The sequence below is a fragment of the Eutrigla gurnardus genome (assembly GCF_963514095.1).
Source record: "Eutrigla gurnardus genome assembly, chromosome: 8".
Taxonomy (NCBI): domain Eukaryota; kingdom Metazoa; phylum Chordata; class Actinopteri; order Perciformes; family Triglidae; genus Eutrigla; species Eutrigla gurnardus.
Window position 1 is genome coordinate 23,199,109 of NC_139922.1, and position 282,482 is coordinate 23,481,590.

The following is a 282,482-nucleotide window of genomic DNA, read 5'->3' on the forward strand; positions in this document are numbered from 1 at the left end:
GAGGCGCCAGATGCTGTGCTGTTACTCAGCCTGACACCCGAAAAGCTGCAGCTCAGGGACCTCAAACACAAGGTTCATCTTACGTTCCCTCTCTGATAAATACGGGAGGCAACCGAATTCTCCTCTTCACCTTTCAGACACCACAAGGTCACAGTGAGATATTTTGTACTGCTGCGTCTCAACCCAGACGGATGATGTCATGCTGCAGGGAAATGTGTCTGGTCTGGCCGGAGAATCCCCCTCTCCAAGAAGGTTTAATCCACGGGGCCGGTTACGCCTCAGTCATACATACTACACCGGCTCCTCCTTCTGTCTGCACGGCTTCACAGGTTTGATGGATCTATTCTATATCGCTGCTTAACATTTCTCCCCCCTTTGATGTGTAGAAAATATTAACTATGTGACAGAACTGACAGGAATATGGCCACTGCTAAATTGAAATGTCTGATCCTGCAAGTCCAAGCGCTCACTCACAACTCTCACTTTTTGAATAAATCAAGCTGATGCAACCTGTTAAAAACCCATAATAATAATAATAATGATAATAATAATACATGCTCTAAATTCTCTTGATAATAAAAAAATCACACAGAAATATAAGCCTAGAGGGATAAAAGAAGCTCCTTATGTGAACAGTGAGTTGTGGACGGTGAGGTAGTCCTTTAGGCGAGTGGAAAAGCAAACTGGTTCAGCTCAAAGACAAGATGTGACCCCGGGTTTTACGTGGACCTTAAGTGTGGTTGACCTCCTGTATGCCAAAGGCCTTCGCGGCCTCTTTGATGTAGCCCTCTGTGCATTTTAGACCCAACGTCACAAAGTCTGACGGCGGTCTGCTCAACCTGTGTGGAAGTCTGCTGCAACTCTTTGTTCATTCCTTCAGCAGCTCAGCTGAGACATGAGTCACTTCACGTGGTTTTTCTCTTGGTCCTAAAGGAAGAACCGAACGTGAAACTCTGAGAACCTTTGTTCTGAAGTCTGAAGAGATAAAGCTCCAGCAACACTTAGTAGTATATAGAGCAACGTTATTGTTTGACCAAGGCGTTTCAGCTTGTGGATGACGAAGCTGAGCTGACACACGATGGTTGGACCAACAATAAAGTTCTTCCGTCTGAAAAAGTGCTGGACTTTTACTGCTTCCATCAGCTGAGCTGTCAGGACTCTGTGACAGGACCTGAATCTCACACAGAATCTGTTTTGGTGTGTAAACTTAGTAAACTTAGTTTTTCTGCAGGTTGATGAAGGTCAAGTGCTTGCTCCCCCCCTCCCCCTGGTTAAACTACATCACATCAGTGTGTGTGTGAGATGAATGTGTGTGGTTTCATTTGTCTACTCAAAAACAACAAACACCAAAAATGTCTTATGTAATGTACCGTTTACCCTTGCCCTCATCATCCCTGCTGTATACAGATTAACTATCCCATTTCCACTCGTTTGCTGCCAGATGATGCTCCTTCGTGCTTTACTGGACCGTCATAAATGCAGTACTGACGCACAAACTGGTGTTCGTGATCGTCGAGCTGGCATCTCTTGTATTCGACGTTTTTGACTGCGTTGAACCAACATGGATGGAGTTCTTTGTCCGCAGACTGCGAGCAGGAAAAAGTCAAAGAGTTCATTTCGTTTTTTGTGCACACGGAGCTTTTCATAAATGGAGATTCCTCACACTACATGACATTCCCAATTATCTCGCACACATTGCAGAGGTTTGGGTGGGCTTTAAGAACATATCATTTAGGGGAAGCGGCAGGAATAAATGATTGCAGTGGGTTTCCAAACGGTGCCAATCCCACTATGTAAAAAAAAAAAAGGAAACATACAATGCATCGTGTATTCTACCTTTCATTTCATGTTCCAGCTACTCAGAGTCTGAGCTCTGGGATAGCTGCAGAGCCAGGTGGAAGCTCTGCAGTTTACCTTGGCAGTGTCCTGGCTCTCTTGTTAGAGTATATTACACATGGCAGGAGATCTGTAGGCCTTCCTGGAACCGACTACAGCTGGAGATGAACGCTGACTCTGCAGCCATTCCCCCCTCTTTTTTGTTTAATATTGGTCCTTCTCATTCCCGTTGATTTATTTAAACAACACCAGCGAGGCCAGGAGGGAAGCCAAAACATGTTTCAGCAGACTCCCAAATTAAGGAGTCAAGTATTACATTTAAATTAAAGGGTATGAATCGGGGAACACTTAATCCAACCCCCTATTTATCTTTTCTGTATGTGTTTGAATGGAATAAAAGAAGTAGCACTGAAGAATATATTGTGTAAAAGAAGCATTACAATATTTCATTATCTGTGGAAGGTTGCCTTCTTCCTTTTCAGGAGGCCCTCTTCCCCAACATTCACAGTATTTTGTTTTTGCTTAGTTCACTCCGGTGTTTTGGTTTATTTGATACCTTATATTTTGGGCTGTATAGATTACACCGACTTGTTAAGGGTTCTTAGCTTACATGGGGTTTTTATTGTTGTTCTGGGATCAGCAGCTCAATCAAGCAGAGTGTTTACAGGTTTGCCTCGTTGGGTCCTCTCAGCAGGGAACTAATGGCTGCTGTGGAGATGAAGCTAAGATATTCCTGCAGTTAATGACATTATATAGTATTTTACGTGTTCATCTCTATAAATGGGTGCACACAGGTATATTGAGATGTATTGAGATCAGCAGTGACTTAAAGATCCAGTAGCAACTGTGTATGAATTACTGGGATGCCTGCTAGTTCACCCTATACTTACCTGGGCAGGTGGTACGTTCCAGATAGGTGACGCTGAGCGAGCGATATGCCATTCACTGCAGGGACGAGAGAGGAGCTGGCAGCTTCCTGTGAGGCTGCAGGTTTTCCACCACCTTCGTGGCATCATCAGTATCATGTGTCTGAGTTTTCGCAAAACCCAATTTATTATGTTTATGAATGTCTCACAAATGAAACATGGAGGCATTAAAGTGTTATCTTTCAACCACAACAATGTAAAACGTTTAATGACGTGTTCTGAAAGGTATTTCCCTGTAGTTGGGATCTTCCCTCCAGTGGAGAGAGTCAGACTCTTCAGGAAGAAGGAGCATGCAGGAGGGTTTTCCATGTTAGCCCAGTTAAAACTCTCTGCCACACATGACAAACGGGCTTATTTGCAAAAGGCTGGCGTTGAAGTGAGGATCCCTTCTTCTCTCTCTCTCTCTCTCTCTCTCTCTGCTCTGTGAAAGGATCCACTGATGAAGGTACGACACTTCGCTTTCCTCTGTTTGTGTAACAGATGAGCTCGCTGCATACACTATTACTGACTGATTACCCAGGTTGCATGTTTTTTTCTAGGATGAGCAATTAATTAAACCCGGCGGGAAATCAAACGCATGAAGAGAGCACATTTTAACCCTTTACTGCAGATCTCTGACCTCACACTCCCGTTTATAATAACGTCGGTTTGTAATATCTGAGGAGGACATGTTTCTGATACGTGTGTTACAGTGAAGAGGCTGTGATGTCTATTGGATTTCATTTAATTAATTAAATGAAAACGGGTTGTAAAGTAAATATAATCATGCACATCTTTAAAGATGTAGTTGATGATTTAAATAGATGTTTTAATGCATTCCTTAACCTAATTTCTAAAATATGATCATAATTATGATTTAAATGATCACCAGTCAGCAGCTTCCCTGGTGCTTAGCATTTTGGCAGCTTTTTGCTTTGGTTTTATGGACCTGAGTTCCACCTCTGCAATGCAAACAGCATTTTTGCAAAGTGCAGGATGGCAGTAGAGAATATATATATTTAAAAAAAACACGTGTCTGTGCAGATATATTGTATTTCTCATGCAAATGCATAGTGAATTAATGTGATGCTCCAATTATTTGATTAATATAATATCAGAGGACCCATAATCATCCAATAGTATAGATATATTGAGAGAAAAATCCTTTAAACGAACAATGCAGAAATGGGTTGAAAGGAAATGTCACTGACCAGAAAGATGAATAACTGTAACTGTATCATCCAGTCTGGTGTGATTTGAATGACATTGAGGTGAAATGTATTACATTGTTTTATTAAACTATATTTTTTAATAAATCAGGTTAATAAACCATCTAAAAATGATCAGTTTTCAACCCTCACACCCTTTTTTTGAGATTGTTCGACATCAGTTTGATCCCGTGTGAACTCCTCAGAGAGGTGCAGGGAGGTGGAGCGGCTGCAGGCCTCAGATGGGTGCTGCTCCTGTCCAGCTCCTGTTGGCTGCCACCCTGTGGATGGTGCCTCACGTGGGAGCTGCTGCTGCCGCTGCTGTGCTGTCGACCTCTACACAGCCGCTCAACACAACCGGATCTGGAGGCGAGACGCAGTCGGACTTCAGGATGCTCGCTGAAGTCAGCAGACGTAAACGAGCCGTCTCATCCAGAGAGATCAACGCTCTGCTGGAGTACCACAACCGAGTCCGCTCTCAGGTCTTCCCCCCCGCAGCCAACATGGAGTTCATGGTGAGGAAACACTCAGTGGAACTCAGCACATTTAATCAAGTACTGTATCCAAGTGCAACTTTGAGGTACTTAAGTACTTCCAATTTATAAACATTTTTGGAATTAAGTGGATGTAATTTCCCACATTCTGGTGCATTCTAACATGTTTTTAAAAGATGTCTCTTCAGTATCTAATGTCTTTGTTCCTAGAAATGAAAATGAAAATTAAATAGGCCTATCATTGTTATACTGACATTGTTTATAATGCCTTTGCAATAGTAGTTATACAACTGACTACAGAATCAAATTTGGGGATGTCCAACAACTTTTTTGTCCCGACCCCCCCTCAATATATGGTGGTGACACCCATGCTTATCTTCATACAAGTGGCACAAATCAACATATTGAGTTATACATATTGATAGATCTTATTTGTTGTATTAAAACTTAAAAGACGGAGTGAAATGAACAACCCCAGTCTCTGTCTTTTCCTCCCTCCCTGGCTCTACAGCTCTGGGATGAGGGACTCGCTAAATCAGCCGACTCTTGGGCTTCGAGATGCGTTTGGGATCACGGTCCAACACGAGCCATGAGATACATGGGCCAAAACCTGTCCATCACTTCAGGAAGGTAGTGCAGATGCAGAATCAGCTCTTGGTTTTTTCACAGTACCTCTTAATGTACAGCAAATAAAGCTTTATTGTGATGAAGAAATAACAGGCATGGAGCTTTTGCACAATGATGAAAGTGTGTTTGGCGTGACAGGTACCAGTCCATCACTGACCTGATCCGGTCCTGGTACGAGGAGAGGCATCACTTCTCCTACCCCAACAGATGCAGTGGATCGGTGTGCTCTCATTACACTCAGGTAACATTTCAGAGGGCGGGATCGAGAAGGAGATATTAATTTTGATTAATTAAACTACTCCACGTTTCTATTTAAATATGTCTGAAGTCGTGGTTTGGCTTCTGTAGTATACTTTAACACAGTTTAACGATTAATGCTGAATAGCGTGGCACTATTGGGGCATATGCATGATTTGAATTTCCATATGTGAGCAACACAATGTGTTTTGTGTTTGCTCTCAGATGGTGTGGGCGAGCACCAACAGGGTGGGATGTGCCATCAGGAAGTGTTCCAACATGAACGTGTTTGGAAGCACATGGAGGCAGGTGACGCTGCTCGTTTGCAACTACTCGATAAAGTAAGAGAGTTTTTGAGGGAAACTGCTCAATTCCCCAGTTGCTAATGCAGCCTTACTGTAGTGAAGGCTACATAGGTCGTAGTATAACAGTTCTGGTATTTGTTACTCAAATAAAACAACATAGTCAGAACAAAAAAGTGCACACAATAAATTTTAATTTTGAATTGATCGTTGGCTATTTAAAAAGAAAAAACAACTGATAACACATTTTTTTTTGTTATTATCTTGCGTTTTCCTAAGAGACATTATCATTAGGAAATTTAACAAGTGTTCTTAGGATTTATTTCAAGTCTGGTGATATTCTGTTCAACAAATCTCATGAAAAGACAGAAACTGAATTATCAGCCTGATGAAAACGTAATTATCAGCCTTATATATATATATATTCCTCAGTGCCAGAGCAAATAATACATCAATAATGCCCACTGTTGCACATGTTACATCATTAACATGAACACATAAATGTTTGTTTTGAGTCAATCCCACATACACCTGCTGCCCCAAATACTCACTAGAGCACCAAATGTGGATTAATCCACCACAGAAAATAGTCCCCAACAAATGCTATGTTTGAGTAGTCTTGAAAAAAACTAATACCAACAAAAATATAGGAATGATGCCGGTTTTATCCATTATAAGTTATTGGTTCCAAACTTTTAACATAACAATATGTTAATTTGTGTTTCAGAGGGAACTGGGTGGGCGAGGCTCCCTATAAGAGCGGGAAGCCTTGTTCTGTCTGTCCGTCGAGCTACGCCGGCTCCTGCAGGAGAAACCAGTGCACACCAAACCGAAAAACCAAACAGACTTAAAAGAAATGAACACGACACAATGTTTTAAATGATAGAAGAATATTTAATGAAAGAAAAACATAGAAAATCTCAAGTCAGGTTTTAACACAAGGGTCTGTGTAACAAACTGATGTCCAGTTACCACTATGTTCAAAATATGTTTATGAATGAATGTTTCACACACAGGTGAATGTTTATTCTTTCCATTGTTGTTACACACTCTCAAAAATAATTTTCTTTCATTGGTTGAAATTGAATTCTAAGGAGAAATTTTGCACTTGATAAATTTGAGTGACTTTTGACCAAAAATAAGCACTTTTGATGTACACATTATATTTACTGTAACCTTGGATGTTATTGATTCTAACTTTCTATTGAATATTTTCTTTGTTGAGTCGTTCCTGCAGTGAATGTGTGTAATTCACCGGTTTAATTTGCCTTACAGAACAATAAGTTACAAATAACTGCTGTATATCCCCATAAATAATCTGCCACATTTTCTGTCCTGCATTTCACCTCATTACATCCCTCTGTTTACCACTCAGAGACGTTCTGTGCTATAAAACAGGAGGCTAATGCAGCTTTTATGGTCTGAAATATGAGGGAATCAGCTGCTCCTCCCAACCAATTCATAAACACACACACCCACACACACACACACACACACACACACACACACACACACACACGCATACACACACACACACACACACACACACACACACACACACACACAGTGTTTCTTACATTGTGGTATAATCATGTTTAATCGTCCCGAGCAGTTACCCGAGTGTCCAGAGAGCTGCACAATATGAGGTGAATCTGGCGTCTTTAAGTGTTACACCAGGTCAGGTTTAGTCGTTGGGGAGTTAAATGAGTAGAACTGTAAATATGAAGCTACAGCCAGCAGTCAGAGAGCTTAGCTTAGCGCTAAACACAAACACACGCACACCATTTTTGCACAGCAGACTAAATCCATCACAAACAAAGGTGAAAAGAACAATGAAGCTCTGCTGGCTGCTACTCTCATACAGCTCTGGTTATTATCTGTCGTGTTAATATTATACATCCGAGAGACTGTTAGCGTAGCTTAGCATAACAACGGAATACAAGGCTCTCTTATTAGCACGTTGTTTAAAAACTGTTTTTTTTCTTCCCAAAGTCACACCAAGAAATAGTCCAGCATATAACACATAACTTTCCCACTTTTCTATTTTTTTTTTGTGTGTGTGTAGGGATTGGACAAATGAGTAGTAACGTGCGTATTAGTAAATTCTGTTTTGTTTTTTTTACCTTTGGACAGAGCCAAGCCAGCTGTTATCCATCTTTATGTTAAGCTAAGAAAACTGGCAACAAGCTGTAGTTTCATAATATCTCCCCATGATATGAGAGCGGCTTCGTTCGCTTCTCAGCTAAATCTCGGCAACAAAGGCAAAATTGTATATTTCACAACATTTTGAGTCTGTAAAAGACCATAAAATGTCAGTGTTCTTACGATATTTTAGAAATCCTTAATAGGTCTCAATATTGACAACTTTTTAAAAACTTTTTAAATTGTTTTTATTTTTTTTTTACAGTAAATCATGTTTAACAGCACTTGTAGAATGACAGGTGAATTCAGAAGGCTGCATGGTGCAACATTTGCCTTGATGAGAGACTGTGGAAATAGGCCTAGCATTTTTCAGATATAATTCCAGTGGATGTTTCGTGTGGATGTGCAGGTGATTCAGGCCCAGTTCTACATCCGACAGCTCGGCAGTCAGCGAAAATTCCCCCCTCAGTCAAAATAAAAAGCGTTGACGTCACTCATCGTACATGGTTTGTTCGCTGCCACCCTCGGTACATTCTCCACTCCTCTGTCTTTTATGTCCCTCCTCCCCACCCTCCAGCTTTCACTCTCCTTTTTGTATAAACTCAGTTTTCCTATTCAGTGCTCTTACTCACTCCCAATCCATATCTGGAGAAACGTCCTTTTTGTGATGAGAAAATGGGGGAAAGCACATAATTACTTGATGTGTATTTGAGTTTCTATCATCATGTTGCCTTAGTTACAGCTGCTATATAGATTGGTGTCCATACGAGCCTAGTTACTGTTTAACCTCCCCACCCACATTTGCCCAGATTAGGAAAATCAATAAGATAACAGCAGCAACACCGGCCTTACCTTGCGCCAACAACACCCTTCTCACACTACAACAACCAGCACCGAACTTCCACATTTTACACCTCATGGCGAGGGAGGAAAAAGTGGATTTTAAACACATGTTTGAGAGGAGGCAGAAGACGAAATGGTCAATGTAAACACTCAAGTCAGCTCAAGTATGGATCCTCCATTTGGTGAGTACACACTTTTTCTTCTTCTCTTTTTTCTTATAAACCCGGCGGTTTGAATGGAAAAATGGTGGAGTGTGGCAGCTGCTTGCTTTTTCCTTTCCTTTTTCGGTGGTTTGCGATTCAGAGCTCTGCCGGATCGGATTCAGGGTGGAAATATGACGGACATTTGTGTCTGCCTTTTTCACACGGCTGTAATCCAGGAGGTGTGTCAGAGATATGGAGGTTGTTAAAAAAGCCCCGGGCCTGATGGCGATGATGCTACGGAGGTCTTTGAGGAGTTTTTTGTTGTTGTTGGTGCCGTTGACAAGAGGAAGGAGTTTTAAGAAGCTGCACCGGATGAAAACATCCTCTTTGTAACTGTTACATGAAACTTTGATGAAGCTGACATTTGGTTATGGGTCCAGTTTATGATGTTGTAACACAGAATCCCATCTCAAACATTATGTTACCCCTGTGTGTGTTTCTAATTTGAATTATTCAATGGAAGTGAAGGCCTCTCTGTACAGTGTTGCCTCTCACAACATCTTTCCAACGTAGTACGTGGATGTTGTTTTTTAACTCCTGTATTCATTTATTAAATGATTTGCATGTCACAGAGGAAATGCAAATTTCCTCAACTCAAACAAAATGAGAAAAAAAATGATGAAAATGTTGATCAAAGGGGCTAAAGAGTCGGTTCGTCCTGAACTGATGATGCTGCTGCATCTATAAATCTGGATCTATAAAGACTATATTTTGGAAAAAGTCCTGATGGTTATTTTTCCAGTTTATCCAACTGATCGGTTCACACAACACCTGCTCTCCCCGTTTATCTGCTCTCGACAGCGTTAACCCATTCATGTCGCCCCGGTAACAGAAAGTGGTGAGGCGCTATCGTTTTCCCTTTAGCTAGTTTGTGACAGTTTGTGTTGTCTTCCTTCCCTGCTGCACCATGTGATCAGAAAGTCACGGTGACATGCAACATGAATCTGATCTCTGAGAAGAGTTAAAATATTAAAATGCATCTGAATATAGAGTGCACTGACAAGGCTAGTTGGAAATCTACTGTGGCTGGTCAGCTAACTGCTAACACTCTTGCTAGCTGGGAAATTGCTAGCATCGGTTGCAATCTGCAATGTGCCGTTGATGGCCTTTTTTACATTTTGTTCTCTGAAGTGTACGTTGTTTTTTCTTAGTAAGGACTAATGAGGATAATGAAAGATTGTGGCTAACACGCTTGCTAGCTCAGTTGCTAACAGGTAAACAGTTTATTCCAAAGTTGCACCGCTGACTCCTGTCACATAACTGCAAACCATCACTCTTGTGTGGAGCAGCTTAAACTCCAACAGAGAAAGTTAAATAACAATGGACAGTGTAACACAACTAAAAAGCTACGTGAGCTTCATCAGTTTTGGAATCCTCTATTTCGTCAAAGGTCGAAGGTGCAAATACAACATTTGGGATTTTAAATGCCCTTTGACAATCCTGTTGCAGAAGAAGAAAAAACGTAATAGACAAAAGACAAGATCATTCATTCATCTTCGTTTTCTTTCGTGACGGTAAATGCATACATCAAAAGGATAAGAATATGTATTTAAATGTGCTTTTATTGGATATAACTCATCACCCATCATTAATTACATTCAACATAATGGCTGAAAGATACATTGGTAAAAGTAGTGTAGTGTTAATGTTTGTATCTAAAGATATATATAAAAAATGTATTCCTTACTGTGGACTTCCATTTTGTCCAGAAACTATTAAAACACATCACTGCACAGCGCTGTCACACTGGGCGACTTGTTCTTTTATTATGATGAACAAGGTCACTGTAGTTTATTTTGACTTAATCCTGCTGCTGTAAAAACGCACTAAAGCATGCACAAATTGTGTATTAATCCGTTGATGAAAATGTGCACCAACAGGCACTCTATTGACTGTGTAACATTTGTTCAAAACCACAGTGTGGAGCCTTTTTTCAAACATGAAAGTATACATTCATGGCCTGTTTCTAAGGATTAATGTCAGGAGGAACAAGGGGTTTGGGGCTCTGTGTCCCAGACTGGGTAACCGTTGACTTACATATTGTCGTTTTTAGTCTTTATCAGTTTTACCCTTCAATCTAGAGTCTATAAAATCCATAAAAAAGGAATCAATTCTACTGTATTCCCCTTTTTAGTGACTATTGCATTGATGCTGATTAGCCCCCTGCGATTAGAAATGTTTCTCGTCTGACTTGCACTGTTGTTGTGTACAAAAGCAACATTTTCCAAATGGATTTGTTTACCCAGACATTTATGTTACAAATGCATTCTTTGGCAGTTGCCTGCTCTAAGCCTCTTTTTGGCCTATCGGGTTAGAACATGCTTCTGTGTCCAAACAATCTGCGAATAACTGTTCAGTTTGCTTCAAACCTCTGCTGATTTTATACAAATCCAGCATATTAATCTCTACGTCATTTCTACTGAAAGAGTTAAGATTTCTTGCATTCATCTGTAAATCTCAACCGCCTGCCAGTTTAAATGGATCTATTTCTACAAAATCTGAGCTAGTAGCAATATACCAAAACCTTTAGACCCAACTACTGGGACAAGCTTACAGGATATATCCTACAGCATGCAGAACTTGCGTCGGACATATGGGATTAATTGCCCAACGGTCACAACCTGGACAAACCCCCGAGCTCTGCTGTTGGCAGACTAACTTGGTGAATGTAAACATGACGGCAGCCGTTCAACAGCTCCTCGGTGGATATCTGTTTGCCTACAAGACTGAATGACTTGACAGAGAGGCTCCTTAATACACACCGTCTGACTGATGGAGGCAAAGTTAACGGTGCAAATGAACAGAATTCATCTTGTCGACACAACAGGGTTTTTCAGTCACGTGATTATTCCCATCTACACCAGCTAAATTATGATAAAAATGGATGCATTTGCAATTTAATGCTTGAACGTGAGCAGTTTGAATTGATTAAAATCAATGATGGAAGAAGTATTGAGTCTTTTACTCTGAACAAATAGCAAAAGTACTGTCAGTTTTATATCTCATTATTGTATTCTATTGATGCATTCATGTGTGGGCTACATTGGAGCTAGTTTTAACTAAACTGTTGACAACTCAATCTCTTCACAAGGTCCATTAGTAGTTCTGGAGCTTTCTATCATATCACATGAACAACCATCTCACATGTTCATTGATCTGAGCACTTAAAGGACTTCTCATCCATGTGAGAGATTGTTCCAAGATTTCAGTCTATAGGCCCACATGTTGGGTAGACCTGTCATTAATAATACATGATATGTTAGAAGTTGATTGTATGTATTGTCTGTCAAGGTGGAGTAAAAAGTCAGATAGTGAGTACCATGCAGCATTAAATGGACGCACTCAAGTAAAGTACAAATACCTCAAACTTGTACTTAATAGAGTAATTGACTAAATGTACCATTTATTTAGTTTTATATTTTATTCCACTCATTAAACGCATGCCCATTCATTGAAAGACTAACTGCTGACTGTTAACACAAAACACCGTGGTTTGGACTTGTGGTGTAAAGCAGCAGTTTAATTATTAGTGACTGAATCATATAATAACTTTAACCGACAGAGCTGCTATGGTTTGAGGAAGCATGGACAGATTATTGTGATTGTGGGCACAAATACGTTAATGGCCTTCACGTCACATACAACCACACAGATACATTGTGCACACCTCCTCTCAGCACGCAGGACCACAAGAATTCTACAAACAAAATGTATTAAGCTGCAATAATACTAAATTCTGAATGATTTTCACTCAGTCTTTAACTTGCATCTCTAGCTTCTTTCGAGTGCTTTGACATTAACTTGCATCTCTAGCTTTTTTCGAGTGAGTCGACATTAACTTGCGTCTCTAGCTTCTTTCGAGTGAGTCGACATTAACTTGCATCTCTAGCTTCTTTCAAGTGCTTTGACATTAACTTGCGTCTTTAGCTTCTTTCAAGTGCTTTGACATTAACTTGCGTCTTTAGCTTCTTTCGAGTGCTTTGACATTAACTTGCGTCTCTAGCTTCTTTCGAGTGAGTCGACATTAACTTGCATCTCTAGCTTCTTTAAAGTGCTTTGACATTAACTTGCGTCTTTAGCTTCTTTCTAGTGCTTTGACATTAACTTGCATCTCTAGCTTCTTTCGAGTGCTTTGACATTAACTTGCATCTCTAGCTTCTTTCTAGTGCTTTGACATTAACTTGCATCTCTAGCTTCTTTCGAGTGCTTTGACATTAACTTGCATCTTTAGCTTCTTTCTAAGGCTTTGACATTAACTTGCATCTCTAGCTTCTTTCTAGTGCTTTGACATTAACTTGCATCTCTAGCTTCTTTCTAGTGATTTGACATTAACTTGCATCTCTAGCTTCTTTCTAGTGCTTTGACATTAACTTGCATCTCTAGCTCCTTTCTAGTGCTTTGACATTAACCTGCATCTCTAGCTTCTTTCTATTGCATGGACATTAACTTGCATCTCTAGCTTCTTTCTAGTGCTTTGACATTAACTTGCATCTCTAGCTTCTTTTGAGTGCTTTGATATTAACTTGCATCTCTAGCTTCTTTCTAGTGCTTTGACATTAACTTGCATCTCTAGCTTCTTTCTAGTGCTTTGATATTAACTTGCATCTCTAGCTTCTTTCTAGTGCTTTGACATTAACCTGCATCTCTAGCTTCTTTCTATTGCTTGGACATTAACTTGCATCTCTAGCTTCTTTCTAGTGCTTTGACATTAACTTGCATCTCTAGCTTCTTTCTAGTGCTTTGACATTAACTTGCATCTCTAGCTTCTTTCTAGTGCTTTGACATTAACTTGCATCTCTAGCTTCTTTTGAGTGCTTTGATATTAACTTGCATTTCTAGCTTCTTTCTAAGGCTTTGACATTAACTTGCATCTCTAGCTTCTTTCGAGGGCTTTGACATTAACTTGCATCTCTAGCTTCTTTCTAAGGCTTTGACATTAACTTGCATCTCTAGCTTCTTTCGAGTGCTTTGACATTAACTTGCATCTCTAGCTTCTTTCGAGTGCTTTGACATTAACTTGCATCTCTAGCTTCTTTCGAGTGCTTTGACATTAACTTGCATCTCTAGCTTCTTTCTAAGGCTTTGACATTAACTTGCATCTCTAGCTTCTTTCTATTGCTTTGACATTAACTTGCATCTATAGCTTCTTTCTAGTGCTTTGACATTAACTTGCATCTCTAGCTTCTTTTTAGTGCTTTGACATTAACTTGCATCTCTAGCTTCTTTCTAGTGCTTTGACATTAAGTTGCATCTCTAGCTTCTTTCTAGTGCTTGACATTAACTTGCATTTCTAGCTTCTTTCGAGTGCTTTGACATTAACTTGCATTTCTAGCTTCTTTCGAGTGCTTTGACATTAACTTCCATCTCTAGCTTCTTTCTAGTGCTTTGACATTAACTTGCATCTCTAGCTTCTTTCTATTGCTTTGACATTAACTTGCATCTCTAGCTTCTTTCGAGTGCTTTGACATTAACTTGCATCTCTAGCTTCTTTCTAGTGCTTTGACATTAACTTGCATCTCTAGCTTCTTTCTATTGCTTTGACATTAACTTGCATCTCTAGCTTCTTTCTAGTGCTTTGACATTAACTTGCATCTCTAGCTTCTTTCGAGTGCTTTGACATTAACTTGCATCTCTAGCTTCTTTATAGTGCTTTGACATTAACTTGCATATCTAGCTTCTTTATAGTGCTTTGACATTAACTTGCATCTCTAGCTTCTTTATAGTGCTTTGACATTAACTTGCATATCTAGCTTCTTTATAGTGCTTTGACTTTAACTTGCATCTCTAGCTTCTTTCGAGTGCTTTGACAATAACTTGCATCTCTAGCTTCTTTCGAGTGCTTTGACATTAACTTGCATCTCTAGCTTCTTTCGAGTGCTTTGACATTAACTTGCATCTCTAGCTTCTTTCTATTGCTTTGACATTAACTTGCATCTCTAGCTTCTTTCTAGTGCTTTGACATTAACTTGCATCTCTAGCTTCTTTATAGTGCTTTGACATTAACTTGCATATCTAGCTTCTTTATAGTGCTTTGACATTAACTTGCATCTCTAGCTTCTTTATAGTGCTTTGACATTAACTTGCATATCTAGCTTCTTTATAGTGCTTTGACTTTAACTTGCATCTCTAGCTTCTTTCGAGTGCTTTGACAATAACTTGCATCTCTAGTTTCTTTCTAAGGCTTTGACATTAACTTGCATCTCTAGCTTCTTTCGAGTGCTTTGACATTAACTTGCATCTCTAGCTTCTTTCTATTGCTTTGACATTAACTTGCATCTATAGCTTCTTTCTAGTGCTTTGACATTAACTTGCATCTCTAGCTTCTTTTTAGTGCTTTGACATTAACTTGCATCTCTAGCTTCTTTCTAGTGCTTTGACATTAAGTTGCATCTCTAGCTTCTTTCTAGTGCTTGACATTAACTTGCATTTCTAGCTTCTTTCGAGTGCTTTGACATTAACTTGCATTTCTAGCTTCTTTCGAGTGCTTTGACATTAACTTCCATCTCTAGCTTCTTTCTAGTGCTTTGACATTAACTTGCATCTCTAGCTTCTTTCTATTGCTTTGACATTAACTTGCATCTCTAGCTTCTTTCGAGTGCTTTGACATTAACTTGCATCTCTAGCTTCTTTCTAGTGCTTTGACATTAACTTGCATCTCTAGCTTCTTTCTATTGCTTTGACATTAACTTGCATCTCTAGCTTCTTTCTAGTGCTTTGACATTAACTTGCATCTCTAGCTTCTTTCGAGTGCTTTGACATTAACTTGCATCTCTAGCTTCTTTATAGTGCTTTGACATTAACTTGCATATCTAGCTTCTTTATAGTGCTTTGACATTAACTTGCATCTCTAGCTTCTTTATAGTGCTTTGACATTAACTTGCATCTCTAGCTTCTTTTGAGTGCTTTGATATTAACTTGCATCTCTAGCTTCTTTCTAGTGCTTTGACATTAACTTGCATCTCTAGCTTCTTTCTAGTGCTTTGATATTAACTTGCATCTCTAGCTTCTTTCTAGTGCTTTGACATTAACTTGCATCTCTAGCTTCTTTCTAGTGCTTTGACATTAACTTGCATCTCTAGCTTCTTTTGAGTGCTTTGATATTAACTTGCATTTCTAGCTTCTTTCTAAGGCTTTGACATTAACTTGCATCTCTAGCTTCTTTCGAGGGCTTTGACATTAACTTGCATCTCTAGCTTCTTTCTAAGGCTTTGACATTAACTTGCATCTCTAGCTTCTTTCGAGTGCTTTGACATTAACTTGCATCTCTAGCTCCTTTCGAGTGCTTTGACATTAACTTGCATCTCTAGCTTCTTTCGAGTGCTTTGACATTAACTTGCATCTCTAGCTTCTTTCTAAGGCTTTGACATTAACTTGCATCTCTAGCTTCTTTCTATTGCTTTGACATTAACTTGCATCTATAGCTTCTTTCTAGTGCTTTGACATTAACTTGCATCTCTAGCTTCTTTTTAGTGCTTTGACATTAACTTGCATCTCTAGCTTCTTTCTAGTGCTTTGACATTAAGTTGCATCTCTAGCTTCTTTCTAGTGCTTGACATTAACTTGCATTTCTAGCTTCTTTCGAGTGCTTTGACATTAACTTGCATTTCTAGCTTCTTTCGAGTGCTTTGACATTAACTTCCATCTCTAGCTTCTTTCTAGTGCTTTGACATTAACTTGCATCTCTAGCTTCTTTCTATTGCTTTGACATTAACTTGCATCTCTAGCTTCTTTCGAGTGCTTTGACATTAACTTGCATCTCTAGCTTCTTTCTAGTGCTTTGACATTAACTTGCATCTCTAGCTTCTTTCTATTGCTTTGACATTAACTTGCATCTCTAGCTTCTTTCTAGTGCTTTGACATTAACTTGCATCTCTAGCTTCTTTCGAGTGCTTTGACATTAACTTGCATCTCTAGCTTCTTTATAGTGCTTTGACATTAACTTGCATATCTAGCTTCTTTATAGTGCTTTGACATTAACTTGCATCTCTAGCTTCTTTATAGTGCTTTGACATTAACTTGCATATCTAGCTTCTTTATAGTGCTTTGACTTTAACTTGCATCTCTAGCTTCTTTCGAGTGCTTTGACAATAACTTGCATCTCTAGCTTCTTTCGAGTGCTTTGACATTAACTTGCATCTCTAGCTTCTTTCGAGTGCTTTGACATTAACTTGCATCTCTAGCTTCTTTCTATTGCTTTGACATTAACTTGCATCTCTAGCTTCTTTCTAGTGCTTTGACATTAACTTGCATCTCTAGCTTCTTTATAGTGCTTTGACATTAACTTGCATATCTAGCTTCTTTATAGTGCTTTGACATTAACTTGCATCTCTAGCTTCTTTATAGTGCTTTGACATTAACTTGCATATCTAGCTTCTTTATAGTGCTTTGACTTTAACTTGCATCTCTAGCTTCTTTCGAGTGCTTTGACAATAACTTGCATCTCTAGTTTCTTTCGAGTGCTTTGACATTAACTTGCATCTCTAGCTTCTTTCGAGTGCTTTGACATTAACTTGCATCTCTAGCTTCTTTCTATTGCTTTGACATTAACTTGCATCTCTAGCTTCTTTCTAGTGCTTTGACATTAACTTGCATCTCTAGCTTCTTTCTAGTGCTTTGACATTAACTTGCATCTGTAGCTTCTTTCTAGTGCTTTGACATTAACTTGCATCTCTAGCTTCTTTCTATTGCTTTGACATTAACTAGCATCTCTAGCTTCTTTCTAGTGCTTTGACATTAACTAGCATCTCTAGCTTCTTTCGAGTGCTTTGACATTAACTTGCATCTCTAGCTTCTTCCGAGTGCTTTGACATTAACTTGCATCTCTAGCTTCTTTCTAGTGCTTTGACATTAACTTGCATCTCTAGCTTCTTCCGAGTGCTTTGACATTAACTTGCATCTCTAGCTTCTTTCGAGTGTTTTGACATTAACTTGCATCTCTAGCTTCTTTCTATTGCTTTGACATTAACTTGCATCTCTAGCTTCTTTCTATTGCTTTGACATTAACTTGCATCTCTAGCTTCTTTCTAGTGCTTTGACATTAACTTGCATCTCTAGCTTCTTTCGAGTGCTTTGACATTAACTTGCATCTCTAGCTTCTTTCGAGTGCTTTGACATTAACTTGCATCTCTAGATTCTTTCTAGTGCTTTGACATTACTTGGATCTCTAGCTTCTTTCTAGTGCTTGACATTAACTTGCATCTCTAGCTTCTTTCTAGTGCTTTGACATTAACTTGCATCTCTAGCTTCTTTCTAGTGCTTTGACACTCCCCACACAAGTTGCTGGCTGTGTCACTGGCAGTACTTTCCTTTCCCTTTAGCCAGACTTTAGCCAGAGTCACCATGTGATCCGGTATTTATTATAAAATAAGATTAGAAACATATAAAGTAGCCTTTTTAGAAAGCGTACAGTTTCCCAGTGAAACTGTATCCTGAGTGTAATAAAACTATGATCTAGATGTGTCCTTTTGGTGTTGAACAGAGGCAGAAAACCCAATTAGCAGGCTGTTTGGAGGGTAGGCATTACACGCTGTTCACTTGACACTATTAATCCCGGTGTTCAAGTCTCCAATCAAATCTCATTGTGACAGGCATTAGGGGGATTATCCCTGGGTGCTGTAGGCCCTTACAGCCGGCCCGGTGGCCCCGGCAAACAGCACTATCCAGTAACAGCGGTCCCCGCTTCTCCTCCCAGCCTGCCTCAGCCTGGCCGGGCCTGAGAGAGCCACTGAGGCTCATGGGCCTTCGCTCAGCTGGCCGGCTCACTGTCAGGGCTCGGCCTTCAGAGGGATGTACGGCCAGGATGGGACGCTGCACTTCACCGACCCAGGTAAAGGTGACAGAAAAACGGAGAGGGCTTTGAGAGATTATTTCTTGAATCGAGGGCGAACAACAAGCTTTGTGTGTTAAAACCGTGGAACTGTGGGAAGTAAAGCTGCTGGAATCTAACGGACCAAAAGCAATGGTGATTGGGAAAAATGAATACAATAGTGTTGTTGTTGATTCTGGTTTACTGCTGAGTGAATCTTTCAAAAGAAATGTGTTGTAGAAATGCTTTATATGTTGACTGTGTACAAAAGCTCCTTCACTGAGGAAAATCGTACATGAACGTATATTTGGTTACAATATCTTGACAACCTCATTTATTGGATTCTATGTAATGAATATTTTGGATGCAGAATAATTCAGTTATTCAACAGTTTGTGGATGAAACTATGAAGCTACTGTATGTGTCCACATGATGGCAGCAGCAAGCAGTGATTCACGTTGCCTGACTGGCAGCGGTAGAAGGTGACTAAATACACTCCAAGTACAATTTTGAGGTTTACTCTGCGGTGAAAAGGAACAAAGTACATTAACTAATGTACTGAACTTAATTATAGTTAAATTTAAGTATTTCCATTCATGCAACTTGATAATTTAACTATGGTACATTTCAGAGAGAAATATTGTACTTTTTACTCCACGAGATTTATTCAATCCTAAAGCTTTACTTCTGACTTATTTTTATTTTGCATACAAAACCTGTGATGCTTATAAATATGATGCATTTTTATAGATTCAAGCACTTAACTGTTGCTCCACCTCAACCACTTGTTGTGTTGATGAATGTTTCTTAGATATTTCATCCTCACAAATTAAGTCAACGTAGAAATAACCCAAAATGTAATATATAACATCTTTAAAACTGACAAAAGCAATTTTCTCTATAATATTTTGCAGATAGCAGCATTTTCTAACTCACTAACCCTAACCTGTAATGGAGTACTTTAATAATGCATGTTGCTCTTATTACTTAATTAAAGGATCTGGGTTTGAATTTGAATACCCGTGCACATTGTTGTAATTTTACTTGGACGTACAGCAGAAACATAGCTATTGCTTGTAATAGAATACTCCTTCACAGTGGTGTCGCTCTTTTGCTTAATAAAAGGACTTGGAGACTCCCAACGCCGCTGTTGTTGACAGGCCCGTGACATTGACTTCAAAAAAAGAGATCAGGCGACAGAGTTGGTTTGTTCAAACAGAACGAGGCCAGAAGGGAGCACCATGTGACCTCAGCAGCTAGAAAGAAAGCAGCCAATGAGCCGGTGGCGTGTTTGAATTGTCATTTGAAGAGGCGCCAGCAGAATGTATAAGAATATGTTTGTGTCGTTGATGTTGGAAACAACATAGAAATCAAAAAGGTTGACTTAGGCGCTGTGCGCCAAATATTTAGTGCCTTGTTATTCAAGCCGTGGAGGTTAAAGCTCTATTGATTGGCTGCCGACTGAAGGACCGTATAGAGAATCGGAGAGATAAACGTGCTCAGAGCAGAGCTGCTGACAGAGGGGATCGGGCCAGCAGTCAAAATGAATTCTCAGCAAAACAGAGTTAATGATTACAGAGCCTTATCACTCGCTGTGATTGATTTACGTCTTGCATGGTCTTCGTGTTTATTGATGCAATTGTTTACTTATTTGGTGGCACAGAGGCTACTTGGGCTTTTCAGTCTGACTGGATGTGCAACAAGATGAAGCATGTTCTTTTGGAGATTGCAGGTTTTATCCTGAGAATATTGTCTTTTGCCATTTTAAACTTTCCAAACTTGACTTGTTGGAGGGTTATTTTGTTAATTAACGATAAATATGTGACATAACGAATATTTGAAGTGTTAGAACTACATATAAGGGCATTTTAAACAGAAATAATGGGAAAAATAATTTATTTATCACCCTGTAACATAATGAAATACTGAGCAACTAAACCCTGAGACCAAATATTCTTCATGGTTGAGGACAATAAGAAGAAAGATCTGATTTTAACTTTTTCAATTTGATTGGAATCATCTTTATGTAACCCGTTTATGTGACCCGGTTAACCCCCTCCCCCTATAATATGGCTATAGAGGATTAAAAAACATTTTAAACTACATTTTTTAAAATCTTTTTTAATTAACAGGGAAAGACCTTTCAAAGATCCGTTTGGTGACCTGATTACATCCATGATTACATTAGCAGAACAAACACGACTACAGGGGATGACTTGGCTTCGGGTTGGCCTGTGAGGACAGACTAACTTTACTGGAGGTACAGATTCCGTGTATTTAACAGGAAAAATGACAAATAAAAATGTTTTTCAGCTGAACAAAAGTAGATTCCATTACAACAAAGAAAGGTCTAACACAATATTTCAGACTAAACACTATTAGGAATATATTAATTTGTTTAAAAATGCCAATTTGATCCTCACAAAAATATAAAAAATCAATCTGTGCCATTAGAAGTGATGAAAGTATTTGAGAATATTCCAGTGGCATAGAAAATATGATATTCCCGCGTTCAGCCACAGGGCCTTGCATAAGCTGTGTTATTTGCAGATAGTTATCTGTTGACAAGGTCTTTGCCATACTCACCTATCTCCTCCATCTACTGCAGGAGAGCAGAGCAGCAGCCACAAACATGCTACAGCCAGCACATTGTCTCCTTCCTCCTGTTTTCACTCTTATCAACATCAAGCCGCTCCTGGACGCTGCTTCACAAACACTCACATGTCCCCATGAGGTGCAGCTCTCTGGGAAAGAAACAGAAGAAGGTCCCCAGACAGTGTATATTCCAACATCTTATTAACTCCTCCGGGCCCCCGTCATCCTCTTTTTCTTCCCAGCTGCTGGTTCCTGTCATTTTGATTATTTTACTGCCGCCTGCCTTTGGTATCGGACTTGGGGGAAATGAAATGTAGTCATTGAGGAGAAGGTACAAATAGGCAGTGGTTGAAACTGGAGTTTGGTCAGTGGTCGGAGATTCCTATTCAGAAGATAGACAGGACTTTGTTCACAAAATGGAGTTTGAAGTTTCAAAGGGGAGAATCACACAAGTGTTACATCAGGTCTCAGCGATCCTTTGACTTTTAGCCCCGGGGCAGGAGTTTGGGTGACTGATTATAAGACAGCGCTGTCTGGCCCATCATATTTCAGCGTGGAAGACTTCCACTGTATTCAGCAGGTATTTAACAGCTGAATGCCTGGCAGTTGTTTTTATTATCACAGTGGTGTGTCAGCTCAAATAAACTACCATCTCTTTATTGTGTTTGCTCACAAACATTACAATGAGACAAAAATAATGAAAATATGAATTTAGATTTTTTTACATTTTGCCATAAACGCATAACACACTCTTATATTCAACAAAACCAGGAAACGCACAAAGACTCTGATTAAATATGGGGGCAGAACAAAAATAAAACAGAAAATTAAATAAAATATGAAGCATGACTGAGGATAAAAACACTAAAAGTTATTTCCATCTTGTACATCCCAGTATCTTCAGGGAAATGTCACTTATATGACTTATGGGTTTCTACTCTAATTACATATTTTTACTTCAGCAGTTATGCGACAAAATGCAACTTTCTTGGTGTGCAATATCAACATTTTAAATTTACAAATGTAATATATGTAATTAATGACAAGATTCCAATGGGATCCAACAGAAATTGCCATTATGTCCCTCTCTCAAATTTCATTATCGACGTTGAAAAATTAAAGGAATATTACAACATTTTGGGCAATATTATTATCTATCATAGGGAATAAGAGTATTCCTCAAAATGTTTGTGATTTGACCTTTCGTATTACCAATGTGATGACTGCATTGGCATTTGTCACGAGAATAATTATAATTATAGCCTCCTGCACATGTGGAGTCAGCCTGTGTGCTGTGGGAATGTAGGTACAGTCTGCTGAGGACCCCCCCCCCCCCCCCACACACACACACACACACCTCAAAAGCAAAATGCAGATAAGCTATTAGAGTATTTTGAGTTAACATGCCCTCTATCTATCAGAACAGTTTGTGATTAACAAAGCTATAACCATGCAGATTATACTTTACATATATATGACTGTTCCCTGAGGAGTTCACAGAAATTTAGGATGGGAGCAGCGATAAAAGCACTTTAATGACGGAGAAGATAAGATTTGCTCTGAGTGACTCATTCATAGCTCCACGTTGATTCTCCCATCCTCAACCCCCCCCCTCCCCCCCCCCTCCCCCCTCTGCTTACTGCTTTGAAATAATCAGCACACTTCTTGAGCAAATATGGGCATTGCAGTCGAGCAGCACAGATCGAACGTGAAGAAATGTCGTAACGGACGACCTCTGTACACACAAGTGAAACACGCTGCGACCGAGCTGCATGATGCAGAATAAACCCCCGAGAGCGTCGTAGTGAGTGTGTAGAGATGCTTGTTGTGAAATCATTGAACCTGATTGAGTTAATCAGCTTGTTTAAAAATCCCCAGATCAATGAATCTGAATGTTTTGTGAACGGAATAGTTTCTGTCGGTTTGATCACATGTTCCGTTTCTGATTGGATTACCGTCGGAGGGTTTTTCTGTCGATACAATCATGGACTAGATCACCTCGGCGTCGTTCACAGGAGCCTCCTGTGAACGTTATAGTGTTTGCCCGCCGCAGGAAAAATAATTTTACGAGCCCCGAGTATAATTTGAGTGTATGGTTAACAGGTTGAACTGCATAGGGTTTACGGCTTCTGAGGTCCGGATTGAACTCGGGATCGTTGACCTACTGCTATGTACTGGCACTTTCTCTTCAAATACAAGGCTACTGTTTGCTGTGTGACATGGAGGAGGTGGACACTTTGCACAAGCAGATCATGTCTTTTTTTTTCTTCTCAAAAAACAATTGGATCCAAGGAGTGTGCTGCATGTTAAAACTTGAAGCAGATTGATATAGTCGGTGAAAAAGTTGCTTCAACTCCCCCTAATTAGCATCATACGCATTATATAAAAACCTGGGGGTTAATTACTCATTATAAAGTAGTTGTAAACAGGTAGAAGTACATTTTAGGTGTTTATTATTGTATTTGTCAACCATCATTACGCCTCCTGAGCATTCATAACTGGCATATTAGCAGTTGGCTGTAATGACATGTAAAGATTTATGATTATAGATATCATTTGCGAAGTCATTCATGGGTGGCTTTGTAAATCTGTGCTCAGGGTCAGTTTGATCAAACATTTCTAACATAGTCGGGAGATTTCATCCACATCTCTTGGCCTTCGCAAGCGGATGGCGTTTTTGATAAATACAAAAATGATTTAGATCCAAAAGAATGAATCTTTTTCCATTTTTACACCATATGTTTTTATCAAACCTATGCTGGTCTCTCAGATATTTGTTCCACGTGTCGGAAATCTAAATAACAGTCATAACATTCATATTTTATATACAATTTACACAAATAAGTACGTGTACAATTACGTATTTTCGTTTACATTTGACCCTTCTATTCAGTGAAATGTTCCTTTAAAGAGTGCTTTTAAAATGTGTTTTACAAAGTAATACACCAGTGACTCCCAAACGTTTCATCAACTCCCACATCTAAATGCATTAAATCATATTTAACAGCATAACATGTATATAAAAATGGATGTCAACAACTTTTCAACATAAACTATAACTTTTTAAAAGTAGGTTGAATTTGCATCAAAAGTTCATCCATCTTTTACATATTGTCTACATTTTGCAGGTTTCTACTTAAGATCAAACTCGTCCCTATATGTTTATTTTTCTCCTAAACACACATACTATCATCTGTATATTTTAACTTCTGAAGCAATATTTCCACATAAATCCTCATCTTCATAAATACATCATTTAGTTTTAGGTCTTCTACTATAAAGACCTTTGAGAAGAACTACAGAGAATAACTTGAATAATTAAGTTTTTAAGAATTATCCTTTTTATTTTTTTTCTAAAATGCATCTTGTAGCCACTTTCCAACAACAAGTGTTGAGCTTTTGGAGCCTGTAAGTCTTTTACGTAAAGGCATCACTTTGCTTCAGCAGGAGTTATTTCCTCTGTTAATTATGCTGGAATGAACTCAGATTTACCAGCAACGTATTAGACATGGAAGTAGTCTGAATATGACCGACTAGTGGGTCTCCTGAGGCGTGGGAAAGCATTATAGCAATACTTTTGAGTAAAAATACTGTCAGTCGTGTAATCAAAATTAAGTAAAAATACAAAAGTATTAACAAAATAAGAATGAAAATAAAAAGGACTTGTTTTACAGAATGGACCCTTATATTACTGCATTATTATTGTTGATGAACATGTGAAAAGCATTTTAACAAACATTTTATTTATAATAATGCATCATAGGTTATAAATCGATCATATGTGTTGTCAGTAAAAACGAATCAATAAAGCTGTCAGTATGGATGAATTACTGAGCGTTTGTCACAAAGTATCATTTAATTAAAGTACAATAAAATTAGAAGAGCAACTTAAACCAGTTTTACAGCAGACAAATATAACCTGTATCTCAGGCTGTCTTGGATGGTTTCCTGTAGTATTTAGTCGTATTTTTTAAAGACTCTTCATCTCATTCTTCATCTGTCAAAAAAATGTGGGAGAAGTTGGGGATCATAATCCATCCATGACTTGAAAGTTGCATAAAATGTAAAGTTTCACAGTACAGTACTTTGTCATGTTGGGTCTCCCTGCAGACACTTGAGGCTAAGCTCTCATTCGGTCTTGGTTGCTTCGTGCTTTAATGTGGCTGTAGGTTTGTGTGCGTGTGATAACGGCGTGCTACAGAAAGAGCTGGCTGTAAAAACTGAGTTGGTTTGATGGTGGAGGGGTGATCTGGCAATGGATCGACCTGGTTTAGTTATATATCCATTAAACAGAACCCAGATGCCAGATATCAAAGCTGTGCAAACTCTTCCACCAACGAAAAAATAAACCATCCCTGTGATTCACCATCGAAGGGGGGCTAGTTAACCATCAACCAGAGAGACACTCCACCTCTCCTCTGGTTAGTGGCACGAGGGAAGGAGGAGAAGCAGCGGAGCTCTGCTGTCAGTCACTGGTCTCCTCTCTGACACCAGTAGATCCCCATCACACTCAACTGGGCCAGGGAGCTACCCTGTTACTGGGCGGAGCTAGGCTAAGGGGGGGTGAGTGGAGGTGTGTGGGGGGTGTGAGAAGGGAAGGAGGAGGGGGGGGTGAAGAGAGAGGGGGGGGGGATCAGCTTCTTGGACAAGTCTTTCTGTCCCACTGTCAGGTAGTTGAGAATTGTGTTGGTCCAAAGCACTGGCAGACATGGACATGGCAGACTACAGCGAGGCTCTGGACCCAGCTTACACCACACTGGAGTTCGACAACATGCAAATGCTCCCGGTGGGCGCAGGTGAGTCACATATATGCAGCTCTGGCGCTGAACTTTGAAACTTTTACTGATTTAAAACTTTGGTCGGGAGAGGACAGAGGCAGTTCTGGCACGGTGTGATAAAGAGGGGTCATTCGTCCATCTCCTCACAGAGGGATGATCCCGTGCAGTGGTCTTCTTTTATCACCTCCGGTCACCACAGTAAAACATTGAGAGACTTTGATTTACGAGACTCGAGACCCGTTCTCAGAGCACTCCGGTCATTTCGCTCGAAGACAGCCATTTGAACCTGTTTCAGCCTGTGGACCGGCTCGGTGTGGGATTGATAAACACTGGATTGACATTCATCCTCTGAAGAAGCAGCAGTTTGAGTATCATGATCACGCGTCTCCTGTTACAAACGGTCTGTTCCCACAGAGTCCAAAGTGAAGAAACAACGGGTTCACAGTGACACAGACTTATTTGTATATGCAGTCTCCCATGACATCTGGGCCGAGCTCTTTTATTCTAAAATTCCCCAAATGAGACTCAAAAAAAGCAAGCTTTCTTACAACTAAACGTATGCACCACTGGCATGCTTACGATATCTCCTGAGTCAGCCTGACGTCGGTAGCATGACGTGCTCCAATGATTGATTGACCCAGTCTGGTGACTAAGTCAGAAAGAAAACCGTCTCCAGTGATTGCCCTTTTTTTCAGAGGCAATCAAGCCGACATCAAATATGCTCTGTTAACAGATCCTCACAGGGTCTCATGAAGTTTTGATCAGCAATCAATGGAGCCGATGATGCCGTTCACACCTTCAAACCAACTAGAAACTGATTTATCATCTCATTATGTTTTATAAAAACACTCTTCCTCTGGTTTCATGTCTAAAACTCATTCACTAAAAGCCAGCTTACATTATTATCATACATTTATTCTCTCTCTCTGTGTGTGTGTCAGACTCCTCACCAGCTGAAAGCGCCAACATGAACGCCACCGGCCACCTGGGGGCGGGCAGCCTGTGTGCCATATGTGGAGACAGGGCCACTGGCAAACACTACGGGGCCTCCAGCTGCGACGGCTGCAAGGGCTTCTTCCGACGCAGCGTCCGCAAAAATCACATGTACTCGTGCAGGTGAGGACGGCGTTTGCACATGTAACCTGTAACCCTGTTTGTTTGTTTGTGTGAGTGAAAGCGAGATGAAGGAAAACAACTTTTTGTTTGTCTCAGTAAATTAGCTGTAAATCCTGCAAAAATATAAATCTACAGATCCTCACAATGTTGTCTGTCAGTAAAATTCAGTTTATTATGAAGAAACGTTTCAAATACTTCCAAGAATTCTTAGGTTAGATAGAAATACATTTATTTCCTGTCGATCAATCGTCGCAGTATCTTTTTTGATCTACGACGCAACAAACTAACTTAATCCACTCATTTTCCAGGTTCAACAGACAATGTATCGTGGACAAAGACAAGCGAAATCAATGCAGATACTGCAGACTGAAGAAATGCTTCAGAGCCGGCATGAAGAAAGAAGGTGGGAGCCCCTTTTTTTTGTGTTTTCAAAAACATCCTCACCGAATATAGAAACTTAATCTATATGTTTCTGTGACAACAAGAAAAGAGAACATCCCTATTAATCAGCAAATCACTGCCAGAGTGTGAGCTGTCCCCAGTGTTGCAACACCCTTGAGAGTAGTACTTTGTTAATGTTCACTCGGCGCGGCGCTGCAGTCTCTAACCAGCTTATGCTGAGCAAACATTTCCGGGCCATAATAGCCATATACTGATAAACGTGACAACCACGATAGAGTTATTTTTCCTTTAAACGGCTGTGTTGTTTGCCTAAGAAAGAAATGGCGGGAAATGAAACGTTTTTCATTCTTTCTCCTGCGTGTCACGTGAAAATGGCACCCCCCCCTTTGTTTTCTTTTCAGAGAATCGCCGCAGCAGTGATGATGCTATAAATCTGTGTGTGTTTTTAGCTGTGCAGAACGAAAGAGACCGAATCAGCACCAGGAGATCCAGCTACGAAGACAGCAGTTTACCATCCATCAATGCACTCATCCAGGCAGACGTACTGTCGAGACAGGTGAGGCCCGCGTGGGAATCACGTCTGACTGCGATTAATCACCTGTAACAGAGCATCAAATGACTCTCGTCATCCGAAATCGCCCTCCTCTAGATCACCTCCCCCGCTCCCATACTCAACGGAGACATACGCACCAAAAAGATCGCCGCCATCACAGACGTGTGCGAGTCAATGAAACAGCAGCTGTTGGTCTTGGTGGAGTGGGCCAAGTACATCCCCGCCTTCTGTGACCTGCCCCTGGACGACCAGGTAACGCTCGCATACCGACACCCACAGGATACGGCCTTCCTAAATAAATAAGAAATGGAGTTAAATAAGGACATGCATTAAAAAAAACAACTATAAACCTGAAACTCTTCAACCAGAGTGGTTAATATATTTGAATCCTGAGTTAGAATATGATGAGCCTGTTTTAAAGTTAGATCCCTCCTCAAAAAAAAAGGTGCAGAATCATTAACAGTGTGATCACCAGGCCCTGGTAACTGATTTGCTGATGTTATATCAGTGAAGGATCCAGTGTCTTCTTACAGAGTTTTGAAGGAAGAGAGAGAGCTATACAATACCAAAAATGCTCAAATAACCATGCAGAGAATTAAGTCAATAAGTTCACTGTGTTTCAGGTGGCGCTGCTGCGAGCTCATGCAGGAGAACACCTCCTGCTCGGTGCTGCAAAGAGGTCCATGCTTTACAAAGACATCCTCTTATTAGGTAAGACTCACACACTCATACCAATACCGACAAAGCATTGTCTCATCCTGTCCTAAACCCTAAAATATGACTCTTCTGCAGGAAATGACCACATCATTCCCAGAAACTGCCCAGAGTTGGAGGTGGGCAGGGTGGCAGTGAGAATCCTGGATGAGCTGGTGCTTCCCTTCCAGGAGCTTCAGATAGACGACAACGAATACGCCTGCTTGAAAGCCATCGTTTTCTTTGACCCAGGTACCGCTACCGACGAGCCAAAAAAATATCAGCTAAACGGTTTTCTAGCCGCACGTCTCTCTGTAAACAAACCCCCTCTGCTTTTGTTTGACCACAGATGCTAAAGGTCTGAGTGACCCTGGAAAGATCAAGCGGATGCGATACCAAGTCCAGGTTAGCCTGGAAGACTACATCAACGACCGGCAGTACGACTCGCGGGGCCGCTTCGGGGAGCTGCTCCTGCTGCTGCCCACGCTACAGAGCATCACCTGGCAAATGATCGAACAGATACAGTTTGTCAAACTCTTCGGCATGGCCAAGATCGACAACTTGCTACAAGAAATGCTTCTTGGAGGTGAGCTTGGTTGAACTCTGAGCTTAAAAGCTTATGGTCTACAGAATCCATATGATCCTAACAGACGATACTGTGGTATTTAGTACATGAAGACTGACTGTGTTTCTGGGTGTTTCGTCTCTCAGGTTCTGCCAATGAGGCGCCACATGCACCTCACTCTCTGCACCCTCACTTGGTTCAGGAGCACCTCAGCAGCAACGTCATAGTGACCAGCAACATGCCAACGCCGATCCATAACGGGCAAATCTGTAAGTGCAAAAAAAAAGAGCAGCTGTCGTGGCGTCAAGATTCATTCTCTGTATTTAGCTTAAGTTTTGAGGTTTGTTCGTTTACAAGTACGTTAGGAAAACAGTTTTCTTTTATATCTGTGTGATCAGATGAATATTCAAAGTGAAGTGAAATCAATCGTGTTTTAATCAACAGAGACGAGTCATATCCCCCCCTCACCCAGATCCATGTGCAGCCTAGTCAGGTAGCTGGAAGGACAAACAGGCTTGGCAGAATAATCCTCTAAATTCTTTATGGAAACTAATCTGGCTTATTTTGTCAAAGGGAACTTCTGTTATTCTTTCTTAGCATGTTTAATGCTCTGAGAAATTTCACAAAAGTGCTTATTCCTCATTTGAAAATTGTTTTTGCCCTGAGACATGTTGTACCACAGGATGGTAAATGTACACCTGCTTATGCTGCAGTTTTCTCTCCCTCTATATATCTCACTCCTGTTCCTTTTGTGTTCTACTTTTCAGCCACTCCTGAAACCCCGATCCCATCTCCGCCTACTGCCTCCAGCTCAGAACATTATAAACTGGCTCAGGGGGTCATAGCCACCGTGCCCAAGCATCCAACCTCCATCCCTCAGCCTACTATTACAAAGCAAGAGGCCATCTAACAACCCTCTGAACCCTTATTCCTTCAGTTTTTTATTGTCTTTAACCATTGTGTCTTATACATAATCAGCATCGAAGCTGTTAACTTTACTGAAACATTAAAGTTGCCAAATAGAATATAATTGCAACTATGTCCCTTGTAGATTGATGTTTTTTTCTTCTTCAGGGATCTATTTGTTCACACAGCTGCAGTTGCACTCCACAGCTCAGCAAAAGCCATTCAAAACGATGTCCTAACTAACCAGTCATACTGTTGTTTTTTCTTTCTGTAAGGTTGATGTGTAGAAAGACATAGATTGTTGTATATATGTAGTTTATATTGGGTAACATCACTTCCCTTAGCGTGGCCTCAGTGTGTGCAGTAAGGCTCGTTTTAGACATGGTGACGTGGTCATGTCAGTATTTTATGAATGTTACAACAGGCCTTACATTGTCGTGTATTTAGTGTTGCACAGTATTTTATTTTGTGTTCATCGGTGATAAAATTCTTGTCAACTCTCAGTCAGGAACTCAGAATTTTTTTTATTGAAGCTAAAGGAAATCACTTAAACGAGTTCAGCTTTTAAGCATTCAGTGACAATAAAATATATGTGGTAGTTTTATAAACACATATTTACAGAAGTCAAATTGAACATGTTTAAATTTATTCCAAGGATTCTTGGTGCAAATAGTGAAGCCTGTGGAGCCGCTTTATAAAAGTCACAGGCAGACACACTGAGGAAGTTTCCCAATGATATGTTTTATTATTTTTTATCTATATTATATTTTTTTTGTTTAGTACTTTGTCATCGTTTAACTGATGGAATAAAATGTGCCTTGTAACCTGTACTGCCTTACAAAAAAAGTCAATGTTTCGCCTTATAATGTGAAGATGAATGAATAAATCTCAAGATCTATTTTTACATCGCATTTTCTGCAGACCATATTTTATATGATCTATGATTCGCTGATGAATTCACGGGATTGTCTGACAAGGTAATAAAGAAATCAGACATGTTGGAGTCTCTGGAGGGGAAGAAAGGGTCCAACGTGGCAGTGCTGCTTGTTCACTGATAGCCTAATGCAACATGTTGCTTCAGACTGATAAAGTGCCATAAAATCATTATAGATAGCACTGATTCAAGAGAGAGGGGGAGGGGAAGAGAGAGGCGGACACTTAAAGGATTAAGTTCTTCATTGCAGTTGATTAAAGCCATAGTTTGTGTAAATGTACTGTATTCAATGGGCTGTATTTAGACTCCAATATAGGCTGACCAGAGGTTTGGCTGAGAAAACACAGAAAAAGCTTCAGACATGAAAGTCATCCTCAAAGATATCCAAATATCCACCTAACATCATAAACGAACGTACACATGAATACATTAGTTAGTATTCATTTTCAGAATTATTTTTGAATTTTGAAGTAGAAAACATACCTGGCAGATCATAAGACGACGTAGTGACAGTGATGCATGTTGAGCAATGTGAAGGCAAACTCTGCCATCTACCGTATTCAAGTGTAATTGATTTTTCTACGGGAAACTACATATCCACACACAGTATGCACGAACTACTATAGCCTACTATAAAACATACGGGGTCTATTTCTATTTGAATGCCATCATGCAATGACGTTAAAATGGGCCTAACGCTTTAAGTTAACTTGAACCACTTTATAGTGCGTGAAGAAGTGTGACATTTCTATTTATGTTAGCCTGCAACATGTGAGGTTCAAAGACACTAAAGCCGTGAGAAAACCCTCCACAAAAGAGTCGTAGAATGTAGGGTTCGCTTTCGCAAATGCAATATCGCCACGTCAGTCAGTCATTTATTGAAATATATTATTTTTTAAGAATACGTGTTTAAAGTATAGAAAATACGAGAGACTTAACGAAACACCCACGAAATTTGTGACAAAGTTAATTTGTTTCATGTTAAGGTGCTAGTTTCCGAAGGGTACCTGAATGCAGCATAGTCATCAAAACAACGGACGTAAAACGCGACCAATCTGGTGCGTCACCACTAGGTCACGTGCTAGCATATGGACCAATGAGAGAGCGCAATTTCTCTACCCGGAAAAGGTATTTTCCTGACAGGTCGGTTGTGATTTTTGACACTTTTGTGGTCGTCGCGGCTTTTTATGACATCTTTATCTCTTGCCAATGGATGCTAAGAAAGGGCGTTTGTGTGTGTGTGCTAGTCGGGTAAAGTTTAACGCACACTGGGTTGGTATTCAGCCTTTATTCTGACTTTAGTTGCGTCGAATCGGTTTGTTCTGGTTCAGGTTATTTATCCAGCCCGTGTCGGCTTAGGCTCTGACTCAGACTGCTCAATGTTAAACAAACACATTCATTCAGCATTTTATGGCTTTGTGGGGGACTCTCCTACTCTCACGTGTATCAGGGAACGTTTTATTCCGAATATATATTGTCCAGTTCAGTTAAAGTGGTATTAATGGATACAAACTGTCGTGGTGAAAACAGCATTCAAATCCTATACTTAAGTACTCAAAGAGGGTTTGAAAAAGCAAGTAGGAGGTTTTTCTCAACCTAGTTACCTTGTACTACTGTGTGTGTGTGTGTGTGTGTGTGTGTGTGTGTGTGTGTGTGTGTGTGTGTGAGTGACAGAGAGATACCTGGCAGGCGCTAATGTGATAGCCCAGACTGTAGTCTTTTAGTGTTTTTTAATGGCCTCTCTGGTACCTCTTGTGTGTTTCTGGCTCAACAGCTTCACCCAGTCAGTCCATGGCCGATCAGCATGAGTCCATCGATCTCCGGTCTCCTCCAGTGGACCCATCAGCAGCTGCAGGACATAGCTGGTTCCCTGGACCACCTCCTCCCATGTATTCCTGCACCCTGACCCCTGAGCTGGTGCACAAGGCACGGGAGGAGCTCCAGGAGAAGCCAGAGTGGCGTCTGCGGGATGTCCAAGCACTGAGAGACATGATATTGAAGGTATTTATATAAATATAAATCATCTCCTTCCTGTCTATGTGCCAGTTATATTTAAAGCAGTTTTTGGGGGGAACCCCCATAGTAAAAGACTTTTGGCAATGGATGCCTACTCAAATATTCAAACATTTTATTCTTGAATCATATATTTACTCTTTAATCATCAACAGGCAATATTCTGGGAAATATGATTTACAGAAGACAAGCAGGCTGATTTGCAAAAGTCAACAATGTACAATAAAATGAGTGTCTATAGTAAGATATTCAGGTACCTTTGTTCATTGACTTGAAGGATCATGCCAATCATTTTGACATTGTGACTCAATGAAGCGCTTTGGCACACAACACACACATATATATATATATATATATTATTAATTCTATATTGTTTTTCACCATGTTTACCAACTCTTTATCAACTGAGCTCATCATTTTTCACCTCACGCTGCAGGAACAGCCCAATCTCAGGACCCGGCTGGACGACACCTTTCTCCTGCGTTTCCTGCGAGCCAGGAAGTTTGACTACGACCGTGCCCTGCAGCTGCTGCTCAACTACCATGCAGGTCGTAAGGCTTGGCCAGAGGTTTTCCAGGACCTGAAGCCTTCCACAGTTAAACACGTCCTGGACCTGGGCTTTCTCACAGTCCTGCCACAGCCCGACCCCAACGGGAGATACATCCTCTGTCTCCGGCCAGGTTGGCTTCATCTTTCTTAAAGAATTTAGCAGTTTTATAACAAATTAACCATGTTTAATTCCTGTTGTCCGTTTTGCTCTCACATTATTCAGTAGACCCCAAACGCAGTGCATTCTCCCAAATATCTTAAGGAAATACTGCATGATTAATTATTCCATGTTGAAAAATGACGAGGCGTCATTTCTCACCTCACTCTCCTTTTCCCAGGAAAGTGGAAACCAAACGATTATCCGTTCGTTGATAACGTGAGGGCCATTTATCTGACTCTGGAGAAGCTGATCCAGCCGGAGGAGACGCAGGTAAACGGTATTGTCATCTTAGCCGATTACACCGGAGTGGGGATGTCACAAGCGTCCAATCCAGGCCCGTTCCTCGCCAAAAAGGTTGTGAGCATCCTCCAGGTGAGAAATCTAATATCTGATGGTAGAAATATGTCATCTGATAAAGATCTAACATCTAACGTCTGCACTTCAGCAAATACTTTTTTTTCTGGTATAGATATGAGTGTGGCATTTACTCAAAATGTCAACGTCAAATGTTAACACAACAGTGGCTCTTAAGCACAGGCTGTTCAGTTTTGTCAGCGAAGTTTGTAATATTTAAACGAGCACACAAAACCCAACTGAAATGTTTGACGAGGATCGGCTGTGACTAAATGCAATTTCTCCTCCAATTTGCAGGATGGCTTTCCAATCAGAATCAAGGCCGTTAACATAATAAACGAGCCCAGGATTTTCAAAGGCATCTTCGCTATTATTAAGCCTTTTCTGAAGGAGAAGATGGCAGAAAGGGTAATTATTGTCCTTGAATTGTCTCCGACTCTTTTGTTTTGAACAAAAGACTGTTTTGAGTCATGTGCCTCCCTATTATCCACAGCCTCTGCTCCAAAATAATCCTCTATTTTCAGCCGTGAAAATGAAGGGGCCAAGCGTTTTCTTTTCAAGAGAATGAACTCGACAACCAGCTACCAAACCCTGTATTTTCCCAAGTCTCTTTCGTAAATACAGGGTTGTTTTTGTGTGTGTTTATTTAAACCTGTGGTAACTGTTTTTTTTTTTTTATAATTTGGGGTCAATGGAAACAAGCTATAAGCACAAAACTGGAGTGTTATCTCCTTTTAAGTTAATAATATGGCAAACGCTTTATCAAACAGTATATTTACACAATCAGAGCTACATGAGGATTCATTTGACACATGAACGGGAAATATCTGGCTCTTTAAAGACTCTCTGTGCTGTCTCCTCACGCAGTACCTCCTCCACGGCTCGGACCTGCGCTCCCTGCACAGGAACATCCCTCGCTCAGTTCTGCCGGAGGAGTACGGCGGCGTCGCGGGCCAACTGGACTTGTGCGCGTGGTCGAGAGTGCTTCTGGACTGCGAGGAGGAATTCATAGTGGAGTTCTGCCAGCCGGATCCACTAGAGGGCGTGCTGCTCCCAGACTCCATGCTGTTTGAAGGAGAGCAGGCCAGCGGGCAGGACGACGACACCTTCAGGGGGCTGCGCTCTCAACTCTACTACTGTTACTGATGCAGACCGTGGATGCTTACGCTCCCATCACTGAGAGGACGTTTTCTGTTTCATTTGAAACGAGCGTGGAGACTTTTACGGGGCAAGGTGCCAATATTATACATGATTTATTTTACTAACTAAGCAGCACTACTATAGATGGATAGTCTTTTGTAGTTTACACGTAGCCCAGCATTCAATCATGGTTCCAAGGCAGCTGCAGGCTCTGGCAAAGAGGCTTTCGACATGAGCCGATGCATGTTTGGCCCCTTTCTGAAGTTATTTCTGGCTTTTAAAGGATGGGTTCACATTTTTTTTGGGAGTCAGGCGCTCTTATGTACACTGAAGCAGGTTTTATCTGACGGAATTGTCTATACTGGCTGTTAAAGGATCCCGTCCTAATGTGCTTTAATGGAAGACATGGAGGGGGAAAATTCACAGTCCTTGTTTGATTTTTTTGCTGAATTTAAAAAGGAGGCATAAGGAGCAGTTAGCAGCTACTATGACAGTGCTTCTGATACCCACTTGATTCTGAAGCCTTCTGAAACCTCATATTAGCTTCAGCTCAGCTTTCAAATACATTTTTTTGCAAAAAAAAAACAAGACTGTGGATTTGTCCCCCCAGCATGCCAGGGAGTGATGTCCTTACAGCCGGTAGAAACACGAGGAGTGATTACAGCAATTAAAAGCTCCGTCAATGCACATTTGTAAATATTGTTTAGAAAACGTAGAAAATATGAACCAATCCTTTAATATTGTTCCACTGAAGGAGAACTTGCAGTGCCATTAATGCTCCGTCTGCATGGTTACATTGCCCCATAACTCAAAACAAATGCAGACAGTTTATGTGTATGTAGTCGTCTGATACATTGCCTTTAACTGTAGATTTCCCTGTGTATAGATGTATAGACTCATGTGTATTCTCATCAGGGCTCGTCTTATTTAAGAGTGTATATACTTCGTTGTTAGGAAGTCGAACATAATGGCTGCTGTGACTTAGAGAGATAATAATACAATAGATTTAAATGCTTTCGCTCAAACTCTAACACAGTATTCCAGGGCCTTTGTTTAGTTGACGCTTGAGTTTTCTCTAACTTGAATCTTCTGAGAGGATTATCCTTTCAGTTCTGATAATATGCCTTATATTGTTTTTTTAAATCTTTGTTAACCTGTTTGCATGCCTTTTATCAGCCAGTCTTATCACCGGGGCCATCACTGATCTCAGGAGTCACATATGGAAGAGAACCTTTAATCCTGACTCTGTTTTGCCAAACTCCCCCACCATGCTGTGTACAGAAATGTCCAATAATGATGGATCTGTTTGTTTGCAGTAGCCCTAAGCAAACTTATTTTTCATCTTTTATATTTTTATTTAGAAGCATGTCTTTGGCTATATAAGCTATATTGTGTTGCAGGTTATTTATTGTTGGTAGTAAAGACAGTAAACAAGCTCTTTGCTATTTGCGTCTTGTTTCTCGCTGCGGATGCTGTTGCTGTTGGCAGCGGGTGGCGGTGTGCTGCATTCTCTGGGGAAGTTGTGGGGATTTTTCACAACATAATTGCAACACATTGCAACTGACTTGAGCAGCATTGCTGGGTTCATGGGTCCCCAAAGAGAGTTCTTTAAAAAATGCAGTGGTGGAAGAAGTGTTCAGATCTTTTGCTTGTGAACATAATACCACCATTTCAAAAGAATCCCTTATAAGTAAAGCCTGCATTCAAAAATGTACTAGAACACAAGTCTTAAAAGCAACAGTAAAAGGACTCATTACTCATAACTGGCCTTTTCAGAGTGCATTGTCTTTACACCTAATTGCCAGCTCAGGTAAATAATGTGGTCCATAATACAACAGTCCTGCAACAAATCCTCCCTTTTATAAGGTTATAATGCTTCAACAAAAACTGACCTTAACGAAAGTGATTTCTTGCACGACTTCATTAAACTATAAGTTTCATGGAAACGTGGATATTTTAATTCGATGTGTTTGAAACCATGAAGAGCTGCGTCTTACAGTCGAGATTTAAACGGCGTCGGCACGTGAGCCTGCTGGTTCAATCGTTCCCTTCTGCAACATGAACTCATTCATTTCTGCATCTTTCATGAGATTTTTACTTTATTTTAACTCCACACAGCCTACGCTCTTAGATATTGTGAGTGTGCTGTTTCCATGACATTGATCTATGCTGCACGCTCATGTAACGTGAGTTCATAACAACATAAAAAAAAACAAAGGCAGATCATTTAGTCACAGATCGAAGCATCTGATCTTTGAGAAAGACCACCTGAATGAAAACATAGTCATGTGTAATTTCCAGGTATGAAACGGACATGGATGATGAGAGTCATATGTAAGCATCAATGTATATTAGAGGCACAAACTGGAGTTGCATCATGGGAATTCTTTTTAAACATTTTTTTCTTTCTTTTTTAATAATGTTTGGTTGGACAAAACAAAGGTGTCACTAGCTTATGGGTAAATGTGATGTCATTTCTCTCTCTTTCCTGAATAATCAATCGATTAATGGAGCAAATAATCAGCAGATTGACCCGTAATGCAAATAATCAATAGTTCAAACTGGCCTCCACTTCAGCTAAAACTGTAAGCTGCTGCTTTTCCGTTAATGAATGACTTAGTAATCTTGTGATTTAATATATAAGAGCCATGGGGAGCACAATAAAAAACAACATAAAACAGGAAATCCCTGCCAGGAAATATCATGAGTCTGCTTTGATGTTTGTCTAAATAAAAGCTACAATCAATCATCCCTCAATAAAAGAAACAGCAGATCTTCAGTGTGTGATCTTCAGTGTGTGTGTGTGTGTGTGTGTGTGTGTGTGTGTGTGTGTGTGCTCCAGCCTACAGAGGAATGGGAGCCTCCACAGACGCGCTCTGATTGGCTCAGACACGGATAACTCCATTTTGGAAAACAGCTGTTTGAAGGCACAACCTTTTTGTCGTTGTTTGCTGACGGTACCCAGAGAGGAAACACACACACACACACACACACACACACACACCCAGGCTGTTTCTTCTTCTTCTTCTTTAACACACCTCGGACCGCCACGGTGTGTGTGTTCCATCCGCGCCACCGTCCGTCGCTCCGGTCTCGGCCCAGCTCTTTTTGTCCGACTGCCAGGAAACTTAAGTCGGGGATCCATGGTGTTGGACTTCCATTGTAACAAGTGGCTAACAGGAGGCGACCCGACCAAGGTTAGTGGATATATGACAGATATAAACGTGTGGAGGGGCGGGAGGAGGGGGTGAAGCGGCTTCATCTGTTGGATTCAAGTGCATAAAACGGCTCCTGTCTGAAGTGACCATCCGCAGCGAGCTGCACAGTCACGAAGCGAGGCTTTTTTTTTTTTTTTTTTTTTACACACGATTTTCATTTTTCCCAGCCAACACAAAGACTTAACAACACAGAGCCGCTGATGTCCGCGGTGCATTTGAATCTGTCAAACGGACAACAATTAAACCCCCCTCGGCGAATGACATTATGGATGATAATCACAATTTTTACCCTCCTCCTCGAATGCATGAGGCATTCAAGTGCATCCATTATGCTCGTGTGTGTGTGTGTGTGTGTGTGTGTGTGTGTGTGTGGTTTTAAAGGACTGGCATGTCCTTCCCACACGTTGGCTGCTGCATTCAGGGACGCTTATGACAGCCGGGATAGCTTTTTGAAAGCTCTCCTCTCTCATCAACTGTGCTTTTCTGCTCTGTCAATGCATCCAGCCAGCCAGCCAGCCCCACAAAAAAAAAAAAAAAAAATCAACTTGGTCTATTTCCTAACTCGATTAGATAACAAGGCAGTGATGACAGCAGGTTTTCATGCAATAACCTGGCTACTGAGAAGAGGGGGGGGGGGGGGGGTCACGTCAGTGCAGGTGAATCTCGTGAAATGTCAGCTGGATGGAGATGGTGCTCAGGGATGCAGCAGCATCAGCAGCAGCAGGCGGGGTGGGGGTGGTGGTGGGGGGGGAGGGAGTAGCCTGGGACCCCCGCTTTGCTTGAGTGTTGCTGGGCAAGTGCCAGCGTCACTGGGCATGGGCTCTGGTGAGGATAAATACTGGCTGCCCATCTGCCTGTGGTGGTTTGTTTCACTGTCAACCGGCTGACTGTTACCAAAGCAGTCTCTCTCTCTCTCTCTCTCTCTCTCTCTCTCTCTCTCTCTGTCTCTCTCTCTCTCTCTCTCTCTCTCTCTCTCTCTCTCTCTCTCTCTCTCTCGACAACAACAAACTGACGATTCAGTTCAAATGAAGGCAGGGGTGTTGCAGTATAACCAGTTTTTGATTTCGGTACAGCGTCGGTTGGATTGTCGGCACGTCTTGACAAGCTTCATTTACGGTGATTCGTTCTGATTTCACGGCTCAGGGAAAACTGTTGCACGTCACTTTAAATTCCACATTTTGGAGAGAAAATTGGGGCAACTGTGCGATTCTGGGTCCGGGGGTTAAAACTACAGCCGGAAGTAATGAGGCCAGAGTAATATCCTGGACTGCAATGATTGATTATTTAAATGTTCTGCTGTTTTTTTTCTGGTTTAATTGTTTAATCTTTTTGACTTAGTATCAGGAAAAGGCCCATCACACTTTCCTAGATCCCATGGTGATGATATCAAGTAGCTTTCTAAGTAAAACCTGCACATATTTGGTCAACTGGCACAAATTAATCTATATAATTTAGCCATGCAGGACCATGAAAAATGACTAACAATTATCCGAGTTGTTGCAGATCATATCGATGAATGATGTGTTCGACAAAAACAGATGCACCTTATGTGTCTGGTCAAAAGGCATCATCATCATCATCTGGATTTTGGCATCAATGGACGTAAGGATTTAAGGTCATTGTTTTTATCGCGTTAGAAAAATCTCATGTCGTAGGGGTTTGAGCCACACAGTACATCCTTCACAGTCTGATATGTGTATTTTTTTATATATAGCTTTATACGGCCTCATCTCCTCTCTTTTCCACCAGCTAAACAAACACGGCCTGTTATCCTTGGAGGGGGGGGGGGGGGGGGGCAGCGATGAAAGCAAACCTCACTGCTACTAGAGAGACCCACATGCCCCACTGACCTTGGACAGATCCCAGCAGAACCTCCCCGTGTTCCAATCATATTTACCGACTCACCGTCCAGATTACGTGCACTCAGGTTCTGGCTGTTGTGAACGCTCCCCCCTGCAAGAGGCCCCCTTTTTGTGCCGTGTGCATCTTCCAATCCGACGCGGGGTTACTTAGAAAGCGGCTAAATCAGGAGTAATCAGATCACGGCGTTATCTGCAGCGCCGCACGTCCAGCGCTCACTCACACCATTCTCCCTTCCTGCAAACTCCTTCGGTAAATGGAGGCCATATCTGCTCCTGCTGAGGGCTGCCAACAATAACATGATTACCCTGAGAACATTTGAAGCCCTAGATCCTGGTGCTGAGAGCCTACATTAAGGATACACGGTGGGGACGGTTAGCCCGGCCATCAGATTGAGTTTTTTTTCTCCTCGCCTGACGGCTTTCTCTTGTCCTGCTGTTGCGGTACACATGTACATTATCTCATTAGTTGGAGAATCCTGTCCTTTTATGGGAATCTGAGGCAGGCCGAAACATGCTCAAGCTAAAAATAGCATCTATTCTAAGAATTGGTTCAAGTGTCTTCTAGAATAGATTTCTTCTGAGATTATGCCCACAATCGGTCGCCTGCCCAGAGACCTTCCCATGGTTAAGAGAACAACAGTGTGCAGTCTTTACCAGCCAGGCAGCGGGGTTCAGGCACCATGTGAACACGCTGCTCGGGGTCTATTTTTGTGCGCCTCCCTCCGTATAATCACGGGTTTAATGTGTACATATTTCGTGGACAGGGATTTGTCAGTTCAACTGCGTTGACCTCCTACCACATTCTTTGCCTTGTGTGCAGAGGACTTAAGCTCTCTGTTTTTAGATCCCTGACTTCCCCGTGAGGAGAAAATGAGTGGCATCACCACGGGGGCCTCCAGTGTGTCACGTACCGCATAGAAAAGGCTTTCTGAAGAGACTCAAATGCTTATTCTGTCACTTACTGTTATATTGTTTAGACAAGGCTACATTTCTATTTATACTTCCTTCAGTGATCAGTTCGGATCTGACCCCATTTCTGCACAAAAACCCATTTGCCACACTTTTACTGATAAAAGACCGATGGATGATTTAAGTAGATAAGGTGAGCGACAAAATCTAAATAATAAAAAATCCTGCAGGTTGGTAGATTGGCTGATTGTCTGCTATTACTGTTGTAGAATATCAATGAAAGCTGCATATGAACTTTATTTTATCATTTTGCTGTTTTAAGACTCATTTGATCCTTTATTGTGAAGCACTTTGTAAAGACTTCTCTTGAAAGCGGCGCTTTAAAATTTACATTTATATCGATTTATCTTTCTGAAGTTAATCTGTGGTGATTGAGACCTCGCAGCCTATGAATGGTACATGTATTGATGTAATGATACAGGTGCTATAAATAGTCTGGTCGTGTGTAATGATGGCCCACGGTCTCATGAGCAGGGTGACGATGTGAATACGGCTGCTTAAGGCCATGTCGCACCTATTTGTGGCTTGAGATGTGTCGGTTTTTACTAAACACCAACTACTGTGGCCGTGACTTTTCTATGCTAACATCCGCTAGTGGCGCGGCTACTTCATGGGTGTCGAGTTGTTAGTTTAAGCCAGAGAGAGGGCATGCATTTAAAGTGACGGACAAAGAGGAAACTCCTTAAGATTGCATATGTTACTCTCTAGTAGTCTGGAGACCAGGGCTGCTGGTGTTTAAAGAACCCAATATCAATCCACCGTCACTTTTTTATAAGCGTTTTGCCTTTTGCAACATGATTGTATAGCTATGAACCTCCAAAATACATCCCAACACATGACTGGGTGCATCGAATGGAAGACGGGAGACACACTGATGTCATTACTTTTGTAGAGTTCAATTAACCTACTGTTCAGTCTGTTCATTTCTAATTTCTTTCTAACAACCGAAGGAAATATAATGATGATTTAATTTTACAATTTGTAGTTCCATTAGTGGCAGCAATCAATGTGGCATGAAATATGACAGCAGCACATCCCCATTTTATATCTGTGGGACTGGAAAGGAAGAGGATGTTTTGCATCTTGCATCTGGAGGATGGATATATTCTGTTTTCTATAATGTACAAGAAGAAATAAGGATCAAATCCTTATGTTTCCAGGGAGCTGGAACTTTTCAATTATCTGACATCTTTGCTTGAAAAATGGTTGGCAATTCATCTTCTGTGAAATGATTACGCAGTGCAGCTTACTCCATGTTTTTTTGGCACATAATACAGTGTGTTGATAACTGTGTGAAACACTTGCTACCTAAAGTTTATAATTAGTTTCTTTAAGGAGAACGGCTTCTGTCTTGCTGGTACACAAGACCGCCCCAATTTCTGAAAAACATGAATTGTCCCCCCAAGAAAAATACCCTAAATTATTCAAAATTGAACAAATGTATTTTCAGACTTCATCCATATCACTTAATCATGCATAAAGTAGTCCCATACACTGGGAGAAAAGGAAGATGGTGAGAAGAATTGGGGATCTGGGAGGCGAAAGATAAGAACATGAGTAGACATTACATGCCGGGGACCCTTAAAATTCAGATTTACTCATATAACGGTTAAGTAAGCACTGATACACGCTGTTGGTGGTTAGGACAAATAAATTAGAAAGGTAAGCGCCCCTGCACATGTGAGTATAGTGACATGCTGATTATGTGACAGACAACAGGAGACTGTTAAGCTCTAGGAGTCTTAGACGTTCCCTGGGAACTTTTGTACGCAGCGAAACCTATTGAAATGCACTGTAACCATGAATACCAACTGACCGCAGCTTCTATAATGGATCGAACTGCTGACTTACGCCTGCAGGGAACAAGCGTGTACTTAAATGATGGATTTTCGGGTGGAGTAGCACTTCCAAGTTTGCTTGATTTGATTCCAAGTGGAAATATTATATTCTAAACCCTGTTACAGACTGCAGCTGCAGCACTGCACGCACTAAGTAGCTGCAGAAAGTAGAAGGATATTACATACCCATTAGTGGATTTTGTTCATTGTTTCTGCATTCATAAAAAACAAATCTGTTTCCTCACGTATTTCCTCTTCCTGATAAACGACATCGTTCTCCGCAGTTGCTTTTCGAAGTGGCAGCACATTAGTTTTTCAGCACTAAGCCAGTTGATTTAAAAGGCCAGTTATGCCCTCTTACTTCAGCCGGCCACACAGCGTCAGCATCCATTTCACAGATAGGACCGAGGTGTTGAATAAACACTTTTTTTTTTTTTTTAATCATGCCTTGTTATGTAAATGCATTGTCATCCATGTGAATCGGTTTGGAAGTAAAACAGACGCGTCCTGTTTTGGCCTTGCAAGTCGGTGAAAGATGATTTGATGAGAGTCTCTCCTCATGGGGGGAACAAAAAAGCAAATCAGATTTGATTATTTTAGGTGGCGACCCATTTCATATTCCATGTGAAGTCAATAAGACAGAAAAGTGCCGGAGGCCAAAAGGAACAGTGTGACCTTCACCGGTTGAAGGGGAACCATATAAGCTTGTGATCTGCTTTGTGCTTTTTAAATTTGATCCACTTTGGGAATTCTCACGCTTCAGTTTGCCTTAAAAAAAATGATTTGATTGTTTTTCAGAGAAGCTCTTCATCCAAATCCCAGAGGAGGAGTAACGATGAGCGATGTTGATGGGTCGCACAGAGGAAGTGCTGTAGAGAGCAAATTGACTGTCATTAAAACGCACTTTACAGTAAAATATTCACAGTACATCCCGTTTCCCTTTCTGTCGCCAGAATGTGTTGATTACTCTTAATTAAAAGATGTGGTTCTATTTAGTTATTGTTAAATGGTGGGAAAACACTGCAAAACGAATGACTGGTCAACTGAAAACTTAACAAACATATATTTATAATTATATATGAGGTTATCATAGTCTTTCAGGGTCGAAGCTGCACTCTATCGATAATAAATCAAAGAAGTGCTTCAGCCATTCATGTTTATTATAATTTATCTGGTTTAAGGGCTTTGCAGAGAGAGAAGTGAGTGTGACGGTACATCGTGTAGTTCTTCCCTGTATATTTGACATTCCCAATATGTTTCTGAATACATCCATGGCTGGTTTCACAGGTTTGGTTGTAAATTAGAAACTGAAGGTGTTTGTCCTGTAAACCAACATGAGCGATGGTCTCCTTATCTGGGTCTGGAGGAAAGTGCAACGTTTGCCTTGGCTCTTTTTTTTCCTGTGTGTGTGTGTGTGTGTGTGTGTGTGTGTGTGTGTGTGTGTGTGTGTGTGTGTGTGTGTGTGTGTGTGTGTGTGTGTGTGTGTGTGTGTGTGTGTGTGTGTGTGTGTGTGTGTGTGTGTGTGTGTGTGTGTGTGTGTGTTTGCTCGTGGGGAGGGATACGTTTGTGCCTTTTTATCCCCGTCAACTCAGCAAATCGAATCGCATGACGCCCACATCCTCCCAGACTTGTGGGAGAAAAGTGTGATGATGCAGCTGAGTCGAATTACTTGGCAAACCTCGGGCACACGTCGTGGCCGCCGGTGCAGGTGAGAGGAGCCTGAGTGATCATATTTGCTTCGTACGGGAGCGGTCCTCTGTTAGAGGGGTGAAACCCCTCTAACAGGTGGTGCAGAGGGACATCGCCCCATTTTTTAGGAACTCTAGTTATGGATATTTCCATATTTGGAACTTGCAGTAAACGTGTGCACTCTCTTCTTTGCATCTGCCGTCCTCCCTCTTTTTCCTCTCATCATTACGCTTACCATCTTGACCTCGCCCTCGACTGCTTTCCATCCCATCATCCTCTCCTCATTTTCCTCTATTCCTTCCTCCCATCATCTCTCTCTCTTGTCCTTGCTTCATGGTCCTCCTCCTCCTCCTCCTCCTCCTCCTCCTCCTCCTCCTCCTCCTCCTCCTCCTCCTCGTCTAACTCAAGGGTCTTTTTCAGCCTCCAGTGTGCGCACAGAAAGCCTGGGAAAAGATAGGGCATAAACAACACAGGCAAACAAACCACCTGCTTCCTGCTGAGGTCTCGTGTTGTTAAATGTGTGCACGGAAATAGAAGCGGGCAACCTTGCAGTAGCATTAGAATAGACAGAATGGCCAGTGGGAGGAAAAATCACCGACCAGCACATCAGCCTCTAGACTAGGAATGGGGACATGAGTAGTAGTTAAGCAATTAATTAAAGGATGTGCAGAAAATGCATTTGCAACTATTTTGACATTGATTAGAGGAAATTGTTTTGAGCAAAGGAGGCTTTATGACTTAACATTAATCAATAACAAAAAATAAAATTTAATTGCAGCCCAACAAATGGTGGAGTCTATTTGTCACTAATAGAATATGAATAATTACAGATCTCAGATATAACTGGATTTTAATCTTCATCGCACACTGTAACTGAATAAAATATTTTACTATTATGACTAATAGTTATCTAATAACGATCGGCTCCAGCCCCCACCCGTGACCCTGAATAGCGGTAGACAATGGATGGATGGAGCTATCTAATAACAGAACATCTTTAAATGTAGGAAGCTTAAACCAGAGTAATATTATGGAAATGTTAAAAAATTAAACAGAGTTTTGGCTTGAAAAGAAGAACAAGTATCTAAAATAGTTTGGTTTTTTTTCTGTGTCCTTTTAGCTCCCTCGGTACTTTTCCAGACACACAGCAGAGTCTCTCCACATCTAAATATTTGCAACTTGGATGTCGAACCTTAAAAAGTGTCATGTCCTTATCTTACAATACATTGCTGTTTTACACAGACATAAATTAGTTTGGCTTTAAAGCAAACAAGAGAATACCTGTTCAGAGATGTTTGTCTCGAGGAACATTCATCTCTTTTAGGAAGGTCGTACAATTATGTCAAAATAAAAATCTGAATCCAGGCACACTTTTTTTTAATATGGGCTACAACACTTTACAAACACTGATGCAGGGTTTCAGAGACGCACAAAAAAAAGCCATTACAGCCACCACAGCTGTGGAGCTCTGAGTGGCCTCTAGGGGGCAGTGTAATTATCTGGCCTCTCACGGCATCACTCAATATAATATTATCAATATACTGTATATAATATATTGAGTGATGCTCTGAGAGGCCAGAGAATCACACTGCCCCCTAGAGGCCAAAGACTGTGTTGCACAAACTCATAGAGATCCACACATAAACTGACCTGGATTTTCCAGCTGCTCTCCTGCTTCCTCTCTTATTAATCTCGGTTAGCGGACTTGTTTTTGTCGCGAGAAATGAGGAAAGTTACATGATACGAGTAGTGGTGGAAGCACTTCGATCTTTGACTAAAAGTAGCAATTCAGTGTAGAAACATGTTTGCATTAAGTATTTAAATACTGACATCAAAATAGTCTCAAAGTACCAAAAGTAAAAGTACTCATTATGCAGAAGGGCTCATTTCAGAATGATATAAAAGTTGTATTATTGATGTTAAATAACGACTGCAATGCTAAATGTTGTAGTAGCTTAACCTCTAACAATACAACCTAATTTATTAGTTGTTTTATGTATTATATTATTATGGATAAATTAGACTTGATTGATGATGCATCATCAATTACTTGTTGATTGTATTTTGTATTTTTTTATCAGATCACTGTAGTGGAGTAAAAAATATAAGTATACTCAAGTACTCTGGAGTAAATATAATACTCCACAGTGCATTTGAGTACTATCTGTGTGTTTCATGCTCAGGCATAATTAAATAACACATTTGTGTTGCTGAAGCACCTGCTCCTGACTAAACTGTGAATCATTGCTTGACGAGACTCACACCCGTCCCCCCCCCCCCCCCCCCCACACACACACACACACACACACACACACACACACACACACACACACACACACACACACACACACACACACACACACACACACACACACACACAGGGGATTCCCAATAGCTGGAGGCCGGGCATGTTGCTACAGTAGATTCATAGTCTCATATGTCGGGCTGTCTGGCCACTCGTCTCTCTCTCTCTCCCTGTTTAAGCTTTGCCCGATCACAGATCCTTTGCCGTTTTCGGACCACAGGAAAACTGGTGGTGTAAGACCTGGTAATGTATCCTTCACTTCCTACCTCCCAACATGGACATCTGATCCTCGCGGGTGTGTGTGATCCTGTTACTTCTCCTGTGTTTGCGTATTGTGTGAAGTGATATTAAGATGCTCTCCTGCCTGGAGAATTGCCGTTGATCGATCCAGCTGTTGCTTAGTGAGCTGTGTTAGCCGGAGGAAGACGGGCTGTGTTAGAGGACTCTTCACTGTTTACACTCTCCTGCCATCTGTTTAGCAGATGAGGCATTTTGGGAGCGGAGTAAGAGCTTTCGTTAAAAAGACACACATATGTTGTTTAAACGTTTTGGGCATTTGTCAGCATGGCTTCTCAGCTGCAGTGATCGGTGTGGATTGTGTTAACTGGGTGTCATGACGGACTTCCTGTGCGGAGGCTGGTCATGTGAATGTGCTGTGGTCATCGGGATGGAATCACTCGATGACGTCGTTTTCTTAAAGGAATAGTTTGGCTTTTTTTGGTGGGGGGGAAATGGACTTGTTTCCTTTCTGAGCTGAGAACATACCAAAGCATCATTCTGTTCAACAAAGAAAACAGTGGTCATTCCAGGAAGTGATCCAAGAAGTAGTCCCGTGTATCACCAAGTAAAGGAGTGAGGAAGTCGGGCACTACTCTTATTCAGCATCTCTCTGTGGCAGGTTTTTGTCTTTGTGTTCATTTTGTTTCTTGTTGCCTTTTATGAATTTTTTTGTAGCAGTTTCTTTGTCTCTTTGTGGTCATTTCGAATCTCTTTGTGGTTATTTTTGCATTTATATTATAGTATTATCTCCTATATTTTGTCTCTGGCGAGACAGAGATATATAGTTATGTGTCATCAGCATAACAATGATTTGACATTAGGGTGTCTAATGATGTTGCCATGAGGGGCGTAAAATGCTTCCTTGAGGACCACTGTATCCATTCAAGCGCCCAACACCAGAGAGACCTTTTTTTTTGCATTTTTCAAGCCAATTGATTTACCGCCATGATCAATATTATCAAACGCAGTGCTCAAATCAAACAAAAAGTCAGTCACATTGTTTGAATCAGTCAATTCTCAGGTCATTTACAATCCGACTCATTACAAATTGACTTGTTGTAATTAGCACGGCCGGTAACGTCGACAAACGGGGGAAAGTACGTAGTGGGGGTGCTAACCATTTCATATTATGTGGTTCCCTTCATATCTCACTGACCTTTCAGTTGATACGGCTTCATCTTCTCTCTGCTTCTTTTCCTGAAGGTGCGACGATCTTCTGTATCACCTACCAGCTTATCTGTATGTCTCCTCAAGGTCTCGCTATTTACAGATACCAGTCATTAAAAACAGCCATATGAAGCCATACAAGTCAGAAATCCCTCTCACTTGGTTACTATTTTGTCCATTAAATCTCGCACAAGAGTGAAATACTATTTTCTGCAGCAAAAGTATGTCCTTGTCCAATGCAATTGCAATAAGTGCATAACTCAGCAGCACAACAGCTTTTAACTAAATCCACAGTGAGGCCATTTGAGCTTTGTTAAAGCTGCGGGAGGGTATCTGGTAATACGTCGTAAATCGCTGTTTAACAGCAGCCAACGTACCACATCGATCCTCCTGACCTGGAGAACAGAGTCTAGAAGGCCTTCTGTACACAGACACTTAACCCCACAGGTTTCCTGCAAAGTTTTTAATAGATTTTTTCTCACCACCGAGGCTCATCTCGCTTTTGTAGCTCGTTTCATCTCCGACCTTCTAATCCCCTACGAGCCAATTGGAGCTTGGCGTTCCTCAGGGCAGGGAGCAGTCCATCTTTACTCCGCTTAACACAGAGGAAAACTTCATTCTGCAGTTGTATCACCCTGCTTTTGTGTTTAGTTTGATTTCCACCTTTGTGTAGCATTTTGGGGATCCTTTAGCAGAAATGGAATACAATAATCATAACTATGTTTTCATTGGTTTATAATGAAACTATCTTTCGTTAGCCAGAACCGCATTTCTGTAAACGGTAGCGTTTAAACTTCTAGTTGATCGACAGCAATTGAATATGCAACCACTTTAATAACTGATTGATCGTTTGACTTAAATGCTTATCTCTGCTTGTAATTGAACACGTTGAGATAAAACAAAACATTTGAAGACGTCAGGCTTTGGGGAAATGTTTTTCACTCTTCTGTGACATTTTACAAACTAAACATCAAATTGATTAATTGAGAACAACAACTACAAATTATTCAGTAATTAAAATAAGCTATTCAAGGCAGTCAACATCAGAGAGTGGGTGTTTTTTGATGGATCTACTCTTTTTAGACCAAATCGATAAATATCTGTATTTTCCACCATCACTTATCTGTTGTGTGAGCCTCGAAGTGCTCCGACTTGTGAAGTGGGAAACACGACTCCGCTCCTCCCGTGTGCCTGCTGAGATCGTCCGATTGATTTTTGATTTGGCCGCAGCTTTCTGAAGAAGCAGCTCCCTTTTTGTTTTTTTTTTATTCATGAGCTCACCGAAGGCTTTTCCACACGGCAGCTGATGCTAATAGCCTCGGTCAGGCTTCTGATCTCCCGTTCCTTGGCTGATTCATAATGCCTCTGGGCCGCCGGGGCTCAGTACGCTCATTTAAGACGGCAATTATGTGAGAGTGACAGTGATCATTCTTGGTGTCTCTGCTCAGTGAAAGGGAGACAGAACATTGCATTGAGTATCCCGGTGTCATCGGGGATAATTCTGCATGTCTGACAGAGAAGATGGGGAGGGGGGCTCTACTGCGATTTAATAGAAAGCTTGGAACTCTTAAGTGCCGTTGGTGATGAAAACCTCTTTTTGAAGTGGCGGAGATTTGTGTGCTCTCGTGTCTTCAGCAGGGAACGTTTTCACAGAGTCTGAGCTGAAGAGCTAACGCTATATCTGTCAGGCAAGTTGCTATATTCACTTCACACAAACGAGGCCTTCACACCCAAGCCCGGGACCCCGTGAGTAGAGGAAGGATATAGGGCAAATATATACACCGGAGTTGAATGGCCGAGGCTTTTTATTTATTTATGAGAGGAAGTCCAGAGAGGAACAACAATGCCGATCCCGATGAGGAAATACAGCTCCCTTGTGTTTGAAGTGGGCTCATTGTCAGCGGAGCAGCTGCTGACATCATGTGAACAGACAGTGCCCAGACCACATTCGTCGGGGGGGCTGAGAGGCAGCGAGCAGGAGGGCAGAAGAGCCGAGGCTCGCTGGCGTTAGCGGTGCTCTCGCTGTGAGGCACTTAACTCGGGATCTGGATGAATCTGTCCGAAGCAGTTCGGCTCCGTTTGTACCTAAAGAGCAGGTGAAGGAACTCGGAATCACTTTGGTAAGATGAGATGATTTGTTGTTCACTTGTGATTTTATCTTTTGATCCATCGTTGGACCACAAGAGCTGTGAATCACTGATTGCCTGTCTTGTGCTGCTTGTTGATGAAGACAGAACTTTCTTTCATTCAGAGGACAGTTTCTAGGGTTTTATCGGAGCTCTAATTCGATTAGTGACAGAAAATGAATCGGCAACTATTTCATTCTGAGTCACATGTTCTTGGGAGCAGCTTGTCAAATGTGAGGGTTTGGTCCTTTGCTCCGTTTTATACCATTTGAAATTGGACATCTTTAGGTTTGGGACAACAGGAGACATTTAAAGACGTTACCTGGGACTCTGGAAACTGTGGTGGGCGTTGTTTTATGGCTGAAACTAATAGGTGATGAATCTACCAATTATTTTCTTGATTTACTGCTAAATCATTTTGTCTGTTAGATGAAAAGGGCTGCACAATATATGGAATTTATTTTAATATTGTCATCATGACCTCAATTTGCTTAATAAATATAGCAAAAGACTGCAGTATTGCATTTTTTTAGTTAGACAGTATCAGTAGAAAAAACGTATTAAACTATCATTCTTTTTTTTATTGGAGCCTTTTATGTTCCGTTCAATATTCAATTTGTTTGAAATAAGCTCTTTTAATTAAAAAGTAAAATTGCTATCGCCAAAACCAAAAGATATTCAGTTTAGTATGATGTATGACAGACAAAATAATTCTCAATAATAATAATAACTAAAACTATTATTTGATGATCATTTCGATTATCGAAAAAAAGTCACATTTTTAAGAACACTTTTTCGACAATTCAAATGGTAAATCCAGAAAATAAACAGCAGATTACTCGCTACAGAAAATAACAGTTGGTTGCCTTTTTGAGATGTTTTTATCGTCTAGATCACATCAAACATAAAGGCAGTTCATCAAGTATTCAGGGTTTAAAAAAAAGGCAGATGGAAAACTTCAGTTGCTACGAGAGGCTTTTTGCCTCGTCAATAAATGCAGCAGGAGTGGTTGACCAATGAACTTGGTTGTGTAGACGACGACCCTAATGGACGGTGAAACCAGCAAAGAGTCTTAGTGTGGGTTATTGCAGATAATGTGAGTTTATTACAGACGTATCAGGCTTAAAAGGCTCCGGCGGGATAGCAGTGAGCATGTCTAATGGGTCCCAGTGTAAGTGATGATTCTGATCTCCAAGGCTTTTGTTCCTAAACATCTACGCACCAAAACCTCTGCTGTTACATGTCACCAGTGTGGCCACTGTTCACGTGGAAAACCTATCATGGAGGAAACGACTTCTTTTGAGAGAGAATCCCTGAATTGGAAATGATTCACAGGTGTAGTGCAGAGCAGGAAGGAGAACAGGGGGGGAAGCTGAGTTCAGCTCATCAGCTGAGATGCAGCAATTTCCCTTTGAGGATTGAGTTGTTGTTGTTGTTGTCTGTGAACATGCACTCCTGTGACGTTTGTCTTAGTGTTTCAAGATTCAGATGTGTCAAGTTTCCCTATACACACCTCGGCCTTTTCACATAAAGGCCCCGTTTTATTTAAAGAGTAACTAAACCCCCAAACCATCTTTTTTTTCATCTGAAACATCTGTTGTTTAGTGCAAAGTATTTTAATTCTAGATTCTACATATGAAATACAAAGGAAATACAAAGGGACTTCCCTATACTGACTGACACCCGCTATTGCAATTTAAACTGCTATCGGCTGATCTGGAGCCAGGTGTGGTCTTTGGTCACCAATGAACTGTCTCTGCAGTCCGCGGAGAGAGAAGTGTTCGTGAATGGTAGCCGTTTGCCTTCCAGTTAGCCTGTGAATCGCTTATGCTAATCGCTAGCGCTAATGATAATTCTAACAAAGGCCTCCACCTTTTTTCAGCTTTACATTTAAAATCCAATTCACTAATGTTTGAGTTTGTATTTCCCCTCTATAACAAACCCTTCACAGAACGTTATCGTAAAAATAGTCAGCATGCTAGCGATAAGTTCTATTGATTAGCATTAGCGATAGCAGGATAAGCTCATTGACAGGTTAATGTTCATGAATGGTAAATTAAAAATGGTCAAGTCTGGCTTCATGTTAAAGTAACGTAGACCAAAGCCCAGAAATTCACGCGGGCCATTTATGTTCTGTTACTGTAGAATGAAATCATGGTGGAATGAGCATGCAAGGTAGCTAGCTAGCAAGCTAGCTAGGAAAAGTCAACAACATAATGCTTCATTGTGTCATTAACACTTTTTCACCAGATTTTGTAATATTCAGATTTATATTATATTATATTCAGTTTTAATTTCAGAACCACATAAAAGTGACAAAAGGCTTCACATGTTCCAAGAATCAGCCGAGGATAGTGTTGACCGGATGTGTTTTATATAATAAAAAATATTAGTACATTCTAGTTTGGGATTTCCATCAGATATTTATTCGACATAGATTAATAAACAACAAGTATGCTTGCTTGTTGCAGCCCTAGATGGAGCACATGCTTATTCTTTCTTTAATTCACCTCAGTAAACAAATTAAATGAGTTAAGTCACACTAAAGGTCGTTGGTGTCTTTCACAGATCGTCTGCCTCCGAGACACTTTACATGTTCACTTGCATTATAAGAATCCCAGCAGGTGAACAACAACAACAACCTACGCCGCTCCACTCAGCCAGCCAGCCGGCGCTGCAAACGCAGGTTCATCATCACAGTACGAGTTGTGGATATCGGGGAATAAATTGATTTGAAAATGCATTGCCATTAAACCGCCTCGACCACAGCTGAGACCAGACAGACCAGCGTGTAAACAATGGTGGAGAGCAGGAGGCAGATCACCGTCAGCGCCGCCCCTCCATGGAAACCTGTTAATGATCTCACGGTAGGATTTGATCCACATGCTCAGGCAAGCCGACTAATTAAACACACAAACGGCAATTACACGGGGCTCCCATAAGCCACATAACAACAACTGGGGCAACGGCGTAGAAAAAGGCAAACACAACACGGATGAATTCATTGCTGCATTAACGATGCAGTCAGTGCTGATCGTTTGTTTTTATAGTCTTTCGCTCCATGTAGAAAATCCACTCAGTAGGCTAGTGAGTGGTTGTGTTGTGTGGAATTGTGATTGTGAAAGATTGCAACTTTCATATGGAAGAGAGGAAAATTGAAAAGGATATTTTGACATTGTTTTGAAGTAAATGTATTCAGTCTTGCCAATAGTTAGCTGAAAAGCCAACGCTGGCAGCCTGCTATCTTAGCTTAGCATGAAGACTGGAAACGGGCGGCAACATGTTCATTCTGGGGAAACTCTACCTTTTTAAGGACATGTCAGTTACTATGGGTTGCCACCATGAAAAAGGCCTACTCTGATAACAAGTGAGTTGTTTTTCACTGGTTGAAAAAAAAGTCCAACCAAGATAAATATACGGTTGCTTATTGCGTGTCGACCACAAATACAGGACTTCAATTGATGACATCATCGCAAGAAAAATTGCAACTAGATATTCCCGTCTTTGTTGGGCACCAATGAGCTAGTTAGTGAAAGCCTCAGGTGTTTGAAGTGAAGGTTGAGCACAACGAGGTGCTGTAGGTGTAATTACGAACCTGCGAGACGCCGGCTTCCCACGGGGATTTGGCTCGCTAATGACCGTGCAGCCCGGCTATCTATCAGCAGATCGCACTACTGACTGCAGTCCAGTCGGGACACAGAGTGGCTCTTGTGTTCAATAGACGCACTTGAGGTAAATGCCAGCAGCCCCAGATCTCAGTGACATTTCATGTGGTGCTGCTCTTACCTACAGGGGCTTTAAAGTTTGCCCTTCGTCACAAATTTCACATTCCGAACCGCCGTTGCCTACGTCTGCGTGGCTCGTGACCTCTCACGGAATGACCCTGGGTTGCTTCCTGTTTGCCGTTGGCTCTCGCAGACTGTACATAAGAAAGAGAAAACAATTGTGGGACTTTTTTTTTTGTTTAAGAGCAATGCTTAAAGAATGTGAGTGAAAGCATTCGGGAACAGACTGGCCCCTGGGTGAGCGTGCCACGGCGGCGTCTGCCAGCTCGTTTTTATTCCCCTCTCGTTTCCCTTCGAGACTCTGAACCCCCGTGTGGTTCCTAAAGATTGGTAGCTTAGCCGCTCAGCTGTTCGGTCATGTTACATGCTTTGTCAGATAGTATGTGTGTGTGTAGCTATAATGTAGTCAGTGGGGTCCGATCTGTGTGGTGGGGGGGATGACCAGCGACTGAAGAACAGCTGAGTCTCTAAGTTTCTTTTTCTTTGCATCCGAGGACAACTTCCTACTACTTTGTCTCTTCTGTTCTTCCCGTTTTTTCTTTCTGGAGCAGTCTTATTTTGTGTCCTCTTCTCTCTGAGGAGTTACCAGCGGTATAGTGTTTTAGTGGTTTGGCAGGATCCATGACCTAGTTAAATATGGACTGAGAACAGGAAACAGAAGAGGAATGAATTGCTAATGGGAGCTCTGCTTACTTTTTTCTTTTTTTTTTGTAGCTGGGGCTCTTTCTGGCTGCTTGTCCTTTGAATGGTTTCAAACTCTTTTACCCTTTCCATATTGATTGGTGCACTTTACAGCTCCCCCTAAACTCTTACTGTGTGAGGACCTTTACGGCAGACAAATGGACCCTAGAAGAGGGCTATGACTATGCAAGCGAGAGCCGTAAGGAAATGTGGTGCAGGCTTTTGTTTTTCTCGATGCAATTAGGACGACCTGTGAGCATTAAGGCCATTAATCCTTGTGCAGAAAAAGGAATAATTAACACCTTCATTCTTCTTTTCATGAATACTCATCCAGCTGCTTTTAGCCTCTCGCATGTCAGAAGTGCTTCTGAGGTATTCCTGCATGTCACGTTGATTCTGCTGGAGTAGACATTCACAAGACACGGTGATGGGTCCTCCCACGGGACCTGTAGACCATTGAAGGAAGACAGCGGGGTGATTTAGCCTATTTGCTGCTCGCAACACCTCCTGCCGCCGCCTGACAGCTCCCCTCTCTCTCGGCAGGTGTAATGAGAGCGCTGGTCATGGACAGATGATGGACGTGGAGACGTCGTACTCGGACTTCATCAACTGTGATCGCACGGGCCGTAGGAACGCAGTTCCCGACATCGAAGGGAAGGGAGAAGGAGCGGCCAGCACTAGTGAACTCACCAAAGACCTGGCGGGGATGGACCTGAAGGCCGCAGGTCAGTAAACCCACATGTGAATGCACGCGCACCACGGTATGACATGATGTCAATGTGTCGGGTATAGGGATATATATACGTAACTGTACATCTTCCTTCTACTATAAATATAATTTCTTTGTATTCCTCATTTCTTTGTTCTGTTGGAATGTATCTTCTATTTCATTGTTTTATTCTATTCTTATGGGAATTTAAATTTGTATTTGAATAGAATTTTCTGCTTGTGCACACACACACAGAAAATTCTAAGAATAGTGTGGCGGGGGCTAGAGCCTAAAACAACTTATAATGACAAACTGGCTAACTCAGAATTAAGACTCACGTCTCCATGGGAACATCAGTTACACCTTATACCCGGTGGAACCAAGAGCAAAAATGAGGAAAACATGGCTCATAATTGGCAAACAATATTATGGAGTTATTCTTAAGAAAGAGGAAAGAAAAAGTCCGTCAAGGCCATTGCATATATACTGTCAGTCATTTTCTCTGATGAATTTTCCCAGTTTAATGCCTTTTTGAATTCACGCAGGAATGCAAACATTCCCTCCTGGAGTGAACAGAGCGGAGTTGTTTTATCTTGGTTGCCACGTTTTCTAATTTGAAAAAAAAAAAAGTTTGAATTTACCCAGAAGTCATGGCAAATTTGTCCCGAAGACGGTCAAGAACTCGACCGCCTTCTTGTCTTAAAGTACCAAAATATCTACAGAGAAAGACAGGTGGCCCTGCTCGGCTCGTCGCCTCTGTGAGGTTCGGTCGCTGCGCTTTGCTGCCTCGGAGTCAAACTAGTCGTGAAGGCAGCATGATGACAGATGGGCCTCGCTTCCTCTACTCTCAGCAAGTTGTCAGGAGGAACATATCTGAACGTGACGCAGATGTTCCCAGTCTGACCATTGTGTGTCACATCGTAGTTGTTGCCTACTTCCCTTTCGGTCAAAGACGTTTCCCATGACATGAGGCCCAATCTGAAAGCTATAAATCAAAGTGCTCTAATGCCAGACTGGTGGGAAGCCCCGAATTCAGAAATAATCTCATATCACGGTTGACACTGTGTTGCTACAGGATGTTGTAGTTCCTTTCTCTGGAATCTGTTTATTTTCCCTTTCTGGAGCCTGGAGGCAGATTCATTGCCTGCTATTAGGAATGCCAAACCACTGTTTAGCTTGATGATATACACACATCTTTTGACTTTTTTATTTTTTTGTGTGTGCATATTGTTTCCTCCAGAAGGAGACCCAGGGGCCACCCCAGCCCCTGAGGCGGAGGGCTCCACCAGCCAAGATGCCCAGGGAGGTGGAGGCCCATCCTAAACTAAGCCTGCTGAGATGGAAGGGGGGTGGAGGTGGAGGGGTGGGGGCAAAGCCGAGGAGTGAAAAGTAGAGAGGAAGTGAATGTGGAGAGACATGGAGAAAGGAGAGTGTGTATCGGTTGTCCTAACCGGACACGGAAGGACACCCTTCGCTCACTTGCCAGCCCGTTTGGAGCTCCGTCGGCCCCAAATGTTCGCCTTTTTTCATTGGATCTGATTGTAACATGCGGAGCAGGAGCAGGAGTAGAACTGACAATTGAGATGCTACTCTGTCGCTTCATTCTCTGTTAGTCATTTATATTCCTGAGGAGACGAGAAAGCACAGGGCCTTTTGGATTTTGTGTCTGTCGGAAAGCTGAAAATAATTCATTTATAACACCCGAAACATTGTTCCAGCCTCCGATGCGACTGTGTCACGAAGGGCGTATTCATAATCATGCGTTTGTCATTTTTTTTCAATGTTATGCGTGCGTGTCTGTTACCCTTTTTGTCCCTTTTTTTTGTAACAAAACATAGTCGCCATTATACTGTCGTGTACAGACTTCATATTTATTGCTTAATGTTCAGTGATAACTTTGTGATAGCAATTTTCTTTGTGTAATAAAATACTTACTTCAGTAATGAATTACTGAAATGTTTGTATTTGTATGAATTCATGTGTAATGAGCTTTTCACAGGAGGTGATTTGCAGGGTTTTTTCTCTCGAACTAGCAGGTACAGGAGCCGCAACGGTGCCGAGTCAAACGTGATTAATGCGTGAAGTTTGCAGAGTTGTTCCAGAGCCATAAATATTATTGAATTCAGCTTTTGTGTACATTAGCTTGGCTGCAGGAAGCCAGTGTTTACATTTCCATCTAGCATGTTCCCATTTATCTCTTTATCTCTTCATAAATGAGACCGAGGATGATGGAGCAGTTTATTTGACCAGCTGTTTTTTTTAACCTGTACTTAAGTAACATTATATTATAATGAAGATACTTATTAGCTTTAATAAGGATTAGCTTTAAAAAAAAATTGATTTGAGAGATTATCAACACAAAGAAAAAACAGGCTTACATTCAGAAATGTTTCATAATAGCTTTTATTATGGTCATAAATGTCTGTTACAAATGGAAGTGCTCTTTTTATAGTGAAATGAAAAAGAAATGTTTTAAATAAATATATACATCAAACGAATTGAGGAATTATGACGTTCAAAAGCCACATTCAGTCCACTGGTTTGTCCATCTAGGTGACTGTAGTGCGCACCCTGGTGTTAAAGTGTAATACTACACTTTTGGTATTGAGCTGCTTTACCTGTGTTAAGTATTTATCGGGCAAAATGCACACATTTCTGACACTGGATTCCTTCACTTCTCCCTGAAACCAAACTATGGATCTTCCCAGTTCACCATATTTACCCCATAGGTAGTAAATTCTTCAATTTTCCCTCACCAAGATGAACAAATAACCCCCCTTGTCCTTCCCTTACATGCCAACAAAGTGTTTCCAACTGAGTAATTGTGCATTGAAAGCTAACCTGATTTTCTTTATGACAACAGGATGTAAACGCAAGATGAAGCTGGATCCAGAGTTTTCACATAAACACAAAACACTTGCATTCCCATGTTTTTTTGGGGTTTTTTTTATGCCCTGCAACATGATATCGGCTGTAAACTTTAGTATTAAAGGTACTTGGATAGAATACTGACAAGCTGGTGATGTATATGTGAGGAGAAGGCAGTAGCCATATGATAAACAGTATGTCTGGTTACAAAAAAGGAAAAAAGACATTCCATTGTGTCAGGTGGGGGAGATTAAGGGTTCTGAGCGGGTTTGTTCCACCGGGTTAAGTCGCGTTTCCTCCTCAGACTTCCTTCTGCATCGGTTTTTAAAAGGCAGTTCTCTTGATCATCCCGTACGCCTCGTACAGTTGGTAGACCAGCTTCTTCTTCTCATTCTCGGGCAGGAAGCACGACTCTGCAGAACAGATGTTCTACGACACACATAGAGTCATTATGGTTCATATTTAGTTAGATGAGATGATCATGATTGTGCCAGCCAACAGCCAGTTTAACCTTTCCCTTTAGTAAAAAGGTACAAATCTAGAGGTGTTCAGTACCACTGTGTAGAAATACTGTTACAAAAAGTCATGCATTCAATATGTTATGAACTAAAAGTACAAAAGCATTAGGTCTGTGAAGGTTCTCAGTCATCCGGGTCACGGTCATCCATGAAAGCTTTGTCGTGGGCAACTGGCCTTGCTTCAGGCTTTCCTACCTGGGGTGGACAAGCTTTTGCCTCGGTGTATTACTGAGCTTGAAGTGCATGACGTTGTAGTGTTTGTGAATATCCTCCTGAGTTTTCAGAAACGTATGTATGGGTGTTGCATGCGTTATTGTTGTTTTTTCTTCTCTGTCCTTCCACTGCATCTTTTTGTTCTGTTGATGAAGACCCAGTCGGGGTATCCACACGTTTTAAGGGCTCCCCTGATGTGTGTTTTGTACTCGTGGGTACATTTTGGGCCCGATACTGGAGGGTTCTGATGACCCCTAACTTGTGCATCAAACGATCAAGTGTGTGTGTGTGGTTTTCCTGCATATTCCGATGTTGAGGGCTTCTGTCATATTGACTGTGCACAGCACAATCCACAAAGGCCAGACTACTTCCTCTGACATCCTCCCCGGTGAACTGGATATTGTTGTCCACCGCGTTGATGTGGTCTGTGAACGCTTTTATCCCCCGTGTTCTGATTTTTGCAGACATGCTCCAGCAGGATGATGCTTTCCTCGCATGCTGTAATTGTTCAAAATCTGACACCTTCCCACAGATTTGTGAGGTGATGTGAATGTGTTTTGTGCTTTTCAACATAATCGCCGTGAAACGATCACAAGATAACGTTCTTCTGATGACTTGTGAAGTGAATATCTCAAGACAGCAGAAGCCTGATGATGAAGAGGAAGACGGGGAACCATCATGGAAGGTAAAGCCCCTGCATGCATTTACTACCTACGGATAGAAGAAGTGGCTGATCTATGCAGTTTCTGAGCAAGTACAAATTAGTCTGCTTCCAAACTAGATCGGTAATTAGTGAGCTTTAGATGGCCGAAGGCAGATTTTGTTCCATTTGGACGGAGACGGGCTCAACGTTTCCTATTCTCATCCAACTCTTGCCAGAAAGCAAATGAACGCATTTCCAAAAGAATCCCAACTTCTCCTCGAATGAACAGTCGATATGCAAACCAGATGGAGCCTGGATGTTAAGCACCAACACGCTGTTTAAAATACATGAAGAATTGTAATTATTAAAAGGATCTGATGCTTTGGAAGACTTCTTTCATGCTGGCTTTTGTTCCTGCTTTAATTAGCCACAGAGAGAGACATTACCATGTGCAGGGGCATCTACGCCCCGTGCTCTCATTCCAAACCGTATCCAAACCGTCCCGTGAACCGCTGCTGCAATTATTCATGCGTTGGATCTCACCAGTCGTTTGAATTCCTCCTCCGTGAACCCCATGTATTTCTGCGCGGTGCTGTAGTCCAGGTGCAGATTGGAGTTGAAGATCAGAGGGTCATCTGTATTCAGGGAGTAGTTCGCCTTGTCTTTCCTGAAGCTGCGCAGAGGAAAACGATGAAATCATAAGAAGAATGAATAAAGCCCCCAATTCTGCCTTAATGCGGGTTAATTAGCAGATTTCCGTGTCAAATAAACGAAAGCTTACGTGATGACGGGATGCTTGGTGAAGTCCGGGTCGCAGGCTCCCGTCAGCTTACTTGAAACGGGACACACCTGCAATCAGAGCGGCACAGATGTGATACTGGAGGCTCCACTAGAGGGCAGCATATCACTCCTTTTTCTACTCTTTGTCACCAGTTGGCTACATCACTATAGTTACCTCAAAATACAATCCCACTCTGTAATTATCTCAATTCTTTGGTGATAAACAGGGCACACTGTGTTCAATCATGCAGACATTAATTTGTCAATTTCCTTGTTGGTGATGCAGCTTTTTGATGATAGTTCCTCACCTCAAAGTGCATGTTCTGAGCCAGCAGCTTCTTGTACAGAACTTGGTCTTCCAGGGTTCTGTAACCGTGTCCGACACGTTCAGCTTTCAGCACTTCTACAGCCTAAAACATCAAGAGGCAAAAACGAATTGTAACTCAGAAAACAAACATCCATGTTGCACATGTCAGCAGAATCTGCAGGCTATTTCTAGAGGCATGTGGCTGAACTGTCACTTTGAGGCACAGAGTCCTCCGGGAGCAGCCATTTATTATGGCAGTGACTCATACTGGAGCTTTAAACCACAATAATGGTAGATTGTGTATAGGGCTGTTCGATTTTGCCTAAAAATAAAATCTCGATTTTGTTCTCTCAAAATCCGATTTTCGATTACGATTACGATTATTTTGTGAAATGACAAAAGGCAAAGAAATTATTTCAAATATGCTGCTTTTTTATTGAACATTTCCCCCATTGGGCTTTAAATGCAATTTGCTCTTATTAAACAAAAAATGAATGAATAAAGTGCAAAACTCTTTTTGTAAAATAAATAAAGTTTGAAAAAATATAAAAGCAAATCAGCACTTGCAAACATACAGTAAGTTATATTTCCAATTAAATAAAACAAGATATTTTCTAATTAAACTAAACTGGGTCTTTGCATGCTAAATAATAATGTAACCCATGAAGGAGGTAGAGGTGTGTGAAAAATCGATTTTACGAGTTTCACGTTTTAACATCGTTCTAAATACATAATCGCGATTACGATTTAAAATCGATTAATCGAACAGCCCTAATTGTGTATGTAGTTTTCAGACACTCCCCATCTGCTCTTTCAAATTCCTTTGGATCTAGTTGGTTCATTCATGTCTTAGGTTTGTGCATGATGCATTGTTGAATGACTTACCTCCTTCACTACGCTCGGTGGACCCACCTCCCCTGCGTGTACCGTCCTGTGGATCCCACAACGAGCTGCTTCCTGCCAACAGAATCGGTCCGTCAGCAACCAAACTGCACGACCACATAAGTGGCTTTCACATCTGCTATCCTGCAGCACCCGGCGAGGCACCGTTTGTCATTTAGACGGCTTTTTGTGCACGCCCGTGCTGGGAGCTACAGTCAAATACACGATATTTTTTACTGCATGTGTACTTAGTTATCTGTTTTCCTCTCAGCATTCTTAACCTTGGACATGCTGAGTGTGGCCCGCTTAATCTGCAGGTGTTGAGAGGTCATGTAGTTCATGAAGATAACCCTCAATATTACCGTGGACTCTGCTCTGTGACTTCTGCTTCTGGTTAATAATTGAAGCGCATTTCTATTTTCTTCCATCAATATCTATTCAGCTTCACAGGATTTCAGAACCTCTTTACGTTGTGGATCGTGAAACACATTCCTGGAGAACTGAACGATATGTGAATACTGAAGTTGAATAATATAATAATACGTGTATATACAGCTCTTATCAAAACCAGTTATTAAGTGCTTTGCAAGGAAAAATAAAATACACAAACTAAATCCTGATGAGACAGCATGAGAAAATGTTTTTGGTTCAACAAAATATTTGCAGCCTCTGCAAATACTCCACTTTGAACTGGATTGTTTTCATTTTATGATCACCTCGTGACTCTTTGACTAATTATTTCCCTCAAATGACTTTTCACTGGCTGTGTTTTAAGGGAGAGCATTTAAAAACGTCTTTTAACATAAACTCCATTGAATGCCAGCAATTCATAAACCTTTTATAAGTTGACCATCTCAAGAATTGGTAGCCCAGAGCCAACAGACTGCATGAATAACAGTCAGTTGACTATAAGTACAATTACTTAATTCGCTGTCCCCGTTTAGTCAACCCCACCCATCCTGCAGCGCTGCAATCGATGTCGGGTAAGGCTTGTCCCACGTCCGGTGCTGTAGCATATTAACTGATTAATCTGCTTCTTACGGTCTGACAGGCAAAACGTGATTACTTACTGCTGGACTCTGTTATAATCAATAAATACTGGCTGAAAACCAAATTGTATATTTCATAACAGCTTCAAAAGAAACTGGAGTGTTAACTCAGATAAAGACATTCAAGTCCTCATCGATTTGAGACGATACTCCTGACTGTGAAACCTGTTGGTTTTATTTAGTCACAGCAAGCCTTGTGTACCTTTGACCAAGTCTGAGAACTGGTGTTGCCACATTAACAGTGGACGGTGAATCATGTTGATAGTCATGACATTGTACAAAACGTGTTTAAACGAGACGTAAGAGTCGAGTTTAAACACGATTAGCAGGTCTGTGAGGCTAAAGCCCTGCTTCCTGCATGCTAACATGCTAACATGCTAACACACTGATGTCAAGCAGTTATAATGTTCAAATTCAGCATCTTAGTCAACATGCTAATTGGATAATAAGCACTAAATGCAAAGCACAGCTCACTGATAGGGATGCCATTAGTTTTACGGTTATCTGGTCATAAACCAAAGTATTGGAGACATTTTGACCTGATGACGGTGCGAGATGAAAGGTCAAGGGATTACTAAAAGTGATCTAATTCCTCCTGAAGGGGACCTGGTAATCCATTCACTAGTCATCAAGATATTATGGTCTGGCCCATTGCCATTGCAGGACACAACTCCGTCCTCTAGTCCTCCCTGTAGCTGCGGAACAAAGCTGTCTCAGGATCCCTGAAGGTGGTCGGGGTGATTTTCCCCCGCAGCCATATTTGGATCAGCTTGGCCGCCCGTGGGAACCTGAGCTGGACTCGCGGACTGGAAATGTTTTAACAACCCTAAAAAATGATGCCGTATGCTATCGAGTATAACTCGTATTTACACGTGTGCTATAATGCCAAAATAAGCAGTCTACGACACTGTCTGGGATTGTCCCCAAGCGATCGCCCCCTTGCTAAACTATGTGAGGAATGACTGGCTTTTTCACACGTTCAAGGGCACAAAGCAATCAGCTCCTGTTGACGCAGTCCAGCATGATGCTGCTGCTCGATGAATCCTAACCACAGACTGGGTAGAAGACCGTGTAAGGATCGTGACGTCACCCGTTTGTTATTGCACTACGGGTTTCGGCATTCAACCTGGGTGACCTCATTATAATAAATAAACGCCTTTTTAATCTGCCTAATGCTTTGACAAAGACTGTCGCACACTCACCTCATAGGCCTTCCTGTGGTCTGGGTTGGCTTCACAGTTGAGTGACTCATCGCCTGCCAGATCGATGGCGACCACACCGGCATCTCGATACTTCTTACAGAGCTCCACGATCTCCATAGACCAGCCTTGAGGATGTAAAACACACGTATATTACTCCACCGTATGGCTCCGGCAACTCACTCACACACACACACACACACACACACACACACACACACACACACACACACACACACACACACACACACACACACACACACACACACACACACATGCAGATGATGCGTTGATGAAATGTGATGATGCAGTTCAGGCATGGTGCTAAATCCTTCTTCATCAATCTACAGCTAAGACGAGCACAAGACAGCGTTAACCAACATGCATCTATAGCAACCAGGACCGCTTCTTAAAGGAATAGTTCAGACATTTTAGGAACTGTGTTTATTTGCTACGATTCCAAGAATTAGATAAGATTGTTGATTTTGGAGAGAGCCAGGCTAACTGTTACCCCCGTTTCCAGTCTCTATGCTAAGCTAAGCTATTTCCTACTTTCCGTACATGCATTAGAGTGGTATCAGCATTCTTATCTAGCCCTTGGCAGGAAAGCAAATAACTATTCCTTTGATTTGCTGCGTCACAGCTTGACTTTTATAACTGCATGTAAGTACTTTTACACAACCAAAACAGTTACATACGGTATGTCCCATATCATTATATTGATAACTAGAATAAAGCTAAATATTAGGCTTCATACTATTTAAATACACACAGATCAAACTGCACACAGATGTTTTCCTAAAATAGCACTATGTATTTTCGTGTATGACAAAATCAGATGTCGTCCATACGTTCAAAAAGTCTCTGAACATCTGACGCCTATTGCAGCAAGAGATTTAATGTGAAATACAGAATGACAGATATGAATTGCACTCGGCTGATATGCTACACAGGAAACAGTTGCAAAAAATGGAACAGAGAAGTTTTGCAACGGACTTATCGCCATAGTCGCTGCTGCTGCTGAGAAGGCAGGAACGCTGATGTTGCAATCGTTACTTTTAATTGGCATCACCACTACGCCTCTCCAGCTCCCACTGTGATAATCATCTCAACTTTTCATAAGCCAGTGAATGCATTACTGCGCCATCAATCTGTGGTCCAATACTTGGATGGGTTACCATGAAACGCTGCACAAGCATGAATGACTCCCCGACTCATGAGTCAGCCATCGGATGGACTGAAATCAGATGTAGTACAGATGTTCATGTCCCTCTTAGGATAAATCCTAACGACTGTGGTGACCTCCTCCCCAACTCTTCCTCCAGCTGCATCATCAGGCCAAATGTACAAGCTATATTTACGTACTTGCAAAGCGAATGACATTCCCATCAGTCTTTGTGTTTACTCTAAACTAAAGATGGTGAACACGATAAACAATGCGCCTCCTTAACATCAGCGTGTTACCATTATCAGTATGGACATACAAAAAAAACGGCGAGTGCTGTGTGTCTTTCTGTGCTGCTCGTTATCTGTCAAGTACAGTAGAACAGAACAGTGAGAAACCTTAATATCTCACAAGGATGTTTGGACAGACGGGAGCATGAACAGTTCATTACTTGGCATGTGGCGCATGCAGCATAGAATGGACCTGGCTTTGATATTGAAGGCCCTCTCCCCCTCGCTGAGGCCCTCGTTGACCAGTTGCACCACCTCGTCCGGGCTCAAGTCACCTCTGATTGAAGAACAGGCACAAAGAGAAAGAATGCAGTGAGCTGAACTGAATACCAGGCCTTCCTGAAAGCACCCAGGTCTCACAAAAAGACTTACTCTTCCTGGTTCCACGGTATCGGTTCCACTTTGGCGTTAGCCAGAAAGTGAGGGCTGTATCTGACCTCCACATAAATCACTCCCTCCTTGGCTTTGTCCTCAACGAACTCGTAGGCGATCCTCTTTATGGCCTCCCTGTCGCCACTGTGAAAGAGCACAGGCAAACGCAACAGGAATGACATTGCCCTTTTGTCTCCTATAATCTCTTATCTCAGCAGCACAAAACCATTAGCTGCTGCTAATCCATCATCTACCGTACGACGGCTTTCAAAATGAGCAAAATAAGCATTTGTGCTGCTGATACAATATAACTGATTGATTATAAACACCTCCTACATGTCCACGTACAGCATCTATTAATAGTGATGGTTGACTTACAGGTTTTCATTTGGTTTCATTTGTATTTCAAGTACAAAGATTTGCCTCTTTGTAAATATGAGCAAACTTTTTGATGATGTCACTTTGGCTTTGAAAAAAAAAAGTTGTTTACCATTTCCTGACAGGAAATTAAGAAATTAATCAGGAGATTACTCGTTAAATTTAGATCATCATCTCACCTAATGGAAAAAAAACCCTTTGTGATTATCACATTTTACACCAATAACATTTTCTGTCTGTCTTGCACGTATGACAGACTATTAGAAGAACCTTTAGAAGCTCCGCTTCCTTCTTTCCTTTCGACTCAGCAGCACACTTTCAGTCACATGACGGACAACAACACAGCTTCCAGCAATTGCACAGGTCTGAATGCCTGTTGTTCTCCAGCATCCTCTCATTACACACACACACACACACACACACACACACACACACACACACACACACACACACACACACACACACCAGTCCTGCACTAACTCAACTCAGCTAGCAGGTTCCCCATGTTGTAGAAGCAACGCGAGGCTTTCAAGAGCCTCCATACAAGAGGGTCCATTCAGCACAACGGCACGCTGTAGGCCGTTCACTACAGACCGCCATTGTTGAACGCTGTCCAAGGCTGTTGAGGGTCTGAAAGACTTTATTTGGTCCGTCTTAAGGGTTCAGCCCTGTCACTGGGCGACTAAATATAAGACTCTGGCAACGGTTCCCCAAACATATTACTTACTTTCCTTTTTGTTTGGTTGCCAAGGTGACACTTGATCTCAACAATGGATGTGTTCCTGTTCTGCATGTCTGGCATTTAAAATCACACCTACTGTCCCATTAATCACAGTACTCTAGTACTCATTCTACTACTCTGGTTTTAGACTTTGGATGCATCGTAATTGTGGAACATAACTGAGATAAATTGCCTGGACGTTGACCCTCGTCGCCGACCTTGGTGGAGTAACATTCCTGTGACAGTAGGCGGACCCTGACTCTTAATCAGTCAAAGCCTTGCTCTTTGCACTCCCCCCGTCACCTTTGACGAATATGAAACTGAGTTCTTACGGGAGACATGTGAGCACTTACGCAAACACGTGCACGTATACGGCGAACTTGCCCAGGAACTTGGTGAGGGTGGCGGGCTCCTGGAGGATTATCAGCTGTGTCATCTCCTCCGCAGTATTTGCTGGTAGAGGGATGCCGCGTCTCCTGGAAGTAGGAAGGTTCATGGACAGTGTGGAAATGTAAATACACAAACCAAAATGTACAAATCTAGTTTACTTTTTCTTTTAACAAATGGCTCAGATGTTATGTAAAAGGTGTAGCTCATAGTGACAAATCCACAGGGGATCACCCAAATTATCCCCTCGGCGTTCCGTAGCATTTATGCATCTTTCAGCTCATCGTTTTGCTTTTATTGGCTACAAATTTAACATATTGATTCACTCGCACCTCTCTCATTAGTACACACATGCCTGCTGCTCAGCGCCAAACAGCAGACAGATACAGTTCAACTAGCTAGTGAACATAGATGCATTTAGCAGCTCAAAATACAGATAAAGGAGATGGTGGAGACCAAAACAGAGCTAGAAGAAACCTATGCTCTTCTGTGGATAATGCAATGTTTCATATATATCTTCTGCATTTATGTCAAGCAGTTTGTTGTTATAGACCGATATGTGTGTCCAATACACCTGCTTGGGCCGATGTATCAGCGGTGCTCTATTTTACTTCTCAGTACAGTAAATCTGAACTTACTTGGCCACATCAAGGATGGTCTCCACCCTGATGGCTCCATCGAGGTGCACATGCAGCTCAACCTGTGTATGAGATGGATACATGACAACAAACAACGTATCAGTCAATTAAAAATATCTTCAAATAGATGGATGTTGCCATATATCTGAGTCTTGTTGAACATTATAGTTTAGAAGTAAAGAACTAAAGATACCCAGTTGTGTTTAAAAAGAAAGAAAGAGAGCAGTCCAGGAGCGCGGCGGTGGTGTTGCACTTCAATGTTTTGGCCATCATGAATGCAGAACGCTTGACTGGGAAACAAGTGAGTGAAAAGGCCAGTGAAGGGTCAAAGAAGATTAAGTGTCCTGGCTCTCCTTCCAGCGCTGAGAGCCGTGATTTAGTCAGGCAGATGACACGGAAACCCTACGCTCCTCTTTCAACAACTGAGGCCGGAACTTCAGTCAGGGTGAGGTTGATTTAACACGAATACCAGACATTTCATGTCCAGCAGGAAAATGAGCAAGTTTATGGAAATCTGGCCTTAAATATAAACGCAAAAGGAGGAGTTGGTGGCACTGCTCTAGATAATTTTTTCAAGAAAGTCTATTTTCGATAACATTCTTGTACTTCTTCATCAAGGCCCTGAATGCATATTTGTGTGAACAACTTTGAATATGAGTGATACTACAAGAATACACAATTGTCTACAAATGTCAGAGCAGCTGAGCTGATTAGTCAATTAATCAATACCCGAAATACTTAAGATCTAAGGCTGAGTTTCCAGGGTTTTTTACAAATGTTTGTTGAAATGTAAAAACACAATAAATCAAAGATTAAAACCATGAATGTTTTCCCACAGCATGTGTTCAAAATGTGGATCTCAGAATGGTAAACAGGAAACAGGAGTTGGCGTTAGTCAAGGGAGGTTGTGTTGAATTATAGTGCACATTTAAAAACAGCCAACGACCAGAGTGCTTGTAGTCGAAACTCCAACTAAGTACTGTTTTGAGCAGTTTGAGAGCAAAAGAGCAGATTAAATATGACAATTAACTATAGTCCTTACATTAACGTTTAACGCAGCATCAGCCACCAGCTTTCAATAAACCACACATTTCTGATGCATTACGGATTTGTGAAAATTTGCATTTTTTGGCATTTGATATCATTGTATGATGAATATCTTTGGGTTTAACAGAAATAATTGAAGACACCACCTTGGAGAGACCACATGGAATCACAAAGGCACGTTTCTCACTATTTTCTGATTATGTGTGCATGCCTGATTATTCAGTAATGAATCAATAAAGTAACCTCTTATAACTTGATAATAGATAAGGAAAATATGCCCTTATGACTTAGCTGCAAACCTTATCACCACTTGTAGAAACGTGTGTCCGTCTGTCACGTGAAAAAAAAAAAAAAAAGAAAGAACTTCAAATATTTACAACAAGATGTAATGTGTATGACTGGAACTGCTTGAGGGTCTCTTTTGTTTACATCTATTTTCTTCCCCTAAAAGCTCGGTGTGGTGGAGCATCCGGCCGTTCACAGCTGCTTAACCCATCTACAACGCCAGGAAATCTGCGGCAATTCTTTCAGGACACACAGAACTTCCTGTAGAACATTGTGGTAAGTTTATACTGATTACCGCACATCGAAAGTTTGTATCCTTATGGCCTTATTTTTATTTTATCTGCATTTTCTGGTATTTCCTCAGTTAAAGATCTTTAGAATGTGCTACAAAAAGCTCATAATAATAATTATTATATTCTTTCTGTGTTTTATAATTGTGAACGGAATACGTTGAGGCTGCTTCTGTCATATTTAGCTTTTTATTGATGCCTGTTTGTCCCTTTAAAGGAGCAGTGTGTAGTATTTAGTGGCGTCTGGCTCTCAGAAACTATTCTGTTATCAATAAATTGTTAAGGGCGTTTATTTATTTATTTAGCAAAACATGCCAAATATGTGGTGCCATTCTTTCAGTTGTTTTGCTTTTCTCTGTTTTATATGATTGAATTGTATTATGGACATTTCAATATGACAGGTGTGGATTTTTCCCCCCATTATGGCCATTTTTCGATGATTGCTCCCAAATAATTGAGAAAATAATCAATATGATGATTAAAAAAAGATAATTGATAGCAGCACTACCAAAAATCCCAGCTCCTTATCAACTCCACTTATTACATGAGCAGTCACCTGTATACCGCATATAAAGCATCTGGTTTCGTTTCCACAACAGCAAATTAATATTTAATTAGATTATCACTGCGAGCAGCCGTTGGTCCCCCGGGGCCTCTCCTTTTACAATTAACATCTCTCACCAACACACACATCATTTCCTGTCTTATCAGCTGTCAGCTTCTGCACAGATCAGGTCCATATAACTCCCAAGACTCCAAAGGGCACATACATACATTTCACCCCCATTTGTGTCTGGTTAAAAATGAAAATTCACTTTGCAAACAACAAAAAGAACCACCATAAAGAAATCAGGCAAAAAACAAATAAAAAATAAATCCTAAATAATGATTTGTGTGTGATTCTGTTTGCATTGAGGTGAAGCTCTGATGAAGTCAAAAGGAAATCACACAAGTGTTGCGTGATTGTAGATTTTCACGGATAGAAAGAATGCTGTTAAACAAAACAAAAAAAGGGTAGATTTGTTGACAAAAGCAAGCGGTGTGTGGATTTGCTCGGTGGAAATCACGTGTCGAAAACCCGGCAGCGGTGTTCTTCCTTCTGTACAAGGTTCAAACACGCCGGACAGCGAGGTAAATCATGTTTTAAGGTGTGTTTTTTAAATCTATTCGAGACTTCTTTCTTCTATGTTTAACGTTTACACCACGTGATTGAATAACGCAGATGAAACGTACCTTCGGCTTGTTGAATGCCACGAGCTCGGCCATCATCGTGCAGAGTGCGCTCGTGCGCGGAGAGCTGAGGAGTGCGGAGCCGAAGCCGCGCGCGCCTCGTCTGGCTATTATATGCATGAGCGCAGGACACGCCTTCGGGGAAACCAGGCGGCAGAAGAGCAAAGAGCCTCGCTGCTTATTGTTATTGTTATTACTGCGAGGCTGCCTGCGAGGACACACATTAACCAAGGCTGAAGGAGGATTACCGGCCCCCCTGTGAGGCTGCAGCTTTGCACCCATGTGATGAGAGCTTTACCGCCGGGCTAATTAATTATGTCAACGCGGGGGTGACATGAAGCTAATTGTATTTACGCTGTAAAAACAATGAGGTATCCTATTTACTTTAAGTGTAGTAGACTAGTCCCTAAAGGCACTATTTCTTCTCTTCTTGATTTATTTTCTCAGTAAACATTTTTCACGTTAGTTTTCTTCATGATCTTAATTTGCAAAATACATTTTTGCACCATTCAGAGTAAAGTAGACTATAAAGCAGGGTATGGTTTAGGACGTGGCTACTTTTTGATTGACAGCTCCCTACCAATGGGATTAGCATGTGAGATTACTTTAACACTTTGCTGTAAATTTTACCGCCAGCTAATTTTGTCAAGATTTCCACAGTGTTCATATTTCATGCCTTCACAGTATGGTACGGGCCAATTGTGTCCCCTCATAATAAGTGTCTATACCTATTTTTGAACTACAGATAAAATGTATAAATATTGGCATCGATGAATGGATTATTAATCCTTAGGTAATGTTTCAGAGAGCAGGGAGTGTGTATCTTTTTAAGGCTTTACACCAGGGAGAAAAAGCTCTACCATCACACACTGTCCTGTTTTGTGTGGGCTTCTTGTTGATCAGGGTCAACCTGAACCAGTGCTGCTGAAGGTGGTGTCTCTTTTGCATGCAGTCACCTTTTTTTTTTTAACTTGCAACAGACTCCACAATGCTGAAAACAAATGTTCAAAGTGCCACACATATCAGCGTTTTTGCCTTGTGTGCGTGATCATGCTCTTCTACTTCCACTTCCATTGCCCACATGTTTCCTGCTGACAGAGGACACTTTTTTCGTCTTTTTAATTTTCTACTTCCCAAAACAGAGAAACAGCCGCAGCGATTCTAACAAACAAGTGGTATCGGCTATATCGGTTTGCAGCTCTACATGGGGGTTTGAGTTTCCTGCTGCAACAAATTAAACTGGGAGGGACGTACAACTTTTATTTGTGCTTTAAGCTGGAACATTAGATTTGAAACAGTTTCCTAATTTGGAACACAATGTCCTGGTTTCTCAGAATAATCCACCACATTCCACATGAGGAACAATCTCCATCAATGTTGAACCTGTGCAGAGGTTTCTGCCACTGAAGCATCATTGGAAGTCTTTGTCAGTTACCACCACCTTGTGGTCGCTCACATGAAGCATGCAGGGTTTTATATATATATATATATATATATATATATATATTGATAAAACATTGATAAAGATAAGGAAGATCGTGCTAAGGATGACCCTTGACACAGGAATCTGTTTTCTTATCTGAGAGCCTTGGTTTTGCCCTTGTGATTGCAGTTTTCATAGGGGAGACTTTGGCACCATATTTGAAAAAGGAGGTGTAAAACTATAAATGTGTGGTAATAGTAGTAGTTGTTTTTGTCGTCCGATTTCCCTCAAATCTTCCCAGCATTTACAAATTTGTGTTATTTTATTCAGATATCTGAAACCAGCAACATAAGTAAAACAATACAGAAATAACTGAAACATATTTGCCTACAGATGTGTTCTTGCTTAGGCCCAACCTGGCAGCAGAAATCAATTTGACGGCTGTTTGCCATGTAGCCTACTGTCGTTACTGGCTCGTACTTGTCAGCATTAAGTATTTTAAAGAAGGCAGTGACTACAGCCACCTTTATTTACATGAAGTTACTTCAGCGCTGGTTTAAAACTCTGCATTATATAGAGACCAAACACCTCTGTGCCCACCGGCCGTGAGATATTGTTATGAACCAGACCGCTGGTGGGGATTAGGGGTTAGGGGTTCGATGGGTTCAATGCCTCTCCTGCACCCGTTCACACCCATGTGAATAGTTCAGTTGATGGGTGGGCTCAGGACTTACTGTTACCATGTGAGTTGTTGTTCTGCTGGGGACTGATCTGAGGACTGTTTTGGCTGATGAGAGCTGGTCATTCCAGGTTTTTTAACTCCTCTCTCAGACCATCTGTCTTCCTTGGCCAGAATGCAAACATCGGTGTCCTCAAGGGAGTGTCCCTTATCCTTAAAATGCAGATGGACTGCTGAGTCCTGATCTGAGGAACTGGCTGTGAGTTCCTGACGTGGTGATATGTGTTTCCAACCAGATGGGCCAGAATGGTGGCCAGGTGCTTGGCAATGTTATATGTCACTGAGTTAATACTGCTTATGATGGGTCTGAGTGGGGCGCCCTATTTGTGTATTTTGGGAAGGCCATAAATGAGCGGGATCGCTTCCTCTGGGTACAGCAGCTTGTCAATTTTCCATTTTTCCATTTGTTGTAGGCAGCTGACTACTTTCTTCTTATAGCTATATCTCAGCTGGCCTATTTAGGGCCAAATCTGTCTGGACATTATTGTTCAAAGCTGTATAAAAAGGCCAGTAATTGTCTTGAGTTGAATAATTGCTGTCCATTTTGACAATTGAAACTGAGGTGTCAAACCCAAACAACAGCCTCACACCAGAAGTACAAAAAAAATGGACAAAATGTTTGTGATATTGTGTTGAGTGATAAAATAAGTCCACACGGACCAAAACAACATTAAAAAAAATCCAACTTGTAGTGTCATTTTCATTCATCTGTGCTTTCAGATTTGTATCCTCTTCTATCTAATAAACAGTAAACCTCCCCCCCCCCCCTTTTTTTTTTTATCTTCCATCGTATCATAGCAGTTTTCCTCTTCCTGCCCTGATTAACATCACACCATTGGTTTTCAAACACAGCGGTGAACTTTTCAACTTTCAACAGAGTAATATAGGTCTTTGTGAAGGAGGAGGATGTTGAGTGTCGACTCTCTGTTTCCCTTACGTCAAGGTCTAGTTGCCCTTGCAAAGCATTTTGTCCGGTGGAAAAATCTGGTAGAGAAATTGAACTATTTATTATTAAATATACATAAAAATAGTGGAATCAGCCTCTAAAATACATGTAATGTGTAGGTTTCGATGGTAGAATAAACAACCCAATGTGTGTGTAAAACTACATAATCATTACCTAATAGACACAGAGGATAGGACCCTGTCAGTATCCTCGTAAGTCTGCAGTGAACAAACATTCACAATAGCAGGCCATTGGAATTGGATGGATGCAAAATTTGCATAGATGTTTATGGGATATTATCTATAATATATTATCAGTATATCACAATGGGTGTTTGATGAAAGGATAGAACATATACTGTAAATGTGTGTAATGTAACATTAACTGGCTCCTCATTCTGAACTTTGCTTACTTGGCCACTAGAGGTCTCTTTGACCTTTTAAAAAAATAATGTTTCCAAAAGGGTTAATCAAAAAGAAACCTAACTGACAAGGTAACGTAATCCCCACATCCGAAATACAGGCCAGACAGGCTTCATCATGAAACCAACCGTAACACACCCATCTGCCTTACGGAGGATCTTAATGTATTAATAACCTATACAAATCTCACACACCTGTTTGTCACGCAGAAATGTCCTCCCAAGTAAATATTTTAGACATAAAACCAGAACTTGAGCATATCCTCCATGACTCATAAATCGGTTGATAAACCACTGAGAGTTTGTCACCGGTGAGCTGTAATGTCACCACCTCAGTCATTTTCCACAGCAGAGATGATGATTTGTCATATTATAATATGTCACATTGTTACTGTTACCAGTAAGCAATGTCAGTGTGACCAGTGAACGGGTTTACCAGAACCCTGGAACCACAGTAATGGAATTTTCTTATTTATGTTTTTTCCTACTTAAATATTTGGATCAGCTCATTCTCATCGTTCTGCATTTTGGATAATAACACATTTAGTCTAAGGAAACTTTAACATCACCATTAGAGCTCCCACTACACCTTCACACATAACACGCGGTGTCATTAATACTCATTACCGGATATGTATCTACAATGTGAAGGTTTACAATGCATGCTTGCCGAATGTTATTGCAGTAGTTGTCTCTGGAAATGGAGTGAAATAATTCATCTTGGTCCGAGGTGCTCGATCAGGTTCTCTGGAAGCAGATTAAACGAATCAATCATGCAAACATAAGCAGAATTCTTTCTAAATTAGCTTTAAACGTCAGATGTTTGACTTTCAATAGAATCGCATCATATGTGTGCACATCTTAAAATTATGGTTTCCACTAATGCATCTGCAATATTTCATTAGGTTCACCACCAGGGGCACACTAGCATTATAAAATACACGCTGGGTTGTCTTCCTGTGTTTCAGACGTCTCCAGCCGTCAACAGAATGTATCTTTCCTCTCCCTCAACGTAGCGCACAATCTCAGCTAAAAATACCGTCGCCGTGGACCATGCTAGGAAGTGGTCGTCTCCGTGAATCGCATCCTTGTTCCTTATTTATTTGTTCTCATTTATTTTTAGTAACTGAAGCTAGGAATGGATGTGTTGTTGGTTTAGGTGTGTCAACGAATGCAGAAAGCTATTTCCACGCTGCGTTGCTGCAATCACCTCTCCGCAAACACCTCCTGAACCCGGGGCACTAACAAAAAAGAGGGTTTACATAATGGAGAGTGTGATGAGACGGCAATATGAAAGTCACTTTTTCTGTGTGTAGCCCAATATTACAGCAGGTGTGCCACGTGGCAACCTCAGTGCGGGGAAAGCAATGCTAACAATCTACTCATGCTAGCGTCTCTGTGAGGCTAAATGTTAGCATTAGCATGCTCAAAAGCTCAGTGAAAATGCTAATCTGATGATGTAAAGCTCATCTTGACCGTAAAGAAACTACATATAAAAGAAGGTAATTTTTTTAAAGCTAGAATGTATCTGCTAGAATAAAGATTCTAAAAGTGATTTATCTGCAACAAACAGCAACTGTATGAAAAGAGTTCCCACAAGTTTGAATACTAATAATTTTACAGAACAAGAGACTGTCCGTCTTAACAGTGACAATGGAAGACAGCCTACTTAGCAAAATAGTAAGAGAATCTACAAGCTGTCTGAAGAAATATACATTCAACCAATTTATCAAAACTTAGCTAGTCAACATGGAAACAAATTACCAGCTGAGGCTGAGGAATATTATTAGTTTTGGACTTAAATTGGAATTAAATATTTTTCCTAATGGTGACATTAGATAACAAGTCAAGGGGCGGCCAAGTTTGTTAAAATCCACCCTGAGGGTTACATGACAAAGTGGCAATGCATCCATATCATGTTCTCATGGTGATGCTACAGGAAACGTCAGGGGATAAACGAAGCCATTAGGATTCGTTATCTGGGGACCTTGAAGCGTCTGCCAATCCATGTAATAGATGTTGATATAGTTCACTAAATGAGTCAAACTTTGACTTTGACATGTTTGTGGTGCTAGATAAAAAAAGCTAGATGATTCATCCTCTGGGGAAAGTGGGGAGTGTCTGTATGACCGTATCCAATAGTTGATTTATTTAAGTCTGGACCAAATTGGTGGACAGACCAACAGACTCTTATTGCCATAACAACAACAAAATCTCAGACGAGGAAGAGATGTCGTACCTGTGCAAACAATCATCATCATCATTTGATGTCTGCACAGGTGAAGAGGCAACATTCTTTGGGTTTAAGTACGGTATGTGATGTCGTACGGACGGTCGCTTCTTCCTTTGCGGATATGTCTGTCAGTGCAGCTGTCATTGATGAGGAGATGAGTGTCTGGATGATCTGTGCTTTTCCTCCCTTGCTGCAGACATGGGAGTGACCTCAACCCCGTGTACGTCAGGAGGTGACCTTTGGCCAGGACGATGTCCTTATCCTCGGCTCCGGGTGTTCCTGTGGCAACACTGTGGGATTTTCACACATCGGGCTGGAATGTCTGGAATTCTAGGTGTCATTTTAGGAAAAACATTTTGCCTGCCACTGGGGTTATTCATGCTGGCAGAGCCCAGGCTGTGTGTGTGTGTGTGTGTGTGTGTGTGTGTCCTACTGTAGCTGCTTACATCTACATCCAGCTCCACATTAATCATGTAAATGGCAGTTATATGCACACGCACAAAGGACTTACACGTTCAGTTCTTGAGAAAACTCTCTTTCTCTGGTGCAGTTGGTTTCTAGTTTGTGGTTTTACGATTATGTTCTTGGACGTTTTTAGACTCTTGGTGTACAGAATTACGGTAATTACCATATTTAGTCTCCGGGTGCGTGGCTAAACTGAATTAAATCATGTCTCAGTTTGTTCTTTTGCATATATTTAGACTACTCAGTCAGGACAATTTAAGTTGTATATTACATCACATAACTGTGCACCTGTAGTATTTCCTCTGCAGTTACACAAGAGCGACTTCACAGGAAATGCCTCCCCTTCCTTGTGGTAAAAGTGATTTTGCTGCTGTTTGTTTCGTTGTGAGGAACATTTTCCATCTGCTTAAAAGTTCATCCTTTCCTCTTGTTTTTATCCTCCGTATTAAAGGTTTTATGATAGTTGATTATTCCACTTTTCAGGCGCCTGCCAAGACTCATACAGTAAACACATCTTGTGGTCTTTTAACAAACGAGACGTCATGTAGCTCTGACATTTGATTTCAAAGCGGGGTTTAATGAAATACAACATTGTCTACAGTGCAGACTTTTAGAGAACTTGTTGATGCCCCTGTAAGAGGAAACTTTTTGAGCTGAGGTGTTTTGAAGGCGGGACATTAAGACAGAGGGAAGAGAAGCAGACAGAACAGACTCGTGCAGTCTGAGGGTTTTGAACGGATTTGGAAAGCTCTGTCTGTGACCTCCGTTGGGCGTGGTGGTGATCCAGCGATGCCCGTCATTACCTTCCCTCTCTAAAGTCCTTACTGGAATAATGACTCAGTATAACTCAGTACAACAACATCATGAGCAGACTTACAACTTGCACGTGCTTTCTGACTCAAGGCTGCAGAGCTGGACCACTTGCCTACTTATTTCTGCTCCTGACTGTTCCAGCAGTCACAACTAATGTGCCCTCATCACCGAAAAGGTCACCTGCAGATCTGGCACAGCCAACCTGCCAATGACTGGAAAACTTTCAACGCCACGTGGTGCCAAAACCTCAGACACCAATTACCAAGGGGACTTGGAGCTGCTCTGCATGTTATGCGTGTGTCAAATATTGTCCTGGGAAAAGATTTGAACAATATTTGCTGCTGTTTCAACCCGCAGCCCCATTTATTCTGAGTCACGCTCGAATCAGACCCAGCTAGTTGGTACCACCCAAACCCACAAATTGGCATACTTGAATATTGTCTGGGTTTGCACAAATGTTAGTTGAATGTAAATGTACTTTTCAGAATAAGCATAAACCTAATAATGTGTAGAGCATTTAGCAGGATGCCTTTTGCTTAATCAAATCAGAAAGTAGATCAGAATAATATTTAATCTGCTTTGTTTTGCAGATAAAAATAGTATTTTACTAATTTCTCGAATATGAGGTTCCAGATTGTAAGCAAAGTGAATTTTCACCTTGTGTCATTCACACAAATGTCACTCTGTATGCAAACCTGCCACCCATCAAGTTTGCATTGCATCTGAATACTAAATGTATTATATTCTACCAGAATATGTACAAACTTCTCCACTGCAAGGTCTGCAAGGTTTTTCCCATGAACATGAGGTCTCAGGAATGCCTGGAGCAAATTTCTTCAAATTTGGTGCAAACGTCCCCCTGGACTTAAGGATTTGGTGGTCAAAGAAAGAAAAACATAGGAAGTACACCAAACTCCATACCAGAGGCACTGGAGACGGCCAAACAAAGACTCACTGCTCTGGCTGGCCGCCTGAAGAGAAATAGCAGAGAATAAACAGGATGTTCTCCACAGAACCATCCTAAGTGTACTCCCAGTAGCAGGGTAATAGCATGAGAACAGACACACTCAGGGCTGAGACTGAACAATACTGGAGAAACATTTGGGGGTGTGGTTAACCCAAGGCCAGACAGTCCCGATCATGAAGGACCCCTTCCAACTCACGGCCAATAACCTGCCTCTGCACAACATGGAAGCTGCACAGGCATCATTAAGATGCTAACTCATCTAAGATGAGTCGGCACATCGATCAATACATGAGGAAGGAGTTGGGAGGTGATGAACTGATGAATATGAATATCTCAGACAGCAGGAGGAGGAAGAGGATGAGTCATCATGGTAGGACAAGCCCCTACACGGCATGTACCACCAACAGATAGATGAAGTGGCTGATATGGAGGAATCGTACCAGTGGCTAGAAAAGGCTGGTCTGAAGGACAGCACAGAGCCAATGGCAACACAAGATACATATTTACAGTGTATGACTTATCTTTTATCAGAGAGACTACCTGAGAAAAGAAACCACTGCTCTAGGACAGTGTTTCTCAATTGGCGGTACTTGTACTTAGAGAACTGCGGGGGTACTTGACTTTTTAAAAATTCTTTCAAATGTTATTTAAAAATATCAGTTATGCATAGTTATTTTCACTGCAATTGTTAGCTGCCGTAAACTGTCAATTGCCACAACAAATAATCACGCTCATATTGAATGATCAAGTGATTTGTGATCGATACATTGTGGCAAAACAGTGGAAAACAATGAGAAAGAAATTAAAACAGAGCTAACAACATACCATCAGTAACCTAACATAAGTACCAAATGCCTAGTGAATGCCTAAAAAAAGATTTCATGACAATCCATCCGATACCTTTTGAGATATTTCAGTCTGGACCAAAGTGGTGGACAGACAGACGATGGATATTCAATTAGCACTTGTTACCGTCTGACTTCACTGTGATATTAATCTTCACAAATAGTCTATCTAGAAAACGACTTCACATCTGTAAATGCGATTCCAGCCCCTGCATACCTGCAGCAGGGAGTCACCTCTGGGTATCATTACAACAGTCTGAGTCTCGGCTGTATTATGTTCTGCTTCCACTCTGAGGTATTTTGGGCTCGTTTGGCCAACTCTTCCGAACATGTGTTAGACATTTTTGCTCCTCAGTGACAGATTTGGTGGAGTGATTTTCCCTTCGATCAATGCATTCTTTTCTAACATTTACAGGACAGATAATATTTTCATTACTTTGCCCTGCTGTTTTTGCATTTGCAAATCAACAAGGAATCCAATAGGCTTTTTTCCCCCTACATACCATCACATACCAAAACAATATTCGCCCCGAAACTGAATGAGGGTCATTGTACAGGATTTCTGGGGGTTTTCTTGAAATGTGTCCACTGTCAGGGAGAGTGATACTTTACTGTCTGGGAGCTGTCCAACATCTGTGTTGCCCTGGAAAATGTGTCGAGCCTTCTCTGCCTCTCTTGGTTTGTATTGGCAGATCCTGTATGATTTCACGATGATACCGGCTGTGGTTGTTGATGTTATGACTTGGCCACATCCTTTTTGCACACAGTGATTGTTCATAAATCGAGCATCATGAGACTACACTAACAGTCCATCAATGTGTCCGACCGAATACACTTAGGAACACTGAAGAGCTTGCATTCAGAATTTAAACCCCAGGAGTTTTTAAAAAAAATACAAAACAACAGTCTAAGAGAGTCTGAGATGTTCTTCTAAACGAGAGTATGTTCTAGTGAAGCCATTACAATGCAATCCTTCCAGCCTCTGTCATTCTTGGAGAGCATGGAAAACACATGGGGCGGTGGCCAGGACAGCATAGTTTTGAGAGGAGGCATGAGGCCTTGCAGTACATCCACACTGCCCTGGACACCTGGAGCCCACCTGCCTCCAGACACACATACTTTCCCCTTCTCTATCTTTTCTTTGTCTCCTTCTATTTATAACTCATCGCTGCCCACCCAGCTCTGTGAGAAATGGCAGTTGTTGAAATTCAGGAATCTAGTGTTACTTTTGACTGAATCCCTTAACCATGAATGGCTTACCTTCTGTTCCAGTGACCGCACTCATTGATTTTGCCATAGTGTTTCCATTCAGGCACACTGTGACGATGACGGCATCCTTGTAACATGCGGTATACGTGGTTGCGCAGTAAAATAAATATTTCTGTAAATTTGTAATGAGTTTATAGCCACACTGGTAGCTCTTGGGACTTGCTGGCGTTGAACCTCCACAGATGGCGCCACGACCTCTTGCAGAGGCCACGCATCGGTCCGTTGGGTCGGTCCACGACTTTGATTCAGACTGAAACATACGAACAACCATTGGATGGATTGTGGTGAAATTTGCTACGGACATTTGTGGTCCCCAGAGGATGAATCTTCATGACTTTGGTGATACTGACTTTACCTCTAGCGCCACCAGCAGGCCAAAAATGGATCTTATCCAGTGGAACATTCAACATCTATGTTGGATTGATGCAAAAGTTGGTTCAAGGTTCCCAAACAAAACAATGTATCTCAATGGCTCCTGGTGATCCTCTGACTTTTCCTCTAGCGCCAACATGAGGTTGTTGGTTTTGGGCGAAATGTCTCCACCAATGATTGGTTGGATTGCCAAGAAAGCTGGTCCTCCTCAGGGTGAATTGTAATAACTTTAGGGATCCCCTGACTTTCATTTTAGGTCAAAAACATTCCAATACTTTGCATTATGACTAAATAACAAAGCTTATGATAAATCCCCTACACAGTAAACTAAGATGATGATAATGGTAAAACATTACACCTGAAAACATCAGCATGTAGCATTATGATATTTAGCTCAGAGCACTGCTGTCCTACAGCCTTTTGCAGCTGCTACCATGGCGACGGGGTCTGGGATAGTCACAGACCCAACACGGATTTTGCGTGGGTTAATGAAGATTGCTGTTTACACTGTGTATCCTGAACCGAATCCGCCTCATTGTTAGCACCACTGCCTCTGCAGTAAATATGTCGTAATGAAATCTCTAAGATGAGTCCTTTGAGTCCTGCTTTCTTCCAGACTCCTATTTGAATTTCCTTCAAAGGGTTGCTTCTCTCACAATAGAAGAGATTGCGATGATTCAAGTTCATGCCTCAGACACGCCGCCCTCACACCATGGAAACCAGAGGGAAGAGAAGGATTTAATCTCTTTTAAGTCTGGCCGCAGTTACACATAATGGTTTCAGAGGTATTTTAGGTTTTCGGGGTTGAAAATTAAATTGTGGTAATATCTGTTCTATATCCGTCGTTTCAAAAGATCATCGACTATATCTGGCTGACCATACGGCGAAGCGGCAGCCTGTAAAAACATCATCGAGATAAAAAATCTCATAGACTTAAAGCGGAATCGTCACCACAAAAGCCCCGGAGGTTGTTTGACTTGTAGACACATGGGCTAATGTATTTTTCCCCCCTCAGCTCGTGTTAAGCTATGTAAACTTAGAACGCCACAAGACTGGAAAGAGAGGGAGGAGAGCGAAAAGAGGGGAAAGACTTGGGGGTGGAGGTGTGTGTGTGTGTGTGTGTGGGTGTGTGTGTGTGTGTCTGGAAGTGGAAATGGGCAGCAGGGAGGAGGAATGTGAAACATTTCTAATGCTGGTCCAGTGGCTGTTTACACGGTAGTCAGCCTGTGACATCAGAGTCCAGACTTTATAAATGTCAGCAGGAGCGAGAATGAGCAGTTCGCAAACAGCATCACAGGTTAGTGAAACAGAGCGACTCCCACAGCAACACGAGCCCCCATGGACCGACTGCTGTGTGACTGTGTGATAGCTTTGGCTGTGCTGCTTTGTGTGGCCACACAGGTGAGGCATGTTACTGCTTACTTACTGTAGTTTCTTCTAAATGAGATGTGTTATTATTATTACTGAAGGTGTGGAACAATGCTGGTTTCTTTGATCTGATTTTTCTCTTATATTGTCACAAGATGAATTAATACTGTTGAATCATTTTTCTGTGGTTGAAATTAGAGGTGTGATTGTTTATCCATACTTTATAGTTATTTTTTGGTTTCATGGGTGGATGACATCTTCCTGTCTACCCTGATGTGAAGTAGATATATAAGAGCTCAGATAGCATTATGTGCAAGATAAGGAAACAAAAATATATACTGTTTAAGTGGGACTGTAACTAAGAACTTCAACTGTAATTTTTTTAATATCTGTTGATTGTTTTCACAATTTGAAAAATGGCCACTGCAATGTTTAGGTTGCTTGTTTTGTCCAAATAACAGTCCAAAACCCAAAGATATTCAGTTTCTGATCACATGAATCAAAGAAAACTAAATCCTCATATTTAAGAAGCTTGAAGTAGAGAATTAGTGGCATTTTTGCTTTAAAAATGAATCATAAGAGAGATAAACCAATACAGTTTCTGTAATTAATTGCCTAATCATTTTAGCCCCAAATACAGCCTCTGGTTAAGTGAAAATGGGCTCGTCCAGATCTCGCCTGTTTTGGCTCCACCAGATACACATAATTAGAAACAGTGGTTTGACCTGGCTCTGTTGGATACTGCGCAGTTTCTGAGAATACCAATACCATTTTCTTTACTCCTCATGTGAACGTAGTTACAAGGATAGCAATGTGGATGATGATTATGACGGTGGTGATGGTAAAGATGGTGGGATGACACCAATGGCATTTTCCATCATCCTCTAACCTGTTTCCACCTGTGCTGCCGCTGCAGGTGTTGTGCCAGCTGTGTGACGCCCCCTGCCTTTGCCCCGGTCCAGTCCCGCCGTGCCCCGCGGGAGTCCCCCTGGTGCTGGATGGCTGCCGGTGCTGCCAGGTGTGTGCCCGGCAGCAAGGCGAGCCCTGCACCGAGAGGTTTCCCTGCGATAGCCAGAGAGGTCTGCAGTGCGACTACAGCGCCAGCTTCCCCGGAGACCCTGGAGAGTGCATCAGTGAGTTCCTCTCCTAACGAGCAAACAACCATATCGATGTTGGGGAATCAGAGGGGAAGAATGATAAAAAAAAAACAGCATGCATGAGCGTGACAACTAGACAGTTAATGTTTAAAGTCTGCTCAGCAGAGCGGGACGGCCTGACCGGTTGCTCTGACCAGAACTCCTAAAAACGTTTCGACTTCTATTCCAGGAGTGCTGTTGACACGTTTCCTCTAATGACTGCTCTTTGAGCAGCGTGATAGATTGACAACACTCATGGATTGAAATACAGACTCCTCAGTTTCTCAGTAGAGAGGCCCGGTTCCACATAAAACGGCATATTTGGCAGGGACAGGCAGCTCCTGTGTCCTCACCATCCTCTCTCATTTCCCTCTGCTGTGTCCCCTCTTACATCCATCCACTCTCCACCCTCTCTTCACCTAATCTAATCTGTTCACTTCCTGATTAAGTTTCCCCCACATCACTTCCAAGGTGAAGGTGTGGTTGAGAGGAGTTAAGACGGCGCCTGTGCTGTGTGTTTCTTACAGGTCAGGAGGATCTGCGCTGTGAAGTCAATGGCATCACTTACCACGAGGGCCAGTCCTTCCAGCCCTCTTGCGACACTTACTGCCACTGCAGAGGCGGCGGGATCAGCTGCGTGCCAACTTGTCCTCTGAATGTCCGTCTTCCCACAGCGGACTGTCCCGACCCACAACGCATCCGGCTGCCGGGGAAGTGCTGCAAGGAATGGGTGTGTGAAAACCTTGAGAACACGGTCATTCAGGATGCCATCACAGGTAAACTCTAGGGCTGGGTTGATAAGTTATGGTGGTTAAATCGACCCTTAAAGGGGGGACACATCAAACAGCCTCCAATGCAAATATGAAGGTACACCAAGCAGCAGATTAGCATAGTTTAGCATAAAGAAAAAGGCAGCTAGCATGGCTCTGTCCAAAGGTAACAAAATCCACCTATTAACAATTCAAAAGTTGAGTTGAAGTTAACTTGCTTGTTTAATCTGCAGAAAAACCAAGGTGTAGAAACAAACAAAAAAAAAATAAGTTTTTTTTAACCTTTGGACAGAGCCAGGATAGCTGTTTCTTGTCTTCTTGCTCAGCTAAGATAACCGTCTCCTGCTCTAGCCTCATATTTAATGAGCAGACATTAGAGTTGCATCGATCTTCTCATCAAAGTCTCAGCCAGGAAGGCAATTAAGTGCATTTCCCAAAATGTCGATCTGTTCCTTTAAATTATAGCCTGACAGCACCGCTGGATATTTAGGTACAACGTGTTTTCCACTGTCTCATCTCTACATATACTTTCTAATGGATTTCTCGGCTACAAATGTTGCTCATTGATGATCTGTCCATATGGCAACATAATCCTTGCTTCATTTATATGAGGTTTGTCACTGGTGGTCATGTCTGGAAGGTTTTACTGGAGCAGTTTTGTATTAAACTGGGGTGTGTCTGGCCAAAGGAAAACTCCCTAAGTCCAAATATAACCCACATTTCTTTGGAAAAGTCAAAACATTTTTTTTTTCTCAGTCACCAAGTTCCCTAGTTTCATAACAACAACCGCAGCTGTGTAACAATTAAACATATGAAGCCACGTAGAGACTATTACTCCATTAAACGAGCAGTGTCCGAGTGTGTGTGTAAGAGGGGGGTGTAAGGGAAATGAAGCCACTCGAAAAACATCTGGAATTCCAAACACTGCTTGGAGTTGAACAACCTTATGAGAGCAACAATAGAACATTTTGTTCTTGGATACAAAACCTGCAATGCCATTCCCGAGGATCCGCTGATTATTATGGTTTTGGAAGATTTTGTTCTGATCTTATATTCACCAAAACCAAATTCAGACTTTAAATTTACTGGAAGTGAGTCACGGAGGCAAACAAGTCCAATCGTCAGCATCTGACTCAGTTTAAAGGAGTTCTCATGCTGTGATGTGACCTGAATTGGCTTCTCACTCTAATCGTTGTTTTGTTTGGTTTCTTTTAGCTATGAGACGTAACAGGTTGTGGCCAGCTCTCCCGATGGATCACCCTCGAAATAAACTGATCCCGCCTGCCTCCACCTGCATAGAGAAGAGCACCCAGTGGAGCGCCTGTTCCCAGAGCTGTGGGGCTGGGGTCTCCACACGTGTCTCGAACCAGAATCCAGCCTGCAAGCTGCAAATGGAAACTCGACTTTGCAAAGTACGGCCTTGCCATGCAACTCGGCCCATCCAAAGGAAACCCACGGTGAGTTTCTGTTAAACTGCCAGTGTGTGTGTGTCAGGCTTTATCCCATCTATCTCTTCACATATCCCATTAGGTCCCATCTATCTCCTTGCATATCCTATTAGGTCCCATCTATCTCCACATATCCCATTAGTTCCCATCTATCTCTTCACATATTCCATTAGCTCCCATCTATCTCCTTGCATATCCCATTAGGTCCCATCTATCTCTTCACATATCCCATTAGGTCCCATCTATCTCTTTACATATCCCATTAGTTCCCATCTATCTCTTCACATATCCCATTAGGTCCCATCTATCTCTTTACATATCCCATTAGGTCCCATCTATCTCTTCACATATCTCATTAGGTTCTATCTATCTCTTCACATATCCCTTTAGGTCCCATCTATCTCCTTACATATCCCATTAGGTCCCATCTATCTCCTTACATATCCCATTAGCTCCCATCTATCTCTTCACATATCCCATTAGCTCCCATCTATCTCCTTACATATCCCATTAGTTCCCATCTATCTCTTCACATATCTCATTAGTTCCCATCTATCTCTTCACATATCCCATTAGCTCCCATCTATCTCTTCACATATCCCATTAGGTCCCATCTATCTCTTCACATATCTCATTAGGTTCTATCTATCTCTTCACATATCCCTTTAGGTCCCATCTATCTCCTTACATATCCCATTAGGTTCCATCTATCTCCTTACATATCCCATTAGCTCCCATCTATCTCCTTACATATCCCATTAGGTCCCATCTATCTCTTCACATATCCCATTAGCTCCCATCTATCACCTTACATATCCCATTAGGTCCCATCTACCTCTTCACATATCCCATTAGTTCCCATCTATCTCCTTACATATCCCATTAGCTCCCATCTATCACCTTACATATCCCATTAGGTCCCATCTACCTCTTCACATATCCCATTAGTTTCCATCTATCACCTTACATATCCCATTAGTTCCCATCTATCTCTTCACATATCCCATTAGTTCCCATCTATCTCTTCACATATCCCATTAGGTCCCATCTATCTCTTCACATATCCCATTAGCTCCCATCTATCTCCTTACATATCCCATTAGGTCCCATCTACCTCTTCACAAATCCAATTAGGTTCCACTGATGGCTTTAAATAGTCAGTTTTCACACATCACAAAAATCATAAATGGTCTGCATGGATAGTAAGGGGTATGACCCGATTTAAAATTAGAGCTATCTTGTGCAGTTTTTGCAGTGGGGACAACAGGGACGGTGCGAGGCCAGCTACACGTCACCGGGGCCCATTCGGCTCGTTCACCAGGGCTGCTACAGCACCCGTACCTACCAGCTCCGGTACTGTGGAAAGTGCACTGACTCCCGCTGCTGCACGCCGTATCAGACCACCACGGCGGAGGTGACTTTCCGCTGCCCCACTGGTAGACTGCTACAGCGACCTGTGATGATGATCCACTCCTGTGCTTGTCACAACAACTGCCCCTACTCACCTTACACTAACCCTGCTCTGTGGGGCTACCGGCCCTGATCGGCCTGTAACAGCACTGATTCACTCAGACGTCACTGATTCATACCACCAGACGGATTCACATCCACTAATCAATGGACCTTCAAAGTGAAAATGATAATTGTAGTTAAAAACTGTGATTGAGCTGGGATGAATGTTGATCTTCACACATGTTCAATCTTAATATGCACTAATTCCCTACTTCTTTTCACTCCCAGACCTTGGAAAGCCATTATACTGGTGGTTTTATTATTTGGCAAATCTAGAGGAAGCAAGCAAGACAACTTAATATAGCACTTTTTTTAAACACATATATTACAAAGTGCTTTAAATGAAGGGAAGGGAAAGATGGAGATAAATGGGACAATGAAGACGATGTGTGTTAAATGAGTGTGTAACCCACAAAATAACAGAAAGATTGATGTAAGAATGATGTAAGAAAGATGTGCACTGATTTGCCCCCTGCAATACTTTTCCTCCTGGGGGTCAGAGGGCTCATGCTCAAAGAGATAGGGAGCCAATAGGGAGAAACTAAATCAGGATATCTGTTTGAGGAGATGTAAGCATGGTTGACTTCTTCCAAGTCGATAGATTGAAGACATGGGCTTTTGATTCTCGTCATGTTCTTTAGTTGAAAAAAGAAGGACTGAACTAGCCATATGGAGGTCAAAATTTAGACTAGGATCAGAACTAATCCCAAGATTATTTTTTATACTGGGTTACATTTTTTGTGTAAGTGGACCATTTATATTAGAGTAATTTTTAATTATTGTATCTGGACCAATAAAACTAATTTTGTATAATTCAAATAGTTTACCCACCGTTAACACCTAAACTATGAACCTAGGACAGCAATATATGTCTAAGAGCAAATTTCAAGTATTTAAAAATATGCTTATTAGCAATCTATGCCACAGAATGACGCCAACCTTTGTGTTGACAGATATTGTATTCTGACGTGAGCAATTCAACTATTAACTTGTACAGTTTTGTGTCTTTGTAGTCATGCGACATTGCACTTATTCATTTTCTGTTTTGTTGTAAATAATTCTGGACAGATGTCTCTTATGTATAGTGTAACATGTCTCAATATTTTACATTTTTCCTGCATTTTTGCTCTCAATGATTTTTGTGTTTTTGATTTATATGTTTTCCATATTACAGTATGAGTTCTATAGTCATGTTGTACATACAGTAGCATTTCCCAATGTTTCACTCAATAATATATTGTACAGTACACATGTGCCTTTTGCCGATGAGCTGTTTAAACCTGCACACAGTAATACACAGCACCACAGAAGTCATTCGTGTTTTTTTCTTATTTCTTTCTCTGGTGTCTTTGTTGATGTCTTCTTCACATAAGCATGCTCTGTACCTCTGTCGGACCAGATGACCTTGCTCCTCTACTTCGCTCCTCTACTTCAGCTGGCCGGCTGGTACCACCATCGCTGAAATCAAACAAATGTCGCTCAGCAAAGTCCAGACTCTTCTCTGTTCTGGCGCCTCAGTGGTGGAACGAACTCCCGACTAATGTCAGGACAGCAGAGTCATTTGCCATTTTCCGAAAAAGGCTCAAGACTCACCTGTTCAGACTTCACCTCGACTCTACATAGCATGACCCACTAACGCCCCCCCCAAAAAAAAAAAAAAAAAACCTTACCTATAGCACTCTGATCGTAGCACTGTTGCTCTTGAAGTACTAGTTTACTCAGATGAGGACCTAACACTTGTTCTATTTTTAGCTCTTACTTTCTCAGCAATGATACCTTGTGGTTTCTTTGTCTCCTTCTTTTGACAAATGTACTTATTGTAAGTCGCTTTGGAAAAAAGCGTCTGCTAAATGACCTAAATGTAAATGTAAATGCATATTGCAGAAGGATTAAATTCAACATTCCCTGTAATATTACAGTATTAGAAGACCATATCACCTTAATTTTGAGCACTGGACCCCAAATTGCACCTGAAGGCTGTGACAGTGACAAACTGGCTACTCCTTAATGCCACATGTTGCACAAATAGCATATAATACGCAGACCATGTTGAAAATGTTCATGTTAGAATGGTGCATAGGCATAAGTAGGCTATAGCACATGTATACATACATGTGAGGCCACACATGTAAGCCTATAATTGTACTCTAAGCTGTTACTTGGACTCCGGGGTGATTCACTTCAGTTTTATTCTTTCATTTTCTTTAGCAGCCTACACGTGTCATTTCCTGAAAACCAGCAGGTGCAGAAACTCAAACGTGGTATTTAGAGGCTGTACAAAAACGAGGAAGTCTCTGATGCTGTGTTTCTGTTTAATGTCTTCTGTCTCACTCTAAGAGAAGGACAACTGCTCCAGAAGAAGACAATGAATAAGACATCTTGTCAACATATCAGCTTTGATTTTTCAGGAAAATTCCTTCCTCCTGTTTACATCTCGGTCTTCATCATTGGTCTGGTAGCTAACGGATGGGGATTAAAGTCCTTGCTGCAGAAATGGAAGAAACTGGGTAACGTGAATGTTTTTGTACTCAACCTTGGACTTGCAGACATTCTGTATCTGCTCACGCTCCCATTTTTGGTGGTGTACTATTTGATGCGGAGTAAATGGATCTTTGGAGATGCATTCTGCAAGATCACAAGATTCTGCTTCAACCTGAATCTATATGGCAGCATTTGGTTTCTTACCTGTATCAGTGTGTACAGGTACCTGGCTATTGTCCATCCAATGAGAATGATGGGAAGAATTACTGTCAGCCACTCTGTGGGGATCTCAGTCATGGTTTGGCTGTTGGTGGGCATTCAAAGTCTTCCCGATATGTTCTTCACCAAAACATATGAAAACAACACTGAGAAGTGTTTTGATACCACCACCCACTACTTCGTTGAGGAATACCTGAACTACAGCCTCGGATGGACATTCACTGGGTTTTGTATCCCATTTCTCATCACGCTGGGCTGCTATGGACATGTGATTGTCGTTCTCTGCCGCACGGGCACTGACAAGGTCCTGAAACAGAGATGCTTGAAGTTGCTTTGCATCTTGATCCTTCTCTTCTCTGTTTGTTACCTGCCATATCACGTATTGAAGTGCCTCAACCTCTTGTCAAGAGTTCTGTCCAAGCAGAAGATATGCCGTGATTGGTTCAATGGAGTCTACATCGCTCATCAGATAAGTCGTGGCCTCGTGTGTCTGAACAGTGCTCTCAACCCTCTGGTTTACCTCCATGGAAATGAAGATATTGCTGCTCAGATCAGACGGCGACTCCAGCAAGCTCGTCAGATGTTCAGCCGTCGGTTTTTGTCTAACTCTGCTAGTGAAACCGTGGCTCAAATCACAGACAGAAGTTTAACAGAAGAACATCATGTTTAACAGGAACATTTTAAATATTGTACTGTTTATTTCATTCTAATAAACACACTCAAAACAAACAAAGCTCAGGTTTTATTATTATTACTATTATTATTATCAGGTTTAACTATTATGAAAACCATTGAACATGTTCAATTTTGGAAAGGTGTGATGAGACAACCACATATTGTGGGTTGTGGTGAGGGGGCTCAGTGCTACGCATGATCTTTTTTGTAAAAAAAAAAAACCAGGAAGGTAAAATATGAATGTGTAAAAATAAACAGGATGCAAACTGTATGAGCGCTCCACTGGCTGCATCAACCGCACATCAAAAGGTGCACAGCGAGGCCATAAAGTTCCCAAGCAGTAGTGAAACTTAGCTCCACCTCAGCTGCAAAATGATGCACACATGAATCACTCAATAATATTAATCCAATAATTAAATATAAATTATTCGTAAAAGCAAAAGTTGTACAGCCCCAAACAGCATAACGTAGTCTGTTTTGACATCTATGTATGTATTATGATTTATTGTCATAAAATTTGACCTGTCTGAAGGTAAAGGGGCGGGCTGTAGAGGTCAGAGGTCGCAGGGTGAAGCCACTGACTAAATGTAGGAGTCATGTAAACATTGCTAACTGAATATGTCGAGTTAAAACACCTAGTTGGTGACATTTTGCGCTGTTAAGAAGGTAAACAAACAAAACAGTTACACATGTGTGTATTTTGAATACTAATTCATCGAATACCGATTCGATGTGTTTAAAAAATTTAAAAAAAATGCTAATCGCTATTTGGGCGTTAGCATGCTAGCGACGTTAGCCTTGTACTCACTGAGAACAATGCTAGCGACGTTAGCGCGACGTTAGCATCGTTCTCAGTGGAGCTTGTTACTGTGGATTCTTACACTGCCGAAAATTGCCCACGAAATCATAATTACGATAAAAACTCGGAGATTATTTTTGATAGCCAAGTTTTCTGTGACCAGAACCTTTGGCGGAGAAGAGGACATATTCAGTCATGGATGGTACGTATTTCTTTATTTTAGCAGTGCAACAAGTATTAGCTGTTCCTTGTGTACATAATTTTAATCTGTAATCTATTTACAATTAACTTGATGAAGACCAATGCAATGTATCGTTCTACCCATGACACATTGACTAGTCTAGTCATTGACTAATAGTCTGCTAGCGTGGTTACTTTATTATATATTGTATATAATTAATACATGAAAAATAACTGAACTTGAGTAAATGTGCTTTGTTGCATGTTCCCACTGGTGTTAGCTGGTGTTGCTAAGATGAACATAAAAACAAACTCCTTAGTAGCAGAAGTAACTGAGGAGACATTTTAATTACATGACAGAAAGGATGAGGAAACTCCCCTGAGGAGAAGATGTCTCTCCCCTTCATGCAGCTTCATCCTCTTCCATACAAGCCATGGTTTTGTGAGTACCAACCAATCTTGAATGTGTGTTTTATTTCAGTAGCTTGCACTCGCAGGTGAATTGCAGCCATTTCTCCCAGGCCACATCTCATGCCTTCATCCTATTATTTTATTTTGAAGGACATTAAGTTGCAGAGTGACTGTGTGCATATGAGCCCCTTTAGATTATACATGGAAAGTTATTGATTCAGGTTGAATTATGCAGGGCTGACCCCAAAACAGGATTTTCAGACTCAACAGGGTTGACTTCTGTATAAATTTGTCACGTGCTTGTGGTCAACATTCGCGCTGATTTTTTTTTCAATACACCTTACCTATAATGATGAGAAAATATTATTCACTCTCCTACTCAGTTAGTGTCATACTGCTAGCCCTCATATATCACCCTATATTACTCTAATGATTTACCATAATTAGAGGTATTAATCTTCATTGGCCTCATAATTTAATTCAATTATCATTCACCTGTCAATGATTTAAATGCATTTAAATTCTGTTTTCAACCTTGTTTCCATAGTTTTGTCAAAGCAAGGGCTGTGCTTTAACTGGTTCAATGGAGTCTACTTTGCTCATCGGTTATGTCGTGGCGTTGTGTCTGAACGTTGCTCTGTCTCAAATGTCTGGTTGAATTGTCAGTCTTCTAGTTAATTATCAGGGGGCATTTTAATGCTGCGTGGTGTTATGAGTTACATGGGACTATATTCAATCAAATGAAGTGATTTCAAGTTTGTAATTATTGTGATTAGGAGGACAAATTATTGCAACGACAGAGTGTTGCTTCATGATGAATTCGTATGGACTCTCACCAAGGCAACATTAATTTTATTTTATTTTTTTCAAATAAGGGGTGTGATTTTGTGCACAAGATTGATTTATCCTCTCTTGATGAGGTCAAAGCAGTTGCTGTAGCGGGTCACATGCAGCCTACTACAGAAATAGAAAATGGAGATAACTAAATGGTAGTTCAAATGTTATTAAATGTTACATTCAAATCAGTTAATCTTAATAACAGAAATTCAGCAGTTCACTTTGCATTTCAAACAAGATTCTGTTAAGTAAGATAAATGTACTTTTTATAATTGTAAATCTACTGTTTTTAATCAAATTAATTGAAATACTTTTAATTTGATTTAAACACTTCGGTATATTTTTTTCTCAAGTGCTCGTAGTATTATTAACACTCAAAGTTATTACTGATTTATTTTGTTCAATACACCTCACCTACAAATATATAGAAGAAATCATGAGTTTAAGTCACTCCTTTGTCTATATATTATATATTTATAGTTCAGTGCACTGAACTCATATGTCAGCCTATATTATTCCAAGTCATTTTTATACTCACCCAAACCCTCACCCTTATATTCTCACCCAAGACTACGACCCATCTGCTTGCAACCCCTCAAAAGATAAAGAAAAACAATGTTGGCCTGCTAGACACATCTCTTTCACTTTTATGCTCATGACGGGATAAACCTTTCATATAGGTTAGCTAGAAACCTTGACTTTGACGCCCCCCTCTGGCCAGTTAACTTAACCACAACTGTAATGCATTGACTTTTCTCTATCTAACAATGTTAGGCCATTTTTTCATGTCTTTCCATGTTATCCCCCCAGTAAAGATCAATTAAAGTATAATTGAATTCAATCTGTAAGTTTCAATATTAAATGCTATTAAATATTGAGACTTCAATATTATTAAATGCTATTTAATATTAAGACTAATAGATTTAATTTGATTATACTTTAATTTTGGACAATTCATATTATTAATTGTTCAAAAAGACTTTTCCAACAGAGAGAGACTCTTATCTTCACATTTGTGTGAAGGTTGAAACATGAACTGTTGACACACTTAATTAATAAATAATGATATTGACCTGATCTTTGTGGGCTAAGCTGTTACTGTACATAAGGGGGAAAACATCTTACACTTTAGCAGATCATGTTCAACATTATCTTCAACATGCCATATGATATGCCATAGAGATTTTTATATAGTGCTTTTAATTTGATAGAATAATAAGCAGTCATAAGGCACACATGGACATTTGGAAGTGGTACATTTTATCGTGATCTCAGATCTACAGTTCAGACAGTGAGAGTACAAACAGGAAGTCATGTTTGAACAAATACTAGGTCATGTTTTCTCTCGCTTCTCATAAGCCAGATCATCCACAGACGAAAAGATTTGTTAAGCTCTTTCCAGACGACAGAATGAATACATCTTCTTGCCCTCGTGTCAGTTTTCACTTTGAACACAGATTCCTTCCTCCTGTTTACATCTTCGTCTTCATCATTGGTCTGGTAGCTAACGGATGGGGATTAAAGTCCTTGCTGCAGAAATGGAAGAAACTGGGTAACGTGAATGTTTTTGTACTCAACCTTGGACTTGCAGACATTCTGTATCTGCTCACGCTCCCATTTTTGGTGGTGTACTATTTAATGCGGAGTAAATGGATCTTTGGAGATGCATTCTGCAAGATCACAAGATTCTGCTTCAACCTGAATCTATATGGCAGCATTTGGTTTCTTACTTGTATCAGTGTGTACAGGTACCTGGCTATTGTCCATCCAATGAGAACGATGGGAAGAATTACTGTCAGCCGCTCTGTGGGGATCTCAGTCATGGTTTGGCTGTTGGTGAGCGTTCAAAGTCTTCCCAACATGTTCTACACCAAAACATATAGAAACAACACTGAGAAGTGTTATGACACCACCCACAAGATTTATGTTGAGGAATACCTGAACTACAGCCTCGGATGGACACTCACTGGGTTTTGTATCCCATTTCTCATCACGCTGGGCTGCTATGGACATGTGATCGTCGTTCTCTGCCGCACGGATACCACTGACAAGGTCCTGAAACAGAGATGCTTGAAGTTGCTCTGCATCTTGATCCTTCTCTTCTCTGTTTGTTACCTGCCATATCACGTATTCAGGAACCTCAACCTCCTTTCAAGAGTTCTGTCCAAGCAGAAGATATGCCGTGATTGGTTCAATGGAGTCTACATCGGTCATCAGATAAGTCGTGGCCTCGTGTGTCTGAACAGTGCTCTCAACCCTCTGGTTTACCTCCATGGAAATGAAGATATTGTTGCTCAGATCAGACGGCGACTCCAGCAAGCTCGTCAAACATTTAGCCGCTTGTTTCCGCCAAACTGCTGCTGGGTGTCTGTGCCACAAATGGCAGATGAACTTGATGAAGGAGACTTAAACCGCTAAATAACATTTAGCTCAAACAGCAGGCATCGTCACCAAATATTGGTGTGACAATAATGGAAATGAAAGTTCTTAGTCGTTCTCTTATGTGTTGCTTTTTTTTTTTGCCTGAAAATGCTTTTGCTGTACAGTTAAATAAAAATACTTAAAAAAAAACTTTCTCTCTCCCTTATTGTTTCAAAATGTTGTACTTGAAGCAGTTTAGCATATCTGATGAAGCAGATGTACTTGCATTCATTAATTTGTTTGTTGTACATGGTTGGAATGCACTTATTGTCAGTTGTTTTGGATAAAAGCATAAACTACATAAGTGCAATGTGATGCAAGTGTCCTTTTTAAAACAGTGACTTTGAGAAGCCTCCAGCAACGGCAAATCCCCAAGGAGATGCAATCTCAGATACAATTTTGCAGACATCCTTGAAAATCACAAAGGAAACGACGAGGAGGTGGTGAGGAAATTCCTCGGCTAAAAAAACAAGCAAAGCATTAATTTAGGCAGAGCACTGGATTTGGCCAACTGGCATCAGTTATTTCGTGTACAAATTGCTTCATAATCATTGCCCCCTACACAGCTGTGCAGCTTGTAACATCCAGCTATATTCATGCAAGTGGTGCTACTATAATCTAACACTATCACTATAACTGCTGATATTCTTATATCAACGCTGTTTGCTGCCACCGCTCTCTCCACCACCACATCCTCACCACAAAGCCCATTCGTTCTGTAAATCTTCATAAAAACAGGTCAGATGTATGGTATATTTATAAAACCATTCCCTAAAACAGCTGGGCACTGTAGGTTTTTATCAAACGTTACTCGAATTGGAGAAAATGTTCACTTGTTTCAGACTATATTTAGCCGTAAATTAATCCACATTTGGTGCTCCAGTGAGTATTTGGGGCAGCAGGACTGTGTTTGTGGGCTTGACTCAAAATAAACTACAGTGTTTCCGTTCGTGGTACTGAAGGAACATGTCAGTGCAACGGTGTGGCATATTGTTGTCTTTTTAGTCGTTTTTGAACAACAATGGCCTTCATGGCAGAGGAATAATATATATCAGGCTTTGCTCAATCCTACTACTTTTTATTAGAATCTGGTCTTTAGGGTATGTTTGGTTCATTACGACTTGACTTGCTACCAAAATCTTATATCAGCGTTATAAAATACTGTTGAATGTTTAAACTAAAACCCTGATGCTGACTTGCACTCACTGGCCTCTTGCAGGCTCTTTCGTTCTGTTCACACCAAAAAGAAGATGAGTAAGGTGTCATTATGAACCTTAGAGCAGGCATCCTTTGTTGATGCACTACATTTATACTTTGTTCTGCAATACCATTGCACACTCAGCACTCAAAGTGACTATTCAATCACACCCTATATCAGGAATAACTTTGGTTTCTGCTACAAATTTGAATGGCAGTTAAAACTGTGAAAATAAGCCCCAAATATAAATATATTATCTCTTAAGAGATCATCTTTCAAAAAATGTAATTTCCATTAGAAACATTTGTTTGAAGGCTGTCAGGAGCATTGATACAGATTCACACAACAATTTGCTATACTGTATGTAAGGGTATAGTGGCTACCTGAGCAAAAAAGGAAGGTGCTTTCCCTCAGTGTGTGTTGTAATCTCAGCTTCTCTGTGCTTTGTTCACATAGCTGGACTGGTCACACTGGCCTTTTAGTGAATGTGAGCGTGCCCACTGGCTAGCTCATGGCTACCACTCTGCACACCCCCACGCTGCCCTGACCACAGAAGTGCAATGCCCATCCTCCAGTTCCTTGTCAGGTAAACGCTGTTAACTCTGTCAGCACTTTTGCTGTTGTTCGCACTGTAAGTGGTGTTAGCATCGTTAGCTGCGAGCCATGTAGATATGCTCTTAATGTCATGATTGGCACCCACCAACCACCCAAGTGGTATGACCTGTATGTATTTAATGCTGGTGCTGCAGTAGCTCTGTCCGTGTCAGTTCACCTCCTGGGCACTGCCGAGGTGCCCTTGAGCAAGGGACTCCTAGCGCTGTATATTAGCTGTCCAGTACACCTAATTGTCAAGGATGGGTTAAAAATTAGGCTGCATTTCATTCCGTGCTATGCTGTGTATGTGCGGTAACAATAAAAAATGAATTCACTTTTAACCATTTAAAACAATTCAGAGCATTTATTACATCATACATTAATAACTGAGATTAAGAAACACATCTTGAACTTGAGAGTTAGGATTTTCACACAGAATTAGTTCCATACCCCCAAATTATGAAAAGTCTTCACAGGAAGAACTCAGAACAACAAGGTTAAAACATTTTTGTTGTATCGCTCAATTCACATTGCATGTAGAAAAAACCAACATACGCGCAGATGGAAATAATTTACTAACTGTCCAGAAGAAAAGGTGACGTTGTGCATCCGACCAGTGCTCTCAGACCTGTAAGTTACCTTCATTGAAAGGGGAATATTCCTGCAGCTTCTCCAGCAAGCTTGTCAGATGTTTAGCCATTTGTTCCTGTCAAACTCTGGCTCAGATAAAGTTTAACACAACTAAAGTTATAGTAATGCTGTGAAAATAGTTCAGTATATAGACTTTCTAATAATTTCACTTGTGCCCCTTATGAATTATGAATTATTACTTTATATAAGGTTCTTGTAACTGCTCCTTGTGTTTGGAATTTCAATACACAAACTAATGATAATTAGTTCCCAGAAGGGGGGAAAAACAATACAATATTGTTAAAGTAATTCATGATGCATTTTAAGCACCAAACATTATGTGAAATATGCACAGCATAACAACAACAGCAAAAAAGTCATCAGGGAACAATATTTTGAAGCTATTATAGAATTAGCTTTCCGGCTAAGGGCCTGTGTCCATATAGCATTTTTTTAATAGCCTAAGAGCCCATTTTAATGGGAGCAGATCAGCTGGGCAGATACAGAATGTTGTTGATGTTGTTTATCACCGTACACCGACAAATAGATAGTAGTATCCCCAGCTTGTGCTTGTCTGCCAGAAAAACATGCTATATGGCCAAAGCCTAATATATTAATGCAAGTCCTGTATATTGCTTCCTGATTCCACAGTATCTGTAGCACTCTGAGTTACACATCTTTTTTCATCTCACTCTTCATGGGGTTATCTATTCATTCTTGGACTTGGATGTGGACTTCTTGATCTTTATCAAACATTTAATGAGACATCTACAGGAAACCCAAACTAATGCGATAAACAGCAAACCAAATGCTAGAAGTACTGCCATCACGTCTAGACAGTAATAGGCGTACCATGGCAACTTATATGACTCAGTGCGCAGATGCGCTGCGCCCTTGTGCCTCATGACGTACTCTGTCCAGAAAACAGCACTGTCTATGGGTTTCATTGGTTTGTCAAGATGAAGTTTTGACAGCTTGAGCATATTCTGTTTGTACAGCATTTCTGGGTCTAGAATATTCTTCAGAGCACTCGTAAGAGACTTTTCATCCAAGGTTGTCACTTCAACAATCTCACCTACTCCCCGGGATTTCAGGCGCACCATGTTGTCGTACTGGTCAAAGATGAGAGGAATGCCCAGAATCGGAACACCATGGTAGATGGCCTCGTAAATTCCATTAGTACCCCCATGGGTGACAAAGACCTTGGTTTTAGGGTGACCTAGTATATCGTTTTGAGGCAGCCATTCAACCTGCATCGTGTTGTTTCCCAGAGTGACGGGTCTTTTCCCGATGTGTCTCCACACGACCTTCTGAGGGAGGTTGGCAAATGCTGAGGCAATGCTCTCCGATATTTCAGGGCCGAGGTCGCTCAGCAAGGTCCCCAGAGTCATGATAATCACCCCGTGTTCACCAGAACTCTGCATAAAATCCTCTAAATCTGATGGGAGAGGCTTGGAGGGCTTACCCTGGAAGCCTCCGATGTAGACGACGTTGGGCATGGTGGGACGTGGGTATTCGAATGTAAAGTCAACCCGCATTAGCCAGAGGTCAGCTCCCTGCATGAGAGACATGACATTGACATCGGGTCCAAAATAACGATCACACACAGCCTGGTAAGGCGGATTTGAGATATAATGGTACATGTAAATCAGTACACCATGAGAAATTATATTATTGATTCTTTGGAAGAAGTTCATCTTGTCAGAGTTGTCCGTGAACAGCTGGGGGATGTAGGATAGAGGAGAAGGAGCGATGGCGAAGTGGGCCTCGCCATTGAAAAGCCAGCGCACATTGAATACTAGGGGAAGGTGAAGAAAGTGTGCCAACAGCACTCCGCCTGGAAACGCCGGGTCGGTCAGAAAGAGATCATATCCAGTTTCATTCAGTTCCTCAATCAGTGTCTTATTCTCAAAGATGGTGACGACCATATTTGCCACGACTTTCTGGTTCTCCTTCAACATGCTGAAAAGGTTCCTATAAAATTCCAGAAACGCCCACAGCGTGCCTTTGTGCCGACGGATCTCTATCGACCTCTTCAAGAAAGACGTCATGAAGGTTTGGCTCTCTAAGTTCTGGGTCTTTTCCTGGGCGATGGTGATGGACCTGTAATAGGGGGAGGATTCCGAAACGTACCAGCTGGTGGAGGAGCGGAGTACTGTGATTTGGTGGCCCTGAGAGTGAAGCGCCTCCACCAAGATTTTCATGTTAAGCCAGTGGCTCCCATCTATGGGGTACACCAGCACTTTTCCTCCATCACAACTGGAAGACAGCGTGGCTGAGAAAAGTAGGAGGAATGCCAGGGCTGGATATGACCCCATCACTGTAGAGGAGACACAGAACTTTACTCAACACATAGTTGCTGATGATATTACATTTAACTAAAAATGTTGAGAAATAAGTTAACATTTTGCATTGAATATGTTGGTAGGATGAGTCAAAAGATTCCTCCTGCTGGTAATTCAGTAGATACTGCATGGAGGTTGTAAAACCAAATCCATTGACCTAAAAGAGGGTCAAAAGCCCTTTAGAGCTGCACTGTGCTTGTTCAAATACACAGTAAGATCCATGTTATGATTATATATGATATATGTTTTTGTTCTGCCAATACCCCGTGGCATTTTCAAATGTTTCAAACTACTTTGGAAACATTTGGTGTGTTAATGTTCAGTCTTTTGCTTGACAGTATATATTGTCTAAAAGATTGCCTGCTACATTTTGCCCTTTGTTCAGAATCTGTTCCCCCCCCTGTAACTGTTAAGTAATGCTGAGTATCAATTTATCAAGTCAAAGTCCTTGTGGTCATGATACAATTGCCATGCATCAGTCTTAAGCATGAGGTCTCATTGCAAAGAATTTTCAGCATGTTTGAGTGTTTCAATGTTAAAGCAAACATGTAACATGACAAATATTTCAGTATCCAGGTTCAAATCTTATATGTTCAAATAGTTTGTCTGCAAATAATCACTCCATCTTAAACAGGTCTTCAGGGCACAACCACAAACATTTGCAGTACACAGGATATGGTAAAAACCATAGCCTAGATGCCCTACCTGTCTGATCTGTCGTATTGACTCATTTTTAGATTAGATGTCAACTGAAACAGGGCATGAACACTTTGAAAATGCTCACGTGTGTAGAAAGATCTAAAACCTGACATTTGTGGTTTTAAATCTTTCACACATGAGCATTTCCTTGGCAGAAGTTTGTTTCTCTAAAGATGCAACGTCTTCTATAAAGAAACAAGCTGTTCTGCAGGCCTTTCCATGGAATGAGATAACAATCTTAAGATAAAAAACACTATGTCCATAGAAAGTTTAAAAAGAGCACACATGCAGCAACCTCCTGTTTGGCAATAACATGTCTCCTCACCTTAGGCTTCTGCGACGAAGAAGTATCTAGGGTCCAATCAAGGAACAGTCCTTCCCGAGCCTGAAAAGTCCTGCCTGGTGAAAATGCCAGTGAATGTATAACCCTGACCGAACCATACGAAGGTCCCCTCCAAACCCTCCGCCCACTTTTTTCCCTCTTGTTTTGTTTGTCTGAACCAAACACCATCTGGATATGATTTAACAAACGGAATGCAGAGTTGTCTTCAAAATATGAAAGGGGGGTAAATAGTTATAAAGGTATTCAAACCCAACCCAAATGTAGCCTCTGGTTGCTAACAGTTTTTTAATAATTCATATATGGCTGTGGTTTTTCGGGGAGGGGGGATGAAAAAAAATCCCTCTTCCCCCTCCCCTCCCCACATATACACAGTGAGAATTAAGAAAAAAATCCATGCAGTTGCTAAAAACAGTGTTTCTTTATCAAAGGATACAGCATTGGTCTTGTACTTTCTCCATCTGTCTGTGGTTGAACTTTGAGTCAGAGTACATTAGCTTGCATAATCAGGTAATGTCTGCTCTCCTTTTAACCACATTATATTGTTTAAGTCGACCACAGAAGTGTATTACTCTCTTTTGCATATGTGAGTAAAAACCGTTAGTGGCTCCAGATGGAGCATTAGGAAAGCCTGATAAACAGCCTCAAGTGATGTCAGTAATTCTAGGAATGTTTTTGGTGTTTTCACACAAGGGAGGTGAGATAATTAGTGGTACGTCAGCTTCAGAAAAGAGGAGAAGAATGTTGTAAATGTTCGGACACACCAAACCATATTTAGTATGCATGCTTTCTGGTTTGAGTTCACTTTCTTTTGTCACTATATAACAAAGTTGATTGACATCCCATGGGATATTGTTGCATTTCCTGTTGGTATGAAATGAAAAGATGTTTTGTACACTAACTGCTTGATCAATATACTGTGACGATTAGGAGTAGTATTCAGTAGTAGTTTACATAGTATTATCTGAACCTGTGGGTTTTGATTGATTGTTGACGATTGTATCACATGCTTCAGTGATACCACAACAATGCCCTCACTGCTGTTCATCAAAGCAAACACAGGATGAGTGATTGTGGCCTGCATGCTTAGACGTCGTCTTCCAACAACAACAGGCACCTTCTTAGTGACCTTTGCACATGTCGGGACGCACCCTCTGAGTGCAGCTCTTCCCCTGGCCATGTGCGTGCGTTGTGAACTCTGTCCCTGGCAAACATTAAAGGACAAGCCCAGTCTGTTGCTATCATATGTCACATGTGGCGTGAAAAGAGAGGGCTCGGTAGGGGTGGGGGGTGGGATGAGAATACTTCGCCAGAGGGGTTTAGTTTCTTTAAAAGGAGCATCCGTTCCGTCGCCACCGGCCTTGTAATCCAGAGTTGCTTCGTTGGAGCGTAGCACAGAATGGAGCTTCCCCAGCTGGAACATGTGAAGCTCCGCCGGTGTGACGGTGCAGGTGAGCTCACGGATAACCAGCCTCAGCAGAGAGCATGACACGTTACAGCAGAGGTTTCTACAAATCTGTGCCATATGCAGGGCATGTGTGTGTTCACGCCGAGTGAGTGCAACGCGGATATGATATGGGAGTAAAAATAGACTTATGTCATGACATGCTATGCTTTGTGCAGCAATGAAATCACTTCCTTGTCGAGTGAAGCAGATACAAATAGTAAGAAACAGACAAGAAGCCTGCTGTTTTAAGTACTGCATTGTTGCTTTTCTATATTTCTCTCACTCGCTTTGTTTACAGGTAATAAATGCTTTGCATGTATATGAGTGGTAATGATCTCGAGTCACGTTATGAGACAGAAAAAGACAGCTGCCGTAACCAGGTCCTGCAACCTCGCCGCAAACAGAAATGGGTATTAACATCTGATTCTGCAAGCTGACCACCATGAAAGGTGTCACTTTTTTGCTCATGAATTTTTACATTTTCCTTGAAAAACTCCCAATGCTAGTGTGTGTGTGTCTGAGAGTGAGTGTGTGAGAGAGAGCAGTCTACATGAGAGAGGGGATATAGCTGTAGTAGTAGTAAAAGCCCCGACTCCAAAAGAGAAAACACTGGCCATTCGTGGCTAATCGCTGCCCAAAACAACTGCCTGTTAGACAGACACAGTCTCTCTCAGTTATTATAATATTTGAATAAACATACATGTCTGGCATCCTGCAGCCTCAACTCACAGCCACCATTCCAGGTGTCTCCAGATGTGTAGGATCAAAGGGTCATTGTTATTCTATATCACACCCGGTGCCTGAGTGACACTTCAATACAATGGGCTTGTCTGGCGACACCCCTGGTTGACAAATGGTCCTCCAGTACACATTGAGGATAGGCACACATCCCTAGAACACAAAGCACTCTAAAGTATAACTAAAGTATAATGACAAAACATCTGAAGACTCTTGGAATGGACATGTATAAGTCCTGATCATACCAGAAACACATGATTAAATAGGAATTTCACTCACAGACCCTTTCTTTTGGGATCAAGCAGCGTAAGTTTCACATGAAGAGATGCAGCTGATTTTCAGTGTCTGGTTTGGCAGTTTTTTCGTCTGCTCAGTTTGCAGAGAAAATTGAAAAAAGTTGTTTTGTACTTAAAGGCAAATGTTTTACATTTTGAGGAATACACTCACTGGCTTTCTGGCAGAGTTAGCTGAGAAGATAGATACGATTTCAATGTGAAGTTACAGTCAGATTTAACAAACAAGACAAAATGTGTTAATCATTGAGTTAAAGCGATGCTGATAAGCAGATTTTGTTATCTTTGAACAAAACCACACTTGCTGTTTCCGCGTAGCCCTTGAATTGAACTGAAACTGTCTCCTGCATGTACAGCTTCATGATCAACCGACAGACACGAGTGTTTCCGATGCTCTAATCTGACTCCCACGCCAGAAGGGAATAGTTGAACTAAGTTGAACTTTTCCTTTAAAGGTTCTCAGTTTGAAATTCAGAGCAGAGGGATTGTCTCCACGCGGCTTGTGAACAGCTGAGCCAGCGGCTAGTATTTAAACTGGAAGCAGCTGGACACTGGAGTACCCACAACCTGCTTCTAGTTCAGGGCGAAGAGATAATTTGATATAAATGTGCACATTTCAATGGCTTTAATTAGAGCAATAGTCTTTTTAACTAAAATAAACAACACAAGGAATTTCTCAAGGTGGAATGATATAAACCCAGTGACTTAACGGTCTCGTAGAGTGTTTTTTACGCACCGTTTCAACATGAATGCTGGTTTAAAACGGGTAGTCTGAACACTGCAGACACTGATGCACACAAGATGTGTTGAAGACTGGAGGAATCTGCCAATGGCGAGAAGGCAGAATTAGATTTGTATGCTCCTTAAAGTGTATATAATCTTGCGATACTACATTTTCTCCTATGTGCAGAAGAACCTTTTCTTTTGACGCTTCTGGGCTTTTTCCTTGCAATTAAGGATATTTATATTGTTTTATAAATGGTGAAACAGTGACTCCTCAGTCATTCCTGTGTCACACTGGGAATGGCTCATGCTGCAGCATTAAAAGATCTTCAGATGCTGATATGATGTCTACTGGTATTTCATTGCCAAACTCTCATCTGCACTATAATAAACTGATATTTCAGTTGCAGCGACAGGTGTATTAGCTGAAGCCCAGTTTCCATGTACACACAACAGCACAATATGTCCTTAACAACAACCTCACTTCTTAGAGTATCCCAGATTTCAGATTACGGTTTAAACTGCCCTCTAGTGGCAGAAAATGAGAAGAGCCACTCCACACGTAACCGCTCGGGCTCATTTGAATTCCTGAGAGGTTCCCACCTCCGTTACACTTGCCTCATGTGATCCTGTCGCTGTTACTCTCACTGAGAAACCAGCTGTGTGTCCACAACAGGAGGTGTACAGGATGGTGGACGTGAATGCTCCTCTGCTGTCTGACATCATTTTGGCAGCTTTCCCTCTGGCCTGTTTTTTAAACCATGAAACAGATTGAGAGGCAGACAAGCAGCCTGGCTTCAGGTCCTCCCCCCCCCTCTCTCTCCTGCTTACCAAGTACTTCTCCTTGGCAACAGTCAGCTGACCTGCAGTAGGTAGTGTTCAGTGAAGCACGCAGATCACAGAGCTGCACACCTCCGTCGTTCACGCTCACTCCACCTGCCTCCCCAGGCCTCATGGCTCTCACAGTTGGCACCGAGCACCAAAAACTCACGCAGACTCCTCTGCTCAAGATCTGGGTGCCATGGATGGGCTGCAACTTGAACCGTAGGAGAGGATGTAAGTGCGGTGAACACCGCCTGGCTCGGCTTGCATAGAAGAAGAATTGTGATATAGTTTTGCTGCTGTTTGCTCTGCCTACACTTTTAACTTGTTCTTGTTTCAGATGAGACTGTGGAGTTTTTACTTCCAGCAGTGATAGATGTGTGTTTGGTTCACAAGGCTGAATCCACCAGGACTGAGCTCTGTCGGGTTTTGATGGATGTGGGTGGGCAGGCGGCAGTCTGAGAGACAGAGAGCAGTCAGTCATGGGATGTCAGCCAGACTGGACCAAGCCAGGTCTGAGTTGGCTCTCTGTTCAGTGCCTGACACGGGCCTTTGAGCAGTTTGCTGACGCAGCATACTCCATTCATAATCGAACAGCCTGGATGCCCTCCCTGTCCCTGTGCAGACACACACAGGCCATCCGGGTCCTTTTTTCGTGGTGGTGGGGGGGGGGGGGGGGCTGCTAACTGGCAAGCAACCCTGCCTTTTTAAATACATCTCTTGAGAAAGACAAGCATGTAACAACTGGGTCATGACTGGGTAAGAAACACACAAACCCTTTAAAGTGATGTTGGATTTCTGAGCAGAGAACGCTGATTTATCTCAGAGGTCATTTTCATTTCTTCACTGTAGCTTCAGTAAATAATGGTAGAGTAGTTCAGTCACAGTCTGAACCGAAGCCTGACATTTGAATGATAACGGTGTTGTATTGGGATCATTGACGAGCTGAGCTGATTTGTAACCACCTGCAGGGAAGAGACTGACATTTTTAACACACTCGGAGATTAGGAGTGTTCTTTTTTTCTTCTTGTGATTGTCAGCCATATGGTGCTGTACACTGTGGTGCTCTGTTGATGTGACTACCTGAGGAGGAGGAGGAGGAGGAGGAGCATCTGGTCAGTAAATGTTTTTCTCTTCAAGGTTGTATTCGACTATTTGCAGATGGCATTATTTTTTTGTAAGTGTTTATTTGAATTTGTGGTTGGTTGGACAGTTTTCTGTGTCACACGCCGCCAAAGACAGATGCAGATAAGCCGTGTGACTCACTACACCGGCTGCAGACATTTGAGCTGCACCTTGGAGCTCTTATTCTCTTAATGAAGATTACCTTGGCAGCGAAACCCCCGACACATGTCGCTGTGTGTGTGAATCTCCGTCCGAACACGGCGAGGCTTAACGCTCTTCTGCCGAATGACATACATTCATCCTTACTTCACTATATGTCTATTATGTGTTTGTCTTCACCTCAGCCTCGGTGCCTCAGTTCTGTAACTCTCCCACCATGATTGTGATGGTGGGTTTGCCAGCCAGAGGGAAGACGTACATCTCCAAGAAGCTCACCCGCTACCTGAACTGGATCGGAGTGCCTACAAAAAGTCAGTCCTGGTTATAGAGATGTATGAGTTATTCACTGAGTGTCTATACTATGGTATTAAATCATCATGCAGTGAACACCGTTGGTTATCTGTTTTTTTTACTCATCCAGTGTTCAACGTGGGTCAGTACCGCAGGGAGGCTGTCAAGATCTATAAGAACTTTGAGTTCTTCAACCCTGACAACGAGGAGGCCATGAGGATCCGCAAGTAAGAAGACAAAAGAGACCGTTTTGTGTTAGAATTATTACTAGTTTTATAAATATAGTTTTAAACATATGTTTGCTCCTTTGTCATTTCTCTCTCAGGGCCTGTGCAGCAGCCGCTCTCAAGGACGTTGCTGCCTACTTCTCAAAGGAACAGGGACAAGTAGCCGTGAGCAATAATTTGTTGTAAAATGTAGTAGGCTTTATAAAAACATAACTTTGACCATAAATATATAACATGTGTGAGACATGATATGTATCTGAGCATAAACTATAATATTATATAGCATGTTTTTTTTTAAATAAATTGTCCAACAACATAATGTTTTCTTATAATTCAGGTGCTTGACTGTTAACCATCATTATGAATGATGTAAATGTAATTTATTTGCTAATATTAACTCCTGATCCATGTTCCATCCAGGTTTTTGATGCCACCAACACCACCAGGGAAAGGAGGGCAATCATCCTTAGTTATGCAAACGAGAGGGGCTACAAAGTGAGTACATTTGTGGAAGTTAGACATTTTTGGCAAATATTCTTATTGACTTTCTTTCTGAGCGATCGATGAGAAGAGTGAAAGTATTCATTATCATATGGGTCTGTTCGTTTTGAAGCTAGAGCAAGATGTCGGTGACCAAGACTCGAAGCAAAAAGAAACCAGCTATATATTTAATATTTAATAAATAAAACCTTCTGAATGGCTTCTTGTATGCAGGTGTTCTTTGTGGAATCAATCTGTGAAGACCCAGAAATCATTGCGGAGAACATTAGGGTTAGTCAACGACGTTTTTTTAACAGTGAATGTTTGCAGAGACTGAAAGATTGTACTGTTCTTAATAAAGTTCAAAAACTTTCCTTTCCAGCAAGTCAAATTTGGGAGTCCAGATTACGTGGATTGTGACATAGATGAGGCCATGGAAGACTTCAGCCACCGCATAGAGTGTTACAGGGCCAGCTACATGCCTATCGACGACGAGAAAGACAGGTACCGTCCTCAAATAGATCACAAAGGAAGTGGATGCTCTTCCCCTTAATTAACCCCCAATGCTGACTTCAAACAGGAAGCTCTCCTACATCAAGATCTTCGACGTGGGCAGTAGATACCTGGTGAACCGGGTCCAAGACCACATTCAAAGCAGGATAGTCTACTACCTCATGAACATCCACGTCACACCGAGATCCATCTACCTGAGCCGCCACGGAGAGAGTGAACTCAACCTGGTTGGTCGTATTGGTGGAGATCCCGGTCTCTCCCCGAGAGGACAGAAAGTGAGTAGATCACATTAGACCAGTGGAGGAAGGATTTGAGGATTTTGCAGAAGAAGAAGAAGACTTGAGTAAAATAATTGCACTGAGGTCGAGCACTTGAGTAAATGTACTAAATTACATACATTTGCACTGATTGTCCCCAGTATGCCAATTCCTTGGCCACCTTTATCCGAGGTCAGAATATAAGAGACCTAAAGGTGTGGACGAGCCACATGAAGAGGACCATCCAGACTGCAGAAGCTCTGGGAGTCCAGTATGAGCAGTGGAAGGCCCTCAATGAGATAGACGCTGTAAGTTTCATCTTCACATCTATGTTTTCTTAATATGGGCCGAATGCATTAGAGGTTGTGTATTATATAATACAAGGAGTATTCATACAGTCAAATTAATTTAGATTCATTTTAGAGCTTAAACAGTGATGTTCACGCTACTTCTTTGTCACTAAGGGTGTATGCGAGGAGCTAACCTACGAGGAGATTCAGGAGAATTTCCCAGAAGAGTTTGCACTGAGAGACCAGGACAAGTATCGTTACCGTTACCCAAAGGGTGAGGTAAGTTCTCCCCTGAAGACACTGTGACTTTTTTGGTACTTTTGGACAGAGCCATTCTAGCGGTTTCCCCCGTTTCCAGTCTTTGTGCTAAGCTAAGCTAGCCTTTATTTGGCTGTAGCTTCAGCCAAAACATATTCATTATAAGAGAGTCGGGTTGGTTGAATTGTACAGTATGCGTGCGCTTGTAAAAATGGACTGAGAGGGGTAAGATAATATGTATTATTCAACCAGAGTCTGGTTGCATTATTGATGACCTCTTCAATAATTTTGTCTCTTGTCCAGTCCTATGAGGACCTTGTCCATCGACTAGAGCCGGTGATCATGGAGCTGGAGAGGCAGGAAAACGTCCTGGTTATCTGCCACCAAGCTGTGTTTCGCTGCCTGCTGGCCTACTTTCTAGATAAACCTGCAGGTACAGAAATCCAGGCTTGACACAATAGTGTGTGATGTTGTTTTCCACGCCACAGCCACTCCTAATAATCTTATTTCTCCCCCTGTGAAGACGCGCTGCCTTATCTAAGATGCCCCCTCCACACAGTGCTCAAACTTACACCGATAGCTTACGGTAGGTGGTAAAGACTTGAGACGTGTGACATATCCATATCCCTGGAAATCTCTCCCTGACAGTCTGGCTTTCTCCTCAATTCCAGGCTGCAAAGTTGAGTCATTTTTCCTCAATATCGAAGCAGTCAACACACACAGAGAGAGACCAGTGGTAAGTTTCCACAAGCACACGGTTATTATAATAGATACGTAGCTTTGCCAACTATTCTGAGGTAGATTGAATGTCTGATGGCAGGAAGTCATATTTTGTATTGATGAAATTCACACATGTACAGTGCCTTGCAAAAGTATTCACCCCATTGTTGTTTTTTCCCTATTTTGTAGCATTTCAATTTGGAATTATATGTTTTTATATGGATTTTATGTAATAGTCAAAATTGGAGGATATCTATTCAACCCCCTTTGAAGCCCCCCAAAAAGATCAGGTGCTACCAATTATCTTCAGAAGTCACATCATCAGTTAAATACATTTCGGAGCACCATTAAATCCATTATTGCAAAATTGAAAAAATATGGTCTGACAACAAACTGCCAAGAGAGGAGCAACGCTGCTGACGAGGAAAGGAGGAAATTGATTGGAGAGGCACTGTACTAATCAACATGATAGTACGCCGTTTAAGCAGTTAGTATACAAAAATGCAAAACACATAATCACTTTACATTAGCAGCAAAAAGCAACAGTGCAAGTTAAGCTTCTGATTGATGAATCTTTTTAGTTTTATGGTTATTATGTGTCTTTAAACGGACTCTCAGTATTTGTGTCGCTGTGGTTCCAGAATGTTGACGTCAACCGAAACCCGGAGGAGGCTCTGCAGACCGTCCCCGACCACATCTAAACACCGCTCTGTGAGAAAAGGACTACGATCACACGAAACCGGACCCGCTGCTACTTATTCGTTTCACTACATATTAGAGGTGTGCTCTAGCATAAACACCCCTACAGAAGCACACACGGCCTGCGGCTGCACGGACTGGACGTAGCTGGTACAGGACATTCTGTTTGCGGCGTGACGTTCCTGTGTCTTATCCGACTCGTTTGCTTCTTCTCTTCTTTTTTGTAAATCGTCACATTGTTTACAAATGAGACAAGTCATGCATTGCGTTTCGAGCCTGTCGTTGCACAGATAATGTGTTGCTGATAATCTGATTATGAAGGTGTGAATCAGCACCATGGACAGCACCCAAACAAACAAAGCATGTTGTAGACGTGAGTACTTGACTGTTTGTAAAAAAAAAAAAAAAGGAAAAAGAAAAAAAAGACGAGACTCCACAATTCAAGAGGGTTTCAATGAAATGATGGAAATAAATAAATCCAACACGTCCCTCAGAAAATACATCCGTTTCACAGGTCCTGTTTGTGTTGGCTCTGCAGCTCCGTTGTGTTATTAACTCTCCCACAGAGGAGCGGAATTTAAACGTAACAAACTAGAGCAATGTGCTGTTCCATTCAGCCAACAATGGGTCTTTGTGGAGGGACACGTAAACTCACATTTGGGAGGAAGTCGAGGACTAAAAAAAACTCAGACTGGAGCATTTTTGTAGGAGCAGTGCTCCGGAGAGGAGGAGAGGGAGGTGTTCCCCCCCCCCCCCCAAGTAGCCGAGCAGGGGTTAATACTCCCTCATTTCTCGGGCACCTCGGTGGCAGCAGTCTGCGAAATTTCCAGTATGCATGAACACAAGCTGGGAGCTGCTTTCTTCAAACCCAGCAGGACTCTCACAACTTTCTGACTTTTCTTCTTTTTTTTTCTTCTTTTATTTTTTACACCTGACGGATGTTTAACTCATCAGAACCCAATCCTTATCACTGCAGTGGAGTCGTCTGAACTAAACCGAGGTGAGGGAGGGGAAAGACTGCCCCTTGCCACAAAATAACCTGTAAGTAAAATGCGAGGTATGTGCACAGCGTCCTGCTGCACGAGCTGCTTCGGTCCCGCTGACGACGTGAGACGTCTTGGAGTCTGAGACCTGAATTATTATGGACATGATGACTTTAAAGATGAAGTGCATCCTGGTGTTCTTCACTTTGTATGTGCAAGAGGGATTATCAAGGACATATGAAGCAAACCTTGGAGCAGATATTCTTTTACAGGTACATCTTCCTTTTTATTTACCTTTTAATGTTCAGTTTAATGTCAGAAGTCATTGCTGGCTACAGTCTGTGCTACTTACACCTCTGTTAAAGCAGACCAAATCAAGGCAAGGACAGTGTAACAATAATATACATCACTTTTAAACAAGAACAGCAACACATATGTAGTGGAATTATTAGTCAATGTTGATGCCTAAATCAGCTTTTGCAGCTCCAATATACCCAAAAACTGACTCACTCAGCCAGAAGATATAATATAGCCCCATTTCTTACATCAACTATATGATTTACACGTTTCCCTATAAATGGTTTCCACTCTTAAACCGTGTTTATGTTAAATTCCCAGCAATGACCAGCCTATGTGGTCATGTATTGACACAGCAATGACTTTGTGTGCAAAATTAACATTTGAGAGCAAACCGTGCAGCCCCTCGCTGGCCATGTGTACAGTGAAAGCATTTATTTCCAGTTCCACTTCCCTCCATTCATGAATGGCTTTGATTCAGACTATTTTCACACAAAATCTTGACCCAACCCTCGCATGGACAGATTGTGGAGATTAAAACATGGGGGGGTGGGGGTGCATATTGAACAAACGATGGTACTAATGAATGGTATTCTGCATCGTGTGCCATCGAGCTGAATCTTCCAAGCAATAGCCACTTGATGGACTTGTTTGTCTCTTTTCCAGAGAGCAAGACGTCAAAGCAAACCAACAAAAGCAGTGGTGAGTTCGTGCTGTTACGAAATGTGTTGCGTAATATACCAAATAAGTGTTGATGGAAGATCTCTTGCAACAAAATATGTCACAACTCCCGTTAAACATGTATTTTAAAGATATGAATGTGAGTGGATTTCTATTATTTCTTTTAATGTGTCAGACTTTTTTTTAAGTTAAATATTGCAACACCTATTTCAGTGAAACCATGTGAAAAGTGCAGAGAGGAAAAGTCAACAACTCCCAGACATCCGAGGCACGACAGTACAGAACTTGAGTAAAAGTACTTTGTTGGTTTGAACCACTGATACGAAGTGACTTGCAGGGAAACAACCGTCAGCACCTCTCGGGGGGTCATCAGTCGCTCCCCTGTGGTTCCCCCCCCCCAAGTACTGCAAGGCCTCCCCTGCATGCATACAGTAATTCAGTTTGTGTAGCACAAACCACAGTCTTCCTGAAGAACCAGAGAGCTGCAGGGCTGATGTGGCCCTCTTCCTCCTGCCTGTCGCCTCGTCCTGCAGTGATGTGGCGAGCGGTGACCGTATCGGTCTCAGCAGGCGCCGGCGTTCCCCGAGTAAACAGGAGGACAGAGGCGTTGTGGGGGGGTTAGCATCCATGGATGCCTTTTTATAGACTGGTGGTCTGTGTGTCGCCACAAAGCTGGAAAAAAGGGCTGCTGTTCTGAGCTCATGAAAAGTTGACTTTTTGGTCAACAGGACGGCGATGCTGCAAACATATGATGAAACTACCCACAAGTAAAGGATTTCACTTTAAACATCTACGGCATTTAAATGCAAAGTACATCAAAACGCAGCTGTAATATGAATCCAGAAAAACAGTGAGAGGGAGTATTTGAATGCACCGTGGCTACTTTTTGAAACATACTTTTACTGAAGTAAAATGTTGAATAAGTAAAGAATCTGAATACTTCTTCCACCTTTGAGCTCCACAATTATATCTCGTCTCATCCAACCTCTTAGTGACTCATCCGTGTGTTTTGTGATGTCACCAGCTGAAGGTGACGGACTACCATGTGAGGTGTTCAGTGGTGTCCCGCTATGCCGTCACCACAGTCCAGAGTTCAGTATGGAACCAGCTCCCCATCACCAAGGAAGCCGCCTTCGAGGTGGACCTCCCCTCCTCTGCTTTCATCTCCAACTTCACCATGTAAGTCGCCGTGTTTTACTCCGTTTCCACCTCACTTCTTCCCGTATTTGTTCTTTCCATTTCATTTACTTCTCTTACATCCCTGTGAACGTCAGGCAATGCAAACGATCTTTATTTACTCACTTTTTGGGGATGATATAAATTGAAATCGATAAAAAAAAGGAAATGTTCTCATTAATGGGCAGAATCCAGAAATAAAACTTCAGAAGAATTATGTCAGGAACTAGAATTCCGGTCCGGAGGAGAAATGCATAACTTGATTACTGGAGAGGGAGCTTTGCTGACCGCTCTCTTTCAAGAAAAAAAAGAGAAAATTGCTATATATAAACAAAACAAATAAGTCAACATTGCAGGCCTAACACCAAACCTGGAGCTGGATCTTGGGAGCGGAAGCAGGTCAGGAGGCGGAGGAACCTGAGGGCAGATGAATACCAGGCTTTGTAAACGCAAGTCAGAAAGTTAATAGAGAAAATGACAGGAGTTTGCCCAGTGCCCCTTTTCTCCCCCTGCACAGTTTACTGAGGCAGCCTGCCAGTTTAGATATGATACACACACACACACACACACACACACACACACACACACACACACACACACACACGCCTACGTCTCCTGTATGCCTGCCTACATGGAGGTGGATGTGTGTGAATGTTTTTTCAACCATAATCCTTAACTTCTATCTTTTACTGACACGCACACTTACATATATATACATATTTTCACACTCAGAACTTGTGTAACCGTCTGCACATTACCCAGAGGAGGGGGGGGGGGGAGCTGTGGCAAATGTGTTGCGTTCGTTCTTTGGCATGTGGGTAACTAAGAACTCTGTGTTCTGTGTGTAGGTCACTGATGTACAGCATCCCCCCCCCCCCCCCCAGCCAGCCACACACATAAATACAAGCGCCTCCATTTTTCCACTCTCGCCATTCTGCTCTGTTTCTCAAACAAGAGCCTCTTCAAGGCGGCGGGTTTATTTTAGTGAGCCCCTTGATGGGTTTTTCTCCCCTCCTTGGACATATTTGTTCAAAGGACGTGACCTTAATTTAGCACCTTGTCACATGACATCAGCGGTTCCCAGAAGTCTAGGAAGTGTGTGTGAATTGGATCGGCGTTTTTTGTTTTTGCCGGGTGAAGCGACACACGGGCGGCACTCCCTCGGAGCGTCACCGGCCTGCAAGATCCCGCTTCATTAACGCTGTTTTTAGAGGGAAATTACTCTTTTCCACTCCGCCCTGTTTATGACCCCCTTCCCCCCCCCGTTCACACTGCATGAGCTCCACTTGTAAACAAGCGTGATGTGTGTTTGTGAAGCAGTTTTGTGATCGCTCTGGAAATACAAAATAAAGTCAACCAACTGGATGCTGGCTGGCCGGGCGTGTTGTTGACTGAAATATAACCCGGCTACTGTGACTCACACAGAGAGCTGTTTCTTCTTCCTCTTTCCTCCGTCCAATCAGCACCTCCAATGGCAAGGTGCATGTGGCCCAGGTGAAGGAAAGAGCCGCTGCCAGGAAAATCTACGATGCTGCTAAGAAGCAAGGAAAAACAGCCGGACTTGTTGCTACCAAGTCAGTCCCCCCCAAAAAATGCTTCTTTTACTTCCCCGAAAATAGATTTTATGTTTCTTGTGCAACATCATCTCACACCATGATTAAGAGGAGTCTTCCTTCCCTTTTGTGCTCCAGAGAGAGGGAGATCGAGAAGTTTCGAGTGGCGGTCAGCGTGCCGTCAGGAGGCCGGATGTCCTTCTCCCTTTCCTACGAGGAGCTGTTGCCGCGTCGACTCGGCCGCTATGAGCTCAGCTTGGGTTTGAGACCAGGACAGCTGGTGCAGAACCTCACGTTAGACGTCAGCGTCAGAGAGCCGACGGGCATCAGATTCATCAAAGCCTTTCCTCTCAAGACCAGCCGCCTGCTCTCCAACACTGCTGAAGGTCAAATATGGCAAACTTATTGTTGTTGTCACATAATTTTTTTATTGGGATGAACAAGTTTCAAAAGGAGTGGAATAAAGGAATATTTTTGACATTTTGGGGAATATTCACCTTTTCTGTGAGTGTTAGATGAGAAGATTGATACCACTCTCGTGTGTCTACACTGAATATAATGCTACAGACAGCAACTGAAACTGTTGCCCGGCTCTCTGCAGGTAAAACAGTCCTGTTGTCACCATGAGGCTGCCAGGAAACAACAGGAAGTCACTGCTAACAGCCAAGAAACTGCCGGCTCATAATCCCCTGTGAAACCACACCAGCTAACACAAACTTCTTTTTATGCTTTTCTTTTTTCTTTTCACAAGATAAAACATTATGGGTGGAAATCAGCTTCCCTTTGGACAGTCTGGCTAGCTGTTTCCAGTCTTTATGCTACGCTAAGCTAACTGGCTGCAGCTTCATATTTAATGTACTTTTAAGAGTGGTATCGATCTTCTCATCTAACTCATAGCAAATAAGCACACTTCCCAAAATGTCGTACTATTAATTCAAATGAAATCGCTGGATGATTCATCCATCATCACTACATGGATGCTACCTCCCCACAGGTGATGCCGACGCCCCGGCCTCCACCCGTGTGGAGCAGAGCGCTGGCTGTGCTCGTGTTCGCTACAGTCCCACTCTACAGCAGCAGAACAGCATCTCCTCCAAAGGGCTGAACGCAGACTTCATCGTCCAGTATGATGTAGACCTCCGAGACCTCATGGGTGAAGTCCAGGTCAGGAGCATCCTTTCACGTCTTTCATGCCACGATGCAGCGATGTGTTTTTTTGGTACCAGTAAAGGTTGTCTTCTCCCTTCCCCTGTTTTAACGTTCCCTCTCAGGTGTATGACAGCTACTTTGTGCATTACTTTGCACCCAGAGGGCTTCCTGTGGTTCCTAAGGACGTCATATTTGTCATCGATGTCAGTGGCTCCATGATAGGCACGAAGATAAAACAGGTAAAGTGGACAAACCTCTCAGCTCTAAGATTGGGAAAACAATATCCTGCAAAGATAATGTGAGATTTCTGTCAATGATGGTGATGATTTCTGTCAGTAGACCAAGCAGGCCATGGGCACCATCCTCGGCGAGCTCAGAGAGGGCGACCACTTCAACATCATCACCTTCTCAGACAAGGTTCACACCTGGAAGAAGGGACGGACGGTCCGGGCGACTCGGCAGAATGTACGGGATGCCAAGGACTTCGTGAAGAGGATTATTGCGGAGGGATGTGAGTTGAGATGTGTTTTCGCTCTGGAGTAGTCGTCAGGTTGATCGTTGTTCTCTTCCTTCAACCCTGATTGTTCCACTCTTCTGTATCAGGGACCAACATCAATGCAGCTCTTCTTTCAGCCGCCCAGCTCGTCAACCCTCCCTCCTCTTCCTCGTCCAACCTCCTCTCATCCCGCCGTGTCCCACTGGTCATCTTCCTCACTGACGGGGAGGCAACCATCGGAGTAACAGCCGGTGACACCATCCTCAGCAACGCCAAGAACGCTTTGGGCTCCTCCTCCCTGTTCGGCCTGGCCTTTGGGGACGACGCGGACTTCCTCCTCCTGAAACGGCTGGCCCTGGATAACCGAGGCGTGGCCAGGATGGTGTATGAGGATGCGGACGCCGCCCTGCAGCTGAAGGGCTTCTTCGACGAGGTGGCCAGCCCTTTGCTCTCAGACATCCAGCTGTCGTACCTGGACGATCAGGCCTTCGACATCACCCGCGCCCTGTTCCCCAACTACTTCCAAGGCTCAGAGTTGGTGGTGGCTGGGAGGGTCAAACCGGGGCTCAAGGATTTAAAGGTGTCAATATCCGCCACCGATTCAAAGCGACGGGTCAAGTTGGAGAACGATGTGTTGATTCCCCACGCAAAGGGCAACGGGAGTGCGGATTCACTGGAGTGCTCGGGGGGCCCGGAGGGAATCTCCAGCTTTGTGCACCGTCTCTGGGCGTATTTCACCATCAAAGAGCTGCTGTTGGCCAAACTGAACACGACCGACCCCGCAGCTCAAAGGTTACTGGCAGACAAGGCCACCAACCTCTCCCTCAAGTACAACTTTGTGACACCAGTCACTTCTTTAGTTGTGGTTAAGCCAGACGCAGATGAAGCAGCTGAAACTCCGACCACAACGGCAGCCACCGTAACCACGACAGCAACAACCACCACCACCGCTAAAATATCAGCTGCAGGTGCCTTAAGGAAGCCCGGCTCACCTTCTAACCCCAGGTTGAACAAAACCAAACCAGACCCTCCTCAGCCACCTCCGAAACAGACTAAAAGAATCCCATCACCAACGTCCACAGCAAAAACAGCCGTTTCACCGTCCAGGAAAACCACCACGACCTCAAGCCCCAGCTCAGTCAAAACTGCCCCGGCTCCGTTCTCAGGCAAAAAGCTTGCTCCTTCTCAGAATGAATCCAGAACTGCCTCTCCTCCTCCTGCTGGTAAGATTCCCACCTCTCTGCTCAACGCTCTGAAAACGGCACAACCTCCGGCACCTGGGAAAGTCTCCACCCCGCAGCCCGGTGCCTTGAGAACAACCTCCACCACCACAATGTTAACATTCACCACCAGCACCACACCTCCACCCGGCTCCGTCACAACCGACCCTGCCCCCGTGCCCGGGAAACCCCTTACCCCTCAGCCCACTGCAGTGGGGATGGCCCCGCCTCCTGTCAAAGCGACCGTGCCCTCGGCAGAGGCAGAAAACGGCACCACATCTGCTCCAGATGTGGCTGAAATCACCTCCGCTGTGCCGGAGCCGGCGTCCCTCCTCACCCCTCCCACCCCGGCACCGGCTCCGGCCGTGGATGACAACAACACGGACCTGAGCATCGCCACCTTCGTGTCGGCCACCTTCGCTCCCATGCCCGGGGTAACGGACGCGCCACGCCTGTGGGAAGCAGCGGGGCTTCTGGGTAGGTTCGGTTCATTTTGTCTGTTGCAAGCTGAATATCAGGGATGCAAACTTTTGTATGATTTTCCTAATTGAATGTTCTTCATTTCCCGAATAGATGTCTCTACTTTCATTCAGAGAAAAGGTGAATTTTCTCTTCATATTGCAGTTACTGATTCTGAAATATAAATATTTTCTGAATATAAATCTTTCTCGTGTTCTATCTCTTATAGATATTGACCTTGTGAAAGGTGAGTATCAGCCTTAATGCTCGTGATCCTGTTCCCTGTATCAAAATGCCTGTCTGTGAGCAGGCATAGGTTCTCATTGCTTGCCTCCGTTTCCCAGACTATGATGCAACCTACGACTACGACTACGATCTCAACTATGACGCCTGTAAGTGTCTTATTCTCGTTAGAAGGCCAGTCTGTACTGGAGTTCCTTTTCAGGCCTTAAAAATACGCTTTCTGATTTATTTCTAGGGGATGATACTGCAGACACAGAATCATTTGGTAAGTAGACACTGCTTGCACTATGGTATGTGTAGTCCTGTGATTCAGTAGTCCTGTCCATTAAGTCGAATGTCTTGTTTTAGATGCTACTCCATCCAGGCTGAGCACCATCCGAGTCTTCTCCTCATCAGGTCAAGAGCTTTACGTTTTTTATTACATCCTTAATATCATTTGAATATTTCATGTACCCATGTTGTATTCATGTTTAAATGTTGTGTGTTGTAGTTGATGGAGATCCTCATTTCGTGGTCCAGCTGCCAAAGCTGCACCAGAACCTGTGTTTCACAGTAGACGGCCGAGCTGATGATGTTCTCAGACTGTTAGAAGACCCGGAGAGAGGTATGCTCAGAAAAGACATCCTTCATTTCGGTGAAGTGTGTAAATATACACCATCATGTTGACTAAATAGGTGTTGCCTTCCTCCTGAAGGGATCATCGTGGATGGCCACCTGATGGGAGCTCCCTCCAAGCACGGCGTAGAAGACCGCGCTCGGACCTACTTCGACCGACTCACCGTCTCCTCAGCAACGGGCGGCTCCGGTGACATCACCATCACCCTCTCGCTGGACGCCGTCGTGGTGGAAGGGGAAGGGCGGGACGATCTCCCCATCCAGCAGCAGGGGTCGGTGACGAGGCAGGGCGTCACCGTCACCGTGGACAACCATCGCAGCTGCTGGGTGGAGCTGGACAAGGATGTGCGGTTTCTGGTCATGTTCCACCACTATAAACACCCCAGCTACCTCCAGATGGCTCACCTGGGTTTTTACATCACGGATGGACGGGGGTTGTCCGCTTCAACCCAAGGCCTGCTGGGTATGTACACATTTTACTCTTGTATTTCAGCTCTCAGTGAAACTGCTGCTCACTGTCCTTACATGGCAGAAGAAGTACTCACATCGTGTATAATGTTTTAAAGTACAAGGTTACTTAACGTATCAAAACTAAATGTACTGTGACTGATATATTATTATATGTCACAGTATTAGATTGTTTATGTTGATTCATCAGTAGCAGCATTTTGCTGTAGTAGGCGGTTGATGTGTAGCTACTTTATATAGTAATAGTAGTCAGTAATATAGTGGTAGTAAGTAGTATAATGTACCTTAGGGGGTCGAGCCTCATCCAAAGGGTCACACGATAAATGGAGGGGACCTGAGATGATTAATGTGGTGGAAGTTATGCAATAAAAATATGTATGATGTATGAAATATGTTCTGATTTTTTGGAACTTTTTTCTAAACATATACTATATTAAAGTGTATACTATACTTATAAAATGATCTCATCTCATGTCTATTTGGTGGTACTGCTAACAACTCAGTTGTTTTTTTAAATATCTTGTAGGCAAACTTAAAAGTAGTCAGTAAATATAGCTGTCAGGTAAATGTAAAAATATAATATAAAAAAGCAGAATTATGAAGTACCATAACATTTCAATCCTTAAGTAAAGTACAAGTACCTCTGTCCTATACTTAAATACGGTGCTTGACTTTAAGACACTTTACTGACCTTCCACCCCTGCGGTCTTTTATCTGCCCACAGGCCAGTTTCAGCACGTTGACATGAGTGTAACGGCGGTGAAGGATTATCTGCGTGCCGGTGATCACAATGAGGCCATTTCAGCCAGGGGGATCCTCCGGTGGGGGTCGGAGCACACGCCGGTCAACCTGCAGGACAAGACGCTGAAAGACACGGCGCGGAAACGCCACACGGGGAAGTGTTGGGTGGTGCCCAAGGCCGAGCTGGAGAGACTCCTGGGTCACCCGTACGACAGCTACGTGGTGGATCGTGCATCATTCTAGCCCGGCCTCTGCTCCACCTTGCCGCCTCTCTGCTGCACAGCAATTATCACGGCATGGTTATTGGACAAAGGATGAGCGAGAAAACTGGGACTCGGTGAGGCTTAGATGTCACCACACGTTGTGTAATATTCTGTAAGGGACAGTGGAACAAAGGGGGCGTGGTTACAAAAGAGGAGGAGGGGAAATGGAGTGAGTAATGAGGAAGTACGGTTCAGCAGATATTAGTGAAGGACTGAACCATGCTGTTGTTCTCCATCAGTGAATTCCGATTCGGTCGCTGTGTTCCGTTTCCACGACAGAGACGCAGTGTTCTGCTGGTTGCATGGCAACCGCAAAATGTCCGTTTGTGCTGCAGCAGAAAAACTCTGCTCGTGACTTAAACAGGTTCTACTTATATTTCATTGTGGAATGATTATTGGGCAATGCCTTGTAATTATTAAAACTTTATCATTCTATAAGTTGTATTTTTATTTAGTACAAGTGTATATAAAATATTATTCAGTCCGTATGTATAGATAATCCTTCCAGGAAACTCACCTGGATCTCGTGATCTTGGAAAGCAACGCGGAACAAAAATCAGGCTCTCTCCAGGTTTGCCATGTGCTTTTTATTTTTTTCTATCATTTCATTCATAGTTTAATTCGTTTTATTTGTTACACAAGACATTAGGCATTGCTCACATACTAGTGATCAAACAAGGACAGTAAGTTTTCTACTACTCAGCCTGAACGATTTCATTTGTCAATTTCGAGGGATGTTGTCAATAGTGGGTTTCCAAGAATGCCAAACTGGATGGAAATTAAAACAGTACAACCACACATGAGGCATTTGTTTTCAATAAATAAAAGAAAAGAGAGAGAGAGAAGACAGTATCTGGTGCTGAGGAAGGGCAGAGGAGGAGGGCGAGGGCTTCAGATATGTCTTTATTCAAAGAGTAAACAGTATTCCAGTTTTTATCAGATAACGTGTTTCCAGGACGAAGACCACACACAGTGTTGAACGATGCCAAGTGTGAAAAAACTGAACACACAGCTATATAGATTTTCATTGTTGTTAATCCTTCCACCAAAACCGCTTTCTCAGGGAACGTGAAGAATCATATTAAATCACGATGCAACACTGGAATGACCACTGAATAAGGTGAACACAACACATGACACTGCAACAAAAAAAAAATCAACAAAAAACAAAGAATTTCCATGTGCATCACTTTTTAAAAATCTGTTTGTTTTTATCATCAAAACATAATCTAATAGCATAGCATATTCAGCATTTGACATAAACCTTTTTCCACAATACATCAGTGAAATTCAAATAAATAAGAGCATAACAATAAGACACGTCAACACCCCCAAACACGCGATAACTTTGTTTTAGAGTTGCTATGGGATTGGTGGTGGTGGATAAAGTGAGATGGAACTGCTTCAGCGTTTTTTTAAACAGAGATGATCTCACCTGTTTGTTGTTATAACCGCCTCTACTCAGGTGTTATAACAGCTGAAAACACGAGCCTCCTTTCTAGCACTAAGTCAGATCTGCAACAGGCGCCAACAAAACTGTACTTTTAACATTGTCAGCGACGTTTGCCAATAACAGCGACGCCGTTTTTTTGGCACTAGACTGACCTGCCGCTAACAATTAGCTCAAACAAAGCAGCCCCCCCCTCAGACCCCCAAATTAAGGCTACAACCAAATGAAAGCATCTTGGTTCGTTCTCGTGGGGCGGCACCCACATCGGTATCTCCACACCTTTGCTACAAAGTCTTTTAAAAGTAAGTTATGGGAGTATCCAGCTCTCTATTTAACAACTACCATTTTCCAAAGGTCTTAGTCCCCCCCACGTGGGAATGACTCACCTAAATAACACAAGAGTTTAAACAACCAAGACACAATCTGGTGCTTTCACTGTGAGCTGAATTTCAGTCTTCATCCTACTTCACTCAAAAGTGAAACTTTCCATAAAATCCCAAAACCACGCACTCATACATTCGTATTCTTTCTCCCCCGATAACAAACTTCCTCGTGTCTCAACAAGTACATTATGCTGTAATCAATTAGTTGTTTTCACTTATTTCCAAATCTTCCAGAATAGCCTCGCCTCGCCTAGAAAAAGCCTCTCCTCGCCTCTTTTGCTCCTGACATTCCCTTTTTTTTTTTTTTTTTTCAACTTGAAGATCACAGTTTTCAACCAATCAGGTAAACGTCATTAACTTCAGTCAGTGAAATGTGCACCAAATATATAGAAATAAAACTCTTCAATAATTTAAAAATGTTAGAAAGTAAACTATTCAAATTCAAAATGGACATCGCACAAACAGAGATAAACAAAGGAACAGTTTTTTGGGGTGTGGGTGGGGTTGGTGACAGTTAATAGCCACTGGTTAGCTTGCCTGCTAGCACAGGGAACACAACAGCATTGCAAAGTGAGCACTATCAGTTGACAGAACAGCCCATTTATATGTAATTTTTCATCACAATTTTTTCTTTTTTTTCGCCTGACCAACAGATTTTTGCCAAAAAGAGCAGCGTCTTTTTTGACGAAAAACACATGTAAAAGACCGAGTAAGAGAAAAGTGAAAGCAGGGTTGACAGGAGCGATGCGTGGAATGGTCCAGCCTTCATACCGCAGTGACGTTTTTTTTTAATTCTATGTACAATACTACTGTGTGTAAAAGATGCATGCATGTCAACTGGAGGTGACCCTTCCAGAGGATTTCTATACTAAGCCATTAAAGATCTCTCATGTCAGAGCTCGCCATTCAGGCCTCTCAATCTTCCCTCTGCCCAACCTCTGATATGAGACGACGTTACAGAAAGAATGAGATGCGTTGAAAATCGCCAACAAGTCATAAAATTCACCTCTAATGATAATAGTTAAGACATGAATATACTGTTAGTTCTACAATGGAATGAAAGACCATATCAACCCTGCTTTTCAGTGACAGAGATAAGGAGTGTGAGTATTGGAACGGCGCGTGTGTGTGTGTGTGTGTGTGTGTGTGGTTGTGAGCATTTATGTGTTTGAATACGTGTCAAGAGAGAGAGGGACGTAAGGAAAAGGTGGCAAACGACCGAGGGAAGGCAGAGCCCAGGAACGCACTCTCTCCGTCACCCCCCCCCCCCCCCCCCACCTGTATGTTTCAGAAGGACTGCCCCCCCCCCCCCCCTAACGCAGGCTCTGCCGCCTCTTTCGCCCCTTTTCTTCCCGCCTCCTCTCAGAAGAACCCCTCTACCGCTCACTGCTCATCCTCCCCAAACACGTCGTTCTGTTTGCGTTTCATATTCTCAAAGTCAAAGTCGCTCCCGGTCATACGCTTGTAGATGTCTTTGATGTCGTTGCAAGTGGTCTCGAAGTGAGTGGTGGCGTCGTAGGACCTCGAGGCGAACACCTGGGAAAGATAAAAAAAAAAAATAATAAAAAAAAAGCAGGACTGAGAATCAGCGGCCACTTCTGTCAAAACGTTAGCATGCTAACTGTGCGTCACGAACACAAAACTGTAATAAATTATGGGCGTAGCTCCCGAGACATCACCCGTAAACTACTACATAAAAAGTCAACATAAGTAGGATTCATCTTCTGGGCTCCACGAATGTCTGCACAAACTTCCATGGCAATCCATCTACTAGTTGCTGAGATATTGCACACTGACATTGCCATCCATAGAGCCACGCCATTAGCATTCTGGCTGTGAGCATCATATATCATTTAGTTGTGCAAAGAAAACTTTTTCTTTTTAAAATAGCAATTTTCTTGCTCTTACCTGGCTATCAGTTCCATCATCTGTGGGCTCATAAAGGTCACTAATAGCCACAAACCTGTCAAAACAAAACAAAGTATCCTCAGTATTTTTAATTCACATTGTCTTCATGTTTAGATTCACGTTCTGCCTGTTTGTTAAAACATAGATGCTCTAATGTTAAAATGCTGACTTTTGGTCGATGGGCTCCAGCAGCTCCAGCGCCGGCTCGATCTCGGCCTCGGGCTCGCTGGTCTCCACTGTGGTGCTGACGATGGCGATGTACTTCCCCTGGGCGGCCACGTTGTGAGCGTAGGAGATCATGCACACGTAGATGTCTGGAGAGTTGACAGAACGGTTAAGAGGAGGAAAAGTCTTCTGCGTCAGCTCATTTTTTGGCCACTTGGGGGCAGTAGAAACGAGCTGTATCCAGCTTAAAGAAACATTTATGATATTATATTGTTGATTTCTAGATCTAGTTTTCGGGCCACCTGGCAAATGTAAATCCAATATCAATACTCTCCTTTATGCTCCTTCTGGCTATTTAGCTGTTAAATGTTCAACCATATTTAACACATCTAGTTCCTAATTAACTCGGTATTTAGAGCTTTTTTCTGGAAACGAGCTCATGAGAGAAACAAAAAAAAACATCCATAGAACCGAGGAGAACTGTAGAGTCAGATGGGTTTGTTATGAGCAGCCCCTTTCACATGCAAGCAGTCAAGTGCTCCATTGTTAATATAAGAACATTGATTATATCCGCTTTAGGAGACAGGAAACGCTAATATGTCAGTATTTAACATGTTTAATCTCCATGTCCATAGACATACATAATACCATACATAATACGTCACAGCATAATCGTGAGCTATTTGGCAAATAGCTAAAAGCTATGGGGGATGTTTCACTTAAAGAGTAAAATTAAGAAATATGCATTGCTGTCGGCATGAGAGTTCTCATTCATTCAGTTCCGTTTTAACAGAAAAGCCATCTTTGTTATTGATCGTTCTGCTGCTGAACTCTGAACTCTCCACCATGGAGCCGTGGAGGGCGGTCCTCACCTGAGTTGCGGTTAACCTGATTCTGGGGATGATGATCTGGCAGGAGTTGGCGTCGTTGGTGTTCTTTATGGGGTGGCTGAGGACGCAGATCACACGGATCACCTGGCCGGCCTTCCGGACGCGGTCCGAGATGTAGCTGGGGTCGCAGATGAGCTGCTTACAACGGGCAACCTGCAGCGAGACAGTCGGCGTAAAGCATGAGGAGTTATCACCCGTAAACTTAACGAGCCATCGTTAAATCCGAACAGTATAGCGGTAAATCATCGGCGTACCTCGCCCTCAGACTTCACTCCGACCACGTGGCCGTCTTCCATCACGATCTCATCCACCGGCTTGTTCAGCATGTACGTCCCTCCGTAGATCGCACTCAGTCTGAAAATCACGAGCGAGTGAGAACTGTTGTTTGTATTTCCATATTTATTATTTAGGACTGGCTGTAAAAGATATGAACCATCATTAGATAGAAAATGTATTAACAACAACCTGGCAAATCCCTGAGGCAGCTCTCCCAGACCGTACAGGGGGTAGAGATAGGGACTCTTCCCATACCGGGCCAGCGATTCACTATACAACTTGATTCGATTGATCGTCTCCAGACAGGGAACATCGAGATAGCTGAAGGAGAAAAGGAAAAAAAAGACACATCAATCATGAGATACCTCTTATTCTATGTATTTTCACAGTCAAGAAGTATTGTACATTACAAAGAAGCTTTATTTAACCGTCATGAGAGCATATATTGTGAAGTAATGTATTGACACTGTGCTGTTGCTCTTACTCATCTGTCCTGTAGAGGGCCAGGGCGTGGCCGGTGAAGTCAATGACATCCTGGCCAAGGTCAAACTTCTTGTAAACATCCCTCATCGTCGTGGTTTTCGGGTCCACGCCCTCGAACGTCTTGGGGTCGTTCTCGTCGAAGTTGGCCACGAAGACCAAGAACTTCCGAAACCTCCGCTTCTCGAACATCCCCATAAGGTCTGGAAATGTCAAATTGAAAAGCTTTACGACGTAGTTCATGGTGGCTTAAATGAATTTGAAATTGGAAATGCAATGTCTCAGACGTAGACGCATCCACGCGGCTTACTTGAAGCTAGCGCCTCGGTCTCGGTAGACGGCACCTTGTAGATCTTTCCTCCTTTGTACACAAAGCTACCCTCCACCACTTTGAAGTCCAGGTACCGTGTCACTTCTGTGTATAGCAGCATCTTCACAAGCTGACCTGCAAACACACGTTACATCTTATTATTCATCATCCAACATTCTGTCCCAGACAGAAGCAGTCTGATTGGTTGATTCCTCATTGTATCTCCTCAGTATGAGGGCTTTTTATGGAGATGTATTATTTTTTTTTGATTGTATTCTGACCGTTGGCCATGAGGAACTTGGGGATGAGGTCAACGTTCCAGTCCCGTCCTCTGCCCATGGCTTCGGGCGGGCTGTCTGGGAGACTGAAGCGCTTGTAGAGCTGTGGAAAAGAAACATGAGCAACATCCTGTGAGGACGAAATCCAAGAAGCTAACAGACACTAAAGCATCGCCGGTGGACGAGGCGAGTGCAAATGAAGACAATAAAAACAGCAGCTGGCACAGGGAAGTAAACTGAGATGTACTGAGGGATATAAAATATATTGATTGCTTCCATAGATCCCAGGGGCCCGTACCTCCTCCAGAGGGGTGATGGAGGAGCTCTCGCCGCCGTAGTAGGGGTTCCTGTCCATGTGCAGGACCTTTTTCCCGTTCACGGACATGATCCCGGACAGAATGCATTCCTGCATAACAACAAGATTTGATAATCAATATCAACAGCATAGCATCAATTTGTAAATGAAGGTGCCTCAGGGAGGAAGTCCTCCCAAAAGGAGAGAATTAATGGGAGACATGAACGCCAGCTGGGAGGCTGCAGGGAGGGCAGAGGGAACCGTGTGCGCATGCGCGACTGGATTAATTCGTTTCATCCATGTATCGACAGTTGTAGTAATAATAACAATAATAATAATAATAATAACAACAATATGTATTCTTTCGAACAACATCAGCGTCACGTTATTACATCATAATATACAAATGAGTATGGCAGTGACAGACAAAAAATGTCGTCTTTTCTGCACGCGATAACCTGGATTATAATCCCACATAATGCACCTCGGACGTATTTGTGCCGCATCGGGTGCGACGGATGAAAGGGAGTTTGCGCCGAGAGCAGCAGTCATTTAATCAGCCCGTGCACAGGCCTGCGCCAACCTCAGGATGGAGGCCTGTCTGTGCATCGAGGACCACGACAGGCTGTGTGGGGGTTACGCCTAAAAGATGCTACTGGGTGTAACACAACGCCGAGCCGGCGAGGAGGAACAATAAAATAACTCCGGGAAGCTGCTGGCTTCCTGAATACGCACACACGCACGTCGGAGTACATTTGGATAACATTTCCCTTTTATTACAATAATGTCACGAGCGCACGGGGGATGCAGGAGGCTTTCACTTCTGGGGCTCGGATCATATGGGAGGATACATGGGGGTAGAAATATATATAAAAATAAATAAATCATCATATGTAAGGAAGCAGTCTGGGTTGTTTGAGTCTCGACTACTTACCGTGAGTCCGGTGCCCAAAACGATCACATCATATTCCTCATCCATGTTGTATCACCGCCTGTATTCCCGTCTCGCCCTCTTTTTTTTTCTTTTTTGCCTTGAGAAATGAAGGGTACCGGAGGAAAGGATCACCGGCGCGGCCACACAAACCGGGGGATGTGTCTCCCTTTTCTCTGTCCAAAACGGCTCGTTCAAAGTTAAATATTATTTATTAATCATGAGGCATTAATGACCAATGGAATAAACTGTCCACACTGTCACCGGCGAGGACGACCAAAGATGGCCCTACTCGTGGAGCGCTCTAGAAGGAATATTAGTGCGCGTCGGGAAATAGTGCGCAGCCTCCGCCTCCTCCTCCTCCTCCTCTCTTCCCATGTTGCCACATACACAATGGGACTCGCACTGAAAGGCTGACCTGTAATCGGAAACCCCGCTCGAGGCTGCCTTAATGGGGCGATTTCACACGTGTTTAGTTTCGTTCCATACTTCGTCTCGAAGTTTAACTTGTTTTTCTGTTTTATATGCATTTTTGTGTAAGTCTATGCGTTCCCTATTTTCTTTTCTATCTTTCATTTCCAGTTGTAGGTGCAGCGTAGCGCGGATGCAGGCGAGTGTATCCCTCCGCTGCCACAGCTGTGTGGATGGGAGTTGCTTTCTCTTCTCGTATGAAGGCCATTTTCAATAATAATAAAAACAGTTATAAACTTTTATTTTCTTGCTTGTTTGTTTATGTTTATTTATTTGCAGCGTGTATACATGCATCGTATGTGGATTTATGGGTCGTGACGACACGAGGAGTCCATGCCCAAATTTAAGGGTGTATCAGCACCATGGACAGTTGTCAGGTGTATACGTCATACAGTCGTTGATAGAGCGCAGTTCATCTGAATAATCTATGTATGTCTGTTAGTGGCACATTCAGTATTATGACCTGTTGATGTGTGATATCCTGCTGTAGAAAGAGTTTTAGTTATTGGTGGAAGTAGCCTTTTCTATTCAGATCCTTTAATTACATAAAAGTACTAATACCACACTTTGAGAGTACTCACGTATTGCAAAACCTTACTCAAGTAAGAATATGTAAAGTAAAAGTGGCCTACTCATCCCCTGCCAGTGTTTTACTTTCATACATGATGTTTTTGGACTAATATTACTTCTGCATCACTGTAGTATTACTGTAGTAATCTAGAGCAGTGCATCTGAAAAGTAACTAACAAATAAAAATACACTATTTTCTTTCTGAGATGTAGTGAAGTAGAAGTAAGTAGCATAAATGGAAATACTAACTTAAATTAGGAGTACATTCTGCAGAACTCAAGCCGGCTGAGTTGCTTTCCAATAGTTTTACGCACTTAAAATCTTTAATTGTCATAAATGTTACATAAAAAAACGTATTTTGTCGTTTTTCTGGAGGATATTGAGCAATTATGTGAAACTACTTTCTAAGTTGACTTAGAAAAAGTCTATCAAGACACTTACTATTTGTATATTTAATACTAATATAATAATATAGGTGTCTTTGTATTATTCGTTTTGTATACTGTCCCTTGTATACTATGTGTATTATATATTTTTATATAAAAATAGACAGATAAATTAAGCAAATGTTAGGTATCTTGCGTCCAGACTGGAATCAATTAAACTATTCTTGATTTTTTCTTTTTCTAGATTTGTTCGTGTGACCACCACACAGTGGGCCGAGCGGCGGCCCGTCGCGGTGGAGAGAACATGGGGTTTGGGCGGTGCTGCGAGAGAAGCAGGAAGTAGTTCACATGACTGTCAGCCACTTCGTGTCACGTGAGCAGCGGAGCTTTGCGGAAAAGCGAAAAATGGCAGGAGCTAAGTGCTCGAGTCGAGTGCGTTTAATGGCCTTTGTCGGGATTTTCTCCACTCTCTTCGCCACAGGGAGCTGTGTCGGCCAAGTACCACTTCTAATGTGGTCCAGCGAAGGGTAATATTTAATTATATATTCGTCCACACCAGCTTCTACCGTTTGTAATGCTAACGTGCTAACCTGTTGCTAACTGCTTTCTACTTGTATCAAGCTAACACAAGCTGATGGCTAAAAAGCATCGTTTTACGACTAAAAACTATAGTTGCGACGTTTGTTTTGACGCGTTGTTCTCGCTTCATTTGGTACGTTTGAACTCAACTCAAAAATAGTTTAGTTCAACTCAGAAATAGTGGAAAGGACGCCGTGAAATTCCCAACGCCAAAGCTAATTTTCGACCATGTCTTTGCATGTATTTGTTGCTTCCATACCGAATTCAAATGATCCAGTGATGTACCAAATTAGCCTCCGAGATCTAAATGGATTACACTGCTTTTCTCATTATCTGCATCACTCTCATGCTCATCCGCATCTCGTTTTTAATATATAATAATATTTTTGCACCTGTAAACTTAACACATCACCACAATTATCTAATAAATAGAGCAGACAGGCATTAGGCAGCTCACACTGAAGGACATCTGAAAGTATACTTCCTTATGAGGAGGTTCTAGTTGAGGGTTCATAATGCCAACAAATGTTTTTTGGAAGGACAGATATCTGAGATGACATAATGAACAAGACATGGAATATAAATACACAGTTCCCTTGATGTTTGACTGCTTTGGTTTAACCAGAAATGCATTGGTTAGTGAATTTATTCACTGTTGACACACAAGTTAGATGTTATGTGTGAATGAAAACAACTTTGAAGTCATGATTGCATTCTCTGACGATTGCAATTCAGAACAATTGATAAGATATCACAATTTCTTCTTTTTTTTTTTAAATAAATATATATATTCCTGCATGTTCAGGTTACCACCGCTGGCCTCCCCTGCAGCCGGTCACATCACGCCCAAAGACCAGCTGACTGCCTACCTCACCTCTGCCTTTGGCTCTGGCCCCCACACTGTGCTGCTGTTCCTGCAGGACAAGGTCAGTCCCTGAGCCATGAAAACGATATTCCTGCTCTGCAGCAAACATGGTGGTTATGCCACTGAACAGATTGGAACTAAGGGTGAAATCCAGTGTTAAGGGGAAGCAGTACTCTGAGATTTTCATAGATATGCCTGTCCATCTACTGTAAATCTAGTCCTTGGATATGGACGTTGTAAAGCTGGGTTGTAATCATGTGACAATGTGTACCAGCCTTCTCACTCTGGTGTGACAATGAGTTTGGCATTACTTCCCCTTTGCAGAGTTCCTCTTGAACACATTGTCGAGTCTATTTTCTGGTGGATCATCGTTGTGATTAATGGGCTTGATTGATGTTTTAGTTTGTATTGCAATTTTGCTTTGTAAGTAACATTTGTAATCGTCCTTATTTGTGTTCAGTTAAGCAAAGACGACTTCACATTGTACGGTGGAGTGTTTGGTAACAAGGAGGATAGTGCCTTTCAAAACCTTGAGGTAGGTTTTCATAACTTTTTTTTTTTGTTGTTGTGAGTCCTATATGAAGATTAAGCCGTCGGACTCATTGAACTGATCATTCTTTCCACTCACTCCCTCTCAGGCTGCACTGCAGTCTTCCTCCTCGTCAGTGACGCTCCCTGCTTTAGAGTGGTCGGACTCCTCCGCCGTCCCGGCGCTGCTGCAGGAGAAGCTGGGCGTCTCACCTCTGCTTGTAGACGCAGACACTCTATCACATCTCGGCCTCGACCCATCTGCCAGCAATCTGCTGCTCATCAGCCTGCCTTATTGTACTGAGTAAGATTTGTGTTCTGCAGCATATAAGTCAATGGAAACAATATTTTTTTTACTGTAAATATATAAATGTATTATTTCTTGCTGTTTTTCATAGCTTGAAGAAGTCTTGCAAGGAACTCCTACATGACAATGGTACATTTAACAGTTAAATAGTGAACAAATATAATTATGGTCACCATATAATTTGTTTCTGATACAAATGTTTTACTTTCAATAGATGCAATTATTGGGCAAGTTCTGAGTGTCATGAAAGCCAAAAACGTCCCTTACACTGCGATGTACACAGGACTCCAGCCATCACGAGTAAGATATTCTGAGTTGCACACGAATGATTTCCATCCTCACCCTGCATCATATCCATTGAAAAGTCACACCAATCCATAACAAAATGGAATATATATGTTGATTACTTTATCTCTGCAGGTGATTTCAGAGCCAAGTTTATCTCACCAGCCTGTGGGCCGATCCCTGCTCCAGTCAGCTGCGCCCGAAGTCAAACCGCCCATCATGTTTAATGTATCCGGCAACCCTTGCATAATGCTTTGGGCTCAGAATCTCAACGTCAGCCTCGCCACGGATCCGTTGTGGATCGACCTTGCTGCACAAACCCCTTCCTTGTCAGGATCCCGGTGCAACGGCAGCAACTCACTGTGAGATGGCCAGCATGTTAGCGTTTATTCAAGAGAACTTCAGTCTAGTGTTACTGAAAGGAAGGAAGTCACTTTAAATGTATTCTTCTTTTCTCACTTCAGGCTTGTCCTCAGATATGCATCAGGCTATACACTCAGGTAAGGATTGCCCATTTCAAAAGAATAATTATATATTATGGGAAGTTTGATGAGATGATCAGTACCTCTCTTATATCTTTATTAAATATGTTGCTACAGACATCAGCCGCTTAGTGTCGCACAGACTAGAAGCTGATATCCCTTCTCTACCTTTTTATCATTTGTTATATGGCCTGAAACCGTCTTAAACCTTTAAGGCTTTCCTTATTAAGACAAATATTATTATGGTAATCTTTGAATCAATATCATCACATACATAATCATAGACCTTATTCTCCTGCATATTTGTTTATTCGTTTCACATCTTCTATACAATAGATGAATTAATAGTACCAATCCTACCAATGAGTACTCGTCTTTTACACTGATACGCTGTCTTTGAGATGCTCAGCTACTCTCCTCTGTTGCTCTCCAGCTTTGCCATGAGTCGACGGTTCTATCCCGTGTCCGGAAGGCACTGGTTCACCTTGGACTCCGTGCAGCTTCAATCAAACGGTCTGACCGCGTCTTTCGTCGGGAGCCGCAACATCTACGCCCCCGCGGAGTATTCCTTCCACTGCCAGTCCGTCACCAGCTTCCGAGATGCTCTGCTGGTGCCAAACAACACCAGCCCCAACACCACGCAGTGGAGGCTCAACTTTGTCGACCTCCAGGTACGACTGTAGTGCTGCATCTGACATCCTGCCACTCAATATGCCTGCATCAGCACTTTCAGTACTTATTTTGGATGTGTTTTTGATCATCAGCTGTTTGTTCATTGAGGTCTTATGCGTTTTCTGATGCAGATTCAGGGCTTCGGTTTGGCCAACGGGACGGATTTCTCCTATGCCAGCGACTGTTCGGGCTTCTTCACGCCGGGGATTTGGATGGGGCTGTTGACCTCGCTGCTCATGCTGTACATTTTCGTGTACGGTATACACATGATCATGCAGCTAAACACCATGGATCGATTCGACGACCCGAAAGGTCCGTCGATTTCAGTGCCTCAGTCGGAGTGAAGCGCTCCCAAAACACACACACACTCCTCAGTCCTTCAGTGCCTCCCAGGAGAATCCCTCCTCGCGTTTGGTTCTTTCCCTTTGAAGATATCTGTCCGTCAGAATGACCTTTTCCTCTCATATTCTCTCCTGTAGTCGTCTTTTCCCCAATCCTTCCACGGCTGTCTTTGAGATACTGTTATCTTGCAAGGCACATTCCTTTTCCTCTCTCAATGTTTGCAAGTGCCAAAGTGGATGTGCGTTTTGTACGAGTTGAGTTTGAGTGCTAAGAGATATTTTTGTGCCAGACGCTGGCTGTTTTCCCTGAAATGATAAGCAATAATTTCTCGTGCCAGGTGATCTGTGCCAACACGAATGAGATTGCTGGATGCTGTAGGACCGTGTCAGACCTCAGTTCTTCCTTTTTTATTTTTCACAACTCGACTGTAATTTAAAGACTACTGGTTATAAAAAGAAGTGCCTGTATACAGAGCAGATCGCTGTTTGACTGTGTTTTGGAATTGCCTTACAAATGCATGCTATACATAACCTTGGATAAAAAAAAAAAATCTAACTCTATGCCACAATCCCAATGCAACAATATTTTTCTGAGAAGTAATTTATTTATATTAAAGGCATTTCATACACAATCAAAACATGAAATAACAGTGCGTCACTTCTGCTTTTGTCAAACGTATTTAATGTGCAATTGCCTTGACATGTCCTATGTTTCTAATTGAAAATAAAGATATCTATAAATTGTGATTTTTTTCATTGTTTTATGTTTTCTTTCAAGCCAAACAACCGTGACGCCGACAAGGAAATAATGTCATCAATTTACGTAATTTGCGTAGGCGACCAACCGGTGCGGTGACAACTCGGTTGCCATGGTTACAGCTATTCGAAACACGTCTGGGCAGGTCGGGAGGGAGCTAGTTGTGTGGGAGCGTAACTTTTCCTTAAATTGCCTCCACTTTCTTGCCCACAATTCGCGTCCACGATGCCAGGGCCGCCTGTCCAGAGAGTCCACTTTGGCAGCTGCCAGGAGAGGAGAGTCTTCCCGACACATTACGCACCAGACCGGCTGGGAAACCAAATGTCCCGACAGGAAGCGCCGCACATCGGCCCTGGTTGCTATGACAACCACAAGGTTCGTCTCTAAATTATCTGCCACACGTGTTTGTTTTTGCAGAATAATGTGTATCAAACCATGATTTGCAGGAATCTTTATTATTTATTATAATAAGAGGTCTGCATGTTTTATTTCCCTTCACAGTTCGGAACCATAGTGTATGACTTGGAGAAGACACCGGGGAGTACGAGAGGATACTGTCTGTCAGCGAGGACTGCAGTACGCTTCCCGCCCTGTTGCAAGGTGCTGCATCAAACACATTCACCTCAAATGAGTTTCCTGCTCGATTACGTCACTGAGAGCGCAGTGAAGTAGCTGGAGGTGGCTTAAAGGAGCACTCCTCCATTTTTACGAATGGAGTTCAGTTTATTTAGCCAGTATAGTATGTCAAAAAGTCATAGTGTAGAATGTTGGAAAAACGTTTTAAAAAAAATTCATAGTTGCCTATAGGATGTTAAAAAAAAATCATAGTATAGTAAGTCGAAAAAAAGTTTAAAAAAAAATCATAGTATAGCAAGTCGAAAAAAAGTTTAAAAAAATCATAGTATAGCAAGTCGAAATTTAAAAAAAAAAATCATAGTATAGCAAGTCGAAAAAAAGTTTTAAAAAAATCATAGTATAGCAAGTCGAAAAAAAGTTTTAAAAAATCATAGTATAGCAAGTCGAAATTTAAAAAAAAAAAATCATAGTATAGCAAGTCGAAAAAAAGTTTTAAAAAAATCATAGTATAGCAAGTCGAAAAAAAGTTTTAAAAAATCATAGTATAGCAAGTCGAAAAAAAGTTTTAAAAAAATCACAGTATAGCAAGTCGAAAAAAAAGTTTAAAAAAAATCATAGTATAGCAAGTCGAAAAAAAGTTTAAAAAAAATCATAGTATAGCAAGTCGAAAAAAAGTTTTAAAAAATCCTAGTATAGCAAGTCGAAAAAAAGTTTTAAAAAAATCATAGTATAGCAAGTCGAAAAAAAGTTTTAAAAAATCATAGTATAGCAAGTCGAATTTAAAAAAAAAAAAAATCATAGTATAGCAAGTCGAATTTAAAAAAAAAAAAAATCATAGTATAGCAAGTCGAAATAAGTTTAAAAAAAATCATAGTATAGCAAGTCGAAAAAAAGTTTAAAAAAAATCATAGCAAGTCGAAAAAAAGTTTAAAAAAATCATAGTATAGCAAGTTGAAAAAAAGTTTAAAAAAAATCATAGTATAGCAAGTCGAAAAAAAGTTTTAAAAAAATCACAGTATAGCAAGTCGAAAAAAAGTTACAAATAAATTCATAGTATAGCACATCAAGAAACGTTTTTTAAAAAGCCATATTATATATTATAGCGATTTGAAAAAGTAAAAAAAAATAGTATAGCATGTCGAAAAAAGTAAAAAAAAAGTAAAAAAAAAAGTCATTTTAGCATTTTGAAAAAAGTCAAAAAATAAATAATTAAAAAAAGTCATATTTTAGCATTTTGAAAAAAGTAAAAAATAATAAAGCATGTCGGAAAAAGTAAAAAAAAAGTCAGTATAGCATTTTGAAAAAAGTAAAAAATAATAAAGCATGTCGGAAAAAGTAAAAAAAAAGTCAGTATAGCATGTTGAAAAAAGTAAAAAAAAAAAAAGTCATAGTATGTGTTGAATATAGTAAAAAATAAAGTCAAAGTATAGCATGTTGAGTAAAGTAATTAAAAAAGTCATAGCATAGTATGTCTAAAAAAGGAGGTCAATTCAAGATAAGGGAAAGGATTCTGATTCTGAATACCTGTGGAACATGTCAACTCAACTTTAATTGAATTCATCACAGACGGTGACACCTTCCCCACAACAGTACCAGAAGGATCAAAGCCAGTCCATCGTTCCTCCTCTGGGCAAAACGCCTTTCAACTCAACCGCACAGAGGTTCAAAAGAACGTCATGTACAGCCGAGGACAGCCCAGGGTGAGACAGACACACACACTAACCCAACCCTGAAGACACCGCAGTGCTGAACTGACCCACAAATCATTTTGGGAAACAGGCCTGGGACCTACGCTCATGATGCAGTGACAAACAGGAAAGTGAGCTGGCCGATGCGCTTCGGGCGCCCCGACTGGTCCGGACTGCCACAGATGGAGAAGAAGGCACTCAGGGGGAAGGTACGCTTTTTAACTCCAGAACACATGCAAACCCTCATAAAGCTTAAACCGAGGAGACAAGAACATGGCTGCAGAAAGCAACTTAATATTGGTAGCAGGAAAGTATTCTGATCATCATAGACATGAGCTGACTCAACCTCTTAATAGAAATATTCAGATCCTTCACTTAACACTTACTTATACCACACTCTAAAAATACTCCTCTAGAAGTTAGTCTTACATTCGTATTTGTATCGCTTTTCAAAAAAATGTCAAACTATATAAAGAGTTTGCAGATTTAAAAAAAACAAAATGAGTTTGGAGAATTAATCTGATTCTTAATCCTGGAAAAAAGCATGCAGCTGTTCCTAAAAAAAAAAAAAGAATTGTATGTGGAGCGATATAGAGTAACATAACGGCCTTTTGTTTTCCTTCAGCTGAGCAGTGAAAGGGAGTTCCTGAAGCACAGAAGCAGAGTTGCCTACCTGAGTTTGTACTTTTAATTCTCAAGCCGATGGATGTAAAAGCACCGTGACACCGATGCAAAATGTTGCCTTTGTCACTTGAGTGAAATTGTTAAGAGAAGCTGGATATTTCAAGTTAAAAGGGGAAAAAACAACCTGAAAAATAAACGTATTTTTCTTTAATCACAAAATGACTGGATTCCTGTGTGTGTGTTTGTCTAGTACACCATGATATTGCATACAAACAGACATTACACAAACTTTAAACACATTCTCAAAAATGAGAGTTGACACAACAAAGGAAAGTTCTCTCTTCAACAAAAGTCAGTCCGTATAGAAAAAGCCATCAGCGTTGCTGGTCTCCGCTCCCACAGCAGGTTATAACACCGGCTGTTGCTCTCTGTGGAGGGAATCAATGACCGGACTGCTTGAAGCACCAACCACCGTGGCAAATCTGAGTCTGTTGGTCCACACTGGACTCATTTCTTCCTCCTCACTTTGGGTTTCTTGACCGGCCGAAGGTACGGGTTGTCTATTACGTTGTCCTCGCTGACCTTTGCGGAGGGAACAACTCCACTGGGAGGAAGCATGGAGTTCTCTTTGTCACCTCCTGGATCATCCTGAGTGAGGGAAACGGGGGGGGAAAAGAGGCAAGTGAACTATCACTGAAAATCCCAGACAATATCAGACACTGGGCAAGTTCCAGTAGTAAAGACTTACACTGATGAGGTTTCCTGCTGCGTTCTCGCTGTCCGTCTGGTCGTCCTGTTCAGAGGAGTCCGTCTCCTCCAGAGTCTGCAATTCCAGCTCCGAGGGCAGGAGGGCGCTGAGATATGGAATGGTGCTCGGTTGCGCTGCGATCACTGAACACGCAGGGATGAGAACTTGTGTAAATATGACATGCTTTCAGTAGCAAAACAGACACACTGACATACAGACAGCAAGACAGGCTTTAATGTGTAAACAACATGTTACAGAATACGGCTCCACTTGGTGGAATCACTCACATGGGAAGGCAGTGATGTCGTCTTTGAAGAGGCTCTGCGTTTCTCCGGTCTTGGCCATGAAGCGTGTGAGCGCTCGCTCCACGTCTCTCCTCTGACTTGCTGCCTTTTCTCTTACCACCTGGTAGTCTGACACCGGCTCTCTGAACGTCTGGGTGCAGAACGGAAAACACGCATTCACGTCACTTCCTGCATTTCATCGGTTACAGGTAACGAAGGGCTTGCTGATTGATGCCCTGATTAAAGCGTGTCATTCAGGGAGACGTACATTAGTCACATTTCAACCGATACCGTTAACCAACAGGACAATTTTATGGTACTTTATGCTCACTGTAATTAGAAAAATGTATTCTTTGTTGTAAAATATTAAATCACAACTTCTCAGTTTCAACATCATTATTTATTCACAAAATTGTTATTTATTTAGAAGATTTTACACACCACACAAAATAACCCCTCCCAAACCTGTCCTTACAGTACTCTCATAACTCAGTCCACTAGAAACTACAGCGTTCACCACCCAGCCCAGGGACAGTTCTGACTCACAGGTGTTTTGATGTAGGTGTGAGGGTCAGGGAACTCTGGGAAGTGGCCGGGGATGTGAGCTGGATGTGTGCGTTTCTGTCCGGCTGACAGAGCTTTGGGAGTCAAGGGTGGGTTTGTCACTGGAGCTGAAATTCATGAAATCCAAACACAAAGAAAAAACATTAAGTTCACATCTACTTCAGCTTTCTTCTCTCATCATATTAGAATGAATGTAGAAAGTAAGACTGCCATAAGCAATCCATTGCAACAGTGGAAAGTAAAGTGTCTACTCACGGGCGGTTATAACCATCCTCTGTGATCTCTTGGCGTACAGAGGCAGGGTGTCGGCTTTGAAACCTGCAGTGACACAAACAGGTTGAACAATGTCTTCTGTGTTACCTTGTGTTAGCAATGCATAAATGATATAGTGCTGTCCTCCAGTACCTACCCATTTCAATGAGTGTGACCACTGTGTCTGACAGGGTTGGGATGCTTCTGGCTGTGTGTTCACAATAAGCTTTAGCACACCGACCTATTTCAGTTATATCTGGAAAAGGGACGAAACACATTACGGGGTGTACCCACCAAACGCGATGAAACTTCATCGCGCGACAAGATTACATGTAAAGTCAATGCAAAGACGCGATTAGACGCTTCATCGCGCCGGGCGACGCGATGGACGCGATAGCGTGGCGCGATGGACGCGATGGACGCGATGGACGCGAAAAATCGCTTCATCGCGCCATCGCGGCATCGCTCGAGTTGAAATAATTGAACTTTTGCGGCGAATTCGCGTGAAGACGCGCCGCGACAGCCTATCAGCGTTGAGATCGTCACCGACGTGCTGACGTACGGACGTCCTGGTGTTCCCTCGCTTTTTGCCACAATATTTATATATTATATTATATATTGCCCATAATCAAAGTTGGGGGGGCGCGCGCACACACGCGCGCGCACACACACACACACACACACACACACACACACACACACACACACACACACACACACACACACACACACACACACACACACACACACACACACACACACACACACACACACACACACACACACACACACACACACACACACACACACACCCCAGCTCTTTCACACACAGAGATCTTTTTTTTTGCGATTGTTTATCACTGGGGCTTATGGCCGGCTATGAAGCACCAGTTCTGGGCAGAGCAGCAGCTAAACCTCCCGGTCCTGTACCCTGGTTAGCAGGTCTTCAAACTGGGCAACAGTCAGCCTGAAGTACCGCTGGAACCGGCCGTCGTCCAGGCGCAGCTCCTGCAGGAGACGGTGGAACTCGCCGAGCTCACGCCGCCTCCGTAGGGTAGCATGCACCCAGAACCGACGTCGGCGCCTAGCCCGCAGACGAAGCTGGGAACTTCTCCAGAGTAGATACATTGCAGCGATGGTGGTTATCTCAGCCATGATCGACGAGAGAATGAAATGGCGGAAGAAATGTTGTTGTTTGGGCGAGCTCGTCGCGCGACGCGATGACGCGATGAGGCGTTTTTTGGCATATTGGACCGGCGTCAAAACTGGAGCGTCTAGCGCGACGCGATTTCATTTGTCGCGCGATTAAATCGCGTTCATCGCGTTTGGTGGGTACGCTCCGTTAGTCTTATCAAAAAAAAAAAAAAAAAAAAAAAAGAATAGAAAAAATAAATATGTGGACACTGTGGACAATCAGTCCTGATTTTCTGAACTACTGCCCTTCATCAAGCTTTGTTAAACACGTAATAAAACGATTTCACCTCTGCAATATCTCAAGATGACTTTCTGAAAGTGTATTATTAGAAAGATACTGTGTACCTGCATCTGCCTACCAGTACTATGTATTGAGGACAATAAATAAGACTGGTGAAGGATATAATGGTGAGAGTTGTGCATCTCATTTTGATACACAGATATATTCAAATGTGCATCTCTGGGGAAAGTGAACATCTACTTTAGGATTAATACATACAGCTCTGCATCATCTCGGTGAGCGTCTCTACTGCTGCCTTCTCTGCGCTCTCAAAGCCACACTCTGTCAGGAGGGCACTGACCACAACCTGCAGGGTGCGACGTCGGGCCAGGTGGTAGTTCTCTGCAGGGCTGGTAGCTGCTTTCCCACCGCTCCCTCGCTGACAAACATACATGAAATAACACATATAGCAGGCAACAAAAAATACATCAGACACTTAAAGATCCCCATGAAGAAACTGGTTCATCTCAGCATTAAAGAAATAAACATAAACATATAAGTGAGTAGTAAGGCACAATGCTCTTAAAATAATATAGAACATAATAATACAATAAATGGACTACCATTATAGAAGATATCCGATTTGGCACTAGAACTAGAAACAATTTAAAAGATATGTAATCTTACAATATTTTTTGAAGATATACCTCAATACTGATATATCAATATTATTGTAAGGTTGAATGTTGGGGCTTTTTACTGAATATTAAAAATAAAATCATCAGTAGTGTGGATATAAAAAATAATAGTGTAAAGGGAACAACTAGAACAGGCAATAATTACTAAATTATGTTACGGTAGAATGTATTCCTATACTGATTGAAACGGCAATCAACCATATTATGCAGCTACAGTATTGATGCAGCAAGTGGTCTGTTTGCTAACATGCTAAAACTCATAGAACAACAATATTTCTAATTCAAGTTGACCAACTTGTTTTTTGCTTAAACAGTGACACAGCTGTTTGTCAATCTATTGTACGTCTTTTAAATATCATAATTTCAATATCATAACATGTGTCTTATTCAAATGTATAGAAGTGTGAAGCTGCATCAAAAGGAAAATACTCGCAACAGAACGTGTGAATGCAGTGAATGAATTACATCATTGAATTCACAGTATATTATTACCGAATATTATATTATTCCATTTGCATCGATAACAAATAGATGAAAATGCATTTCAGTGTTGTTTGTCGGTATATTGGTGCCATTTGGGATTAAAGTAACGTCACACGCATGTAAAAAAATGTACTTGAATAACGTTAGCTAGCACTGCTAGCTGACAGGCTTGACTTACAGCAACACATATAGCTACACATTAGCATGCATGACGTTAAAGGATAACAAACACAGCCACACACGACCACACATTACAAACGCACTACAGATTACATGTTATTCAACTTGCCGTTCGGCAAAGGCGGTTATAGGTTACATACAAATGTGCCCACAACGCGCAAAAGTAGCTAACACATACTGACATTTGTCCAAGACTATGACGTGTTCGTTCATATTGCAGTTACAGGCAAATTAACGTTAACGTAGCTAACCTTGTCGTCTGTGATGAAGTACAGCAGGCTCATTGTGGATATAACGGGGGGTTACTTCAAGTTATTTATCCTTGTTGAGAGAAACATTCAGCACAGCCGAGCACCTTCCGGCGGACTGCTAACAGATAGCTAAACATTAGCACGCTACCATCACAACTAAGTTAGCTACATCCTGCTAACAACGGTGAGTATATAAACCCATCTCTTACCGCCAGGGCAATTAGGGAACCTCCCGATGCCACTGCAGGATCCGCCATATGTAATGATTTGTATTATGCTCGTTTAATTTAACTCTATAACGACAAAAACGCGTATTGTTTTCCGACGGCAGCTTTAGCCTAGCCACCGTTGGTAAACACGGTGTGGATGTATGTCGTCATTTTAAGTCACGTGGGCGGAAGTTTAAATTAACCCGCACTATATTTACTGCCGCCATCTGGTGGTTGTGTGTTGAATTACATCTGTGACATTTTCTATTTGTCGCTCCAGGTTTTATTTATTTATTTTTCTCACCGAATAGAATACTTTAACTTTTACTTAAATTATAGGTACTTACTTTATGCAAAGTACATTTTTCTGCAGTAAGGTTCTGAATGCAGGACTTTTACTTGAAATATATTTTTCATAGTGTGGTAATACTAACTTTAATTAAATAAAGGATTTGAATAATTCTCCCCCACACTGTTTGTGAGATATGCTGGTGCAAAGATACAACATACAATACAAGGGGAAATGGATACTGCATACAAAGTGAAAAAAAAATACTGTACTGAGCATTTGTGACACAAGGTAAATTGATAAAAATGGGCAATGGTTAAATGTAGCTTAGTTCATTTGTTGCCTTAATTAACCAATTATTATCATGCCATTATAAGTACATCTATTTAATCTTCTTGCAACGTGTCCAAAGGGCTGTATGTATTCAAAACAAAACATGAATCAGTTGCTAGCTGAAAATAGCTTTATTTCAGTGCAAAATGAATCGATCACACACATTCCATTTTTTCCCAACACATTCATCAAGTCACATCCACAAATATCTGCTGCCCAGCAGCCAGACCTTACTGTGCCCTGCAGTTTCGAGTTTATCTACTCATGTTTTGCCAGTCAACAGGGGCAAATTAATGTACCACCATTACCATCAACATTGCAAATGTTGTGTCTATTCACACCGGGAGGGGATTCTTTAGGAAGCGTGTAAGCGATGGGAGTCTCTCCTCCCAGCAGCTACCAGATGTTTGGCCTTGGCTGTGATGGCTACCGTCTCCAGCACGTCCACGACGTCGAGGGGAACCACGGTGCGTGACTTCATCATCGTCTTCTTCTCCTTCTTCTCCTCCGTGATCAGCCCTGCTGGTGCGTCCTCACTAGTCTCCTGCTCCGCAAACGGCAGGAAAACCGTTTCCACTAGTCCACCGATGACTCCGAGCACTGCCATCGTGGAGCCGAGCACGTAGATCTTCAGCATGACCCGGCTTGGCCTCTGGTTTAGCATCTCCTTCACAAATGGAACGATCTCGCCAATAGTTTCCATAGTGTGCTGTTTTATCAATCTGTTGGAAGGAAAACACAGAACACTGTCAGAGGACTCTTTTCATTTAGTGTTGAAGAACAAAGTAAATACAGTGCTGACACTGATAGGAAGATACTCACTTCGACCCAGTCAAAGATTCGTAGGCAGAGAGATAAGGGCCGACGCTGCAATTTAAACACAAGTGTGGCCAGGTCAACTCCCACAGTGGGGACAGAATGCATATTCATGAGGGCGACCGCGACTGCTTTGTGGAGATCAGGGCTTGTTTGGGTAAAAGGGCGCAGGTTTCTAAGACAACAAGTGACGCAAATATTCCCTGTAGGTGAAACTGTGCATGTGGCATCACATGGGGTCAGCATGTGTCGCAGCAGATATCTCAAAAAAGACCTCCAGACGTGAGGATAAACATTCAAATACATCCCATGTTACTGAACATTGAACGACATGAGTGGATGTTACGTGGCTTTGTTACCATAAACATTGATCCACATCAGGAGAGCTCGGCTAGTGTCCAATCACAGTATGTGCCATATGTGACCATGGAGCTGATCATGGAGCGACGGGAGATTGCAAGGGGGGGGTTTAACATGTGTGCGTCTTCGTCTGAAACTCTCTGCCCTTTGACCTCTCTGCCCTTTGACCTTCAAGATTTCACTGTCACGGACGATCCTCAAATGTAGGAATAAAACCATGCCAGAGCTGTGGCTCGCATGATCTCAATGGTTTGGTGTAATTTGGTCATACATCTCAGTCCGAGTCCTCTCAAGTCACTCTTTTACTCGGGAAAATACTTTTTTAGTCAACAACCAATAGGTGCACTCTCTCCAGCACCAAACAGGAAGCAGCGAAGCAGGTAGACGGTAAACATGGACTCCAGGGAGGCGCTAGAACCTGAATAAGTCTCTGTTCACTTAGAATGTGGACTTTTCCTTTTCATGCTGTTTTTTTTTTTGGAACAAAACACACGAGAGCAGCTGTGGCCAAAAGCTGCTTCATGTTCTTCTCCATTCTTCCATCTGTTTTTTCTTTTTGTACATTTCCACCAGGAGCAGGATGGGAAAAATGCTCAAAAGGTAATATAAGTAATCCTGCAAATAGTGAAACTTGCAAGATCCCCAGTTTGAATCGTATTGTCTGCGATTTAAAAACTGACCTATGACATACTGTCTTCACATGTGAGAGGGTGTCAGACCTTTCTGTCAGAGTGAGTGGGAGGCACGAGTTGTGAAATGTGTCTGATCTTTGTCACAGAGAGACACGTGCGATCAGCTGGAAGTGGCCCGACTCACGAGAAGTCTGCGTGTCGGTTCAACATCTGCACACCAGATTTTTATAGACGCCGTAATCCAAGTTTGTCCTGACAAAACAATCAGAAGGCAGAGGTGAATAAATAGGTCAGGCAATGCACTGGCATTTTAGTGACATCCTGCAGCTGTGGTCCCGACATACAGTTACAAGTCCTCTTTGTCCTCTTTTAAATGCCTAAACTTTAGTAACATATTCTATTGCAAAATATGCATTAAAAAAAATAAACACAGAAAAGAAAACAGCAGCTGATGGTGCAATTACTCTCTCGGCGGGTAATTGATCAACATTTGAACTTTTGCACAGCGGTGATGAAATGTGGCCAAATTCAAGCACAACCTTTCCCCCCCATTAGTCAGGGAGTTTCCACAGAGGTTGCAGGTAAAATCCCCATCATTACTCTGTCAATAAGGTGCTCTTTGAGCAACTCACTCTGGATTCCGGGCATTTATATTTACCACTGCTGGGAAAAGATTCAGACCCTTTGGAGACCTTCGCCCCATATTTCTGTCTTCTTCTGCTTGAATGGACAGTCTGTCTCTACGCTGGAATTCACAGAGTCAACAGTGTCGTGGTTGTGAGTGAGTGTGTGTGTGTGTGTGTGTGTGTGTGGGGGGGGGGGGGGGGGGGGGGGGGGGGGTTGGGGGGGGGGGGAGATGTGAAAACTCTCTCGATAAGCCCTCAGGGGAGAAATGGGTAAGTATACATTGGGTTTTTGTGTGATGTTTGAAGGAACCTAAAATAATCACTCACACACACACACACACACACACACACACACACACACACACACACACACACACACACACACACACACACACACACACACACACACACATTTCAGTTTCATTTTGGGTCATATTATTTATCTATTATTTATGATAAGTGGGCGGTCATTTCAGTCTGTTTCGTTTTCTAAATTTCTTCTCATTCAGAGCCTTGTTTGATATCAGTTTGCTACTTATTTACTATTAATTATTCCATTGCCTCAAAATGATATATTCTTCATGGTTGGTGTGGAGTCATATCTCAAAGAAAAACGAGAAGACAAATCAAATGACAGGGATGTTAATGCAGATTTTGTTCAGGCTTTATTTATGAATATAAGGTAATCCATCACAATACATGGACTAGATCGATATCAAAGCCACAAACAGCTGGAGAGACCAAACACAGACTGTGTGGAATGAACAATCAATAAGTGGAGCAACATCTATTACAGTGAATATAATAGCTATGAATTGGCAAATTATGGAGATGTACTTGTGGCATTTACACTGTTAACGATTTATCAGTTTCAACATTTATAAAGTTTTTTTTTGTCCGTTTAGCTCTTCTTATCATCATATACAGGTTTTTTTAAAAAAAGGAAGAAAATACGTTAGAAATTAAAAAAATAAAACAGACAACATAACAATAACAGGAAGGACGAAATAAAAATAAGAACTTTACCAGAATAAATTAAACCAGTATGGCTTGTTCAAAGCAGTAAGCATGCCGATTCCCCCCCCCCCCCCATATATTATATTGCACTTACAAATGTAGGATTGCTAACGAGTAATATTTTACACATGAACACTACTGCATTGTGTGTATTTTCTCAGACAACATGGAACCACAGTCCTAATCAAACCGAGTGTGCGCTGAAGAATGAACCCTCCGCCTGTTTAAAAGCCAGCGAGTGTGACAACGCCTTCGTGGAGGTCAAGGGTCACATCGTCACGAATGCTCTGGACCATCGGCAGCAGGCGAGCGAGCCCCTCTCTTTAATACTAACTGCCCTGTTTTACTGAAGTCTACTCTGTGCATCTGAGTTAAAGTGAGTCTTGTGCATCTCAGTGTGTGTGTGTGTGTGTGTGTGTGTGTGTGTGTGTGTGTGTGTGTTTTGTCGGGAAGCTTCACAGGCACTCTTTCCAAAAAATGTTAATTTCCCCCGCTGACTGCGTGGACCTGGCAGACCGCTCAGGTCCGTCAGATGATCAACCACTTGTCGTTCACAGCACCGGGGGGACCGCCGACACAAAACAGCTGCATGCTGAGTCAGCACAGCAACACTGACCTGCAGAGGGCAGAAACACACACACACACGGTGAGACACACACATCGACATCGCTGCTTGTTAAGTGTGTAAATGTTGCTTATACAGGAGAAATAAGGGGGATTGACGTGTTGGCATTTATTTATGTAGCTCAAATCTTGAAAAGTGGATATTTTTTGGGGGTAATGCAACTATATCCAGTACTTAAAAATCCAATCATAACTTGTATCTCAATGAAAGTGGTGACATGCAAACCTACCAAGTTAAACGTTTACTTCCACGTAAACTTCATGCATCCTTTACATGACCGAGCAAACTCCAGTCTGTAGAGTCTTGCCGCTGCGGTTTTTGCCGTACCTGAAAACAGAAGAGAAAAGTGTCATAAGCGTTCCTGCTGCCGTATCAGAAAATGCACACAAAAAAATAAATAAAATCCACGAAGCAGCGACCGACCCGTTGAGGTTGGCGGGCTCCGAGTGGTAGACGTTCTTGCCCTGCTCGGCCATGGTGGGCGCGTGCTGGGGGCCGGCCTGGCTCTGCGCGTTCTTCAGCGTGTGATAGTGGCTCTTGAGTTCGACGGGGCTCGTGGGCAGCGACATGTGGATGGCCCCGTTGGCGTGTCTGTTGACCTCCGTCAGCTTGGGGTCGAACTGGTCCGGATCGAAGCGTTTGTGGCTTTTCTTCGGGGAGGACACGTCTATCACCTTGATGTCTGGGATGCTGGTCTGCCTCAGGACCAGCTCCGAGTGGGCCAGCTTCTTCATGTGGTTGATGGCCACTGCCGCGTTGTAGGCTTGCTGGGAAGTGAACGTAGACGGTCAAACAGGGAGCCAAATAGCATTTTACTGCTTGTTACTGTGGAAGATGGAGGTCGGGACTTTGCTTCTGCTTCACCAAATCTCATCATATAATAGGTTCATGTTTTAGGGTCAATTTACTGCTGAAGTGCACTTTGCTTCCCCTGGCAGTGAAAGCCCTCCATCAGCCATCAGTGGCCTTGATTACAGAGCAATATCTTATTAAACTCTCCTTAATCAGGAAGGATTTAGGCAGGCACCCGATTAATCTACTATAAACTGCAGTTCCTTAAAGGGATTACCGCACCGGGCCAAGAAATCAGCAGAGGACTGACCTTCCACTTGGACTTGGCAAAGTTCTTCTGGATCTGAACGCTGACGGAATAGTAGATGTCCTGACTCCGGGCCGTCTTCCCGATGATCCTGGGAAACGGATGACGTAACGGGACGTTTAAATACAAGGTAGACGTTAATCCTGAACCCAGATCTGTGACCTCAACACTGTGAGGATACACTCCTGTACGTCATCCCTTCAGTATTTCTTTAGTTGGTAGTTACACAAAAATGTTGATGACCTAATAATCATGCACAGTTACAACAATGTGTTGAATGTTTATATGAGATTTATATTAGTTTAACTATGTTGAAGAAGCCTATGGACATTTTGTTGTGGGGGAAAAAACAGCCTAAATGCTCAACAACGATTTATTGCTGTTATAAATTGAGTTTAAGGATTGGAAAACTGTATAAAACACTTTAAGAGTTTAATACATCATAACCAATATCAATGATTGACACTCACCAAGGATGTCTAAGCGCGAGATCGGTGGAGTAGCGCATGCTGGGATTCTTCTGCATCATGTTACGGATGAAATCTTTAGCTGCGGATCAAAAAGTTACACATTAGTGCTGTGAATAAATCAGCAGGCGGTGAGGATTAATGTCTCAGCGTATAATCACCAGATTCAGAAATGTCGTCCCAGAAGGGAGAGTCAAACTCGTACTGCGCCTTCATGATCTTGGAGAAAAGTCTCGTCTCACTTTCTTCATAAAAAGGCGGATATCCACAGAGTCTGAAACATAACCATTTATTATCCTTGAGGAAAAACATGTTTATGCACTCATGCGTGCGAGGTTAACCGTGTGCATAGCGTGTGACGCCCACTAGGTGGTGCTATGGCTCAGCCACTGCATGATCATTCTGTATTTAGGTTACTGTGTCATGCCTGACAGTGGCTTTTAATCTGAAAATCCACTTAAGAAAAGAGAACACGGAGCCAATGTACAATCCTAGGAGTCTGTTCTCCGTCTCGGTCTACTGGTGTGTGCACTCGTTCATTGTGGCTTTTATACTTACAAGATGTAGGTGATAACTCCAATAGACCAGCAGTCCACCGCCTTGCTGTACGGCTTCTGTGCCAAAACTTCAGGAGCTGAAAATGAGGGGAAAATGTCAAACACCGGCATGAAAATGACATATTAAGTGTTCTTATATTTCTCTGACCCATTTAAAGCCTCGTCATTATACACGTCTCCTTACCTACGTATCCCGGGGTGCCGCAGGCCGTCGACATGATGTCATTGTCCACCATCTTGGAAAGCCCAAAATCACTGATCATGATCTTAGAGTTCTCATCCTGGCTGTAGTAGAGGATGTTCTCTGGCTGCACGGGGACAAAACACACCGACGTCCTCAGGCAAGAACACCTCAAAAGTGAATTATTAGAATAAAAAATATATATATTTTACTTTATGGAAAAGTACCATTGCTGCAAGTGGAGCTGTACCACTTAAAGTCATACAAATAATAAAATAATACAGCTCATAACCCTGTTAAACTATTCAATCAAAAGGTGCTAAAGAGCAGAGGGATTGACTCTTTAGGCTCTCAACATGGTGACAGCAAAAAATCCTTTTTCCTGTAATGTAGTTATACTTTAAACACCTTTGTGCTCAAGCTTCAGCCACCAGACGCACGCCTTTGTTTCATCGTCTCATTCGTACCTTGAGGTCGCGGTGCACGATGCCGTTTTCGTGCAGGTAGCTGACGGCCTGCAGCACCTGCTGGATCACGCTGCTGGCGTCCTTCTCCGAGTACACGCCCCGGTCCAGGATCCGGTCAAAGAGCTCCCCACCGGAAACGCTGGCAAGAAGACACGCCAGCATCAACATGTGAGCTTAAATCCCAGTTTAATGATCTATTATTGAATAATAATAATAAAAACTCACAGCTGCATGATGAGATAGTAGTGGGTCCGACTCTCGTAGAAATCCTCCATCCCCACCACGTTGTCGTGGGTGATTCTGTGTAGGAAAATAACAGTACGGCATTAGTGAATCCACACGCTTGCAACACAAAAGAGAGAATATGCGATGGAAGTTGGAGGCTAATTACCTCCTCAGCACAGCGATCTCATTCTCCAGATTGAGGTCTCTCTTCTGTTTCTTCTTCACACACTTCATAGCGAACATCTTCCCCGTCTTCTTCTCCTTCACCATGTACACCTCGGAGAACGCCCCGCTGTTCGGAAGGAGATGGAAGGAAGTGTTTTTTTTAGTACCAATCCCATCTATCTCCTCAATATAAAGCTGGTGCTTAGCTTAGCTTAGCACAAAGACTGGAAACAGGGGGAAACAGCTAGCCTTGATCCGTACAAAACATCTCAAAAGCTCTAATTATGAGCTTTTGAGATGTTTAAAGATGGGTTTTGCTCCCTTCAGCTATAACCAGTTAACATGTAATCCCGTTGAAACGCCTCCTGTTGTGTTTGTATGGATTTTAACATTTCTCCGTGTTATTCCTCCGTGTCTACTTGCGTCACACCGGGAGGGAACGGGCCTCAATCAACCGGAGCTCATCAGAATAGAAACAAACACACGGCAGAAATAGCAATATCAAGGGGTTCAATTAAGGCTGGACTGAAGATCTCTGTGGGCTTAACTTCTCACATGTCAGAGGCTTATTATTCTGCTCCTCGCGGCTCTGTTCCCATGCTATCTTCAGCGTTCTCTGGGAATAGTTGTTCCACCAGGAGGATTAGGTGCTTTATCCCTGACGTAATAGAAACAGAGGCGCAAAAGGTCAGAACCTGAGCGGGAACAACCAGCTCCTTCAGTACAGTACAGACCAGGTCACAGACCAGGTCACAGACTGATGTCAAGGGCTGTGGGCAGACAGGTGTCAACACGGCCCCGACGGATTCATGGAATGAACTCTGCTGATGATCGACATACACGTCTGCTGGACGATCCCAGTATTCATTTAACTTCTTCATCATCCATCTTTCATGTTTCCCATTAAGTGTATGTGTAAACACACACACACACACACACACACACACACACACACACACACACACACACACACACACACACACACACACACACACTGTCTAACTGCCTAAGGGAGGCAGACAGGAACAAGCTGCTCCCACAGCATCATCACGGCACTCGGCATCCAATAGCTCCACTGATGTCTCCTTGGTTACCGCGGCTCATTTTCTGACTCAGATCTCCTTGAAGCTTATTGTTACCCTCAAGAGAAAATCTTCAATCAAGGCCCTGAATAACTGCCACATAACATCCTTTTACCAACAAAACAACAGGGCAATCAGAAATCACTGGCACACTTTAAGTTGAGTCAATTCGGGAGGTTGAAATTCCACACGCGTTAACGAGGATGATTGCTCTGTGCTTTTCCAGAGTTGCGTTGAGAATCGGCAAAACAGCTCGGAGAGTTCGGTCTGTTGAGAACCTTCAGTATGGTCTTTTCTCTCTCTCTTGGTTCCTTGTCTTCAATCATTATTACAAACTATAACGCCTCATTTTGTCTTGAAATTGATTTGTTGATACTGAGAATGAGGTGTTATGGAAATAAATGCATCCCGTCTTAGCCCATTTTTCCATTAAACTCCCAGAAAGTGTTTGGAAATAAAAGACTAATAGGGTCTCTTTGTTTTTTTAACATCACGTCCTGTACTCAGGAGGGCCTCGCCTCTTTCACAGTCCGATCGCTGCTGGAAACCTCCCAGCAGCCTCCTCTGCCCTCAGCACAGACCCCGTCTGTACGATCTACGACCTTTATTTACTGTGGGCATCTGATCCGAGTTCCTCACCGTCATCACAAGAGCTGTATGTCCTTATTTCAAATGGCCGCGGGTGAACTTTGAGATCGACATCAGTTTCCTTACTTTGAGCTCGCCTTTTTCATTATTTATTAAATCAATTCATTATTTTCTTGATTCATAGAAAATAGTGGAAAACATCCATTCACAATTGTTTAGTGCAACCCAGATTTAAAGAATATTTTATCTTAAAAAACTAACTTGATGTTTAATGATTTAATGATAATTAAATGATCAAAAAAGGTGTTGATTTGTTTTTCTGAAATCAAACAATCATCTGAACTTTTGACATTCTTTTTGTGTGAGTGTCCTAATTCAATGACATTTAATAAATGTCAGTTTATACTGTTTTTTTTGTGAATGAATTGCTAAGCTGACTCACAGCCGGGCGCCAGCAGGAAAGCTAGACTGGCGAAGCCAACAGCTTAGAGTGTTGTTGTCTAAGACCTCAGTCGGGTAACCTCCACACGGCCAATCCAATCAAACCAGTAATCTGTCCTCCGACTCAAACAGCATGCTGGGAGTCTGTGAGCACGCCACGCACACGTTTTACCCCCAATGTCACTGAAAGAAAACATCCTGCATCGCTAAATGTTTCCAGAGCTTCTAAGAAACGCAGGAAGACGTTCAAAAACCTGAACGGGAAATTAAAGAGCTCAATGAATATGAAGATATTATTTGAATTGTTTGAACTCTACTGTCACTTTACCTTCTGTAACACTTTAAATGTTTATTTGTTTTATACTGTCTTCTATTATTATTGTATCTTGCATCTCCTACTGATGCTTTTGTTATTAGCATTATCCCCTTTTGCTGCTGTAACCCTGTTAATGTCTCCACTAATCACTAATACATGATTATAATGATCTGACATCTCCCAATAATAATAACTGAGCATTACATTTTTGTATTCAGCATAAAATATCATGCAGGACTACTTTTTTATAGAATAAATATGTTAAATAAGTAATTCTGTGGTCTGTTTTTCACCTTTCAGAAGAATACAGATAGACTCACTCGCATTATTGCATGTTTATTTCATGGATATAGAATTTTGGTTATGAGTTACTGAATCAAATCGTGGTTTACAGAATCGAATCGCCAACTTCTGTATCGTTAATCGAATCGAAGTGAAGCCAAAGATTCGCACCCCTAGTAAATAAACAACGCTATCATACATCGAGTGAAGTGTACTTACGATCCCAGCTCCTCCATGATCTCGAACACCTCCTGGATGTTTTCGGTGACCTTCTTCCACACGTGGTCGGCCTCTTGACGACCCATTTCTGCAGACGCTTGGACACAGGTTTCTTTCAGAAGAGAAGGAGAAAGACAAGAGCAGGCGTCAACGCCGCAGCTCCAGAGCGCTCCCCGTCCCCTCGCGGCGAGCGACTTCTGCAATAATCCCGGTTTATTGTCCAGACTGCCTCATGATCATAATCATAAACAAGAAAGTCCTCTGGGATTATGGAGGAGTCGTGGTAGAGCAGGTTGTGAAGGTTGTCTGCCGAGCTGCTCAGACTGTCTGCAGGGAGGACGAGCAGATGAGTCCGATGTGTCTTTGTCTGGCTGACTAAAGGTTAGAGACACTAATCCACGCCGGAACTGGCACACGGGGAGGACGTCAACACATGTGGACTCCAGAATAGAAATAATGAGGCAAAGCTGTTGCCAAATTGTTAAAAAAAAAACACCACACACAATTCTGATCATCAAAATATTCAGTTCTAATGTTGAGAAAGATACTTTGCTGAATGAACGGACATTTCTCAGGATTAGGAAGAATGACGTATCCAATATAAGGAGGATTAGGAGCACTTGAAAGGAGCAGGTTACCCAGTTTGTTTCCCCGTCCTCTCTGCTCTTATATAAGGGATTAGTAACTGTTGATCTGCAGAGCCGACCTTGTCACAGGTATAAATACTGCAGTACAACCGCAAAACCACTTAACTTTAAATGCAGAACACATGTCTTAAGTGGAGCCAGCGGTGGAGGAGAAGCAACACCGTGTGAATCCAAGTACAAGCCTGGCATTGAAAATAAGTCAAAGTCAGGAAAAGTACTTAAAGTAAAAGTACTTAATGTATGGAAAATGGTCCCCTGTCATACTATTATAGATCATTAGATTATTAATACTCTACAGATGTGGAGCACACACTGAACTACTGATTAATGATTATTTTTTATTATGGATTATTTTCACCGTTTATCAATCGATTGTTTGGTTTGTAAGAATTTGGAAAATAGGAAGAAATTGAAGACTCAAGTGAAGTACAAGTACCTCAAATGTACTTAGCCTACTTGAGTAGATGGAATTAAGCACCACTGGCAGAAAAGGAGGAATTTTAGACTTAATCCCTTGTTCTTCTATCCTCATGCATCCTCATCATCTCCATGGATCCACATGTTGCAGCACAATCTATTCAATCCTATATCTGTGCCGCCATGGAGGAGAGCTGATGGGGAACATCTCCAAAACAACAACATCTCGTCTCAAAACTCATCTGCACAGTCAGATCCTGCAGCGGTGGATCTGACTGTGATGCGGTTCCTGTTGTTGTTTTGCATTTCGCATCTCATTCTCATTAGCTCTGACTCTGACCCGCAGCTTTTGTTTTTGTTGTTGTTGTTTTTTGTTACTCTGACGCAAACACATTAATGAAATGATAATAACACAAACAGGCAGAGAGGTCTGACAGCAGGCTAACGGACGTGTGGATGGTGTTATGCAGTTGGCTGCGGCATCCGGCTGCGCAAAGATTCCTCTGCGGCAAAACGTGCGAGAAATGAGATATTGAGCTGCAGCTGGAGACATCACATATAACAAGTTTGGACTCTGAATGTGAACGCAGAAATACAAGAAAACGACGCACCGCTGGAACTGAAATAAACAACTAGATCTGCATGCATGCAGTGAGTGATCCACTTGGTAAATAAAGCGGTTCTTTCCCCCCTGGTCGAGACTCACCTAGAGACTCTGCGCTGGAGGAGCTCCGCTCTGCCAAATGCTCGCCGAGGTGTGGACGGCTTACTCGGTCCGGGAGCCGACAAATACCTGTTGTCAGGTCAGAGATTAGATCCATGGAGAGAGCCGAGGGGAGGGGAGGGGGCGCGGCCGGCGTCACAGCTGCTCATCGGGACTCCGCTCCAGCCGCGCTGCCGCTGCGCTCATCGTTTCTACGCAGCTACAGGTTTTCACGTTCACATTCATTCAAAACGGAGGCGTGAGCGCGCGCGTGCACGCGCACTCGCACGCGCACCCCAGTTTGGCAGGAAAAAACAGATGCACATAAAAACGGTTTCGGCTAAATTGATGTTTATTAATGCATTATAACAAGGTATTTTTTGTATTGATTGATTATATGAGCCATTATTGTTTGTGCCTAAAAATAGATGGATTAACTAGATATAATGTGTTCTTATTGAAAAAGAAGACAGCTTTACTTTTTGTCATAAGTGTAAATTAGAACAAATTGATTTACAGATGTTTTCTGTTCTAATTAGTGCTTTTTAAATGATCATTTCTGGGCTCATGGGAGAAATAATCATGTTCAACCTAAATAGGGTGATGATAACCCAAACTATTCACCATTACTTATTAAAACAACAAAAATACGCCATTGCTTTAAACGTAGCCTGTTGAATGAAAATCAACAACTGTGTGTGTGTGTGTGTGTGTGTGTGTGTGTGTGTGTGTGTGTGTGCGCCCATATTCCTTTGCGTCACAGATTTAAGAGCAAATTACAAGGTGCCATGTTATGAGGATGTAATAGGTCCCAGTTGGATGCACACGGCTTGCAACAGCACACACTCTGTAAGGGCGACTGCAGTTTGTACTGAAAGTAAAAAAGACAAATAGGCTGTGATTTGGAGCAGCCAGTATGTGAGCATCATAGAATTCCTATTTTTATGATCAGTGTAAAAACAGAAGCCAGATTAAATCTCGTTGGAATCAATGTTGTAAAAGAATACTAAATCAAATAATATAAATAGTGAACTAATGAGTTGTATCAAACAATAATAAGGTTGTATCATAAAGGTTTTGATGGTGATTAGCCTTTGAGTGATGCTGTTGTAATGCATTAATAAAGGTCACTTTTTGACTGTTTTGGTATTTAGGGATTTTTTATACACGCAAATCCAAAAGATGCTACTATTTTATTAATGATCTATAAAGCGTTGGTAAATGATTTATGAAGAAAGCCATATGTTAAAGCTTTTAAGCCCTTTAAAGGGAGCATGCCTCATTAGAAAGCAGGACAGAGAACAGTTGTTTTCACATGTTGTCCTCCCCGGGCCGACTGACTGGGATGACTGCAGCTTTAGGCTCTAAGCATGTTGCAGCATACAACGTGGTCTTCGGAGGCAACCTTTAACAGGCTTACGTATTAATCTGCATAATCTGCATCAGGCGCTCATATCACCTGCCGCCCATGAAGCTGCACAGCACACGCTGACGGATGAGTCAGTGTTTCACTGCACACAAAAGGACACAAAACAAGTCTGTTTTTGCCAGAATGAATCATCCACAAATATGTCTAATCAAAAGGAACATCTATAGCCATGCAGGTATGATTCTGACATCAAAGGCCAAAGTGTTGATCCTGTCTGTTTTATAGCTTGAAATCCATGCCTACCTCTATATTTTTGTGGCAAAAACACACAAACGGAGAGACAGAACAGCTGGACTGGCTCATCATGTTGTCATGGAAACTGGACCAAGTGGTTGTTATGATCATCATCCATTTCTGGTGCAGATATCAGAACTTTTTTTTACGGTAATAAATCAAGTAAGAAGTGGGGTTATTTTCTCATAGACTTCCATACAACCAGAGGAGTCGCCCCCTTATGGCCAGCAGTGTAAATGCAACTGTAAGGCATTTCGGCATCAGCTTCACTTTTCAAAACAGGAGGTTGCCATCGCATCATATTTCTCACGGTAACACAGCACACCAACTGTCAAGCCTCTGTGGCCCACAAGGGGGCGTGTCTCACGCTTTGAGAACACGACTGGATTACACTAACGAGATCAGGTCAGAGGTCAATGCCTTATGTAAGCTTTCACTGAAAAGTGTTCAGAGGTAAAGTGAGGCAGCTCTCACATAGATGACATTTAAACGCATCACTGTTCTATTGACCTCCAGAAATCATGCAGCAAATTTCAATTTCCGTGGAACAAAAAGGGAAAACAAAATGTTGAGGCAGTGACAAAGTGTTACATAAGTTAATCGAATTAGTGCTTAAACTGTTCCCTGCTCACATATCCTGAGATTAAAGTGCTTGCATGAAGCCACTGCCGTGTGTGTGATATCTGCACACCATCCAGGTTATATAAAGTAATCAACCACTGGTCCAAAACCAGTGTCTTAGTTACACAATAAACACCATTTATAAATCCGTGGCAGTCTTGTGTTCATCTAATTGGTCACCTAGGCTTCATTTCAGAAGGTGCTCATCCTCCACACATGCATCCTCCCAAAGATAGAAAGGTCTGATAAATATTTAGACACACACACATTTATACAAATGAGGCTATGAGGTTAAAACAATAAACACTTTTCAAAATAGTACACACACACACACACACACACACACACACACACACACACACACACACACACACACACACACACACACACACACACACACACACACACACACACACACACACACACACACACACACACACACACACACACACACACACACACACACACACACACACACACACACACACCGTATAAAAAAATAAATAATTACTTATTATCTAATTCTATATACATTTTTTAAAATTCATTATTCTACATCAATCGCAGAAGAATGTGTCTAACAGTCTTTCGTTCAATTATTTTCATTTTATGCTAATATATTATTCTTTTAATTCATTTGCTAATTAAGAATTAATATAAAAAGCATTATCTCATTTAATGAGGTGTTTTAAGTGTGTAGAATGCGTAAACATTAGCCTCCAACATTAAAATGCTGCTTGCACATTGATGCATCAGCAATAATAATCCAATATTATAAATAAATCCAATACAACACTGAAGGGGGTCACTCTGCTTAATGAGTACTTTTAACCTTTAACTCAAGGATCATCTGATGACCTTTTCCCATCTTTAACCAGCTGCTTCTGTTGCCGTCGGCAACGCAGAGGGACAAGTGTGCACCCTAGAGGTTAGAAGACAGAACAACACAGGCAGTTAAACCCTTCATACGTACAAGTACACTAGAAAGTACTGTGGTTTTATAAAGGGCCAAGGTTATGGCAGTATGCCCGGTAAGAGAGGTCGGAGCATACATGAGGCACACCATTAAAGACGTGTATTCACAGAAACATGAAAGCTAAAACATCAAAGTGCATGATCTTTATTTGATATACTGTGAAGTGCCGACCGGGCGGCACTGAATGGCAGCAGAACAATGACTGTATAAGGCTCCTTTTCACTAACAAACTGGTCTTTGTCTCGATTATCGGAACACCTGCAAATAATAAAAGATAGCATAAATAAATAGATGAACCAGCCTGTTATGACTGTTTTTCATTCACCTCTAAAATCCCCCCCCCCGTGTTAATATAATACACCACTTAAAGAGCAGCCGACTACTGAAGGCCACCGGTGAAAACTCCAACTCTGATCCAAGCGGACCGAGCTATCAACCCCTGAGATTAACTATCCAACATGCTATCAGGGAAAAGGATTATGGTGAACAGCAGAAAGTGCTACCAAATTCATAAAATACAAGTAAACTAGATAATAATCTCATCATGGAATCGATACATTTTAATATTTTATGTACCTCTTTTTTTTCTCCACCATCATTTCTTGAATGTATTCAGTATATAAATACTAAACATAGAATTATACGTATATTATGTAATAGTACGGTTGCACTAATTAATCAAAGTATGTTTCCAAAACACCATCCACACTGTGCTTTCGACCTATTTCTATCTCTCAGAGCCAGCTACCGCAGGGTCTCCGCCGCTGTGATGTTATGCTGCTTAGTCTTTGACACCAAAACCAGGCCAGGTCCCAGGCCGGGTGTGGCTTTTCTGCTGTGTGATGGTTGCACAATAGCGCAGCAGACAATATGGGTCCGTTTTCATATGTGGTCTGTTGCTGCAGCCACACTCAGGCAGCAGGCAGGGTTTAGCCGGAGAGCTAGTGGACGCAAAGCCTCACATCCCCAGGCTTATGTCTCCCCCTAGGGGACGGATTGAACAGATTCATTTCTGGCTCACGAGCTTAATCCGAGTTGTAAGATGAGAGGGAGCGCTTGTGGTGGGTTACCCTCCTGCAACAACTCCGTATCATCTTTGGCGTTGCAAAAGTGGAAGTCACAAGTCTGAAAAGCAGCAAGTCTCACGTACAGCAGTTCCAGGGCATCTACTGCACAGTACATACGGGGTTCATGCCGAGGGCATGAGAGCCTTACGCCCAGTGGACCTGAGCTCCTGCCTTCGAGTGCCGCTTGGCCTCCATGATGGAGAAGGCTTCCTGCTCCTCGCTTATCTCCTTCAGCCTCTTCTCCTCCAGAAAGGACACCAGGGAGTCCCTCATGTCCACCACGTCGATCATCTGTTGAAGGACCCGATCTTCCTCCGTCTGCTGCTCCGTCGTCTTGTCTGCCACACGAACACAAATGCACATTTTAATACGGCTATAATGAATATATTTTTTTTAGAATAATGCATCAATGGCAACGTTAAAATAACGTGAGCATGTGAAAGGTGAGAACCGTCACTTCAATCTGCAGTGAGTTTCAACCACTTTCCCTAAAAGGAGCGATACACAACATTCAGAACATGACTATTAACAGCACATTATAAAAGATTTACTGGAGAATTATCTAACTGAGCAGACAATGAAGTCACTGCTCTCATATGGCAGTTACAGCGGATAGCACCATGCAAGTGGACAGCGTTGCCGTGGAAGCCAGTTTGGAAAAAATAACAATTACAATAACCAAAGATGCTTTCAATTGATTTCAATTTGATGCTTTATTTTAATTTATTAATATTAAATTTTAAACTTTATTTTATTATTGGCTGGTTTTAATGAGGGTTTTTCTATGCATTTTAATTTTGCCTTTATTTTCTTTTAATCCTATTTTTTTCACTTTATTGTATGACATTTTTATGACTTTGAGACTGCCTTGTGTATGAAATGTGCTATACAAATAAAGTTGCCTTGCCTTCAATGTGCTCACGGACATGTGAGTGTTGTTTTAAGCCAAAAGTCTGTACCTACCCCTTTAAAAGACTCCAAAACACACAGTACAGACTTAAGAAACTTGGTATCCTAGAAACACGAAGGCTACGAACAACCCATAATGCAACACTCCATGTAAGTCCTGGTGTATTTGGGCCAATATGATATAAATACAAAAATTCACAGGCTGAGAACAGGAGAGCGTGAACCGGGCCGCGTTGCCAAAAATGCTGATGCTCTCGTTAGAAAAAGGAAAACATGCCATCATTATCTCAACAGCCTTGGCTCGCTCTCTTCTAACGGCTTCAAAATCAAAAGGCCTATTCGAGGGGCAACTACTGTACACACCATTCAGCTCCATGAACTTCCTGAGCTCCAACTCCAACATGCTCTGCTTGTCCTCCAGTTCCAGCTGTCGAGACCTGGGAGGGAAAAACAAAGGTCGTCGTCACCCCACATGACAAATGTAGTCTGTAAAGAAGCTTTGCTTGCTACCGAGGCGACAACAAACAGTAACCGCTGTGCTTTCATGCGACGTCTGCTCTAATGTGTCACTTCTACTTCGCCCAATACTCTGACTTGTCCTGTGCTACGTTTGAGTTGTGGGAGGTGGACACTCACGCCACCATGAGGTCGGACTCCTCGGACACCAACGCGTTCTTCTCGTGGACGAGTTGGATCCAGTGCTCGATCATATCGGGAGAGTCGCTGCTGCCTGGAGGCGGGAAAACACAGTGTTTGGGTATCTGTGTGCGATGTTTGTAATGTTGAAGGTAAAAAAAAAAGACAGGTTTTTAGGGAAGTGAGCGTCTCTGTAGGCCAACTCAGAACTCCATAAATATACATGAATTTAGTATTTTAGTAGAGTATTTCCTGGTGAGTATTTATAAGAATATAACATTTGCAGAACAGCCACTCTTTGGTTCAGTACTTTTTAACATTTCTTTCTTCTTTTCTTTTTCTTTTAATAAATCAACAGCAGCTCTTTTGTGTTTTATCTCCACTTTCTATTACCAGAAGAGAGTGGATTTAATTAACTCCAAATTACAAGTCGGTATCTTCTTCCAGCATGAAATAACTTTTGGTTGCATGGGAACGTATAATCTCTGTGAAAACAACTTTAAACCTTAAAAAAAAAGAAAATATATGGGTCCTTTTTTAATTAAAAATCACGAAACAAGGCGCCTGCTGTTAACAAGAAGGCCTTACCAGCCTCTCCTCGCAGAGTTCGCTCCAGCACTACACCCTTATCCTCCAAGTCCTTGAAGGTCACCTCGATCTCCTCCAGTCTCCTCTGGATCGACTACAAACAGACAAGAAATCAGGATCCTGATTATGATGGGATAGCCATTCAGTTTATCTGCTTTCCATAATAATAATAATATATACAGTAGTTTATTGTGATGTATATTGTTTTTACTTTTTATATAATTGATATCAGCCTCAGTACTTACTGTTCCTACAGCTGTATTTTATTATAAAAAGGTATAAAACGCAACTATTTCCTAAAAAGTTATGTATAGACTGAGAAAGAAATAATCCCCTCTCTGTATCTGCACCCCGCCTGTGTTTTCTCTTCTCTATTTATTTAGCTGTGCTCAGGACTCAGAGGAGGACTAGTGGTGCCGCCCGTTCACGACAGAGAACGGTTTGTCACATTACTGAATGGGTTTATCTGTGCTTTAGAATGAAACTGCTGCGAAACAGTCAGACTTATTCTTCCGATTCACCGTTTTGTTCTCGATACCCTCACTTGCTCAAATACCAATGCGGTCTCTATCTCCTCTCTCGATCGCTCGTTGAACCGGATAGGAGATTTAAATATTGTAATGGGACCAGAAGGTACACTGAGTTCTTAGATCAAGAGTTGCAGCAGACACAGTAACTGCTTTTTCTGTACCCTGCTAGTGCGTGGAAAACTACTTGTGCAGTGAGCAGCATGAAATTAGACCATGGTGGCTCATGACATAATGGAAAAGCTAGATTTTAAACACATCTTCTGTCAAAGTAGACCCAAGACATGCAGTCCACAAGGGTCACCACATCACCCAGGAATGAAATCGTAATGATTATAACTTCCCCACACAGATTCAAAAAATGGAGAGATGTGTGAGCTCTACAGTTGTATATCTATAAGTGTATCGCTCCAGTGAGCTAAGTTGGGGAAGCGACAGACCAATAAAACATAGATGAGCTATGAGACGCTGACCTGGGCGTTGCGCAACCGCTGTAATTCGCTCATCTTGGCTCGCCGCTCCAGAGTCCTCATCTTCATCAACTCCATCTTCTCAGCCTCGACGGGGTCGGATGGCATCGTCTGAAACTAAAAGGCAAAAGTATCGGCAATGGTGGTTCAAATGTAGCAGCTCACCGTCGTATTAAATGAGCTCCCTCCGTCTCCTTACTTTCTCATCAAATAAATCCACATCATCCCGCTGAAACATCTCGTCTTCATCGTCGTCGTCGTCGTCATCGTCTCCGTCAACTCCTTCTTCTGAGGTGCTATGAGCGTGTCTGAATGTTGTTTCTGTGGCACAAATGCAAGAAAGACGTTGTTGCAACCAGCGTTATTTAACTTCTCCACCAAAGATCAAAAAGAGATCTTCACTCACCCGCTCTCCCTGGATGATTAATGTGGACACTGAGCCGGGTGTCTCGACTGATCCTCGGGGACGAGAGATTCCAGGGGGAGAACTTGGATCGTACCCTGGTCTGCCCACTTGGCATCTCTTTCCTCCTGAAGCAGCGTCGATTCCTCTTCTCCCTAATGTGACTCGCGGTGCTCCCACTCCAGTAGCCCTCCTCTTCTTGCCCATCCAGGCCCTGCGGTTTAGGAGGGCTTGGACCTCCTGCTGTTGCAGAGGAAGAGGAGCAGGAGGAGGACCCACCAGGGGTCTCTGAGTCCGAGTCCACACTGAGGCTCTGGAGGTTCACGAGTTGGCTCTTCTCCTCATCGGTCAGCTGAAGCTTTCGGAGCGACTGCTTCGGACGGGAGTCCACTGCCTCCTTGGACATCTCGTCCGTGTGCTTTTCTGGAGTCGAGGGGTTAAAAAGGTGGACCGTGCGAGGTTTCGCTATTGGAGGAGAGGGATGAGGGCTGGGTGTGTTCTGCTGAGAGAAGCGGGGCTTGGGAACGGGATAGTGAACCGTGTCTTCCCCGGTGGGTGCTGCCACCTCAGGTTTAGATGGAGGATCTGTGGGAGTTTGTGATGGAGGTGGTTCTTGGGACTCCACTGGTCCATCAGGTTTATGGGACTGTGCGTGAGCGGAGGGACCAAAGTCCAGAGTATGCTCAAACTCCTCATCTGATGGAGATGGTGTATAGTCATCACTGGAAAGCACGTTCTCTTCATTTGCTCCGGGATTTCCGTCTCCATCCTGAATACAGAAATGAAAACAAGGCCAAGATAAAAAAAAAATATAAATCTCTGTTAAAAATGTTTTCATCTGCAGACTTGAAACGCTTTGACACAAACATTCTCATTAGTTGTGCTCGTTGTAAACGCAGCAAGCGAGTCAGCCCCGCAGCCTGATGACATCGGACCAGAAGGGTGATATATCATGCAGCAGAGGATTGCGTAACACAGACAATACAAAAACACTCATTTTGGAGTCCGGAGCAGGAGGCAAGAGAGTTAACATCTGTTGTGTTCAGTGACCCACCTTACACGATGTTTCAGCCCCGTTTCCCAGCTCCACTTCTTCAGAATGCAGCTCACAGTAAAATCTCCCTGAGGGGACATCCAAGACAAAAACAATAAAAGGACTTGAGAAGTCAGAGACAAGTGAATGTTAATGTGCTAAAGTAGAAAAGAAGAAAAAACGCCTGCTGTTTTCTGTAAATGATTCATATCCTCTCAGTCTAAATGGAAACCCCTTTAAAAAAAAAAAGGGTCTCGGTGCAAATTATTAATTGCACAAATAAATGAATAAGTAATGCGTCACTTAGCTGTTGAAACCAGGAATACAAGTGCTTTATACTCAGCAATACAGCATGAAGTGCTTAAACAAAGATTACGCAAACAAGAGGCTACTAAAACCAGATATTACACCCAACATGGAGAGAAAACTGTGAAACTAAGAAGAATATTTTGAACCTGTAGTCTGGTCAAAGGTGTATCCTCCCAGTCTGAGTGTGATGCTGCAACGGTGGCAGGTGAAGCAGCTCCTGTGGAAGAACTTGCACTCGGCACTGATGCGCTCCAGCGCGTAGACCCTCTGACCACAGAAGTAACACTCCTCGCTGTTCGCCATCGACCCACCACCGCCAGCTTCAGACTCAGACTCGGGCTCAAGAGCGGGATCAGGTGTCGGACTGAGCTCAGGGGACGCGGGAGGCACCACCGCCTGAGGGAAAAGAAAGGGTTAAATCAGTCAAACAATAATGGCATAAAAAATAAATAAATGAAGAAAATGAGCATGGAAAGCTTCTAATACGCACACTGGCCTCATCTCCCATCGTTGTCTCCTTTTTTCTTTTCTCCGATGACAGTTTTTCCTGCAGAGAAAATAAGAAAAAACCCTATTAACTACCCTGATTATGTTGACGATGTGGAGAAACAAGCATTCAAACCATTTTAATGACTAACTAGACATCACTCGCCCTGAAAATAACATCAATCAATTTGTCCCTAAATAACAGAGAGAGAATTAACGGGTGTGAGTCACGGACAGCGAACACAGACCGAAGGCCCAGGCGCTGATCGTTAAGCCAACAAGCCAGCGTGTTTTGAAATCATACTCATCAAACATTTCTCGCCGCTGTGAAAACAGGGGACTCGGTCACAGTGGGCGTACCTTGCGTCGTTGCAGAGAGTTGTGCTTGAGCTTGTTCAGGAAAAAGACAGCCGACTGTGTCTGGGAGAGAGTCAGAGGCTTGGACGACGGCAGGAAGGCTGCAGGGTCTGGAACCCGTACAGAGAGAGGGACACATTCAGTTCAACACTAGGCTGCAAACCTAAAAACACACCTGAGCGTTATTGTTGGCCTACTTGCAGCTTAAAATATCCTAATTGTGCCTTTCAACACATCTTCAAGGTGCATCCTTTTTTATGTTGGATAGACTGTCAGGAATATAAATACCCCCTCTTGCATTTCCTGTAGCGCCACGGCAATTGATTTTAACTTGTCAATCCACATAGGAACTCTCCAGCTGCTGCTCCCTGTACCACTCCCACCCTTTCATCGTTCGTGGAAGGTTAGCGGAGAAATGACAGCTCCCTCCTGTCTGCACATCAACCCGGCGGATCCCAAGCAGATCAAGCACAGCATCACAGTTAGCATTTATCACACCCACTTTCAGCTCAGTCAGTGCCTCCGAGAGCTCACATTCACGCCTGCACACAAAACTCCTCGCGCTACAAAGACTGGAAATATCTCAACCGGAAGAAAATCCACCTTCAGCGCAGGAGGAGCAGATCCCCTTCAAGAGACGCTGGTCCCATCAGACCCTGAAGAGCCAGGTCCACACGGTGACCGTTCCCTCTGCTGCTGCTGCTGCTCGGCTGGCTTAGTGCAGGAGGACGGCACAACCAGCAGAGCTGGCTCTGAGCACAGCACTAGCCACTTAGGCCAAATGAATTCTGGGTAAGAGGCTCTTAAAGAGACAGGAGCGATTTGATCGCTTCTCAACAACAAACTGATTTCCGTGGGAAGGACCTGACCCGTTTAAGGCGATGCTAATGCTCTGCAGTGTCTAAGAAACCGGGATTAACGCCGCTGTCACCAATAGCTATCTTCAGAAATACATTTTTAAAAAAAGTATTAAAAACAACCAACATATTGAAATGTGGTGAGTGTTTTGTTTTGCATTTGAATTATGCTCTGACAATCTTTTTACCACACACTCAAATGTTTACCTTTTGCTGGCACAGTGAAGGCGTTTTGGACCTGGGTGAGGTAGAGGACCATGGACAACTTGTCTACCTGACCACTGTTTGCTAAGTCACTGGCAGACATGACGAGCGGGACGCCCAGCTCCTTCTCTAAGATACTGAAGGCCAGTTGGTTGTTGTGAACAGCACTGGACTCATCCAGGGAGGAAATGTCACTGCGAAGGAAGTGGAAAAGCTGCGATTACTCTCATATTAATGACTATCACATGTAATGTGTTGCACTGAAAATACCAAATGCTAATTTATTTCAAAGTAACACAATTAAACATACACATTTATCATCCTGCAATCAAAAATCTAAAACCAGGGCAGAAACTCACATGAGGTGGGGTCTGAAGTGGTGGATCAGGGCACACAGAGCCAGCCCGGACCTCCAGGACTGGGTAAAATCTTTCACATTCACATTCTTATAACCCTCGGTGTGTCTCTGACACCATTTCAGCAACTCTTCAAAGCCGCTGACTGAATCTGAGGGCACAAACAATGACAAATCATCAGACAATGCTCAACAACCGCAGCCGTGTGGTTTCACGGCCATTAAACCGTCCCTTTGTGATAAGTAAACACGGTGTGAGGTCTACGATGTGTCAATGTTGACTACAAAAGTGCTTCCGCCTTTCCGAAACACGGCTGAATATAGCCGTCACTCGAGAGCAGCTGACCTCGGCGCATGTGAGACAGCCTGGCCTTCAGTTTCTTGCTGGATGGGTTTAGTTTATCCACATCGTACAGGTGCTGCACCTAAAGAGGATGACAGGTGGATTAGTCAATACACTCAGAGACTGAATCAACCAGTTCAACAAACAGCAATGATGACAACCAATATATAAAACATGTAAAGCTTATTCCCGTAGTATTAGAAGAGAAGGTAAAGTCTTATTGAATTGTGCATCATTTGCAACCTGTTATCTGCCTCGTCTCAAGGTCCAGTCGTGCTGCTGATATTACAGCAGATCGGCCCATAATTGTTTGTTTGTTTATGATTGCAATTATCTATGTGGCAAAGTATTAATACGCTTGAGGATAATGCGTCTGTTCTGAGGGGCGAGGGTCAGCCTGAGCCAGCGGTCCCGTCGGGAAGGGACCAAATCTCTCAAATTAAGAGAATAAAAGGGAAACATGAAAACACACGATTAGGGAACGGATTCTTCATTATTCTTTTTTCCTCATGTTTTTTCAAAAAATGACAAGTAGGGGAGCTTTATTAATTTATTACTCAAGACAACCGTCATTGCATCCTGTCACTGAAACAGAGTTTGAGAGGACGTTTGCATCTGTTACCGTCAACTCTCTGAAGACACTAATAATTGGACTCTTATTGCACATGCCTGTGAGTTGAATTGGACGGCTTTTTGCAATGAGGCGCAATGTATGCTTCGAGAATTGAATTGTTAATATTACTTCCACTGTTAATAATACTACCGACACCAAATGCAGATGGAACCCAAGAGCCTGGTCTGCTCGAGAGTTCCTAAAAGTCTGTTAAAGCAGATTTTTCTCATTGTTGGGACTTTGAAAATGTAGTGACTTTATGCGTAAAGTGTTCTAAGATAACATTTGTTGTTTATTCTTTTCAAATCCAGGCTTAAAACCCATTTATTCAGGATGGCTTTGAATACCTAGTAGCGTGATGACACTTTCATTTTATCTTATTTTAGTCTATCTTTGATTTCACTGTATTTCATTGTTTGTAATTGTTTTTAACTGCTTTTATTTTATTCTTCTTTTTATTTTGGGCTGTTTGGTGAACCGAAAGGTTGTTGTTAAGGGCTGTATAAATAAAGTACATTTACATTTGTTGTGATATGACACTATAATTTAATTATATCGAATATTTTCTGTTTGTTTAGGTTTCGCAGCCGCAAAAGCCGCAATCCGTTTGTGAATCGGCGTGCACTGAAGTGTAATCTGCAGCCTCGACCTCTGTAACCCCCCCATGGTGATTAAAGGTACTGAACAGGGCTGACCTGGCTCGTCTGGATGGAGGAGAGGTTGGCTCTTGTGTAGCGCGTTCTGGGGTCGATGCTGTAGTTGGCGTAGTTCTTGCTGGTGTTTTCTGGCGTGGTCTGGGACAGGACCTGGTAGACACTCTCTCTGTACAACAGATGGGTGGAGAGAGTTGAAATGCAACAGGAAAAGGAAAACACACTCATACAGGAAGAGTGGTGTGATGTAACTGGGGGAGTTTACAGATCACTCAACCGTACCTCATTTGACTTCACGCCAGATAAACAGAACTCTTCAAAATGAACTTTTATGTGATGATTATGTGACAATAACTAGTGTGCTTTACTCTGTATTCTCATCAGGGTTTACCACAACAGACTTCCTAGTCAGGTTTTGCAAGGTTAAAGTCTTAAAATTGGCACATTTTATCAGCAAACATGGCTTCTGTCCAAAAGCGGGAGCCTCGTTTTTGTAGCCTGGTCACATCAGGAACTCATGCTGAAATCAGTTTCATACCTTTGCAATCAAAACAACCATCCATCACACTAATTATCACAGATGGAAAGTGTTGCCGATGGCGACATCCACACACATACTAATGAATGTTGCCACTATATTTTTTTATATTGTATTTTAATACCTTCCAGCATCATCCATTCATTTTCTAAAAGGCCAAAATCCTGATTTTAGTTCCCCTAAAATGAAATATCGTACTAATAGTCGAACCTATCATTTCCACAGCGTGTCTCTGGGAAACGGAAAGTAACGCTACACTGATTAACAAATAGAAATATGGCAAGTGGGAAACAGGAAACAGCTGCACCGTGCTATTGTCTGTACTGTGTGCTGCTTAGTAGAGTTGATGCAGCTTGCTCACCGCTCAGCCAGGACCTTGAGATGCGGGACCCCCAGGCCCCAGCTCCTCACCATCCACGCCGTGTCAAAGGCAGCTAGAAACCCACGGGCAATACCTGTTCCCAGAGGCCAGAAAGGCTGCAGAGAACAGAGCATAACAAGTTAATATAACCTTACGATCAACAGCATGCCACTTAAATAACACCATTATTATTATTATTATTATAAGATGTAAATGCCACGGCTACACAAGCAGCTGTGAGAGGTTGTAGTTAGACACAGTGGTGCTTTAAGCTAAATGCTAACATCAGAATGTTCTCAATGAATATGCTAACATGTTGAGGTCAAGTTCATATAATGTTTACCATGTTCTTGCTAATTAGCGCTAAAAAGGTGCAGCTGAAGCTGATGTGAGTGACAATAGTTTCATCTCCAATGTTATTACATTGTATCCGGGATCAATAAAGTATCTATCTATCTATCTATCTATCTATCTATCTATCTATCTATCTATCTATCTATCTATCGTGTTTACCAAATTAGTTATTAAGATATTTCAAGTCAAACATTTGACCTGTGGCTAGTGGCGTTAAAAAAAAAAAAATCAAATTGGGGTAAATTAGCACCAGTTGGCTAAAAAGGGAACCCCCTACCTCCACCAGGCAATCTCCAACAAGACCCATGAGCAACTTCTTCCCCCTCCTCTCCCTGACCAGGGAGGCATTCTCAGCACGGTGCATGCACGTGAAGTCAAACATGGCCACATCGGGCTGGCCGGCGTGGTTTGTAGCAAACTGGAGATCAGGCAGTTGGCCACCGGTGGAGAAGTAGGCGGCGTCGTAGGCATAGTGGCGCAACGCCTCGTGGTCCACGTTTGCAGGAGCCAGCAGCTCCTCTGCGTCGCTGTGGTCCTGTGGAGACAGTGAGAGCTGCAGTCTGATGACTCATTCCACCTTTCCACGATCCTGAGTGACACGCGTGTGTGGCGTTTGTGGTTTTAGCTAGCCAGCTAATGGGCCAGGCTGCATGATTGGCAGTTAATCTCTTCACACTGGAGCACCTGCATGTTTGTTTCATCCATCTGGTTTGTTTCTTTACTGGCCAAAGATGCAGCCGGCGCCAGTAAAATGAAAAGAAATTAAAAAAAAGAAATCGCACTTTTTCTTGGTAATGGATGTGTTTTTCTCACCTGTTTAATGACCCCCTTCTTCAGCAGGCTCTTCTTCTTGGCAGTCATGACAAAGTAGTGGGTGTCGTCTTTGTAGTAGACAATATTCTCCAAATCAATACCTGGAATGGAAAATAGTGAGGAAGCATGGTGGCCATACAGAGAGAGAGAGAGAATCGTGTTTTATTTGAGAGGGATATCTTTCTATAACATTAACATGCTTGTTTGCTTAATTTCTTCTACTGGTTTTGAGGGTCAGGGTGAATTAAAAAGTCACACAACTGGGTGTGATAAGGGCTATATTGGCGACACAAATAATGGTTGTAAAGGTTTATTCAAAATCAATGAGGTAGGTCAGTGAGGAAGGGTGGATTCCATCGGGGTTGACCCGTCACAGGAATTCACTTCGGAGTGGAACACAGATTAGCAGCCTGGCTAGCCTTTTCACGCATCACATTGAACCCCGTCTGACAGTGTGAACATTCATTTCATGCCTTGGAGGGGTCGCGTTCAGCGAGTCACCGCAGGAGAGAAACATAATGGAAAACAAGAGTGCTGATATTCTTATTAGAAACGTTACGGTTCAGTGACGACCTCATAATTCGTGTTCTCACGCAGCGCGAGCCGTGGTATGAAATACGTTCATCTGAAGCAACTGATTTCCTCTTTTCTTGCTTCAATTTTGTTAACGCAGTGTAATAAAATGGAGCACATGGTTGCTTCACTGCAGATCAAGATGTCCTCTATCTTCCACCCAGCTGAACATGGACATGGATTCCTACCCGTCTCAGTGAGCAGCTCTTGGAAGAACTTCTGGTTGTAGATGCGGGCCACGCCGCTGATCTCGGCTACATGGGCCTCTGCAGCCGTGTGTCTGTTGATGAAGTTGGTCGTGATGCCGATAGCAAGCTTGCCTCTCAGCTCCTTATGCTTAAAACCTGATCGTTTGGACGGAGAGAAAAGAGGAAACTGGGCTGATGAACGCTCACTTGAATGCAGCCGCCCTGAGGAAGTTCGTGACGGTGTAACCGCCATGCCTTTGCAGCTGGTTTGCGACCCCAGTGCGACTGTGGGAACAGAGGTTTGTCTCACCATCAGGGACGAAGCTGCCTCCTCCGGCGGAGATGAAGACGTCAAACTGGAAGGTTGCAGCAGGATGAGTCGCGGGCTGCAGCTTGGCCATCCAACCTGTCAGAAACACATCAAACTTTGGATAACTCTGCTTTTCTTACTGCTGGTTCCTTACAAACAACTTGTGATGGTATTATAAGCAACACTAGCAGGTAGAATGAGTGCTGGTTGGCAAAATGCAAGTACCGTTGTCCCCCGAGGGCTCAATCAAGCCCTGGAACTCCACTCCGGTGTGCACCTCCACCCCGAAGAGAAGGGACACCTTCAACAGAACCAACTGCAGCTGACGGATGCCTGAAAACAGATGCATATTTAATTGGAAATGTTTGAGATATTCAAGATACTATGAATAGTATAGTCATGCAAATAGAAAGTTTCTGATTCAATAAATAACAGATATGTCTGTTACTTCTTTGGAGCTTGTGAGAAAATAGAGAGAAATGCCACAAAGCAAAGTCATCTGTTACTTACTGATGTGATCCAGAGACCCGGTGCAGAATTTGCCATAGAACTTCTTGGCTCCGAGCCCGCGGAGGTCAATAATGGTATAGGGCCACAGGTGGAGAACGTTGTTCCTGGAGAAAGACTCTCTCTTCTCCAACACCACCACCTGAGCCCCCAGCAGGGCCAGTTCGATGGCTGTTCTCAGCCCACATGGCCCAGCACCCAACACCAGACACTGGGAGAGAGAGACAAACATGGATGATACGATGCAAATCAGAGGAGGAGGAAATCAGGGAAATTCTGTGTCACAGAAAACCAATGATGTAAATGGACCTTTACTTCTATCTTCTATTATTGTTTTATCTTTCTTATGTAAAGCACTTTGTGCTGCACACCCGGTGTATGAAAAGTGCTCTATAAATAAAGTTTTTTATTTATTTTTTTATTTATTTTGAGTTGTGAGAGGCTAATATTTTCTACCAATATTTATAAATACTTAAATCAGACAATTATCTAACATTAGTGGTTTTACGTGTTTTTCCCCAGAATCCAGAAAATACTCAAACAGCAGATCATAGGATTACAAAAAAGTCACCACTGCATCGTTTTAGCAGTTCATTGTCATTATGTAGAAATTCATAATTGATTGATACAACTGAACAAAGTGAAGAAGTAAACTGAAACTAATTTAAAAGACAGTATAGTGTTTCCTCAGAATGGAAATAAAACATACATTTCAAATCATCCATCGTTATAACATCCACATTTAAACACTTTTTAAATACAGAAAAGAGTTACCGTTTGCCACTACCTTGTTTTTTGCGCAGACCTTTCCTTGCTTGTAATCCGGGTGCGATGCCCTTTTGTCCAGCTTCGTCCACAGGGCTTTGGCCTTCCAGTAGTTCAGCCTTTCCTTTAACCTCATGTAGAAGCTCGAGTATTCCCTCGGGTTGATGTCCAGCTGCTTGCAGAGCGCGGCGAAGTGGTGCTTCACCTCCTTACACGTCTGGGCTTGGACGAAGAGGTCAAATGCAGCGTGTGAAGGGTTGACGGGGTCCTGGCTCGCCATGGTGGAGGATGATGGCCGAGCTGCTCCTTCAGTCGCAAGGTTCGTTGGTTAACTGTGGAAGAGGAGGGTCATATTAGAATTCCCCCACCTGGAAATAACTGTCGTTGGAATAGGATTACTGTAAATGATCAAAGGGTTACAAAGTCCATGCTGCCTTTGTCGTTAACATTTATAGAGGATGTCTTCTACCTTCTGTGCCCCCCTCGTGTTTTCCTAATTATAGTCCAGATGTTTAAATGGGGAGGACTTCCTCATCACCTTGTCTTCTGAGTCACTGCCAACTTCCCCAGTGTGGTTTCTACGGCACGCTCTATCTTTTCTTTCTTTACGATTGCTCTGCACTCAACGGGCCCGCCCACCGCTGATGTGTCATCCACACACACACACACACACACACACACACACACACACACACACACACACACACACACACACACACACACACACACACACACACACACACACACACACACACACACACACACACACACACACACACACACACACACACACACACACACACACACACACACACACACACACACACACACACACACACACACACACACACACACACACACACACACACACACACACACACACACACACACACACACACACACACACACAGCCTCAGGAGGTGTGTGAGGCATGTCGGTAGTTTCAGTACACAAGAGTGCAGAGTTTAATGGAAACACATGCCTAAAACACACAGTGAGTGTGTCACTTTTTCCATATGTCTGGGCTGGAAAAAGTGATGTTTATTGCTATGAAAACTACATGCAATATGATTGAAATGAACATCCGATATTAATAAGAATGTCTTGCATTGGTTAGAAATATCACGCAATTGCAAGCATATGTCGTTAAACAACATGATTACCAGATTATTTTCATTAAATGAATCTACTGACTCACCTAATTAATTAATGGTACGGTCTGTAAAACAACTCTTTACACCCGCAGGTCTTCAAATGTCTTGCTTTGTAAGACCTAGATTGCAAAGATATTCAATTAATTTCTACGCAAGACAAGGAAGGAACATAGGGAATCAACACATTTGCATTTTAATTACAATTTGCCACTAATCAGCAAAAAATACTTATTTCCTAGAGTCTAGAAAGCGACCACACTATGTGAGAACACTGGCTCCACAGTTAGCGACATGTTTCATTACGTTAGACATAGTCGTAGTATACAATATGAGCTCACAATCTATTTGTCAACATTTACTTAAGGTGGGTTATTTTCAGCATCTACTGGCACCACAGGCCTCCGTTTCTACACGTCGAACCACAATGTAACGCAGAAACACAAACACAGTGCAGTAAATGTGAAATACACTTGTTATGACTGACATTTCCTGTAAGAAACGCTTATGCATTACTTCCTGATGATAATCTCACAGCAACTCCCCTCGGTTGCTAAATCTACAGTGAGTCCCTGAAACCTGAAACACTATAATTACAGTCACAGACTGCTGCAAAATGTGTGTGCAGCGTTGCGTTTGTGCATCACCTGCATGTTTTTTTTCTCCTGCTGATTGTCTTTAGATATTCCCTGAAAATTAACGAGATGACAAGAAGCTAAAAGTCTTCTCCGTCTTCCTGTTTCTTCAGTACGGCTCATTATGTGCACATGGTTCCAATTACTCAAGTTACTGCCTGCAATAAATACAAACAACGCTGGAGCCTCCATGAAGACCCGAAGGATACTGACTTAATAGAGCGGCTTCCACATGAAAGCGTAACTCAATATAATCCAGCATTGACGCACCCAGCATTTCTCAAGATGAGCATACAGAAGCATTAAAACATTCAATATGTATTTAATAATAATGCTGTACATCATTCAATGTCCCATCTTCCGTTTTCCTATCCATTAGTGTGGAAACTACAAAAGCGAGTAAATAAGCTGCCTTGCATGTACGTGTGTAGAGTTACCTTTTTATCTGAAATGATTCATCAAGATTGCATGGAGGTTAAAGTCTCTGAGCGAGGCTGCAAACGGAGCCAAAAAAAAAAAACAATCAGCAAGAATGAAACGCCTGCGAAGACAGTTAGACCCATCAAAACTAAAAATAACCCTGCAGATCGTCTTTTCATCCGATTCTCAGGGAGGCAGCTGTGTTTTCTACTGTGATGCCACGGCACACGTTTCAAGCCAGTTAAAAAACAGGATAAATATAGTGCATATGAAAGCACAAACTGGCTCCCCGCGTTTGATGCTGTTAAATATAGTTTAAGGACGGTCAGGCCGAACGAAGTGTAATCTGGGACAAAGGGGAGAAACGTAGACACACACACACACACAGTCATCATCATCTGACTTGTGTTAGGCAAGTCTAAATTCTAGGGAAGAGGCAAGTTTTAGCAGGAATGCTGGAGACAAGATGAGGCAGAAGCGAGCAGGATTTAAAAAGGTGATTTGACCTGCTTTTCCTGGGTGCCAATGGATTTGGATTGGATTGACCCACCTAATTACATGCGTAAGCTCTGCTCAGTGTGTGTGTGTGTGTGTGTGTGTGTGTGTGCATCAGGATGCTCAAAACATGACCTCCAGGCTGGGAGGTTTCAGAGAGGAGGGGGGGTAAACAAGAGAGATACATTCACCATATTTTAGACTACCTGGGTTAATGTGGCTCCCACAGACAGACTGTAGCACGACGTGACCCTATAAAATGCCTCACAATGATAGGAAGCTGAATAAATGAACGGGAAGGTGTGGCGCTGAATGGGAGCAGGTCACAAACAGATTTAAAAAAGGGAGCTGACACACATGGACATATTTAAGAACACATTCATTCGTGTATTTCACCAACAAACACACAGAGAAAGCACCAGAATTAAGCCACAAAACACCACCAAGCTCACTTTTAAAACTAAAGCGAGAACACATAACAAAACGTGAGTCCGCGTCGACTCGTAAAACCGGTCCCGAAGTTACATTACCGGCTGTGAAGTCGTGCTGGAACCCGGTCACCGTGGAACTGTATCCCCGCTGCCATTGTCATGTTTGTTTTTCTTCGTCTTCTTCTTCTTTGTTTACAGAGCGCGCGCTGCCGTCTCTCACCTGCGCCTCGCGCCCACGCACCGCGTCGAAGTGGAGCCTCTCTTCCGGGTATTTCTGGTAGCAGCGCGAGCCCCCTGCGCCACGTGACGTGGTTAGGTGTTTTAACAGGTGATGCGGCTGTCCTGAGGGCATCATGTTTTTAATCAGTGACACACACCTTGAATAAAACATCTTCTTCAAATCGATTATCATCAATAATTAAAATGTATTTTTACCCCAGAGTAATTTTAGTACTTTTACAGTTAGTGAGTGAGTAATATCTGACAACACCCTTGTGTTTTGTTGAAATTGGCTTTACTTCCTCTTTGTTTTGGGGTTCATACACAGTTGTACGTGTAAAAAAAATAAATTATCTCTTTAGTGAAAAAATATATGACCAATACAAAAATATAAGAAACATAATATATGAAAACCAAAAACAATATATGAGTACTTTTGATATTTTCTGGTCTTGCTACTTTTGCTTAAGTAAAATGTTGTAATAATTATTGCACCATTACGGCAGCTTACACTCCCTCATGACTTGCAAAAAGGAGTTCATTATAATACAATGTCTGTGATTAAAAATTATTTGTTATAAAATAATATATATTTAAAATAATAATAAATATTTTATTATTATAAATAATAATAAAATAATATAAAATTATATTTGTTTATAAACAACCTAATCATATTCCTACTTGCTAATCTTTAAAAAATGTCGTTCACCTTCCACAAATGATCATAAGTTTGACTTATGACTTAGTTCACAATATTCATTCATATTCATGTGACCGTACGTGGGAATCATCTGCTGAATATACACCGAGGCCAGAAATGAAAGTAAAGGGCAGGTCATTTTATGGTAACGACCTTTAAATCCCAGACTTATTGACTCCCTTCAGACACAAACTCACGAGTTCTTCCTGATTATAAGGACTGGATTCATTCGGTTGATCAACAAGATGCAATATACAAATTTTATTCAAATGTACTGTCAAATTTGAACAATATTCAGTAGGGTTTAACAAAGAGCTATTTATCTGAATTTTTTTCCATTGGATACAGTAGAAAAGAGTATTTATAGGAATATCAGAGATTTCTAAAAAATATCTGCATAGCCAGAAAGAAGACCCACAGAAACCCAACAGGAAATGCCCTTGGCTTGTCAGCTTACAAACAATATCATCTTTTCATGCACTTTTGCTCATAAGCATCGAGTGAGGCCGGTCAGGCCTGACAACCTGACGACAGCCATGCGGGTCAATGCATTCATTGTGGCTCATGTCCACAGGACACAGTACACTACACAGATGCTGTTCATTCGTGGCAGTCAGAAATCACCGTGGAGTTATTGAATCATCATGAGAAGCGCTTTAGGAACAACAAGGAGACATCGATCAAGCCATCGTGGTCGGGTGTACCCAGAAAAACCCAAAATGTTGAACAAGACATTGGATCAACGGCTCATTTACGCGCCCCCCCGAAGCAGCAACATGATTGGAAGATTATCAAGATGTAAACATTTGTGGTTTTGATTGACGGGAGGGAGCAACGCTGGTAGACGAGTCAGAGGGCAAGTTCTCCTCAAAATGTACACCCAAGATACGCTTCACAGAAATTACGTGCACAAATAAAATGTAAAAGTGTTTCTTTAATATATATTTATATATAGTTACTATCAGATGTTATTTAACCCATAAAAGTACCATAAACATAGTTTGAATGATGACATCACAAGCCAAATAAAACAATTGGGTTATTTGAAAAAAAGGAATAAATTATAAAGATGATATATACAAAAAAAAAAAAATATTAGCATTAAGGATATTTACAATTAAGTTTCAAGATGCCAATTTATTTCTATACATGCTGTTTATATATGGGAAGGCTTTCTGGTCTGCCCTCTAAAGGCTGGAAGGTGGTATGACCGTACCGAGCACAGAAACATAATATCTCCAGTGTATGATCGTGCATAAAGTCGCACCGATTAGGAAAGAGATAGAAATCTTCATGTCGACGAAGGTCGGAACTAAAAAGGAGTCAAGAACATTCACCTGATTTTAATTTGAATGCTTGAAAAAGAAGACGGGTGGATTATCCTTTCAGAAGAACGACTGCGTACACAACTCAAACTTCATATGTACGAAAATTAGAGTAGTAAAATACACTTTTACACAGTAGAAGAGAGTACAAAAGAGATTTTTTTTTTTCCCCAATGGCACAAAAATCCTGGCAGCAGAATTCTAGTCTTCTCCATCCTGAGACGACCGTTAGTGATCAGTAGCCGTTTGTTTGTAAGAAAAGTCAGAATTAGAAAATAGATAGACGGACTCTTCTCTTCTTTGAGTTGAGCTGTATGTTGGTCACAGCGATTCATTCGTCCGATTGGGCGAGCACTCTTGGGAGAATCAAGGGTGTTTGTCTGGATCTCACAGGGAAACTAGCCGAAATGTTGCACGGCGGAAGCATGATTGTAAAATAAAAATCATTCACCCAATATATATATATTCCAGTTGATCCAGGTCTAATAATAAAATAAAACCCACAGCATCCTGGCAAATTATTGTATGTCCCAAATACTTGCGTGTCGAGTGGCAAAACGGCAGGCTCTGATCAACAAAATGTAAAAAAAAAATAGAAATCCCGAAGTGATGCTTTCAGCAGAGCAACACTGGTATCTGACATTCATTCTGGGGAACACGGGGAGAGTGCAAGGGGGAATGTATGTCATTATGGAGCCCTACAGACACAAGGAAGCTAGAAAAACCTGCCTGGATGTTGATTTGACTGACAAACAGAATAACAGTACTTGTATGATAAACTCAAATAATACCACAGTTTAGACATTTATTTTGAAAAACCCGTCCCTCGGAGCGGACATGTCAGCGAGTATAACAAGGACTTTGGAAAGTTGAAGGAACTGAGAGTTGCTGATTGGTTCGATGTCCCACTGATACTCCACTGAGGAACTGTCAGTACCCAGAATGCAGTTGGCTTGTTCTGCCCCGTCACACTCTACATACACACCCTCACACATACGTTTTCCATGCACTCTGGAGTAGATGCACATGCTCAGTTTTGCACATGCATGACGCATGCACACTTCCACGTTTTCCGGGCCCAGTTACAGGTTCTCCCCCGGCTGGTACTGGGGCTCCGTGGAGGTGAAGTAGTCCTCCAGGAAGCCCTGCAGGTACTCGAAGGTGGGCCTCTCCTCGGCCTCCTTCCTCCAGCAGGTCAGCATCAGCTCATGCAGGGATTCGGGGCACTCGGCTGGGCACGGCATCCTGTAGCCGCGCTCCACCTGGTCCAGCACCTCGCGGTTCACCATACCTACGAGAGCGAAAGGCGTGATCAGGATTGGACTCATAAAAGCCATGAATCAATAAATCTTTATGCTGTTGGACTGGTGGAGCGTGCCATGAAATGAGTCTAGGTGATAAACGCACGAGACACTCAATCTAACGTAGACAGTTTCATCTCTCAGACTGAGAGACGGCCTAAAGGTAATGATCCTTGCCTGGATAGGGCACCCGGCCTTTGGTGGCCAGTTCAGTCAGCAGGACCCCGAATGACCAGACGTCAGATTTAATAGTGAAGCGGCCGTACAGGGCAGCCTCGGGAGCCGTCCACTTGATGGGGAACTTGGCGCCTGCAAGAGAGGATAGGTTTATCAGTGAGTTAAAATGAGATCATAGCATAGTCTGAAAGTCAAAGAACCGCCTTGCAGTTAAAGCAAAAGCACAGCAACTGTTTTATGAGGACAGAGTGACTTTTGACCATCAATATCTAATCATTTCATCTGTGGACGTTTGTTGCAAATATAGTTATCGGGGGTCATGAGAATGGACAACCCAAAAACATAACGGGACATCAGTTAATCCCAACATGAGGGGATTAAAGTGATGAGAAAGAAAACAATACAAACCTTTTTTTCTTATTCAAATTATAGTTTTTAACATACTTTAATTTCTCCAAATCTATAAAAATCATCTTCAATTAGAGGGAAAAAAATCACTCTTTAATTTAGCTGCTCATAGCTGCATATAAGCTGTGATGTTGGGCCACTTAATTTTGCTCACATGCTAAACCAGTGAGGTAAACCGTAAAAAACGACGCCCTCTTGTGGTCTTACCTTGCCGGGCGGTATATTCATTATCCTCAATGAGGCGAGCGAGGCCAAAATCAGCCACTTTGCAAACCAGGTTATCTCCGACGAGGATGTTAGCGGCTCTCAGGTCTCTGTGCACATAGTTCATCCTCTCCACGTAAGCCATCCCCGAAGCAATCTGAGAAAAAAAAAACCTTGTGATCGTCTTTTCTGATGGAAAAAAAACACCCGTTTCAAACTTGAGCGATGTGGCAGCAAATGATTTGTGCTGACCTGTGAAGCCATGTCCACCAGCTGGGGGAGGCGGAGCATCTTACCCATGTCACCTTTCAGGAAATCCAGTAGGCTACCTGTTGGCAGGGACACGTGCAGGTTAGTATAATACTATAGGAGAAAGTTTTATTCAGCGTCAATTACCTGATAAGTTACGCATTCATCCTTTAATCTTTTTACATACAAAGTGCATAGAATGAAATTAAAGGGGCATTTCACCCCAAATTAAATAAAAAACATGTAAGGTAAGGTGAGAGGAAAAATATGCATTTTGGATTTTGGCATGATCTGTCCCTTTAAAGTGTAAGTTTGGCGGAAATTGAAAATAAAGCTATTTTCTGAATGAAAATATATCAACTAAGCCGTGGAGGAAGTAATTTTCGCTCATCACGCAGTTCAGAGCTAGCACGGGCGGGAGCTAGAGTCCAAAATCGCAAACAGTGGGTTAGCATGGGGCCAACAGCCACACGCTTTCAAAATCGCATTTTTAAACCACTAACATTGCTCAAAACAGCGCCAAACCTCGTCAGCAGCTTGCTCTGGGTGTCTACACATAAAACGAAGCACCAACAACTCAGTTCATGAACCCGAAGTTTATAACAGAAGACAGTTAAGAACACTCACCAATTCTACCCCTGCCAGCTCCTCGCGAAGGATAGTCCGTAAGTGTCGATTACCGAACGCAATGCAAAAGTGAAAGTGAAACTGAAGATTTCGCCCAGAATAAAACGAGTATACTTTTAAATTAGTGGCAGTTTGGCCAAATATAAGTTAATAACGGTGGGTAAAAACGTCGGGATAGTTTGTATACACTTCCAATCAGTTCAAGACAGCAGCCTTATCTGAAGCACATACATGTCACGCGAGATCTCACACGGGAACACGAGAGCTGCGTTCGGTAATCAACACTTACGGACTATCCTTCGCGAGGAGCTGGCAGGGGTAGAATTGGTGAGTGTTCTTAACTGTCTTCTGTTATAAACTTCGGGTTCATGAACTGAGTTGTTGGTGCTTCGTTTTATGTGTAGACACCCAGAGCAAGCTGCTGACGAGGTTTGGCGCTGTTTTGAGCAATGTTAGTGGTTTAAAAATGCGATTTTGAAAGCGTGTGGCTGTAGGCCCCATGCTAACCCACTGTTTGCGATGTTGGACTCTAGCTCCCGCCCGTGCTAGCTCTGAACTGCGTGATGAGCGAAAATTACTTCCTCCACGGCTTAGTTGATGTATTTTCATTCAGAAAATAGCTTTATTTTCAATTTCCGCCAAACTTACACTTTAAGTTTAATTTTGAGAAAACTTTGTTTTCTCACTCAAATACTTAAAAAAAGAAGACACACTATGCAACAATTTCCTGAAACAAAAACATACTGAAGAGCATCGTTTTCTATCTGAGTTCTACTGTGAACACGTCTGCATGTGAAAGTGCGATGAGGCCACGCTGACCTTGTCCCATGTACTCCGTGACGATGTAGATGGGTTCCTCGGACACCACGGCGTAGAGCTGGACCAGCTTTTCATGCCTCAGTTTCTTCATGACCTGAGCTTCCTGGAGGAAGGCCTCGGGGGACATCGTGCCAGTCTTCAGAGTCTTGATAGCCACCCGCGTTGTACCATTCCACGTTCCTGGGGAAAAGGAGGAGAGTCAAGTTAGTATTGATTGTAATGAGGCAATCAATTTGATGCTTCGAGTCACGGGAAAAGCAAATTTAACAACACTCCTCAGGACAGAAAAATGAGGTGCATCTGCAGTTGCCGGGGGTTACGACGAAAGATTGTCAGCAGCTATAACACGTGAACACCTTGTGTTGCAAATAAGAGTATGTGAAAACTACCAGAGAAGTTGTAACAGTTAGCTAAATGGACCGTCAGCTATGAGCCACGGCAACAACAAAAGCATGAACGGGAGAAGGAGGAGATCTGATTGCATGTTTTTTATGTTACCGAGTGTCTGGAAACTTCATTTCAGCGAGCAGTAAGAGTGAAAGTCTTCACAGAAAGACAGAGAACCAGCAGAATTACTGGGTTTCTTAAGAAATCGATGAAAGCCAAGCTTACCCATCCAGACCTCTCCAAAGCAGCCCTGTCCGAGCTTGAGGTCGAGGCGGAGGGACTCTCTCGGGATCTCCCAGGCGTCCTTGGATAAGCCCTGAGTCTGAGGCTTCAGCACAGGACAAATGTCTGTCAGGCTGTGACACAGACCGTCAGAATGCTCTGGGGGACACAAGAGAAGACAGGTAACCTCCCGTTTACAAGAACCAGAGACGGGGCCTGACTTAATAAAACAAACAGGAACCCACTGCGATAGTGGTTGACGAGCTGCTGCAGGTTGCTGAACTGTGTGCGTGAGGTGATGTAGAAGCCGCCGCTGTCCAGCTTCCTGATCTTGTAGTGCTTCACGTTGAGCCCTTTGGTGTTGTCGTAGTCCAATACAGACAGACAGTAGGCACCTGGAAAGAAGAGAAGCACATGTGATATAATATAATGTAATAATATATATATATAAAGATAATTTATGAGGAAAATTGGCAGACAAAATGGTTTTCTCTCATATAAAAAGGAGAAATGAGGCTGGAAAACGTCAGTGACAATGTGCCTATTACGCCACCAGAGGGCAGCATCAGATGCAGGGTGAAAGGAGCGGCGAATCACAGAGCTCTTTGAATGTTTGAACTGGGTGATATGGCCTGTGGTTGTACACTGCTCAGCCTCCGCTCCACGCTGACCTAATTCTGTCCGTCTCACCCACCCAGTACCTCCCCTCTCTCACCCATCTACGTGCACTCCCCCCCATCCCTCCCCACCTTGTCCCACTCCTCATTCCACGCAGAGCTTACATACATATCCAATAATAGGGAACGACGGGAATCCTGTAACGTACACACACACACACACACACACACACACACACACACACACACACACACACACACACACACACACACACACACACACACACACACACACACACACACACACACACACACACACACACACACACACACACACACACACACACACACACACAGAGAGAGAGCGAGTGGGACCCGTGGGGACTGTGTTGCTGCAGCAGTCACAGCAGCAGCTGAGCAGCTGCCTATCACAACTATCTCCAGACCGAGTCCCACAGGCGTCACACCCAAACCCTCTCCCATCTGCCTCTCTCTCTCCTCTACCCACAACGCCGCACGGCTGACAGCAGTGTCGTCTCTTAATGCTTGACAGAATTGACCTTCTTCTCATGCATTTCGGCAAGAAACGTCACGAGCTTCGTGTTGAGATCTGAACCTTTTAGGTGGATAAAATATGTTGCCGCTTCCCACTTCAACTATCCCTTTAAGGAATAAAGTGTTGTGAATAGGGTTTGATAGGAGATAACACTAGTAATAAGCCTGCTGCATTTAAAAAAAAAGGTTAAATCATCGGTATAAGTTTCAGCAAGCAGGTTTTTCCACAAACCTCCAGGACAAAATGTTCTCTTGGTAGGATCGCATACAATAGACTTGATTTATTGGGTCTACTTCCACAGGTCCGGAGAGTTCTCACCGTTACCAACTTACTTTCTCAAACTCGGTTAAACCTCAGGGCTTGTTGTGAGAGGATGCAAGTCATAACCCTCCTTGGAGCCCCTTTGGGATCATTCTACCGTTTATAAGGGCAGTGAATTTCATTGGAATACCAAATAAATCATTTTGAAACTAAGAATATCAGAATTACGTATTGCCCATCTTAAAGTATAGGAAATCTGTCTTCATTGAGGGAATATTAACGATTTATTTCACATTTTGGAGTAAACTTTCGGTAGTTTTTGATACTCGAGGACACATTTTGGTCAATAATCAAGGCGTGTTGAGGTTCGACATCCAGCCCGACAGTCTAGAAAGACAGAATGAATGATGATGCTTCTTACCTTTGGTGGTTTCACTCTCTCGCACCAGGAAAGTCCCTCTCCTGTTCTCTAAACTCAGCAGCAGCCTCTCAGAGTCACGACGAGTGATTTTGCCAAAGTACCACCTGGCGAGGTTGAGATAAAAAAAAATAAAAATAAAAAAAAAACATGGGACACGGGGAGCAGGTGGAAGGGGAGGATGTATGTGGAAGAGAAAGAACGATGAAGCGAGGGTGAGTTGCTAGTCGTGGTCTCAGAAATTGCAGTGAAACGTCTTTCTTTGCATTCCAGATGCAATGCATACTAAAGCGTCTGGTGGAGCAGCTGCTTACCTGGACTCTAGAGTCAGTCTGAGATGACTGCAGGCGGAGGAGGAAAAGTGAGAAATTGAGTTGTTATAAAAAGGTATAAAAGAAGTTTGCGTGGCTTTGGTTGTAAAAGCAAGCAGGTTAGCATGTAAAGGTAAGTAGTCAGTGTCCCCCAGGGGTAGAAAACAGTCAACACACCACAGCGACGTAAAGGAACACTACCCATCTTTTTAAATACGACAATTTGCTTTCTTGCAGAGGCTTTTGTACGATAAATATGACGCTACAGTCAAAAGTTAGTTCATTTAGCTTAGCTTTCCAGCTAGCCTGGAAACAGCTAGCATGGCTCCGCCCCAAAAAATCCACCTACCAGCTGATTATGAAGGGTTAAACACACATTTTTTTACCTTTTACAGATTATACACACACAAAAACAGCACGTTAATCAGTTAGCTTTACAATTAGGTGGATTTTATTACCTTTGGACAGAGGCCAGGGTAGCCAGTCTCTATGCTAAGCTAAGCTAACCAGCCACCTTAATTTAGCCGACAGACGTGAGATTTATATCGATAACAAGAACCAAATAAGCATCGCACTATTCCTCTCAAACATGAGCGTTGTAGCTTCTGTGTGCTTCACCGAAGACAGACACGAGAGACGGAGCAAGAAAACAAGAAGGTTTACTCTTCTGCCTGGATGGAGTCGGATGGAGCCACATAATTGCTGGGGATGTAACCGCTCTCTCCGGTGGTCAGGGAGCGCGCCAGCCACCAGTCGCCTTCTCTGCACAGATGAAAAGACAACACACGGTTGCACTGAGGCTCGTCGCACGACCCAAAACACCAAGGAAACCGTGAAATGTGGAGAAAAAATGAAAGTGAGTTTAAGGGCTGGTGTTTATCAAGTGTCTCAGAATATAAACAAATTGATCATTTTTTGCTTTTTCTGTAGCCAGATTGAGCTGTTGTTCCTGGAGAAGCTTGATAAATGTAAGCCCAGGTATCTCTACTATCTGGGGTTATGTCATTATAACATGCATATGTGGGTGTGACGACAGGGAGGGATGGGGCCTGAATGCAACACTTCATCGGGGAGTGCGGAGCTTTGCAGCACCAGATTCATTTCCAAAGTTCAATTACAGTTTGATTATGTTAATTGCCTCCAGTTGACCTGAATGACAGTGCTGCAGAGCTCCGCGCCAACTCTGACTACCGTGCTGAGGGTTCACGGGGTCTGCGTGGGCAGAGTTACGTGGTTTTTTGCCGTTCTAGTGAAGAGTTTTTCTTTTTACGGTGCAAGAGTACATATGCTTCGGGGTGAGGCAAACACAGGCAGACAGACAGGGCACATTCAATTCCAGAGAAGTTCACAAACCTGCAGTTCACCTTCCTCCTGTAAAAAAGAGAATTGTGATGGTTCAAGATGAAATGGAAAAAAGAGAGATGAAAGGGAGATGGTGGGAAAGAAAGGGGTTAAAAATATTGACAGAGAAGACGTTATTAGCAGTGGAAGAAAAGCACAGAACAGACTCATAACATGACCCATATAGGGCATAAAGCTAAAATATTTAAATCGTTACATAACTTGCAGGCGAGGGAAGCCCGACGATGAGGCAAAAAGGGTAAAAAACATGCAAAGGGGGTGCAAATGATCATAATAAAAGCCAGGTCACTGTGCATGGCTATATTCCAAAAGCTAAGACGAGCCTGCCCAATTTATTCATTTATCTGTGATAACCCCGTTAGCTAATCTTAGAGATTGTTAATGGATTCTGGGTGTACTTGACCCAATAATGGTCCAGGTCTTTGGCTTAAGGGGCCAGATGCAGCGATAATCCACTATTGTCCTCAGCTCCTGCCTTCTAGGTCAGCAGTTTGTTAGTGGGCAAGCAGCACTGGGGGTGCAGCGCCACAGTATACGGTTCACTGCACGTCTATTGATTCCTGTATGACTCGCCGTAAACAGGTTGGGTTTGGTAACTGGGTCTCCGACTGCGTCTCGGGAAGAAGAAGAAAGAAAAAAAAAAACAGCCGAGTCTTTACCGAGGTGGGCAGAACAAGTGAGACGCATTCGGTCTTTTGTGGACGAAGCAAAAATAAAGAAAGAAAAGATATGGTGCAGAAACGTGTCAGTTGACACACAAAAAAAAAAGCAAGTTCTGCTGAGGGAAGCCCGTTCCTATGGTTACAGTGGGTTTCACAGAGACGACAGGCGACATGCAGTTCAGGGTGCAGCCAGTCAGACAGCTGAGCGGTAAACTCAGACAGACGACGTGTGGACCAGTTATTCACACGGTGTAGGGAAACAATGCTGTTGGGACTATTTGTATGTCAGTATTCTGTTATTTTCCTTACGTGTTGTTGACTATCTGGAGGCGTTCGCCCTTCCTGAAAGAGAGGTCAGAGGCCGTTCTGGACTCGTAGTCATACAACGCCACGAAGGTCGTCACACCTCCTGTTAGGAGAGACGGGTTATTACCAAACATCGCACATGCGAGGGACTCCAATTCAAACACCACTCCACCTAAAAGCTGAGATTCTCACCTGCTAGTGTGATTCTGTTGGGAGAGGTGACAGTGTTGTTATCCACCCCTCCAAACAAGGCCAGCTCCGCCGTATTGGACAGGGACGGGTTGCCGCCCAGGCCTCCGTCCAAAGCAGGGCTACGATTTGGTGTGAGGGACTGTGGATTGGAGCTCAGGTGGTGGCCGCCGGCGCCTCCTCCGGCGCTGAGGTTGCCGTCGAGGCTGCGGGTGCGCTGGCCAACATCCTTGGGCTTACTCTTGGATCCCCCCATGGCCCAGACCTGTGGTGCATTCAAGGACAAGAGATGTAAATGCATTTCAAGGCTCTGCAAAAGATAAATTACACATTAATAGTGTTGCATCAGATAAACGTGCTTTCTTATGTCACGACTGAGTGCATTCTTTGGAAAGAATTCCTCCGACTGCCACAAGGCCAGATGCAGAAACCGGAGCCGCAACGGAGACGGCGGCTCTAAACCCACTGAGACAGAGTGTCACGTAGACCGCAGGAACCCGCGACTTCCCAACGGACGGCCGGAGCAGCTGCCGCTCCTCGGTTTCAAAACACGGACACGAGATCCACTTCTCCCCCCCCCCCCGCCGCCACCAGCTGAGCACACACGCACGGGAGGCAGGTCGCGCATGCCGGCGTGCACGTGTGTCGCACACAGATGCATAAGCGTCAGACGTCAGCATGTTTGTGGCGTCGCAGTAGTCCATAGCTTTATTCAGACTGTAAAAATGAGTAGCTGGACATCTCTATTCACACGTACCAACCTTCAGTAATGAAAAGGGAACGGAGTTATGTTGCTGTGTTTTATTGGGTTTTTTTTATTGTAATTTTAATGTGAAGGTTTTTTCCGGACTTATTTTCTTCTTGTTGTACAGCACTTTGATGGAAAGTGCTTTATGTATTATTATTATAGCCACATAAAAGCAAAAAACGTACTTAAAACAGCAAACATGTCTTTTTACACATACAACAGACATCATTCATTTGGAGACATGTCTCTGGAACAAAGTCCAATATCCATGCTCTTGTTCCTTTCCTCCGTTTTGCTCTCCAGCTGCTAAATGCTTCACTATGTTCACACTCCGTCGTCGTGGCGTTTGGTGCTGGGAGGAGCACTGGGTCCATCACAGCTCGTTAGCTAATGGGAGACTTGAAAGTGAACCAAAACAGTAAAGTTACAGGCCGTAAAAAAAACAAAACCATTGCCAGAAAGATACTAAAACGCCCCGTAACTGTGCGGTGATAAGTGTGGTCGGTGACCCGGCTCACATTATAGCTCATTTGCTCCATTGTTAATGTAAAATAATTGATGAGTGCAGCTGTAACGGTAAAGAATCCTCCGTTTATGAGATCTACGTGGATCATAATACTTGACTTTTTTTATATTTGTCCTGTTAAACCGTCGGACAGATTTAATCAGTGTGAGCATTAGTGAGTCAGCAGATGTGTCAAACGAGTTTTTAGCAATGAAAACAAAAATTGGAGATGTTCTACAGAAACCTGATGAGAACAGACCAAAGGTCAAGAGGGCAGATTTGGATTGGATTTGGACTCCGTGTCTCTTCATCACTGAAGCTTCCCCACCTCCTCCACTTGATGAAGTGGCTCTAATAACAGCTTAGTGCCAGGAAATCATTACACTAAGCCAAGTGTGATTTAGAGACTCTACTGCGCTGCTATCATGGATAGATAAACCCACGGGGGGCCACTAGGAAATGCTAATTTACAGAAACTACTAAGGTGGCGCGGCTCGGGAGTCAGCTCTGATAAGCCGAGGAGGGTCGGAGTGCAAACGGGGGAGTGTCAAGCTGCTCAGCCTTTCTGCTGACATCCCCCCCCCTTGCCTGACTGTTGCTATTTAGGAGGGCCGTGCATCTGTTGGATCTGACAGTGGAGTCAGCGAATGCATGAGGCCACTCTCCTTCACAGTCTAATCCTCAACAAGAGGCAACCTACGATACACAGACATATGGTGGAAAATGTGTGAGCAGAGTTATCTAACCACGCAAAGGGATACTAGCGAAGCCGTCACTGGTCATTTTGCACCCCCAATTTCAGTAATCTGCTGGGAGAGGGGAAGCAGTTGAGGAGTGAACATCTGAGTTCATCCAGAGGAAATAAATACATATTAAAACAGGCAGAAAGCAGCAGCAGGCGAGAGAGGAGGGGGGGGACACAACACAGGGGTTCAATTGAGGTTGGCATCATGAACGGGCGAGATCGAGGGGGGGGTCAATGGAGCCGGACGGTCGATATCTCCCTCTCTCTCCCCTCGCACCCCCGGGGGCATGTCTGCATAGAAGGGGGGTGGGCATCCCCAGCATGTGTAACATGGCGTTCAGGTTGACAGACACAAGAGAGCAGACACAAAGATGACTGGTGGCTCGGGGAGCTGCTCTTTGTGTGATCTGCAGACTGGCTGCATAGCTAATAAGCCGTCGGAGGCTGAACGCAGCCTGGAGGGACGTCGCCTTAATGAGAAATAACTCAGGCGGTGCTTGAATAACGCTTTATGTGGACGGATATGCTAAATAACGGTGACTTATGCTAGCAGGACAGCAGAGTGTGTATCTGGTGGGATGGACGGATGGAAAACAACATTTTAGTGAGTCACAAATGTCAAGGTTGAATAGAAGTAATCCCCCCAAAAACCCTGAACCCCAGACTAATACACTGAAAACTCCCTGGAAGACGGAGGAGACCGAACCGTGTCAACAGTTCTCGGGCCTTTCTTCACACTCGCTTTGCAACAAAGCCATCTTTTGTCGGCTCCCAGCAGGCGGCATAAACAAGACACAGAAGTGGCCTGTAGCTCGCGGGCTGCCAGTGTTTTCGGCTCAAACAGCCGGCGGGAAATATGGAAGTCATGACGCCAAAAATGTCATGTTTTGCAGGAATCACGTCTGTGTGTGTGTGTCATCAGTAGCTAATGGTAACGAGAGCCTGATTGTGGCCTTGTAGGGCTGAGGTACTGTAGCAAGCATCCACTGTCTGGGAGGGAGGGGGGGCTGCATGAAAATCTGTCTGGAAGGGCGGGGGGAGGGGGTTTGCTTAATTATGCATAAGATCTGAAAATAAATTCCAAATCCTTCAAGCCTCCTGGGCTTTCGGTAAAAAAGGGAATAGTCTGTTAATATTGCTGCGGGGCTTGTTTCCACCCATACACAATGTTGCTTATCCCCCCCCGTTTCTGCATGCTTTTTCATTTTGATATGAAAAGAAAACAATTACGCTTCCGTCACAGAGATCGTAGAAAGGAGGTGGTGTCATTCACCTTTTAACCGGCTTCACTGGCGGAGTCTTTGTCGGGGTAAGATCATGACACGGGTCCGTTTCCCACGAGAACACAGACTTTGTAATGAAGTCTTCTGTGTTCTGGATAATAAAAAAAAATCTTTTCATCATTCGGGAAGGATCAAATAGTCACGGACATCAAAACTGAACAATCCTGCTTCAGATGTTCTGCATGCAGGCTTAATGAGAGCCTCCTCGCTACAAAGAGGAAGCAAAAGGAACACCGAGGGAGACGGTGAGGCTCTGCTATGTGAGGTGGCGTGTCGGGGCTTGTGTGTTTACGATGACAGCTACAGTAGACCCTCACTTCTACTGCTCGCCAACACATGGATCGGGCTTTGAATGCCTCCGGGGCTTGCAGGTTAAAGGTCACAATGATGCTGTAGCTCCAACCCTATAATTACAACAATGACTGTTCGTCACATTTGTAACAAGCGTCGCCGCGTAATGAGAGTTCTTTTCATTTCGTCCCCGTTCAGGTCTGATGACGGATCACCGAGGCCAGGCAACGCCGGATTAGTCTAAAGCCTTCTGCATTTTTCCCCCCCGACGCCAGCCGAGGGAGAGACGGAAACGCATACAGGGGGAACGTGCAGTTTCTAAACGGACGGAAAACATTCAGCCTCGTCTTGTTCAATAAATCATGTGCTTAGAATTATGGTTATTCTCATGACATCAACATGATGTGTGGGTCTATTTTTACCTTTATGATCCAATGGCCATAAAAAAATAAAAAGAAGAAGAACAAAAAAGAAGAACTGGATTCTATGGCCGAGTCTCTGTAAGGTTCAATGATCTATTAACACGCACAAATCTGAGTAGGAGTAAAATTAATAAATAGGTAAATGGAAAAAAGGTTTCTAGCTGCTTTACATGTTCAGTGCTGCTTTCTGCCTGTTTTTATTGCATTTGCATAAGGAGACATTTAATGTTTAAAATCAGGAGGGAGTTAAGAGGGAACTGATGTATTTCAGGATACAGGGTGCATATCTACAGGAAACGTATACAGCCTGTGTGGGTGATGTCTGATGCCTGGCGGATGTATTCCTTCATCTCAATGCTCTCTATGTAATTATACAAGGGGGGGGGGGGGGGGGCTTTGGCTCCTGCGTCACCAGCCACCAATCGTAGCATAATCCAGCGCTGCTTGTTCTTGTCCAGATTATTAACATCTATTCCCTAATCGTATTGGCCGAGCGCTGCGATGACATTCCATCTGCGGCCCTGCAGACAACAGGGCCGCTTGCAAAGACAGGACCGGATAGACCGGTCAGACCGCTACCGCTGCTGCTGCTGCCTGCGAGCACTTCTCTTATCCTGTCTCAACAAATTCACCCGCGGTGGGAAAACACCTTAAAAAAAGTCAGACAGTTTGATAAACCAACCCAACAGGTGGGCCGGTTCCTGCTTCTGAACGTCATCTCGTTTCTCTCTTCTCTTCTAGCAAACACCAATAGAGGAAATGGCCGCTTTTGGATGTGTTTGCACACCGGCGCAGGTTTCGACTGCCATCCACACTTCCCAGTCACTTCCCCATTACGGTCGATCATTACTAAGACATCGGACGATGAATTGACACAGCAAGCAGAGAGTGCAGTCGTAAAAAAAAAAAAAAAAACTGAACCGGTCGGAGCCAGAAAAAGCTCCTCCGTGTTTGGAGGTCTGGAGGTAAACACACGCCCCCGATGGCAGGACTTTGCTGAGTTCTGGATAAAGTGTGTATCGAGTGTGTGTGTGTGTGTGTGTAGCCCCCCTCCCCTCCCTCCCCCATGCTCCTGTCACGGACAGACACAGGGATGGGGAGGTGGTGAAGTCAATATTTACTGCTACACACACACACACACACACGTACACACACACAGCTCGTTGCCATGGAGGCGATTCCAAGCATTCCACAAACGGACAAAACTGCACAGATGTAGAACGGTTGCACACAGACTTTCTGGGCCAGAACACTGCATGCCTATTGATGAAGTAAAAGGCGAGATTAGCTTGCTGAATTATGTGGGTTGACACTCCCTGAAAGCATTAGAGAGAGAGAGAGAGAGAGAGACAGAGGAGGGGAAGGAGAGAGAGAGAGTGACACGGAGAACAGAGAAAAAGGCCTGAAGATCCTCTTCCCACTGGGATATTCCTGCGTGTATCACAGGAAGATTCCCATCAGAAACCTCCATGTTTACCCATTTCCCCCAGCTTCTCAGGAGGCTGCACTGCTTTGGCTTCTATAATAGGATCAGAGGCTGTGAGGCCTTATCCCTTTCACTGTGTGTGTGTGTGTGTGTGTGTGTGTGTGTGTGTGTGTGTGTGTGTGTGTGTGTGTGTGTGTGTGTGTGTGTGTGTGTGTGTGTGTGTTCACACCACTGGTATTCATGCTAAAAAAGCGACCTGCAGTTTGCTCAGATCACCTTTTGTTTGCCAAACGCCACACGTGGCTAACCTGACCTTTCGTAAAAAAAATCCCATGACATCTCTTTGGTCGGTAGAGCCGAGCAGCTGGCCACTCTCTCTTAAACCCCCGTGCTTACAGAGGAATGTTTTTTTTTGTCCACTTCCAAACAACAAACACTGCTGGCACCGACTGTAGGTTCATGGATTTCCTGTTATCCCTTGTTCCTAATCTGCGTATGACATACACCAAATTATTTCAGGGATTGAGGCTCAGTGAGAGAAATATCTGGGCCATTATAAATGAGGTGATGTCTTGGCTTCTGCAATGGAGGCAGAGACCTACTGAAAGGGCTCGTTAAAGGAATAGGTACGCTTACATGCAAAAGTTGAGGTTATTTTACCATAAATACTGGAACCGGGAGACGCGTCGTCTTCCAGCACCTCTAAAACGTTGTTTTTTCAGTGTAAAAAAGGACAATTTGAGGTTTTTACGGGGAGGGTAACGCTGGACTATTTCTTGTAAATTCGACAAGACAACTCCTCCTTCTTCTTTCCATCTTCCGTCTACTCCTTCAGCTCAACTGGAACAAGCTCCGCCCACTCCATCCCAAAGCGTTACATGTCAAATCCCACGCGGCACAACACTGGGAGGCCAGCGCGACGGAGCGTTGCCAATAAATACGGAAAGGGTGATGCTACGTCACTGCGGGACACATCGAGACATGTCATACAACATTCGCCCCCGCCCGTCCAGTCACATGACACCTGTCTGGGAGTCGTACAGCAGAGAGCGCACCAGGGCGTGAATGACTCTGCACACCCTGCGGTTGTCGTGTCCTCACGCCACGATCGTTTCCTGCTTTCAAACCCTCACGGGTGACTTCTTGAAACCCTCGTCACCGTTACCTTTAACTGTTAGATAGATCTTAGATGCCTCCTTGCACAAAAAGTAGTCCCCCTGATTGAATTCAGCCCGTCCCAGACTGGGTGTGACAGGCCCGGCTTAGATGAGACAGACGGAGGACATTACTGTAATTTCCTCCGCTTAGCTCATCACGTTGCAAAACATATTCCAGCACATTAACCGATAGTTACCACGGGAGCAATTCAACATTTTACGGTTTCACGTCGACAAGGAAAAAGGGGGGGGAAAGCAGAATGTCAAACGCAACAATTAACCGATCGCGTGTTGAAACACATTTGAGGCCCAAGGTCTCTCAGCTGTTCCCTCATCGCTTGTGACGAATGCAGATCCAACAGCAGCCATCGCTCCCCCTGGATAACTACGAGATCTGAGGCATCTGTGGTATGTACAGTACCGTGACTGCCGTGCAGGGACCCGTGGGTGTTTCACTGTATTGTGTGGATACGCGAGTGAGAAGCTCATTGTTCCTCGGTGGCACGTTGAATACCAAGACGGAGTCTGCTGATAAACATCCAGGTTGGAGTTGCTTCACCCGGACGTAAATCCTTTTTCTCTCATATAAATATCATATAAATGTCATGAAGTGAAGTGAGACTGATGAGCTGTGGTCATGTGTTAGTACAAGCAGGGAAGAGATGGAGAGAGAGAGAGGAGAGGGGAGAAGAAAAAGATAATCCTCAAGAGGCTTTGGCTTCCCCATCACCACCCCCTTCCCTATAATTTCTCCCATCCTTTCATGAGATTTCCCAAAAAAAGGTAGGAAGAAGGGATTTCCATTTCTCTGCTGTGTCAGGCATTTGTCACATGAGGAGGAAAAATACCTTTTTTTCTTGCTTCCCAAATATCAGCGAACTGGCAGTAAGAAGTGGGTAAACACACAGGAACCAGTCTTTAGCCGGTACCGCCACAAGGCAAATATACTGGAGACGCAGCATCAGAATACACTTAAGATGTTTTAATGCTTCAGCGCAGCTATATATCGCCTATAGTGAAGCCTTAAATCGACCCCACGCTCATCAGATTTCAAAGAGGCGGTATTTGATCTGCTCGTGCTCCAGTAACCCGGGGGGGGGGGGGGGGGGGGGCGTCAACATGTTCAGATATAAGAAGGCATGTGTGTGCGTTGTGACATTCCCGGGTTTCGTTGCAGCAATGCGACCGAGCCCAGTCATGGTTGAGGAATGCGGAGTGTCGGGGGGAAAAAAGGCGAGTTGCAACTCCTCTCTGGCTTGCACGGCCCACAGCAGGAATGCACAGGGATGCAGGTAGAGACACCGTGGAGATCACCCCTGCACATTCCCCTTAACGTCTGTCAGGGAGAGCAGCATCCAGCTGGAAGAAGAGGAACGGCTCCGGACCACATCGTGCTTCTTGTCAACACACATGCTGTGTTTGTCATATCAGCAGATCTATGAGCATCTCGGGTTATTGTTAAAAAAAGCATATATATTCTTACGCAATGACACCAAACGGAATATTCAAGCATGGGAGGGAAAAAAAAGAATATTTTAGGAGCATTGGAGCAGAATCTTAAATAAAAGCATGCTGTATCAACATTTCGTGCTTTGGCTGAATTCAACTGAAAACAATCGCAGCGCTGCTTCCTTGGAGATAGAAGAAGTGATCTGATACACCCACCAGGGTTTGGCATTTTAAAAAATCAGCCCCTGTCACGCTTCATCATGAAAACATAACTGCTCCCAGTCATGACATTTCCCTCACAGATTGGAGGGCGAGTCCCCCCCCCCCCCCAACACAGGAGTGATTTCCTCCATCTCTGTTAAACCACCCCTTTGTTCGGATGATTTCAATATTTAAATCTTCGTCAGTGGGGCGGCGAAGCGGTGAACGAGACGCCGACTGTGAGGCAATCAAGAGGCGGTGTTGTGGTTGGAGCTTCCTACACGAAGCAGACGGGCGGGGTCAATCATTAAAGGAAGAGGGCCTCGTTGTCACGTCAGGAGGTGTCTCGTTTGGATTTTACGTGTCGAGAACGCAACTTATCGTAGTCCGTCGATTAACGGCTAAAAATGCTAAATTCCGAGCACACCTGTTGTCCGTCAACGGCTCTCAACGTGGCGACAGCTGAGCCGGTGGCTAGCGGCTAACGATGTTTAGGGCGGCAACAGTGCGAACAACGGCAGCAGTGCTGACATGAAGAGACCTGCGAGGAACCGGAGACATGACTTACTCTACGTGTTTAATATTGAATGCATGACTAGGAATCTCTGACATACACCAGATATGAAGAGATTATTAGTATTATTTTCTTTTTTGTTCTATAAAACAGAAAATAAAAAAGGTCACACTTGCAATCGAGAAGCTGTAACTATGCTTGGCTTTTTTAACATGAAATAAAAAGTAGATTAAATAATGTTTTTGAGTTGTGACACAAGCATGGTTAGTTCAGTTAACACTAAATTAGCTTTCCAATGAGTCATAGAGACGGGATGTGATATCATATTGTGTATCCACTTCCCTTATTGTTCTTTTGAAAAGGAAATTACACAGAATTATGTTCCCGTTTTCAGGTTTGGGGTGAGATCATAAGACCCGGGCGGGGGAGTTGGGTGTGACGTGGTCCATCATCTCATGTCGACATATACTGAGTGATTCTCAGAGGATGGAGAGCCTTTAAGGGTGAAGGGGGTGGCATCTCATCATCCTGACCCGGGCTCACACAGCTGCAGCCGCCACAAAGCCGCTCACAGAGGCAGCTTTCTAAATGCCAAAGACGCTTTTTTTTCCTGCCGCGGGAGAAAAACGTGCAGGGAGCGCTGGGAACGAGGGTGTGAGAGTGATGGCTTCTTCTCCAGCGAGGCAAACAGTGGCTGGATTGAGCGGCGATGCGTGGCCTGTGTCACCCTGGCCCGTTCCCAGAGCGGAGGGACAGGAAGTGTCAGAAGGGACGGAGGAGGACACAAACCCTCCTCTGTTTGTATCAAACTACTATCAGATACTTCATTCAAATGAAAGCCCCCCCTCCCTCCCCTCGGAGGGAGTTCTGCATTATCATTCAACCGCCTTTAACTGGATGCAATGAAGCGACTTTACATCCACTTCTCTCTGGCGTTTTTTTCTACGCGACGCAGCGCTGGGATGTGAAACCTGTAGGTTAACGGCCGACAGTGGCCGACGGAAAAGTAGGGCACCGACACATAAAGCTTAGACGGAGAGACAGACAGATAAAGCCAAACAGGGTGGATGTGAGACAGGCAGAGAACAGGTGGCACTGGCATTCCCGCGCTCCACCGTGTGCCCTTGAAAGCGGGCCGGACACTAATTAGCACCAAATCTGGGCCAGAGCGACAGAAGTTTTCCTCTCTGCCACATGAAAAATTCAAAAGTCTTTTTTTTTTTTTTTTGTCAGCAGGACGCCATCACAAATCTCATGCTCCCCCCCTTTTTTCATGTATCTCTCTATTCTCTCCCTTCGGAGTTTGTCGCACATCTCATTGGCAGGCTGGAGAGGGATTGATGCTGGCATTAGACAAAGTGTTTTGTTTGTTAAGTACTCCGAAACCAAAGGGGAATAATGTGTTGTTTCAACACAGAAGAGGCACTCTGCTGCTATTAGAGGATGCTTTACAGTCGTCCTCTGTCCTGCAGTTTAAGAGCCCTCCTTTCTTTTTTATTTGTATTATTATTATATTACCCAATAAGCTAGTTCCTCTTCATAGCATCACACAACAATTACAATATGTCCTGGGCGCTCAATGCCAATTAATCCTCATCTGACCTAAAGGAAAGTGGGCCACTCACTAGATCAAATGATGCGCTCAGCAAACGGAGAGTCTGTTTAAACGCTCCGTTCACTTCACACACACGTCACTATCAAAAACGCTTGGCTGGGACGCTTGGGAAAAAACGCTCTCTCTCCACAGACCGAGCCCCTTTAAACGGTTCCCTTCCATCTTCCCCCTGAATAGGTGCACAAAAGGCAATTTTGAAAGTGGAAGCGACTCGTCTCGAAGCCGCCGATCCTCCAGGGAGGCTGGAAAACAAGCGGCTCATTGATGCCAGGCTCCCAGTGTGTCACCCTGACAGAAAAGACCGCTCCAGTATGAGGGGGGGGAACAAAGGGGGCCAGGCCACAGCCACGTTGCCAATTAGCAGGAATTTCGGGCCCCGGAGAGCCACTTTTTCAACCAATCGCACCGCAGCGTACGTACACACATGCACGGCTTTCACTGGGGGCGCATTCATGGGATTCCAAGGAGCATTAGGTCCCCTCCGTGGAGCCTGAAACCTGGCCGTTAGGACGACTACAATGGGCCGTTCCGTTGCATTTACAGGAAACGCTCCTCACACGCTGGTTGGCTGCAGGTTAATAGCTGGAGAAACTTCTTTTATCTTTGCTTCGCGGGAGGCGGAAGTACCCGCCATGAACCCTGCATCCCTTTGTGACTTGGATGTGTGAATTTAGCAGAATGTGTGATAAAACACAAACAGGGGTGTTTGTTCCTCCCGGTCTGCATCGGTTTGCACGTCATTGGCCTCTTCCTCTTTGAAGGATATTGAACCCATGATGGGATAATATGTGTTTTGCCTGCCTGCTGCCAAACATCCTAATTCCTTCAGGAAAAAAAAAAAATATATATATACACAAACAAGCGAAATCTGCTGAGGATTAGTCTAATGCACAACAGATAATCAATTTTATTTTCATTTAAAAAGGAAAATATTGATGCCTCTGATGTTTCTGAGAAGGATTACAGAGCAGGTTTATACACAATATTTAGGTTTTAGTCAGATCAAAAAGACAACACACCAGCTCTCTCCAGTGTGTGTGTGTGTGTGTGTGTGTGTGTGTGTGTGTGTGTGTGTGTGTGTGTGTGAGCTGTATAAAGTGTCATATATCAGCTGTCCTGACAGCTAATGTGTCATATAGTGACGTCTCCCACAAAATATGTGACTGTAAATCTGGTCTAGATGCAAAACCGGGTTCAGATTTTCTACATACGACAGACTAGCAGACCTGTGGTGATCCTGGATCAGGACCGATGTGTGTACAGTATATACAGGCCATACATCCACTCACAAGGACATCGAATACTGACTTTGTAATGACCCAGTCTCTTTCTATTATTAGTTGCCACCACATTAGAGTCAATATTTGGGCCTTTGAGTCATGTTGAGTGGGAGAGACTAATCCTGAGCATATGACAGCCAAGTCTTCTAGTGAGTGGGAAGGAAAAAAAAATCTGTGGCATCTCGATAAACACGCAGAAGCAAGATTATTTAAAAAGCAACGTCCTGTTCGACACAGGACTTCATTGGCCCGCTCTGATCTTAAAGAACAGCACAAGTACAGCAGGTAGCCCATAAAAACTCTCACTGCAGAGCGATTACAGCTGCCAGGGTTCACGTTGTCCTGTGAAGGCTTTCCACCCGGGGAGCCGTTTCTCTTAATAAGCACAGCACAGAGCATGCTCCCAAAAGTGCTGCAGAACAGGGACTGTGTACAGTATGTGGCCTAAAAAATCACAGGCTGCAGCCAAAAAAAGGAGCTTTGATGAGTCACTGTAACTCTCTGGTTGAGTTGATGGTAAAACAATGTGAGAAAATGATCCCCATCATATAAATATTGCAAACAGAGCAAGACATTTGGGTCATGGAGGTGATTCCAAACAGGGGGGTGATGTCAGGTTTAAAAAACACAGTCATCCGCAGCACTGTTGAGATCAAACACGTCATTAATTTTTAATTAGGCGCTGTCTGCCCTGCCTTGCCATTACTGAAGTCAACCCAAGTTTCGGGCTACTCACCCTGACGCGCAGGCTACCGATGTGACGTCGTCGCTGTCGTGTGACGGATATCAGGTCAAACCATCAATGGACTGATCAGAGACACCAGAAGCTCGCGGCGGATCCTGAGAATCGGATGCTCGGAGCGGCGGAGACACTTAACAAAAAACACACACACCCGAGCGACGGAGAGGCGCTGAGGAATCCCATTCAAGTGGAGGGGCGGCGCGGCGGTGAGGTCATGACGAGTCTCCGAGGAAACCTCCAGAACAAACGACAGAATCACAGCGTGCGTAAAAAAAAAAAAAGTCGCTTATCCCGGCGCTCGCGCTCCCGTGCAGGAACACCGAATCACGACCAAAACACTCGGGGGGTGGAGGGGTTATTACAGGGGGGGGGCGGAGAGGGGGGGAGGAGACTCCAGCGAATTGCCGAGTTCTCATTGGTCGGGACGGTTTCACGTACTGGAGCCCTGGTTTTAGGTGAATGGCGTTTCACGGAAGTCCCTCCTCACCTGCAGGTTCAACACCCCCCCTGTTGCTCAATATTTATATAGGTTGGGATTTTTTGTTCGTGCCTAACATTTCAGTTTGAATTTAAAACCTTTAATTCTGCTGTCAAAAGTGCTAAAATGTAGTAGGATTTAGATTAAAATAAATTAACACGAGCGCGACAGAGTGGCTACAAATCATACATGTTTTCTTTTTGTGGTAAAATCACATCTGCCTTGTGTTTCGGTGGCATAATGCTGCCTCCTGCTGTTCAAATTAGGTAGTACAAGCACGAGTCCTGATTAATTAAAGACACTTTTACACTTTGCAAACATCCTTTTCTTTTATCTTGTACCTGTATAAGCACAACTACTGTCAGATATTTTACCTGCATTCAAAATATACCCAAGTCAAAGTACAGAAGTATTAGGAACACAAGTCAAGTAGTAAAAGTACTCATTGTTTTGATTATTTAAATGTAAGAACTGGTATCTTACTAGTTGGTAGATTAACCAAAATAGCTGGTTGACGTGACTTCACATTACACAAAAAAACACAAAAAGGTAAAGTATTTCTGACTCTGGGAATGTGGAAAAACTGTAAAATTCCCTCTAAATATTTGAGCTACGTCTTTAACTAAATCACACATGTAGGCTATTTTATGTGGTCTTCTTTTGATTGCTAATAATAAATAACTACTATTATTAATAATACTAACTAACTATGGAATTAAAGAGAGCTTCACATCTGTCTTTGAAACCCTCTTTTGCAGAGGATGAATTTCAATCAATCTGATTTTTAGGAATTTCAGTTAAAGAATCCAGATGTTTCTATCTCTACCCAGTAAAACAATAACCCAACAATAAATGTTAAAAAGAGAATGAAAAAGACAGATTTCAGTTTAAATCCACTTTAAGGAGAGACATAATAATTTTATGGACAACAACTGCAGCAATTACACAGCACAATAATGCTATATGTCCAAAAGTGTTCAAAGAAATTGCATATGGAACTTCAAGGAGCAGAAGAAGGACAATTAATACATCATAATTAATATGTGGATACAGGCAGTGCCAGAGAGAGAGAGGGGGGGAAATATGAAGGGGCCCAACATCGTTCAGAGTTTGCACAGAAAATAATCACTTTAGACTTTAACCTTTGGGACTTAACGAAAGCAGCGAGCATCTGAGGAGCACACGACATCAACAAATCCATTAAAACGTCTGATTTCATTTAAAACATCACGATGTTGCAGGATCAGAAGGACGTGCTCTTCAGTTATTTATTTAGTCAAATACACATCTCACATTTTCAAAATACAACCGTTGTGATACTATAGATCATCATTATGCTCCAATGCTTTATGGGTTGTTGTTTTTTCTGTAAATTGGAGTTCTATTTGATGTTCTGCTGCGTAATGCATTTAATCCAGAGATAATGAATATTTTGGATGGAAACAAAATCCTCTCATCCTCTTCTCCTTGTGTGTTCTTCATGTTTATCCACTGCTACAGAGCACGGCTGCATTTCTGGGAAGAAAAAACTAAAATCTCTTTTCTCCTCTGTGTTTCTTCTTCCTCACCTCCTCTCTCTCCCCCTCCTCTTCACACCTTGAAGTCCCTCTTCAATCTCTCTTCTCTGCTGCCAGTTTTTAATCCCTTTCCCTGCCTGACACTCTCAGCCGTCCCGGCTGTCAGGCGACTCTATAGGGAAGAGCATGTCGCTCTCCCCGGAGCTGGAGAGGAGGCTGCTGCCGAGGCCGGCCATGCGGCTCCGCAGCAGGAAGTGCGTCCTCCTCTGCAGCAGCCGCTGCTGCTCCTGCTTCAGCTCCACGTAGGAGCGCGAGAAGGTGTGGAAGATGGAGGTGACCGGGAAGGCCATGAGGAGGATCCCGCTCAGGATGCTGCTCAGGGCCACCACCTGGCCCGGGATGCTCCTCGGCACCATGTCCCCGTATCCCACCGTCGTCATGGTGATGACAGCCCACCAGTAGGTGGCGGGGATGCTGGTGAACTCCTGCGCGGTGGACATTTCGTTCTCAATCAAATAGAGTAGGGGGGAATACAGTGCTATGGCCACGCAGAGGAAGAGGAGGAGCAGCCCGAACTCCCGGGTGCAGCGGCGCGCCGTCAGGCCCAGAGTCTGCAGGCCCAGCGAGTGGCGAGCCAGCCGCATCACGTAGAGGATGCGCAGGGCCCTCAGGACGCGCAGCACCAGGCCCACTTTGTCCAAGTAGCTGCTGCCGGAGCCCGGCCGCTTCTCCCCGGTGGAGGTGCTGTCCACCACCAGGGTGATGTAGTACGGCAGGATGGCCACCACGTCGATCAGGTTCAGGGGCTGCCTGAGGAAGGCCAGCTTGCTGCGGTCCTGGATGAAGCGCAGCGTGAACTCCAGGGAGAACCAGGCCACACACACCGTCTCCACTATGAAGATGTTGTAGCACATCTGGGAACATTTGCCCTGGTAGAGAAAGACACATGGGTGAGCGCGGTGAGCACAGCATGTGTGAGTGGTAGCTGTAGTCACTAGAGGGAACCACTTCTATGTGAAATCCAGGAGCATGTGTGCAAACATAAGATGCTCTCTCATAAGCTCACACATCAAATATGCATTCTTCAATCATTTGGATACACATTTTAGGAATACCAATTTTGATTTAATGTATGTATTAAACAACACATCCAGTATTACAGAGAAAAAAAGTAATTTTTTATGGCACATATATGGGTCGCCCATAAAGTTGGAATAAATTGCAAATGTCTTGTAATTGTGACACATAACGTAATCATTGCACCTGGTGAAAAGTGATTACTGATGCATTTAAATAGGATTTAACAGAGCATCGTGTCTGGAAACAAAATATTCCAACTTTATGGGCGACAGTGTATTTTAAGGCTTTTTGGAAAGCCCTTTATTTCGTGCATCGCCGTAATGATTCAACGCGTGGCTGAGAAGGTTTCACAAGCCTTTGAAAGCAGTCCATACCAGGGCGACGCATCATTATGAAACACACTCCCACAAAAGGAGCAGATGGTTTGAGTAGACCCATGAAAGCACCTGAAAAACTCCAGTAAAGCTGTTCTCACCCAGAGAACACCATTATGGCACTTTTGATAAACAGCTCAATTGAAACATACCGAGGACACTGAAGTGAGAGCACAAAGGAAGGTCAGGTCCAAGAGAATGCCGTAACTAAAATGAGTGCAGTCTGTGTGTTTCCAACACCCTAGTTTCCCCAGAACGCAGGTGTGAGCGATGATTGACTTTAGCGAGAGAGGATGTTTAACTCACGCTCTAATGCACCGGAGCTCCCGGGAGCCCACGTGACTAAATGAAACATATAGATCCACAGTTCAAGATTTTTAAAAGTAGGCCCGCTGGGTGTGAAAGTTGAGTCAGCGGGATGAAACGCGGTTCGCAGTTATACTCTCAAATAAAAAGCCGTTGAGATTCTGGGTTTCTGCACTCCGCCCACGGACAGCACCACACATACAGGATCTATCATGATTCCCTGAGTGTAGAACGTTCGAGAAAGAATTCAAATGGAAAGTAATGTGGCGGAAGTTGCTCTTCACTTTCATCCAAAATTATTTGTATAAAAGAGGAGTTAATGAATTCATTTTAAACCTTGCATATTCCATTTTCCTTTTGACCAAAGAGAGTGTTTTTATTATGGCTATGATTGAAGTTTTTTCTAATCTGGCAAAAAAAACCTGCTCTCTCACAAAGCCACCCTTAGCTGTGAGCTTTTAAATGACATGAAGAGACATGCCTTTCATTAAAAAAATGGCTGCTTTTCAAAATAACACCTCACTTTAACTCATACAGCTCAGACGAAGCCAATCTCACCAAAGTGTGGGGTTCAAATGTTCACTGAAAATATGTCTGTGTGGGAAAAAGTTTTGTTGTGTCATGAAGCAACTTTTTAGGGGGTGATGTGCTGTCTTGAGCCCACTCACCGCCTCCTCCTCCTCCCTCATGGCAGGCATGGTGCTGATGGACAGGTTGACAGCGGTGATGGTCACAAACATCACCGACAAGCAGGCGAAGATCTTCCCCGGCAGGCCCGAGTGAGGCCTCTCCACCATGTCCCTCAGCTTGCCCATGCACCGGTTGACCTTGGACTCCTTGGGGTGTTCCCTGTGTCCGCTGTCCGAGTCCAACAGGTCCTCCAGGAGTTCCTCCTCCTCCTCCTCCTCCGCCCTCTCCATCGCCTCGAACTCCTCCACGCGCTGCAGCAGACGCCGGCGGCAGCACCACTCCAGGCTCTCCTCGGGGACCCCCCAGTAGACCAGCTCCTCCCGGAAGGAGAGGGCGCACATCTCCCTGAGGGACCTCAGCTTGCCCGCCCGCAGGAAGGTCAGGATGGTGCGGAAGGCGCAGGGGCTGCGGTCGAAGAAGAACTCGTTGTGGGTCACGTCGTAGTCGTCGCAGACGCCCATGATCTCGTCGAAGCTGCTGCAGAGGTGCAGCTGGCCCAGGCGGGACAGGGGGAAGTCCTCCAAGGTGGTCCAGGGCAGCTGGTAGCGCATGCCGCCCACATTGATGATGGCGTGGAGTTTGCGGGCGCTGGAGAGCGGGGCGTCGCCCTGGACGGAGCCGAGCTCAGGGGCACGCTGCGCCCTCTTGTAGAAGGCCCCCTTCCGAGCCTCCTCTTCTTGGAGGGGGGGCGGGTTGAAGGAGGAGTCGGAGGCACAGCTCAGGGCACTGTAGTCGTAGTCGGAGCCATCGCCCGCCAACAGGGTCATCTTTACTCGTCCGCTCGCATCCTCATCCACTCAATCTGCCATCATCACGCCGTCACCTCAGGAAGGGAGACGGAGAATAAAAAGATGAGCCGCGCTACAAATTGATTCAAAAGGATGTTTGATTCATTGAAGAGCTTCCATTAAGGCTACTTAAACTCATAGGGACCATGTGAGTTAGAGTAAATTCCAATCCTGATATCGTGCTTTACCACTAAAAACACTGACATCACTTATATCCAAGGATTAGTGAAACCACAAAGTAGCATTATTGCAGCAGGAAGCACTTAGACTATTATATACTAACAGCCCGGCATAGCCCTGTTTAAACTTTCTTTCTTTCTTTCTTTCTTTCTTTCTTTCTTTCTTTCTTTCTTTCTTTCTTTCTTTCTTTCTGGATGGATGGATGGATGGATGGATGGATGGATAGATAGTAGAGCCCGACCAATATATTGGCAGGCCGATATTATCGGCCGATATTAGGCATTTTCCAAACTATCAGCATTTATAATGGCCGATAAATGAATATTTTAAAAATAAAATAAAAAGTGGATGAAACACCCTTATAGAACTTAACAGAATTTGTCTATAAGAAGTTATATTTATGAAGCTTACCAAGTCTTTTAATGCTGGTAACTTTGTGTTTGGTTGTTGTTGTTATTGTGTTTTTGTTCAAAGGACTTTAAGTTTTATATCTTAAGTTTGTATTTTTCTACATTTTATTTATCAGAACTTTAATATATTTTGATGTTCCTTCGTTCTGTTGTGACAATAAAACAGTTTATTTTAAACTGCATTATCATATTATTTTAGTGAAGACTCATAAATAACTACAAATAACTAATGTTAGGGAAATCTGTTAATGTTTTGTTACGTGTTTCTGAAATTAAAAAAAAAAAAATATCGGCCGATATATTGGAATATCGAATTTTTAAATCAACAAACATTTGTATCGATATCGGCCTTCAAAATCCTTTATCGGTCGGGCTGATAGATAGATAGACGTCAGAGTTAGGCAGCAATAGAAAACACGTTTCCCCTGGTTGACAGATCACTATAATGCGTCGTTAACACATCGCTCCCCTGAGAAAAACCAACCGAAAATGAAGCTTCCACAACACGTGAGTGCGATTATGTCAGTTATGTATCATTTACCGTGATCAGCGATCTAGATACATCAGGCATCGAGGGATAATAACTCCACTCCCGACTGTGTGCATGAACATCTGTTACCCACGGCAGCCTGGGAATTATACATAATGGCCTGATGTTACGCTGGCGGTTGTTAGATAATTCACTGATGTAACTGCTTTGTACAGCTACTGAATACATACGCCGATATTTCCACAGTCTGTTGTTTCCCAGCTAAACGAGATGGATGATCGTAGACGGAACAATATGTCTAAAAATAGTGGGGAGAGAAGATGTTTACGATATGTCACCGGTGCAGCAAGGAGCTGGTGGCCTCTGTCCAAACTAATTTAATCAATTACAGTCATTTAAGGGGGAGGCAGGAATTAAAATGTCAGTCCCTGGATTCGCCTCACCGTCATTTCTAGGGTCAGGAAGGAGGACCGGGGTTTCTAAAACCGGGGGATGTGATTGTGTCACTGGGTGGTTATTAGGCACCTGCACTGTCAGCCTCCGTGAGCCGCTGATTACAGTCGCCACCCATGAAATTGGAGCGACTTCTCCAGCACTCTGCCCGGTTGTATCAAAAATGCATTGCTTCTTGATGGCGTTTGAATTTGGGCTTTATTTGAAAAAGGTCAACACATTGAGAAAAACTCACGTGGACAGCAGACATATGCCTCTAATGGAGCCTTATATCATTTCCCATATTTTGTGTGCAAAGCTGATTCCACTTAACAAAACCAAAGAATGAAAATTTATCACAACGGTGTTAAATCCCTCCTTTTTTTTACTTTTTTTTGCTGCTACGAATCCGTAAATTCTCACATTCTCCCCCTCCATGCGGCGAAGGTTATCGATACGCCTACAGTGCATCCCCTGGTGTGGACGCACACAGCCCTCCGCCACTCTCCCACCAGATTAACTCACACTTAACCCCCTCGGGGCCGTTTGATTTCTCCCTTTGCCTTGAAACCAACTGTGCTTTTGCCTCTTCCACAGTCCCAGAAGCATCTTTTTTCTTTTATTATTATTCTTGTTCTCTGCTGTGTTTTGCCTCAGAAGTCCCCTCTGGGGGGGACAAAGTCTATCTGGGAAGAAGAGATGAAACGCTGCACAGACAGCGAAGAAGGCTGTTTCTCCCCCACCAGATCGGCTGAGGTCTGGCCTCTCTCTGTGCCAGCGTTATCACAGCGAAGCCACAGGGCATGTTCTCCAGATTGCCTGGTGAGTCACTGGGTTGTGAGTCCTCCGTCTCCTGACTGCGTTGAGCATGCGTTACCCACAGTGCCCAGCTGAAGAATCGATATTCATTGAGATGGTTTTCGACGAGCATGACGATAAATGATCACCGCCATGGTCCAATCATTCGGAGGCCTTCTAGAAGTTCAGTCTGCTGAGAAATGTGTGACATTCTGCGTTTCCCACACAGAGACGTGAATAGCTCATTCATGAACGATCACTATTTACGGCTGCAGATCTGCATATCGGTGGAAAGAGTCACAATTTAACTGATTTTTTTTTCACAAATCCGTCTCCGAAATCGAGGGATTTGCAATTCAACTCGACTCAAGGCTGTGAAATGCAAAACACATGGTAATTAAATGGGTGATTAGTATTTCTGATGACGAGCCCGATGCTCCCAGACTTACAATTAAAGCGTATTTAACAGCTGTCACCTGAAGGCGAACAGCTGTTTTCTCGTACGCCACTGTACAACCATCGCTGTTTATCAAGCTGTTTCAGGATGATAGACGTCATCCTGTACTCTCTTTTTGTTTTCTCCCTTATCCCCTTAACAACTCACTCTCGTCTAATGGACGATAAGAGGGTGGTTTTTCCAGAAATGGACTTGAATGAAACCACCCAGACCCCAAAACTTCTCCCTCCCTCTGTGTGTCTCTCTCCCTCTGGAATCTGTAAAACGCCGAAACAGTCAGACATGCCAGGAGCATTTCTACCACAGGAGCCCTTTCTCCTTACAGTAAGTCCAGCAGGAGTAGTTGTAAAGATAAATGTCTCCTTTGTGTTGTAAGTGGGCGGCATTAATGCACACTGAGAAGCCTGGAAAAAAGGCTGCAGCTCCGGGGCGATATGCGTCTCCCTGCCTCCCGATGCGGTCCACCACAATGTGTGTTGCTCTCCCTTCCTGAGACGTGTGGATGTAACACACTTCAATAATGAGCTCGGTTAGCGTCGACGCTTTAACCGCAACCCACACACGGAAAGTGCAGCAGAACTGATGCACCTATCATTCTTTTTTTTTTTTTAAATCTTTATAATCATATTTCAAATGCTAAAAAGACAGTAACCTTTGGAAATGTCATCCCAGTATCCCCCCCCCCCCCCCCCCATCTCCAAAATGTCTCCGTAACAAAGAGCACATGAGGAGCCTCTGAAACACCTCTGTCATTTTCTGTCTGCAGTTTATCTCCCAGTCTGTTCCCTGACTGTCTGTCCTCTACCCCCCCCCCCACCCCCACCACCACCACCACCAAATCCCCACATTTCTGCATCACTGCTCCACATTATGCTCCAGCACTCCTCCTCCTCCTCCTCCTCCAAAAAACGGTGACATACGATATTTAATAATCAGCCTGCAAAACATCTCACCATCACCTCAACTTCACATTCGCTGTAGGGTTTGTTTTTCTTTGGAGTGGATGATTATACACTCTTTTTTTCACTTTTTCCTGTAAAAGGGAATAAACTATTTCTTTTTCACAGGCAGCTGGTAAACGTGGCGCCTGAGGAACATGTGCAGGCAGGCATGACCTCATATCGGTGAAGACCTGACTTTCTGTCACCGTGGAGAGGTGTTTCACGGGATCTCTGCACCGGAACCCAAGTGCAGGTCCCCACAGGGGAGGAGGTGACAGGAGGTGCAAGCCCCGGATAGGTGATGGAAAACTCTTAACACTATTACACTGTCAGTGGAAAAAGGACTTTAGTTGATGAGATGGATTAAATGGAGCAGACGAACAACCACACAGCAGCTCGGCCTCGTGGCCGGGTCGATGGATGCCAAGTGAGCCTGCACACCGAGAGATAAGACGCTTCAAATGTTCCGGTGCCGAGTGCAGAAAATGACTGTTTGTGTCACAGCAATGTCATGTGGAGGAAAAGGTGAAAGTCACAACTGGAATTTGACAAAATAACAAAATGGGATGATAATTGGTGTGGATTAGTAAAAACAGAGATGTCTTGGCAAAAAAGCAGAGACAAAATCACACTTTCAAAGCAAATCCATCCCTCGATTTGTGTCCAGTGATGGACCGTGACTCTCCGATCCACTCTAATGAAACTTCAGGATGTGGATCACAGATACTTTACACATAAAGACACCCGGGAAATGCAGATTATAATTAGTTTGCGGCCCCCTTTTTTTTTTTTTTTGAGGGTGGGAGAGTGAGTCTATACGCTGTTAGAGCAGGAAAAAAGTAATTAGCTCATCTCATTATAGCCACAATTACCTGGAGGAGGGAGAGACGCTGATCTATCACGTATCTTAAATCCCTGATGAAAGTCTCAGAGAGGTATTTGCATCGTGGACTCAATCACATTACGGGGCCGAGCCTCAAAACGAGACCATGTGCTGCGTTGAAGGGGATCTCTCATTAAAAACAACATCAGCTGTGATTCACTGTTTGGAGGACTTGAAGTGGCTCTCAGATTCAAAAGTTTGTCGCATCAATTTTCATGAATTTCTTTTTTTTTTATTATTATTACGTCGTTGCAATTTCGAATGCCTCTGTAAACATATATGAAGCATAGCAGGAAAAACTGTCTCCCTGCAAGAGTGAACCCTTGCCTCTTCTGAGATATCAGTAAATGTTGACTGATAATAACATGCTGTGATGTAGCTGCAGCCTTGTTACCATGGCGTAATGCAGGGGATCCAGTATGCATATCACCTGTTTAAGACATATCGTAGATGGGTCAAAAGATCCAGCATAATAAAAAAAAAAGATATTAAAAAATGCTGCTTTAAATGGCCACTTATATTATTATATTACAGAATTAAACATTAAAACTGTTTTTTTGTGTGAAGTGTGAACAGATCCATAGGCTGAGATCTCCAATAACCCTCACTAGGTTTACAGTATGCATGATCCTAATCAGCAGCAAACATATATCAGCCAACTTCCCTCTGTGAAAACAAACACCTGCATGTGACAAACTCTCAAAGTGGGACTCACAACTACGAGGACGTCTCCTAATGTGGAACGGACGCCGACTTTGAACGCCGGAATATTTGTGAAACGCAAATAAATAAAATAAAAAAAATACTCACTGCGCTCCAGGATCAGTTCCTCAGCAGCTGTTAGTTTGCTGAAGGCAAGGAGAAGAATGCACATGAAGGGAAATGAAATGTGTTTTCAGCTTCTGCTCCCGCCGCCGCCGCCTCGTTTAACTCTGCTCCATCTCTGCACAGGCGGCTCTGTGGAGTACGAGGAGGCTGTTAGATGCTCATGAGCAACAGGCTGCCCTCCCCTCCCTCATTTCCTTATTCCCTCCTTCCCTTCCCTTTGCCCTCGTCTCTCCCTCTCACCTCCTTTTCTCCAGCGCTGACATCAGAAGTGGGTGTGCCTTCTATAGCGAACGCTTTCGAGAGAAATCCATGGCAACCATGGTCTAGAGAGCCGGGCTTCCCCTCCACCTTTTAATGAAAATAATCATTAATAATACATTCTCACAAAAGGTTTATATTTGTCCGGTGGGTTGCCCGACTGAGAGGGAGGGCGGGATGGAGGGAGGAGAGAGGGGGCAGGGCCGCTGTAGGCTGGCTCAGACTCACCAGGGTGTCCAATTTTAGACAAGTGGTGGGAAAATGCGATCGTGGAGGTACAACGGTGAGGAGGAGAGGATGGCTCATACAGAGGAGGTACCAGCAGAGCCGTCTTTCCTTTAGACCGTTTCACAGAAGGAGACGGTCAGAATTCAAAAGACAAAACAATATAAAGTCAATTTGATGCGTGCGCATTAACAAAAACATGGGAGTTTCAGTATGCGTGGCACGGCTGCATTCTGTCCACTGAACATGACCTCAAAGCAGTGTGTTGGGCCCATTATACTTGTATCGATCTACCTGTGTCAAACTAAATGGAAACTGCAGAGGTAAACACACACACTCAGGGTATTATTTCCACTGGACTAATGTTATGACCCGTAATGGAGGAAGTGAGAAAAACTAAATGTATCACAGTTTAGGTGCAGGTCCAATTTTCTTGCCCAGTGTGTGTAAAAAATGGATTATTTTACGACTGTGGACCGAGCTCCGAGTGTGTTTACATAGAGAGATATATATTGTAAAAGAAAGTAAGCATGTCATTCATGTGAGCTATTATGTCTATTATGTCTCCAGAGCCGGAGTTCTAGCTGGGTGACCAACGACGACTGAAAATACACATCAAGAGTAGAAATACAACAACCTCCGCATGCAAAATTGTCGACCCTGCTGCACGGAAGTTAGAATTGTAAAGCGCTGATTTCATAGCGATATGAGAGACGACGTCCATGTCAAAACAAACCGAGTTACGCGGTTATCATCTGCATGCACTGTTGCATCTACAAGGCTGCACGTCGATATTGTTTTGACTGAGCTTACGCAGAACATAGCCAGGCCCCGTTCCATTCAGAGCAGAGTACTGTATGAGATATAATAAGAAGGGCTTGGAATGGTTCTGCTATGGAAGGGTTTTTTAAAAACTACACACTCACTCTCATGTTACAGCTTTTGGTGCATTTCTAATGTTAGATCAAAGATGACTTGTTGTTGTTCATGACTAAGTCTTAATATGTTCTAATTGTGGCTCGAGTGGGCTGGTTTATGAGTGTTTAATGGAGCTTAAGTCAGACTGTGTGGCACAAACAAGGGGTTGAAATACTCAGAAATCACAGCAGCAACAATTTCTTTGCAATTCGTTACCGTTACTGGCAGAGGATTCAGTAAAAGGCTGCGTTTTGTACAAATCAGGTAGAAGTAGGAGCAGGAAAGTCATCCAAAAATGGAATCTGAAGAAACACGAACTGGGTGTTTCACGACGTCAGCACCAGCGATGATTGCACTTACAGACGTTCGCCTGCTGCTTCTTGATTGCTAATTAGGCTGCTGATACAATTTTAACACTTCTTTTTTTTCTTCCTGAGGCGCTTCTTACTTTCTGTATCGTTTTTCACAGTTTGCTCAGCGGTGACTCTTTCCTTCTGCTTCCTACCGTTTAAAGAGGTCAAATGTTCTTAGAAATCAAATACCATTTCTACAAAAAAAAAAAGGCTGTTTATCTGCAAAACTTCAGAGCTGAGAGAGAAAAGTCATCCAGGTGTCTTCCTGCCGGCGTTGAAGCTATTTTACTCAAGGTCACGGATGAAGATATGACTCTTCGTGCTCCTCTATCTGATAAACGGGAATCAAACTGGAGTCTGCATGACAACGCGTCCAAACGTTAAACCGCCAACATTTCAACGATGGAGTTCTGACATCGGAGCCATCGCGCCATCCAAGCTCGTCTTTGTGGGAGGCTTTCTTTGAACAGAAAGGACAAGTTCTTTATTTCCATGGCAACTAAGTCACTCACATAATTGCATGGGTTGAAAAGCTTTTGTTCCATTGACATGAAAGTATGCTTCTAGCATGACTTACATGATGCTGGTCGTACGGCAGTCATAAAAAAAAAGAAAAGTTAATGGGAATCACTCATTATACCCTTGTTTCTACTTGTTTTGACAAAATGGAAACATATTATAGAAACAGCTGCTTGACATCCCAGTTCTGATGAATTAACAGCTCGTGAGTGGACAATGAGATCGCCCATCTAACTCCATCGTGAGCTGATGTGCTGTGGCAGGAGAGGGTTGTTATACTCTACCGGGGGGGGCACAGAGGTCGGTACAACAGCAGCCTCCTGCAATGATCACAGGAGCAGAAGCACCGGCGGCTTCGCTTGGCTGATGGCGGGTGGTTTCCAAAGCAGGACTCCCCCTCATCAGTGCTGGTGGACACACGATCGGGTATCTGGGGGGGGCGACCAACCCACAAACTGTGAAATATAATGTAGATTACATCAGAAAAGATTTGATCACTTGAAGGTTCATTGGAATACAAAAAAAAAAACATCATTTGCATGTTTGTAAAAATCGGTTTCAGATGCCAAAGAGTCCCAGCTGCGTCTGTTTGATGGAGATCAGTCATAATCTGGACTTTACCGTGCAAACACAACGCCGAGTCCATCTGGCACCGCAAGCCTCAATATTGTGATTCTTTGAGCGCGAGCGGGAAGATAAAGAGAACGTCGGCATGTGCTGGAATCAAGCACGAGTAGACGGTATAGCGAGGCCCGCGATCGGGAGAGTCGGAACACAACGTATGACCGCGTGGAAACGTGTGGGAGGTGTTTGTGACCTCGGCCTGTTCCTGACAGCCGTCAGGCCGCAGCGTCGGATCAAACAACACACTCTTCATGCTAATCATGCTGAATGCATCAGCTACCAACGGCTGGATGCTCATGTGTTCCTGTGCAATCGGTTTCTGAACTAAACAAAAATGCAAGATTAAATGAACAGTTCGAGGTACAAATTAATTCAACCTGCTATATAATATTCAGGAAAAAACGACAATTACTCCGTCCACTTTGATGCTCTAAATAATAATTCCATCTCCCAGAAGTTGCCTAGGGATCTATTTCAAACACATTTCTGCCAGATGAATTTTGTTGGGTGAACCAGTTTGCATACTTTGCCCATTTTGAACACGTTCCTCTTGATGTAAGGTCTTATTAAGAGGCATTGTAAGGACTTCAGTGAGCGCATGGTGGGCTCAAAAGGCTTAAAAGCAGCCGGGTGAAAAGGTCAACGGGAGAAAATTCTTCACATTCTTGTGATTCAAGTGCAGCGGTTTGAATTGGGTTGAGATCAGTAGTGAAACTGTGTGTTAGAGGAAACACAGTTCACAAAACGTGGCTCCGCTTCCCACCTCTCTAATACACACTGTGAGACCACAACTAGTTATTTAAATGGGTTTTTAAAAAACACCTCTGGTAAAAAAACAGTTATCAAATAGGAAAATTTTACATTTTTATTGGACACACACCGATATTTCACATTTAGTTCAAATTGTATCTTAAGAGAAAGTTTTTTTTTTTCCTGCCAACACCAAATATTGCATTAGAGAGGACTATATTATTATTATTATTATTATTATTATTATTAGTCCAACATACAATAACATGCTGAGCCACTGGCCCATAAAAGAGGCCGTAATGAGGATATCTGTAGATTTATTTAAGAAGAACATTGGAAAGAAACCTCCCACAGTTCGAAGCAGTGCCCTCGCCTTAGACTTCCACAGTGTGACTCAGCACATGCTCTCCTCCGCTCAGCCAACAGACCTCCAGGAGGTGAAAGAGGAAGTTTACCAGTGTCCTCTCCATCTAAGACTCTTTGATTTAGTCTTCAAAGAGAGAATCAATGAAGGGGCCGGGACATCTCCAGTCAGAATTCAAGCTACACAAAGGAAGTAAGCTTTAGAGCACAAGCAGCACAATCACAATAAGCAGAGGGTGTACAACCAGTGAAGTGTCTATGCATTTTGAATACCACAGCGTCCAGCGTCCCCGTTTTTTTTGTGGGTGTTTTCCTGAAGCAGGAGTCCAGACCTGCTCACGCTGCAGCTTTTATTCTGTTCCGACTCATTCTGTGTATACAGGACCTTACATGAAGGATTATTCTAACCCGAGTCTCACTGTGAGGTGATGAAATCACAGGTTTGGAACAAGAGAGGGTGTTTGTGCAGCGAGTTGTCATGTGATGCTCCTGTTAGAGCGCTTCATTCCCAGTGAGGCTCACATCCTCAGTCCAACTCCCTGCATTTCCCTCTCCACCCATCTTTAATATCTAGTTTTTATTTTCAGGGTTAGATCAGGAGTCGTTGTGGAAGGCAATTACATATTTTGGAGGATTTGTTTTTTGTGTGTTAATTCAGTCAACACATTCACCTTGAATCCAGTCTCAAAATGGAGAAATTGACTCTGAAGCTTGTTGACAAAAGTGAAAAAATATTAGAGATGAACTTTTCTGACCTCCCGTGATTGAAAATATTTGATTGCTGTGGTAATTTAGAAGTAAAGTCAGGGTGTGGGATAAGGTTTTTCACATTAATATTCAAGGGTACATATCATGATATATCACGTTTTCTGTGTTCTCTGGACACCAACCCACAAACTGTGAAATAACCCAGGGTCAGGTGTTTGTGGGCAGAAAACATGTGATTCAAAAGGAAACGCATGACATTACAGCACATGTTCTAACAGAAACCCAAAATACAATATCAAATATGAACCTCAATATGAGCTTTTTTCTTTTGAAACGTTCTTAAAAAGTGTCTCCAGCACCAGCAGGTGAGCTTATTCATGTTTCAGCAGAATCCAGATTTCCTCTGCAGAAACTATCATTCAGCAAGATTATAACAAAAGCAGCATTAGGAAATAATTAGTGCTTTGGAGTTTAATGAACCGAGACGGTAATTATCCTACTTTCCTCATAAGAACAATACACAATTTAAATATATTGTCCAGCGTTCTCGTAAACGCCCCTCGGCTGACACGACGACGTGAGCGTTTGTAGAAATGCTACAGCTGTTGGTGACAGAAGGTGTATCACAGTTGGCATGGTGATATCATATCCACATATCTGCGCTCGAGGATCACATGTTCATGTCAGGAGTTGACATGGATACCAAAAATAGCACAAGGTCTTAGCCTCGCACACGGTTCTGTCACGACGATGATGCTGCGCTAGAATAATGATTTCTGTGTTTTTCAGTGTGCTGTGGACAAAAAGTCTCTTCCTCCCCGCCTCCTCCTCCAGAGAGCGTATATCCAGGCTGACCTGCATGACTTCACACTTAATTCCCTTCGCAGGCTGACCTCAGCGGGAAGGTTGACGTTAAAACACACAGAAGCATCAGCAGGCCGACACGCAGACGGAGATCTGCTGTTTTGTTCCTCAACAATTCACATTTTGGTCCATCAGAAGGAAATGTTTGGAATTACAGCTGAAACTGTTAGTGTGATCCTTCTTTGTACAAAATTAAAAACCTGAGCACAGGTCGCTTTAATTGTAAAAGATCTTATAGCAGCAAAAGCAGGTGGAACTACATCAACGATGGCTCTGTTCCACTAAGACTCCCTCAAGGGCTCACCGCAGTAATGATATTAATTACAACTGTGCTTTTCTTGCTTTGACATGTAAAAAAAAAGTCACTAAATTGTCACTTCACTTGAATTAGTCAAAATTAATCATCTAAAATTGAATGCGTTGGAAATGATTCAAGCGTAACGTTTGATTGGCTAAATCAGTTTCACGCTGTGTAACGAGAAGGTGCTTTGGATTTTAAATTAACTCGGGAACTCGAGCAGAGCGACGCAGCCGGAGAGAAGCCCAGATGGAAGGAATAACGCCAACGAACGGGATTATTAACCTTATAAACGTGTAATTACAGCTTTTCTGCTTTGACAGAGTGAGCTCCATGTTTCAGCGGATAAGACGCCGATATGGTCTCAGCTCAACTTCACAATCAAACTTTGACATGTGCTTCTATTCATTGCATTTAGGAGTATTCCTTTTGTTTAATAGTTAAATAATAGAAAAAGACATGAGTGGTGCTGTGGAGGGGAAGTACTGGATCACTGACTGAAGATGAGGATCCCAACTGCGCGGCCGGCTTTTAAGGCTCTCATCCTGCCGACGGTGAGCAGCTGATGACCTTTGGCTCGGCAGCGAGCAGCGGGACTCATCCCCGTGGAAACGCGTCATACTCCCATCACTCGGGGAGTTGTGAAAATGAGTAACGCGTACCGCACATCCTGTGGAAAACGACCGAGGAGAGGTCAAACGGCTGTCTAATGGCAGAAAGAGAGCATCGGCGTAAACTGAGAAGTTTTGAGGATCCCGCCGTGACGTTCTCTGCATGTGAATGAAGGCATTTTCAGAGTGAAATGGATTGAATTATGAGGCTTTGCTTTGATGTAATTATGCAAATATTACTGTTCATTTGCATGATCCACAGAGGGGCCATCTCACTCTGAAACTGTGTTGGAGAGCCCCGCTGACCTTCATCCGGATGTAATTATGGAGTAGGATGAAAAAAAAACCCAGCTCCATGCAGGATCCACTCGCTGAGGACCGCGGGGTTAAAGAGATTTCATTTATTCAGTCTTGAGAATAATGTGCAGCTTCTGTCGGTTTACTTCATTATTGTGAATTTCAATTCCCAAAGAAGGCCAGCCTAGTCTCCTATAATTACACTTTTAAAAGTGATGTTAAAGGAGTTCATTATATTCCCAGATACGTGGCGGTGTTACGTGCCCCACAAAGGTCGTATGGAGGGGAGGATGCTGGGAGGTCAAAGTTCAGCATCACAGAACCACACGAGTACCTCGGTTGGGAATCCGACGGTCGTGGAATTAAAAAACGAAGCGAAGGAAAACACGAGGCTTCGCAGAATTACCCGTTTCTATTTAAAGAGCGTCGAAGATAAAAATATCCTTTGTTTTAAGATCAATTCTGTTTCTATGGATACCACTTTGTTGCTATGTGACAGAGTTGAAAGACGGGTCGGTGATTGTACTGTATGTGCCATGTAAAGGTATGTGACGCAGGTTTATATGTATTTAAGAGTTGGAGGGAAATTAAATATTGCTTTTCCCCATCTGTGACAATAATAAGGGATAATAATGTGTGATTATTAAGTCAAAGTAAATGTTGGACTAAATGCAAATCTTTCTGAAAATATTCACCTCATATCTGGTTGCTAATTATACTGGAGGTGGTGAAGACTAACAACACTTAATATGGAAATATTATATCACACTTGGATGAACTGAATCCCCAATTTATCAGGATGCATTGATTCTGCTTTCCTCTTGTTTCTCAGCATTATTTAGAGTTCTTCTTTCCTTAAGAATGCGGACATAAACATGTCAAAATAGTAATTTTTTGGCACTCTTGTGCTTTCCTCCCCTCCGTCCCGCCTCCCTGTAAAGACTACTTGTAGTGTGAGGAGTCGACGTCTGCCGTCAGAGTGAAGGGGATGTCAGTTTAGAGCTCAGCAGGTCTGTTGATGGCTGTGGCTTTGATTATAGCTGTGCAGAATAACAGCTCCCCTGTCGGAAAGCTGTGCCGGCCCTGCTCCGCTGTGTGCCGTTTAACGGGCTTCCTTTGTTTCTTTGATGCGTTTCTGTGATCATAGTTATCAGCAGCGATTATTACCGCCATAACAATGTTCTTTCCTCTGGTTGGCTGGTTGGAAATTACACCCATCGACTTATTCCTTTAAACGTACCTCCATTAGTATTCTTACAAACAAAAATCTTTCAATGCGGACATACGGGAACTAGAACCTGGTCATATATCCATTTATTATCACAACTTCATCCTACTCCTTTTTCAGACTCAAAGTACTCGTTTGAAGTCTGTGTACTTTTATTAGATTTTTTATATCATTGTTTATATGATAACTTGCCAAGGGGTTCAAAATAAATAAACTGAAACGACTACTGCAACTGTTGAGCTCATTATTAGCTCTCTAAATAATACCGTGCTTTTAGAAAACCACGAGGAGGTGAGGGCTCAATTCAACAGGGACCATTATTTAGCTTTTCAATTATTCATTAATGTGCAGCAGTTATGCTCCGGTGCTTTTACCGACCCAGACCTCTCACGCCACGTGGTCGTTAACATGTGTGCTCTTCCTCGTTCTTCGCCACGCGGACTCGGATTCATCAGACTCAGCTGGATGTAAATGAGCTCTCGGACTCGATGTATAAGTGAAGGAACAGGAGGCCTCTGCTGTCTGTTCTCAACTCGGCAGATGGAGCCAACCCTCCTCTTTCTGGCTCTTTGCTCAAAGACAATATGAACTTTTAGGGGGGAAAAAAGCAGTTGAGAAAGGCCAAATATTTGCATATCTACATTTAAAGTTTGTTTCAGGACTTTACTGTACAAATGTCACAAACTGTTTGTTATAGCGACAACAGTTCAGAGCTCAGGCACATTTTGTTTGTTTGGTTATTTCATATCTAGTGACTATACGGACGTTGGAACTGCATGAAAACCAACGAAACGTAACAAAGTACAAAGCGTCAAATCGGAGCTTCTCGGTTGTCAGCACTGCAACAAGCAGATACAGAATATACTGTATATTAACATATAGAGTGGATCTTATGCTAAATAATCACTCGATGAGATCCAGAGGTGGAAATTAAGCAGCCGAGAGAATGAGGCAATTAAACTAATTAGGAATGATGTCATGAATTCGTGTGTGTGTGTGTGTGTGTGTGTGTGTGTGTGTGTGTGTGTGTGTGTGTGTATGTGTGTGTGTGTGTGTGTGTGTGTGTGTGTGTGTGTGTGTGTGTGTGTGTGTGTGTGTGTGTGTGTGTGTGTATGTGTGTGTGTGTGTGTGTGTGTGTGTGTGTGGATAAGAAGAGAGTAGATGGTAAATGGCTTGATTCCTGGGATGAAACCACAGATACCACTCTATTCTCCTGTGACACGTCGCTGCAGCTGAGTGCTTGTGAAATCCGAGATGATGACGACGTTTCATGCCGGACCAATAAAAACACTCCCTCTATCATCACAGCCATTACGCTGTCATGAGATAAAACCCATTTTTAACAAAACGCCCCATCAATATGACATCATGGCAAAGTTTTACTGCCTGGAAACAAACCACGAATAATGCAGCGACTCACCAGAGTGAATGTCGATCCATGCCTGGTATTAATGGATTCTTCTGTTATCTAAAAGGAAATGGAAATATTGAAACTTCACTAATCAACCATTCAACCAGATCATTTGGTGTTTTTTTTAATTTATACAACAGAATAAAATACCTGAAGCTGATGATAGACCATTAGTAGTGATGGAAGCTTCCTGGAGACCAACATGGTGTCCAACCTGGAAAGATTTGAAAGAGAGAGAATGGACGGCATTTAAATCAGACCACACTCATTTTAAAAAGCATAACTGCATTTCTGCCTTTCACATTCTTATTCTCCCTCGTCACAACTAGACTGGAAATTATATTTCAATATACAACTTTGATTGTACCAGTAAAGATATATTTATAACAAAAAACAACAACAAAAAAGTAGCTTCTTTCTTGTTAAAAAAACAAACAGTTCAGATATCCACAAATACATTTTTTCACAGTCAAAATGTTGTAACCTCTGTGTATTGAATGCACAATTTGAGATATCCGCAATTTCATTTTTTTTTATATCTGGAATGAAAATTCTGCAGCAGAATAAGAAACATGACAATACATTTAGACTATTTTAGCACCATATTTCCAGCATTAATGGCTCAGTGGAGAAACAAGTTTGAACCCATGCACACGACTCAGCAGATAAAGTAGGTAAAAGTTGACATTTAGGCAAACGTCAAAAAGTTAAGCACTTATCCAAAACGGGCTGAAGGTCAGGCAGGAAGCACGTGATGCTGGAGAGCTGAACACACTCTGGTCATGTGGAAGTCATGTATGTGCAGACAGGGCTGATGAGAAAGTGAAAGCAGGTGAGCAGCTGGAGGAGAGAGTCATGTGACCGGGACGGCTGGAGAACTCTGAGGGCATCTGGTGGCCTGATGGAGAATGACAGGTCCAGAGGAAATGTGACATAAAACACCAGGAGATGATCAAAGTCATGCTGATACGTCATTATGTGTCATTCCATTCAGTAGATGTTGAGATATTTCACAAGTTCAAGTTTTAAACTGAAAAGTCAGGGGATTACTTCCTGGAGACATTCTGTAGGTTCCATTATTGGTGTTTTTTTGTGCTATTTTTACCTTTTGAGTAATTTGAGGCATTGTAAGATGACCTTGGGTGTCCCTCAAATTAAAAATATATTACATGGTACAATGTTCACTACCCAACAATCTCACATCTGCAAGCAGAAGCTGCTGAAAGTCATTCTGGGAAATGCAGGAAATGACGCTACAAAGTGAAGTCGCTTTAGGGGAATTCTGTGCAACAAAAGAGGAAACGACATGACTCATATAGAAGGGAGATTTGTGACATCTGACAGGTTGAATCTGAGCGAGTTATTACTCCAATAAAGCATCACACAAACCTGCCGATGCAGCAGCTTCACATATTCCAGTGACAGTTCGCCTCAGCATAAGAAGTGTGGTCTCACCAGCTGGTTATAATAATAATAAAAAACATTTCTTGGCCAGCGCTCTGCTTTAGTTTGCTTTGTTTGTCAGTGTGACATTTTTTAATGTGACATTCGGTTACAGTTCTAAGACAAAGACAGACCACCAGACAACGCCGTGGCAACGACCTGTCAATCACGAGGTCGCATTCCCTGCTTTATCGTCTGTTTGACTCGGAATCGGCCCGTCATTTACTAAATGGACATCATGCTGGATTGAAGATGACTTGAAACCGCGATTAAGATCATAAACTCATATGTTTACAGAGGAAATAAACCTCTAAAGTGAGAATTAGGGTCATTCAGAGGAGTCGCCCCCTGCTGGTCATGATCATGAATGCAAGATTAAAGCATTGGATTGCCTTTTTCCGACCCGTGGCTGCTGCCTGGTCAGAACATGTTCATCAGGATCCATAGGGGAAGCTCCAAACTTGACTCAGTATGAATTTTGTTTTGAGATGATACAGAGAAAAAGTGATGCTGAGGATTAAAATGATGAAAGTTCATGTTAATATGGGACGTCACTTCATAAGGAGGCCAAAGACAGCTGCATTACTTTGTTTCACTGACTGTAAAATGTGTTTATATGTTAAGATAAAGTGATTTGTCTCTCAATGACATTGAAATGTTGGTCAATAAAACCCTTTGCACCGACTAACTCCCCCCTAAACTCTGTCGCCCACAATCACAGATTTGCCTCAAAGGGCTTTACAATCAGCACAACCTCCCATTAACACCCCCATCCACAGTGAAAGTCATGATAATAATAATAATAAAATGCAGTTTTATGTAGATTAGCTTACTCTTTCCTCAGTCTGGTCCCCACAAATGCTTATTTTGCCTACAAAACACACAAATCTCTTTGTCAAATCTGTTTTTGTGCCTCTGTGTGCTCCTTTATTTCATTCCCATGCTTCCTCCTGACCCAAAAGAAACCAGGCTTTAATCAAAAAATGCCTTTAAAAGAGTCATTATGTGTTCAGAAATGTCTATTTTAGAATTTCATTATGAGTCGGATGTTAAAATGTCTTGAGATAAGTTAAATAAAGCAGCTGTTTGGTCAAAGAAGCTTTTGTAAGTTGCAGCGATGCGCTTCATCGCATTCAATTTGCATCCGTGAAGTGACTGATTTTCCAGAAATACTCAGAGGAAGCACATCTGTTCTACAGCGTACTTCTCTTGATTCCAGTGGAGCTCGAGGATCCCATCCACACCTCCCTGTCTCCCCCTGCAGGGCGTCAGCAAAGCTTTCCGTGTCCTCTCCGCTACACTAGCTGTCACTGTAACACAGGGAATGAACACACATACAGGCAGGCCTTCCTGCATTCACTCCTTTAGGTCCCAAACTGTGTTTTTCACGAGTTGAAGTGAGATTACGTTTAAAACTTTACCACTAAATGATAAAAAAAACAAACATGTTGCATATGTCTAGCAGATCAACAATAACACCATTCATCTCTGTATTGAAATATTTAGATTTCTTCAGTTTAATTCAATCTTGTAAATGTGTTTTTGAAAAGTGCTATAGGAATAAAGTTTATTATTATTATTATTATATGTAGTCGCTGCCTTTATGTGGATTATATTTTCACGCATCTGTACTCCACTTTATAATCCAACAAGACGGAAGGGACTTCACACACCTGAAGCTGCAGGAAACTGACTCACGTCTCTGAGAAAATGATGTGGAGGTTTTCAGAAGTGTCTGAAAATGTACAATGTCATCTTTCTTCCCTACAAACAGGCCTTTATACGGTCGCTGTGAAGCTGACCTCGCTCTGAAGGCCCATATGACTTGTTCCTCTTAGCGTAACCATATCAACCCCAGTAACGGACACGATTACACAAAATGTGATGTTGCAACCAGCTAAGCTCGATGCCCTTTGTGTCACGATGAGCTCAGTCTTTCTTTTTTTTCTCTTTTGATAACACAAAAAGCCGACTGAATGGAATGCCAAGCTCATCACGTCTTTCATTCTTGTCCGATGTCACACAGTTATTGTGTACGGGGTCCAAACTCATGAGGCCATCCAGTGCTAAAGGGCGAGCGTGAGTCATGGGCCGGCGTATCGGAGCGAGTGGGCCGGAGGAGACGCCTCACGCAGAGAAAAACAGCCCACGTGCTGCTTTTTCACCCCCGGTGATGTCATCACCAGAGACTTCCTGAACACAAGCTTCATTCACAGAGCCCTCCTCCCCGAGCACCAAACAGAGCCGTCTCCATGGCAACCGCAGCCTCCGCAGCATGTGAGCCCCCCCCTTTCTTGTTATTTAAAGGAAGGAGTGGGGGGGTTTAGGACATGTTTGTCTATTTTACTGGGCCACATGTAAAGGTTCGGACTACTTTTATGTAAAAAAAAAAGTGTTGTGAATTCTAAACAAACATGAGTCTCCGGTGAGTCCGTCTGCTCAGGACGTGAGGGGAGCTCTTGCTGAGTCACCGTCTACTGTGGAGCTACTCACTTTCAATTTTTCCTTCTCAAAAACGGGAGCACAGAGAGTGAAGAGACACTTGTGAGCCGGGATGCATATGGTTATTGTTTATTGCTACTTTTAAGGATACAAAAATAGCATGAAACGGACTTTCTAAGAAGGCACAAAGTAGTCAAAATGAAACAAACACATGACATCTATCAACACAGAAAATAAAATACGACAATATTAATAACATTTTCATGACCAATGGATTCTTTAAAGATTGTAAAATAAAGATAACAAAAATATAACCTATGAAGGGGAGACTTTTAGGTAATGTTTCAGGGAAAAAAAGTTAAACAGATAACAGATTATAACTTTAACATTGTGTCTATTATAAGCACAAAGATACGTGACAGACTCGGACTTTATCGCACAGAAAACCTTGTATCTAATATTTACAGAAAAAGGGGAAAAAATGATTTAATATAGATTACATTCAAGAAATGTCAAATGCACTGGCTCAATGAGAAATAGCATTCATACATCAATATTAGCTTGACTAACATTACAAAATAAAATCTTATTTTATATCAAATAGGTCCATTTCAAATATATAAAGAAAAGATTCAGACTATCACGTGTTTTTACCACTTTACTTCACTTTTCTTTTACAATCATACAAACGGCACTTGGCACTTTAAATGAACTCCAATTCACTCAGTGAAATATTACAAAAATATTGTTTTAAAATACAACGTTTTTTTCCCATCAAGGCAAAGCTGTATTAGCACATGAGTCATACACACTGTGTGTGTGTGTGTGTGTGTATAAACGTATGCTCTTTACATCAGCAAGCATCAAGCTTCTGCATAGGAAAGCATGTAGCTTTCAATATAACCACCAACAAACTTCAATTACGCAAAACAACACAGTATAATCTTTGGAATATTTGGTTTTAAACTGTGGAAGCAGCCACAGATGTTATTACAATTAACTTTGATAGAAATACAATAATTTGATTAAAAAAGAATTAAGAAAGAAAGAAAGAAAGAAAGAAAGAAAGAAAGAAAGAAAGAAAGAAAGAAAGAAAGAAAGAAAGAAAGAAAGAAAGAAAGAAAGAAAGAAAGAAGACCACCTTTAAATGTGAATGTACAAAATATCTTTCGCTTGCATGAGCCAGACTTAAGATACATTTAAAAAAACAATAATAATAATCAACGCGAGCATTGAAACGTTATAAAAACATGTAGACCGATACTACCACTGTAGCATGGCAGGCCCTTATGAAGCCACTTTGGCATTATAACCTGAATATAATGCAATAATATATTTTACGAATATAAAATGACACATTATTCACATGACTCCAATATCATATATAAAAAAAAAGGTAATAAGTTTGACCCCCTGTTATTGACAACAGTGCATATGAGGAGGTGTCGCTAGTTCTTGTGTATATGGATAAGGCTGTGTGCGCTTCGGCACATCAATGAGATGATCGGCATGTTAGCTGAGGACAATGTTTCCATTAAAACATGAAGCAACACAGACAAAATACACACTTTGTGTAAGAAGATCTAAAAAAAACATATTTGGTACGTCGGATTTGGGCTTAATGTTTGGTATGAAATCCAGCTGCTGACCAACCAATACTTCAATTAGAAAAATCCACAATTTTTAAACGGCTCCATGCTACATTAGCTGTCAATCCGTGTGTTCATCTCTATACTCCTCTTTTAAAAACACTTCAAACAGGACATAAGATAAAGGAAACAAGGCACGTTCACCTGTTGTTTCTCATCAGTTTGTTAGAAACCCGCGGGGTGTTGGCGGCGGACGTCACGGGTCAAATAAAAATCTTCCCTTTTTCCAAATAAAACTGTTTATTGCAGGAAAACACGGCAGCCGGGAGGAGCTGATAATTCTCTCTTTGGTTGAAGGAAAATAAGGAAGAGAAGGTCTGATTGGTGGTGGATGAGCGTCACCTCACTGCAAGGTCGAAGGTCACACGCGTGTCCGAGGGTGCTGGTGTGTTGAGGGGGGGCGGGGGGTTATTTCCTGCTTGCGTCCGTCCTCTATGTCTGCCCTCTGGCCTGAACGCCTGTCAGGTCCTTTCTTATGATCTCATTCACTGTGAAGAAAAGACAGACAGGATGGGTGTCAGTGATTTTAAAGCAACACTCCAAAGAGTTGTAGGTATTGTTGGTTGCGTTAACGTTGGGCAACCACTAGAGGTGCTATGTAAGAGCCTCGAAGCGACGACTCCCTGTTGTTTCGGCTAATTAAAAGTGGGCGTCGCCACATCAACAGAAGAGGGAGGTTGAAATGGAAACTTTCGCTGTCGTGGTTCTAAAAGTGGAGTCATGATGCACTTAAAAATTAGCTTAAATATAGAATAAGTGAGATTCGTTATAGCTCGCCAACATTCAAGAGCTCCGTTGCTCACGTTCCTCAAGTGGAACTATGACAACTCAGCTGTAAAAACAACAACAACAGGTAGTTCTGCATTGGGCAGGAAGGGCCGACTGCAGATATGCCCTCCGTTTGTGTGGCGCTGTGTTTGTGTGGGATCCAGTGTGCAGCGGGTCTGTGTACACTGGACCCGGACCCGGTACAGGCTGGTGCCACCGCTTCCACCGGTGCCTCATTAGGGGCGATGAGTAATATAGAAGTATTTCAGTGTGGGCCAAAAAAGCTTTTTGCCACTAACCCAGCCATTATGGAGCATATCGTGTCTGTGATTTTGTAACCATGGTAACATGCCACACATTTGAGGATTATTCAAACTAAAGTTAAAAGATGAATGTGTAAAAAAAAAGAAAAAAGCCGTTCTCATATGACTGGATTGTGAAAGAGGCGACGACTGCGGTGGATAGAATGTTTTTAAAAAGGACCATAAAAATAATACTCCTGCTATGAGTAGCTCTTGGTCATTTTCATTTAGTAAAATTAACTTTCAGATGAAAAAAAAAAGGTTGGAGAAGCTTGATTTAGCAGTTAAATATAAGTAAATTAAAAAAACCAGCCAATTAGCTTAGCTTAGCATCAAGACTGAAAACAGGGGGGAAAGCTAGCCTGGCCAAAAGAAAAAAAACATTTTTGAAGTTCTGATAGCTGATTTTGTTTCCAGTCCTTGTGCTAAATTAAGCTAAGCTAACGTCTGCTAGTAGTAGTATAGACAAATATGAGTAGTATGGATATTCTTGTCTATTCTATCTATTGTCACCCTCAATCTAAAGCCTTAATCATGAATACAAAATTATATTATGAAAGGCAAAACAGCTGGCCACAATACTAGCTTTAAAAAAAACTAACTTTCAAGATATTCTCATTTCAGATCAACATTAGAGGGTGTAAATAAAAGCACACGAATCGACTTTGACTTGGAAAGTTTTATAATTAAATTGCTGATTGAAGCAGCCACAACTAGAGGGAAGTGTGAATAAATCTAATGAAGCGATGAGACAGATATCCTCCTCTATCCAACAAACCGATCTTTTCCGTTCTGATCGTTTGCAGATGTGAGAGAGAAAACAGCCCGTTGGCTCAACACTGAGCACGTTTTATAGTCCGAGCAGCACCCGAGGGCCGCGGCCAAACCGGGCGCTCCGCTGTCGTCACCACGTCAGCGTCCCTGTTTGTTTTAGTCTGTTGTGGAATTCCCTCTGACACCTTAGGCCTTAAAGAAACCTTCATCTCCCCCCCGAACGCTGCCACAGGACTTTTTTCTTCTTCTCCTGAGCATAAAACGAGCTCAGAGGAGCAGCGGGGCGACTCACAGCGGGGCGACCCACAGCGGGGCGACTCACAGCGGGGCTTTACTGACTCTAATGAAGGGTTGGCAGGGAGCGGCTGTCTGAGGCTGGACGGGGAACACCGGCCCAGTCTGTTCAGTAGGTGAGAGTCTGGCTGCTGAGCTCTGCACCAATGAGCTGCACTGTTTACCAACAGAGAGAGAGAGGGAGGGAGAGAGAGAGAGAGAGACCCTGCACACTGCTGCAAGCTGGAATGTGTGCGTTTGTGTCTCTGCAAGTATTTGCACGTTACTACAGTGTAACACACACACACACACACACACACACACACACACACACACACACACACACACACACACACACACACACACACACACACACACACACACACACACACACACACACACACACACACACACACACACGGGTGTACAGTGCATTCATGGCTGGTGAGGGATTGTAATGAGAGCGTGAAGCCGGAGAGAGAGAGAGAAGAGAAAGTAGAATGAGTGGACTGACAGCTAACCACCGATCTAACCACAGATCCGGTGTGTGTCAGTGCTCACATTCTGTGTGTCACACACACACACACACACACACACACACACACACACACACACACTAACTTTAATAGTTGGTGACACTGCGGCGTGACAAAAACCACCATTCGTTCAATACTATTGGTTAAAAGCGAACGCCGCTCCCGTCAGCCTCAGCTGTGGCCGTTTGGTGCTTATTAGCTTAAGTGAGCATCATCAGCATGTTAGCATGAGCTAGTGCGGCTGCAGACTCTGTCAGAGCGAAGAGTACAGAGAGTAGAGTACTTTGACCTTTGACCTCCGTGTCTCTTCACAGCACGGAGAGTACAAAACGATTACAGCAACTGATGGATCCTGCACTCGGTACGACACACACACACACACACACACACACACACACACACACACACACACACACACACACACACACACACACACACACACACACACACACACACACACACACACACACACACACACACACACACACACACACACACACACACACAGTGTTTGATGAAGCCTTCCGATGGGAGGGAAGTGAGCTGAGACTAATGGGCGTCCAGCAGGCTGTTGCTGTGTGCTTTATCTCTCTACCTGCTGGAACAATTTCACCTGCTCCACTGCCTCCGGGCTTTATTCCACTAAATCTGACACTCTCAGCCTTTCTTTTTCTTTTAGATGTTTTTATTTGTATTTATTTATTCATCATTAACAGACTTGGTCTCGTGGGAGCACCGACGGGAACTCTGCGAGGCTGACGATAGAAGCCCTCCGCGTGGGCGACTATGTAAGTTTCTGGCCCAAAAATGAAACGCCCGACTTTCAGTTAACACTCTTCGCTAAAGTTGACACAGTTCAGGCATGTTCACATGCGAAAGTTGTCGACCACAACACTGACGATACCAGGATGTGGCATCACCCTTTTTTTTCAAAAAGTGACTATGGAGTGAAACGAACGCCTCGATGAGTAATGTTGACAATCTCACTTTGGTGAAAATGTGTTTGATGGTCACAAAACAATCATTTAAGATTGTTTTGCGGTCGGGATCGAACCTTGACGCCTTTGCAGTTGAACACCGGGGGATTTTTTTTTTACCTTCTCACTTATGGTCTAAAAAAATGTTTTGAATAGTGGGAAGTCCCCCGTTTATTTTCCTCATTAAAGTGTTGATAAGTAGATGCTACAATGATGCAGGTGGGTGGATGATGAACTGTACGAGGGGAAGCAGGGGGCAGACTGTCTAACTGTTAAAGCATTGTAACATTCAGGGATGTGTAGTTTTTAATTGATTATGATGTAGTTTTAAAATCAGAAAAATCACCCGTGGTTCCCGAAAATGAAGAAACAGCTAAATCTGAAAATTAAAAAACTGAAAAAAACAAGATTCCGAGATAGAAGCGTACTATTTAAGGTAAAAAAAAAATATGCAGAGGCACCTGAGGAAGCCGACTGGCCTTCATCACCTTTTTGCCGATGAGGAGGATCAAACAGCTCTACTGCTCCGTGTTCATTCAGCAGCTCACAGCCCCGTTGCTGTTTACCGTGGAGGGAAACCCGGCAAGCTCCGTCCAAAAAACACAAATTCCATCGCTGGCCCCTATTTCTTCGTTTCAGTTTTTCCATTGACACACACACACAGACACAGACACACACACACACACACACACACACACACAGAGCCCCTTCCCTTTCCCTCCACCCTCCCCGCTATCTTACAGGGATCAGGCTGGATTTCTGGAGGAGAGCAGCTGCAAATAGGAATTTCTTTTGCCAGATTGGCAGAATCCCGTGGTCGGAAAAAAGAAAAAAAAAAACGAATCCTCTGGTGGGTTCCCCCACAGAATCGAGGGGCGTAAGGCCAAGGAGAAGCCCCGGCCAACTATAACAAACAAAGAGGCTTTCCCCAGCTCTCCCAGGCTGCCCGTTCCACTGTTTGACAATGGTTGCCATGGAGGTTGTTTTTCACTTCATAACAGTGTCAACATGTCCAGGCGGCCAAGAGAGTGACACTTTTTTCTCCCTCCCCTCTCCAGCTTTAATGTGAGAGAGACAGAGAGAGAGAGAAAAAGCTCATTTCCTGACGTGTGGCGTTGCCAGACAAACCCCCGCGACCTGCAGAATTAACTTTACGCAACGGAGCCGCAACATCACGCCGACCTCGACCCTTTAAACGTCACCCGTCTGACTAAAAAACAAAAAACATCACACAGATGGAGAACTCCAAAGTGAGGAAGGCGGTCCAACCTCCTGCCTTCGGCTGGATGTGGCCTGACATTAATTCTGTCGGAGGGTAATGGGGCTGACAAGAGCGAGTATAAACATATGACTCATAATCCCTGTTATTTCCACCTTGAGTGGAACAGAACTACACCGCCTGGCGAGGATTGTTTTAACAGTGTGAGCCGGCTTTGTTCGGAGGAATACTATAGCGCGTAGATCATATTGTAAATATCCTTGAATTGTTCTTCGGAACCCTCTTATCATCCATCTCTTTCAACAAAAAAAAAAAAAAAGGGGGGAATTGCACATATTCATCACTCGTCTGCCTGCTTGTGTTTTCACCCCCGTTACACTGGGATGATGAAGAGCCACACTCACTCAGAGTATAAAAGCATTAACTTACACTCACCATCATCTAGGTAGGCCTGGTCCAGGTTCTCCTCCTTGACGGTCACTCTCCTCTGCCCGTCTCCCGCCGCCTCCATCTGGCCAGGCGGCGCCCGGCCTTTCTGCGGCCCCTTCTGGGCGTAGGGCTGCTGCTGCTGCTGCTGCTGCTGCTGGATGACGGTGGGGTAGTGGGTTGCAGCTACCTGAGCCTCGGGGGATGTGGGCGAGTGGGTGGCGGCCGCCTGCGGGGAGTAGCCGTCGCAGTAGATGATCTGCTGGCTGTCGGGCTGCGGCGCGGCAAGAGGTTGGGGGTCTCCTCCCCGGAGCAGGTGATGGTTGGTGGGGGAGAACTGGATGATGGAAGGGTGCTGGCCGACACCGACGGGGCCCACGGCCTGGGCCGAGGAGCCCGTGTGGACCAGGACCGACCGGTGGGGGTCCGGCATCATCCCTCCGGTCTGCTGGTAAATGGCGGGGCTGCCGCTCAGACTCTTGCCCCCGCGGGAGTAGACGATGGCCGGGCTCTGCTGCTGGAAGCGGGCGTCCTGGCTTGGCAGGCTGGAGCTGAGGCGCTGGCAGGAGGCCAAGCCGGAGACCAGGCCGTTGTCCGGATGCAGGACGCCGCCGCGTGGGTTATGGTAGTAGGAATGAGGGGACAAACCCAAGATCTGAGGCACGGTGAAACCCATGTGGTCTGCTTCGTATTCGTCTATGGGCTCCGTTTTGATGGATGGAGCTGAAAAACCAAAGAGACGGCTGTAAACATTCCGAGGGGAAGTGGTGTGCGCTTTAAAAAAAGAAAAAGATTTTCCATGTACTCATAACAATAATAATCAAATCCGCCACACTGTAATATAAAGCATACCACAAAGGGGGCGGGCAGCATTCTTACATGCCAGCGGTGTGTAGGAGAAATGCTGAGGCTGGCTGCGCTTCCTCTTGCCGTTGATGACGTAGAAGTTGACTTTGACAGAATGGCAGAGGGACGTGTCTCGGTAGGACGGCACCTCCACGAACAACAGGCTCTGCAGAACACAAACGCTCCGTTAAAGCGGATCTGAACGAGGAACAGCGGTACATCTGCTGTGTGTTACCCAGGTCGGTAATACGTACAGGCTGGCACTTGTCTTTGTCCACTGTTGCTTCCATTTCCCAGATTTGTTGGCCATCTAGAAAGAGGAAGAGGAGGAAAAGTGAAAACAGATTTCTACAGTAATAGAAGGACGGTTGTTTCAAGATCTACTAGACCAGAGGTCTTGGACCCTCAAGGCTGATAGTGACCTGGTGGAGAGCCCCCCTATTAAATAGCGTATACAACTGTGTTCCTTATTAAACCAGGCCGATACTATAGTGCACCCTGTAGTTCCATTATAAGCCATTACAATAATAATTGTTGACAGATTCTTAGTTTTGCTTATTATAGGCTGTATTCATGTTAAAGTGGATTAACATTTTAGTTTGGGATCCCTGCAGTAACTCTAAGGGTCCCGGACCCCCTGTTGAAGATCTCTGTACTCGCGGTTTAAAGAAGTCTCTGCAATGGAAAAATTGTATTTTCACAACACTTTTTTTTGTGTATTTCGTAACGTCTGTCTTTGATTTTTTTTTTTAAATGCACGTGGGCAGAAAAGGCCTCTTTGTGCACGTAGATAACATCACCTTTCAACCACTTCCTCTCACACCACCAAGCACGGCCGGAAAGGTCTCAGAGACGGTCCGCAGGTTCACCTCCAACACGCCACATTAGCAGGGATGCGATGAGAACACGCGTCTTATGTAATGTTACATCACCCTGCATGGGATTACATTTAAACTCCATCCGGCCCGACCATACAACATGTGCTGCTGGGAGCCGTGTGTTTACTGTAGGTGGGAAACCCTTCTGTTAAATGAGAAACACATGGCTTAAATGAGTCAGCAGGAGGAGAGGGGGATTCCAAACACCTCGCCAACTTCCAAACTCCATTTTTTGTTTTTATGATCCACTCTCTCCACGTCTTACAAAACGTGATGACTCCCGCTTTCTTGGCGTTTGTGTTTGTTTGCGTTTTGTTGCAGCGCTACTCTCAGGGATACCCCCGACTCTCGTTCCCACTCTGGAGATAATGGCGTGTGGGGGTGGAAGGGAGGAGCGACAAGAGCTGGAGAGGGGGGGGGGGAGCTGTCCGAGGACGGGAGCCAGAGGAGACAGCTGTCTCGCATTCAGAGGGATTTCACAGCTGCACTGGTCCAGAACCTTGTGTCATACACAAACCCTCCCAAACAATGCCAATCCCCCTCTGCGTATGTTTGATTTTTTCCATCTCTGGCTTACTATCCGTTACTGTGTCGTAACACAGCGGCAGGGAACCCCGGAGAAGAGGGGAAAAAAAAAGAAAAAGGAAGGAGTCGGGGACATGCGGGTCCAATTTTTTAAGTTGAGGTAGCCAGCATTTAAAACGCCAAGCTCTCAGACAGCAGTGGAGTCAGTGAGTCACAACATCAGACAAGTGTTTTAACATAACCGTCCGCCGCCAGAATCTAACATTACATAATAAGAAAAAGAAACGGACATAAAAATAAATGCTTTCCTTCCATCCACGTGCACTCAAGTGTCAACCGGAGGTTTCGGCTGCCGCGTCACGTGTCACGATTAATCTCACGACAAAAAGGCCCATCTGAGTGGCGATAAGACATCATGGAAGTCAGGGAGGACGAAAAGGCCAACGGGAAGTGAAGCTTATCGTTTGGATCATGCAAATAGCTCGCGTGGCTCCATCTATACATGCGACGGTGGTGAAAGGTGAACGCAGACACGGATGAGTCATTGTTATCGCTGGTGTTGTGGTGTTACTGCGAGATGTGTTGTGTAATAGCAGAACTAACAGATGCACCGGCACCGTGAAGGCTTGCACACATCCAGTCATCGTTTTTTCCGAGCAATGAATGTCTATAAACACTTTTTTTTAAATCTACAAAGAGCTTGAAAATAGAAAGTGGTTGTGTGGGGCGATGAGATTTCGACGGCACTCACCTTGGTTTTTCTCCAGAAATATGACCTTGGAATCGGAGCTGAAGTTCTGCCCGGTCAGGATCATCTGCTGGCCTCCCAGAACCGAGCAGCTGTCGGTGTCCTGCTTCTCCACCATGGGAAGCTCGTGTGCTGAACGCTGGGCTGCCGGGACACACAGAGGGGCGCCGCGTTACGTTTAATAACTGCCATTTATTTTCAAAATCAGTCATTCTTCAAACATCCTCTGTTCAATTTCTCCAGCTTTTCTCTATTTCATATCATTATAAAGTGAATATGATCAGACAGGACGGGACATTTGAAGACGTCACCTGCAGATTAATCTCTAATGAAAATAATAATACCTCATTTGAATGCTTCCTGTTGGTTTTAAAAGCAATGTGTTGCCAAGAAGGGAGTGTGATTTATCATAAAGAGGTGATGCTGAGTCATGCAACATCACGGCCCTCGCTTTCAGTTTTAATAAGCAGCGATGTAAATCTGTCAAATCCCATTTTAGGAGCGCTCGCCCTGCAATAAATACGACTCAAATATTGTACAACCTAACAATCCCAACGTGTCCAGAGATGCCACATATGTCTGATGGTAGATAGTTTTGTTTCCCTTCCAGAGTTAAAGTCACCGTTCCCTCCTCATGTGATTCCTGATTCTCATTAGTTCAGCCTCCACACTCGCCGAGGCAAGCCGAGGTGTCGAACAAACAACCCCGTGACCTTTGGACAGGTCGGCTCGCCCCGCTGCACCGGGTTAAACCATCGCGGATGACACCCTGGCAATCTGGGCCCCGCCTTCTCAAACACACTGGGCTTATCATCAGGGGCCGCGACAGATGCGACTTCACACTTGATTGATTTTTTTCACCGACGGCAATTGTGCAGAAGTGGCTCTCCCGACAGACGGGTAATAAATATCGCTCTGCCTTTCTGTGAAATTATTATTCATATCCTGCATCATGATTTTTTTTTTTTTTTTTACAATGACAGGACAATATTGCCACGCAGCCCGAACCACACTGATACGATGAATGCTACGGGTGTTAGTCGAAGAGAGATAAAGGGCCTTCTTGTTTGAGTTTTGATTACACCAGGTGTTTTAATAACACTGTACACACACACACACACACACACACACACACACACACACACACACACACACACACACACACACACACACACACACACACACACACACACACACACACACACACACACACACACACACACACACACACACACACACACACACACACACGGCGCCCTGCCGACTGGATTGAAGCCCCGCTCGCATAAAGGCGTCTTTGTGTGGAGGCCTCTGCTCCGAACTCATTTGAATGTGGGTTCGCTTTTTTATTTTTTATGTTAATGTTATTAAACTGGATCAAACCAATTTGAAGATGAGGTAAAAAAAACAACCAACAACATTAGAATAAGCATATAGAAGTGTGTTTGCTTACAGCACTCGATGGGATGCGAGGCCGCTTGCAGCGAGACGTGCTGGCCTCCGGGCTGAGGTATGTGAACGCGGAACACCAGCCGCACGCGGGTGTTCTTCCGGCCCACGTCCGTCTCGCCCTTCCTCAGCTCGATGTCGGCGTTCCTCAGCTTCAGGATCCCGGCACAGTCGATTCTGCGAGGAGGAATGAGCGCGTCAGCAAAAGTGACGATGCAAAATGTCTATTGGAAGAAGAAAAAAGAATGATTCTATCCTCACATTGCTCTCATGTTGTTCTTCGGCTCCAGGGGGATCTCCAGGACTTTGGTGCCGTGGACGACCTTCTCGTAGCTGGTGGTCGTGACCGTCTTGCCGGTGATGCGGTGGACCTGGTAGAAGGCGTGGGGCTTGAGGATGCGCTCGTCTGCTGTACCGATGAAGATCTGCAGGCCGAGCGGCTCCTTGCCTCTGTAGCCATGTAACTGTGGACATTCAAACAAAAGAAGAAGAATGATAAAAACTCCTGCTATCAGGCGATCAAACAGAGATACAGATTCTAACTCTGCCTTTCCAGATGTCGTTTCCCCCCCAAGAGGCGGCTAATCAGTGTAAAAGTCTTCCTTCAGAACAGAAACCACACAGAGAACATCCTACAGATTTTATCAGGGGGTCAAATGTCACAAATGTCAGCCTGAAGGACACATTTGGTATAAAACCATTTGGGTGAAGCTGTGAGAGAGAGAGGGGGAGAGAGAGAGGGGGAGAGAGAGAGGGGGAGAGAGACCCGAGAATGCCTCCTGAGGAAACCTGCAAAAACCACAAGGCATCCATTTGCATCTAAATGCTGCTTTGGTGCAAACATTGTAGTGCACAGCCGTGAGCTGGTTGCAGAGCTATGGTGCAAACACTGCAGGTAACTTTTTTTTTTTTTTAGAGACAGACTTTCCATTCTAATTACGTCTTATTTCCTGGAAAAATAAACCAGTTTATTTACAATCAGATGTGCTGCTTTACATACTGTATGCACATCAATGGTATTTCAGAAGCGGTGACCTGACCGGTATTACCTGCCGGCTTGTAACAGCTGCTGAACGCGAGACGGCACGAAAAACACGAAAAACCGAGCACGCCGGCCGACACACACACGGAGTGAAACAGAGGAAGCGGACTGCAAACACTCAACGGGCCGTGTGAGCGGCGTGTCGGCAGGTTGTCATGGCAGTGGCAGGAGCAGTGAGTCATGACAGAAAGCAGTGTAGGAAAAGTAAAGTGGAGGGTACGAGGCTCGGGGAGAGAGAGAGAGAGCGGGTAAGGAGGGAAAACGGAGGGAGAGGCAGAGAAGACGAGGTGAAGGAGTGCAGCCGAGGCTGGCGAGGCCTGACCATCTGATTGGCCGAGGCAGAGCTGACCTCAGGGTGAGGCCTTCTGGGGGGGGGGGACGGACAGAATATGGAAAAGAAGCGAGAGAAGCTGTATTTCCAACAGCTCCCCCCCCCCCCCCACTATCGACCAACAAAAACAGCTTTGACATGTTGCCACGGCAACACAGAGAAAGGGGAAGTCGAGCCTATTCTTGGACCGTGCAGTGAGCCACCTCTGTGTCACGGCTGATTTCAACACGCCACCTTTTCAGTTCCATGTTGTGACTGTGACAGAAGTATCTTACAGTAAAAAAAAAGGCACCATTCATGTACTTTAACGCATGTTTCGACACTTTTAAGTCGGCTTCCTAACGCATGAAAATAACCCACGCAGTCAACACACCAGCGTGTAAGAGGAAGTCGGCGACGATGTGAACACAGGCCCGTTTGTGTGGTTAAAATCATCGGGGGCGAGGGCGCACAACGGCAAACTATTTTAAGCTGGAAGTCGGCGCGTTGCTCACTGACCCGGGGTTTTCGCGGGGCTACGCCGTGGTTACAGTGTGTCATTTGTCTGGGGTCGAGGCGTGCTTTATGATTTCAGAAAGTGAGGAATGGGAACGGTGTTATGAGAGTAGCCAGAGTTAGTCGCATAGAGTCATTTTTTTCATACAGCTGGCCCCCGAGGCAGCAACACCACCGCCGAGTGCATAATGAGTAGGAAATACCATTACACGCTAGCCCTCCCATCAGGGCCGCCGCGGGCTCCAGAACTGGAAGGCTACTGTAGTTTAATGGATGAACCTGACAGCTTGGCGTGGACGCTCAGACACTCTGAATTGCCGTGTTGAAATGACTAATTTGGTATAAGTTTAACTGAACATGAAGTGCTTTGTTCATTGAATCCCTGTTTTTTTTTGGGGGGGGGTCCGTACCTGCACAACAGGATGTCCTCCCGTGGGGGCTTTGACCGCCCCCCGGCTCCCCTCCGTCTCGTAGTGAGCTCGGTGGTGAGGCTTGGGCTGCACGTCGATGTGGAGTTCATACTGGTCGGTGCGTTTGGGGATGGGCCATTCCAGCGGGGGGAGAGACGCCACGGGGATGCTGCGGGACACAGAAGGATCTCATGAAATGCATGCTGTTAGGAAGATGGAAATGTGTTTTTTATGAGGGGGTGGAGGGGCTTATTTACCTGCAGATGCTGGAAACCAGCGGCTTGGGCCAGATCGGGGGGATGACAAAGAAGGGCTCTGCGACAGGTTTGGTCTTTATGTCCTGGTCGCAGGACACCATGTAGTTCCCTTCAGCGTGGTTCTCTGGGTACAGAGTGTAAACCTGGTTGGACGTCTTGACTATTTTGGTGGGCACCAGGCCCGGCTGCCCGGGGCCAAAGCCATTCATGGCATCGGCGAGGCTGCTGTGTGTGTAGTGGACGCCAATGTTGTGGTTGTCGTGGCCGCTGTTGGGGGAGGGGCTGCGGGAGCGGTGCCCGGGGACCAGGCCGGGATTCCTGTACATGTCGTAGGTGCGTTTGCCCTGCGGGGAGGTGGAGCGGGAGCCCGGTCTGGAGGAGGGCGAGCGGGCCCGCAGGCAGCCGTCCTCGCCTAGGCTGGTGCGAGGTGAGGTGCCCGGGGAGGTGCGCGGGGAGCCAGTGTGGATGTTCTGCAACCGGGGGCACAGGTCTCCGGGGTTCTGGCCGCTGCTGGGGGACACGCAGGGGGACGCCCAGGGGGAGTAGCTCTCCGAGTGCCAGCTGGTGGAGGAGTTGCTGCTGGCGGGGCTCAGGCACTGAGGCTCTCGGTAGGCGAGGTTGTCATGGCCCGGCACGGTGAGGGTGGGTCTGGGGCTAATGTTCAGGTGGTGGTTCTGCAGGGAGTCCCGACCATGGTTGTAGTGCTCACGGGAGGGGGTGATCTCGATCCGCGGGCTCAGGGCCAGGCCTGCGGGCCGGGTACTGTCCAGGTAGTGTCGGGCCTCCTGGTTCTCATATCCCGAGAGAACCTCAGTGTTGTGGTCCCCGTAGGGGGGACTGCAGGACTTGATGCCGTAGGGGGAGGCCTCCTGCAGAGGGAAAGCCTGCTCGGACTCAGGGCTGAGGACTTTGTGAGGTACGAGGTTGGGATCATCTGTAGGGAGGAGGGAAGACGACAAATAATCACAACAGAGATATTTCCCATTATTAGAAGAATAACTATTTATCTCAATTCATCACAGACCGCGTGCACCTCTAGAAACCACACGGAGAACCTCTTGAAGATATTTTAAAAACATAGAAAACACACACACAAAAAGAAGAAGCCTCTTTTGTTGACGTGACGTCACGTGGCTACTGAGATTTAGAACCCTCGTCAAGAAGCCTGTCAAACTCACTTCCTCTTTTCCCTTCTCCATTCACATGATTCAGGCTCACAGGCCACGCAGTGTTATTATTATTGAGCCATAAATAACCGAGAGGAGTCATCTCGGGTTGCCAAAAAAAAAAAAAAAAAAAAGCCTCCGGACAAACCTTGATCTCCCGCAGCGAAGTCGCTGCAAGGTGGCTCATACTCAAACAAGTACTCGAACTGCAAGTCCTCATCGGGGCAGCCGACTCGACTGAGATCTTCCTCCAAGTCCTTGTCGTCGTAGAAAGAGGTCATCTGTCTGACTTTGGTGCCGAACGACTCTTCGGGCGAAGCGACACACGCTGATGTGGAGGATTTGCGGGGAAACGTGCTCGAGTGTCAGACGATGCATCCGCGAGGTGAAGCGCACTAAAGTTTCCTGTTTCAGTCCGCGGCGCGCGCGCGTTCTTCTCAGGCGAAGGCGGGTCTTTTTTGTCACACTGAACCCCGGAGTTCATCCGCTGCTGTCGGATCACGCCTCTCCTCTTCGGTGGTGCGTTCAAGGAAGAGGAGAGGAAGATGATGGAGGGAGGGAGGAGGAGGGGGGGGGGGGGGGGGGGGGGCAGAGGTACAGCTTGTGATGAACTGACTCCATTCAAACAGATGAGCGCGAGACTCTCCTGGGAGAGACTGTGCAGCCTCGTGCTGCCCCCGAGTGTCTGACACGTGACAGTGACACAGCAGGGGGTGCTGACTGGGCTCGTCACCTGTCCAGCGACCTGATCCATTATAACGACGTTGTGACGTCATCGTCCCAGGTGTGTGTGTGTGTGTGTGTGTTCATGTAGACGATGCGCGCTTTTACGCACCCCCCAAAAAAGCGCGCTCCTGAGGGAATCCCCAGATTTACGCAGGACGCGCCGCTGATACCAGGGCGTTCCTTCCGGCTGTAGTAGGCTGTGCGCGCTCTCAGGCAGGCAGGACAAACACACGCACACCACCCAGAGGAAACGCTCATTTCCAAATCTGTTTGGTCGTGACATGACAACCAAACTGAACCAGAGGTCCACAACGATCCACATCAGACCGGGTATGAGCACTCAAGTGACAACTTGAATCATGAAATGTCCCTTTAACGTTTGAAAGCAACGTCTTTTACTAAAGCAATATCCATAGTAGCGCTCCGATAACATATTTATATGAAATAATACATCACTACAGTTGTGCTGCCCCCCCTCCCACCCCGCGTTTGACGCCGAGGAGCGCAGCGTGTCTCTTCCCAAACGTCAACATTCCCAAACCGATCAGCGAACAGTTAGACAGACAGACCGGCACATGACATTATACGACACAGACTCAAACAACCCCCGGGTTTACACGGATCCATCAATTAAAAAGTCAAATGGTTTGATTACCAGATAATCACAACACTTCAGCAGTACCTTGATCCATCGACCTCATGGTGTGGTACTGTGCCAGCATCCAAGACTCTCTAAACATCTGGAGAAATAACGCGGAAAAACAAATAGTAACAAAAAAACAAAAAAAAGTTACTTTCCGCTAATAACCATAACAGGAGAAGCGCTCTTCGGTTAAAAAAAAAAAAAAAATCTGTTGAAAAGAGACAAAATAAACCTCTCAAAGTCCAAAGAAACGTAAAGCAGCAGCGCGCAAACTCCCTTTCTTGTCAAAAAAAAGAAAAGAAGAGGCATGCAGCCGCAGCAGCTCCAGGAACGGTTCTGGTATGAAGTCCCCCTTCCTAGAGCTCTATAAGGATTACTTGTGTATCGAGAGCGGCTTCCTTCCCCGCTCTGGGTGTTTATAATGCTCCAATGCTGTAAAATAACGGGATTCCCTCAGTGTTTCCTCCTGTTTGTGCGCCTTTGCCATGGAAACCTGGAGCCGGTCCATGTCGGAGACTCAGGGCTTTCCTGCAAAGCCCCACACTCAGGAATCCATGACGTCTCCGGCTCCTGCGCCAGGGCATTTCTGCGGCTTCTCTCAGACAGTAGCACACAAGAACTTCATTGTGGGGATGAAGAAATTACTGTAGGACACTGTAGGGGAGAGAGAGAGAGAGGGAGAGAGACATAGAGAGGTAGTTTGATTACAGGATATGGGATTTATTTAACACACTTTTTTTTGTCCAGCAGTTCATTTTTTATTCAGATTTGTGTAAAAAAAAACAAAAAACTTTAAAATGTTTCTGTGTTCAGAGTGCATTGAAGTGTCCATAGTTTAAGTTGACATTTTTGAACGTGGAATATAGAGAATTCCATTGTTCCTATTGAGGAAAGAAGCTACATGTGTTTCCATTCCCTAATGGAAATCTGACTGTAGGATCTTCTGATACTCCACTGGAAAAAAAAAAAAAAGAGAAAAGAAGCTGAACAAGACATAGACTGACCCCATAGTAACGAGGACAGATTCTCCATTAGAAGCAGTAGAAGTTACATAAGGCAGCTCTGATGTTAAACACAACGCTGACGGTTGTTCTAAAACGCTTTTTATGTTGTTTTCACGTCACTGAAATACAAACTTAACAGCATAAATAAAAAAATATGAAAAAATCAATGTGGTATATTCATTATTTAATTCTCCAAGAAAACAATGAAGCCAAAGAAAGAATAATAATAAAAAAAAATCATGACTCATGACATATAGGCCCACCCAGGTGCATGCTGGGCCTATACATATATAACCACAGGTGGTCACATGTGTTACCTGTTTAACCAACAAAACACAACTGAATGCTGATTATGCATAAAACTAAGAAGAGACGGAAACATAATAAAAATAGAAGATAAAATAATAGTGCCTGGTCTGTGGAGGTTCCCCTTTTTCATTTCTAAACATGAATGAAAACATTGAGTCTAAAACTCCAACGCCTTCAATCAGCCGGTAACCTAAACCTGCCGCTATAAGTGATGTTTGATCCGCATGTCCTTCATCTGGACAGGAAAGCAAACATTTATACTGCAGATCATTGCTTTTGGTAAACTGCCACTGTTTTATAATCACAAGTCATACATTGAGGTGTTTTTTTTCAGCTTGTCTAGAACACACAGAAAGGCAAAAAAAATAAAGAAAATCCATCCAGAATCCATTAAGTCAAGAAGCAGTTTCTTTTTTTCACATAACAAGTTCCCATGTTGCCCAGGAGAGGAAGCTGTACAATAAGCCAAGTTCAACTACTGTGGATTGATGACTGCTGCTTTCAGTCCTCTCATAGTATAGATCCCAAATATGTAGCTTTGAGAAAAAGAAAAAAACAGAACTGTATGACTGGATTCAGCAAAGTCGTTTCCCCCTTTTGAACCCACATTTCCAGCGAACTCCACAGGCGCTGCTTTTTGCAGATTTTTCAAACCTTCAGAGGCTAGCTGTTTCCCCCCGCTTCCTGTCTTTATGCTAAGCTACGCTCAGCAGCTGCTGTTGGCTGCAGATGACGAGATCTAACTCTCGGAAAGAAAGCAAATACATTTCCCCCCCATTTCTAACTTTCGCATGAAGGTGTGAGAGAGGCTTTACTTTGTTTATTATCAGATGTTTACATCCATCCTTGAAATGCAGACTTCCGGGAGGTTGGAGTGTTGTTTGTTCACTTTAAAAATGACCCAAAAATGAGCCCCAAAACGCAGAAATGAGTTCTCATGTTTGCACTGAAGTCGTCGGATTTTCCTGAATGTGTTTTCGTTTTGGTGCCTTGAAATAAAGTCTGTGGTCAACACAAAGTTTCAGAAAGTTGTACGCTTTGTTCTAGGACATAAAATGCATCAGTGAATGTCCCACTCGCAAATGTTCAAGCCTTTTTCGTGTCTTAGAAAAAGGCGGTCGCTAACGAGCAGCTAAATGAGATCTAAACGCAAAACTGTTCACCAAAGAGCTACACATTCAGCAGAATCCACAATCCAACGGCCAAATCCCATGTCCTATGATGTCACTGAAGAGACCCCCGGCTCTGGTAGACACCATTCAGGGTCCGACACCGATCCACTGAGCATCATTTATCCTGTCTACATATCGATAGTAAAACGAAGCCTTCACATCTGTCATGTCAGACTCATAGGAAAATGTGTGTCCTTGAGAAAGTGGTGGGGGGGATCTGTTCTGGACTGAGCCCTGGATGAGTCTGAGTCAGGGATCCTGTCGGGTGAACAAGGTGTCTGCCATGAGTCTGTAAACCACAGCGGCCGTAGCCTTCGCTGCAGCCGTCCGGCAGCCTCGTCTACCAGATGTAAATTCCTCCTCTGTTACGGCACTCTTATGCAACTCAAATTATGAATGCGTAAACTAATACGGCCCAAGCTTAAGAATAGGAAAACCGCCCGCGTCCAGACGGCCGAGTTTGCACTTCCGTTGTTTTCTTCTTCTTCTTCTTCTTTCTCGAGAGAGAGCCCAACTTTTTCCAAGTTCATGCAGTATTTATTTTCCATCACTGTAAAAACAGCTCATTGAGGTAAAGTTGTCTGGGTTAGAGCATTGCCCCCTTTCAGTTTTCCAAGTGTAACGTGTGTGTGTGTGTGTGTGTGTGTGTGTGTGTGTGTGTGTGTGTGTGTGTGTGTGTGTGTGTGTGTGTGTGTGTGTGTGTGTGTGATTAAGCTTTTAAATCCAAGCAGTGGAACTTTGATATGGAAACGGTACATCGTATCGTGTCTCATGGAAATCTTTCCAAGGAGATTCAGGGGGGCGAAGTGAAGCTGGGGGGATTGGAGTCTCCTGATCCGCTCCTTTGCGTTAACTCTGATTAAAAGTTTTAAAGTCGTGATAATATGGAGTGATTCCACCCATTTTCTATATCGTTATCTAATTCACAGTTTCAGGGGGGATGGGGGGGGACTGGGTGAGCAGCAGGGGACATCCTGGACAGTTTGCCAGTCTGGCACAACAAAACCCCTTATTAGCTTAAGTGGTTAAATATGTCTTCATACTTAACGAGGCATTCAAAAAAATAATAATGCACCTTAAAGGAACAGTTCACTATTATGGGAAACTCTCTCATGTCTGACTTCAAGAGCTTATCTCCCTGAAAATGTCAAAATATGAGTTAACGATTCGTTAAAAAGCTTCTCCCAGAGATCCAGAATGTGAAATTCCTTTTATTTTACAAGCTTAACGGCTGGAGGCTCGTTCACAGAAGGTCAAAAGTGGAGTAACAACAAAACACATGTCCGAGGGGAAGGAGACTAAACGTTGATTTAAAGGAGGTGTGGCACGTTCGATTCACATATGTTTGGATGGACTATTAATGCTGAAGATGTGTGTTTTTATAATTACCAACAAGTGACAGGGCTTCGGGGCTGGCATGCCGTTGTGCAATAAGGAATCGTGTTTCCTTCCTGCCACAACTCGAGATCCCTGGAAAACATTTTCCTCCTTTTTCCGACGTGTGCGGGTGAACTAATATGTTCCATCAACATGGAAACTGCATACATCCGAGCTGGACGAGGCTGGCCTCGTTATGTAACGGGATTCTGATCAATACTCGAATGTTTGTAGAAGGAATTCACGTCTTAAGCCCGGTGGAAAAGTGGCGGACGAGCTCATGGATTTTCCCTTCTGAGCCCCCCCCCCGCCTCCTCCTTTGTCCACACTGTTTTCTGTGTGTCTTCCAGGTTTCCGATCCCTACAGTATTTCATAACTTCAGCATCTCGACGTGTCTATTATCAGCACAGTATGGATGCACAACATTTTGGTCGTCAAAACAAAAAGTAGTAAACTTTTCATCCCCGAAAAAGAAAAAACTCAACCTTCCTTGTTGCTACATCAACAAGCGAGTGTGTTTCAGCCCTCAAACAACCACCATTAATCACTCATCAGCTGTTAGAGGACACATCTGCAGCCCCTTCTTCAACAGTCGTGGGTGCGAAGACGAATCAAAGCATTCCAGGCCCACGGAGCTATAAATAGAGGAGGGTGTGTGTGTGTGTGTTCGTGCTTTGGGGATGTTTCTGTCATTTGCCAAAATCCAGTGTTTACACGGAGCCAAACCAGGGTGTAGTAAACACTTCATCTGCGCTGGCTTGTTCGTTATTCGGTGCCATCCGTCCATCATTCCCGTCATTTTAAAACGGCATCCAAGCAGCAGCTCAGTGTATTTACTCCCCGGATCACGGGACGGTGACACGAGTTGACCTCAGGCCCAAACCGCGCAGCGAGTTCAGCGTTCCTCTCCAGGGAATAGCCGAGGCCCCCGTGACCTCGTCGATGTGGTGGCCCTCGGCCTGAAGGTCGGATGTGGATCCCACATGGTTCCGTGCCATCGTTTCTATTCAAGTTTGTGGTAAACTCTGCAGCACATTCACGGTCACCTCTCTCTCTGTCGTTGTTCCACTGGCAGCAACATGCAAGACGGTTTCCAAGCTTGGAAACAAATTCCTGTCTTGAAGAGCCAAAGATAAAACCTTACCATTTTGATAATGAGCCTAGATACGTTACACAACAGCTGTGAGCTACTTCTTCTTCTTCTTTTTTTCATCCAAATCTTGTAAAAATGCAAAGTGAATGTCAAAACTTTCTGACACTGATTGGATTGTGGATTTGGCAGCAGACCAGCAGCGGGGGGGCATGGCTGGCCTTTAGGGACGTTACGGTTAGCAGGCAGCTCTGTTGATTTTGGGGTTTGGAGTGGAATTTCAGTTTTCATGGGACTGATTAAGTTAAACGGTTTCTTTTAATGGTTTAACTTACGCGTTTGGGCAGTGGAACAAGAAAAAAAAAAAAAAAAAAAGAAAAAGCTGGACGTGTGCTCTAGTTTTAATTTGAACATGCAGTACCGAGGTGCTCGGCTGCCTATTAAAAAAAGGAAAAGGTTTTATGACTGAGGATCACGTCCAACTAAAACCATCCCTGGGATGAAAGAAGCTTCCACACTTTTAGAGCTTGTGGATAATTAAACTCAAACTAAGACTTCAAAGACAAATAAAGAAACGTTACTTTTAGTGATTTAATAAAAAAAAATACTTTCATACATTTCTGATGAAGTCACATCCTAGTTTGCTTTTCTGAGATATGTTGAAGATTGTGAACATTTAGGATGTGACTACGAGTGGAAAAAAAAAAAAAAAATGAAAGAGTGAAAACACAACAGCATCTCTGGGGCATCAGGGACTCCCTCCTCTGGCCAGAGAGTGCCAAACACCCAGACTCCTCCGTCTGCCTGCACTGTGTTCTGTGTAACTCCCACCTCATCAGGAAGACCGAAGTGGAACACAACCATAATAGCTATAATTGTTTTCGCATAAGAAACTGTGATTGATAGTTTCAGTCCAAATCCAGTTCCCATGTATGGAGGAACGTCCTGGGAAAAACCGGGGAAAAGTATGCAAGTTTGTGTTTCATTCACAAAATACTTACTTCCTATTCTTATGGCAGCAGCGCGTCCACGGCCACATTAAGGGCCGCCGCGGCTTTTCATTTCATTCAGATCGTTTCAGGCCGCAAAGTCATATTAAACTCAACTACTTCCACTTTTATAGGTCATGCAAAGGTCATTAAGCAACATTAAGCGCAGTTATTACATTTTGCGGCTGTGTGTTTTACCAAAAGACATCAAAGTCATCTAAATCCCATGATAGCAATCAGATGGTGCATACATGAATCCCGTAATAAAGTACACAACAAACGCATAGTTACTCCTGTTTTAGCAAAGAAAATATCATATCCAGCTGTTTGAGGAAGTTTTTCAGACTTAAAAAAACCCCAATACATTAAAAAAATGACTCTTTAAGGAATAGAGTTGGGACTGAAAAAGGGTGGAAATATTGAGAATAACACACAGTATTTTTCAGAGAATTCCTGAGAGACAACAAGCAACAAAATAACCGTATCCTCATCCTTTAAGCTGTCTGGACATGAAGCCACATGGAAGAAGAAGAAAAAATAGCAGGAGAAAAGAAACCATGAGATTTATTGATCATTATCACGTCACTTGACATCAACACAATCCTCCCTTTTTGTTCTGCTCATTCGTGTGCAATCAACACCATTAAATAAAACATGTTAATAAATTAAAAAAAGAAACAAAAGGTTATTTACAAGCAACCCAAAAATGTTTAGCATAATTCATGTTTTGCAAAATCTATTACGACATAAAAATAGAATAATAGCTTGTACAAAACGATATTCTGTGCAAACAGTGTACGGACTTCAGTAGGGATTACCGGTTTAGTTGAACACATGATAACTTCATGGCTCCCTTTGACACGTTACGACTCATCACGTCTCATGAGAAAAAAACTAATTGTTTTCTGAAGTTATTGGAAAAAAGTGACATTGTAGTCATGTTATTGTTAGTTGCTGATTATATACAGTGTGTCCACCATCTCATCACCGGTGGAATGGTACTTTTCTTTACTCTTTCTTCTCAGTGTATTAATACTTAATCACAATATTCCACTGAGGAGAGTTGATCCCTTTCCCCCGTTTCACAGCGGATGTTAGTGGAAGTGAGGGGGACCCCTGGATTGGACGAGAAGAAAGAGGGGCAGCTGGACGCCGTTAGAGGGGTATTTTCAGTTATGGCTTTAGGTCACTGTTACAGTGAGTCATCATGCAATGCAGAAGCCGACCACATGAGAGGCTGCACGCTCCGCCTCGGCCTCGGGAGCCCCGGGCCGAAAGGTTTCGGTGCCGCAAATAACCAACCAACGCTCCTTTTGCGGCCGCTTTGACCGCGCTCCACAAACACTAACAACTCAGGGTCCACACAAAGAGACAAAGACAGATTTAACATCAGACATCACGGGTCATGCTAAAACAAACAAACCGCACCACCTCCGCCGTGTCGGGGCTGCAGCATCACGGCGACCGATAAACAAACACACAAGCTTACTTACAGACGTGTGTTTTATGCAAAGTCTAGCCAGTCGGCCTTTTTTTTGTGTGTTTTTTTTCTCTCTTCACCGTATTATTTTCAAACTCCATTTAGAAATCTGAAAAGTGTTTAAGGAGAGAGTGAATCAAGTCCTGAGTGAGAATGCTACGTCAACGTCGGTGTCTAAGAGTGCTTTGACTAAGTGGAAATGAGAGAAAATGAGTTTCCAGCCCGAACGACACACACGTGCAGAGCCGGGCCACAGACAGCCAACTATTCCAGTTACTTTCCTTCATGTGACTTTTGGCATTAAAACAAAACAAAACTGGGTCTGCATAATTTACTGAAAGGATTCTGTGCCTTCATTTATTACATACAGGCTAAATAGCTGCCTGTTGTTAAATTACATATTTACAAATCTGTTCATAATTCAGCCGAGAATAAATAGGTCAGCCTTTAATCCACTGCGGGTGTTCTCTACATGGAGAAATCCTCGATTAGTCTTTGCATCAAACACATGTAGCAAGATAAAACTGCTTTTTAACGATAACTCGCAGTAAACAACCAGTCCCTGACAGAACTGTCCATCCTGTTGCATTTCCACGTGGAAAATTTCAGAACAAAAAAAAATAAAAAAGAATGATGAATCCATGTTTGACTCTCTGGTCTAAGCTCAGGCTCTGCTTGGATGAAGACAGGGACGCCCTTCTGTTTGTTCCCCCACAGTAAGGGAGGTCTTTAAGAGGTCAGCTTGGAGTAGCTGGGCGGGGAGAAGCGTCTGCGCAGGTACTTGAGGATGTAAAGGGGCAGACAGCTCACCAGCGTGATGACGGTCACCTTCCACAGGAACGACACTGTGGCGATGAAGTAGACGTCTGGCGGGGACAAAGAACACAATGAGGTTGTGGGATACACAATCGCTGATAAGCATCGTCTAACGGTTCTGACCTCTGGATAACTAGAGGCACACCCATGTGCTTCTTATGGCTCTTAAAGGTATTAGGTCTTTAGGGGAACAATAGGCAGAAATGTGGAGTCATTCAGATCCAGAGAGGGAGCCTGCCATGTGTCTACAGTAGCCCAGAATGGACAAACCACTGCCTCCTGTTAGAGCCTTTCACCCTTTTTAAGTTACCTGAAGGTGGCCGTAGTTCCCTGACACGCTTGGAAAGGGAGGGGTGAGCGAGTGGGTTTTCAGGTGGCTACCTCACAGCTAGATGCCACTAAATCCGACACACTGCTCATGCAATTTGTCATATGTGTAGCTTAACTTATTGCTTGGTAAATCATCAAGTCATGTAAATGCTTTACGTTTTGCAGCTTTAATTTGGGGGCTGTATACAGGACGTATAATGTTGCCATGGATACAATGAATGAGCCGTTTGCTACAACTTGCATTTTTCTTTTAACCCATTTACATTTTGGAAAATATGCACAATTAAAAGTATGCCAAATTAGCTATTAGCAGTACCTGAAGGCTAAATTCAAAGAGCAAAGTCACACAATCTGAATCTAAACGTGTATGAGTGTAAACATATATGTGTTCAGATTTGACAGAGTTATGACTTGGAGAAGTATGAATGTTGACACAAAGTTGGTGCTAGGATCTCTGTGTCGCTGCCACTGATGTTGAGCGTTGAAATTGCAATAACTAACTTCCTGTTGTTGTTGTTAGAACACCTGTTTGTTTCAGTTTGCACTCTGGCTTTTCCTCTCCTCGGTCTCATCACGCCTCACATGTTCAGAGCCTCCGGTACAGCCGTCCATGTCAATCTGATCGAGTTTGTGACTAAATCTTTCGTTGGAACGATATCAATCCTCGGATACAGGAGAACGGAAAACTGACCTTCAGTTTCTAACTTTTTTTTTTTTTTTTTTTAAATGTCCAAGTAAAGTGCACAAACAACGGAAAAATAGCCTTTAAAAATCTATTCCCATCTGAGTTCAAAGAGGGAGGAAAAGTATCCCAAAAGGGTACACTTGACCACATGCCATGTCATGATGCTCAGTGGTCGAGATCGTAGGATGAAAATGGAACTCCACGCCCCAAATAAAGCTGAAAATAAAGGCTTGGAAAGCTCTTGGTTAGGGTATCGACTATGTCACGAGTCTTAATATGGCAAACCTAAAAATGTTTCTCTATGGTCCCATAGAGTAACACACACTAACACCAACAATCTGCTATGAAAGTCATTATTTCAGCCCTTTCTAATGGCTACGAATGTGTTTCTATATTACACTTATTTCGTATTATGAGTATTATTCTTGTGGCCAGTGTTTCCTACCATACACACCTTTACTGAGAGAAACACATGAACCTTTGCTGACCGCAGGAAGCAGACAGGATCGATGGCATTTCCTCTCTGATACTACGGTATGCCGGAGCTTCGTCCCCACTTCGTCACTGCACTCACCTCTAGCCTTCCTCGTATCAAGCATACCACAGCTAAATCGCACACAGGAGGCCTAATGTGAAAAAGCGTGTTCACCTGAATGCTGACGCGCCATTTCAAGGTCGGCAAAAGCACAACAACATCAACCAGGCGGCAGTGAATGGAAAGCAGACTGCACTTCTTCTTCACTATGATACGTGTGGGTTCATCTACCAGTGTTTGTGCTCACTCACCTATGAACTCGGGCAGGAAGACGAGCGAAGCGAAGTAGGAGGCCAAGCTCAGCAGCTCGCCCACTATCATGAGCCAGTGCCACGTCTGAATGGTCAGGGCCACCATCAGCAGCTCGGTCAGGATCAGAGAGGTGAAGGAAATGGCAACGATGTGGACGAACTCCGAATCGAAGAGCAGCAGCGCTCCGTACATGATGATGCTCCCTGTGGAGTTAAAGCGTTAAAGTCAGCGTTTGGCCTGAAAAAGAGGGAGCCAAAGAGTGACTGAACTACTATGCTGCAGGATCAGTTCATCCATCTATTTTGCCTTGGTGCACATTCATTTATCCATCTCCATTTTCCCCATCCAGCATCCAATAGAGCAGATGAGAGGACTGTGAGGCTAGCTAGCTTAGCTGAAAACCCTAGAGGCTAAACACACAGAGCAGTGGACACCATAAGGTAAAACCTCTTCCTTACCTTGATAGATACTTATTAGGACCCATATTAGAAATGTCTTAAAAGACAGTGGTCGGCCCTGTGGGAAGAAAACATCATATTTATAAGTTTCCATGTGTTTCTGTGTATATTTGGCTGCACTGTGTTTTCATTCATAAAAATACCTTCAAGAGATCTTTGTATAGTTCGGGGTATAACATGGCAACCTCTGACTTGACATCTTTGTCCACTACCAGGGAGAAGACGGGGAACATGGTGTAGACAGTGGAGTAGCTGAAACAACACCACGTGACCTCAGCGTGAGGAATACTCTCCAGAGAAAATGCCACATGGACAAGATGTTTCACACATTTCATTGTTACATTCAGCAGTGAAATGGATCAGGCCAGTCAAGACTTTCATATTTTTTCCCCCCCATTCTCGAGTTTCAACAGTGCTTGAACACAGAGGAAATGCCAGGGACACAAGGCGGCCAAATGCTCCCTTGATAAGTCATAGCCACGCAGAGTTTGTAACTCACCCGATGACCAGGAATCCTTGATAGAGCGGGACTGAAGCGAAGTAGAAAACAGAGGAGAAGACCGCCTAGGGAAACAGAAAATCCTTACTCAAACGGCATAACACATGATAATAAACAAAATCAGGGGCATCACATTACAAATTCTACATGTCAATTTACATCAGAGCGAGGAGGAAATGGAAGATACAGCAGGAGTCTGGCAACATAAACCATAGGGTAATCGTACATCAACTCATCAACGAGCTAAATCCCCCACATGAGGTTAATTGTACATGTATGTTACCAATGTTGGCCTGCCAACCAGTCAGTCAGCCGTCCAGGTCTCAGCTGTGGTGGGTGTTAATGTGAGACATGTGGAGGACGGCCTCCCTGAAACCCCAAAATCCATGATGCAGTGAGTCATGGGCTGTCCCATCATGGCAGGGGCCGAGGTTGGACTGGGACACGTGAATTAGACGGGACGGTGTCAGGGGTGTGTGTGTGTGTGTGTCGGGGGGGGCTCAGAAGGGCAACACAGGGTGACTCCTCTGACTCATCATGCACCCCACCCTTCCATGACCACCACTTAAACTTATCTCTGCCTCGCCCCGACCGTTTCCTCCTCACATTGAGATTTTAGGTGTTGTGGATAAACACAATCTTGGAGATCTTTGTTCTGTTTTGTTTTTTTGGCGACACCTATGGCGAGAAACGATTGATAACAGATCCAAAACAGTGTCGGGGAAATTCCTGGAGACGTCGCCTCAAACTGTTTTTATTACTGCAAAGGAAAGGGCTTTCATCAGCCAGAAGCTCAATCACCACTGTGAGACTTTATCAGTGGCTTCTTAAAGCACAGAACGTGAACATGTAATGCATTTTGTGGACAGATATTTCCAATAATAATAACTGTATAATTCAAATGTATAATTTCAACATGACTGATGGAGAGCGACCTAAAAAGGCACCGTGTTTGGGTTGTACTCTACCTGCATGGTGCTGATGCAGAGGCTCCTGTGGATGACAAACTGGCTGAGGGCTGCAGACCTCTTGTAGCTGTTCCGCCCGTGGACCATGAGGAGACGGCCCAAGTGTTTGAACTGAGTCACAGAGAAGTCGGCGGCCAGCGAGGCCTGCTTTCCTTCCTGTCAAACACCAAGCACACACAGAGGACAGTGAGGACAAGCTGCACCAGGTCTGAGCATCGTACAGTGACAGATATATAGCTTGTTTATATGGAAAGACAAAAATCAGACAGATGGTGGACAAATACTTCCTCCAGGGATGTCATTCTTAGAAATACAACAACTTTGAATATACCATATCAATTTGGAGGTTTTAAAAAAAATAGTATGCCGATTATCTTCTCTATTATTTTTAGTTGTTTCTCAAAAATAGGAAAATAATAGAGAAAATAGGGAAATGATGTCCAACCAACAATCCAAAACCCAAACAAATTCAGTTTACTGTCACAAAAGACAAAAAAAAAAAGAGAGGAAATTTCCACATTTGAGAACCAGGAAAGAAAAGAATAAAAAGGTTTGGTAGTTTTTGTAAGGATTACAATTTTTTACCTGTAAATGAGTGAGATTTAAGGGTGATGCTAAGCTTTATGCTAAGCTAACTGGCTGCTATCTTTAACAAACAGATATTACAGTTGTGTCCAACTTCTCAACTAACTCAGCAAGAAAAAGCATGAGTGAATTTTCCAAAAAGTCTAAAAACTAGTACCATTCTTGAAAGAAACATGTATAAAGTTGAGCAAACTAGCCCTCCTGGCGGGGAATTTACAGAGAGAGCCACAAGAAGCACGGCAGACAGGCCGATGAGAGACTCCTGCTTTTACTTATGCACGAATGCATCCTGCCATGTTTTGCTTCCTCTACCCAGACAATGGATCCTCATAAAGAGGAATCATCTGTGTGCATGTCTCTCTGCATGTCTCTGAACGTGAGAGGGATCTCGACAGGAAACGCAAAGTAAAAAATCTGTGAGAGCGGCACATCAACGTGAGGCGATGAGATGGAGAGAGTCTTACTTTTCCCTCCACTCCCACGCCACAGTCGGCTTCCTGGATCATGCTGACATCGTTTCCTCCGTCCCCTAAGAGAAAACAAAAGCCATAGAGGTGTCAGGATTCACATCAGTGACTCACCCGTACAAACTGTTAGCGACAGTGTCGTGTGTGTGGATTCCACGGGACACGCCCTTGAATTTGGCCCGATTGAGAGGTTAGAGCTACAGCTACAGACAGGAAAACTAAATGTTTGGAATTTGCCCCATAACGGTGAGATAAAGGGGCCATGTGATACGGCTGAGAAAAGACGATATTAATAAAAATGTTCTTCCAATGACAATAAAATCACGTGTAAAACGATTTGATGTTCGATTCAGTTAGCTGGCGTCACATTAAACCGTCTGATTGATTAGTTCATTGTGGCATTTAATCAATGCTCATACTGGGAGTGCTGGTGAGATGAGTAGAAGTGAGAGAGAAACAAACAAAACCTGCAATAAAAAAAAAGAAATTGTCAACTGAAAGCTGTACAGCCTGAACCCCCCCGATGAAAAAAGCTGTTGGGACCGTTTCTATTTTTCAACTCACCTACAGCGCAGGTGAGTTTTCCTGTACGCTCTTGCAGCAGTCGCACTATCTGAGCCTTCTGAGTGGGGGTGCATCGGCAGCAAACCACAGCGGGACACTGACATGCAAGCTCCATGAACTCGTACTCGTAGTATTTGAGACAAACCTGCAACGGCAAAGAAGGAAAACCCACAGGAAGGGGACAGGTTAGCAACACCTCAACTTAACTTACAGTTTAACTCCTTTAAGAGAAAGACTCTAACCACAGAGACCACTTTCAGAGATGCAGCCGCGGCAGCCATATCATCACGTCGAGATAAGGAGGGTTAGAGACGAGCAGATGCACACTTACCTCAAGCGAGTCCCCCGATATCACCAGCGCACAGTCGTGTTTTCTCCTGAAAGCGTTGAGCTCCAGGTGGGCTTCCCCTCGCGTTGTCACCTATGGCAAAGGCAACCGCATTCATAAAAAAGGCACGCGTAGAACACACTGAATAAACAAACTATCAAGGATGACAATCTGTCAGCATCCTGATTGTTATCAGACACTCATTTCCAAACGATAGAGCAACCGAATACCTGCCGAACATCCAACCGACGGCTCATAAGGCTGGATGATACGAGGATGAGCATTTTTACCACATAAACTAGGGGTGTACCAATCAGACGGTTTCTCTCCAAATAGTTATTCTGAACTGTATTACACTTCTCCCTGGGATCAGTAATATGTAAGGTAATAGGATACCTAAAACCTTCAAAATTCACATATTTCATGTAGAATATAACATTAAAATCACTTATGCTTGTGTTAAACACAGAACCTTATTTCAAAATGCTCAGTTCTGTGTCCATATTTCAATTATATTGTTCTAGCGTTGTTATAAATGCATCAACCTCAGTTAAATGTTAAGCTCAACGAAGCAGAACAGAAAATGGAATTCATTATAACTGATTCTAATGTAATATCTGTAACGTCTGGCAGTTATCTAATCTGCTTCACACGTCGGCTCAGTGAATCCTTTTCATCAACATATGGCTAAACACAGATAAAATGATCTAATTGATGTCCATTTTTAGACGTCTCACATCACTGAATTTAATTGAATTATCTCTTTACTAACTGAACATTGCACCCACATGTAAAACTATAAAATATTTATATCAAGTAATTCTATTAAAATGACACTTAAATGTTGCATTTATCAGCTGTATACAAATAGGGGGAATGTTTATAACACAATATAATGCAGTTGTAAGCAGATATGAATGTTTGTCTCCTGTGGGCACCTATAAGTGGAGGCTGAATGACTGATAATATAGTAATAACATAAATATGTCTTCAAAGGGGAAGTTATAAATGTTGAAATACATGAATAAACACTTCAGATCTGTGCAGTAGATTATAGCGTGTTAATGTTTATTTTGGGCTGTCAAATGCTTAAGAGAGTCGGATAAATCTAACTTGGAAACATGAGGGAGAATATACTGTGTTATAAAATCAACATAGATTCTTAAAAATTGTGTCAGGTTCAAATATAGACTAAAACGTTCTCCAGAAACGCAGCACTGACAGGGCATGGTGTTAATCTGTCAACGGGAGTAATGCTCTGGTATGAATATCCTTCGGCCGCTGACTATTCATACGTCAATCCAGATCAGGCCATCGGCGGCCACCAGGAAACTAATCCAGATGTATGTGTTGCAGGCCCAGTCAGCACTCCCACGTCCACCGGGACGGAGGTTTTCAAGCCGTGCCAGCCATTGTTATTCCCTTCCAGTAACCGCAGTTGTACGCAAGTTGTAACCTTCCTATATGGCAGGCGCTCCTTCTGCTCTGGCACCGATCCAGAGGGGAAGGCAGAAAGGGGACTATCAAAGCGGCGAAAGAGCCCAGAAAAAAACCTGCAAAACAAATTAGGAAGTCGGCCCTCCGCGTGTTCCCTCTGGGAGTGGTTCAGCTGGTTTCTCCTCTCCGTTTGAGCGAAGGCTTGTTTGTTCTCATTGACAGCGGCTTGGATGCACTCGCTGGTGGGAGGTGATTTATTCAGCCGTGTGGATGCTGACTTGGGCTGCATGCGTAGTTGCGTGGGGTCGTACGACCACCGGCTAATGGGCCTGGGTTCGCGCAGAGGATGGATGCCCGCGGGTCGACAGGCAGGAAACCGTCAGTGCTGCACTGAACTGGGATGAACCCTGCGGTACTAAAATCAACTATTACACACTTCATATCCATAGAGGAGGAAGAGAGGTCCTCGTCCTGCACTTACGGGCCTGAAGATATGGATGTCCTGGCTGCGGGTAATCAAATGGGCGTTCTTGGCGGTACACGTGGCCGTTTCCAGCTTGTCTCCTGTCAGCATCCAAACCTACACAGAAACCAGACAAACACATAGCATGATTTGTGTACTTCTGAAGATGCACTGATGTTTGAAGAGAAATTCCACTCAAATAAGGAACTGCACAAAACGAAATGTTTCCATAATTGATCTGTTAAATCTGTTAACAAGCTAAATTCCAGCGATCAAACACTTCAAGCAACCTGTAACCGCTCCATCTGGGAACTAAGATTTTTTACTAAGAATTAGTGTTGTTATCACACATGGTTTTCTTTATTGTACTGCTATTGCTTCAAACACAAGACAAACACCAGTGATCGTAAGGATTAGCATCTCGGGTTGATTATTATTGGTTTTGGATGTTTAAATAAAACCTAGACGGACGACCCAAAAACTGTCACCAGCACGGAGGCATACAAACTACATTAATATGTCTCAATGCTCTTGTTGCACAACGTCAAACGTTTTCAACAGAACCACTTTCTACAGAAGAATTAGTTCCTATGAGAACGGTTGCCAGTTACAGGAACACATTTTCTGGGAAGATGATGACATTGGTATTTTTAGATATTTAGAAATCTCGGAGTCAGCACATGAGCAAATGAAGTTAAAACGATCTGTGCTGCTATATACCACTGGAGCCAAGTGAGAAAATCTGGTTTTACATATTTCTGGTGACCCAACCCTTTAAAGAAAGAAGAGTCCAACTTTTACTTCAGTGAGCGATCAACTTTTTAGTTTCCTTGCACAAAAGCAAACGCTCATCCCCATAAAAATGTAACGTAACGGTGAACGGTGACATCCAAAACCGCTTAAAACGTCCTCATAATTCACTCAAATTCCCTGTAATCATGTTTTTTATACTTGCATGAACAAGCCTCATCCAAGTGTATCGTTTAAGTACTGTAGATATGAAAAACACATGTACTTGTCTCATAATTCAGTTCAGACCTTGATTCCTGCATTGCGGAGGATCTCCAGGGTGGGCCTGACATCAGCCTGGAGCTGGTCCTCTACCCCCGTTAGACACAGCAGCTCCATCTCCATCTCCAGACTCTCTATCACTGTGGCCACCTTCAGCGAGCGGTCATGGACGCTGAGCTTGGCCTGGACGTACCGTGCCTGAGGAGCAGGAGAGGGATGGAGATATTTCAGATTAGAATCACTGCAAGACCAAACAGTCAGGGATAGAAGGAGAACATATCAGTTTATGGCCACCAGCTGTGGAGTTCATGACAAACATGCACAGAAACATCCTCGTCAGACATCAAAGTCTCAGATTACATATACACTTTCAGGTATTTGCCTGCAAGCAGCCCGTAAAAGCAACTGTGTGAGAGAAAATCCAGAGCAGACATAATCAATCGGTCAACACCCATCTCCAGCGTTCCAACTCCAGGATAATTAGTGAGGGAGATAAAGCAAATACAATCTGTGAGTGACTCATATGTGTGTGTGTGTGACTCAGTTGGTGACTCACTGCTGCCCACCAGCCCTCGCTCACACAATTATACACTTCAGCAACGGGCCTGGGGCTGGAGACTGCAGGGGAGACAGCCCTGCCCTGCTCAAACAATGAGTGGGGTGTGTGCATGAGAGGGTGGGGTGCATGGACTGCAGGGACAGGGGGGGTCAGAGGTCACTCTAATTACTCAGCAACACACGTTGACATTTAGAAACAGTGAACATGTCTGCATAAAACATCAGTCTGCTTTTGTGTGTATTTTTGAGTGAACATAAGAGATGTCTGACAAATTGTTTGTATTTCTGCGGTTAATCAGCGATAACAGCTTTATTAAACATGAGACAGAAAAACTGTAAGATCGTCGTCTTGTTTTAGGGTGAATCCGAGAGCTAAGAGTCAGATTGTTGAGTGTTAATCTCATGAAATAACCTCAAAATCTTGATACTGCTCCTCGGTCAGGGACTTCTTTGAGACCACAAGGACCCTCAGGCCTTCTCTCGCCATGTTCCCACACTAGAAAAACAAGAGTCAGCAACATCTGGAATTAGCAGGTTGGACTGCGAGTTATTTATAACGGGAATACAATCACTATTGTTACATCTTGGTCTTGTGAAAAGGGGGGAACTTTACCTCCTCTTCCAGCCAGTCGTTATACTGGACGATGCCTGTCATCACCGCATCAGCACCCTTCATGTAGAACGTGATCTCTCCGGTAGACTCATCCTAGAAAACGGTTTATTCACACATGAATAGGATAGAAAAAGCAGATGCATCGTGCATTAAATACCCCAGTAGGTTTCATTGCTTCCAGTCGATCCATGCACACGTGAGCCACGGTGCACGTGCATCACTTTATGATTTCGGTTGCCTAGAAATGCAAAACTTATTTTGGTATTCACAAGGGGTTTTCAAAAAGTGTTTGAAAATATTATCGTGAGGAAGTTTAAAAAAGCCAGGCTTCCTGACTTCTACCCCAGCCAACACAAATAAAGTTAGTCATCAGACTTAGTCAGAGGTTATGAGGTGAGCTTTTTCACAGATAATGTGGTTTAATAGGAATCTGTTTTTCTTTTGTTTGCCTTGTTAGAGCCTGCGTCAAGTCAGAATCACCCTCCTAGCAACAAGCACTCTCCCACATTAGGATACAATACATTAGAGATACATATTTCAGCAGTTGGTCAAACTAAAACCAACTAAATTTCTTTGTAGTGCACGAGAAAGTTAAATTTACCGGAGCTCCTGCAATTAAACTGACTGTGAAAATGATCTTGGCACTCACTCGCACTATGATACCCATCCTCTTGCTCTCATAGGTGAATGGGAATAGCTGCAGGATGGTGAAGTTCAGTATTTGGCCAGTAGGGGTCCGCAGCTGCATGGAGGACTGGTCTCTTCCCACCAGCGTCAGGCCAACACTCTCAGTCCACTGCACCAGCGACACCTATCAACACCACATTGTAAAAACAGAACAACTGAGGAAAAAGGATGGTCAGGCTGCAATATTTATCTAATAGCTAAGATTTTATGTTTTTTACCAAACAATAAAACAATAAATGTGTCCATGGAGCCAAACAATAAAACATAATCATCATAGAAGTAGATGCAGCAAGGGAGAAAAAGAGAACAGTGCTCAGGTTTTCATGGTGAAGCCATTATGTTAGTATGATGTTCCATTAATTCAAATCTCAAAACAAACAGTGAAGGACACCAGAGAGCAGAGTAACCATTTAGATTGAATCAATAGCGCAAACATTTCCAGCACTCGAGACTATTGATTGATAAACTAGGGAAATGTCCCTTTATGAACAGAAAATCTACTTTCTGCTGGAACTTTCCGAAGGACACGACACAGACAGACGGCATCCATTAACACGATGTCAACGTGTGCCAGTCTGTGTGGGAAGACGACGTTACCCAATAACTTCCAGACCAGGAGTCTGATCACATTCATCATTCGTCTTCTGGCATGTCTAACAGCAGGGCAGCCAAATGGACACAGACGAGAGGAAACAACAAACATCGTGACGTTCCAACTCTAATTTTGAACAAACTCATTCTGCAGCTGCAAAATGACTTATTTTGGAAATACATGACCACGTTGTCTGACAATGCCCTGACCAGGAGCAGTTTAACGTCAGCAAAGCTCTGACTAGCGTAATGTTTGTCATCCAGGTTGGGAAATATGAAGATTGTGCTTAGTCACAGTCTAGAAATATTCACTGTGGGGGCCTTCTTGGATCCCATGTCTGCCACAGCAGCACCACCTTGTAATAGCGGCCTCTGGGTCGGCTGCAACATTTTAACAGGCCTGAACAATGCTGCTTCCAGTTGGTTTGACTCAGAACCACCACACGGCCGACACACTTATAGAAGCTGAGGAAGAAAGTGATTCAGATATCAACTGGAGAATGACAGAATCGATATAATCCTTATGATTATTAGTATTTGAGCTAAAAATCATGAAATATTTTTATTCTTTAATAGTCAATCTTTTAGTGTGATCAATTTAATTAAAAGTTACAAACATATTTGTGTCTGCTGTTAGTTGTAGTTCTAAGAGTGAAAAACACAATCAGTAAATGAGGCTTTTAAAAAGTCTGAATCAGAAGAAAACCACATGTATTATCATTCTAATGATCTAAAAAGGTGACGTGTGTGTGTAGTAAAATGTGAGTTTTGACCAGATTGGTAAAAACCATGTATCCAACAGTCACTGACATGTGTCCATGGAGCTCACAGCCAAAACCAGATCTATATTAAGACTTCCTGAAGTCTGGAGGAAAGCAAACCGAATGTTACTAGATTGTATCAAACTGATACAATGAACTTTTCAGGGCGCCGCAACTCAAAGAAAACGGTTTACATTTTTATCTAGTGAGACCGACAACAAAGAAACGGCTCAATTTCCTTCCGGCATTATAAAAAAAAAAAAAAACTGTTCTTTAATCACAACAGATGTACGGGCTCTATTAAAAAGTGCTATCAAAGGGGAAATTCAAAAGGGCATAAGTGCAATGGGCTGGGGAGCACATTAAGGAAATCCGTATTTACATTGCAGGAAATGGATCGAAGTTGAATTCCTCAGCCCTCTTCCTGACGTTCAAAGAACTCATACAGATCAAGGACGTGAATGTGAAATGCCAATTGGCTTGTGAATGTTCCTCTTCGAGTACGAAAGCAGGGAAGACACTCGAGATAATGGCCTTACCGATAAAAAAAAAACTCTCCATCTTGAGATGGGAAGTCCGTTCTCTCCGGCAGCCCTTCCATGTTTGGCCTTGAGGTAATGATGTTTAAGTAGATTAAGTGTACATTTCCCAACATGTCAAGTTGATGTATATCACCATGTAGGTAATTGCCTGTGTGTATTTTCGTATATGGTGTGATGGATATGCTGCAGCTGTTTGTGTTATAAATGTGGGAAACGTCTACATGCATGTTTCCAAACGGATGCAAAAAATAAACTCTGAAAAAATCAGCCGAGCCATAAATTGCTATTTCTGGTTGAAAACGTTTCCAATGAATAAATCCAGTTTGCACACCCACCTTGTTATGTTATTTCAGTTTATGCTCCTCTAAGTGTATTTTCCGTTTTATTTTCCTCCCCTTTTTGAAGGTATTTTAACATTTTAAATGTTTGTATGACAGGTTCTTCCGGTATGTAAATAAAGTTTATTATTATTAATACTATTCAAGTAGCATGCGACCTGCACTCCAACAATTGTATTTGTTGTTGAAAAATCTAGAAGAATAAAGGATTCGCTGAAGTTAGATGTTAAATGTTGATTAGATGATGAAAAAATTTCCCCTAAAGACATGTTTCAACACTCTGCTATAAAAAAACAAACAATTGCCATCCAGTTGGTATAGTTATTCCACAAAAAACACATTTAAAAAGATCCAGCATCTATGAACGTGTAAATATTTTTTCATTTTAAAACCTTAACTGCGGTGGACACAAGATGGCTCCGAGGACGTCACAGCTCAGTGGATGTTGACTGGAGGCTTCAGGTTTCAACATCACTCTTGTGTAAGTTGTGTATTATTTGGAGCGTGACTGGCTAAAAAAACCAGTTGCTTTGTCACTAATCAGGGTCTTTTGTTAATGAGGAGACGTGTCCTCCCTTTAGCAGAAGAACGTGAAAACAACCTTCTGGTGTGAAACATCATTCAGCACAGTCAGACACAAGTGAAGTAACAATAATTGGACTAGAGGGGAACTTTTAATCACTGAAGTTTTTTGTGATATATTTGACGATTGAAAAAATCAATAGTGCTTTGTGTGAATTCAAACCAAAGTAATAGGTTCTGTTAAATACCAGCACACACTTGGGAGCGCCAAGGTAGCCAAACGGTGACTGCGTACGTCATATGTGACCGCAACGTCCTGGGTAAGATTCCCGCCGCGGGACCTTTATTGCATGTCGTACCCCCGTCTCTCTCCTCCTTTTTTCCTGTCTGCCTCCACACGGTCATCCAAAACAAGTGGAAAAAATACCAAAACATTTTCTCAGTCTGACCTTCTGTTGACAAAAATAACCTGTCATGACCATCGTACCTCATCTGGGCTGGAAGCCTGGTAGACTCTGCATGTGTCCTCGTAATGCTGCTCGGCCTCGGCCTGGTCCGTCACGCCGTTGGCCTCGTACACGGGGGTCACGTTGTGCACCAGGGCGATGGCCTTCACGGCCTCGTGGACTCGACTGCTGATGGTTTTTCGGACCTTAGTGGCTGCTGGAGCCCTGGAAGCTGGAAGGTCATGGGTGGGCTGAAGGCAATTACAGAGGTTATTGTCATCAAAGAACGGCATACAGGAATAACCTTTTCTAATGTGAGTCTCTCATTGTGGTCAAGGTTTTACTAAGAGAGGGCAGCTGTTGAAGCCAGTCGATACAATAATGTGTACCGTCTAAATAAACAAGCTGTATGAACACGTGAACTCCTATATACAACACACAAAGAAGATTCAAAAAGCAGATTTTAAAACAGAGATTACTAATCGGAGATTTGAAGGTTTTTAGCTGGACCACTAATGGCAGTCTGGATGATTGCCGTGATAGTGGCCCGTAAACAGAACCAGATGTGCAAAGTAAATATGAACAATTTTCTTTTGCGTTGTGGCCTTGCTATATTTAGAAGCCTCCTGGGGTTAATGGTAGCGTCATTTAAGAAGTCCGGTCAGTGCTTTGCTTGTGGGCTAATCCTGTTTCCTGCTTCACTAACCTCTGGTGTCAAGGGGGACAAAGAGTGTCATCTGAGGTCAGGAAGCATTCAACCAAACAATAATCACAAACTGATACGTTTCCTAAAACAATGCTCATGTCTGTTTGTTTTAACCTTTTCCCAAGATTAGGGGGAAATTCAATCTTTCATTTTTTTTCTAAATGTTGCGTTAATTTAATTTCTTCTCTTTGACCGACCCGGAGAACTCCATAGGCTTGTGCTTTTTTTGTTTGTTTTTACCTGCGTGTAGGCACTGAACACGTGGCTCTGTACTTCATCCATAGAGTCCATCCCATATGCCACCGTTCCAAGATGGAGGCGCCTGAACACCATTTCATTTTGGGTAAGAGTCCCTGGTAGAGATTACATAAACAGGCATTCAAATAGTGAATTTAATGGAAAACTTGTGTTCATGTCAGGATTAATTGTGCTACGTTTGACACTTTTGCATAATGACCAAAAAATACGGTTTCTAAATGAAAATCAATAACATGACAATCATCAATATCCCTAAAAATACTTCCACACCTTTCACAGGTTTGGACAAACAATAACGAGTTACCTTAAACAGAGTCTCCATGTCACATATGGCGATGGTAAGGAAGCCAGAAGCCTTCCCTTCAACACTACACACAGCCTCCGTATCCGCACACTCACTTTAAAAGCATTTTCCACCAATATATCAAAAAGACCTCGGGGGGCCTCGCACGTACATTAGCCTGACCTGCAGACCCCACCGGCCTTATCAGGCTCTGGATGGGGAAAAGGGCTGATCAGTTTATTGGGCATGAGGGCTATAAATCTGACGTGTAACACCTCGCGCCTGAGGAAGTGCACTGGTGGAGGTGTTGTGCTCTGAAGGTGTGTATGGATGAGAGACTTTGGGTTTGTTTTTTATGATTTAAGGGTCCAATAAGAAGGTCTCAGGGAGCAGAAGCCCCACCACTGAGAACCCTCCCCCCCCCTCGGGAAGGAAACGACTTAACTCTGTCCTACTGGATACTTCCTTTGCAAATCCTCAGCACTATAACTCCTCATTTAAGTACTCCGCAAAGTGGCCTCAGTGATTCTGAATATAAACTACGTTGCCATGTCTCGCAGTCGAACCTGTTTTGTCAGTGAGCAGGTAGGAGATGCGTCCCAGCTGTTCGGGTATGGTGCTAGCCCTCACCATCGTCCCAGGGATCTTGGAGTCTTTCTTTATCATCCAACTGAAAACCATCTTTCCCATATCTAGATTGACGCGCAAACTGCATCAAAACAAACACAAAAAAACAGTTATTTAACCCTTTACAAGAAAATACAATGCAATGCTGCAGATGACTTTGAAGCAGAGAATTAAGTCGCACCTAATCGGCACAATGCTAGAGAAGAGCAGCAGGAAGCGGAAGATCTGGAGGTACCAACGGCCAGCAAAGTGCTGGAGGGCCACCATGACCAGGGACACCACCACGAGGGCCCCAAACAGGATCTTAGTCAAACAGTTCACTTCCAAGTCAAACAAACCCACCTATCACGAGCAACAAAGACAAAGATTTATGAGTCAAATTAATGTATGTGTGTATGCAATGTGCAGGTCTAAGTAAATCAAAGATTCCACTAAAAGTTAAGTAAATTACACAGTTAATTAATGGTTTAATTGTGTAATTAATTCCATAAGAATCCTCCAGCTTCGTGCCAACTAAATTATCCAATGGTGGTCTTCGGCTTCTGGTTCACACTACTGTACCTTGTGCCTTGGGTTGGAGGTGTTCATGACACTGCGCAGCTCTTTGCCTGTGTAAATCACAACCCCCACCACCGTGCCTGGAGAGAGGAAGAGAGAAAAAAGTGCCTCGGGTCAATATAATAAAAGGAACAACATAAAACACACAGTATGTCAAGAAGATGTTTCCCAGACTTATAATCTTGACAAGAATATACTTTTTCCAAGTGATGTGTGACATTTGGAATACGGGGTGCAGATTTCCAATTGCTTAATGGATAACATACGTTAGTGTGATTTAGAGTCTCCCTCTTTATAATTATGGGTAGCTGCCCCAGAGCTATTTATAAAAGGAGCAAAAATGTCCGACTGCCTCATTATTGTTTCTGTGTGTTTGGATAGTCGAGTCGTCAGATCAACAGCGATGCTTCAGTGCAGCCCTTGATGCTAAGGGCAAAGGCTTGTCCGGGTTACTTGCTGGGTTTAAGCTGCGTTATCGGCAGACCTGCACCCCACCCACTCAGTTACGTACCAGAGGCAACGACAGTGCTCGCCCACAGGGTGTTCTCAATGCTCAGACTTTCGTTGACTGGGGGGTCTCCGTCCTCCTGTAACAGTTGAGACGACAAATATGCAGAATAATGAGGAAGAGAGAAACCAGACAAATAATTGCTACATCCGTTAAAGAAGCGTTGGCTGCCTTTATCTTTCTGTTTGCTCACAAATGTTTGGATTAGGAGGATTAGCTCTTTCCCACGACAGCCTCTCTGATAGTTTATGAAACTTAGAAAACGTATGAATCTGATTTAACATCAGTAGATCATCGGTTTTATTAGATCCAACACACACATTGAATAGCAGGACATTAGATGGGGATTCTGGTTTTATGCCCATGAGCTCACATGCTGTATGTAACAGTAATAGTAATATAAGTACTCACCCTGGTGAAAGTTCCAATAAAGTTATGGATATCAATGTTTGGTTCTTCCGCGTACACATATGATCTGATTTGGAGAAGATCCTGTGAGAAACATGAGAAAAACATGGGTTAGAATGACTAATCTAATTAATAGAGTGATGTTGATTAATGTTCACTCTCCCTGCTAAATAAAATAAACTTATTATGACAAACAATTGAGTGGAAGAACAAGCAAAGATTGGCTTTACTCACTCATCAAACATAACACATTTGTATACATCACTTACATGGAGACCAGATTCATATCCTTTACCGTTTATACACTGTTTGCTCTATGGTTTTGCATATTACATCAAGAGTCTTTGCTCGAGGCCAGAATTAGAAGACAAACTGCATTGACGGTTTCAAAACAAAAATATTCGTTATATATTTATTTTATATATATTTAGTTATTTTATTTTTACTATCTTGTCTATCTTGTCTGTCCTGAGGCACAACATAAACAGTATCCTGTCAGCAGCGGCTCACACAGCAGTTCAGTGATGAGTTAGACCCCGGGCTACAACTAACAATCATTTTAGAATGATTAAGCTGCATATTATTATTGTGATTAATCAATTGATCATTTGGTCGATGTAATATAGATATAAAAACAGTCAAAGATGTCTTTCACAGTTTCCCAGAGCCCAAATCAACCAATAGTTGAAAACCCAAAGAAATTCTGGATTAAGAACAACAGCAAATATTAGCATTTCAATCATTCAAATCAAATCCAATGAGTGTTTTTTTGTTTTGTTTTGGCACTTTTGACTTAAAAATGTACAAATAATAAATTATCAATAAAGTTGTCAACTCATTTTCTGTCAGATTGATTCATAGACTAATCCTTTCAGCTCCCGACCAATATCTGCATGCCAATAGCAGCCATTTTTAACCATTATTTACTGCATATCAAATAATAGCAACGTCATCCACCTCCAATTTGTTCCTGACCGTAATTACGTGACAATCTCTAATCTATAATAAAAGATTAAATGTATCAGATTTGATCTATTCATTTAAGCCCCAACCAAATACATCATTAACTAAACGAAAATAACACAATCTTGTATTTAACTGATAATTGTTCAAATGTATTGACAGTTTGAAATTTTAAAATATCACCATTAAAATATTTGCCTTTACAATTCTAAACTGGTCAAACAATGAAGAACTCAAAGAGTGAATAGAGATGATCCTTTGACCTTTTAGTCTCCGGTGACCAGGCCACCCTGCACTCTGGTCAAATGACTACTCCGTCCTAATGACTTGCTTCTCTGAAACCATGTGCAATTATATGTATTCACCAGTTTTAACAAGGCACAGTAATGGCATAAACACAGCACTCAACATACAATTTGCTCCTGCATCCCGACTACCCCTCCATCTTTATCTTATGACTCACAGCAGCAGTTGGCAGTCGCTGAGTGCAGGCCACTGGGAGGCGTAGTTTCCAGTCAGTCTCCCCGTCCAGCTGGTCAGTCCGCAGGAAACAGGATCCTGGGAGGGAGAGGGACAAGAGCTGCCAATGATGCCAGATGGAAACACATTGACCCCTAGGGGGCAATAACACATAGGCTTTTAGTTATATAGGGAGGCGCGCCATAATCTCTAAAATGATGGTGGCAGTGATTGTCCAAAATCACTACATTTATATTTAAGTAGATACTAAAGGCTGCGGTGAACTGTTGCTGGTTTCTGATTTTATTTGTTCTAATACGCGTCCGTTTTCAAGTTCCCGGTGTGAATAGACACTTGAAAAGGGCAATAAAACCATTTCCCATGGAGTCACAAATGAATAGCAGCAACTTATGTGAATGAGACTAAGCTGCATATCACTCTTACAATAGAAGTGAAGGCATCCACCAAACAAAGCCCATCCCCCCCCACTGGCTTACATGCATCATCCTGCCCAAAACTCCCAATCCTGGCCTATAGGCTCTTTATAATTGACCTAATGGCCTCCACATGGAAGAGAGATAACCGGCGAGCACTATTTCCAGTAAAACAAAGCTGTTGTTTTTCTTCCTCCGACAGGAAGATGAAACAACAACAACGTGCCACCAGCTTCTCGGACGGACACATTTGGGTTTTCTGGAAGCAGAACATTAAAACGTCTCGGAGGGGGATATTTTGAATGTACCAGGATTTTGTATATGTGCAAATAAACAGTGCTATGCATTTTGCATAGTTTGTGTTATCAGTGACACATCTAGTCCTTATCCATATTTGATTATTCAGATGATCTTTGATGTGTGTCACTTTGTTTTCCTTTTTCATTATCTTCTAATTTGAAAGACAAAAATGAGACATCGAAGACGCGGCGAGAGAACAATGTTTTGTCTACAATGCCAACCGCATCTCACCATTACACGGAGTAGGAACTCTCCACCCCGCCACGCTGTGAGTGATAGTTTAGTACTGGACCCAATTACAATTTAGACATTGTAGCACTTCCTGTCCTGGCTCAGGGCTAATCCCTGCACCTCAGCGCCTTTTTTAAACAAGTCATTTCCCCAGCCAGCCAGGCAGCGAGCCTGTTGTGGAGATCTGGATGAATGACCAGCAGATGTTTACCATTTCTTTCAGAGGTCCTTAAAAAGATCATGTCAGCAGGAACACGCTGGTTCTACAAAAGAAAAAGGGCAGAAAGAAAAACATCACTTTGGCATCACTTTTTCCTCCTCCCTCCCCTGCTCTTTGACTGTAGAAAAAGTAACGTTTAGCTTTTCATGTGCCAAATTACCAGCAGCCAGTCAGTCAAAAATAATAAGCCCCGCAGCAAATCATCCTGTCGTGGCCTGAACGGGACCCTGACCAGGTTTTACACTCTGCCTGACCTGGTCCCGCCACTACACTAAACTAATTCCCCGTTCAATTCATCTGGACAGCTTCCCCAAAATTGAACCGTGCATGGATTGCTGCTAAGTGGTCGATTGTCTAATAAAGATGCATTATATGACTATACAATAAGAATGTAGTTTAATTTAGAAATTCCAAAGCTTTCTTTTTGTCCGCCACCGGTTTCACCACTGCTTATGAGTTTCAAGTCCCAACTCTGACTCACTCAGTCATATTAGTGGAAAGAGCGGGACAACATGTGTGACCTTTCCTTCAGCTGCTTTGAAATGAGTGATTCAGAAAGAAGCCCTCAGTTGGAAACTGAAGACAGGACTGGCTTCTCATGTTTCATGTGCAAAGACCTCAGAGATTCCACTCCGTCCACGAGAAGAGCAACACAGCCGAAAACTAACTTAGACATGGCCACAAACTATAAATGGAATTTCGTATCAATAAATGGCACTTAATTGAATTTGGGCGTGAGCTCTAATTAAAGTAATTTTTAGGTTCACGTGTGTCGTGCATGCATTGAATTTGACAGGCTGAGGCTCAGCATTGATCACAAGATTACAAAATCTTTACTAACTCCTTTCAGCTCAGTCACCAGTGGAGCAGAGAAGATTAACAGCCCCCTCATTATTCCCTGTCATATAAATGGCAACTTGACGGTCCTAAAAAGCAAAACTATTTACACGTGAGGATGAAACGATCTTTGACAAACCTTTTCAACGATTATGAGATCTCCGACTTGAATACCGCTGCTTTTGACCTTCACTGTGCCTGAAACACACAGAAAAAGTTATTAAACACTTGATTAACTTTAAACTTTGCTCTATTATTTGATTGTTTAGACATTCTAATACTTTAACATAGATTTTTAAGCATTTGTGGAAATGATCCCCACAAGTCCTGCTGTGGTTTTATTGTACGTTTTTATGAAATGTGACTTTAAAACACTAATGTCCTCTTTAGGTGAAGCCTCAGTAGTCGCCCCAGTGAATTTGGGAAAGTCATTTTCCTTGCAGATTTGAAAGAATGCTGGGGGAGTTGAGCCTTTTCTCTCATTCCATTTGGAATGAGCAGCCAAAATTGTTTGGGTAGAGATCACTGACCCTTGAACCTCTGCCGTGACCTCTGGGCTTTGCATATGTAAGACATTAAAGCACATTAATATCGCCATGCATTAGGCTTCAAGGGACTCCACATTAGTGCATTAAACGTTTTACAGATTACGCAGCAGTCACCATTTAGAAACAAAATGTGGCAACAAATACTTTATCTTTTTAATAAAAGATGAAGCTTTCATTAACACAAGGAAGGGCTTTCATGTCAACACATGATGCATATTTGTTGCTAAATATCTGATCAGAGCTGCAACGATTAGATAATTAACTGAAAGGGCAATGAAAACTGAAATTAGCCTGTAATTCACTTTTAATTTTAAAGCAATAATGCGATCATTTCAGCTTCTCACATATGCAGATTTTGGTGTTTTTCTTTGTCAGTTATGACAAAGGACTGCACAATTAATCCTATATTAATCCTGATTATGGATTCCCACAATGAAATAAACATGACCGACTGTAATATTGATGTTTAAAACGTACTACGTTCATAGAAAGCTTTGCTGTATATCAAATCAAGCACTTCCTAAATACACACACAGCTATTAGTTTAAATTTAAGTAGATTGCATATTAACCTAGACTATATATTTTATGGGCAAACTGAACATGCACTAAATTCAGGTGAAGAAGAAGCTTATTTTAAGTCTTAGTTTGATGCAAATATTTGTAAATTAGCAGGAATGTAGCACAACGTGAAAGTGAAAGCAGTGTTCTGTTTATTTTTTATTTGGGGTTTAACGTTTTGGCGCACTGATTTCTACACAACATGGAAGTGAAAGCAATGCTCTGTAAATGTTTGTCCCTCATATCAATGATTAATTTTGGAGATTTATGGGGGGGAAAAACATAATAGATTAATCAACACAAGAACTTCAACCACTTTCTTCCTAGGCTAGAAAACAACACAGCAAGTTCTGACACCATAAAGTTTCCATAAACCACAAGATATGCATGTGGGCCGCTATCATGGAGGCAACCAGTCATTGTGTTTATGGGTAAAACAAGCTGCCACATCAAAGGGGCAAAGTGATGGAAACCACAAGAGGTCTCCTGCTTTTTATTGCTGGTAGCACTTTATACCAAGGCCTCTTATGTACACTTTTACATCTCTGCTTTGAATTACCCCCCATTTCCCCTAGCCCCAATAAGTTTTAATAGGACCCACCTCCTACAGTTAATAGACGCTGATGCTAAGAAATAAGTACCATGGTTCAGATATCAACCAACACAACCAAAACATGAACCACTGTTGTCCCCGAAGCCTGCGGTCCTTACCTCTTGTTGAAAGCTTGCTGTATATCAGAGAGTTCATCTCTTTGTCTCGAACGTAGCATCTTATTTCTTCAACGGCATCTCTAATGATGGTGATAGCCAAAACTAGACCCTGAAGGGTGAGATTAAAAATGTGATTTCTCCAAAGTCCAGAACAACAAACCAGCTTCATAAACGTGACTGCTGTGACAACTGTTCCCGTCGAAAATACCTGGACATTTCTGTCAAAACAGAATATTATGAAGATGCAGTGAGCGCTAATAAAGTGTGGAAAATTAAGTTGACGGACTAGAATAATGACCCGTTAGTGAAATGTCACATACCAGAGGGACCCAGTAGGTGTAGAGAGCACCTAAGCGGAGCTCCTTGATAAATTGGGAGCAGGCCAAAAGCAAAAAGTATAAGTTGAAGAAGTACTTGAACTGATTAAACAGCACCTGTGGACATAAAACAAAGAAGCACAGTGTGAGGTATTTGCTGTGCATTTGACCATATCTGACATTTACTGCAAGACCATGAATGATTTTGATAGAAAATGTATTGGACACCATTTGCCTTCTTATAATACCGTTTTAATGGCCTGTAGATGAAAAGTCATCCAAACATATTGTTTACAAACTGTATATTACGAACAGAAATTGAAAAGAAGAAAGGAAACCCAAAAAATTACAAAACAAACTTCTTTTAAAATAAAACTGCACCTTTAGGGAATCCAATCATTCTGCAGTAACCCAGGGAACAAACTGCATATAGATAATTTGATCCATTAATTTCTTAAAAAATTAAAGATGCCCAAAATTCACCGGTTGATGCCACTCCAAGGTGAATATATACTGTTTGTTTGGTCTTCCATGAAAAAAAGTGAGGATTTTAGCCTGATTTTGAAGTGTTTTGAAGACCTTGACCTATCGGAAATTGAAAGTGGCATTTATATAGACCAAATTAATTGATTTATTGAGAAAATGATCTGTAAATCACAAAATAACAAAAAATTATCTTAAGTCTCTAGTATACATTTTTAAATAAAATCCAATATTGTCCACAATGTTCATCCTCATTGGACTTATAAACAATCTAAGAGATATGAAACAATATGCAAACACTTTTCTTCCACCAGTGTCTTTCTTAAATTAACACTCAGGCTTCAAGTTTGCTCAATTTCATTACCACCAGTGTGCGAGACCAGGGAAATGCTTGCCACGGTTGCCATGGGGAGAAACATAAAGAGTACAATATAGTTTAGTGACTTCTTGACGTGACTAAAGTAAATAAAAAGCATCACGATTTGCAATGCAAAAAGGCTCTGCTCTTGTCTTTGGCTTCCCAAACAAATCTGAGCTACTTTCAATGTCTGACTTCAGGTACAACACAAGATCTTAAGACAACTGAATATCTGGAAAACAAATGCATATGGAAATGAGGTGAGCTTAGTAACTCCTGCCAATGTTTTAAATAAAAAATCACCAACCGGTATCACAACCCTTACATATTCTTCTAAGAATGCGATCTGGTCATATGAGACCCATATTGCTGACCGTTAGTCCAAATGTGACTGAAACGATCCATCTCTTAGCATTTAAAGATATTGATTTTAACATCATATTCCGCTATTTATGAATGACTAATAATCTCTTTGTACTGTCGGCATTGGGAAGTGAAGCCGGTTCATTTCAATGACAGTGCCGACTGTGTTTCTGTCAGAAAACGGCCTCTGGCATAAGTCATCGAGGTAAAACTTTCATCAGCAGCTATGTGTCTGAGCATGCTAATATGTAGTTGTTTGGTATTAAGCTAATCAATAATTTATATTTTATTATTTCATTAATCGTTTGAGTCACTTTTCAAGCCAAAATGACCAACATGCTGGTAGCAGCCACTTGGATTTCCTGCTTGTCTCTGTTTTGAACTGTTGGTCTGGCAACACATTTGATCCACCATTATTATCCTGACTAAATATTAATTGATTAATCTGGAAAATAACCTTCTGATCAGCCCTAAGGTGATCCTTTGATCCGCGGCCATTTAAAATGAGTCAAACAACACTGTGACCACCCACCGTTGCTGGTAAAGTGGGTGGTACAAGATGACCAGACTCCTTCAGATTATGATTGTGTTAACAGGAAAATGTGTCCGACAGTGAATCAGAGCCAGGCTGAGAGAGGTGGGTGGTGGTTTTGGGGGGGGGGGGGGGGTTAAAGGGAGGGAGGCTGGACGGGTGACCTTTGACTGACACTAACCGCAGGCAGGAAGGTGAAGAAGTTGTACTTCTGGTTGTTAATGACATTCCTCGGGTACCTCTGTTCCCTTTTTTCTGGGTGGCCGAGCCACACGGTGCGGGGACGGAAGTCACCCATGCCACAGCATCTCGACCACGGGCAGCACCTGAGAGGAAAGGACGGGCAGGGATTACATATCACACACACTTCATCTCACCATTTGGTGCAATAGCAGATACGCTGAGAAGAAGACAGCTGAAGCTGCCGAGGCAACGGCTCCATTTTTAATGGGTTTCCTGTCACAACTCTTGGTTAATTTGTTGCTTATTGCAGCCACAAACCCACAGAACCGACCAAGCTGAGCTGGAGGTCCGTGATAATGGAATCTGGAGAGATCATTGCCTTGCAAGATAAATATTAACTTCACCTGGAAAAGGGTGCACACTCCCTTCACTCTGCCCAAACAAAGCATTCCGTATCAAACCACAGAGCCCAGTGACTCCATGACTAATAATTTAACTACTTTCTATATTAGAAAACACTTCCTATAAACAAAATCGAGGTGTGACAAACATAAAGACTCTATTTGATGCACACAAAATGTCTCCTTTAGGAAAAAGGGCATTGAGGAACCAATGGTGTTATGAGAAGTATGTATACTGTGTGATAACCCTGCAGTGAATGGGACCCCCTTAATAGCTCAACACATAATTACATCTGACCCAATTATGAAGAGATATTCTTGTTGCTGTATTTAAAAGACACAACTCATGTTGTGTTTATGTTGGAGAATAATACTGACAAGAATGGACTGTCTAAATTTTCTTAATTGTTCAGCACCTCAACTTATGATAGACCTTTTACACAGATGATATTTCGGCATGTCTCAGTGTGTAAAATGTAAAATGTAGGCTGGCCAAATCGTGTTCAGGTGCTTCAGTTTCAGGGTTGTGATGTCATGCAAGCTGGCTCACTATCAACAAAGTGAGGGATCAAGTTGACATGTATTGTTTTGTCCAACAAACAGTTGTTTTCATTGTTTTACAAAATATAAAACAATGAATTCATTATTGTTGCCAATTTACCTGTAAACTGACAAAGTCAGCACAATCTGCTGTTCTGCAGATTGCAATGCTTTACAGCTAATGAAGTTTATCTATTGATATAGCGACACTTCATTGGCATCTTAAGTTCATAAAGTACACCTAGCTATGGCTAAAACTAATGCATTCAATACCGGCAATAAATCCTAACTTCCTGAAGGTCATGATGTGCTGTTTGACTGTTTTAATGATACATTTAGTTTATAAAACTTAATATTATAATCATTGGACAGCATTGTCATCCCCAATAAAATGGCTAACTAAGTGACAGGTGACTTGGATGCATCAGTGACTGTAAAAACTGTAATTTATACATGTTCCGTCCCTGAATAATGTGATTACAACAGGAGGAGACATCACCAGACTACAAGCTGCAGCTCAGCACTGTTCTCTGCCCTGTCTCCATCATCATCATCATCATCATACATGGAGGCCTGCCCCCCTTTTATACCTGCTGCTCATGAAAAACGCCACAAAACAAAAAAGCATCACATTTAGACAGCATGTGAATTTAACACACAGTAGCTTAGGGCCTTCGTAGTCTTTGACGAGACTAAAGCGCTCACCAGTTTACCGAGCAAATATTGACATGGGCGTCATATGCACTTGCTTCCAACTGCACCCCGGAACAAGGGTGTCTCCCGTCCGAATATGTTATATTCCTTATTAAAAGCCACCGTGAATTAACCAACATTATTAATAACGTGTGTGTATGTGTTAGCCACTAAGCTAGTCGGTTAACGATAAAGAGACAATGACGCGCTGCCCTGTAAACAATTTAACGGCTAACGTTCCTCCGACATTAGCAGCAGCCGATACGTCAACAATGGCTTCTTTCTTTCTTCATCTCTTTATACATTTCTGCGCCGTATAACACCCTTACCCATTTCTGTGTTTACTGTCTTGTCTTTTCGGCCGCCTCACGGGTTGTAGGGGGATACTGTCGGTCATTCCTGCGGCTCCTGGTTACAGAGCTGGGGGGAGTCCGTCGGCGCAGTCCGCCTGGCTGTAGCGGTTCTGGGCGGAGGCTTCCTCCTCGCTGTCACTGATGATGATGCTTCGGCAGGTTAGCCGGTTAGCCGGTTAGCATGCTAGCAGGACCTGCCGGCTGCTGCTGCTGGGATCTCATAGCTGAAATTTAATGCTTTCAGTTATATTTCTGTTGTCAGTGTTTGTCATAAGACTAATACAATCAGGCTAACATCAAATGTATAGTTTATTTCTGGTGATATTTACATTATTCTGCTCATTTATACTTCTATAAAGTATTGTGTATTACTGGGAATTCAGTGCACTAATAAAAACAATGGCAACTTCTTCCACAACAAAAGGATCCAGTAAATAAGAGATGATGTCAGTCAAGCCTAGATTAATAATTATCTATATAGTAAGCTATATAGCCTACAGTATATTTATTAATTAATTCATATACCTCAACCAGCTACATTACAACTTACATTTCAATTCAATGCATTGTCATGTCAACACTTGATAAGTTAATAAAAGTGGTAAAATATGATCAACTGTTAGCACATTTATACATTCAAACATGCAGAAATGAAAATGTCAATTAATTAATTACATTTTAACACATCAATCACGATAATCCACTCATAAAATATATTTAACACTGTGAATAACATGCATTTTTTCCTGAAACGTTAAGTACATTGTGCTGGTAATACGTAAGTAGTTTTACTTTAATCTTTTCATAAGGGATTTTTATTTGTAGCAGAGTATTTATTCATGATAACACATTTCTACTCATAAGTGAGTCGAGGACCTGAATTCTTCTTCCGTTGCTGCCAGAAAAACAGACATGCACATTGTAATCCAATACAGCAATTATGTTTTGTGTATTATATTATACTTTCATACTCTGTAGTAGTAACATCTTTTAAATATATTGTAATCCGATGACCCAGGTGATTTGCATGTGTTTGAGAGTACTAGAAAGCAGCATAGCAAAGTCAGAGTGCAGAGATCTCTTTTTAATATAAATCTTTGTGGGGGCCAAAGGTACATTTTAGCAGATTATAAGGAAAAACCTATTCGAGGTTTTGGAAAGGGGAGAGATGGATGAGCTACTGTAGCAAAATGTACTATTTGTATAATGCATGCCACACAATAATGCATGCCACAACTTGTACTATTTGTATAATGCATGCCACAACTTGTACTATTTGTATGATGCATGCTACAACTTTGACTTCAGTCTGTAGTGTCGAGGAGGCACAGTAGCCTATCGTTATCATGATTAGGGGCAGCCAACACAACGAAAGTGTTTCTAATCAAGTGCCATGCTTCAATAATATACATAAATCCTTGTACCGGTAGTTTAATGTAATGGTATTGATCTCTTTGCATGTCCATGTGTTCTTCATTTCTTTTGTGAATGGACAGGTGCATTGTGTTCTCTAAGACGGATTCAAATCAAACAGCAATACACCACAAAAACATTCTAAAGCAGTCATATTCCAGTAGAGGTTTTTTTTTGCTTATTCTAGTACTCCTACTACTAGCTTGAGTGCACTGCAATGACATTAAAGTAGAGTATCATGTTGTGTTAAAATTGTAAAAGAAAGGTCACTGTGTAGTTGACCTCAAATGGATTGTGGATGCAGGATTGGAGAGCATGCTTCAGTTGGCGATGCAAATAGTTTGTTGAGAATGCAAAAATGGCAAAGGGATTAATGGCTTCTGGAGGGGCCAGGAGAATAGAAAAAGTACTCGAGTCATCTGAAGGTGAATTTATGTAAATTAGGTTTTTTTTTTTTATGTACATTTACGCCTCTGTGAGCTGGCATAGGTCAACATAAGGCTATGGTACAAAGATAACAACAGAAAATATTGAAAAAGTCACCCTGATTTTATTTTTCAAAATCGGAAAATATTTAGGTGTAGGAAACATTTGAAGAACAAAAAAAAAAAACAAAGAACATTTACATTGTAAACAGGCCAAAATTGGCTCAACATCACTTGAATTGCAGAGACCAACTTGAAAGCAGTTTTGACATGGTTTGCTAAAGAAAGGCACAACTTGGCAAATGCATATCGATAAGGAATGTACAGCAGGGACCTACAAAAGTACTCTGACCATTCTGAGTTGTGTAAAGTGTCCAGTGATACATTCGTTACTGTTCAACTCAGCAGGTTGAGAATGAAAATGTTATCGTATACTCGAGAATGTATCGGAAAACGTTGAGAGCATTGCGTTGACATTAGGGGGGCGTGGAGGACAACTAAAATCTAAACGAGGTAGAACTCACCCCCTAACCTCAAGCATTATGTGAATCATAAATAAATTAATGATGCTACAGTTGATACGATAACCGAGAGAAAAAAAAGAGAAAAAGTTTGACAATTTGTTGTTTCACACAAAATCCGACGGGAAGGAAAAGTTAACAAAATTGTTGATTTGCCCTTTTCCTATCAAGCCATCACAATAAAAAGGCAGTGAAATGTAACTATATGTAAATGTAACTAAAACCTGAAATAAAGTGCAGGCATGAGAACATTAAGCATATAATAGCATTCAGCACTCAGCCAACCAAGTTTGAATCTGCAGGGCGGGTATTACTAAGTAGAACATACATTTATCAGTCAAACAGAGCCTTCGTAACAGTCGTATGGTGCAGAGAGACAACAGCAATATTGTACTATTCAAACTAGGCACTTGGCAAAAAAGGTCCGAGACATTACCTACTGTGTCTTAGCACCGATGCAACACTCATGAAAGCGTATTCTGTCATCTATGGTATCTGAAACCGATGAGTGAACTATTGCGCCTTGATTTAATGGACAAGACACTGGAATAACCCGTCAGTCTGATCAAAAGCCCCTTTACAATACGACACGCTAATGACATTTACCACTACAAAAAATGTACGATGTCATAAAATCTATAACACACAATAGGAGGGAAAGTAGTCATTCTAGATACATACGGTTAACTACACCATTATTTCCTGAACACTGAGACAGAGTGTCCTTAAAAAGTCACGCCTTGAAACTTCCTATTAAAGTCAAAATCCTTCAAAAAAGCATCGAGGAAACGGTCTGAATTAAAGCAGTTTCAAGTAAGTTGTACATTCAAACTCCTGGATAGACAGCAAAACAAAACAAGTCACAGAAAGAAAAAAAAAAAAAAAAAAAATACCCGCATATATATTTATATAAAATAAAATACAACTACAGTAGTTATATCATGTTCAACTAAAAAAAAAATAACACTTAGAATCAGGAGGGGAGAGAGCTGCGATGAAGTTACTGGGAAAATCCAAACACATTCTACAAGGTTCTTTGTGAATATTGATTGTACCACAAAAGGAGACATTCAAAAAAGTGAGGCGTCAGGTGGTGAAATGACTGCAGGTGGAAAAGCCTAATTAACCGCAATTTTACCCTCTTCCATGAAATGAGGGAACTGCGATTTTGGCACGCTATCGGAGCTGTTCTTCTCAATTTCGGCCATGCTGCCAGGCAAGCCAGAGTGGGAGCCGTCCATCTTCATGAGGCCTCCGGTGGATCCAATCAGGGGCCCGCCGGCAGGGCTCCCAGGGAGTGGGATGCCACCACCCTGGATGACGGATATTTCATTGGTCTTCATGGTGAGCCCCCCACTAAAGGCAGCAGCGTACTGGTTCCACAGAGACTGGTCGAAGTTCATTGTTGGAGCGCCCAGTTCTTTGGGGACGTGCATCATCTCTGGCAACAGCTTGGCCTCGGAGCTCATCGCCATCAGCGCCATGGGGTTGTCCAGAGACAGGCGCTGGCCACGCCGCGACGTGTTGTTCCACATGTGAGTACCGATATGCACCTAAAAAGACGAGACTCCGTTAATTACCGTCCTATCACAATGCCTTTACATTACATTATCCCCAAGTACACACACTTAAAAATGGCCAATTCGGCACTTTGTCAGACAATGAGGACTTACTTTTAGATTTCCCTTGGTGGTGAAAGCCCTGCCACAGATGTTGCAGGCAAACGGCTTCTCCCCCGTGTGAGTGCGCTCGTGGATCTGCAAGGCGCTTGCGGACGAGAAGTTCTTGCCGCAGGCGTGACACACGTGCTGCTTGGCTGATCGTCGCGGTGCGCTGGAGATGGAGGACATGGCTGTTCCCTGAGGCATATGGGAGCTGAACAAACCGTGAGGACCCGTGGGATTCTCTGGAGGGAACTTCATCTCCAGGCTGGTCAGACTCGATGGCATCCTCATGAAGGTCATGTTACCAGGAACTACTGGGGGGAAAAAAAGTGGAAGAATTAGTACTAAGCATCCAACATGATAAAATTCTTCCTAATAAATGCTTTTTTTTTAAACAAACTCACCATAATCTCCATTTGTGAAAGGCATGCCAGGCTCTTCTTTGATCGCTTTGGGCGTGAAGCTGCTGGAAGCTGTGAGATCAAGGGCCCCACTTGACTCAAGGCCACCTTGGGCACCGCCATCAGACTCGGATTTAAATACACTATGGGCCAAGTCATCAACACCAGACTCGGGAGACTTGCCGATACTCGTATTGTTTCGTGGGGAAGATGAGTGAAAGGACACGGCAGAGTCAGAAATGGCAGGACTGCGGCCGTTCTGATATTCCTGCTCTCTGGGAACCGAAGGGGACTCTTTGGATGTTCCCTCACTTTCTGAAGCGGTGCTACTCTGCCGTTTCAGTGCAAGGGCAGAGGTGAGATTCTTCAAAACATCGAGGCTGGAAAACATAGTGGAGGCAGCCTGCGTCTGCGATTGGTCCTCAGAGACAGGTGGGAGGGACTCTGTGGAGTCGTTTGGCTTCTGGGAGTTCAACTCTGGCTCATGACCATCCATGCTGGCTTCAAACCCGTTGAGATCCATAGACTTCTCCTCCGACAGAGAGGACTCCATTGCGTCTGCTGCTTCAAACTGATTTTCTGGCATGGGGGTGTTGGGTATGTGCCCACCCATGTGCATACGAATGTGCTGCTGCAGAACCACAGCGTTGGTGAACTTCTTCTGGCAGATAGGACACGAGTGCTGCATTTTGAGGGGAGTGTTAGCCCTGTGCACTCCGTAATGGGCCTTGAGGTTTCCCTTTGTGGAGAATGCGCGGCCGCAGATTTTGCACTTGTAGGGCCTCTCGCCCGTGTGTGTGCGGTAATGCATTTTGAGTGAGCTCTGGCAACTGAGCACTCTGTGGCAGATCACACACTCATTGGGGTCACTGGTCCTCTTGTCCAGGCCATCCACCATCTGCTGAAGTTTCGCAGTTCCAGAGCTTTGTTCTCCTATTAGGGCATTGCCGTTCATATGATGCAGGGCTCCGAGCAAGTCTTTAGCATCCTTCTGATTCGGATCTACTCCCGCCTCTTGGCCAAACACAGAGGAAACGGATGGGGAGCCATCACTTGTTGATGGGGAGGGTCTCTGGGAAAACGGTTCCCCTGCAAAGCTGTCAAATGTCTTGAATGCTGGTGCAGGCGACGGGTGGAAGCCAGCAGCAGGATGGCCTAGCATAGGTTTAACATCGGTCATATTTGACTCGTCCATGGGCACGGACATACCAAAGGGAATGCCACTGCTGGTGGGGATGTTGTCAAGGTGCTCTGGGACAGGATGTGGGTTCATGCCGATGGTGGGATACTTGTCTTTGTGCCTCTGGAAATGCACTTTGAGGTTCCCTTTGGTTGTAAAGCGGTTTCCGCAAATGTTGCACTTGAAGGGCCTCTCGCCGGTGTGAGAACGCAGGTGAATCTGGAGGGCGCTGTCATTGCCGAATGTCTTTCCACAGTACTTACACTTGTGCTTGTATAACGAGTCACCATTCTTAGACTCTGGCGTTGGGGTCAGCGTCTTCGGCTTCACCTTTTTGGAGGACTCGATGCCTGCTTGGATACCGTTGAAGGTGCTAGTGAAACCCATGACGCCCGGTGACTGTGGCAGTTGAGTTGGTAAACGGCTTGCCAGATCTGGAATGCCCTTCATAATGTCTGTTTTAGAAGTCATAGATTCCAGTCCTGCGGGTAGAGAAGTAGGCATGCCAGTGGGCAGAGTTAGTTTACCTTGCTTCATTGTCTCCATAGAAAGGCTCTGACTGCCGGTCCTTTTTCCTATCAACGCTGCTGCAGCAGACAGCTGTTGAGAGAGATGTGCACCGAGGGCTTTCAAAGGGTCCATTACTGCCCCTACTGATGCCTGGAGACCCTGTGGCGTCATCATGGCTATTTGGATTCTAATCTGTTCTGTGAGCTGGATCTGCTGTAGCTGCTGTTGCTGGAGGCACACCAACTGTTCCAAGATCATGGGGATGGCCTGGAGGAGCTCCTGTGACGAGGTCAGAGATGTACTATTTGAGTAATGTTGGGAGACAGCAACTTTGGTATCTGCCATGGTTTCAAGAGTCACATTCGAATCTTGCATTTTCAGCGAGTGATGGAACGTCATCTCGGGGCTATCAGGCATCTCTGTCTGATCCTGCTGTCCGGAGTCATCCGCATTCATGCTGGACTCTTCCTCGGTTCTATCCAGATGTTCAGTATGGATATTTGATAGGGAATGACTGCTGGAGTGGCTATCGTCGTGGTCACTCGCGAGGCCGTCGGGAGAGCCTTGTGAATATTCCTCAGGCACCTCGTTGCCATCTCCCTCTTTCATGATGACCACTTGCTGGCTTTTAGTGCATTTTTTCTCATGCTCAAGAAATTCTGCTTCATCAAAGAATTCAGCACAACACTTGATGCAGACCCTGGTCTCGTCCATTCGGAACTTCTTCGCTTGGTTTGCAGTTTCCTCAGCCTTATCATCTCGAGAAATCCCTAAAAACAAAGATACAGGGTTTTAATTACATACAGTTATGACAATATCTTATAAAAGCAATAATAAGTCAAAAACAGCAAATAATAAAAAAGACTTGCTAGTTTACAGAATATTATTGATACGCTTTCAATATTAAAATAGTGGTAAAGTAGACATTCCTGCAACAACCTTTAAAGAAAATATGTTTATGTTTCCATAGTGGCACAAAGTTGATTTGATTCTGTGGCATTTTAAGGTGTTTTAGTGTTGTATTGATTGGATAATCTTGTAACGTGTTCTTTTTCTTTTGTCCACTCCCTGTAGGTCACTGCAATAGGAGGTTTGGGACTTTGAATGTGCCTAAAGGGCCAGCAGAGGGCAATCACCTCTCTTTGACATTACCCAGAACAATGTCCACAAAGACAAAGAGCCATGGGCATTAAATTACCATTTCTGAACTAGTCCTACTAGTACTTGCTAAAAATCAGATATGTTTCCAGTGCTACGTGTGGGGCGAAACCTGTGACCAATACCAAATGTAATCCTAGTGATAATGGGAATCTAGGCTCCACAAGAAGCATGAATATTTATAACCTGAATTTGATGTCTCAGTTGGTGTAAAACAGAGTAGACAGGGGGGGAAACAAGATTGAATTTACTATGCAAACATGGGCTCAAATAAAAAGGTGGTGGGGGAAAGAATGGGGTAATCTAATGTTTATTACCTTCAAGCATTTTCACAGCCTGTGAAAGCCTGATAAGTGCTCCAAGTGAGCATTTTAATTTGTCTGCTAACCAAGAGGCCATTTCACAACTGGGTGTATTGTTAAATGCTAATGCCTCAGAGAATGGGGGTAGACCACC

At 43.0% G+C, this 282,482-nt stretch overlaps 21 protein-coding genes and 3 pseudogenes across 39 annotated transcripts in view; 11 read left to right on the plus strand and 13 right to left on the minus strand.

The window, feature by feature from the left end:
* The first annotated feature begins 3,051 nt into the window (after positions 1 to 3,051).
* r3hdml (R3H domain containing-like) lies at positions 3,052 to 7,115 on the plus strand. Its single transcript, XM_084016418.1, has 6 exons — positions 3,052 to 3,207; positions 4,156 to 4,464; positions 4,955 to 5,073; positions 5,209 to 5,311; positions 5,533 to 5,648; positions 6,337 to 7,115. The coding sequence occupies exons 1-6, from the start codon at positions 3,202 to 3,204 to the stop codon at positions 6,458 to 6,460; spliced, it is 777 nt and encodes a 258-aa protein (XP_083872544.1). The 5' UTR covers positions 3,052 to 3,201; the 3' UTR covers positions 6,461 to 7,115.
* An 18,778-nt stretch (positions 7,116 to 25,893) lies between these two features.
* hnf4a (hepatocyte nuclear factor 4, alpha) lies at positions 25,894 to 31,088 on the plus strand. The gene is made up of 10 exons (XM_084016417.1): positions 25,894 to 25,993; positions 26,917 to 27,091; positions 27,400 to 27,494; positions 27,943 to 28,049; positions 28,143 to 28,298; positions 28,670 to 28,757; positions 28,839 to 28,991; positions 29,089 to 29,325; positions 29,451 to 29,573; positions 30,072 to 31,088. Exons 1-10 carry the CDS (start codon positions 25,906 to 25,908, stop codon positions 30,212 to 30,214), a joined length of 1,365 nt encoding a protein of 454 aa, XP_083872543.1. The 5' UTR covers positions 25,894 to 25,905; the 3' UTR covers positions 30,215 to 31,088.
* Positions 31,089 to 32,166: 1,078 nt separating this feature from the next.
* ttpal (tocopherol (alpha) transfer protein-like) lies at positions 32,167 to 36,810 on the plus strand. 2 transcript variants are annotated; one of them, XM_084016411.1, is made up of 6 exons: positions 32,167 to 32,287; positions 32,919 to 33,145; positions 33,594 to 33,837; positions 34,045 to 34,238; positions 34,518 to 34,628; positions 35,088 to 36,810. In XM_084016411.1, the coding sequence occupies exons 2-6, from the start codon at positions 32,936 to 32,938 to the stop codon at positions 35,364 to 35,366; spliced, it is 1,038 nt and encodes a 345-aa protein (XP_083872537.1). In that variant the 5' UTR covers positions 32,167 to 32,287; positions 32,919 to 32,935; the 3' UTR covers positions 35,367 to 36,810. The 2 variants fall into 2 exon arrangements, with proteins under 2 accessions (XP_083872537.1, XP_083872536.1); XM_084016410.1 differs by lacking the exon at positions 32,167 to 32,287 and adding an exon at positions 32,288 to 32,416.
* Positions 36,811 to 38,274: 1,464 nt separating this feature from the next.
* Positions 38,275 to 57,944, plus strand: pkig (protein kinase (cAMP-dependent, catalytic) inhibitor gamma). Of its 3 annotated transcripts, none has more exons than XM_084016425.1 (3): positions 38,275 to 38,557; positions 55,823 to 56,004; positions 57,232 to 57,944. In XM_084016425.1, the coding sequence occupies exons 2-3, from the start codon at positions 55,851 to 55,853 to the stop codon at positions 57,309 to 57,311; spliced, it is 234 nt and encodes a 77-aa protein (XP_083872551.1). In that variant the 5' UTR covers positions 38,275 to 38,557; positions 55,823 to 55,850; the 3' UTR covers positions 57,312 to 57,944. The 3 variants fall into 3 exon arrangements, with proteins under 3 accessions (XP_083872551.1, XP_083872549.1, XP_083872550.1); XM_084016423.1 differs by having other exon boundaries at positions 38,303 to 38,557; positions 57,229 to 57,944; XM_084016424.1 differs by lacking the exon at positions 38,275 to 38,557 and adding an exon at positions 50,655 to 50,807 and having other exon boundaries at positions 57,229 to 57,944.
* A 429-nt stretch (positions 57,945 to 58,373) lies between these two features.
* ada (adenosine deaminase) lies at positions 58,374 to 71,444 on the minus strand. The gene is made up of 11 exons (XM_084016407.1): positions 71,254 to 71,444; positions 68,399 to 68,460; positions 67,727 to 67,849; positions 66,275 to 66,418; positions 66,064 to 66,179; positions 64,451 to 64,575; positions 62,203 to 62,274; positions 61,319 to 61,420; positions 61,012 to 61,079; positions 60,774 to 60,903; positions 58,374 to 59,285 (listed from the first exon to the last, which is right to left on the minus strand). The coding sequence occupies exons 1-11, from the start codon at positions 71,368 to 71,370 to the stop codon at positions 59,181 to 59,183; spliced, it is 1,164 nt and encodes a 387-aa protein (XP_083872533.1). The 5' UTR covers positions 71,371 to 71,444; the 3' UTR covers positions 58,374 to 59,180.
* Positions 71,445 to 82,905: 11,461 nt separating this feature from the next.
* ccn5 (cellular communication network factor 5) lies at positions 82,906 to 89,287 on the plus strand. 2 transcript variants are annotated; one of them, XM_084016408.1, is made up of 5 exons: positions 82,906 to 83,144; positions 84,028 to 84,244; positions 84,775 to 85,023; positions 86,233 to 86,474; positions 87,712 to 89,287. In XM_084016408.1, exons 1-5 carry the CDS (start codon positions 83,082 to 83,084, stop codon positions 88,006 to 88,008), a joined length of 1,068 nt encoding a protein of 355 aa, XP_083872534.1. In that variant the 5' UTR covers positions 82,906 to 83,081; the 3' UTR covers positions 88,009 to 89,287. The 2 variants fall into 2 exon arrangements, with proteins under 2 accessions (XP_083872534.1, XP_083872535.1); XM_084016409.1 differs by having other exon boundaries at positions 82,913 to 83,144; positions 87,721 to 89,287.
* A 592-nt stretch (positions 89,288 to 89,879) lies between these two features.
* On the plus strand, positions 89,880 to 91,389 carry LOC311017829 (P2Y purinoceptor 1 pseudogene; annotated as a pseudogene). The gene has a single exon. The product of its transcript is annotated as a P2Y purinoceptor 1 pseudogene (transcript).
* Positions 91,390 to 94,856: 3,467 nt separating this feature from the next.
* LOC311017826 (P2Y purinoceptor 1 pseudogene) lies at positions 94,857 to 96,134 on the plus strand (annotated as a pseudogene). Its single transcript has one exon. The product of its transcript is annotated as a P2Y purinoceptor 1 pseudogene (transcript).
* A 2,007-nt stretch (positions 96,135 to 98,141) lies between these two features.
* On the minus strand, positions 98,142 to 101,913 carry LOC311017820 (UDP-glucuronosyltransferase 2B20 pseudogene; annotated as a pseudogene). Its single transcript, XR_014599289.1, has 2 exons — positions 101,792 to 101,913; positions 98,142 to 100,742 (listed from the first exon to the last, which is right to left on the minus strand). The product of XR_014599289.1 is annotated as a UDP-glucuronosyltransferase 2B20 pseudogene (transcript).
* Positions 101,914 to 103,120: 1,207 nt separating this feature from the next.
* pfkfb1 (6-phosphofructo-2-kinase/fructose-2,6-biphosphatase 1) lies at positions 103,121 to 111,001 on the plus strand. 2 transcript variants are annotated; one of them, XM_084016404.1, is made up of 14 exons: positions 103,121 to 103,257; positions 107,299 to 107,424; positions 107,535 to 107,631; positions 107,730 to 107,796; positions 108,052 to 108,126; positions 108,346 to 108,402; positions 108,494 to 108,615; positions 108,692 to 108,899; positions 109,043 to 109,189; positions 109,346 to 109,450; positions 109,733 to 109,862; positions 109,953 to 110,015; positions 110,101 to 110,165; positions 110,791 to 111,001. In XM_084016404.1, the coding sequence occupies exons 1-14, from the start codon at positions 103,206 to 103,208 to the stop codon at positions 110,848 to 110,850; spliced, it is 1,374 nt and encodes a 457-aa protein (XP_083872530.1). In that variant the 5' UTR covers positions 103,121 to 103,205; the 3' UTR covers positions 110,851 to 111,001. The 2 variants fall into 2 exon arrangements, with proteins under 2 accessions (XP_083872530.1, XP_083872529.1); XM_084016403.1 differs by lacking the exon at positions 103,121 to 103,257 and adding an exon at positions 105,901 to 106,063.
* A 706-nt stretch (positions 111,002 to 111,707) lies between these two features.
* Positions 111,708 to 122,366, plus strand: itih6 (inter-alpha-trypsin inhibitor heavy chain family member 6). The gene is made up of 17 exons (XM_084016398.1): positions 111,708 to 112,103; positions 112,795 to 112,830; positions 113,834 to 113,988; positions 115,449 to 115,559; positions 115,677 to 115,924; positions 116,533 to 116,702; positions 116,810 to 116,926; positions 117,027 to 117,198; positions 117,291 to 118,880; positions 118,977 to 119,003; positions 119,092 to 119,109; positions 119,207 to 119,254; positions 119,341 to 119,370; positions 119,454 to 119,501; positions 119,596 to 119,709; positions 119,800 to 120,183; positions 120,913 to 122,366. Exons 1-17 carry the CDS (start codon positions 111,990 to 111,992, stop codon positions 121,170 to 121,172), a joined length of 3,642 nt encoding a protein of 1,213 aa, XP_083872524.1. The 5' UTR covers positions 111,708 to 111,989; the 3' UTR covers positions 121,173 to 122,366.
* Positions 121,759 to 128,854, minus strand: gdi1 (GDP dissociation inhibitor 1). The gene is given in 12 exon segments (XM_084016406.1): positions 121,759 to 124,561; positions 124,934 to 124,988; positions 125,103 to 125,247; positions 125,971 to 126,000; positions 126,003 to 126,141; positions 126,243 to 126,342; positions 126,454 to 126,585; positions 126,749 to 126,947; positions 127,055 to 127,189; positions 127,336 to 127,435; positions 127,631 to 127,738; positions 128,562 to 128,854. Coding segments are annotated over 12 exon segments (1,341 nt in total). The 5' UTR covers positions 128,607 to 128,854; the 3' UTR covers positions 121,759 to 124,408.
* A 1,492-nt stretch (positions 128,855 to 130,346) lies between these two features.
* Positions 130,347 to 134,575, plus strand: atp6ap1b (ATPase H+ transporting accessory protein 1b). The gene is made up of 10 exons (XM_084016405.1): positions 130,347 to 130,512; positions 131,370 to 131,490; positions 131,890 to 131,964; positions 132,068 to 132,261; positions 132,356 to 132,393; positions 132,479 to 132,564; positions 132,685 to 132,911; positions 133,014 to 133,049; positions 133,465 to 133,702; positions 133,835 to 134,575. Exons 1-10 carry the CDS (start codon positions 130,391 to 130,393, stop codon positions 134,045 to 134,047), a joined length of 1,350 nt encoding a protein of 449 aa, XP_083872531.1. The 5' UTR covers positions 130,347 to 130,390; the 3' UTR covers positions 134,048 to 134,575.
* Positions 134,576 to 134,899: 324 nt separating this feature from the next.
* On the plus strand, positions 134,900 to 137,820 carry LOC311017836 (ciliary microtubule-associated protein 3). 2 transcript variants are annotated; one of them, XM_084016421.1, is made up of 5 exons: positions 134,900 to 135,176; positions 135,303 to 135,401; positions 136,944 to 137,077; positions 137,157 to 137,274; positions 137,691 to 137,820. In XM_084016421.1, exons 1-5 carry the CDS (start codon positions 135,027 to 135,029, stop codon positions 137,754 to 137,756), a joined length of 567 nt encoding a protein of 188 aa, XP_083872547.1. In that variant the 5' UTR covers positions 134,900 to 135,026; the 3' UTR covers positions 137,757 to 137,820. The 2 variants fall into 2 exon arrangements, with proteins under 2 accessions (XP_083872547.1, XP_083872546.1); XM_084016420.1 differs by having other exon boundaries at positions 134,905 to 135,176; positions 137,157 to 137,773.
* Positions 137,821 to 137,881: 61 nt separating this feature from the next.
* Positions 137,882 to 142,943, minus strand: taf8 (TAF8 RNA polymerase II, TATA box binding protein (TBP)-associated factor). 3 transcript variants are annotated; one of them, XM_084016413.1, is made up of 9 exons: positions 142,773 to 142,911; positions 142,564 to 142,678; positions 141,231 to 141,390; positions 139,695 to 139,793; positions 139,541 to 139,603; positions 139,268 to 139,392; positions 138,725 to 138,872; positions 138,438 to 138,580; positions 137,882 to 138,337 (listed from the first exon to the last, which is right to left on the minus strand). In XM_084016413.1, exons 2-9 carry the CDS (start codon positions 142,594 to 142,596, stop codon positions 138,197 to 138,199), a joined length of 912 nt encoding a protein of 303 aa, XP_083872539.1. In that variant the 5' UTR covers positions 142,597 to 142,678; positions 142,773 to 142,911; the 3' UTR covers positions 137,882 to 138,196. The 3 variants fall into 3 exon arrangements, with proteins under 3 accessions (XP_083872539.1, XP_083872540.1, XP_083872538.1); XM_084016414.1 differs by having other exon boundaries at positions 142,564 to 142,681; positions 142,773 to 142,886; XM_084016412.1 differs by lacking the exon at positions 142,564 to 142,678 and having other exon boundaries at positions 142,773 to 142,943.
* Positions 142,944 to 143,499: 556 nt separating this feature from the next.
* On the minus strand, positions 143,500 to 144,352 carry g0s2 (G0/G1 switch 2). The gene is made up of 2 exons (XM_084016422.1): positions 144,217 to 144,352; positions 143,500 to 144,116 (listed from the first exon to the last, which is right to left on the minus strand). The coding sequence occupies exon 2, from the start codon at positions 144,095 to 144,097 to the stop codon at positions 143,750 to 143,752; it is 348 nt and encodes a 115-aa protein (XP_083872548.1). The 5' UTR covers positions 144,098 to 144,116; positions 144,217 to 144,352; the 3' UTR covers positions 143,500 to 143,749.
* A 2,109-nt stretch (positions 144,353 to 146,461) lies between these two features.
* On the minus strand, positions 146,462 to 155,459 carry camk1gb (calcium/calmodulin-dependent protein kinase IGb). The gene is made up of 13 exons (XM_084016402.1): positions 155,330 to 155,459; positions 153,560 to 153,671; positions 150,633 to 150,758; positions 150,467 to 150,541; positions 150,242 to 150,380; positions 149,778 to 149,901; positions 149,595 to 149,670; positions 149,198 to 149,310; positions 149,040 to 149,118; positions 148,573 to 148,660; positions 147,894 to 148,237; positions 147,700 to 147,797; positions 146,462 to 147,461 (listed from the first exon to the last, which is right to left on the minus strand). The coding sequence occupies exons 1-12, from the start codon at positions 155,442 to 155,444 to the stop codon at positions 147,740 to 147,742; spliced, it is 1,449 nt and encodes a 482-aa protein (XP_083872528.1). The 5' UTR covers positions 155,445 to 155,459; the 3' UTR covers positions 146,462 to 147,461; positions 147,700 to 147,739.
* Positions 155,460 to 158,714: 3,255 nt separating this feature from the next.
* Positions 158,715 to 176,190, minus strand: mical1 (microtubule associated monooxygenase, calponin and LIM domain containing 1). The gene is made up of 24 exons (XM_084016397.1): positions 176,037 to 176,190; positions 172,828 to 173,137; positions 172,044 to 172,251; positions 171,759 to 171,866; positions 171,534 to 171,629; positions 171,224 to 171,379; positions 170,463 to 170,563; positions 169,927 to 170,184; positions 169,296 to 169,411; positions 168,439 to 168,565; positions 167,134 to 167,212; positions 166,792 to 166,939; positions 166,436 to 166,626; positions 165,375 to 165,481; positions 165,019 to 165,075; positions 164,675 to 164,924; positions 164,241 to 164,308; positions 163,190 to 163,955; positions 162,983 to 163,104; positions 162,787 to 162,900; positions 161,787 to 161,880; positions 161,199 to 161,292; positions 160,926 to 160,999; positions 158,715 to 159,991 (listed from the first exon to the last, which is right to left on the minus strand). The coding sequence occupies exons 2-24, from the start codon at positions 173,083 to 173,085 to the stop codon at positions 159,798 to 159,800; spliced, it is 3,786 nt and encodes a 1,261-aa protein (XP_083872523.1). The 5' UTR covers positions 173,086 to 173,137; positions 176,037 to 176,190; the 3' UTR covers positions 158,715 to 159,797.
* Positions 176,191 to 177,908: 1,718 nt separating this feature from the next.
* On the minus strand, positions 177,909 to 199,946 carry src (v-src avian sarcoma (Schmidt-Ruppin A-2) viral oncogene homolog). Of its 4 annotated transcripts, XM_084016490.1 has the most exons (14): positions 199,633 to 199,946; positions 187,264 to 187,525; positions 187,075 to 187,174; positions 186,095 to 186,112; positions 185,405 to 185,503; positions 184,745 to 184,771; positions 184,434 to 184,537; positions 182,824 to 182,973; positions 182,582 to 182,737; positions 181,970 to 182,149; positions 180,527 to 180,603; positions 180,278 to 180,431; positions 179,663 to 179,794; positions 177,909 to 179,475 (listed from the first exon to the last, which is right to left on the minus strand). In XM_084016490.1, the coding sequence occupies exons 2-14, from the start codon at positions 187,514 to 187,516 to the stop codon at positions 179,267 to 179,269; spliced, it is 1,659 nt and encodes a 552-aa protein (XP_083872616.1). In that variant the 5' UTR covers positions 187,517 to 187,525; positions 199,633 to 199,946; the 3' UTR covers positions 177,909 to 179,266. The 4 variants fall into 4 exon arrangements, with proteins under 4 accessions (XP_083872616.1, XP_083872617.1, XP_083872618.1 ...); XM_084016491.1 differs by lacking the exon at positions 186,095 to 186,112 and having other exon boundaries at positions 199,633 to 199,944; XM_084016492.1 differs by lacking the exon at positions 184,745 to 184,771 and having other exon boundaries at positions 199,633 to 199,944.
* A 1,103-nt stretch (positions 199,947 to 201,049) lies between these two features.
* Positions 201,050 to 210,379, minus strand: kcng1 (potassium voltage-gated channel, subfamily G, member 1). Its single transcript, XM_084015839.1, has 3 exons — positions 210,273 to 210,379; positions 204,062 to 204,906; positions 201,050 to 202,562 (listed from the first exon to the last, which is right to left on the minus strand). Exons 2-3 carry the CDS (start codon positions 204,848 to 204,850, stop codon positions 201,780 to 201,782), a joined length of 1,572 nt encoding a protein of 523 aa, XP_083871965.1. The 5' UTR covers positions 204,851 to 204,906; positions 210,273 to 210,379; the 3' UTR covers positions 201,050 to 201,779.
* On the minus strand, positions 210,303 to 219,896 carry LOC311017467 (uncharacterized protein; the record flags this gene model as incomplete). Its single annotated transcript, XM_084015840.1, has 5 exons — positions 219,868 to 219,896; positions 219,727 to 219,774; positions 210,777 to 210,884; positions 210,531 to 210,638; positions 210,303 to 210,419 (listed from the first exon to the last, which is right to left on the minus strand). Exons 1-5 carry the CDS (start codon positions 219,886 to 219,888, stop codon positions 210,303 to 210,305), a joined length of 402 nt encoding a protein of 133 aa, XP_083871966.1. The 5' UTR covers positions 219,889 to 219,896.
* A 3,830-nt stretch (positions 219,897 to 223,726) lies between these two features.
* Positions 223,727 to 240,690, minus strand: nfatc2a (nuclear factor of activated T cells 2a). Of its 5 annotated transcripts, none has more exons than XM_084015249.1 (10): positions 240,082 to 240,690; positions 237,508 to 238,441; positions 237,251 to 237,419; positions 235,234 to 235,436; positions 234,977 to 235,149; positions 233,527 to 233,667; positions 231,627 to 231,682; positions 231,379 to 231,538; positions 230,530 to 231,249; positions 223,727 to 225,739 (listed from the first exon to the last, which is right to left on the minus strand). In XM_084015249.1, the coding sequence occupies exons 1-10, from the start codon at positions 240,137 to 240,139 to the stop codon at positions 225,684 to 225,686; spliced, it is 2,670 nt and encodes an 889-aa protein (XP_083871375.1). In that variant the 5' UTR covers positions 240,140 to 240,690; the 3' UTR covers positions 223,727 to 225,683. The 5 variants fall into 5 exon arrangements, with proteins under 5 accessions (XP_083871375.1, XP_083871372.1, XP_083871373.1 ...); XM_084015246.1 differs by lacking the exon at positions 240,082 to 240,690 and adding an exon at positions 238,822 to 239,084; XM_084015247.1 differs by lacking the exon at positions 240,082 to 240,690 and adding an exon at positions 238,822 to 239,083 and having other exon boundaries at positions 223,728 to 225,739; positions 230,536 to 231,249.
* Positions 240,691 to 246,531: 5,841 nt separating this feature from the next.
* atp9a (ATPase phospholipid transporting 9A) lies at positions 246,532 to 274,868 on the minus strand. Its single transcript, XM_084016481.1, has 28 exons — positions 274,731 to 274,868; positions 272,766 to 272,910; positions 270,852 to 270,965; positions 270,532 to 270,640; positions 268,852 to 268,910; positions 267,867 to 267,918; positions 266,695 to 266,789; positions 265,272 to 265,352; positions 264,864 to 264,939; positions 264,356 to 264,432; positions 263,976 to 264,136; positions 263,734 to 263,876; positions 262,867 to 262,979; positions 261,962 to 262,171; positions 258,683 to 258,844; positions 258,034 to 258,126; positions 257,833 to 257,916; positions 256,890 to 257,060; positions 255,870 to 255,968; positions 253,955 to 254,044; positions 253,624 to 253,768; positions 253,057 to 253,121; positions 252,008 to 252,163; positions 251,040 to 251,104; positions 250,684 to 250,792; positions 250,541 to 250,598; positions 250,082 to 250,285; positions 246,532 to 248,330 (listed from the first exon to the last, which is right to left on the minus strand). Exons 1-28 carry the CDS (start codon positions 274,796 to 274,798, stop codon positions 248,194 to 248,196), a joined length of 3,141 nt encoding a protein of 1,046 aa, XP_083872607.1. The 5' UTR covers positions 274,799 to 274,868; the 3' UTR covers positions 246,532 to 248,193.
* A 3,359-nt stretch (positions 274,869 to 278,227) lies between these two features.
* Positions 278,228 to 282,482, minus strand: part of sall4 (spalt-like transcription factor 4) — a 6,080-nt gene continuing 1,825 nt past the window's right edge. The window contains exons 2-4 of the mRNA XM_084015544.1: positions 279,182 to 281,638; positions 278,787 to 279,088; positions 278,228 to 278,666 (exon numbers count right to left, since the gene is read on the minus strand). Coding sequence (XP_083871670.1) covers positions 278,232 to 278,666; positions 278,787 to 279,088; positions 279,182 to 281,638 — 3,194 coding nt within the window. The 3' untranslated portion in view covers positions 278,228 to 278,231. The remainder of the gene's footprint in view (positions 278,667 to 278,786; positions 279,089 to 279,181; positions 281,639 to 282,482) is intronic.

Bases quoted from the DNA above. Each gene is read 5' to 3' on its own strand.
- src (XM_084016490.1), bottom strand. From the start codon at position 187,516: ATGGGGGGATCCAAGAGTAAGCCCAAGGATGTTGGCCAGCGCACCCGC. The intron at 187,175-187,263 runs GTGAGAATCTCA...CTCTCCTAACAG, and splicing joins CAACAGAATCACACTAGCAG to GAGGTGTGACGACCTTCGTG. The intron at 180,432-180,526 runs GTCAGCACAAAT...TTTTTTTCTCAG, and splicing joins TGGTGGACATGGCTTCACAG to ATTGCTTCGGGGATGGCTTA.
- ccn5 (XM_084016408.1), top strand. From the start codon at position 83,082: ATGGACCGACTGCTGTGTGACTGTGTGATAGCTTTGGCTGTGCTGCTT. The intron at 84,245-84,774 runs GTGAGTTCCTCT...TGTTTCTTACAG, and splicing joins AGACCCTGGAGAGTGCATCA to GTCAGGAGGATCTGCGCTGT. The intron at 86,475-87,711 runs GTGAGTTTCTGT...TATCTTGTGCAG, and splicing joins CCATCCAAAGGAAACCCACG to TTTTTGCAGTGGGGACAACA.
- atp9a (XM_084016481.1), bottom strand. From the start codon at position 274,798: ATGACCGACAGTATCCCCCTACAACCCGTGAGGCGGCCGAAAAGACAA. The intron at 270,641-270,851 runs GTATGTGACATT...CTCACCCTTCAG, and splicing joins ACACCTACTGGGTCCCTCTG to GGTCTAGTTTTGGCTATCAC. The intron at 264,137-264,355 runs GTACAGTAGTGT...TGCTCGTGATAG, and splicing joins CCTCCAACCCAAGGCACAAG to GTGGGTTTGTTTGACTTGGA.
- ada (XM_084016407.1), bottom strand. From the start codon at position 71,370: ATGCATATAATAGCCAGACGAGGCGCGCGCGGCTTCGGCTCCGCACTC. The intron at 66,419-67,726 runs GTAAGTGCTCAC...GCTCTTTCACAG, and splicing joins GTATACGTGCACGTGTTTGC to TGGCGACAGGGAGGCCATAA. The intron at 64,576-66,063 runs GTAATGAACTGT...TACATCCTCAAG, and splicing joins CTGCATGCGCCACATGCCAA to GCTGGTCTATGGAGATCGTG.
- ttpal (XM_084016411.1), top strand. From the start codon at position 32,936: ATGGCCGATCAGCATGAGTCCATCGATCTCCGGTCTCCTCCAGTGGAC. The intron at 33,146-33,593 runs GTATTTATATAA...CTCACGCTGCAG, and splicing joins TGAGAGACATGATATTGAAG to GAACAGCCCAATCTCAGGAC. The intron at 34,239-34,517 runs GTGAGAAATCTA...TCCAATTTGCAG, and splicing joins AGGTTGTGAGCATCCTCCAG to GATGGCTTTCCAATCAGAAT.
- pfkfb1 (XM_084016403.1), top strand. From the start codon at position 105,961: ATGGCTCTCACAGTTGGCACCGAGCACCAAAAACTCACGCAGACTCCT. The intron at 108,403-108,493 runs GTTAGTCAACGA...TTTCCTTTCCAG, and splicing joins TCATTGCGGAGAACATTAGG to CAAGTCAAATTTGGGAGTCC. The intron at 108,900-109,042 runs GTGAGTAGATCA...GATTGTCCCCAG, and splicing joins TCTCCCCGAGAGGACAGAAA to TATGCCAATTCCTTGGCCAC.
- camk1gb (XM_084016402.1), bottom strand. From the start codon at position 155,444: ATGGATCTAATCTCTGACCTGACAACAGGTATTTGTCGGCTCCCGGAC. The intron at 153,672-155,329 runs GTGAGTCTCGAC...CTCTTCTGAAAG, and splicing joins CTCCAGCGCAGAGTCTCTAG to AAACCTGTGTCCAAGCGTCT. The intron at 150,542-150,632 runs GTAATTAGCCTC...TTTCCTACACAG, and splicing joins GAGATCGCTGTGCTGAGGAG to AATCACCCACGACAACGTGG.
- r3hdml (XM_084016418.1), top strand. The intron at 5,074-5,208 runs GTAGTGCAGATG...TTGGCGTGACAG, and splicing joins CTGTCCATCACTTCAGGAAG to GTACCAGTCCATCACTGACC. The intron at 5,312-5,532 runs GTAACATTTCAG...GTTTGCTCTCAG, and splicing joins TGTGCTCTCATTACACTCAG to ATGGTGTGGGCGAGCACCAA.
- pkig (XM_084016423.1), top strand. From the start codon at position 55,851: ATGATGGACGTGGAGACGTCGTACTCGGACTTCATCAACTGTGATCGC. The intron at 56,005-57,228 runs GTCAGTAAACCC...TGTTTCCTCCAG, and splicing joins GATGGACCTGAAGGCCGCAG to AAGGAGACCCAGGGGCCACC.
- nfatc2a (XM_084015246.1), bottom strand. From the start codon at position 238,954: ATGACCTCTTTCTACGACGACAAGGACTTGGAGGAAGATCTCAGTCGA. The intron at 235,150-235,233 runs GTGAGGATAGAA...TCCTCCTCGCAG, and splicing joins AAGAACAACATGAGAGCAAT to AATCGACTGTGCCGGGATCC. The intron at 231,683-233,526 runs GTGAGTGCCGTC...TCCTCTTTCTAG, and splicing joins ATTTCTGGAGAAAAACCAAG to ATGGCCAACAAATCTGGGAA.
- mical1 (XM_084016397.1), bottom strand. From the start codon at position 173,085: ATGGCGAGCCAGGACCCCGTCAACCCTTCACACGCTGCATTTGACCTC. The intron at 168,566-169,295 runs GTGAGCAAGCTG...TCTGTTGTACAG, and splicing joins CTCAAGGTCCTGGCTGAGCG to AGAGAGTGTCTACCAGGTCC. The intron at 164,925-165,018 runs GTGCGTATTAGA...CTTTTCCCTCAG, and splicing joins CGATGGGAGATGAGGCCAGT to GCGGTGGTGCCTCCCGCGTC.
- itih6 (XM_084016398.1), top strand. From the start codon at position 111,990: ATGGACATGATGACTTTAAAGATGAAGTGCATCCTGGTGTTCTTCACT. The intron at 113,989-115,448 runs GTAAGTCGCCGT...CCGTCCAATCAG, and splicing joins TTCATCTCCAACTTCACCAT to CACCTCCAATGGCAAGGTGC. The intron at 119,255-119,340 runs GTAAGTGTCTTA...ATTTATTTCTAG, and splicing joins CGATCTCAACTATGACGCCT to GGGATGATACTGCAGACACA.
- hnf4a (XM_084016417.1), top strand. From the start codon at position 25,906: ATGGACATGGCAGACTACAGCGAGGCTCTGGACCCAGCTTACACCACA. The intron at 27,092-27,399 runs GTGAGGACGGCG...CTCATTTTCCAG, and splicing joins AATCACATGTACTCGTGCAG to GTTCAACAGACAATGTATCG. The intron at 28,758-28,838 runs GTAAGACTCACA...ACTCTTCTGCAG, and splicing joins CAAAGACATCCTCTTATTAG to GAAATGACCACATCATTCCC.
- LOC311017836 (XM_084016420.1), top strand. From the start codon at position 135,027: ATGCCAGGGCCGCCTGTCCAGAGAGTCCACTTTGGCAGCTGCCAGGAG. The intron at 135,177-135,302 runs GTTCGTCTCTAA...TTCCCTTCACAG, and splicing joins GTTGCTATGACAACCACAAG to TTCGGAACCATAGTGTATGA. The intron at 135,402-136,943 runs GTGCTGCATCAA...AATTCATCACAG, and splicing joins GCTTCCCGCCCTGTTGCAAG to ACGGTGACACCTTCCCCACA.
- atp6ap1b (XM_084016405.1), top strand. From the start codon at position 130,391: ATGGCAGGAGCTAAGTGCTCGAGTCGAGTGCGTTTAATGGCCTTTGTC. The intron at 131,965-132,067 runs GTAGGTTTTCAT...ACTCCCTCTCAG, and splicing joins GTGCCTTTCAAAACCTTGAG to GCTGCACTGCAGTCTTCCTC. The intron at 133,703-133,834 runs GTACGACTGTAG...TTTCTGATGCAG, and splicing joins TCAACTTTGTCGACCTCCAG to ATTCAGGGCTTCGGTTTGGC.
- kcng1 (XM_084015839.1), bottom strand. From the start codon at position 204,850: ATGACCCTGTTGGCGGGCGATGGCTCCGACTACGACTACAGTGCCCTG. The intron at 202,563-204,061 runs GTGAGTGGGCTC...TTTCTCTACCAG, and splicing joins TGAGGGAGGAGGAGGAGGCG to GGCAAATGTTCCCAGATGTG.
- g0s2 (XM_084016422.1), bottom strand. From the start codon at position 144,097: ATGGAAACTATTGGCGAGATCGTTCCATTTGTGAAGGAGATGCTAAAC.
- taf8 (XM_084016412.1), bottom strand. From the start codon at position 142,820: ATGGCGGATCCTGCAGTGGCATCGGGAGGTTCCCTAATTGCCCTGGCG. The intron at 138,873-139,267 runs GTGAGTCAGAAC...TTCTGCACCCAG, and splicing joins ACACCTACATCAAAACACCT to ACGTTCAGAGAGCCGGTGTC. The intron at 138,581-138,724 runs GTGAGTGATTCC...CTGCGTGTTCAG, and splicing joins CGACATCACTGCCTTCCCAT to TGATCGCAGCGCAACCGAGC.